Source organism: Heterodontus francisci, chromosome 5, assembly GCF_036365525.1.
Source record: "Heterodontus francisci isolate sHetFra1 chromosome 5, sHetFra1.hap1, whole genome shotgun sequence".
Lineage (NCBI taxonomy): Eukaryota > Metazoa > Chordata > Chondrichthyes > Heterodontiformes > Heterodontidae > Heterodontus > Heterodontus francisci.
In genome coordinates this window covers 195,648,906-195,927,073 of record NC_090375.1, presented here as the reverse complement: position 1 = coordinate 195,927,073, position 278,168 = coordinate 195,648,906, and the positions used below count along the sequence as shown (strand labels likewise).

General features: G+C 43.2%; 3 protein-coding genes across 4 annotated transcripts in view; 1 reads left to right on the top strand and 2 right to left on the bottom strand.

The window, feature by feature from the left end:
• The window catches only part of rspo2 (R-spondin 2), a 219,430-nt gene extending 212,245 nt beyond the window's left edge, over positions 1-7,185 (bottom strand). The window contains exons 1-2 of one of the 2 annotated variants that reach the window (XM_068031005.1): positions 6,984-7,185; positions 6,269-6,691 (exon numbers count right to left, since the gene is read on the bottom strand). In XM_068031005.1, coding sequence (XP_067887106.1) covers positions 6,269-6,362 — 94 coding nt within the window. In that variant the 5' untranslated portion in view covers positions 6,363-6,691; positions 6,984-7,185. Of the gene's footprint in view, positions 1-6,268; positions 6,692-6,784; positions 6,901-6,983 lie in introns of those variants that run through there. The other variant, XM_068031006.1, reaches the window with a different exon arrangement.
• Positions 7,186-48,310: 41,125 nt separating this feature from the next.
• Positions 48,311-193,468, bottom strand: LOC137370228 (eukaryotic translation initiation factor 3 subunit E). The gene is made up of 13 exons (XM_068032587.1): positions 193,349-193,468; positions 189,306-189,423; positions 179,793-179,910; positions 161,005-161,047; positions 160,646-160,750; positions 152,646-152,771; positions 152,331-152,455; positions 134,045-134,171; positions 116,643-116,744; positions 91,383-91,492; positions 67,153-67,255; positions 59,082-59,216; positions 48,311-48,519 (listed from the first exon to the last, which is right to left on the bottom strand). Exons 1-13 carry the CDS (start codon positions 193,436-193,438, stop codon positions 48,481-48,483), a joined length of 1,341 nt encoding a protein of 446 aa, XP_067888688.1. The 5' UTR covers positions 193,439-193,468; the 3' UTR covers positions 48,311-48,480.
• An 83,906-nt stretch (positions 193,469-277,374) lies between these two features.
• Positions 277,375-278,168, top strand: part of emc2 (ER membrane protein complex subunit 2) — a 138,908-nt gene continuing 138,114 nt past the window's right edge. Inside the window, exon 1 of the mRNA XM_068032585.1 lies at positions 277,375-277,484. Coding sequence (XP_067888686.1) covers positions 277,445-277,484 — 40 coding nt within the window. The 5' untranslated portion in view covers positions 277,375-277,444. The remainder of the gene's footprint in view (positions 277,485-278,168) is intronic.

The window sequence follows — 278,168 nt, the reverse complement described above, 5'->3', positions numbered from 1 at the left end:
ACACACACAGGCAGAGAGAGAGAGAGAGAGACTCACACACACAGGCAGAGACAGAGAGAGAGAGAGATTCACACACGTAGGCAGAGACAGAGAGAAAGAGACTCACACACACAAGCAGAGACACAGAGAGAGAGAGACTCAAACACAGGCAGAGACAAAGAGAGGAAGAGACACACACACAGGCAGAGAGAGAGAGAGACTCACACACACACAGGCAGAGACAGAGAGTGAGAGAGACTCACACACACACAGGCAGAGAGAGAGACTCACACACACACACAGGCAGAGACAGAGAAAGAGAGAGACTCACACAAATAGCCAGAGACAGAGAGAAAGAGAGATGCTCACACACACAGGCAAAGACACAGAGAGACTGACACACTGGCAGAGACAGAGAGAGAAAGAGACTCATACACATACAGACAGAGACAGAGAAAGAGACACACACACACACAGGCAGAGACTCAGAGAGAGACAGACTCACGCACAGGCAGAGACAAAGAGAGGAAGAGACTCACACACAGGCAGAGACAGAGAGAGGGACACACACACACAGGCAGAGACAGAGAGAGAGAGAGAGAGACTCACACACACACAGGCAGAGACAGAGAGTGAGAGAGAGACTCACACACAGGCAGAGAGACAGAGAGAGAGACTCACACACACACAGGCAGAGACAGAGAGAGAGACACACACACACACACAGGCAGAGACAGACAGAGAGAGAGACTCACACACACAGGCAGAGACAGAGAGAGAGAGAGAAACACACACAGGCAGAGAGAGAGAGAGAGAGACTCACACATGCACAGGCAGAGACACAGAGAGAGAAACACACACAAACAGGCAGAGACAGACAGAGAGAGACTCACACACACAGGCAGAGAGAGAGAGAGAAAGAGACTTACACACACAGGCAGAGACAGAGAGAGAGAGTGAGAGACTCACACACATACAGACAGAGACAGAGAGAGAGAGACACTCACACACACAGGCGGAGAGAGAGAGAGAGAGACTCACACACACACAGGCAGAGACAGAGAGAGAGAGAGAGACACACACACAGGCAGAGAGAGAGAGAGAGACTCACACACACAGGCAGAGACAGAGAGAGAGAGAGAGAGAGAGACACACACACAGGCAGAGACAGAGATGGAGAGAGAGAAACACACACACAGGCAGAGACAGAGAGAGAGAGACACACACACAGGCAGAGACAGAGAGAGAGAGAGACTCAGACACACAGGCAGAGACAGAGAGAGACAGAGACTCACACACACAAGCAGAGACATAGAGAGAGAGAGAGACTCACACACACAGGCAGAGACAGTGAGAGAAAGAGACTCACACACACAGGAAGACACAGAGAGAGAAAGAGACTCACACACACAAGCAGAGACAGAGAGAGAGCGAGACACACAGGCAGAGACAGAGACAGAGAGAGAAAGAGACTCACACACACAGGCAGAGACAGAGAGAGAGAGAGACTCAGACACACAGGCAGAGACAGAGAGAGAAAGAGACTCACACACACAAGCAGAGACAGAGACAGAGAGAGAGACTCACACACACAGGAAGAGACAGTGAGAGAAAGAGACTCACACACACCGGCAGACACAGAGATTGACAGACACTCACACACACAGGCAGAGACAGACAGAGAGAGAGACTCACACACATACAGAGAGAGACACACACACAGGCAGAGACAGAGATATAGAGAGAGACTCACACACACAGGCAGAGACAGAGAGAGAGAGACTCACACATACACAGACAGAGACAGAGAGAGAAAGAGAGACACACACACATACAGGCAGACAGACAGAGGAACTCACACACACAGGAAGAGACAGAGAGATAGAGAGAGACTAACATACACAGGCAGAGACAGAGAGAGCGAGAGAGACTCACACACACAGGCAGAGAGATAGAGAGAGACTCGCACACAGGCAGAGAGAGAGAGAGAGAGTCACACACAGGCAGAGACAGAGAGAGAGAGAGACACACACATAGGCAGAGAGAGAGAGAGAGAAAGAGACTTACACACACACAGGCAGAGACAGCGAGAGAGAGAGAGAGACACACACACAGGCAGAGACAGACAGAGAGAGAGAGACTCACACACACAGGCAGAGAGATAGAGAGAGACTCACACACACAGGCAGAGACAGGGAGAGAGACACACACACACACAGGCAGAGACAGAGAGAGAGAGAGAGACTCACACACACAGGCAGAGACAGACAGAGAGAGAGACTCACACACACAGGCAGAGACAGAGAGAGAGAGAGAAACACACACAGGCAGAGAGAGAGAGAGAGAGACTCACACACAGGCAGAGACAGAGAGAGAGAGTGAGAGACTCACACACATACAGACAGAGACAGAGAGAGAGAGACACTCACACACACAGGCAGAGAGAGAGAGAGAGAGAGACTCACACACATACAGACAGAGACAGAGAGAGAGAGACACTCACACACACAGGCAGAGAGAGAGAGAGAGAGACTCACACACACAGGCAGAGACAGAGAGAGAGAGAGACACTCACACACACAGGCAGAGAGAGAGAGAGAGAGACACTCACACACACAGGCAGAGACACAGAGAGAGAGAGATTCACACACGTAGGCAGAGACAGAGAGAGAGACTCAAACACACAGGCAGAGACAGTGAGAGAAAGAGACTCACACACACAGGCAGACACAGAGAGAGAAAGAGACTCACACACACAAGCAGAGACAGAGAGAGAGCGAGACACACAGGCAGAGACAGAGACAGAGAGAGAAAGAGACTCACACACACAGGCAGAGACAGAGAGAGAGAGAGACTCAGACACACAGGCAGAGACAGAGAGAGAAAGAGACTCACACACACAAGCAGAGACAGAGACAGAGAGAGAGACTCACACACACAGGCAGAGACAGTGAGAGAAAGAGACTCACACACACAGGCAGACACAGAGATTGACAGACACTCACACACACAGGCAGAGACAGAGAGAGAGACTCACACACATACAGAGAGACACACACAAACAGGCAGAGACAGAGATATGGAGAGAGACTCACACACACAGGCAGAGACAGAGAGAGAAAGACTCACACATACACAGACAGAGACAGAGAGAGAAAGAGAGACACACACACATACAGGCAGACAGACAGAGGAACTCACACACACAGGCAGAGACAGAGAGAGAGAGAGACTCAGACACACAGGCAGAGACAGAGAGAGAAAGAGACTCACACACACAAGCAGAGACAGAGACAGAGAGAGAGACTCACACACACAGGCAGAGACAGTGAGAGAAAGAGACTCACACACACAGGCAGACACAGAGATTGACAGACACTCACACACACAGGCAGTGACAGACAGAGAGAGAGACTCACACACATACAGAGAGACACACACAAACAGGCAGAGACAGAGATATGGAGAGAGACTCACACACACAGGCAGAGACAGAGAGAGAAAGACTCACACATACACAGACAGAGACAGAGAGAAAAAGAGAGACACACACACATACAGGCAGACAGACAGAGGAACTCACACACACAGGAAGAGACAGAGAGATAGAGAGAGACTAACATACACAGGCAGAGACAGAGAGAGAGAGAGAGACTCACACACACAGGCAGAGAGATAGAGAGAGACTCACACACACAGGCAGAGACAGGGAGAGAGAGACACACACACACACAGGCAGAGACAGAGAGAGAGAGAGAGACTCGCACACAGGCAGAGAGAGAGAGAGAGAGAGTCAAACACAGGCAGAGACAGAGAGAGAGAGACACACACATAGGCAGAGAGAGAGAGAGAGAAAGAGACTTACACACACACAGGCAGAGACAGCGAGAGAGAGAGAGAGACACACACACAGGCAGAGACAGACAGAGAGTGACTCACACACACAGGCGGAGACAGAGAGAGAAAGAGACTCACGCACACAGGCAGAGACAGAGAGAGAAAGAGACTCACACACACAGGCAGAGACAGAGACAGAGAGAGACTCACACATAGGCAGAGACAAAGACGGAGAGAAAAGAGACTCACACATACAGGCAGTGACAGAGAGAGAGAGAGAGACTCACACACACAGGCAGAGAGAGAGAGAGAGAGACTCACACACACAGGCAGAGACAGAGAGAGAGAGAGATTCACACACGTAGGCAGAGACAGAGAGAGAAAGAGATAGACTCACACATAGGCAGAGACAAAGACGGAGAGAAAAGAGACTCACACATACAGGCAGTGACAGAGAGAGAGAGAGAGACTCACACACACAGGCAGAGACAGAGACAGAGAGAGACTCACACATAGGCAGAGACAAAGACGGAGAGAAAAGAGACTCACACATACAGGCAGTGACAGAGAGAGAGAGACACACACACAGGCAGAGACAGAGAGAGAAACTCACAGACAGAGGCAGAGACAGAGAGAGAGACTCACACACACACACAGGCAGAGAGAGAGAGAGACAGAGAGACTCACACACACACAGGCAGAGTTGGAGAGACTCACACACATACAGACAGAGACAGAGAGCGAGAGACACACATACACAGGCAGAGACAGAGAGAAAGAGACACACACACACAGGCAGAGACAGAGACAGAGAGAGACTCTCACACACAGGCAGAGACAGAGAGAGAAAGAGACACACACACACAGGCAGAGACAGAGAGAGAGAGACTCACACACACAGGCAGAGAGAGAGAGACTGACACACATACAGACAGACAGAGAGAGACACACACGCACAGGCAGAGAAAGAGAGAGAGAGACTCACACACACACAGGCAGAGACAGGGACAGAGAGAGAGACACACACAGGCAGAGACAGAGAGAGAGAAAGACTCACACACAGAGGCAGAGAAAGAGAGAGAGAGACTCACACACACACAGGCAGAGACAGAGACAGAGAGAGACTCACAGACAGAGACAGAGAGAGATAGACTCACACACACACACAAGCAGAGAGAGAGAGAGACAGAGAGAGAGACTCACACACACACAGGCAGAGAGAGAGAGGGACTCACACACATACAGGCAGAGACAGAGAGCGAGAGACACACACACAGGCAGAGAAAGAGAGAGAAAGAGAGACACACACAGGCAGAGACACAGAGAGAGAGAGACTCACACACACACAGGCAGAGACAGAGACAGAGAGAGACTCACAGACAGAGACAGAGAGACACACACACACACACACACACACAGGCAGAGAGAGAGAGAGAGACTGACACACACAGGCAGCGAGAGAGAGAGAGACTCACACACACACACAGGCAGAGAGAGAGAGAGACTCACACACATACAGACAGAGACAGAGAGAGAGACACACACACACACAGGCAGAGAAAGAGAGAGAGAGAGACACACACAGGCAGAGACAGAGAGAGAAAGAGACTCACACACATACAGACAGAGACAGAGAGAGAGAGACACACACACACAGGCAGAGAAAGAGAGAGAGAGACTCACACACACAGGCAGAGACAGGGACAGAGAGAGAGACACACACAGGCAGAGACAGAGAGAGAGAGAGACTCACACACACACAGGCAGAGACAGAGACAGAGACTCAGACAGAGACAGAGAGAGAGAGACACACACACACACACAGGCAGAGAGAGAGAGACTCACACACACAGGCAGAGAGAGAGAGAGACTCACACACATACAGACAGAGACAGAGAGCGAGAGACACACACACACAGGCAGAGACAGAGACAGAGAGAGACACACACACACAGGCAGAGACAGAGACAGAGAGAGACTCACAGGCAGAGACTGAGAGACTCACACACACAGGCATTGAAAGAGAGAGACTCGCACACAGGGAGACTCAGAAAGAATCCTGGTCAAAGTGAATGAGAAGGGAGAACAAGAACCGGACTGACTGCGGAATCAGATCATGTCTGTAGAGATTTGAAAGCCAGATTAGTTTAGTTTGGGAATGGGTGCGGGCGATTTTGAAGCAGCTCCGGAATCAGTGAAGGCTCTGGTCCTGATCCGGGAGCCGGCAATTTTACACCAGATTCAGCAATTCGGAGGGAGCTGAAAAACACAGCCTCCTAAAAAACACACAATACTAAATCTACAAGGCTTTTGTTAAGCACAAATTTTTCATTAATTTCAAACCGCTTAACTTAAAAAAAAGTTTGCCAAGTATTTCCCCCCAAATGACAGTCGGTCTGTTGTGTTTTAAAACATTATTAAAGGCAGCACCCATCACATCGCCAGCACTGACCTCTCCTGGTCCTCTTCCCTCGGTTATTCAGGCTGTGCCCATAATCCATACAGTTTAGAAGAACCAGCGCAAGTGAAAAGAGTCGAAAATGCATCTGTGCTCCTGGGATGCTGCAGTGGGATCGGACTGTGCACTCGGTTAGCTCTCTCTCTCTCCGCGCTTGGTTTTATTTCAGGGAGATGCGACTAGTTATTGGAGACTGGAGAAGTGTCCAAAATAATAATGATGATGATGATGATTGTTCAAAACAAAAAGAACAGCAGCTCTGTAACCCCGCAGGCCAGTGGCTGGGTTCAGAGAAACAGACTGAGACAGAATTCCTGATTTGCCCTTACACTGGGGACCAGTGTCTCCGCGATCTGCCAACTACCTCCCTCCACATCTTCAGAGGAACAGAGCTCAGTTCCAACCGATCATCAAACTCTGGAGAAGGAGACACAAGATGCAAGATAACGAGCTATCAATAATCACATTAAACTCTCATTTGCATCACCAAATGAACAAGTCCGTTTTTACCTATTATTTCCAGGACAAATAATCTCTCGCCGTCTTTCCCTCAAAAAACACCCCCAGGGATTGTCGCACTGAAGCCGTTACTTGGGATTTTTGTAAAAAGCAACGAGAGACATTCAGGACTGGAGAGGTGGGGATGGGGGGGGGGGGGGGGGGGGGATCTGTTGCAACTGAGTCAATAAATCAGTTTCAAGTCAATTACCTCGGGATGTGATCTGAGCAACACCTTCTCAGTCCGTTAGCTTTTCAAATCAGCCAACACATGGGGCGTGTGTGACAGACACAACACTCCAGGACATGATACCACGGAAATGTAAGTTGCTTTTTGCTGCCCCTCTGTTAAAGCTCAGGCTAGAGGTTCAAACTCTGTCTCAGAGCTACCTCTCTGCACAGCTGATGCTGTCTGTCCCTCCTTCTTGTAACTGTTCCACGGATGACGCTGAGAGCTGTGGTATCAGGAGCTCAGGGAGGGGGAGAGAGAAAAGCACTGCTTTTTTTTTTACAAGGTGCAAAAAGGATTGAAGGCTAACAGGGGGTGCTGTGCTCCCGTCTCACACCAACTCGCAACTGGCATTCCCACTGCTTTCCGCAGGGTCCTACCGCCTGGAGGATTCAAACTCTCACACATCCGAGCTGGAACCGTCTGTCCAGGTCAGGATTGGAATAATCTGGAACGGTGTGTACGCGGATCAGATTTGGACTCAAGACTTGTGCTCCAGAATTAGCCTCACCCCGAGCCAAGCTGTTCATGCAAGCAAGTCCAGTAGGCAGACCAGGCAGGGGCAGGACAGGGAGCGTGGAAGGTCTGGCAGGCTAAACTGCATTTACTTTAATGCAAGAAGCCTTACAGGTAAGGCAGATGAACCCAGAGCATGAATCGGTACATGGGGTTGTGATATTATAGCTATTATAATACGTGGTTGAGGAATGGGCAGGACTGGCAGCTCAATGTTCCGAGGTACCGATGCTTCCGGCGTGACAGAGGTGGAGGTAAGAGAGGAGGGAGAGTTGCACTATTGATTAGGGAGGACATCACGGCAGTACTTAGAGAGGATATCCCGGGGGGAACGTCCAGCGAGGCCATATGGGTAGAACTTAGAAATAAGAAAGGGGTGATCACTTTGATGGGATTATACTATAGGCCCCCTATAGTCAGAGGGAAGTGGAGGAGCATAGATGTAGGGAAATCACAGATAGGTGTAGGAATTATAGGGTTGTAATAGTAGGTGATTTTAACTTCCCTAATATTGACTCGGACTGCCTTAGAGCTAAGGGATCAGACGGGGAAGAATTTGTTAAGTGTGTCCAGGATAGTTTTCTGAAGCTACACTCGACCTCCTCTTAGGAAATGAGGATGGGCAGGTGGTTGAGGTGTCAGTGGGGGAGCACTTTGGGACCAATGACCATAACTCTATTAGCTTCAGGATAGTTCTGGAAAATTATAGGACTGGTCCTCAGGTTGAAGTCCTAAATTGGGGGAAGGCTAATTTCGATGGCATCAGACAGGAACTCTCAAAAGTTGATTGGGAGAGGCTGTTTACAGGTAAAGAGACATCTGGCAAGTGGGAGGCTTTTAAAAGTGAGATAGGAAGAGTTCAGGGCCGGCATGTTCCCATTAGATGGAAGGGCAAGGCTGGCAAGTTTAGGGAACCTTGGTTGACGAGGGATATTGAGGGTCAGGTCAGGACAAAGAAGGAGACATATGTCAGGTATAGGCAGCTGGGATCAAGCGAGTCCCTCAAGGAGTATAAGGGATGTAGGAGTACACTTAAGAAGGAAATTAGGAGGGCGAAAAGGGGCCATGAGATTTCCCTGGCAGATAAGATAAAGGAGAATCCTAAAAGATTCTATAAGTATATTAAGAGTAAATGGGTAGCTAGGGAGAGAGTGGGTCCCCTTAAGGATCAGTGTGGCAATCTATGTGTGGAGCCACAGGAAATGGGCAAGGTCTGAAATGAATACTTCGCATCTGTGTTTACCATGGAGAAGGTCATGGAAGCTAGTGAGTTCAAGGGAGGGAACAGCGATATCCTGGAGCATATCAACATTACAAAGGAGGAGGTGTTGGAGGTATTGAAGCGCATTAAGGTGAATAAATCCCCAGGGCCTGACCAGGTGTATCCTAGGATGCTATGGGAAGCAAGGGAGGAGATTGCTGGGACCCTGGCAGAGATTTTTATATCATCGTTAGCCACGGGTGAGGTACCGGAAGACTGGAGGATAGCTAATGTTGTGCCTTTATTTAAGAAGGGCAGCAGGGATAAGCCAGGGAACTACAGGCCGGTGAGCCTTACATCAGTGGTGGGAAAGTTACTGGAAGGGATTCTGAGAGACAGGATTTATATACATTTGGAAAGGCATGGTCTGATTAGGGATAGTCAGCATGGCTTTGTGTGTGGGAAATCATATCTCATGAATTTGAGATTTTTGAGGAGGTGACCAAGAGGATTGACGAGGGCAGGGCGATGGACGTTGTCTACATGGGCTTTAGCAAGGCCTTTGACAAGGTCCCGCATGGTAGGCTGGTCCAGAAGGTTCAAACACATGGGATCCAGGGTGAGCTAGCCAAATGGATACAAAATTGGCTTGGTGATAGGAGGCAGAGGGTTGTTTTTCAGATTGGAGGCCGGTGACCAGTGGTGTGCCGCAGGGATTGGTGCTGGGCCCTCTGTTGTTTGTCATATATATTGATGACTTGGATGTGAATGTAGGGGGCATGATTAGTAAGTTTGCAGATGACACCAAAATTGGTGGTATAGTGGACAGTGAAGAAGGTTGACTAAGGTTACAACAGGATACAGATCAACTGGGAAAGTGGGCAAGGGATTGGCAAATGGAATTTAACGCAGACAGGTGTGAAGTGATGCATTTTGGGAAGTTAAACCAGGGCAGGACATATATAGTGAATGGCAGGGCCCTGGGGAGTGTTCTTGAGCAGAGAGACCTTGAGGTGTAAGTACATAGTTCCCTGAAAGTGGCAATACAGGTAGACAGGGTGGTGAAGAAGGCATATGGCATGCTTACCTTCATCGACCGAGGCATTGAGTACAAGAGTTGGGATGTCATGTTACAGTTGTACATAACGTTGGTTAGGCTGCATTTGGAGTACTGTGTGCAGTTCTGGTCGCCGCACTACAGGAAAGATGTGATTAAGCTAGAGAGGGTGCAGAAAAGATTCACAAGGATGTTGCCTGGTTTGGAGGGCTTGAGTTATAAAGAGAGATTGGATAGGCTGCGTCTGTTTACCCTGGAGCGAAGGAGGGTGAGATGGGACATGATAGAGGTATATAAAATTATGAGAGGCATAGATAGGGTAGATAGCCAGAGTCTGTTTCCCATGGTAGGGGTGACTAAAACTAGAGGGCATAGATTTAAGGTGAGAGGGAGAAGGTTTAAAGGGGATCAAAGGGGTAAATTTTTCACACAAAGAATAGTGGGTATCTGGAATGAGCTGCCTGAGGAGGTGGTGGAGGCAGGAACAGTAGCAACATTTAAGAGGCATCTGGACAGGTACTTGAATGAGCAAGGTATAGAGGGATATGGAATTAATGAAGGCAGGTGGGATTAGTATAGATAGGCATTATGGTCGGCATGGACGCAGTGGGCTGAAGGGCCTGTTTCTATGCTGCACAACTCTATGACTCTATGACTAACTACAACACTGGCATCTACCTGGTCATGTGGAAAATTGCTCAGGTGTGTCCTGTCTACAAAAAGCAGGACAAATCCAATTCTGCCAATTACCGCCCATCAGTCAACTCTCAATCACTAGCAAAGTGATGGAAAGTGTCATTGACAGCGATATCAAGCAGTACTTACACATCAATAACCCGCTCACCAATACTCAGTTTGGTTTCTGCCAGAACCACTCAGCTCCTGTCTTCATTACAGCCTTGATTCAAACATGGACAGAACAGCTGAATTGAAGAAGTGAGGTGAGAGTTTCTGCCATTGACATTAAGGCAGCATTTTACCGAGTGTGGCATCAAGGAGCCCTAGCAAAACTGGAGTCAATGGGAATTGGGGAAAACTCTCCGCTGATTGGAGTCCTAGCGCAAAGGAAGATGGTTGTGGTTTTTGGAGGTCAATCATCTCTGCCCCAGGACATCACTGCAGGAGTTCCTCAGGGTAGTGTCCTAGGCCCAACCATCTTCAGTTGCTTCATCAAAGACCTGTGCTCCATCATAAGGTCAGAAGTGGGGATGTTCAGCACCATTCACGATTCCTCAGGTACTGAAGCAGCCCATGTCCATATGCAGTAAGACCTGGATAACATCCAGGATTGGGCTGATAAGTGGCAAGTAACATTCAAGCTACCCAAGCGGCAGGCAATGACCATCTCCACAAGAAAGGGTCTAACCACCTTTCCTTGACATTCAGAAGTATTGCCATCACTGAGTCCCCCCCACCATCAACATCCACAGGGTCACCATTAACCAGAAACTGAACTGGACCAGCCATATAAATATTGTGGCTCCAAGAGCAGATCAGGGGCTGGGAATTTTTCGGTGAGTAACTCACTTCCCAAAGCCTATTCACCATCTCCAAGGAACAAGTCAGAAGTGTGATGGAATACTTTCCACGTGCTTGGATGAGTGCAGTTCCAACACCATCCAGGACAAAGCCCACTTGATCAGCACCCCATCAGTCACTCCCTCCACCACCGGTGCACAGTGGCACTATCTACAAAATGCACTGCAGCAACTCACCAAGGCTCATCAAGCAAAGCACATTCCAACCTCTACCACCTAGAAAGACAAGGGCAGCAGATGCATGGGACACCACCACCTGCAAGTTCCCCTCCAAGCCACACACCATCCTGACTTGGAACTATATCATCGTTCCTTCACTGTCGCTGGGTCAGAATGCTGGAACTCCCTCCCTAACAGCACTGTGGGTGTACCTACATTACATAGACTGCAGAAGGCAGCTCACCACCTTCTCAAGGCAATTGGGGATGGGCAATACATGCTGGTGTTGCGAGTGACGCTCATATCTCATGAACGTAATAAATAAAAAGTGCATAAATATCAGAACTCTGATACCTATCGATACTGGTCAAGGTACCCTCCAGTTTGAAAGAAATTTTAACACTAAAACATCTCCAAATCCCTCCAATATTTATTGATAAAATGAGGTACAAACCTCACCACCACGAGGATAAATACCTCCACGCTGCTTGTTGTGTGGAAGTGATGCAGGGAGAGATTGAATGGAGTGACATTGGCACTAAATGTGGGGAAAAAAATGTCTCTCTCTTTAAACCTGGGCCCATTGAAATGATAGACGACACGAGCTGGCAAAGGGCAAGGCTGGCACTCCAACAGTGCCTTGGAACCTCGTTCCCTGACAACTTGTGATCTTTCTGTTCATTTTCACACTGACAAAATGCACTGTTTACCTTGACCCTTACTAAATACATATTTTTGCAAATTCCAAAGTAACATACAATTGCAAAATGGTCTGGTGTTTGAACCACAGTCTCTGTGAAGAGAAAAAAAATTAAACTGTAAGAAATCAAACAGCATCTAAATACAAGAAAGCTGCTGATTTGAGGAGAGGATCCACCAATTAAAGCATGATTAAGACACGGGCAATATTTGTTCCCACCAGCGATTGGTTTGTTTTGATGCCAGTCACCCCACAGATGGTGTGTGATTTGTGTGAATTCCACAGACAACATGAATATAAATGGAAATCACAGGGCAACTAATCTTGAAAAAAAACTTCACTTTGGAATTTGGTGCTAATCTCCCTCATCATCTCCCTCCCCATTCCCTCTCCTTTCCCTTGCTTTGCTGTCCCTTCCTTTCCCCTTTTCCCTACTCCATCTCTAGCTCCTTCCCTCATGTTCCTCTCCTCTCTCCCTTGCCTCTGCTCTCGTCCCCACATTGCTCTCCCCTCTCTCTTCTCCTACCCTCCCCTTCACTCTCTCTCCACCTCCCTGCCGTTCTCTCTCTCCCCTTTGCTCTTCTCTTTTCCCCTCAACCTCTCTCTCTTCCAAATTCTTTTCCCTCCCCACATTCTATTGCTCTTTCTGCCACTCTACCTTGTGCCCCTTTTCCCCATCTGGTCCTATCTATCTCTCTCCATACCCTCCCTCTTTATCCCCTTGTCCTGCTTCCAATCTCTCTTTTCCTGTTTCTTCCTCTTCTCCCTCCCACTCTTGCTCTCACATCCTCACCATTTCTTGTTGCTCCTAACTCTCCCTCTTCCTTGTTTTACTCTCTCGTTAAAGGTGATATATAAATGCAAGTTTGTGATATTGGAACTAGCTGCTTAAGCCTATTGCTAACCCATCATATAATCATAGAAATTTGCAGCATGTAAGGAGGCCATTCAGCCCATCCTGATTGCGCCAGCTGACAAGTAGCCATCCAGCCTAATCTCACTTGCCAGCTCTTGGTCCATAGCCCTGTAGGTTACAGCACTTCAAGTGCATATCCAAGTACTTTTTAAATGTTACAAGGGTTTCTGCCTGTACCACCCTTTCAAGCAGTGATCTCCAGATCCCCACCACCCTTTGGATGAAAAACATTTCCCCCCAAATCCCCTTGAAACCTTCTACCTCTTACCCTAAATCTATGCCCCCTGGTTACAGACTCCTCAACCAAGGGGAATAGAGCCTTCCTATCCACTCCATCTGGACCCCTCCTAATTTTATACACTTTAATTAGGTCTCCCCTCATCCTCCTCTGTTCCAAAGAAAACAACTCTAGTCTATCTGATCTTTCCTCATAACTAAAATTTTCCAGTCCAGGCAACATCTTGGTAAATCTCCTCTCTACTGCAATCACACCTTTCCTTTAGTGCGGTGACCAGAACTGCATGCAGTAGTCCAGCTGTGGCCTAACTGGTGTTTTATACAGTTCCAGCATAACCTCCCAGCTCTTATATTCTATGCCTCAGCTAATAAAGACAAATATGCCTTCTTGACCACCTTATCCACCTGTCCAGTCACCTTCAGGGATCTGTGGACTTGCACTCCAAGGTTTCTCTGTACCTCTACACTTCTCATTATCCTACCATTTATTGTGCATTCTCTTGCCTTGTTAGCCTTCCCCAAATGCATTACCTCACACTTCTCTGGATTGAACTCTATTTGCCACTGTTCCAACCACCTGACCAGTCCATTGATATCTTCCTGATGTCTACAGCTTTCTTCTTCATTATCAATCACACCAATATTTGTATCAGGTTTGGCCTATACTCATTTAGAAGAATGAGGGGTGATCTTATTGAAACATATAAGATTCTGAGGAGGCTTGACAGGGTAGATGCTGAGAGGATATTTCCCCTCATTGGGGAATCTAGAACTAGGGGGCACAGTTTCAAAATAAGGAGTGTCCCTTTTAAGATTGAGATGAGGAGGAATTTCTTCTCTCAGAGGGTTGTTATTCTTTGGAATTCTCTATCTCAGAGACCAATGGAGACTGGGCCATTGAATATATTCAAGGCTGAGTTAGACAGATTTATGATCTACAAGGGAGTCAAGGTTTATGGGAAGAAGGCAGGAAAGTGGAGTTAAGGCCACAATCAGATCAGCCATGATCTTATTGAATGGCAGAGCAGGCTTGAGAGGTTGAATGACCTACTCCTGCTCCTATTTCTTATTGATCTCCTGATCTCATGATCATCTGAAAACTTCTTAATCATACCCCCCTACATTCAAGTCTAAATCATTGATATATACCACAAAAAGCAAGGGGCCTAGTACTGAGTCCTGCAGAACCCCACTGGAAACAGCCTTCCAATCACAAAAATACCCATCAGCTATTACCCTTTGTTTCCTGCTTCTGAGTCAATTTTAGATCCAACTTGTCACTTTGCCTTGGATGCTATGTGGGACCTTATGAAAAGCCTTGCTAAAATCCATATAGACTATATCAAATGCACTACCCTCATCGACCCTCCTTGTTACCTCCTCAAAAAATTTAATCATGTTAGTCAGACATGACATTCCCTTCGCAAATCCCTGCTGACTGTCTTTGATTAATTTGCGTCTTTATAAATGAAGATTTATCCTGTGCCTCAGAACTTTTTTCAATAATTTTCCCAGCAACAAGGTTCAGCTGATTGGCCTGTAATTACTCAGTTTATCCCTTTCTCCCTGTCCTTCTGTCCTCTGGCACCTGTAGCCAGAGAGGATTGGAAAATGATGGTCAGAGCCTCTGCGATTTCTTCTCTTGTTTCCCTTAATAGCCTAGGATACATTTCATCTGGGCTTGGGGATTTATCCACTTTCAAAGATGTTAAGCCCCTTAATACTTCCTTTCTCACGATGTTAATTCATATTCCTCCTCTCTGATTACAATGTTTGTACCTTCCCCTTCTTGTGTGAAAACAGACACATACCCGTGATCTCCACCTCCACACACAGGTTACCCTTATGGTCCCTAATAGGCCCTATTCTTTCTTTAGTTATCCTCTCGCTCTTTATGTATTTATAAAAAATCTTTGGGTTTCCACATTCCAGAAGTTGACTGACATGCTCTGCATTTCCAGTAATTCATGATCTTCAGATTTGGAATTCTGTTTTTCTTTTTAATCAGTGTTATTTATCATTTGACCAAGCCATCTCGCTGAGTCCTGAAATCTTCTCTTTGGTTCCTTTCTGTCAACGTGCATTCGGAGTGTCAGCTGTGATTCACCGTGTAGCACCTTTGCCTCTGAGTCAGAAGATCATGGATTCAAGCCCAGAGACTTGAGCACCAAATTTTCACTGACACTCCCAGTGCAGAGCTGAGGGAGTGCTGCACCAACAGAGTTGATTGCCATCATCTGGATGGAACATGAAACTGAGGCCCCTTCTGTACGCTCAGGTGGATGTAACAGATGTTGCGGCACTATTTTGAATTCTTCCCAGTGCCCTGGCCAATATTTATCCCTCAACCAATATTACTAAAACAGATTTACCTATTCATTATCACATTGTTCTTTGTGGGATCTTTGGGATCTTGCTGTGCCGACTAATTCTGAATTGTGTCCATTTCCTTCGTTATGTTCTCATCTTTTGTTTCTCACCATGCCCACATTTCATCTCTTTGGGACTCTTCCTACTTCCAATTTTCCTCCTACGCTTTCTAGTCGAATTTTTAATCTCTTGGCGCTGAATGCGTTTGTGTTTATTCTGATACTCTTATTGCTCATCCTGCCTCCCCTGAATCAGCTAATTTTAAAGTCCCGAAGCTAAAAATGTCTTTCCTTCACCAAATTATATTCAACTTTTTGCTTCACTTTTCTCTTCACAAATCTTGGTCAAGAGTCTCCCTTCATTGTTAGAACCATAGAAAGGTTACGGCACAGAAGGAGGCCATTCAGCCCATTGTTTCTGTGCCGGCTGAAAACACGAGCCACCCAATCTAATCCCACTTTCCAGAACCTAGTCTGTATCTTTGCAGGTTACACCACTTAAAGTGCATGTTCAGGTACCTTTTGAATGAGTTGAGGGTTTCTGCCTCCACCACCGATTTGGGCAGTTAATTCCAGACACCCACTACCCTCTGAGTGAAAAGGTTTTTCCTCATGTCCCCTCTAATCCTTCTACCAATCACCTTAAATCTGTGCTCCCAGTAATTGATCTCTCCACTTGGGAAACAGGTCCCTGCTGTCTACTCTATCTAGGTCCCTCATAATTTTGTACACCTCAATTCAGTCATCCCTCAGCCTCCTCTGTTCTAAGGAAAACAACCCTAGCTTATCCAATCTTTACTCATAGCTGCAACTTTCAAGCCCTGGTAACATTCTTGTTAATCTCCTCTGTACTCTCTCCAGAGCAACTATCTCCTTCCTGTAATGTGGTGACCAGAACTCCAGCTGTGGCCTAACAAGCATTTTCTACAGACCCAGTATTACATCCCTGCTTTTATATTCTATACCTAAACCAATAAAGAAAAGCATTCCGTAGGCCTTCTTCACCACTCTATCTACCTGTCCTGCCACCTTCAGGGACCTGTGGCCACGCACTCCAAGGTCTCTCACTTCTTCTACCCCTCTCAATATCCTCCCGTTTATTGTGTATTCCTTCGCTTTATTTGCCCTCCCCAAATGCATTAACTCAGACTTTACTGGATTGAATTCCATTTGTCACTTTTCCACCCACTCAACCAAACCATTGATATCATTCTGGAGTCTATGGCTATCCTCTTCACTATCAATTACACAGCCAATTTTTGTGTCATCAGCAAATTTGCCAATCATGCCTCCCACATTTAATTCCAAATCATTAATATATATCACAAATAGCAAGGAACCCAACAATGAGCCCTGTGGAACACCACTGGAAACCGATTTCCAATCGCAAAAACATCCATCGTCCATGATCCTTTGTTTCCTGTCTCTGAGCCAATTTTGGATCCAACTTGCCACATTCCCCTGTATCCCATGAGCTTTCATTTTACTGACCAGTCTGCCATGTAGGACCTTGTCAAGAGCCTTACTAAAACCCATGTAGACCACGTCCACAGCACAACCCTCATCAATCCTCCTTGTTACTTCCTCAAAAAATTCAATCAAGTTAGTAAGACACGACCTTCCCTTAACAAATCCATGCTGATTATCCCTGATTAATCCGTGCCTTTCTAAGTGGCAGTTTATCCTGTCTCTCAGAATTGATTCTAATAATTTACCCACCACCAAGATCAGACTGACCAGCCTGCAATTATTTGGCCTACCCCTCACACCCTTTTTAAACAATGGTACAACGTTCGCAAACCTCCAATCGTCTGGTACCTCGCCTGTTTCTAGTGAGGCTTTGAAGATGATCCTCAGAGCATCCGCTATTTCCTCCCTGGCTTCCTTTAACAATGCGGGATACAATCCATTCACCCTTGGCGATTTATCCACTTTCAAGAATGTCAGACCCTCTAGTACTTCCTCTCTCATTATGCTTATTAAATCTAATACTTCACACTCCTCTTTAACCACAATGTATGCATCAACCCTCTCCTTTGTGAAGACAGAGAAAAAAATATCATTAAGAACCCTGCCCACATCTTCTGTATCCATACATAAGTTACCTTGTACATCTTTGATATGTCCTACCCTTTCCTCAGGTATCCTCTTGCTCTAAATGTGATGATAAAACATCTTTGGGTTTTCCTTGATTTTATCTGCCAATAATTTTTCATGTCCTCTCTTTGCTTTCCTAATTTCCTTTTTTACTTCACCCCTGCACTTTCTATACACCTCTAGGCTTTCTAAAGTATTAAGTTTTTTGTGACCTTCATAAGCTTTCTTTATCTGCTTTCTTTCACCCGATATGCTTCTAGATAACCAGCGGGCTCTAGATTTGGCAGTACAACCCTTTTTCTTTGTGAGGACATGTCTACACTGTGCCGTAGAATCTCGCTTTTGAATGCCTCCCACTGGTTTGCCACTGATTTTCCTTCAAGTAGCTGTATCCAGTCCACTTTCACCAGATCACCTCTCAGCTTCATAAAATTTGCCTTCCCCCAATTTAGAACTTTTACTCCTGTTTTATCTTTGTCCTTTTCCATGATTATGCTAAAACTGACAGTATTATGGTCACTGTCTCCAAAGACTAAATCTCGAATTGCGCCCCCTCTTGATGGGCTTGTTATGTGCTGGCTAAAAAAATTTTCTTGAATGCAGTTCAAGAATTTTGTGCCCTCAGTGTGCCCTTCACACTGTTTGTATCCCAGTTGATAGTTGGGGATTTCAACTACCCTAATATTATTGCCCTTTGGTTTTTGCGCTCAGAAATGTGCCTACATATTTGTTCTTCTATCTCTCACTATTTGGGGGTCTATAGTACACTCATAGTAATGTGGCTGCCCCTTTTTTATTTCCAAGCTACACCCATATGGCCTCATTACATGATTAATTTAGCAGATTATCCCTCCTCACAGCTGTTATTGATTCCTTAACCAATAATGCTACACGCCCTCCTTTTATCCCCTTCTCTATCCCGTCTGAAAACTCTATATCCAGGGATGTTGAGCTGCTATTTTTGCCCCTCTTTAAGCTAAGTTTCCATTATAGCAATGATATCATGCTGCCATGTGTCTATCTGTGCCCTCAGTTTATCGTATTTTTGCTATACTCCTTGCATTTAAATAAATACCTTTTAATACTGCCAAATTCCTGTGCTGCACACTTTTTGACCTTTGCTTCTTCTGTCTTTCAGAGTCACTTGCTAATTTTCTGCCTCCCGTTCCCTGCCCTGAATATGCCCTATCCGAAACTGCTCTCAGGTTCCCATCCCCCTGCCAAACTAGTTTAAACCATCCCCAACAGCACTAGCAAACCTTCCTGCAAGGATACCTCATCCCGGTCCTGTTCAGTGTTCTACCACTATGACTGGCATTAACTTTTGTGCTGACCAAATATGTCAGAGCCTACATGGTCTGGATTCCAATAAGACCACTGACATTAATGATACCCTTCCCATTCTCCCCGAGGTGTGTGTCTTCAGTTCCTGTTCTATGCTGTCTCTTTGATCTCTCTTATGAACATTTTCTTCACCTTAGAAGTGTGGTACTGTTCACCCTATCCTTCATTCTGCTGCCCTTTTGCTCATACATTGGTACTAATTATGGAAGCTTTCAAATTACCCATTATCTTAAAAGTTCTGGTCCAATCCATGATTGTATGGTTTTCCATGTGGCTGTTGTGCTGGTCATGTTGCTTACAGCTCAGTCCAAACTCCTGGTGAACCATCTGTCATTGCCTTGATCATCTCCAAAGCATATGATGGGTTGTAAAGCCATGCACTTCTGAACATCTTCACATTTTCTCAGCAGTGAGAGACCAGGAACTATGGAGGAGTAAAGGTACATAGATCACTAAAGACTAGTTCACAGGCAGAAAGATAAATCAAAACATTGGTCTTTATCTCAATGGGGCTGGAATACAAAGGGAAGGATGTTATGCATCAGTTGTGCAGAGCCTTGATTGGACCTCATCTGGAGTACTGTGTTCGATTTTGGGCACTGGTCCTCAGGAAGGATTTGTTAGCCTTGCAGGGAGTACAAGCAGATTCACTAGAATGATTCCTGGGTTACAGTCTTCAATTAAGAGGACTGATTGCATAAACTAGGCCTGTATTCCCTTGAGATCAGACGGATGAAGGATGATCTGATTCAAGGATTTGATCGGGTCGAGACAGAAAAACAATTTCCTCTGGTAGGGGAATCCAGAACAAGCTTCAAATTAGAGCTAGGCTGTTCAGGAGTGAAATCGGAAAGCACTTCTTCACAGAAAGAGTAGTGGAAATCTGGAACTCTCTCCCCAAAAAAACTGTGAAGTTTGAGCGTTGAAGTGTGAGGTCCATAGATTTTTGTTGGGTAAAGGTATCAAGGGATATGGAAAAAAGGTGGGTAAATGGAGTTAAAATACAGATCGGACAAAATCTGATTGAATGGTGGAACATGCTCGAAGGGCTGAATGGTCTCCTCCTAATCCTATGTTCCTAGAAATCCAAGCTAAATTATTTAACATCATTGCTTTTCTTTTCAACACTGTCCATCTGTATCCCATCAACATCTCATACCATATTTGCACTGGCTGCTCCTCCACTGATCATGATTTACCTCCTTAACCCAGTAAAAGATAAGACATGAATGTCATTATGTTAAACTATAAAGTCCTAGGTCCAAATCTACAAAAATTGAGCAGTGACATTTGTAATGAATGTAATAATTTATAACCTGTTCAGTTGTTTTTTCATGTGCGCCCACTAGCTAACAACCCTGCTGCAAGTATTAGCTCAGCTATGCAGAGAATGCTGGATGGTTACTTTTGAACAAATGAGGCTGACTAGGTGGTCTATTAAAGTCAAATACCAGTTTTATACTGAAATGTCAACACACTACAGGGGATGGAGGTTTGGTGATTTGAAATGAACCCATTTTGTATCACCAAAAGGTTCCACACAATACAAATCCTTAATCAGAGGAACTCTCTCTTTCTTTGACACTGTCCCGTTGCCTGAACCCTACCTTTTATACGCCAACATTTGAAAACAATTTTATTCATCATTTGCCGAACCAGGACCATTCATTGGGTTTGGGAAATCGGTGATTACCCATACTGGAGCACCTGTCCTTTTTGTGCTCCTGGGAAACCTGGCGCCAATTGATTGCATGGCCTCCAGAAATAAAACAAATTGTGCTCTACTTATAAAAATGGCAATTTTTAAATTTTTTTTGTTCATTCTTGGGATACGGGCGTCATTGGCTAGGCCAGCATTTATTGCCCATCCCTAATTGCCCTTGAGAAGTTGGTGGTGAGCTGCCTTCTTGAACTGCTGCAGTCCATCTGGTGTAGGTACACACACATTGCTGTTAGGAAGGGAGTTCTAGGATTTTGACCCAGCGACAGTGAAGGAACGGCGATATAGTTCCAACTCAGGATCGTGTGTGGCTTAGAGGGGAGCTTGCAGGTGGTGGTGTCCCCATGCATCTGCTAAATTTTTATTCGTCTCATTCCTGCAATCTAGAACATGTAGAAAAATGATTATATCTCCTGGCATCCTTCCATCTGTGAGAGATGATGGGAATGCAGCCTCAGAACCTTGGTGCGGTCAATGAGATCATCTGCTTCACTTCTCTTGATGGCTGAACAAGCCAATTCTGGAAAGGCAAAGTCTGCCACAAGCTTCACACATGAAGTTATCCCTTGCTGGTGGTGCAGGGTGATCTCCGCTGATGCCTGTTTGCAGGGCTGGCATCAGCTTTGGAGCTTCTGTAACGACATGTTGTGGTGGTGGAGAATTCTTGCCCACAGCTGGTGTCGCTATTCGCATCGATCGTCAGCTAGACTTTCCCACTTGTCATGATTGATGTTGAAGGCTTTCACGTCTCTTTTGACAGTATCCTTGAATCGGAGCTTTGGGCACCCGACTGGTCGCTTGGCATGGGCTACCTCTCCATACAGCATATCCTTGGGGATGCAGCCATGTTCCATCCTGTGCACATACACAAGCCAGCAAAGTCTTTTTTGCTTTATTAGCACTAGCATGCTTGTTTGCCCTAGAAAGGATTGCTTCATTGGTGACTTTGTCTTTCCATGTGATGCAAAGGATGCAGCATAAACACTGGAGATGGAGGTTATTGAGCTTTTTTTTCTTGGTAGGTATAAGTTGTGCAGACTTCGCTGCCATACAGCAATGTGATGACGATACAGGCCTTTTAGATAAGCATCTTGTCCTGAGTGTCAGTTTGTTGTTTGTCCATGCCCGTTTTGTTAGTCAGCCAAAGGTGGTGGCTGCTTTTCCAATGTGTGTGCTGAGCTCTTCATCAAGAGACAGGTTGTCTGTCACCATAGATCCAAGGTAGCAGGATTTGCTGGCGCCTTCCAGTGGTGTGTTGTTGAGTCTGATCACAGGTGGAGACACACACCCTGTCCCATAACTACAGTTTTCTTGACACTGATGGTGAGGGAGAACATGACATAGGCATGGGACCTTTGGAGCTGGTCTTCTGCCTGGGCAAATAGAGCACCATCATCAGCATACAGAAGTTCTCAGACCAGGACAAGCTGCACTTTTGTCTTGGCTTTCATTCTTGATAGGTTGAGGAGTTTCCCGTCCGATTGGGTGTGTCAGTGGTTTTCCTACAGGGGATGTTATACATCACGTTTCATGATCCACTACCGCTAGCTTACTGCAAAGAAGGAGCCTAGTGCATAAGTCTTGCCAGTACACAGCCTCTGCATCACCAAGACCCCCCGTAGTGTCTCCTTGCAGTGACACACGGCAACTAGGCACCCTATGGCCCTAGGCTGAACTGCAGGGGATCTCAGAGAAACCTTGGGCCCCAGGGATGTGATATATAAGCCCACCAGCATGTAGACATGCCCTGGCATCAATCAACTAGGTCCCGTCTGTGGGTCAAATAGTACTCACTGCTTTGTGATCTGGCTCAGGAGAGTTAAAGGCGCTGGAGTAGAGTCCTATAGGTGGCTGGTGATGCCTTTAAGCAAGCACCTTATATCCCCACACTCATAATGTAACCTTCCTGATACTGACCAGAACACACTCACATGAGATCATAGAGGTCTCCCGTACTGGAGGCCATTCAGCCCATCATGCCTGTGCCAGTTCTTTGTGAGACCATTCTGAAACTAATCCCACGGCCCTGGTTTAGGGATGAATATTGACCCCAAGATACTGGGAAGGAACTCACCTGCTCTTCTTCGAATAGTATCATGGGACCTTATATATCCACCTGGGAACATGGGTTTAAATGTCTTCTCTGAAAGATGGCACCGCTGACAATGCAGTGCTCCCTGCATTGGAGTGTCAGCCTAGATTATGGGCTCTGTTATGGGACTTGAACCCACAACTTGCTGATTCAGGGGCGAGAGTGCTACTCACTGAGCCATAGCTGATACCGTAGTTAATTTAATTACTGAACCATAGAATGACACAGCACAGATGGAGGCCATTTTACCTTCAGTTATAAGTTCAATATTCATATAGTTTTTGGAGTGTAAGGAGGTAAAGGGTTAATACTGTAGACAGTGAGAGAGACTCTTTCCACTGTACAAGCAATAATGTAACAGTCACCTGAGTTAGGCTTGAGCAGAAGAAGGTATAGCGGCACAAAGGATGCTATCTTAGGTGGCTTGTGGAGAGTGTATATAGTAACTGTAAATAATAAAAAGTTGTTAGTTAACCTTTACCGGAGTCTAAGACTTTCTGTAGAATGCCCTACAATGCTACTAATACAAACCTAAGCAACAGTTTTGACTTCTGATCTTTTCTGCGTAGATTGTTTCAATCTGGAAGACATCAGCGAATAGTGCTACAACTTTGCATGAGGCAAGAGGTATGTCACATTCAGCAGGAATCAAGCTATGTAACAAATAGTGAGAGCAAAACCAAAATGGTTTATGGAATGCCGTCCAAGATTGTTAATGCGTTACAGTCTTGAAATACATCAGTATTTTTCAGATAATGTATTCCCTATTTGACCCATTTTTTAAAAATCACATCTTACCGACAGCACAAAGACTAGTAGAATGGTTGGGAAGATCACTGATTAGTGGGACAACACAGTAGGATGCAAGATTCAGACAGACTGAGTGTCATAACATGCAGTGGATTAATTGCCACAGAATTCATGTGCGATGCTGATATATATCAGTTGTTGCAGGTAGCACAATTCAGTAGCTGTTATGTTTCCCCCGTCATGGATGTCCCAGTCACTGCAAAACATTGTAGATTTTAGAATACGATTTTACATCACAGTCATCTGGAACTTGAAGTATTTCCCCATATTTTGAAGTATTTTGCTCACCAAAAGTGTGTGAAGTAGAAGAAATTTGGCTTTTGCTGATGGACTGAGCTCTCCATCCGCCCTCAATCAGGGCGTGAAGATTTAAATAATGGTGTGACTAAGGATTCAGTTAAGCGATGAATTTAAGCTAATTTTGCCACACAAAAGAGACTGCACTTGAAAAATCTCTCATCGTGTATGAAGCGCTTTCGAGATGTCCCATGGGCATGAAAAGGTGCAAGTAGTTGTTGTTGTGGGATCTTGCTCTGTACAAAATGGCTGCCATGTTTACTTACAGTGATTGCACCTCAGACTAAGTCATTGTTTGCTAAGCACTTTGCCACATTTCTGAGACTTGGAAAGGTACTGTGAAAATACAAGTTGTTACGACCAGGTGAGGACAGGGTCCAGGGCTCCCCTCTCAGCCTTTTCCTGGTTTGGCCGTAACAGGGTTTAATTTTTAAAACACCATGTTTTCAGCTTCCCTTCGGTGAGTCCTTGCTCACTGATCTCTAATTGTAATGGCAAAGAAATCAACAGGTTTTCTCAGATTTAAACAAGAATGGTGTAAGTTTATTAACCTTAAAACTCTAACTCAGTTAAAACTACTAAGAATACGTGACACGAGCATTCTAGCATGCATGGAGAGGAAGGGGTAAGGTTTTTAATTCATAGATGGAATTCAGTTACTGGTTTTGGGTTGGGTGTAAAGTCTTTGATTGAAGTTAAGTCTTGCAGTTCTTGTTGGGGCCCAGTACACACTTTCAAACTTGTTTAGCTGGTACCAGAAGGCTGCAGGAGTCTTCTGTCTTGAGGCTTGAGTTACTTCCATGGCTCCCTAGAACTTTGCGTGAGAGGGAGAGAGAGAGAGAGGTGCTCTCTTCTTGAAGTTCACTTGCAGTCTCTTCCAAATCTGTTCTGTGGCAGGCGCAATTCAAAACAAACCCAGGTTGGCCAGCAGGTTAGTCATGTGAGTAGCACCTTATTTGGAGCAGCCTTGCCTGCAAGATTTGTGGATTCCTCCAAGCTGACCAGATACTCTCAGTGGGGGGATAAAATGCTGGCTCAATGACTCTCAATGTCTCTTGATCATCACAATTGACAAAACCCATCTGGCTCATTGAATCAGGGAGTACTCCCATTGTCTTCTTCATGCAACTGTCTTTTAGAATGCAAGTGTGCAACCATGTTTTCAGCCACAGTTGTGGTCTTTTTAAACAAGTTATTTCCATGTCCAGTAACAGTTCAAAAATAATGTTCCATATGACGAAATTAATATGTCTCATTTGGGCAGGTGTGGTTTTCGTCAGAAAGTGTATTCGTTCTCCTCTCTTTCTCTCTCCCACTTTCTATCTATCTCTATCTCATACAACGGCAGAGCAAAAATTCCTCTCCAGACCTACACGGAGACTCAGAAAGAAAATTTAATCTATACCATTTAAAGTTGTGAAGTAACAAAAGTATACACAAAATATTGAATATGTAACAGAATGTTTAATATTTCACATGCTATGGTAAGTTACCAAATATAATGTTGTGATACACAGCCTGTCTTTTATTATTGAGAGGCCCATTCCCTGTTATGTTGCTTTTTGATATCTGTATTGCACTAACGTTTTTGCTCCTGCAATGCCAGGAATGTCTATAATGCTGACAGCAGAGTGCATGACTCTGTTAATTCAATTTCAACGCACTTGTCTAGCAGTGCAGAATGAAGGAAAGAAAGACAGGGAGATAAAGAAACAGAAAAATAGAGATAGAAATATACTAAAAGAAAGACAGACTGAAAGAGTGAGAGATAAAGAGAAAAAAGCAGAGAAAAGGAGAAAGAGACAAGAATAAAGAGAGGGAAAAAAGGATAAAAAAGAAAGAGAAAGGAACAGAGGGAGAGAAATAAAGAAATAGAAAGAAGGAAAGAGTGAGAATATAGATGAAACGAGAGAAAAACAGAGAGAAAGCAGGGGAGAGGAAGACACCGAGAAAAAGAGAAAGAATTTCTATAGCATCTTTCACGGCCTCATGATGTCCCAAAGTGTGTCACAGCCAATGAAGTACTTTTGAAGTGCAGTCACTGTTGGAAATGTGGCAGCCAATTTGCGCACAGCAAGCTCCAACAAACAGCAATGTGATAATGACCAGATAATCTGTTTTTAATTATGTTAGTTGAAGGATAAATATTGGCCCAGATCTCCTGCCCAACCCCCCGGCTCCTCTTTAAAATAACACCATGAGCACTTTTACGTCCATCTGAAGGGACAGGCAGGGCCTCGTTTTGACATCTCATCAAAAAGGCAGCACCTTCAACAGTGCAGCACTCTCTCAGTACTGCACTGGACGTGTTGTAGTGTTTTGAAATTGCAATTGCATTGTTCATTGTGTACACTTGGGTCTGCTGTAGAACACACATGCTAGCAAAGGGAAAGTGAAAGTAAAACAGAATAATAAAGAAGACTTTATTATGTTCAACAGCTTGCTGCTTCTGACTCATCTATGCCTCATATTGCTTACTAAACTCGGCTAAGCCTCACTCCTGTCCCAAGAACATCACAAAGGCTACGAGGTAAATAGCAAAGGATGGTGATAAACTGGAAACATTGCTGTCAAGTATGAAAATTTTGGAAGGTTTTTGTCTTTTTCAGACAGTATTTTAAGTTGCAGACTGTGTTAGAGTGACACACAGGAAGCTTGTAGAGTGTATACACACACACTGATCTCTCCAAAATAACCATCCAATCAAAGAAAATGTATCGGATCATTCCTCTGAAAGGAGCGTGATCCTGGATCCTTTATCACTGTGTTGCTGGTCAGTATGGCATTGTCTGTGCCCAATCTACCACCTTTTGATGTACATTAGAACCATCATCTGTATCCCCACGTTGGCAAAAGTGGCTGCGATGTTTCGAAGGCACGATGGCAGGTTTCGCAATCACAGACGACACAGAAGCCTTACTTCTACACTGTGGAGGTGAAGAATTAGAAGTTATCTTTGACAAACTTATGCCTGAGCAAAATGACTACAACTCAGCAAAAAGTGCACTGACAACCCACTTTACACTCAAGAAAACCACCATCTATGAAACTATTATCTTGCGATACACTGAGCAAAAAACAAACAAGATAATTGACCAATATTGCACACAAGTGAGGCAATGAGCAACCAAATCTGACTTCGGTGATGTTGAACATATTGAACAGGAAATCAAAACACAACTACGCTGAAAAGTTCTCAAGAAAGACAGAAAACTGGCAGAGCTGCTGGAGTTAACAAGATCACAATGAGAAACGAGGCACTGCCAGACCTGGTTCTTGGGAATGATGTGGAACAAGTATCAGTAGGAAAGCATTTAGAGGATAGTGATCATTGTACCATAAAGTTCAGGCTGACTATGGAAAAGGACAAAGAGCAATCCAGGGTAAGAATAATTAACTGGGGGAAGGCCAACTTCAATGGGGTAAGAATGGAGCTGGGGTGAATAAATTGGAGTCAAAAGCTGGTAGGAGAACCGGTAGATGAACAATGGGCAACCTTCAAGGAAGAGATAGTTCGGGCACAGTCAAGGTATGTTCTCTCAAAGGGGAAAAGTAGGGCAAACAAATCCAGAGCTCCCTGGATGACAAAAGAGGTAGAGATTAAGATAAAGAAGAAAAAGTGAGCTTATGACAGATGCCAGGTAGAAAATCCTATTGAGAACCAGGCTGAATATAGAAGGTCCAGAGGGGAAGCGAAAAAGCAAATAAGAGAAGCAAAGAGAGCATGAAAAGAGACTGGCAGCAAGCATTAAAGGAAATCACAAAGTTTTCTATAGATATTTTCAGGCAAACCCCACCTGCCAAGACTGAGGCACACATTATTTTGCCACATGAACATTAAGACTTAAAATTGCAAGCCCTGACTGGAGAAACATTTCCATCGTACCAGACAATGTTGAAACAATGGGGATCCAGCAGCTGCTTCTCCAATACGCAGAAGTGGTCGAGCCAGTTCTGGTCACATGACTAGCTGGCTGAACTTTTTGAATTTGAACTTCCATCAAAGGGATTTGAACTCAGACAAAGCTGTGTGCTCATGGAGTAAAGACCTTTGCCTAGGACTGAGAACATCTCCTGTCCTGTCTGCCGGCCTTCATCTCTTCCCACGGAACTGAATCTCGTGAAAACACATGAAACTCAAAGACAGGAGTGTTTGCCATGTGAACAAAGTTTTAAGAAGAATACTGGGCCCCAACGAATCGCAAGACCATAGCTTCAATCAAGGACTACAACGAGCTCAAGAAACAGTAACAAGATATTGCCTCAAATTGTTCTACTTATCTTTTCTTCTGCTCTTTTGTATTCCTATCTGCATGTTTATATCGCGTGTGCATGCTAGTGTGAGCGCGTCGTATATCCACAGGCGTGAACAGTATTAGAGTTTTAAGTTTAAGGTTTTAATAAATTTCATCTTTCTGCTTTAAACCAAAGAAAGCCTGTGTGTGCTCAGTTCCTTGCCTTATAGTTGGAAACTGTGAACACAGATTCACAAAAAAGGGAGCTCAAAACACAGTGTGTTTAAAAATAAAACCCTGTTACAATAAGACCAGTGAAGACAGCAAGAGACTCCGAGACACAGTGCTCACCTTGTCGTAACAACATATAAATAGTAAAAGGGTGGTAAAAGGAAGAGTGGGACCAATTACGGACCAGAAAGGGTATTTACACATGGAGGCAGAGGGCATAACTGAAGTATTAAATGAATACTTTGCATCTGTCTTTACCAAGGCAGTGTCGGAAGAGGCGGTACATCAGATGCTAGAGGGGTTTATAATTGATAAAGAGAATGTATTAGATAGGCTGTCTGTACTTAAAGTGGATAAAGCACCAGGACCGGATGAGATGCATCCCAGGATACTGAGGGAAGTGAGGGTGGAAATTGCAGAGGCACTGGCCATAATTTTTCAGTCTTCCTTAGATTCGGGGGTGGCGCCAGAGGATTGGAGAATTTCAAATGTTACACTTTTGTTCAAAAAAGTGTGTAAAGATAAACCCAGCAACTGCAGGCCAGTCAGTTTAACTTTGGTGGTGGGAAAACTTCTAGACAAAATAATTCAGGACAAAATCAATAGCCACATGGACAAATGCGAGTTAATTAAGGAAAGCCAGCATGGATTTCTAAAGGAAAAATCATATTTAACTAACTTGCTGCAGTTTTCGAGGAGAGAACAGAGAGGGTTGATGAGGACAATGCTGTTGATGTGGTGTACAGGGACTATCAATGCCACACAACACACTTGTGAGCAAACTTGTAGCAACACAGTGGCACAGTGGTTAGCACCGCAGCCTCACAGCTCCAGGGACCCAGGTTCAATTCTGGGTACTGTCTGTGCGGAGTTTGCAAGTTCTCCCTGTGACCGCGTGGGTTTTCGTCAGGTGCTCCAGTTTCCTCCCACAGCCAAAGACTTGCAGGTGATAGATAAATTGGCCATTGTAAATTGCCCCTAGTGTAGGTAAGGAATATGGGATTACTGTAGGGTTAGTATAAATGGGTGGTTGTTGGTCGGCACAGACTCGGTGGGCCGAAGGGCCTGTTTCAGTGCTGTATCGCTAAATAAATAAACATGGTTACAAAATTGGCTGAGTGACAGGAAACAAAGAGTAGTGGCTAATGGATGCTTTTCAGGCTGGAAGAAGGTTTGTAGTAGAGTTCCCCAGGGATCAGTATTGGGACCCTTGTTTTTCCTGATATATATTAATGACCGAGACCTTCGTGTACAGGGCACAATTTCAAAGTTTACAGATGGTATGAAACATTATGAACTGTGAGGAGGATAGTGTAGAACTTCAAAAGGACATAGACAAGTTGGTGGAATGGGCAAACAGGTGGCATATAAAGTTCAATTCAGAGAAATGTGAAGTGATTCATTTTGGTAGAAAGAACATAGAGAAACAATATAAAATAAAGGGTATAATTCTAACAGGGGTGCAGGAGCAGAGGGACCTGGGTGTATATGTGCATAAGGTATTGAAGGTGGCAGGACAGGTTGAGAGGGTGGTTAATAAAGCAAACAGTATCCTGGACTTTATTAATAGGGACAAGGAAGTTATGTTGAACTTGTACAAGACACTAATTCAGCCTCAGCTGGAGTATTGCATCAGTTCTGGGCGCCGCACTTTAGGAAAAGTGGGAGGGTATCGAAGAGAGTACAGAAAAGTTTCACGAGATTGGTTCCAGGGATGAGGAATTTCAATTATGACGATAAATTGGAAAAGCTAGGACTGTTTTCCTTGGAGAAGAGATGTCTGAGGGGCGACTTGATGGAAGTATTCAAAATTATGAGGGCTCTGGACAGAGTAGATAGAGAGAAATTGTTCCCACTTGTGAAAGGATTGAGAACGAGAGGACAAAGATTTAAAGTATTTGGTAAGAGAAGCAAAAGTGGCATGAGGAAAAACATTTTCATGCAGCACGTGGTTAATGTCTGAAATGTGCTGCCTGAGGGTGTGTTGCAGGCAGGTTCAATTGAAGAATTCAAGAGGGAATTAGACAGTTATATGAAAAGGAAGAATGTGCAAGGTTACAGGAAGAAGACGGGATGATGACGTGGGAATGGAACTGAGGGAATTGCTCTATCAGAGAGCCAGTGCAGACACGATGGGCTGAATAGCCCCCTTCTGCACTGTAACGATCTTGTGATTTTGTGATCACTGTCGCTCTCAGAGTCCAGAGCTACTGAAGTTGAGGCTGCTAATGTTAATTACCACACTCCAGGTTCAATCCCTGTAAACACTGTTCATCGCTCACGTGCCAGAAAACCACCTGCAAAGCAACAACAGACGTCTCACAAACAGAGCTGTGACTTATCCAAAGAATGTTTCCACTGTGATGATGCTTACTGACACTGGACAGAGAGTCCTGCCACTGGTAAACAGTGTGAAGCTTGTGGAAAACTCAACCACTTTTCTTGTGTTTGTCGCTCATCAGCAAAATCAACTACTAAGACAATACCAACAGAATATGCGTACCATAGCAAAAAGGCAAGAAAATGCAGCTAAAGTAGAGGCGGATGACAGCACAAACAGCCACGTGTGACAGTCACTATTCTGCTCGGATGTAGATGCTCTCATAAACACAGGAGCATCTGTCAATATCATGGGAGACAAAACATTCAACTAACTTGCCTCATTCTCTGCAAACCAAGGAATATGGAAATTGTCCCTTACCACAGTGACAACCCGCTGAAAATCCACAGAACTTTTGAAGCCCCAGTCTCGTTCAAAGACACTAGAACACACAGCAACAGATCTGCACATGATTGCAGTCATGATTGGGCTGATGTGACAAATAACATTCGCACCACACAAGTGCCAGGCAATGACCATCTCAAACAAGAGAGAATTTAACCATGTCGCTTTGATGTTCAATGGCATTACCATCGCTGAATCCCCAACTATCAACATCCTAGGGGTTACCATTGACCACAAACTGAACTAGACCAGCCACATAAATACTGTGGCTACAAGAGCAGGTCAGAGGCTGGGAATTCTGCAGTGAGTAACTCACCTCCTGACTCCCCAAAGCCTGTCCACCATCTACAAGGCACAAGTCAGGAGTGTGATGGAATACTCTCCACTTGCTTGGATGGGTGCAGCTCCAACAATATTCAAGAAGCTCGACACTATCCACAATAAAGCAGCCTGCTTGATTGACACCGAATCCACTACCTTCAACATTCACTCCCTTCACCACTGATGCACAGTGGCAGCAGTGTGTACCATCTACAAGATGCACTGCAGCAACTCACCAAGGCTCCTTCGACAGCATCTTCCAAACCCGCAACCTCTACCACCTATAATGACAAGAGCAGCAAATGCATGGGAACACTGGGGCGGCACCGCAGCCTCACAGCTCCAGGGACCCGGGTTCGATTCTGGGTACTGCCTGTGTGGAGTTTGCAAGTTCTCCCTGTGTCTGCGTGGGTTTTCTCTGGGTGCTCTGGTTTCCTCCCAAAAGCCAAAAGACTTGCAGGTTGGTAGGTAAATTGGCCATTATAAATTGTCACTAGTATAGGTAGGTGGTAGGGAAATACAGGGACAGGTGGGGATGTTTGGTAGGAATATGGGATTAGTGTAGGATTAGTATAAATGGGTGGTTGATGTTCGGCACAGACTCGGTGGGCCGAAGGGCCTGTTTCAGTGCTGTATCTCTAATCTAATCTAAAAAAAAACAGCATCTGCAAGTTTCTCTCCGAGTCACACACTGTTCTCACTTGAAACTGTATCGCCTTTCCTTCACCAATGCTGGGTTAAAATCCTGGAACTCCCTTCCTAACAGCACTGTGGGTGTACCTACACTCGCAGGACTGCAGCGGTTCAAGAAGGCAGCCCATCACCACCTTCTCAAGGGCAACTAGTGATGAGTAATAAATGGTGGCCTAGCCAGCGATGCCCACATCCCATGAACGAATAAAACAAAAATATGCACTTCCCTTGCATAACAAAAACATTCTCAAACTGTCTGCTGATCGTTTCACTGGTATCAGAAAACTGAGGGTGTTACATGCAAGCTGCGTGTAGACCCCAATGTGCCCCCATTTGTGCATCAACAGCAACAAATATCATTTCATGTCAGGAAACAGACAGAGAAGGAACTTCAATGCCTACCTGACCTTGACATTATTGAGAAAGTTGGGGATGAGCCTACCCTTTGGGTCTCGCCCATACAAGTCATCACGAAACCCAAGAGTGAGAACCAGATTAGAATCTGTGTTGATATGCGATCACCAAACCAAGCCATACAACGAGAAAGACACTTGACACCAGGAATCAATGACATCATAGAGAAAGTGAATGGTGCTAAAGAGTTTGCTAAACTTGACCTCAATGCAGGCTACCATCAAATCGAGCTTGCAGAAGAAGTGACATATCTTACTGTATTCTCGACTCACATCAGTTTTTTTCCGATACAAGAGGCTCAACTTCAGAGTGAGCGCAGCAGCTGAGGTATTTTAACACTTGCTGTAATCTGCACTTGAAGACAAGCGGAACATCAGTGATGACATTCACATATTTGGCCCCACCAAAAGTGAACTCGAGACAGGCTTACAACGTCTTCTTCGGTCCTGCGTTCAGTGGTGAAGGAATATCACCAGCTCCACGGAAAGCTGAAGGCATTGCAAACACTGCAGATCCTACAAAAGTATAAGAAGTCCGGAGTCTGCTAGGACTCATCATGTTCTGCAGTCGTTTCACTCCTGACCTCGCTATGCTATCTGCCCCCCTATGCAATCTGACAAACGAGACCATCAATTTAGAATGGAATAAATCACACAAATAGGCAGTACACCAGATCAAACGACGTTTGTCAGCAAGTTGCACAAATGCCTATTTCGACCCTGGGAAAACCACCCAGCTAGTCATGGATGCAAACCTGGTTGGCTTAGGCACAGTTCTTGTGCACAAAAACAAGACAGGTAACACAATCATCATTACAATGGCAAGCAGATCACTAACACTTGTAGAGCACTGTTATTCACAAACAGAGAGAGAAGGTTCTCAATCAGATGGGGTATCTTACACTTCCATCTCTATTTACATGGAAGTGAATTTAAAGTAATAACCGATCATAGACCACAAATGAGCTTGTTCAGCAATCCACACCCACTGGAATAGAACGTGGCTACTCAAACTACAAGAGTGCAAGCTCCATGTTGAGTATCAGCCAGGCAAGCTCAACCCAGCGGATTATGTTTCACAACATCCATTGCTGACAGTCGGTCCTACTTGTCATGAGAAAAAGGTTGCTGAACAACATCTTAACTACATAAGCCTAAATGCAGTGCCAAATTTACTAAAATTAGCTGACATCAAAGCAGGAACAAAACAAGATGAGGCTTTGCGGCTATGTATGTAGACCATGGAATCATGAAACTGGAAGACATGATCGATAAAGCATCTACAAGTGAAATCGCTCACACACTACAAGGTCTTCAAAATGTTCAAAATGAGCTCACCGTTACAACCACATCTGATCTTGTATTACAAAACAACTGTATTGTCATTCCACACTCATTGAGGGAATGTGTTGTCAATATAGCACATGAAGGACATCAGGGAATTGTCAAAATCAAACAACTCCTTCGGGAAAAGGTAAAAGTATGGCTCCTAGGAATTGACCGTATGGTAGAGAACAAAATCAGTCAGTGTTTGCCATGTCAAGCAACCACAATGTTAAATCTTCCTGATCCTCTCAAGATGTCTGAACTACCTCCAGGACCATGGATTGAAGTCAGTGTTGACTTTGCAGATTTGCCCACAGGTGAACACCTACTTGTTGTCACTGACGACTAAAGCAGATTCCCAATTGTAGAATTAGTTACGTCAACTTCAATGAAAGCAGTCGTCTCAAAGCTTGACCAGGTCTTCGCCTTGTTTGGAATCCCTCAAATGGTAAGAAGTGACAATGCACCCCATTCAACAGCGATGAGTTCAGTAAATTCACAAACTACCTAAGGTTCATTCAATGGAAAATCACACCCCATTGGCCAAGAGCTAATGGAGAAGCCGAGAGATTGATGCGAACCTTGGAAAAAGTGATATGTACAGCTACAGCTGGAAACAAGTCATGGAGACAAGAGCTATATCACTTTCTTCATAATTACAGAGTGACTCCTCATTCAAATACTGGAAAACCTCCAACTACACTCATCTTCGCACATTCTATGCACACACATCTACCTGAGCTACCCTGCGGAGTTAATGACCAATAGGTACACGAACACGATCGAGAACAGAAGGATTGAGTACATGCAGAGCAAAACATAAAACTTAGACCTACACCACTAAAACCAGGAGATAAAGTACTTGTGAAATGAGATGGTCATATTGGAAAACAAACAACTCCTTATGACATCCAACCATTTGTTTTGACCAACACAAAAGGATCAATGATCACTGCCAGCGTGATTCACAAATCATCACAAGAAACACATCATTCTTCAAAGCACTGAAAACATCTCTCGTAAGCATTGAATCCGATTCCAACATCGACAACTCAGATGAAGAACATGAGTCAAATGAGACTACATCTGATGTCAAATGATATCCTAGTCATGAGAGAAAACGCCCCCCATACGTAAGTGACTAGGTTACAAAATGAACTATTAATGTTTGTTATTGTTCACATATTTTGGAAACAAACTATTGAAACATATTATATCTCATTTACTAAGAAGGGGTGAGATGTAGTGTTGCAGTGTTTTGAAATTGCATTGCGCATAGTGCACACTTGGGTCTGCTGTAGAACACACATGCTAGCAAAGGGAAAGTGAAAGTAAAACAGAATAATAAAGAAGACTTCATTATGTTCAACAGCTTACTGCTTCTGTCTCAGTTCTTACTAAACCTCACTCCAGTCCCGAGAGCATCAAATATGTCAGCCTGGATCATGTGCTCAAGTCTCTAGAGGGGGACTTGACCCAACAATTTCTACCTCAGAGGCAAGACAGCTACCCACTAAGCCACAGACGTGGCATAGATAAAGAAAAGAAGCATGGCAGCATCAAATTTCCAGGCAAGTCTTTGAAAAGTGGTGAAACAGAACTAACAGCAGCAAAAGCCTTCCTGTTATCAGAAAATTCCCTTTGGAGCCGATGAGATGAATAGCATAGATGCATTCAATTGGAAACTAGATTAACTCAAGAGGGAGAAAAGAATAAAAGGATGTGCTGATAGGGTGAGTTGAAGAGGGGTGGGAGGAGGCTTGTGTGGAGCATGAACACCAGTATCTACCTGTTGGGCCTGTTTCTGTGCTGTAAAATTCTATCTAAATCTATGCAAAAAACTGTGGGAAGTTTTGCTATTTTAGCAGCGTAATGCATATATTTGTTGCTGTGAGAATCTTGTTAAGTCTAAGAGGTTGAAACAGACTCGCATGAAAAAGGTCAATCTAGACCATAACTGACAAACTAAGGAGCAACAGTAGAACCAACAAACATCTAAACTACTTGCAGAAATTATAATCTTTTCAAGTATTTAATTCAGCACTACCAATGTATACGCCTGCTATGTAAATGACACTGAATCTTATCATTGAAAGGTATTAAGATTGATGGCCAAGTATATGAAAACTTGCTCGTGACAGATTGTACATGTCCTTCTGATAATTATTGAGACTCATCTCATTAATTATTCACAGCATTTATTTTCAAAACTTGACTTGTTAGAATGCAGGAACATGTCCCTGTAATACAACAGTGGCTACGTTTCAAAATTACTTCATTGGTTGTAAAGTGCTTTGGAACATCCTGAGATGGTGAAAGATGCTGTAGAAATGCAAGTCCTTCTTTCATTGATGTAAATATAGACCAACAAATGGTGAAGTGTTTATAAAGCATACTTACTGGAGACTGGCAGAATGGACAGACACATGGCACAATGAAATTCAATGCAGAAAACTGTGTGAGGTGGCACATTTTGGTGGGAAGAATGAGGAGAGGCAATACAAGCTAAATGGGACAATTTAAAAGCGAGTGTAAGAACAGAGAGCCGCAGGGGTGTATCTGCACAAATCTCTGAAGTTGGCAGGACAGGAGTTAACAAAGGAGTTAATAAAGCATATGGGATTCTGTGCTTTATGTGGGCATCAAGTACAAAAGCCAGGAAGTTATGCCAAACCTATACTAGATCGGCCCCAGCTAGAGTATAGCGTCCAATTCTGAACACCTCGCTTTAGGAAGAACGTGAAGGCTTCTTCTAGAGATTTACTAGAATGGGTTCCAAGGATGAGGGATTACAGTTACATGGATAGATTGGAGAAGCAGCAATTGTTCTCCTTAGAACAGAGCAGGCTAAGAGGAAATTTGATAGAGATGTTCAAAATCACGATGGGTTTAGACAGAGTAAATAAAAATAAACTGTTTCCAATAGATGAAGTGTTGATAACTATAGATTTAAGGTGATTATCAAAAGAACCTAAGAGACATGAGGAAAAAACCTTTTTATGCAATGAGTGATTAGGATCTGGAATGCACTTCCTGATAGGGTGGTGGAAACAGATTCAATAGTGGCCTTCAAAAAAGAATTGGATAAATATTTGAAGGGAAAAAAATTGTATGGATATGGGGACAGAGTGGGGGAGTGAGACAAACTGATTGCTCTTTCAAAGGGCTAGCACAGACTCAGTGGCTGACAGGCCTCCTTCTGTGCTGTACTATTCCGTGATTTTATAAGCATGGATAGCTATAAGATTTCATACGAGAATTTATTGCTCCTTAGAGCAGGGTGAACTGACAATTAAGTGAGTTTTAGTGGATTCAGAATATCAGGTTGATATAAACATCTTACTTTAAAGTGAAATAAATTATTCATTATCCCTATCTGCTGTATCAATGATTCCATTACCTATTTGTAAAGCCATTACAGTATAGCATGACATCTTTGGGAAGGAGCTTAGTAAGATACAAACTTGTGCCAAAATAAATTCTCTTTCATTTTTCACTTACGGTTGAATGTAACCAGATTTTTCAAAATTATAAGCCCAATTTTGTTGCTCTTTAGCAGTTCCATAGCTTGACTGTGTTATTGATATTTCTCAGCGTTCAATTTATTAAAATAATATTCAAGTTTGTTCAACAGGCTGAAGGGAAAGTGGTGAATAGAATGTGGTTAATGTCATCTTAATAAGGATTACATACAAAGCTGTCAAGATTTATCTTGACAGTTAAAAGATTGATGGGATTTAGATTATTAATAGATGATCCAGAAATATGAAAAGTATTTGAGAATAATTACAATGGTCAAGTCCTTGATGTAAATACACAAGATAATACAAGGCTTCTTTTGATGAAAAACAGCCTGTTTAATGCTATGGGTGCACCATTACTCACAGGTACAAACCTTTCCCCTGATTTGGGGGATCATAATTCAGCTGTTATGTGAAGAGGTAAATGATTTGATTCAGGGAAGAGCAGAGAGGTCAGTTAATCCTATTCCGTACCATGAGGTTTATGCTGTGCCTGTTACTGTATTTCTAAAGTACTCTGTTTTCCTTGGCCTCCCACACTATGACAGAATTCCAAGATCAAGTCAAATAAGTATCAGCGACAGATGCCTACCTAAAACTTACCCTTGTTACTATATTTTGATTCAATCGCGAGTTGTACATCCTTTGAGAGATTAATATTAAACTGCCTCACCCACAAGGGGGAAAAATGATGCATAAAAGGTCAGTTCTCCCTAAGGCTTAGGCATTTATCAGTCATGCATCAGAATTGAGTAATGTTCAAGACCTGAGAAAAAAAATTTTCAAACAGGTTCACTCCTTTTTACTGGTGAAAATATTCATGTCAATTCTTTTTTAAGAGATGCACATTTGGGGTATTTCTTAAAGTGACATTACTGGAGTATAAAAAAAACTACACATAAGGCCAATCGTACATGCACCATAGAATTCCACCCTGGATAATTGGGAAGAATAATGAATCGCAACTCACTTCATTTAAGTTTTTTTTACAAAATCTTTTTTTCCTCAGCCAAGTATTTTTATATCCTTTTGTTTCTGTTGGTGTCAAGTTGTACAACGCCTACTTGTATGGAATGGATTTATCACTATGACTAAGTGTCAGCCATGGCTCAGTGGGTAATATTCTCGCCTTAGAATCAGAAGGCTGTGGGTATGAATCCTGCTCCAGGACTTGTATACAGTAATCTAGACTGATATACCCAACAGCAATACTGAGCAAGTACTGCAGAGATCCTGTCATTTGGAGGAGACCTTAAACTGAGGCCCCATCTGCTCTCTCAGGTGGATGTAATGGCACTATTTCAAAGAAGAGCAGGGTCTTGGCCAAATTCTATCCCTCAATCTACATCACCAAAAAAAAATTATCTGCTCATTTATCGGGTTGCTGCTGCTCCATTTCCTACATTACAACAGTGACACACTTCAAAATTACTTCATTGGCTGGGAAGTGCTTTGGGATGTCCAGATTTGAAGGTGCTGTGTAAATGCAAGTATTTTATGATTGACCTAAACCGCCTCACTCAACACAAGATTATACCAAAGAACCATTTAATTGGTGTAAAAAGGCCTTGGAGGGGGTGCAGTGCATGTTCACCAGAATTTTAGTGTGGGTTAAAGGGTTAACTAACAAGGCCAGGTTACATAATTTTGCCTTGTATTTCCTTAAATTTAGAACATAAGAACTTAAGAAATAGGAGCAGGAGTAGGCCATTTGGCCCCTCGAACTTGCTCCATCATTCAATAAGATCATGGCTGATCTTTCACTTCAACTCTGCTTCCCACACTATTCCTTTCATTCCCTTAATGTGCAAAAATCTATTGAACTCTGACTTTAATGTACTCAATAACTGTGTATCCCAGCCTCCCTGGGCAGATAATTCCAAAGATTCACAACACTTTGAGTGAAGAAATTTCTCCTCATCTCAGTCTTAAAAGGTGACCTCTTATTCTGAGACTATGACCCCTAGTTCTAGATTCCCAAGCCAGGGAAAACTTTCTTCCAGTATCTACCCTGTCAAGCCCCTTAAGAATTTTATATAATTCAATGAGATCACCTCCCATTCTTTTAAACTGCAGGGAATATAGGTGCATTTTCCTCAATCTCTCCTCATAGTACAACATTCTCACCCCAAGAATCAGTCTAGTCAACCTTCGTTGCACCCCCTCTCAGGCAAGGATATCCTTCCTTAAATAAGGAGACCAAAACTGTACACAATACACCAGGTGTGGCTTCACCAAGGCCCTGTATAATTGTGATAAGACTTCTTTACTCTTATACTCCAATTCCTTTGTAATGAAAGCTAACACACCATTTGTTTTCCTAATTGCTTGCTGTACGTGCATGTTACCATTCTGTGATTCATGCAGAAGGACACCCAAATCCCTTTGAATATCAACATTTCCCAATCTCACTATTTAAAAAATATTCTGCTTTTCTACTTTTCCTACCAAAGCAGTTAACTTCACACTTCACATTATATGCTATCTGCCATGCTCTTGCCCACTCACCCAACCTCTATATATCCTTCTGCAGCCTGTGTGTCCTCCTTACAGCTTACCTCCCCACCTAGCTTAGTATCATCACCAAACTTGGATACATTATACTCAGTCCCTTCATCTAAATCATTAATATAGTTTGTAATAAGAACATAAGAAATAGGAGCAGGAGTAGGCCATTCAGCCCCTCAAGCCTGCCCCACCATTCAATAAGATCATGGCTGATCTGTCCCAGGCCTCAACTCCTCTTTTGGGCCTGCTTCACCTAACCCTCGACTCCCCGAGATTTCAAAAATCTATCTGCCTCCTTCTTAAATACATTTAGTGACCTAGTCTCCACAACTCTCTTGAGGTAGAGAATTCCAGAGATTCACCACCCTCTGAGAGAAAAAATTCCTTTGCATCTCAGTTTTAAATGTGTGACCCCTTATTCTGTAACTATGTCCCCTAGTTCGAGATTCCCCACCAGTGGAAACATATTCTCAACATCTACCCTGTCAAGCCCCCTTAAAATCTTATATGTTTCCATAAGATCACCTCTCATTCTTCTAAACTTTAATTAATTTTGCCACATGAACATTGATTTTAAACTATTGTAGGTGAAGTAAGAACTTGCTTTAAAAAACAATTGGAGCCCCTGACTGGAAAGACATTTGCATAGTAACAGACAGTGTTGGGACAAGGGACCCAGTTCTTGTTTCCCCAATACACAGAAGAAGTGGCCAGACCAGTTTGGTTACATGACTAGCTGACTGTTGGAATTTTTTGAATTTGAACTTCCAACGGGGAATTTAAAATCAGAAGGCTATTTTCTCCTGGATTGAGAAGACCTCTGTCCAGTCTACTCTCATCTCGCTCTCACCAGCTTTGGAAACCATTGAAGACATATGAACCCCAAGAGAAAAAAGTCTCCTACAGTGAACAAAGTTTAAGAAGAATACTGGGCCCCAACGAAAAGCAAGATTACCTACAATCAAGGACCCTACAGCGAGCTCGAAGCTCAGTAAAAAAAAACCTCTTCAGAGATTGCCTCAAACCTCTCCATTTTATTTTTCTTCGCTTTTCTGTCTCTATTTGCATGAGCATATCGCGTGTGCATGCTAGCATGGGCATGGCGTGTATCTGTAGGCATTAACCGAATTAGAGTTTAAGTTTAAGGTTTAATAAATTTCACTTTTCTTCTTTAAACCATAGAAAACCTGGTGTGCTCATTTCTTTGCCTTCTAATTGGAAAGCTGTGAACAAGTATTCACAAAGGGGGAGCTCAAAACACAATGTGTTTAAAATTAAACCCTGTTACAAGAAGACCAGATGAAGACAGTAAAAGACCCCTAGACACTTTCTCATCTGGTCGTAACAGAAATTCGGGTGCTAGTGTCTGGAATTTTACCCACAGACAAACGTGTGAAATTGGAAGTAGGAAGTCAAATTGTTCCCAATCAAAAAGAGCAAATTTCAATACAGGTTTTCTTGTGGTTGTGTGTGATTGTATACTAACATGTCTATGACTGAAGCTAGTAGCTCTCCAAGCCAGGGTGAAGTAACTTGGGAGAAGTTAAAAGCACTGTCTATGGAGGAGTTGAGGAAAATGGCTGAGCTGTGTGGGATCACTGTACGTGACAAGGCTAGGAAATCTGAACTCCTAAGGCTAGTAGCCAACCATTTTCCCCTTGAATCTGAAGAAGCAGAAGCGGTGTTAGAAGTAGATACAGACAGGGTATTGTTAGCAAAGATACAATTGGAACAGAGGAACCTTGAATTAGAGGAAAGAGAAAAAAAGAGAGGCAGGAGAGGGAGAAAGAGAGAGACTTCCAAAAGGAACATGAAGAGAATGAAAGGCAGGAGAGAGAGAGAGAGTAAGAATATTCCAGAAAGAATCTGAAAAGAGAGAGCTGAAGCAGCTTGAGTTAACTAGGGGGTGACAGAGTAACCATAGTGAAAGCATGGCCAATATAAAGGAGCATAATTCAGGGCTGGGTACAAAATTGCTAAAACTCACTCAATTAATTCCAAATTTCAATGAGGAAGATGTGGAAGAATGTTTTGTGTCAACAGCCTGCTCCCTAACTGGTTCCTCAAAATGCTGATCAAAAGAACTATCTTGAATGCATTCCATGAACTCGTCCTCCATATTATTACGACAAATTTGGTTCGCCAAGTCAATATGAAGATTTAAGTCCACCATGATTATTGTATTACCCTTGTAACATGACCACTAAACTCCTGATTTATATTCTGCCTGACAATAAAACTAGTTTTAGCTCTACAAAACTACTTCCACAGTGTTTTCTGCCCCATGCTGTTTCTTAGCTCCACCTAAACTGATTGTATGTCTTGACTTTTCAAGTTAAGATCTTTCTTTCTACAGTCTTTATCCCATCCTTTATCAGGGCTACCTCCCCACCCTTTCACCACACCCTTTTCCATTTTGCCTATCTCTTCTAAAAGTCCAGTATCCTGGAAAATTTAGTTCCCAATCTCGATTACACTGCAATTACATCTCTAAAAAATCTATTAAAAATTAACACTACTATTTAAAGAATGAGGTACTGATGAGGAAATGGCATTGTCCTCACAGACCTGAGAGCAAGGAGTGGACAGTGGCTCACCGTGGTGCCACGGAGGTATTGGAAATAAATATTAAGGAGGACCCACGAAACTACAGTGGCTGTACATACCAGTATATGAAAGACCAAAGTTAGCATAAGACAGTAGTTTGACTGGCCAAAACGCCACAAAGATGTGGTGGAGTACTGCAGGAGTTGTCACATGTGCCAGGTTGAAACCCCAACCTATAGTGAAACTTGCACCTTTAAGTCCTTTACTGGTGTTAGGAGGACCTGCCAGCAGATGGTTGGCGAACTGTAAGGGACCCTCGCAGAGAACAAAAGGAGCCAGGCCGGCACAAGGCCTGCAAAAGTTTAGAAAGAGAAGGGGAAAAAGTGACCAAGAGGGCAGGTTAAAGGGCGTCTGGGAGAAATCCCAGATGAAAACCGCTACTGTCCGGTCAGCCACCCCTGAAAATTTTGAAAAGTTAGACCCCACATCCTCCTACATCAATGCAGACACTAGAAGCACCCCACCAGAGTTGCTAACAGCATTTACAGGAACCTGCAGAGACAAAGAAAGACCTCTAGCAGGCAGAGAAACTGTGAGGGTGATATCTCACCGAGTTGAAGTGTCACAGGGGAGTGCAGTAGAGTCTGCACAAATACCTGCAGGCAGGAGTGTCCCAGAGAACAAAAGGGAAATTAACAAAGAATCCTCCCCGACAGTCAGAGTAAAAGGGAACCACCCGTCCCCTGAAGTCAAAAGCCTATGCATGACTCAGCAAAGTAAAGAAAGAGATTTCACGATAGACCCGCCTACTACTAACTCTCCTGATAAAAAAAGTTACCTCAGCAGGAACAAAGATCCTAGGTAGTCATGGAAATGGGCAAACTGAAGAAAAACTCTCCCAAAGAACATGTTTACTGGGATGCTAAAAAGGGGACAATTAAAGCAGCACTGGCACCAGAGAGGCAATTGTAATAAGTTAGGATTTATGACTGAATGGAAATGATTGAGTAAAATGCATGGTTTTCTGTCTCTTATATTTTCTCTCAACCCTTTTAATGAAATGCACCTTTTCTCAAATTGCATTTCATTCCCCTGGGTGTGGAGGTGTCATGCAGGCCCCCACCTACCAAGAATGAGGCATATTAATTTCACCACAAGGACACTAAATTTCAAATCGTTACTGGGCAGAAGAGAAGGCCTGTTACAAGGGGTTGCCAAGCCCCTGGCTGGAAAGACATTTTTGCACATTAACAGACAGTGCTTGGAGACAAAGTTATCTTAACACTCCTGTGGTCTGTCTCTGGGCTGGTTTGCAGCAATGATCTGGAGATTAATCTTCAATTCTTGCAGACTCCAGGCCAACCCTGGAGGGCTGGCAACCCGAAGTGCATTCCAGATCATAACACACTGTAGAGAAATACTTTTCTCACCTCCCCTCTGGTTCTTTTGCCAATTATCTTAAATCTGCGTCTTCTGGTTACCAACCCTCCTGCCAGTGTAAGTTTCTCCTTATTTACTCTATCAAAATGGCTCAATTTTGAACACCTCCATTAAAACTCCCCTTAACCTTCCCTGCTCTAAGGAGAACAATCCCAGTTTCTCCACATGACAAATATTTCAACCCTGGCACCATTCTAGTAAATCTCCTCTACACCCTCTCCAAGGCCCTGACATCGTTCATAAAGTGTGGAATCCACAATTGGACCCAATACTTCAGCTGGGACCTAAAATGACACTCGCCATTTAATCATTTCATCCTCTACCTAATCCCTAATCCCATTTCCCCAGCTCTGTTCCTCCCTATAAGCTGCTAACCTTAAATCATAATAGGGAGAAACAAATATGTAGGCAAAATTCTGAGTGCAAAAAAACTATAGGGCAATAATAGTTGGTGATTTCAACTACTGTAATATCAACTGGGATACAAACAGTATGAATGGCACAAAATTCTTGAACTGCATTCAAGAGAACTGTTTTAGCCAGCACGTAACAAGCCCAAGAAGAAGGGGCGCAATTCTAGAGAGGTGATCTGGCGAAAGTGGACTGGATACAGCTACACGAAGGAAAATTTGCAGCAAACCAATGGGAGGCATTCAAAAGCGAGACACTACAGGCACAGTATAGACATATCCCCACAAAGATAAAGGGTGGTATGGCCAAAATTAGAGACCCCTGGTTATTGAGAAGCATACAGGGTAAGATAAAGCAGAAAAAGAAAGCCTATGACGGTCACAAAAATCTTAATACTTTAGAAAGCCTAGAAGAGTATAGAAAGTGCAGGGGTGAAGTAAAAAAGGAAATTAGGAAAGCAAAGAGAGGACATAAAAAAATTATTGGCAGGTAAAATCAAGGAAAACCCAAAGATGTTTTAACAGTACATTAAGAGCAAGAGGATAACTAAGAAAAGGGTAGGGCGTATCAGAGATGTACAAGGGAACTTATGCAGGAGGCAGAAGATGTGGGCAGGGTTCTTAATGAGATTTTTGTCTCTGTTTTCACAGAGAGGGATGATGCAGACATTGTAGTAAAAGAGTGTGAAATATTAGATACAATAAGGACAATGAGCATAAGTACTAGAGGGTCTGTCATCCTTGAAAGTGGATAAATCGCCAGGGTTGGATGGATTGTATCCCAGGTTGTTAAAGGAAGCCAGGGAGGAAGCAGCAGATGCGCTGAGGTTCATTTTCGAATCCTCACTAGATACAGGCGAATTACCAGAGGATTGGACATTAGGGTGTGAGGGATAGACCAAATAATTATAGGCTGACCTTGGTAGTGAGTAAATTATTAGAATCAATTCTGAGAGATAGGATAAACTGCCACTTAGAAAGACATTGATTAATCAGGGATAGTCAACATGGATTTGTTAAGGGAAAGTTGTGTCATACTAACTTGATTGAGTTTTTTGAGGAAATAACAAGGAGCATTGATGAGGGTAGTACAGTGGATGTGGTCGACATGGATTTTAGTAAGGCATTTGACAAGGTCACACATGGCAGACTAGTCAGCAAAATGAAAGCCCATGGGATACAGGGGAATGTGGCGAGTTGGATCCAAAATTGGCTTAGAGACAGGAAACAAAGGGTCGTGGTCGACGGATGTTTTTGTGAATGTAAAGCAATTTCCAGTGGCATTCCACAGAACTCAGTGTTGGGTTCCTTGCTGTTTGTGAAATATAGTAATGATTGGAACTTAAATGTGGGAGGCATGATTGGGAAATTTGCAGATGACACAAAAATTGGTCGTGTAGTTGAATGGTGAAGAGGCTAGCTGTAGACTCTAGAACGATATCAATGATTTGGTTGAGTGGGCACAAAAGTGGCAAATGGAATTCAATCTGGAGAAGTGTGAGATAATGCATTTGGGGAGGACAAACAAAGCAAGGGAATACACGATAAACAGGAGGATATTGAGAGGGGTACAGAAAGTGAGACTCCTTGGAGTGCATGGCCACAGGTCCCTGATGGTGGTAGGACAGGTAAAGTGAAGGCGGCATATGGAATGCTTTCCTTTATTGGCTGAGGTATAGAATACAAAAGCAGGGAAATAATGCTGGAACTGTATAAAATGCTGGTTAGGCCACACCTGGAGTACTGTGTACAGTTCTGGTCACCACATTACAGGAAGGACATAATTGCTCTGGAGAGAGTACAGAGGACAGTTACAAGAATGTTACCAGGACTTGAAAACTGCAGCTATATGGAAAGATTGGATAGGCTAGAGTTGTTTTCCTTAGAATATAGGAGGCTGAGGGGTGACTTAATTGAGGTGTACAGAATTATGAGGAGCCTAGATAGAGCAGACAGGAAGGACCTGTTTCCCCTAGCAGAGAGGTTTATACCTCAACTCATTGAAAAGGTACCTAGACATACACCTGAAGTGCTGCAAGGCAACGGACCAGGTGCTGGAAGGTGGCATTAGAGTGGGAGGCTGGTTTTTTAAGCCGGTACAGACACAATGGGCTGAATGGCCTACTTCTGTGCCATAACTTTTCTATGTTTCCGCATAGTAACCAGACGACACAGATTTAAGATAATTGGCAAAAGAGCCAGAGGGAAGAGGAGGAGAATTTTTTCTTTTGTGATCTGGAATGCATTGCCTAAAAGGGCAGTGGAAGCAGATTCAATCGTAACTTTCAAAAGGGAATTGGATAAACATTTGAAGGGGAAAAAAAATGTTGCAGGGCTATGGGGAACAAGCAGGGAGAATGGGACTAATTGGATAGCTCTTTCAAAGAGCCAGCACTGGCATGATGGGCCAAAAGGCCTCCTTCTGTGCTGCACCATTCTAATAAAATAAAATTGGTGTGGATATTTTGATGCCAATGAAATCTTAAGCATCAAAGGGACAAAAGAAATTCTTGTGCCACTGTCATTTCTGCTGCGTAGCCAGGTCATGTTTTGTTGATTTTGGAATATTTCAAAATGACAGCGACATCAGAGAAAGTGGCAGAGCCAATAAATTCAAGCTGAATTTAGTAAAGTGATTAACCACTTAAAGAATTCTCTTCACAAGGTTAGGCACAGCAAGCTGCCAGGATAGTTCCTTTATGACTCTGCTTCTATGAGCATTTTTTTTTTATTCGATCATGAGATGTGTATTGCCCATCCCTAACATCCCTTGAGAAGGTTGTGGTAAGCCGCCTTCTTGAACTGCTGCAGTTCATGTGGGGTAGGTACAACCACAGTGTTAGGAAGGGAGTTCCAGGATTTTGACCCAGCGACAGTAAAGGTCATCAGTAGTCACAATTTACAACAGAAGCATTAAAGAAAATGAACAAGAACTTGCATTTCTATAGCACTTTTTTGACCTCAGGATGTCCCGAAGCACTTTACAGTCAATGACGTAATTTTGAAGTGGTGGTACTGTTGTAATTTAGAAAACTCAGCAGCCAATTTGCAAACAGAAACCTCCCACAAACAGCAATGAGATAATGACCAGCTCATCTGTTTTAGTGATGCTGATGGATAAATGTTGCCAAGATACCAGGGAGAACTCCCCCGTTCTTCAAAGTATTGCCATGGGATCTTTTACCTTCACCTGAGAAGGCAGACAGGGTCTCCGTTTAACGACTCCTCCGAAAGAGGGCAAGTCCGACAGTGCAGCACTCCCTCAGTACTGCACTGGGAGTGTCAGCCTGGATTTTGTGCTGAAGTCTGTGGAGTGGGACTTTCTGACTCACAGGCGAGAGTGCTACCCACTGAGCCACACTGAAACAAAAAAGAAGTGGCAGAGGATAATTACTTTTATGATAATAGCTAGGAGTATGTCGAAGCCAGTCAGGCATGTAGACTCATGAGTGTACCAGCAGACTTGTACAGCAGTGATGTGAGCATTTGATTGTTGAATGGCGAACTGTGCCTTGTATGGAAAGCACCAGATATCAGCTGTTGTGTTTACATTACTCACTGAAACCATGCACTTCAGTTATGGATTTTGAGATCACCTGAATTGCTGGGTTGCTTTTGCCCCTTAATTGCTGCCTAAAGTTATATTTTAAGTGCAGCGCATCATATAGTTTTCACACACATACTCTTGATGCAGACACATTTTACCAACTTGTGATAAAGGCAAGATGCAATGCATCAGCATTTGCAATCAGCTTCTCATTGCAGATCACTCACTTCATACAACAGACTGGTTTCCCTTGAAATCCTAATAAACTACAAAAACAAGTGCCATTGAGCAATAACAGATTGGCAGAACTATAAATACTTAAATAAAAAAATCAAAAGATTGTAATGTTTCAAAGTTGATATTTTATTTGATCCACCAATATGGACTCCAAAATGTGACAATGATGTCCATGCATTTAAAAAATGAATTGTAACAAAGACGAACATCATGTGTTCGGACGAACCAGGACTCATCTGATCTTCAATCTGTACACGTTCCTGTAATTCTCTTCAATAAAAGCCAGAGTCTGTAGTGGTCCAGTTGGGAGCCTGCAAAACAAGTGAAATCAAATCCATTAGAAAAAACACAGGAGGTTTATTTAGCGCTCGCTAAGCATTGGTGTCTTTATTAACAAAGTATTTAGAGTTAAGACCTTGTCTGTAATACTTCCAGACTCCAACTGTAGTTTACTGAATAAGGAAATCTGTGCTCTAATTAATGCTGAGCAGCCATTACGCTGTCTGTTTAGAATACTGTCTCGGAGTTCCAAAAAGCAGATGCCTATAAACATCTAAATTACTGAGCATCTGAAGTGTGAAGCATCATCATTTCAGGTGCAATTAGCTGATCTCCGTCACACTGCTTCTGTTGGTCTCCTAAAATGGGAAGAGCCCCAAAGAGTATCGTGCCCCACCTCAACAAAAATATTTGTGTACCCCCCCCCACCCATGGGGAAAACATTTTGCTAAAATTTTACACATAATACGACAAAGCAGATACAAGATATTCTGATCAAAATGGAGAATGAAACAAAACTCCTGTCCTTGTAATGTTCAAATTTAGACGATAAATATCTTCACAACACTGGAAACCATGATTCCGTGGACCAGGCAGATAGTGATGCTCCTGAACTAAAGATAAATAATTTTAAGTCGGGCAAAGTTTCTTGTGCAAGGAAGCCAGTCAGCCATTTGGAGTGACCTTGTCCATCAACTGAAACACTTTAGGCAACGACACTTGGCAGTTTGTAACTGTTCCTGAAGTTGCAATTCTAGAAGTCCAAGATCAGAGAGCTGGCTGCTGCCATTTAGTCCTTTAAAGCTCCTTTCGTAGCCTTGGCTATGGACTTGAAGTCAAGGGAAATCTGGGTAGACCAGTCTGCAACCCAGAACTGGAGTGAAAAACTGCTTGAAGTAGAAATACTGGACAACAGAAATCCCAAGTACACACAATTTACTCCAACAAAATATCTATAATGGCATGGGTGCTGTGTACAAATAATGGTTTTGTAAAATTAAAAAGGGAAAAATTTCAGCTGAAATATTACAGACTTGTAGAGTACACATTTATAAGAAGTTGGTCTGGAAATGCATTCCGTAGACTACATAAACCTGCAGATTTTGGTTCCACAGCTTATTACTACTAGGAGACAAGGTAAAAGGTAGCTAACATTCCTGGTCATATAGGGACTGAGCTCCAGAACAGGAAAAATTCCCCAGTTCTCCTTTATTGGCCAGTGAGACACCTGAAAGTGTCTCAAAAGTGGCCTGGCCTTCAAATTCCCCCTCTTGGTAAAGAATGCCCAAAGCTTCATCTGATGGTACAGCAGCATTTAAGGGGACTCATACGGAGAGAAAGTAAGTGGGACATTTTATTTAATCATTCCAAGATGGGATTACACCAACAATGTCACTCCACTACTTTCAACCTCCAACATGGATAGAAATTCAATCTGAATCAACCAGAAATGAAATAAGTGTAAAATCTTTCAAAATAGAATTACCACTTACAACAGAAATATTTAACTAAATGTAATACACAATATTCCCAACTTCTTAACAAAAGTATGCCATTCTAGCTTCAATGTTCAGTTCTGGGTTGTAAGGAAATTTTTATGGCACTATTTTCATCCTGGTTAAAGCCAGTACTTTACAACAGAACGCCATAAACAATCCCAAGCTTTCCACTACCCTCAGTCAATATTGTTCTGATCAGTGAGAGTCACACATTACATTAATTAAAATAATACCTCACAACATCAGGACAAGCTTGATCTGTCAAGCCAAGGAAAATCGCTCAATTCAGGAAAATTTACAATATACAGAAAGGTCTTTGCACTTTGTCAAAGGTTACGAACACTGCTCAGCTAACCAGCTGTTGTAGGACTGATGTAACAATCAAGTGCAAAATTACTACCATATGCCTTCAGTGGTCTTTCAGATGTGTTTAGTTCTAACTTGTTAATAACTGTCACCGTCTTGAAACTAAAAATACACTAGGTATGGAGTTTATAAACACGCATGAGAAAACAGGTCCACCCTTCCAAACCCACCATTGATCGTGTAACAACCAAATAAGTTTCAATTTGCACAATTATAAAATGGGAGTTCAACAAATTTTAATAGCCCTTCAAGCCTTTATTCATCATTAACAATCCTTGTAGAGATCAATTACATGAAATTATAGAAATAGGGGACCCATCCAAACAGTCCGTGCCTCCATTTATGTTCCACAGAAGCCTCTTCCCACCCCTCTTCATTTTACCCCATCAACATATCCTTCTATTCTTTTCTCCCTCATATGCTTAACTAGCTTTTCTTTAAATGCATCTATACTATGCACCTCAACCATTCCATGTGGTAGCGAATTCCACATTCTCACCACTCTCTGGGTAAAGAGGTTTCTCCCGAATTCCCTATTTGATTTCTTGGTGACTATCTTATATTGATGGCCTCTATTTTGCTCCCCCACATGTGGAAACATTCTCTCGGTGTCCTCTCTATCAGAAACTTTCATAATTTTATAGTCCTCTATTAGGTCACACCTCAGCCTTCTCCTTTCATGAGGAGAGATCCAGTCTGTTCAATCTTTCCTGATAATTATAACCTTGTAGTTTGGGTAAATCTTTTTTGCACTCTCTAGTGCCTCTACAATCCTTTTTATAATATAGTGACCAGAATTGTACACATTATTCCAAGTGAGAGTGAAACTGACTTCTTTCCGGGACTTAAAGTAAGCTCACGATTGTCTCATTGTTTTTGGCGGTAGACTTCCCATATTTTCTTCCTCACTCCATTTCATTTTATGTTTTATCCACGCTCCACTGAACTTTATTACTCTCTCCTAACTTTACTCAGTGTCTAGTTTCACTCAAACAGCTTCTGTCTGTTCATTCTTGATTTGGCATTCTCTCTCTTATTCTCCCTCTCTCTGCCCAGTGTGACCTACATTCTAGTTTGCCACTCTGCTAAATTCTTCCACATTCACCTTTTTCTGCTTCTCCTTTGATATTAGAGCTTCATTTCCAGGGTGGGTATTTACACATATCCCATTAGCACTCTCTCTGGACTCATGCCTTGTCTTTCACTCCAACTATTTAGCACTCCATTTGCATTCTGTTCTATGACATCCCTGTCATTTAATCTCTTCCCCCCTCCATCCTATCACAGTCCTTCCTTCTTATTCTTCTTCCCTCTGCCTCCCCTTTCACTTGCTTAAAGACTGTTAACATTTCTAACTTCTGCCGGTTCTGATGAAGGATCACAGACTTAAAATACCAACTCTGTTTCTCTCTAAACAGATGCTGCCAGACCCGCTGAGTATTTCCAGCACTTTCTGTTCCCATTACATTTATTTTGAGTACCACTCAAAAAAAATATACTTGGGTACCTAGCAGTAAGACAGATATGAACAATCCAGGATCCTGCCGAGACTGTGATCCTGTTTTGTTAGGGTGAAATCCATTGTTGGCAGGCTGTAGAAGAGCCGCATTCCATTTCACCCTATGCTCCAGGGTAAAGGACAGGCTGAAGATCTGCTTAAAAGCTGCTCATCTCCAACGTCTTCAGTTCTGATGAAAGGTTATCGACCTGAAACATTAACTCTTTTCCTCTCTCGAAAGATGGTGCCCAACCTGCTGAGTATTTCTAGCATTTTCTGGTTTCATTTCAGATTTCCAGCATCTGCAGTATTTTGCTCCTTTCTTTTAAAAAAAAGGGCAGAGAAACAATAGGCCAGTTCAGGAAAAAAAAATTCCCTTCAAATTCTCGGTGATCATGCAAGCTCCAATATCCCACAGCTAGCTAGCAAGTGGAAGCTTTGTAACTGAAGATTGTGTCAAGCTGCCTTTTAAAGGAATGTTAGCGATTCCATTCTCATCACATGTTTCTATAAATCTATTCCAAATCTATTTCAGAGAGCCCTGGTTCTGCAAAGAGAAACATGTCCCATCAGCTAACTTATCTCTTGGCTTCAGGATTTTGTAGGTGTACTCCCAACCATTCCTATCCATCTCAAACAATCTATTCAAACTAGCAGAGTCCAATCCCTTCATTGAAAAAAAAATCATCTCCTCTCAAAGCCTGCAATATTCCAAAGTAAGTAGCCCCAAAATTTAAGCTAATTTCCAAAAAAGCCAGGGAAGGTTGGGGTGGAGGATAGAGAGTTGTGATGACGTGGAATGCGCAGTCTGAAAGCTGGTGGAAGCTGATGACAATAAATTTCAAGAGCATTGGATATATATGTGAAAAACATTTGCAAGGTCAAGGGAAAGAGTAGGGGAATAGATAGCTCTTTCAAAGAGCTGGCACAGGCACAATGGGCCAAATGGCCTCTTCTTGTGCTTAAGATTTTATAGAGTTCCAGAACATAAACTGCCCCCCACCCACCTAGAGGCTCAGGGGATGAACAGAAATAAGTTGGCGAGGATTTTGTTTGTTTCCTCATCAGTATTTATGCTTTGGGAAACTGACCAACATTAGAATTCCCCTTGAGATGAAAGACAAAGGGGGGGAGGGCAGTGACGTTAAGCAGGACGTTCTTGTTTCTTGGCAGTACTCGAAATCTAGAAATGCCCTTATTAAACCGAAGTGATGCATGAAATCCATCTTTTAAACAGTGATAGAAAAAGCTTCCTTGGTGCTAAAAATGCAGTAATTCAAGAGCAAGGTGACTTTTTTTTATAAGCCAACACATCTGGCACAATTGCACAAATTGAAAGGTGCGCTAGAAAACAGATTGCTTGAGATTATGTGCTGTAAAATTAAACAGGTTATGGATTTGAATTGGCAGCATTACATTCTAATCCATGTTGAGAATCATCTATTAGAAGCTTACACCACAAGTTTAGGTCCCTTAGAACCAGAATACTAAGTTAACATGCGATAGTCTCAAGATAGTTCCTTGATTTACACCAATACCCACAGGCAAGCACGGGAATACATTGGCCAGCTGATTTGAAAAGGCCACTTTCAATTGCAGATGGTGGTATAAGTTTTTAAAAAAAACTTTTATCCATTCACGGAATGCGGGTGTCGCTGGCAAGGTCAGCATTTATTGCCCACCCCGAGCTGCCTTCGGGAAGGTGTTGAGCTGCCTTCTTGAATCACCGCCATGTGTGGTGAAGGTGCTCTCTCAGTGTTGTTAGGGACGGAGTTCTTTTATCAACGCTAGGTCAAAATCCTGGAATGGCAGATATAGTTCAAAGTCAGGATGGTGTGCAACTTGGAGGTGGTGCTTGAAATGGCTCGTGCAAGAAGAAAGCCAGAGATAAGAAAAGTAGGCTATTCCCACATAGGCTCAGCAGCAGAATGTTTATCTTTCCCACATCTTTAATATTCAGAGGTTCCTTAGGGATAATTCTTGGACATCACCTCTATGAACACATGGCATCTTCAGATATCAAGGTATATGATAACTGAAGTAGTAAGTGCCATGATCTATGCATGGGGGTGGGGGGGGTGAATTGAGATATGTAGGGCTCTATTTACTCTTTGATAAAGTTGCTAAGTTCAGTCCTAGCAAGACAAATGGTTAGTTCAATTGCAAGTAGCTGCTTCCTTAAGAACCAAAATCTCGGACTGGTCGAAGCAGCACTCGGTCAAGACTGACACACTGAAATGAGCCTTTTGTAATGCATCGCCATCACTGAACTGCTGAAATAGCAGCTGCAACAGGTAAGCTGCCTCTGATCAAAAGGACAGGTAACCTGTTTTCATCTTTGTGTAACTCAGCGCCATTACAAAAATGAGAAAAGAAAGAACTTGCATTTCCAAAGCACCTTTCCCGACCCCCTCAGGATGTCCCAAAGTGCTTCACAGCCAATAAAGTACTTCTGAAGTGTAGTCATTGCTACAGTAAGATGGCATCTGAAAGAAGCATGTTGTATAGCTAACCCGCACATTCTTCCTCCTCCTTCCACCATCTTTGTCAGCCAAGAGTTAAGGAACCAAGGCAGGTAGATGGAGTTAAGATACAGATCAGCCATGGTCTGAGTGAACGGCGGAACAGGCTTGAAGGGATGAATAGCCTCCTCCTGTTCCTATGTTCTGAGAAAGTCACCTGCCTGCACTATAGATTTCCCCACCAGCTTCAACAAAACCAACTTTCTATATAGGGAAACCATCCCCATAACCTTGTCTACCACTACTCCACACTAACCTAGCAGGTCAACTGTGCCACACAATTTTTTTTCTGCAACAACCGGCCACAGCAGGAAACTTCAATCAGCCTTTTGACAACGGAATTATTTGGGAAAGGATTGCGGGCAGCGGCTATAACAGCAATATTGACGAAAAAGTATTTTAGCCTTGGAAGAATATTAAGAGAATCCTATGGAGAACAGTTTTAGAGTTCAAGCTTTTTATTCTGATATTGTATTTTGGAGTTAGTGCAGCCCTCAAAGTATTCAGCAGAGATTACAGTTGTCTGCTTTACATAAGTTAAATGACTTTTGTGACTGTGCCCATGTGATGTAAATACTAACCCAATGCCCTGCATGACAGCACAGCTTTTTTAGCAAAGATTTTGGTTTCTGATAAAGTGTAATGAGGGACATGTGATAATCTCATGATGTCAAGGGTGCTATCATGAAATAGATCACAAATCGACACCTGACTCATGCCTGGAAAAGGGCAAGAGTAAAGCAAAAGGAAAGAAACATTTTGGGTAATAACCAAAAACTTGAGGGGCACCTGATCACCTCTGAGATGCTGAAGAGGCAGTTTTGACAGATTCCTTGAATTGATTTCTATGCTTTTTTTTTTGCTTCTTCCAAATGTTGGGCGGGAGATGGAGAAGGACAAATTCATAACATATGGGCCTAACAGCCCTTTCCTTGTCTGAAACGCAACGTGTGGTAGCAGAGACTCCAATTTCTTTTACACAAACCTGGCCACTTGTGAACTGCAGCAAACCAAAAAAAAAGTCCACGGATGTTCATATATTGTTATGCATTTGAATCTACCATAGATAGAACTGGAAAGAAAACAAAAATGTGCAGAGCCTTGGAACTAATTGGATAGTTCTTTAATGAGTCCGCACAGGTACAATGGGCTGAAAGACTTATACAGCATGAAAGGAGGCCAATGATCTTGGGTTCAGAGGCACCAGGCACTCCTAGAAATGGTCTGAGGATTTCACTTTTAAGACAAAAGATTCTATATCTATTTGAACGAACAGGAACCGAATATCTGCGGTTTTTACACATGCATTTCCTTAACTTCTTGAAAGTGGGCTGGGTTATCAGAGGAGAAAAAGCTTGGCTTGAATCATTAAGCTGCTGCATTTCACAGTAAGGTGAACACACAGAGCCTTACTTACCATCAAGATTAATAGATACACTTTATATCTGCACTGAAACATAAAAATAACCAACACGTTGCATTGTCTGGCAGCTACAGAATTTTGGCAGAGTTTCTGTGCTTGACCTCTGAAGGACAGACAAATTCAATTCAAATACAAGCATATGAGATTTGCATGTTTATTTAGCAGTTTTAAAATAAAAATTCAATGTTTACTAAATCTGCTTGGTTCTACTCACTTGCCTTTTTTTTTATTAAAAAGGGTATTTAGCAACATTTGTTTATCTCAGAAATAATTCATGCCAAATAGATTCCATAAATATTCAGTGGCAAGTAACACTTGTGCCAGACGATGATCATCTTCAACAAATAACTAAATAACCATGTCACCTTAATATTTGACGGCTTAATCATTGCTGAATCCCTCACCATCAATTTTCGAGGAGGTTGCCATTGACCAGAAACTTAACTGTACCAGCCATATAAACGCAGTGGCGGCACAATGGCGCAGTGGTTAGCACCGCAGCCTCACAGTTCCAGGGACCCGGGTTCAATTCTGGGTACTGCCCGTGCGGAGCTTGTAAGTTCTCCCTGTGACCACGTGGGTTTTTGCCGGATGCTTCGGTTTCCTCCCACAGCCAAAGACATGCAGGTGATAGGTAAATTGGCCATTGTAAATTGCCCCTAGTGTAGATAGGTGGTAGGGAATATGGGATTACTTTTACTAGTATAAATGGGTGGTTGTTGGTCAGCACAGACTCGGTGGGCCGAGGGGCCTGTTTCAGTGCTGTATCGCTAAAATAAAAAATAAATGGTGAGGAAAGAATATTAGTGATCTCTCAGTTTAGCAGTTGCAAGCTATTACTTGCCACTACACAAGAATCTAGCTAAGCTTAAGGATCACTATTAAAAATGGTACTGCTTGTTCTTTTAAATAAATGTAATTAATTTTTCATAAATTTATTTAGCATTTGAAGCCCAAAAAAGATGTTATTCAGCCACCCACTGAACATGCAGATCCCTTGATTATACCAGGAACCAAAATAAGTAGGTGAGGGTTTTCTGTTCCTTCATTGGGCACACACTGAACCTAGCCAAATATTTGGGCAAGTGAAAATACTCTCTCTGGGACATGAGGTGTTTGGACTCACAGAGTTGTCAAACACAGAAGCCAAAAATATCTAGAGTTTAAAAGATTTTAAAAATCCCCAAAACATTAACAGTTCTCTCCCTTTCTCAATAAACGAGCCACAAAATACGATCTGTAATTTAAAGTCAATATTGACGATTAGGTAGAAGTCAAAAGCACATTGCAAAGCTTCACACACTTTAAAAAGGCTGTAAAAAGAAATAAACTGCATGCAAGATGAAATGACTGAGGAAGCAGTGAAGTAAAATAAAGGAAACCTTGGGGTAGGGCCTTGTGGAAGGTCCGTGTTTGCATAACAGATGTGGCGTCCCAGAGTGTTTCCTTCCTGTTGAATGGCAGCCTTTTGATTGGCTTGCAGAGACTGAACGAATGAGAACGAACTGCAATTACTGGCTCTTCTGATGTGGAGCCGAGCACTCCCATTTTGGCTGCACTGGGAAAATACGTGGCAAATACTGTTCCTTCTTAGCACAGCTGGAGGTTGTTTTGTTGGCGCACACCGCTTGCTCACATGCTTCCCCCATCCCACGCCCCCCCCCCGGCCACTTCCCCCACAACCCCACACTGTATTCCTGTGATGACAGAGAACAACAAGAAGGAAAACAAGTCTGTTTAATCAATCATGGCCAAGCCTCTATCCTCACCGGCGTGGAATCTCATCACCATCCAGTCAGCTTTGCTAAGTTGAACAGGATGTGGATGCCGCTCTGGTGGAGAGGCAGACCAGAGATATTCATGTTTTCATTAAAATACATTGTGTAGATAGGCACACTTATTGAACTTGGACCTAAATTTCCTTTTTAACATTTGCCATTCAAACAACATTAGCAGCCATCTCAAATTCTTCAAAGCTACTTGCAGATGTTTTTCCTATAGTCACACTTATTTCATTTTGTATTTTATAATCAATCACAGCAAATTCAACTTTACATAACTATGAAGCTCAGCTTTGTTGATGCTTATTAGAACCAGACATATAAGTAAGGAAGTGTCAATATGGCCAGACAGTTGTACTGAGCTCAGCCTTTCTGGAAAATCCTTAGGTAAATGGCAGAGATTTCCAGAGACTTCAATCACTAGATCTAATATCAGCAGCCGAACGATAAGAGCGGCAATTTTTCTGGTTGACAGCAGAGAAAAAATGTCTGGTTCACCACTCTCTGCCCGACGTGGGACAATAAACCTACGTCCCAAAAAAAGAGAAAATTTGTGCGAGTGAATTTAAAAGTTCCCACTCATAAAATGTCTTCCTATCCCGGTGGGCAATTCCATTTCTCCCCAACAGCTGAGATATGAAATATTACAGTCACTCCATGCACGTGAGATCAAATTGGAGAGAGCATAACATAAGTGAGCCATTTTGTCCCTCCGATTATTTTCTAAACACAAAATGGGTGATTAAAAAGCTGTAACTGAAACAATGATGAACTCAGAAACTTAAACACCGGGACGGATATATTATACACTAGTTGCTGCACTGTTGCAAATTATTTGAGACCTTTTATCCAATTCTTGTGGGGATTCAGGAAATACAGTAAGTCATCTTGTACTTGTTTGAATTAGAGATAAAGGAAATATAAATTATTATTCAATGCTATTTGTAAATTGAAAGGGCCATTTTTAGATTTGTAACAATTTATTTTACTTTATTATCTTTGCACTAATTCTTGAAGGCGGATTTAGTTCAATACGAAGGCTTTTATCAATGATTGCTGATCACAATTTTAAAATGTTAATAGGGCGTTAATTATTTGTAACTATTGCGCTGTATGATTTCTGTGATCTACAAATGTTCACAATTTTGGACATAAGAGCACAAGGAAGAGGAGCAGGAGTTGGCCATTCGGCGCCCTGAACTTGCTCCATCATTCAATACGATCATGCTGACCTGCTACCTCAATTCACCTTCTGGTGTTATCCCCTTATCGCTCGATTCTCTTAATTTCAAAAAATCTATCACTCTCTAAAAGTGCTAACATATTTAAGGTAAAAAAAAAACACACACATGGGGTTAAAGCTAGAGTTTAAGATAGATAGTTAACTAACCGCAATTTACCAAACATGGCCTTCACTCTCCCTACTGTACATATGCCTAATGTAGATGTTTGTTTGGGGACTCTGTGGTCCAGATATTATGCTTAAAGCAGTTAAAGGTGCCCACCTCTGTCCTGTTGTTTTGATTCATTTTCTTTTCGATGTTCATAGCTAGCATCTGACTCCGAAAAGAAAGGCTCTTTGTTTTCTCAATGACCTGTTGATACGGTGACACAGCATTGTTTCCCATGACGACGTGCCCCTACAAACAAAAGTGGTTACCAGGACTGTTGGAAATTTTCAATGAATTGTACGTACTCATAATTTGATTCAGTGTATTAAAATAAACAAAATTTAGTCAAGGTATTTTAAACATTTCAAAGAAATTAGTTTACATTCTTGTTCTAATGATGAACATGAAAACTAGCATATATAAAAATCTGAGGTTGTTAATATTTTGCTCAATGGTCTATTTAAAATGGAGGCTGAACTTGGCAATGCCCATTATTGCATGGACAGTACAATACAAAGGTCACATAGGAAAACATATCCTTTCAGTCAGGCACCCAACAGAATTGTTAAGAAAATATTTACTAATGAGCTACCCGATTTCATCAACTTTCATGCCTGAAGTATACCACATACACAGTTTATGAGCTTTAATGCAGCAAGGTGTATTAGTCTCCACTTTAGCAAATTGTTGCATGACAACAACTTATGTAAAGGTGCCTTTAACATAGTGCAATGTGCAAATGCACTTCACAGGAAAGTTGTCAAACAAAATTTGACACCGAGCCATTGATGACCAAAAGCTTGGTCAAAGCAGTAGGTTTAAAGGAGGAGAGGTAGAAAGGTTTAGGGAGGGAATTCCAGAGCTTAGGGGCCAGGCAGCTGAAGACACAACGGCCAATGGTGGAATGAATAAAAACAGGGATGCTCAAGTGGTCAGAATTGGAGAAGTGCAATTATCTTGGAGCATGTAGGGCTGGAGGTGAGAGATGGGGGGGGTGGGGGGGGCGAGGCCATCTAGTGATTTGAAAATAAGGATGAGCATTTTAAAATCAAGGCATTGCTTAACCAGGAGTCAATGTAGGTCAACAAGAACAGAGTGACTTGGTGTGAGTTAGGACACGAGCAGTAGAGTTTTGGATGATCTCAAGTTTATGGAGAGTAGAACATGGGAGGCTAGCCAGGAGTGCATTTGAGAAGTCAAGTCTAGAGGTAACAACGGCATGGATACGGGTTCCAACAGATGAGCTAAGGCGGGGCCGAGTTGGCTGACGTTGCAGAGGTGCACACAGGCAGTCTTAGTGATGGCACGATTGTGTGGTCGGAAGCTCATTAACATGAATATGTTAACTATTAACACCAAGGTTGCAAACAATCTGTTTCAGTCTCAACAGTTGCCAGGGAGAGACAGACAGAATCAGTGTCTCGGGAATGGAGTTTGGGGTGAGGAATGAAGATAATGGCTTTGGTCTTCCCAATATTTAGTTGGTGGAATGACAATCTCATGAAAAGCCTAGCCTAGCCTCCAGAACCAAACAGTTGCAGCATTCTGAAATATTATATTATAGCTCATGGAATAAAAGGGACGGTAGCAATATGGATACAAAAGTGGCTGAGGAAACAGAGAGTAGTGGTTAATGGATGTTCTTTGGACTGGAAGGAGGTTTGTAGTGGAGTTCCCCAGGGGTCAGTGTTGGGACCCTTACTCTTCTTGATAAATATGAATGACTTTGGTATACAGGGCACATTTTCAAAATCTGCACATGATATGAAACTTGGAATAATTGTGAGCTGTGAGAAGGACAATGCAGAACTTCAAGTGGACATGGACAAGTTGGTGGAATGGACGAACCAGTGGCAGATGAAGTTGAATGCAGAGAAATGTGAAGTCATTAATTTTGCTGGAAGAACATGGAGAGACAATATAACAAAGGGTACAACTCTAAAGGGGGGTATATGTTCATAAATCATTGAAGGTGACAGGACATGTTGCGAGAGTGGTTAATAAAGCATACAGTATCCTGGGCTTTATTAATAGGGGCATAGAGCACAAAAGCAAGGAGGTTATGTTAAACTTGCGGAAGACAGTAGTTCAGCCTCAGCTGGAGTACTACGTCCAGTTCTAGGTGCCGCACTTAAGGAAGGATGTAAAGGCATTGGAAAGAGTGCTGAAAAGATTCAGGAGAATGGTTCCAAGGATAAGGAACTTGAGGTATGAAGACAGATTGGAGAAGTTGAAACTGCTTTCCTTACAGAGAAGGCTGAGAGGAGATTTGATAGAGGTATTCAAGATCACGAGGGGTCAGGACAGAGTAGATAAGGAGAAACTGTTCCCATTCGTGAACGGATCGAGAATGAGAAGACACAGACTTAAACTGACTGGCAAAAGAAGCAAAAGCGACATGAGGAAAAACTTCTTCACGCAGCGAGTGGTTAGGATCTGGAGTGCACTGCCTGAGAGTGTGATGGAGGCAGGTTCAATTGAGGCATTCAAAGGGGAATTGGACTGTTATCTGAAAAAGAAGAATGTGCAGAAGTTACAGGGAGAAGGTAGGGGAATAGCATTAGGTGAATTGTTCAGAGATCCAGTGCCGACACAATAGGCTGAACACCCTACTTATGCGCTCTAACAATTCTGTGATCCTGTGATAAGCAGCGACAGGTTGTCAAGACAAATCCTTGCAGGAAAGAAAGTCAAATTTGGTTCTTCAATTGGCAAAAAAACAGTTCTTGTTGTCGAGACATCAGAGAAACTACAAGCACAAGTGTCTCAGTTGGAAGGCACCTCTGAGAGGTCATTACCACAGGTGTCACTGGGAATAATTGTTTTAACGAAACCCTAGCGAGTAAACATTTTGATACTACCAATTTTTTCGTTCACTAAAATAATATTCCTGACAACATATTCTGTAATTATCTTGGCTCTTTCCATCTGGATTTTTTTTAGCCAGACAAGAATCTCCCTGTTGAGTGGTAAGCAAAGACAGAAAATGTAAAATCTGCCATCATGAAAAGCTGGCAACAGATCCATCTCTTGAAATAGTTGCAATATGCAAAACCAGTCGCTGTAAGACCAACACTACTCTGAAAATATATGGCTATAATAAATGCTCCAGGCAGATCATGGCTCTGGGAAAGGGGAATCTGGTTACTTCAACATCAGTTAAGGACATCTGGTTATCTCAACACTAGTCACTAATCTAAAAAATGCTACTTCATGAAAAGTCTTCACTTCGCTTTTCATGCCCTCCATTGTTTTGTAGAAGTGCAACCTTATATTATTTGCCCAAAGATGTGCTGACCGATCTTTTATCCATAATTAAATCTCCTACAAACCTAAGACCAACAACTAAGTCAACAGTCCAGTCAGGCAACATTAGACTAAACAATCCAAAAATATGAAGGTCAGGTACAGCTACAGAAACATCAGACTGAAGGAGGGAGCTGGAGGCTGCGGATTGTATTTTTTTAAATTTATTCATGGGATGTGGGCGTCACAGGCTAGGCCAGCATTTATTGTCCATCTCTAATTGCCCTTGAGGTGGTGGAGGTGAGCCACCTTCTTGAACTGCTGCAGATCTAAGCTCTGCAGTCCCACCACATTCAGCCATAAATGGTGGTGGACAATGAAACAACTAACTGGAGGAGGTGGTTCCACAAATATCCCCATCCTCAATGATGGGGGAGCCCAGCACATCAGTGCGGAAGCATTTGCAACAATCTTCAGCCAGAAGTGCCGAGTTGATGATCCATCTTGGCTTCCTCATGAAGTCCCCAGCATCACAGATGCCAGAGTTCAGCCAATTCGATTCATTCCTCCAGGATTTTGATCCAGTGACAGTGAAGGAACGGCGATATAGTTCCAAGTCAGGATGGTGTGTGGCTTGGAGGGGAACTTGCAGGTGGTGGTGTTCCCATGCATCTGCTGCCCTTGTCCTTCGAGGTGGTAGAGGTCACGGGTTTGGAAGGTGCTATCTAAGGAGCCTTGGTGCGTTGCTGCAGAGCATTTTGTAGATGGTACACACTGCTGCGTCTGTGCGTTGGTGGTGGAGTGAGTGAATGTTTGTGGATGGGGTTGCCAATCAAGCAGGCTGCTTTGTCCTGAATGGTGTTGAGTTTCTTGAGTGGTGTTGTAGCTACAACCATCCAGGCAAATGGAGAGTATTCCATCACATTCCTGACTTGTGCCTAGTAGATGGTGGACAGGCTTTGGGGATTCAGGTGGTGAGTTACGTGCCCCAGGATTCCTAGCCTCTGACCTGCTCTTGCAGCCACAGTATTTATATGGCTACTCCAGTTGAGTCTCTGGTCAACAGTAACCCTCAGAATGTTGATAGTGGGGGATTCAGCAGTTGTAATGCCATTGAATGTCATGGGGAGATGGTTAGATTCTCTCTTGTTGAAGATGGTCATTGCCTGGCACTTGTGCAAATGTTACTCGCCACTTATCAGCCCAAGAATATTGTCCAGGTCTTGCTGCATTACTCCCTGCTGCAGTAAAGATAAGCATGCAGGAAGGGGAAGCCATTGGAGGTGAAGTACATGACGTATCACGCTATGGAGAAGTGGAATCATGTGAACACATCACCATGGAGATGGACTGTGGTGGAAAGATGCCTGGAGAGGAAGGAATACTCAACATTGTCGACAGCAGCAGAGGGGTTGAGGAGAAATGCAGGAAAGTTGACTACCTTTGACTTAATTAAGATATTGGCGTGCTTTCTCAGTGCAACTGCAGATAGCTACAAAGATGAAGAATGCAACTATATAGATGCCTGGAAAGAGGAAGCTGTTATGAGGAAAGTGGCACTGCTGCACATTATGACCTTAGGAAACCATAAGGAAATGATACAAGATCAGGGCTCATCAGATTGAGGGCAATATATCAGCATGGATTGAGGATTAGTTAACAGACAGAAAACAGAAAAAAAGAGAGTAGGAATAAATGGGTCATTTACAGGATGGCAGGGTGCAACTAATGGAGGGCTGCAAGGATCAGTGCTTGGCCCTCAGCTATTTACAATCTATATCCATGGCTTAGATGAGGGGACCAAATGTAATATATCAAATTTTGATGGCAATACAAAGCTAGGTGGAAAATTAAGCTGTGAGGAGGATACGGAGAGGCTAAAAAAGGATATAAACTGATTAAGTGATTGGTCAAGAAGTGGGCAGATAGAGTATAATGTGGGCGAGTGTGAAATTATCCACTTTGGTAGGAAAAATGGAATAGCAGTTTTTTTTTTAAAAAGGTGAGACAAATAAATAAAAGCAAAATACTGCGGATGCTGGAAGTCTGAAACAAAAACAAGAAATGCTGGATTCACTCAGCAGGTCTGGCAGCATCTGTGGAAAGAGAAGCAGAGTTAACGTTTCGGGTCAGTGACCCTTCTTCGGAACTTCGGAGACAAATAAATATTGATATTCAGAGGGATTTGGGTGTCCTTGTACACGAATCACAGAAAGTTAACATGCTGGTACAGCAAGCAATCAGGAAGACAAATGGTATATTCGCCTTTATTGCAAAGGGGTTGGAGTATAAGAGTAAAGAAGTTTTGCTGAAATTATACAGGGCTTTAGTGAGACCATACAGGGTAGAGGCTAAGAGGCCATTTCCACAGGCCAGTATCTCAAGTTGAGGGATCGGCCATTTACGATTGAGATGAGCAGAAACTTCTTCACTCAGGGAATTGTGAATCTTTTTAATTCTTTACCCCAGAGGGCTGTGAATGCTCAATCCTCGAATATATTCAAGACTGAGAATGATAGATTTTTGGCCACTAAAGGAATCAAGGGATATAGGGATAGAGCTGGAAAGTGGAGTTGACACAGATGTTCAGCCATGGTCTTACTGAACGGTGGAGCAGGCTCAAGGGGCTGTATTGTCTACTCCTGCTCCTACTAATTATATTCTTAAATCCAAGTGGCAACATGTAGCTTGAGTGTATTTTTTTGTGTGGGAAAACAAAAGATCTGCTGCAGGTTGACAGAAGATAAAAATACAAATGGCACAGATCTGATATCGCTTCTATGAAGAGCCTTGGGACATTCAATTCTTTAAGGGGGCTGTATAAATTCAAGCAGTTGTTATATACCGTGCAACAGGAGGTCACCCTGCCAGTTAGAAGTGTAAATACGAACATACGAATTAGGAGCAGGAGTATGCTATTCAGCCCCTCGAGCCTGCTCCGTCATTTTGTAAGATCATGAACGATCTGTTGGACCACACACCACCACTTTCTTGCCTACCCCCGATACCCTTTGACTCCCTTGTTTGTCAAGAATCTATCTACCACTGCCTTAAATATATTCAATGACCCTGCCTCCACCGCCCTCTGGGGAAGAGAGTTCCACAGAGTTAATGATCAGAGAAATAATTTCTCCTCATCTCTGTGTTAAATGGCAGACCCCTTATTTTTAAACTGTGCCCCCTTGTTTTAGTCTCTCCCACAAGGGGAAACATCCTTTCAACATCCACCCTGTCAAGTCCCCTTAGGATCTTATTTGTTTCGATAAGATCACCTCTCATCCTTCTAAACCCCAATGACTACAGTCCCAACCTGTCCAACCTTTTCTCATAAGATAACCCTCTCATCCCAGCAATCAGTCGAGTGAACTTTCTCTGAACTGCTTCCAATGCAATGATATCCTATCTTAAGTAAGGAGACCAAAACTGTACACAATGCTCTAGATGTGGTCTCACCAATGTCATGTACAACTGTAGCAAAACATCTCTACTTTTATATTCCATTCCCCTTGTAATAAACGACAACATTGCACTTGCCTTCTTAATCACTTGCTATACCTGCATACTAACTTTTTGTGTTTCGTGTACTAGGACACCCAGATCCCTCTGCATCTCACAGTTCTGCAATCTCTTCTCTATTTAAGTAAAATGTTGCTTTTCTATTCTTTGGCCAAAGGGGACACTTTCCCACATTATACTCCATCTGCCAAATCTTTGCCCACTCACTGAACCTACCTATTAAAGGCCTGCTCGGGTCTGCAAAAAAAACCCGACCCGAGCCCAAGAGAACCACATCTGACCCGAGCCCAATCCGGCCAGAGTCCTTCCATTTTTTCCCGTGCCCGACCCGACCATTAGTTAACTTATCTTCCAATTTTCACTTTGTTGCTCATCTGCACAAGCTTAAAATAACTACAAAAACCACCTTTCCTGTCAAAAAATTACATTAACAGTGGAGCCACTTACCTGTGATGGAGCGTGTCTGAACCGACCCCAGCCCGAATGCCGGACCCGGAAGTGCAACTCAACCCGACCCAAACCCAACACGTCTTCGGGTCCCATAGGCTTTGGGTCGGGTAGCAGGCCTTTACTATCTATATTTATTCTCCTACCTATGTGTCATTAGCAAAATTAGCAACCATACATTCTGTCCCTTCATTTAAGTCATTGATATAGATTGCAAATAGTTGAGGCCCCAGCACTGATCCCTGTGGCACTACACTAGTTACAGCTTGCCAACCTGAAAATGACTCATTTATGCAGACTCTCTGTTTCCTGTAAGCTAACCAATCCTCTATCCATGCTTATATGTTACCCTCTATACTCTGGGCTCTTATTTTGTTTAGTAACCTTTGATGTGGCACCTTGTCAAATGCCTTCTGGAAACCCATGTACACCACATCCACAGGTTCCCCTTTATCCATGTTGCTTGTTACTTCCTCAAAGAACTCTAATAAATTAGTTAAACATGATTTCCCTTTCACTGCTGACAGGAAGAGCATCCGTAAATGTTGTCCCCTGTTATTGATATAATGTCTCAAATGTACATAGAGGACCTGTAACTTAAAGATAAGCCCAGCATCTACAAGCCAGTCAGTTTAACTTCGGTGGTGGGAAAATGTCTGGAAGTAGTAATTCGGGACAAAATTAGTGGTCACATGGACAAATGTGTGTTAATTACGGGGAGAAGGCAGGGGAATGGAACTGAGGGAATTGCTCGTTCAGAGAGTCCGTATGGACACGATGGGCCGAATGGCCTCCTTCTGCACTGTAACGATTGTGATTCTGTGAAGTTTCATCCGTGGAGACAAACACTGACATGTCCAAATACTCACTTCAGGTCATCACATTTGCGGCTTTTGTAACTCCAGCATTTGCTAATGATACATTACATCGCATTCTGCCTTAGCCAAATACACAAACCAAACAAAAACCCTCTTACCAGTTTTGAATCTATTTTTGCATCCAGCCTTGCATTTCGAATTAAGTTGACAATCCATCTCTCTGCTTCTTCAGGAGTCATATTCAGTTTCTCTGCAAGCATACTGGAGTGAAGAGAAAAAAAGAATCTTAAACAAAGCAACTCTATCATTTACATCTCCAAACAAGTTGTAATGGGTCTTTAAAGTAGCAAACTTTTAATTGTAAAATAAAATCAGAAGGATAGAACGATCCAAGACTTCTGCTCATTACTTCAACTGTACAAAGCTATCACTGAAACAAAATTGCAGACTTGTGATTTGGCATATATGATTTGTAACAATAGGTTTTAAATAGAAAACCATCTTGACCAACACTTAACTATGTGAAATTTTAAGCTTGAGTATTGCCAGACAAGCACTTTTGTTTGCCCAGTTTAGCGGGCGTGACTGGTAATAACAGTGAACCGTCCAGACATATTACCCAAAGCACCCATGATTTAAATTACTATTTTTTCAGAACAGCAGGGTCAAGGATTTTTTTTTTAAAGGCAAGTGGGGGCCAAAGAGAAATTACAGTAACTTTGAAATGAAGGCAGACATCAAATGAAAGGGAACCATTTACAATGTCAGCTAGCCTGAGATCAGGAAAGGAAACTGGGGTGATCAGGAGTTTAGTGGGATTGGAGGCCCAGGTAAATAGCCATAGGTCTCAAGGACACAATGAACTTGGAGAAGGTAGGGGGAGGTGGAACAGAAACGAGAGGGGTAAGGGAACAAGGCTTGTAAATAGATATTTGACTAAGGGGCCAGATGAAGGAGGGAAAGGAGGGGAAGCAGAGGAGGCAGATGAATGGCTGTTTGTCACCAAGATTAAGACTAAATTCATGAGCTTCTGGCACTTGTTAGAGGCAAGAAAGAGGAGTATAAGGACGCTGCCAGTAGTGTTGGAAAGGAGCCTGGGGTCAATATTAATCTCCAGAATAGTCCTGGGAAATGGAGAATGAGGTTTGTCGATATTGAAATGGTCAAGGAGGACCAGGAAGTGGATGGCTAAACCAGTTATGTACCAACTTTGCACCCCTCCGATTTAAATTGGGGAGGTGGGGGGCAATAAATAACGAAGGTTTTACTGAAATGAGGAAACTGATAGGAGAGGTGAGCAAATTAACAGTTGTAGAGGTAACTGAAATAACTGAGGGCCAGAGATTAGGCAGTTGAGAACCAGAAAATGTGATTGTAAGCAATTGGGTGAGTGACTTTTCCCCAAAGAATCTTAAGTAACTTAAGAGAAAGTGAGGAGGCCATTCCGCTCGTCCTGCCCGTGTGGATTCTTTGGTCAATCAATCCAACATTAATCCTGTTGCCCTGCGCTATTTTATCTTCCACCACTTCAAATATTTATCTAACTTCCCTTTATAAGACTGAGTGGTCTGCCTTACCCACTCCCAGATGCAAAGCACTTCACGCTTCAAAAGCTTGCTGCAGAGAGAAATTTCTCCTAATCTCTTTCCTCCTTCAGTGACAAATTTACTACCAGAGGAAACAGCTTTGTTCCATTCACTATCAGATTACTTAAATATCTCCAATAAATCTTGTTCACTGAGTGTCAGCTGTGGCTCAGTTGGTAGCACTCTCTCTGAGTCAGAAGGTTGTGGGTTCAAATCCCACTTCAGAGACTTCCAGGGTGAGACTCCCAGTGCAGTACTGAGGCAGTGCTGCACTGTCAGAGGTGCTGCCTTTCGGAGGAGACATCAAACGAGGCCCTGTCTCCCTTCTCGGGTAGATGTAAATGATTCCATGGCATGCAAGAGTTGGGAAATTCTCCCTAGTTACTTGGCCAATATTTACTCCTCAACCAATGCCTATTGAAGATTATCTGGTCAGTAACACATTTCATTTTGAGGAGCTTGCTGTACTTAAGTTGGCTGTGGCATTTCCTACATTAGAACAATTCCTCTTCAAAAGTATTTTATTGGCTGTAAAACACTTTAGGATGTCCCGAGGTCGTGAAAGGTGCTATAGAAATGCAAGTCTTTCCTTTTAACCGTCGTTTGCTCCAGTGAAAATGGTCCCATCATCTCTTCAGTTTCCCATCCTGGATATCATCCTGATGAATCTGGTCTTCACACTCTGTATGGCTTTCGAGCCTTTGCTACACTGGGAAGCCCAAAACTCTGCACAGTACTTGTTGGCTGAACCAATGTCGGATGACAAACTTTCCATTATTTTGTTGCTCTTGCATGCTGCGTCCCTGTTCATAAAACCCAAACACCACCCCTCAATAATTATAACAGCCACATTAATGAATATTTCAGCTCGAGTACTGGAACCAGGGCTTTTTGGATACTGTTCTCTATTGATTAAAAACAAACATGTAACCAGAGTTTTTTTTGCAGGAGAGTTGAACTAGGCAGCTGCTTTAGTTGTGGATTGTAAATCAGGTGGTCAGTAAATTATTTCAGCGCTTACTGGGAAATATTATTCACTTCCTAAGTCTGGAGAAAAGGAAAATGTCAATAAAACTCTGCAGCTTTTTATTCACATACAACCTTCTAATACAGTCTGGAGAGATTATTTATTCAGGGACCAACTGCACTTCTCATGCATAGCTGGTTGCTTGGTATATTAGGAAACCAACCAGTACAAATTTTCTACAGTGTCAATGATACCAGACATTCAACATGAAACAGGTAATCTGACACCACCAGAGGAAGGTTAATACTAAACTTAGCAACTCAAGTCTTTCTGTTGTATGCTACTCGCACACAAATAAGCCACACTGAAAATTGGTCCAAATACTAATTCCATTATTAGGTATAAAAGATGCTCAGTTCACAACATTACTTTGAGCCCAAAGGGACAAATGCCGCAAACAAAGCTGATCAGAGAGATTCTAATGCTTTGTAAATGTGACTTGCAGCGGTCAGTGTGCTGACTGGTCCCATTCAAGTCCAGACTCAAAGCCCAGTCTCCACCACATTCTCTGCCTAAAATGAGAGATGTGTCATTTTAACTCTTTTTAGAAAAATCCGAGATACATTCCTTTGAGTAAGCATCACAAGTGCATATGGTGTTTCCTGTGTTTTTTTTTAATAAACTTGTTGCATATCCTGCTGCTGTGTAGCTAATTTCAGGGACCCATAAATCCTAGTCTATCAACTCCCATGTCTCAAGGAACTCTTGGCATTGTCCTGTAGCAGCAGTCTGCATTTACCTGCCAGTAAATAGCAAGTGCTAAAGCCACATACCAAGAACCTTGCAGTTTCCCACTACTTCCTGCAATTAAATTTCAGCAACTTTCTCTGCTTCTGCACACACTAATCTGAAAGTAGCAAACCCAATTATGAAGGTCACCATACTTTAAAATACACGCTTGAATTCTTCAACTTGAATTTTGGGGATGTATGCAAGCAAAACCATTTAACTAAAGCCCCACTTTAGACAGTAATAGTACATGTGAATGAGTTTTGAGATTTTATGGAAAGTGTGAAAAATTTACAATAGTAAATGGGACCCAGAATGTGCGCTTATATAAAGCCAGGAGGACTCCCAGCGTCAAGGCCGACACTTATCCCTCGCCCAATGTCACTGAGAGATTATCTGGTCATTTACCACTTTGCTGTGCAGAAATAGGGACTTACAAAAATGACAGGCAGGAGACAACCAGCTGATCCATCATGCTTGTCCCACACACATGATGCTGAAGCATTAGAGCTAGACATCTCCTACCCCACCTCAGCCATGTATATTGTCTGGGAGAGGCAAAAAGAAATTAAAAACTCCAGAGCCAGTAAGAGGGGCGGCAAACCTCTGGAAAATTCCTCTCTAGTCCAGGAGACTGCATTTACATGAGTATGTTATAGTTTAGTTTAGTTTAAGTTTAGAGATACAGCACTGAAACAGGCCCTTCGGCCCACCGAGTCTGTGCCGACCATCAACCACCCATTTACACTAATCTTACACTAATCCCATATTCCTAACACATCCCCACCTGTCCTTATATTTCCCTACCACCTACCTATACTAGGGACAATTTGTAATGGCCAATTTACCTACCAACCTGCAAGTCTTTTGGCTTGTGGGAGGAAACCGGAGCACCCGGAGAAAACCCACGCAGACACAGGGAGAACTTGCAAACTTCAAACAGGCAGTACCCAGAATTGAACCCGGGTCGCTGGAGCTGTGAGGCTGCGGTGCTAACCACTGCGCCACTGTGCCGCCCCTAATCTGCTAATCCACTTACCTTCTATACAGTATGACTTCTGCTCCAGCCAAGAACTTGTCTAGCTCCCGCTTGAAGGCAGAGAGTCAGCACCCAACGTACTAGCCGGCAACACATTCCAGAGGCTCTCTATTCTCTGAGAAAAGAACTCCCTAACATCTAGTCCATTTCCACTTTTGCATAGTTTAAACGCACGGCCCCTGGTACTTCTGCTCCCCGCTGCCCGCCGCCCCCCCCCCCCCACCACAACTAATGTCAAAATTAAAATAATCTAATCAACAGGCACACAATTCAGCCCTTTCATTGTTGCGCAGACCTCTATCAGGTCATCTCTAAGACCATGCTACTCTAAAGTAAATAGTTTCTCAGGTAGGCTTAAAGAACTGGGGCTACGGTTCTTTAAGCTAGGAACCATCCTGTTGCTCCCCTCTGAACCTTTTCCAACAATGCTATAACACCCCTGGTGGCAGTTGCGTTTGCCTACATTGCAAAGTGACGATATTACATAAGTAATTCACTAGCTGTGAAGCATTTTAGGGCACCCAGAGGATGGGAAAGATGCAATACAAATGCAACTGCCTTCTTCAAAGGCAAAGCTTGGAGAATGAAACATGCAGGCCTGACTGGATTGTTCTGCAAAGAGCCAGCACCGACTTGGTGGGCCAAATGGCCTCCTTCTATGCTGTATATGACTATGACACTAATTTAACAGTTTTTTTTAATGTTTCGGAAGTGCTTCTCTGAGAAACAAGCATCCTTCAACAGTTGTACATTAACAGTATTTACTGCAGTGTGCCAGGCTTGTCCATGTTTTTGGGCCATGTGCTCTGAAGAAAATGTTATAAAACCTAAGTAGCAAGAGCAAGCATTTCAATTATAATCACACAGGCAGTGCACAGCACAACTTGTAATCAATGGCAGAATCCTCATGGTATAAAGTGCAAGAGATTTCTTTGTAACAATAAAAATAACTGTTTGTTTGCATAATAGTCAATGCATCCCAAAAATGACATGAACTGTGTGAACCTCTTGGGAAGTTTTGAAAACATTATTAAGCACAAAGTGAAAGTACTGCTTACTGAAAATGAACACTTGTCAGAATAACAAGATGGAACTTCACCTGTAAGACCAGCACAATGAGTTCTCCAATTTCAACTGCACTGCCAAACAGATGAGAGACAGGAAAAGGAAATGTAAACAGAATAGGGGAGCAAAGTAGCATGTGTTTCTCTGGGGAAACCCCCTGCCAGTTGGTTACATAACAGTGCCCAAGGCGGAACTAGGCGATAGCTCCTTTCACTGCACTATATGTGGGGATCCTGAAAAATATGGGGGGAAAATAAAAATCACTCAAAGCTGAGGATTTGGCTCAACAAGTCACTCATTTTTTTCCATTAAAAGAAATCAGCTATGTTCCCAAAGTATAAACAAACAGCCAATCTAAAGGTGCATGTACATAATCCAACAGTAGGGTTAACTACAGGAGTGCTGGCCAATTAAAATCACTGACTAGTCACAGGCGAGGCTATGACTTGAGTTTTAGCTACTGTCACTATTTTAACAGAAAATGCCTCACACACACAATACAGGTAAATGTACTTCACTCCATCCAGCAACCAAGAATGTAAAGCACTCACAGCAATCAAAAGCACACAGGCACACTGCCTTTCCTCTCTATATTTTACCTATCAACACACACAGAAAGGTTGAAGTTCACAGGCACACATTGTGCACATATGAGTATTGAGATCACGGACTGGATTTTCAACGCCCATTGGGGCGAGGTTGGGTGCAGGAGCGCTTTGTAAATGGCGCTTCTGGATTGGGTCAGTCCTCCAGAATGCGCTGCAATTTTCAAAGCAGTGGGGCGGGGGGGTAAGAAAGCTGGCAACCTGCTCGCCTCCTGTTAGGCTCATTAAAGAGCTTGTCAACAGGCTGGAAAGGGCTAGAAGGAAATTTTCAAAGTGGCAAACGGGAAGAGCAGCAGTCTGGAGCACGTTAGTGCACACCTGTTGGAAGCACTGTAGGGAGTCATAATGTGATGTCGCTGCTGAATTAAGGTGTTGCAAGAAAGAGTTATTCAAACTGAATTGTTCAAGAGGTGGCACAAAGTACAGCTTCCAAAGGAGAAATAAAGGAAAGCAAAGGTTCTCAGATGGCATAGTGGACTAATATAACAAATGGAATAGTACTGAGACATGTAGGCAAGGAACGCTAACCTCTAGTCAACGATGAGCTGGTCAATCTTAGCTGGCACAACAGCAGTGGCACTAAATTTGGCATCACCATTTCTTAGCAAGGAAATTACAAATGCGCATTTCCTGGCAGTGGTTAAGTGTCGACTGCTGAAAGATCAGAGTTTTGCCTCTGAGACTTACCCACAATTTCTTCCTCCTCACACATTCCCTTCTCCAATTCACAAAGCAGACTCTTGGGAAAGATCCCAAGATCTGTGGAATCATACCTGAACATGGGACAATGCCCTCAATAAAGGGAATATGAAGAGCAGAAAATGGGAGGGAAAACTAAAGGGGTAAGACAGACAGTACTTCTAATAAATCAAGGGCAATTAAACAAATCCACTACATCACTGCGCACAGATCAGTGTTTCAGATTTAAATCCTTGGATTAATTTTGGACAGGGTTCTTGGCAACTGAACCTTCTATTCAACAGCAAATCCTTCTTCAGCCATGAAGACTTTGGCACCCATAGGTACCATCAATGCCTGTCGAGCATCAATCAACAGCAGGTAGAATTCAGCCCAGAGATTATTCTTTCTCTTAACAGAAGGAAAGGTCTATCTGAGGATTGGGAGAACATGAGGTGGGAGGAGAATAAAAGGAACTTTGTGACTGAAGCTCAATCTGTTGATCAGCAGCTACCATCAGACTTTAAACGAAATTAAATAACTAGCCCTTTGCCCACCAAAATAAAACTGACAGTTAATGGCAGAAACAACTTGTATGTGCAGCAGAAACACAATCCAGACACAGATTGAATGACCAGCAGCATCAGTTCAGCTCCTTGGCCAACACATTTCTTTGCTAACCAGATTTTATTGCTGGGACTGAGGTTTCTGACAACATGGAATGAAATCTGCTCCTGTGAAGCATGATGTCGAGTGATCTATAGCTTCAGCACATGCCAACATTTTGCCTGAATGCATGGTAGCATACTATTTTTTCCATTTCACAATAAAAATATTTGTGGGATTGCGTTTATATTCCACTCTCCACCCACCCCAGCGCTGAACCTGCTGCCACATAAGCCTGCCGATATGCATGTAGTAAGCTATAAACTCAAGGGATGTGTTAATTTCAAGCACTCAGCTCTCCTGAGGTTTAAAAGGAAATTAATCGGATTGTAATGGCTGCCAGAAAAGGACCAGTTTGTTGGTAATTAAGCATATTAGTGTGATCACATAGCAGCTCTCAAATCTCTGTTATGGACTGGAGAGAACAAAGCAGCTTGGCAATTCTACACAATTCCTTAAACACAGGAAATAGGAGGAGGAGTAAGCCATTCAACCCTTCAAGCCTGCTCCACCATTCAACTAGATCATGGCTGATCTTCTACCTCGAAGCCATTTTCACACACTATCCCAATATCCCTTGATATCTTTAAGATCTAGAAATCTATTAATCTCTGCCTTGAACATACTCAATGACTGAGCCGCCACCACACTCTGGGGTAGAGAATTCCAATGATTCTCCACCCTCAGTGAAGAAATTCCTCCTCATCTCAGTCCTAAATGGCCTACCTCATATTCTAGACCACCCCCACCCCCCCCGCCCCCAACCCCTGCCAGGGGAAACATCCTTCCTGCATCTACCCTGAGGTTTAAAAGGAAATTAATCTGATTATAATGCCTGCCAGAAAAGGACCAATTTTGTTTGTAATTAAGCATATTAGTGTGATCACATAGCAGCTCTCAAATCTCTGCTATGGACTGGAGAGAACTAAGCAGCTTGGCAATTCTACACAACTCCTTACAGGGCTTTGGTGAGACTGCATCTGGAATACTGTGTGCAGTTTTGGTCTCCACATTTAAGAGAGGATATACTTGCACTGGAGGCTGTGCAACGAAGATTTACTAAATTGGTCCCTGGGATGAGGGGGTTGTCCTATGATGAGAGGCTGAGTAAATTGGGCCTATATTCTCTGGAGTTTAGAAGAATGAGAGGCAATCTAGCTGAGACGTGCAAGATTCTGAAAGGGCTTGATAGGGTAGAAGCTGAGAGATTGTTCCCACTGGTCAGGCAATCTAGAACAGAGGACACAGTCTCAGGATAAGGGGTCAATCATTCAGGACTGAGATGAGGAGAAATTACTTCACTCAAAGGGTTGTCAATCTTTGGAATGCTCTACCCCAGAGTGTTGTGGATGCCCCATCATTGAATACATTTAAGGCTGGGATAGATAGATTTTTGGTCTTGCAGGGAATCAAGAGATATGGGGAGCAGGCAGGAAAGTGGAATTGAAGCCCAAGATCAGCCATGATCGTATTGAATGGTGGAGCAGGCTCAATGGGCAATATGGTCTACTTCTGCTCCTATTTCTTGTGTGTACCCTGTCGACCCCTGCAAGAACATAGGTTTCAAATGAGATCACCTCTCATTCTTCAAAACTCTAGAATACAGGTCATCCGCCTCAATTTCTTCTCATAGGACGATCCCGCCATCCCAGGAATCAGTCTGGTGAACCTTCGTTGCAATCCTACCAATGCCAAGGGTATCCATCCTTAGGTAAGGAGACCAAACCGTACATAATACTCCAGGTGCGGTCTCACCAAGGCTCTATACAACTGCAGCAAGACATCTTTATCCCTGCATTCAAATCCTCTTGCAATAAAGGCCAACATGCCATATGCATTCCCAATTGCTTTCTGCACATGCATGTTAGGCTTTCAGTGACTCACGGACAAGGACACCCAGGTTCCAGTGGACATCAACACTTCCCAATCTCCTACCATTTAAGAAATACTCTGCATTTCTGTTTTCCCTACCAAAGTGGATAACTTCACATTTTTCCACATTTTATTTCATCTGCCATGTTCTTGCTTACTCACTTAGCCTCTCTAAATCCCCTTGAAGGCTCTTTGCATCCTCCTCACAACTCATATTCCCACCTAGTTTTGTGTCATCAGCAAACTTGGAAATATTACATTTGGTCCCCACATCCAAATCATTGATACAGATTGAGAGTAGCTGGTGCCCAAGCACTGATCCTTACAGTACCCTAGTCGCAGCCTGCCAATCCAAGAATAACCTGTTTATTCCTACTCTCTGTTCACTAACCAATTCTCAATCCATGCCAGTATATACCCCCCAATCGCACGTGCTCTAATTTTATTTACTACCTCTTGTGTGGGACATTAAGTCATATTAAAACAATTACTTTCTCACTCTAAGTATAACTAATCAAATTGTTTATGCAAACAATGCTGCCCCTTTCTCTAGTTAACTGCAAGACAAATTACGTGCTTAGCTCGGACATATTCAACAATCTCAATGCTCCAAGTGGTCAAAATTCAGCACTGAAACTGCAATCTGATCATGCTACCCATGTGTTAGCAGGCACCAATACTGTGGGGAGAGTGGGTGTGGGATCTCTGAGAGCAGGGACGAGATAATGAACCACAAGTTTAAGCAATATTTGAATATGGGGTTTTGCCAACTCAGGTTCCTGAAACTCAGTTGAGACAGGCCCGGCTTGCCAGTTCCCGAGTATCGCATGGGACACAATCTCCACAGCTGCCAATGTCAACCTGCGTCTGTGCATCCAGCTGGTTTTAGTGCCAACTTAACAAGATGCACAAGCAAAGAAAAATGGTCACTAATGATCAGGGGAACTCAATAGACAATCCAAGCTGGGGGAGGAAGAGGAAGAAAAAAAAGGATGAACTTTCAACAGGAGGTCATTCTACTGGAAAATATTTACTGCTGTGTATTTCTTCAGCAGTGAATAATTTAAAGGTCCCATCCTATCGACCAGTGCACAGAACACGAGACACTAATCCAACTAATTTCTCATTAAGGTGGATTTCAATCTAATTCATTATTCTTCCATTAATTCAAGTGCCAAATTATCTTCATAACTCTCAAGTGGACTGCTTGTATCAAGCACTTCCTTAAAATCAATATCGGACTTTCTTTTCAACTAAGTTAAATGCAATCTCAAATTCCAGTAAACTTGAGGAGCAAAATCTTGAGATTTTGTTGCACAAAGCACAACTCAGGGGTACGCAGCGTGATGGTTATATTACTGCACTAATGGCCTGGAGACACGAGTTCAAATTCCACCATGGCAGCTGAAGAATTTAAATACAATTAATTAAATAAATCTGGAATAAAAAGATAGTCTCGGTAATGGTGAACTTAAAACTACTGGATTGTTATAAAAACCCACTTGGCTTCCTTTAGGGGAGGAAATCTGCTGTCCTTACCCGGCCTGGTCTAAGTGACTCCAGACCCACAGCAATGTGGCTGATTCCTAATTGCCCTCTGAAATGGCCTAGCAAACAACTCAGTTGTATTCAAGAAGGCAGTTCACCACCACCTCTCTCAGGGCAATTAATTTCTTCCAAAAATGGTTAAAAAGGCAAATTGAAATATAATTCAGTTTACCTGCAGAAACGGTAAAGAAACGTTTTACGATCCCTGAAGGAACTCTATTTCTTAATCAAATATAGAGAGAGATTTGAAGAAACATGTTTCCAAGAATGAGGGAACCATAATGAAGTGCAGCAAACTACATTTTCCCTCTCATCTTGGGTTCAGATGAAGAGTACATGACAGGATGCAACAAGTGGTATTCCCCAGGGATCTGTCCTGGGTCCTCAGCTTTTCACCATATTTATTGACGACTTGGATCCAGGAAGGAAGGAAGAATGGAGAGCTGAACATCAACGCTTGCAGATGACACTAAGATGGGTGGCACAGTAAGCAGGAAGTTACAAAGGGACTTCGATTAAGAGAGTGGGCAAAACTGTGGCATATGAGTTCAGTATGGGAAATGTGAGGAAAACTTTGGATTGAAAGAGGCCAAATCGGAGTATTTTAACAGTCAGAAACTAGGAACTGTGGAGGAGTAAAGAGATTTGGGTATCCATGTAAAAGCTAGTGCTCTGGTACAAAAAGTTATCAAAAAGGTTAATGGAATGTTGGTCTTTATCTCAAGCGTGTGGGACTGCATTCTTCAATTGTATACAGCCTTCGCCAGACCCCCATCTGGAGCACTGTGTTCAGTTCCAGGCACACCTTAGGAAGGATAAGCGGGCATTGGAGGGCGTGCAGCACAGACTCACCAGAATTATACTGAGACAATGAGGTTTAAATTATGAAGCTAGGTTACATAAACATACATTCTCTTGAATATAGAAGATCAAGGGTCAATCTAATTGAAGGTGATTAAAATGATAAAGGAATTCCATACAGTAGACAGCGAAACTATTTCCTTTGGTTGAGGGGTGGGGGGCGAAATCCAGAACAAGGGGCCTCAAATCTTAAATTTACAGCCAGCCAATCAAGAGAGAAATCAGGAAGCACTTCTTCACACAAAGGCTGCACGCCCTCCAATGCCCGCTTATCCTTCCTAAGGTGTGCCTGGAACTGAACACAGTGCTCCAGATGGGGGTCTGGCCAAGGCTGTATACAATTGAAGAATGCAGTCCCGCACCCTTGACATAAAGACCAACATTCCATTAGCCTTTTTGATAGCTTTTTGTACCAGAGCACTAGCTTTTACATGGATATTCAAATCTCTTCACTAGAATCTGGAACTCTTCCCCCACACCACCCCCACCCCCCCCCCCCAACCCAAAAAGGCTGTGGATGCTGGGTTAATGGAAATTTTCAAGTCAGAGATCAATATATATTTTTAAGGGTATCAAGGGAAATAGGGCTGAGGTACAGATCAGCTGTGATTTCAATGAGTGACAAAGCAGGCTCAAAGGGCTAAATGGCCTGCATGTGTTCCCATGTACTGATCAATTGATATATTCAGGCTATGAACAACTGCATTTTGCTGGCCACATTCAAAATAGCAAACACAAGGGGACAGAAGCACCAACTGACATATAATTTATTAATAAACACATCTGTTAAATTTATTAACTAAGTAATGTGGCTAGCAATTCTGCAGCAACTTTGAGAAAACTTAAGTGTGTGGAACAAGTTTAGCATTGGTACAAAGCCAAATAACCTGGTGCAAACTGCATAAATCATCTGACACTGCTTCTAAAGCAAAGCAAGGCACTCTCCTCCAGGGGCCCTTATTCTAGCTGCATTTCCACTGTGACTGCAGCACAGGTGTGACTTCAGCTGCCTAGGCCTGAAGCTCTGGAATTCCTTCCCTAAACCTCGCATTGGCTCCTTGAAGATGTTCCTTAAAACCTACATCTTTACCCAAGCATTTAGTCTCCTCCTTTGGCGAAGCGTTAATTTTAGAGTTGTACAGCATCGAAACAGGCCCTTCGGCCCACCGCTTATTTTTGTCTGATTACACTCCTGTGAAGCATCTTAGGGAGTTTTACTACTTTAAAGGTGCTACATAAATGCAAGCTATTGGTGTTGGATGAAAACAAAAGCACCAGTTATAGCAACGATTTAATCCAAGTTAAAAGCAAAGGCTTGACTCAAAATTACAACTCACACTATATCCCAACCCAAGCTTCACTACAAACATGCTTCTATCATCTTTTCAATAACTTAAACTACTGTAGCAGAGTGAGGCCAACAGCTTAATAATTCCACGGGTCTAAGCATCCCACCTTGATTGATGTTAGTGAGGAAGGGGTTTCTAAGTTCTGCGGTATGACATCTGGGTCCCTCGATTTTCTTACTCAGTACCAAATTATGTTCACAAACTGGCTTGTCAGCACTGGTTTCTGATGAACTGGATGCCTCCATTCCTTAACAGCTCTAAAAGGACCAGCAGGCATTAAGTTGAATAGCTGTATTCCCCATTTTAATAAAAACAAGACGAAATTCCCACAAAAATTACACTGCACTTATCAGACTGTCAAATTGCCATTGTTTCTTTAGGCTATCATGAGGGACAGCGATACAGTTTTTTCTACGGTGATGGTTTTTTGATGGCATCATTTTAGCAATTGTCCTGTTCCCTTGTCAACATTCAGGATCCTTTCACATCTACTTACACTGATAACAAAATACCAAAGAATGGGAACCCCTGCAGTGTAAAATAAAAATTTCCTTCTGCACTATTGATGCGCTTTGCAGTTCTGAGTTTGGCTCTCGTGCTCTTGATTTTTAAAAATTTTATTCACTTGACCTTTAAAGATCTGCTATAATTTAGCTGTCCTAAAATAAATGAATGGCAAATCACAAATGGAGCTTTGGGATCCATTAAGTAATGTAATTATAAAGTAGTATTTTCACAAAGTTCAAAATGGCTTGTCACTAAAACTAGGCCCTTCTGCTAAACTTGAGCATATTCACACAATGGTTTCTAAAATTTACCACAGAATTTTCAGTCGATGGTTTCAAAGCCACATGACAGCAATGATTACTCGATAATATAGAATAAAAATAAATCTGTATATCGCTCCATATAGAGCCAAAACATTACAGCCTATTTCACCGCAATGTTTAATAAGGCCCACAGGTCAACAGTAGAATACCTAGCCAGCTTGTCGAGAACTCTCCCCCGAGGAGCAAGCATGACTGAGCTCTCACCTTTCGTACCTCAAAGGAATATCCTAATCAAACAAATGCTTTGTTTCCTTAAAAGGGAGAAAATTACTAGGGATTTCAGCAATCCTTATACTCAGACCGATTGTTTATATATTCCTAATATCTGCACGCAAGCATAAAACTACGCACGAACACACAAGTGCAAGAGACTTTCCATTCAGATCAGATGGCCGCCTGGACCAGGGTCAGCTTGCTTACAACTGGACTACGATATCTGACATGCCCTACACAAGGCAAACAGTAAGTTGCTAAGTGGAACAATTGAAAACTTACTGTTGTTTACTTTCAAAGTCAAACCTCAAATGCACAACACATCCCTTTTGTCACTTAGCCTCAGCGGTAGCTAGCTGTCTTCCCTCCACGTCAAAAGCCGTGGGTTTAAGTGCCCTTCCATAATCTGAGGATATAATCTGGTCTAACAGTTTAGTGCAGTACTGACAGACTGCTGCAGTGTTGGAGGTGGCATTCATCTCAGGAGATGTTAAAAGGAGCCACACTGTACCTGTTCAGTTGGATGGTTAAAGATCTTGTGGCACTACTTAAAGAGCAGGTAGTTCTCCCAATTCCCTGACCAGCATTTACCTGTCACGCAAAAGCAAACAGATTTGCTTTATTGCTGTTTGTGGGGCACAACACACCACTGCCACATACCAAAGAAACTTTACCTACAAGTTTAAAAACTTATGGAAATATGCAAAAGATAGCTGAAAGTAATCAAATACATTACAGTGGTGAACAGTAACTAACAAAGGTGGAACAACTAAAATGGTTTCTTAGCAGATCAATTATAAAAGCAGGGAACTGTTAGTTGATTTTATAGCAGTACTGTTTGATTAACAGGATGTTATCAATCCTGAACTTTGAGAAACCTGTTAATGTTTCAGATGTTGAGTGTTTCTGTTCAAGACCAGGTTTTACTCTGAAGGAATGAACCACAGATGTCCAAACCAGTACTTACAGAACCTCATTAAAGACAGAATTATACCGGAGCCCTTCCAAGTGATTTATTTTCTTGTGCTAAATTAATGTGAACCAGGAGAGGCCTTCCACAAACACATGCATCTGACGACTAAAAATCTCGCACTGATAAGCTAACAAGTTGATTGCATTTCACTGATAATCCAAAACGTCAAATAGAAAAGCTACCACTTCCTTTACAACACACAAGCCTGTCACACACAGTAATAGCACGTTTCCTAAAACAGTGCTGTGTTGCATTAGAAAGACAACCTTGGGTTATGTGGCTAATTTTGATCTTTGTCACAGTGAAATTTGAGCAGTACCCTGCATTAAAACTAAAATGAATTCAGATTTGAACTTCTGCAACATGATGTTTGAAAACATTTCATGTCTTAATTATAATATTGGTGTCAGTATCACAATGATGCCCTTTTGGAAGCACTGCAGGAGGACAAATCAGAATTAAAGCATTTTCTTAAGACTCCTTTTGGAGCAGAGTATAGAGGTATGTTTATAAATTTATTGAGAGAGGGGAACATGTGCGAAGGAAGAGATGAACTTATTTACTTCTGTGGCTGAGGGAACTCATTCAACATCCTGGCAATAAGGAAAACTATTTGAGAATTTCTAGGGAGATGGTCTGCATGATTTATCAATGTACATAATTAGAACTTTTGTGCGGAACACACTTCCTCTCCACAAACCTTACTGCCCGTAGGTACTATTTTTGGTCACACACTTCTGTCAACACCTAACTTTGCTATGTCAACTGTCACAATGTAATTTAAACCTCTGGCCACTAAGTGACGCTGAGAAACACCCTTCTGAAGTCTGAGTTAACTCCATTGAGCCATTAGTAAAAAACTTAATAGTCAGCAACTGACTGTCGGCAATGACATGGACAAGTTTAAAATGAGACAGGAATTCAAAAATGTTCATTTTATAAATGTATGAAAATGTTGAGGGGGAATGCTAACTTTCGCTCAGTCCCAATATCACCGCAATCTAATTTTTGATTAATGATACAACTACTCTGTCCAAACAACAAACCGGCATCAATTAAAGACAACAACTCAATCAGTATTGCTTGTGTTCTGTCACAATGATTGTCAGCATAAGAACAGCAGAGGCAGTAGCAACAGCAGAGGGGCCTGCATTCCACTGAAGCTTGGCAGGGGAGGGGGCAAACAAATACCAACGATAAAACTGATTATAAAGAGCTGGTCGGATTATTGCCATGAGAGGTACATGTCAACGACGCGCAAACTCCCCACAATAGCTGGCACACTTAACATGCTAAGTATGGACTTTGTAATCTGCAATAATACAATGGAAATTGATTGGTGCTATGTCTGAGTTAAACATAGATGGTTTAAGCAGTGGGGACTGTACTTCACTGCTCACCTCAGCAGCTTCTCATCCTCCACCTAGTTCAACTTGTCCAAAACTCTGCTGTTCATATCCACTGTGTACAACTTTCCTTTTGTGTTGGTTATTTACAACTCTTAATGTAATCCCCCAACTTGCCGTTCACAATTCAGCATGAGCCATCCCCCATCAGGATATTATCAAAATCCCAGCTGTCAAAATTGCCAAGGTGCTGCATGATATACACCATCCAATATACTGCTGCGATCAGATTCTGCTAACACTTAGCTTACTCCATCCTGTCAATGCCTGGTGCAAAGATATTCACGAACATGCATCAGTATCAGAAAAGTACAATTACATGAGACTAAAACTTGATGTTACTATTCCTTTGTTAAACTCCTGGGGTGGGGGCGGGGCCGGGTGAAGTGACTAATAGTGTCCTTTTGGTCTTTGTAAAATAGCACATAGCAGATGGTGTAAAATGTAATTTCTTCCAGTTCAAAAAGAGGTCATTCACCTCTACTTGACTGCTCAAAAAAGCACTGTGCAGCAAATTACAGCACAAGGTACTGGTGCAAAGTTGTCAATGGGAAGATGCACAGTAGCTTAATCTTTTCTCAAGTTTTATATCTTTCTTGGCATTTTATAAAACCACATACTAAACAAACAGAACAATTTATGTAAATATTATTTATCTACTTTCATCGGGTAGGGAAACACTACTGAGTATTTCCAAGGACCAAACAAAAATGACAGTGCATTGCCTGCAGAGATCTCTTCCAAGTGTGGACCCCTCCTCACTCCCACAAGCCCCCAATCTCAAGACATACTGAAATGTGCTAAAGAGGACACTTTATATAAAAGTCTTAAGCTAGGGCACTTTCAACACACCATGTTACAAGTGGAAAACTATCTCTGCATAAAGCTTCTGACCAGGAACCTACAATTTACTGACCCCCTAATTGCTTTAATTAATTTACAGGCAACTATTAACTACCCGGATTCCCCCATAGGGAGAACTTAAACCATGACCTTAAAGAGACAGGCCAGGTGAGCAGCTAATACTGCTCATATCTGTCCTGATGAAAGGTCACAGACCTGAAACGTTAACTCTGCTTGTCTCTCCACAAATGCTGCCAGACCTGAGTATTTCCAGCATTTTCTGTTTTTATTTCAGATTTCCAGCATCTGCAGTATTTTTGATTTGATTATTTGTTCATGGGATACGGGCATCACTGGCTAGGACAGCATTTATTGCCTATCCCTAATTGCTCGAGAAGGTGGTGGTGAGCAGCTTTCTTGAACCGCTGCAATCCTTGGGGCGTAGGTACACCAAAAGCGCTGTTAGGAAAGGCGTTCCAAGATTTTGACCCAGCGACAGTGAAGGAACGGCGATATAGTTCCAGCTAATATGTCGCTCCCATGCCCCAGGTACAAGTCAAGCTGTAAACAATGCCATTATTATAAACTCCTGTGTCCAGTGCGCGTGTGTTACACATACCACAGGTTACATCTCACTATAGATGCAACACAATTTTAAGAGAAAACTAGTCATGATGCTAATGCTGGGCATTTCAGACCCATACCATGATATTCAGATACAATGTTCAATCTACAAATTTTTCATAACAAACAATGATGCCTCAATTTTAACTTGTGACAGACGAGAACAGGGTTGATTCAGGCTAGAGTTGAAAGCGGGGTGGGATGTAAATCAAGATTCCAGCCCAAATGTGTCTATTCTCACCAGGCAGGTTCGGTTAAAAACAGGGTGTTAGACTCTTCTTGATCAGCTGGATGTGTATTCTCAACAATTAAACTTAGTGACCTTAAAAGGGATGCAGCTTAGGATCATTTTCTTCTGTATTACATGACATAATATTCCCTGTGAATGGCCCATCCTTCAAATGGACACCAGAAATGTGATGGGAAATCCACCATAACAAAATGTCCCAAGAATATTTTTGAAAAAAAAAACTACTGCTACAAGAATTGCTCAGCTGGTCATAGTTGTGAAAGATTTTGCAAATAAAAGCTACAATTTTAATAAAAATCTCTTCTAAGCATGCCCGAAAGTGGTCGATCACATCTATGCTCGGGTGCCCAATCACGATCCAAGGTATAGACTGACACCTGAATCAACCCAACTGGAACAAAGGGACTACCTTCAGAAATTTTAATCCAACATTTCCCTGCTCCTTTAGTATTGAAACTCCAAGCGTGACAGACTAAAGAGCAGAAATAGTTCTCTACTGCTTTTAATCAACAAACGGCGTCAATGACCTTCACTAATGGGCAGGAGAACTCAGGCACCTAGGCACTGATATCATAGGGTCCAGATCGCCAATGTAAAATTAAAACAACCCCAGCTGCTTAGATTGGCTAATGGCTTTGAAAGGCTGCAGAGTGATGTGCGCAGAACAGAACAGGCTCTTTCATATAAAATCTTAGACGACAATTTTCTTGGGCTGCGTTCTCTTTAGGAAATGTCAGTCCCCACGACCTCCCACTTCCTCAGCCTACCCCCGCAACTGTGTGGGTAGTAATGCACATGATGTTATCCTGTCTAGTCATTGTCATCCGCTTAGCTCCAAACAAATCATTCAGACTTAATAAATGCATTTAAAGGCTTCCTATTTTTATATCTTGAAGCTCCTAATACATAGAACAACTGAACTTTTTTATTGCCCTATCATAGGGTCCAGATCACCTATGTAAAATTAACAAGGGAGACTGAGTCTGTTTCTTTGTTTGTTTCATCAGGGAATTTATAGTTGTGACTCCACATGCATGTTTATCATTAGTTTAACAGTTGCTAAAGTCAAGTTCAAATACTGCATTCACGCTGTAGTGTAGAACATAGCGAAGTTCTGTAAAGTCCAGGCAATCTGCTTCCAATACTGAACCAGACGAGCATCTGTATTACACCAATTATTACCAATAAGTCACAAGCAGGTCAGAAGCAGCCACCCTTCTCAATCAGCTCCAAGGGGAAAAACAGAGCGCACAGATGATTCAAAGAGCGGCCACATTTCATTCAAATGCACACTCACATGAAACAAACTATATCAACAGGGACAGGTGCATTAAGGGGCATTTTTGCAAAATATCAACATTTAGTACATATCTTGAACTTCTTTTAGGAGGATTTTGTATTTTGATTTGAAGCATCCCATCATCCCTCCTATAAAAAGGAAGCAAAAGACAAAGATGTTCGCCTTTTTTTCAGGATTTCTGTCTAAGTTTAAATACAATAATTTCACTGTCCTCTTAACTGCGTTAGGGAACTGGAGCTGGATGAACTTCGGATCATTCGGGAGGCGGAGGGGGTTATTGAGAGGAGTTATGGGGAGGTAGTCACACCTCAGGTAAAAGAAGTAGGTAGATGGGTTACCGTCAGGGGAAGGAGAGGGAACCAGCAGGCAGTGCAGGGATCCCCTGTGGCCGTTTCCCTCAACAACAGGTATACTGTTTTGGATACTGTTGTGGGGGACGACTTACCAGGGGTAAGCAATAGGGTACAGGTATCTGGCACAGAGTCTGTCCCTGTTGCTCAGAAGGGAAAGGGGAAGAGGAGCAGAGCATTAGTCATTGGGGACTCCATAGTTAGGGGAACAGATAGGAGGTTCTGTGGGAACGAGAGAGACTCACGGTGGGTATGTTGCCTCCCAGGTGCCAGGGTTCGTGATGTCTCAGATCGTGTTTTTGGGATCCTTAAGGGGGAGGGGGAGCAGCCCCAAGTCGTGGTCCACATAGGCACCAAGGACATAGGTAGGAAGAGAGATGGGGATTTAAGACAGAAATTCAGGGAGCTAGGGTGGAAGCTTAGAGCGAGAACAAACAGAGTTGTTATCTCTGGGTTGTTGCCCGTGCCACGTGATAGCGAAGCGAGGAATAGGGAGAGAGAGGAGTTAAACACGTGGCTGCAGGGATGGTGCAGGAGGGAGGGTTTTGGTTTCCTGGATAACTGGGGCTCTTTCTGGGGTAGGTGGGACCTCTACAAACAGGATGGTCTTCACCTGAACCAGAGGGGTACCAATATCCTGGGGGGGAGATTTGCTAGTGCTCTTCGGGGGGGTTTAAACTAATTCAGCAGGGGGATGGGAAGCTAAATTGTAGTTCCAGTGTACAGGATGTTGAGAGTAGTGAGGTCAGGGATAAGGTTACAAGGACGCAAGAGGGCACTGGCAAGCAAGAACCTGGTTTCAAGTGTGTCTACTTCAACGCCAGGAGCATCCGGAATAAAGTGGGTGAGCTTGCAGCATGGGTTGGTACCTGGGATCTCGATGTAGTGGCCATTTCAGAGACATGGGTAGAGCAGGGGCAGGAATGGAAGTTGCAGGTTCCGGGATTTAGATGTTTCAGTAAGAACAGAGAAGATGGTAAAAGAGGGGGGGGTGTGGCATTGTTAATCAAGGAGAGTATTACAACGACAGAAAGGACGTTTGAGGACTCGTCTACGGAGGTAGTATGGGCCGAGGTTAGAAACAGGAGAGGTGAGGTCACCCTTTTGGGAGTGTTTTATAGACCTCCAAATAGTTCCAGAGATGTAGAGGAAAGGATAGCGAAGATGATTCTCGACAGGGGCGAGAGTAACAGGGTAGTTGTTATGGGGGACTTTAACTTTCCAAATATCGACTGGAAATACTATAGTTCGAGTACTTTAGATGGGTCAGTTTTTGTCCAGTGTGTGCAGGAGGGTTTTCTGACACAGTATGTAGACAGGCCAACCAGGGGCGATGCCACATTGGATTTGGTACTGGGTAATGAACCCGGCCAGGTGTTAGATTTAGATGTAGGTGAGCACTTTGGTGATAGTGATCACAATTCGGTTAGGTTTACCTTAGCGATGGGCAGGGACAGGTATATACCGCAGGGCAAGAATTATAGCTGGGGGAAAGGAAATTATGATGCGATTAGGCAAGATTTAGGATGCATAGGATGGGGAAGGAAACTGCAGGGGATGGGAACAATCGAAATGTGGAGCTTATTCAAAGAGCAGCTACTGCGTGTCCTTGATAAGTATGTACCTGTGAGGCAGGGAGGAAGTTGTCGAGCGAGGCAGCCGTGGTTTACTAAAGAAGTTGAAGCGCTTGTCAAGAGGAAGAAGGCGGCTTATGTTAGGATGAGACGTGAAGGCTCAGTTAGGGCGCTTGAGAGTTACAAGCTAGCCAGGAAGGATCTAAAGGGAGAGCTAAGAAGAGCAAGGAGAGGACACGAGAAGTCATTGGCGGAAAGGATCAGGGAAAACCCTAAGGCTTTCTATAGGTATATCAGGAATAAAAGAATGACTAGAGTTAGATTAGGGCCAATCAAGGATAGTAGTGGGAAGTTGTGTGTGGAATCAGAGGAGATAGGGGACGTGTTAAATGAATATTTTGCGTCAGTATTTACAGTGGAGAAAGAAAATGTTGTCGAGGAGAATACTGAAATTCAGGCTACTAGGCTAGATGGGATTGAGGTTCACAAGGAGGCGGTGTTAGCAATTTTGGAAAGTGTGAAAATAGATAAGTCCCCTGGGCCAGATGGGATTTATCCTAGGATTCTCTGGGAAGCTAGGGAGGAGATTGCAGAGCCTTTGTCCTTGATCTTTATGTCGTCATTGTCGACAGGAATAGTGCCGGAAGACTGGAGGATAGCAAATGTTGTCCCCTTGTTCAAGAAGGGGAGTAGAGACAGCCCTGGTAATTATAGACCTGTGAGCCTTACTTCGGTTGTGGGTAAAATGTTGGAAAAGGTTATGAGAGACAGGATTTATAATCATCTTGAAAAGAATAAGTTCATTAGCGATAGTCAGCACGGTTTTGTGACGGGTAGGTCGTGCTTCACAAACCTTATTGAGTTTTTCGAGAAGGTGACCAAACAGGTGGATGAGGGTAAAGCAGTGGATGTGGTGTCTATGGATTTCAGTAAAGTGTTTGATAAGGTTCCCCATGGTAGGCTATTGCAGAAAATACGGAAGTATGGGGTTGAAGGTGATTTAGAGCTTTGGATCAGAAATTGGCTAGCTGAAAGAAGACAGAGGGTGGTGGTTGATGGCAAATGTTCATCCTGGAGTTTAGTTACTAGTGGTGTACCGCAAGGATCTGTTTTGGGGCCACTGCTGTTTGTCATTTTTATAAATGACCTGGAAGAGGGTGTAGAAGGGTGGGTTAGTAAATTTGCGGATGACACTAAGGTCGGTGGAGTTGTGGATAGTGCCGAAGGATGTTGTAGGGTACAGAGGGACATAGATAGGCTGCAGAGCTGGGCTGAGAGATGGCAAATGGAGTTTAATGCGGAAAAGTGCGAGGTGATTCACTTTGGAAGGAGTAACAGCAATGCAGAGTACTGGGCTAATGGGAAGAATCTTGGTAGTGTAGATGAACAGAGAGATCTTGGTGTCCAGGTACATAAATCCCTGAAAGTTGCCACCCAGGTTAATAGGGCTGTTAAGAAGGCATATGGTGTGTTAGTTTTTATTAGTAGGGGGATCGAGTTTCGGAGCCACGAGGTCATGCTGCAGCTGTACAAAACTCTGGTGAGACCGCACCTGGAGTATTGCGTGCAGTTCTGGTCACCGCATTATAGGAAGGATGTGGAAGCTATGGAAAGGGTGCAGAGGAGATTTACTAGGATGTTGCCTGGTATGGAGGGAAGGTCTTACGAGGAAAGGCTGAGGGACTTGAGGTTGTTTTCGTTGGAGAGAAGGAGGAGGAGAGGTGACTTAATAGAGACATATAAGATAATCAGAGGGTTAGATAGGGTGGATAGTGAGAGTCTTTTTCCTCGGATGGTGATGGCAAACATGAGGGGACATAGCTTTAAGTTGAGGGGTGATAGATATAGGACAAATGTGAGAGGTAGTTTCTTTACTCAGAGAGTAGTAGGGGCGTGGAACGCCCTGCCTGCAACAGTAGTAGACTCGCCAACTTTAAGGACATTTAAGTGGTCATTGGATAGACATATGGATGAAAATGGAATAGTGTAGGTCAGATGGTTTCACAGGTCGGCGCAACATCGAGGGCCGAAGGGCCTGTACTGCGCTGTAATGTTCTAATTCTAATTCTAACTCTCATATGGTGAGGAGGAGAAGTATGTGTGGGTTAAACTGGCCGAAATACCAGAAGTTATAACACTTGATTCCCCCGTCAAGTGATCCTTAGTATCACCATAAATCACAACAGATTTCAAGATCGGATTTGATATTCTTAGGTATTACAGATTGCAAGGCTTATTATATCAAACTGAGCCAAGATTATATACGCCCGCCATCAGCGCATGTGGAATCATTCTGATCATCATTGACCAGGTACCAACTACAACATCAGCGATCAGACTGTATTTATTGAAACTCCTAACTTGAAAGGCCAAATAACAAGCAAATAGTTTGAGCTCATACTAGTAACAGAACATCCAAATCCTACTCCAAATGCCATGAAAGTCATGCAATCATTAAATTTCAAGCATTGCACTGGTTACAGAACTACTTTACACACTTGAACCAACTCATCTCTTAAATCAGCTTCAGAGGAAAAACAGAGACAAGAGGTAACTGAAACAGCACATTTCATTCAAATGCATACTCATATTAAACAATACAAAGACAGCAAATAAGGGGCAAGTGCATTAAAGAGCTGAGGATCTCCATCTGGCCTCAATTCAAATCCAGGCCATGAATTTGAATTCTCTCAAACTCCAACATTCCACTCAATCCCCAAGATGAAAATACATATTATGAAATTGTTCCAACAGTAGTAACGTTCTCAGCTAGGTGTAAATGTTGGGAGTTAAAAATTGTATAAACACTGAATTTATATATGGAAGATTTCATGACCACTGCCCAATGTATGTCAGTTAATTGGGAACCACATCAGCTCAGCTATTCACTTTAAAAGGGAGATTTATTACTCAGGAGCCAATAGACTGTACATCCTTGTTCTAATAGGGAACCATCAGATAAATCCCTCAATGTTTTGCTTATTGTGATATGCTCTGTACCTGATGCTGATGCACTGATGAATGCGGCAAAACGTCTCAAAGATGAAGAGACGGGCATTCTCTATGAAGTCCTCAAGACAGGCCACTAAGAAAAAGTCATTCACAAGCACCTGGAATGAGAATGAAAATGGTTATATATATGTAGAAAATGTTCAATTCCATACTAAACTATTAAACTAGCAAGATATTGCCATTTGCTTTATACAAACAGCTCTTGCTATAGTTATGGTAAGCTGCAATACATCTGAATGATATTAGAAGTAAATGATGCTCACTAAACAACATCGAAGTACAATCAACGTTCCACATAGCAACGTGAACGGAAATGTTTCTGGACACCCTGCAACATGTTGGAGGAACGAGTGGGAAAGCTGCAAGTGGTTAATCGTGCAACAATGTAAAAATAGGTTTGAAAGCAGGTCTCTGAAGTTAGGAAACATAATGCAAAAGAGCTCTTTCCTTAATGGAATTCATGTTTAGATTAAGAGGGAAATTTGAATCTTTTAATCATTCCATTACTGCCTTGAACTTTCTTAAAATAAAAATTGATGCAGATGGAAACTAAAATGCTGTTAACACAAGGAATCATCACCTAAACAGACTGATAAACAAACAAATAAAATATCTAAACAGGAGGTGCAGCCCATATGCTGAGTGTTAGATTTGGTCAAACTCGACAGATGCAATATCTTTTTATTGTAAAACACTTACATTGAGAATAAAAACCAACATTGTATCAATACACAGGGGCTGTGCTGTGGCAAAAACTGAATTATGGTATCTTCCAACCTAGGCATGCAGAGAGGTGGTGAAGGGAAATGTTGGATATGCAAAGCAAGACCCGGTGGTTGTTAGGTGGCCTGTTCAGGCATCTGAGCAGCGCAGTGACGAGCACCACAGCCTCACAACTCCAGCGACCCGGGTTCGGTTCTGGGTACTGCCTGTGCGGAGTTTGCAAGTTCTCCCTGTGACCGCATGGGTTTTCTCCAGGTGCTCCAGATTCCTCCCACATGCCAAAGACTTACGGGTTGATAGCCAAATTGGCCATTGTAAAAAAAAATTGCTCCTAGTGTAGGTAGGTGGTAGGAGAATTGAGGGAAGGTGGGGATGTGAGAGGGAAACATGAATATAGGCTTAGTATAAATAGGTGGTCATGGTTGGCACGGACTCAGTTGGCCGAAGGACCTGTTTCGGTGCTGTATCTCTCTATGACTCTATCTGCGACAATTTATTATTTAGCATTTAATACCGCATACCATTGCATCTGGTGTTTCTTCAACACCCTCAGGTGAAGTCATGGCCCCAGTTAATTGCCTTATATTGCCTTACCTTATATTGCATCTCTTATCTGTTGCACAATAATCTTACTGAAGGGGCTTTGTTGTGCTCCTATCTATAAGTGTCATCTATTACTCAGTGAGTAGCACTCTGCCTGAGTCAGAAGGTTGCAGGGTCATAATCCCAGTCCAGGATTTGAGATCAGAAATTTAAGCTGAGGCTCCAATGCAGTACTGAGGGAGCTGCCGTCTTTCAGATGAGAAGTTAAACCGAGGCCTGTCTGCCCTCTCAGGTGAAAATAAAAGATCCCATGGTTCTTAAGAGCAGGTGAGTTCTCCCCAGTGCCCTGACCAATATTTATCCATCAACATCACAAAGTGAGATTATCTGGGCATTATCACATTGCTGTTTGAGGTAGATTGATGTGACATGAAAGGAAAGCTAGTCAGAAGCAGCTAATGCACATCCAGCATCTCACTGAATTGCACACAGTCATTGAAACCAATTGTGAACCAATGCTGATTTTTAAAAAAATTATTTATTCGTTTGTGGGTTGTGGGCATCGGTGGCTAGGCAGCAGTCATTACCCATCCCTAACTGCCCTTGAACTGAGTAGTTTACCAGGCCATTTAAGAGTCAACCTGTGGGTCTGGAGCCACATGTAGGCTAGACCAGGTAAGGACGGCAGATTTCCTTCCCTAAAGGACATTTGTGAACCAGATGGGTTTTTACAACAATCGACAATAGTTTCATGGTCATTAATTATGACTAGCTTTTCAATTCCAGATTTTTTAAAAATTCAATTCAAATTATCTGCCGTGGTGGGATTTCAACCTATATCCCCAGAGCATTACCCTGGGCTCTGGATTACTAGTCCAGTGACATTACCATTACGCCACCACCTCCCCTTAATGAAGAAATTATGGCTGTGCAAGAAAGGAGCTAACAAATTCTCAATGACTAGGCCATCCTGACTGTAATTTTCCTACCAACATTCTAATTTTGTGTCACCCAGTTCAGTGAGTCGAGCATACAAGTTGCAAGGGCTAGAGGTCTAATGTTCGATCAACCCCGAAATATTGTGTGAATGTAGGGCTTAAGCCTGAAACATTCACGTATCTGTTCTCTCCCCAATTGCTGGCTGACACCATGTATTTTCACCATTTTCAGATTCCCAGCATCTGTAGTTTTATTTTTAAAAAGATCCATTGTTAAAGCTGCAATTTGTCTACTATTAATTCAATTCAAGCCATTTTCTTCCTTGAAGGACGCAAATAAATTTGAATCCTGAACTATCCTTATCTGACAAGTGGTGGGTTTTATATTGGTCCAGTCTCTTTGGAAATCTTTTTTAAAAAGTCAGGCTCTTTGCAGACCAGTCACTCAATTGTTACAATGGCAATGTTTGAAAAATAAAAACAGAAGGTCCAGTTTGTCAATCCTTTATCCTTAACCATAAACTTGGTTACTCAACATGCAAACATACATCAATTATTGCTGCTGAAAGCAAAATACATTTGTTCATGTTCCATTATAAAATGCAAGAGATTTCAAATCAGAAGAAATGAAAATGTCACATTACTATAACCACATCAGTCATTAATATTTCAAATCTTATGATAAGCAAAAGCAGTTATAGAGTCATAGAGTTATACAGCACAGAAACAGGCCCTTCGGCCCAACGTGTCTGTGCCGGCCATCAAGCACCTAATTATTCTAATCCCATTTTCCAGCACTTGGCCCGTAGCCTTGTATGCTATGGCGTTTTAGGTGCTCATCTAAATACCTCTTAAATGTTGAGAGGGTTCCTGCCTCTACCAACTCTTCAGGCAGTGCGTTCCAGATTCCAATCATCCTCTGGGTGGAAAAAATGTTTCCTCAAAACCCCTCTAAACCTCTGCCCCGTACCTTAAATCTATGCCCCCCGGTAATTGACCCCACCGCTAAGGGAAAAAGTTTCTTCCTATCTAACCTATCAATGCCCCTCATAATTTTGTATACCTCAATCATGTCCCCCCTCAGCCTTCTCTGCTCTAAGGAAAACAACCCTAGCCTTTTCTGTCTCTCTTCATAGCTGAAATGCTCCAGCCCAGGCAACATCCTGGTCAATCTCCTCTGCATCCTCTCCAGTGCAATCACATCGTTCCTATAGCGTAGAGATCAGAACTGTACACAGTACTCCAGCTGTGGCCTAACTAGCATTTTATACATCTCCATCATAACCTCCCTGTTGTTATATTTTATGCCTCGGCTGATAAAGGCAAGTATCCCACATGCCTTCCTAACCACCTTATCTACCTGTGCTGCTGCCTTCAGTGATCTATGGACAAATACACCAAGATCCCTCTGACCTTCTGTACTTCCTAAGGTCCTACCATCCATTGTATATTCCCTTGCCTTGTTAGTCCTCCCAAAATGCATCACCTCACACTTCTCAGGATTAAATTCCATTTGCCACTGCTCCGCCCATCTTACCAGCCCATCTATATCGTCCTGTAATCTAAGGCTTTCCTCCTCACTATTTCTGACAACACCAATTTTCATGTCATCTGCGAACTTACTGATCATGGCTATATTCATGGCTAAATCATTAATGTACATTACAAACAGCAAGGGTCCCAGCACTGATCTCTGTGGTACACCACTGGTCACAGGCTTCCACTCGCAAAAACAACCCTCGACTATTACCCTCTGCCTCCTGCCACTAAGCCAATTTTGGATCCAATTTGCCAAATTGCCCTGGATCCCATGGGCTCGTACCTTCTTAACCAATCTCCCATGTGGGACCTTATCAAGAGCCTTACTGAAGTCCATGTATACTACATCAACTGCTTTACCCTCATCTACACATCTCGTCACTGAGTAATCAAGTTAGTTAGACACGATCTCCCCCTGACAAAGCCATGTTGACTATCCCTGATTAATCCCTGCCTCCCCAAATTGAGATTAATCCTGTCCCTCAGAATTTTTGCAATTATTTCCCAACCACTGATGTTAGAATCAGCAGCCTGTAATTAACTGGTTTATCCCTGCTACCCTTCTTGATTCGCTGTCCTCCAGTCCTCTGGTACTTCTCCTGTGGCCAGAGAGGATTTGAAAATTTGTGTCAGAGTCCCTGCTATCTCCTTCCTTGTCTCATAACAGCCTGGGATACATCTCATCTGGGCCTGGGGATTTCTCCACTTTTAAGCCCACTAAAACAGCTAATACTTTCTCCCTTACAATGCTAATATGGTCAAGTATATCACAATCCCCCTCCCTGATCTCTAAACCCACATCGTCCTTCTCCATTGTGAACACAGATGAAAAGTAATCATTTAAAACCTCACCTATGTCCTCCGGCTCCACACACAGATTGTCACTTTGGTCCCTAATAGGCCCTACTCTTTCCCTGGTTATCCTCTTGTCCTTATAAAACACCAGCTCTTAGGGAAGACAATGAGCTACAGTTATTGGAACAGCCTTTTCAGAGTCTTGTCTATCCACCTATTCTGGTTTTAAAACAAAATGAAATAGAGTATCTATTAACAGAGGCTCAACTATCTTAAGACTGGGCTGGGTAGGCACTCTCAGATCTTCAGCCTTTGTTGATGCTTCTCAGAATTTCCCAATAGGCTTCCTATCTTTTCTCAACACAGATCCTTCCCCGAGAAGGGAATTTATAATATCCTGATTTATTTGCCTTTTATAGCCGTCAGCCTTGGGTCAGAGGTAACATTCTTGGCCCCCAAGTCAGCAGATTGTGAATTCAAGGGCCAAACCAGAGAACTGGGCACATAATATCTTTGCCAGGATGGGCAATTATTTGGGCCAGAGGACCACTTAGGTTTTGGTGCCATCTCAGCTCCCTATAAATAGGGCAAGAATAGAAACTGCTGCAAATAACATAGCAGTATTTCATATTTTCCATGTAGGTCAGGAGCTGTCACTAAAGGCATCAGGCTGCACTAACTGAAACCATAGTTTCTGCTATTTTCGCATGGAAAAGGTGAGCACAGTAGACCTGGTAAAACCAATACTTGGGAACTGTCTTGTGCGCCAAAACCACTTTCTCCAATTAACCATTTTTCTGCATTGATTTTTCAGGGAAGAAAGGTTCAAACAAAGGATTATCAATTATGTTTAAGAGATTTACTGCTGGCCACAAATAGTTTTTATTCAGAGCCAAGGGCTCTCCTTATGGCTGTGCTATTGGCTAGTGGTCACCAGAACTGGTTTCAGTTGGGATTGGTCGATAGACCTACCTTTATGAGACTACATCAGTTCAATCTTTCAACTATTTTTCTGGCCTGTACTCCAGTATTAGTAGATAGCAAAGTGATGACAGAATCCAGAGATTGAGTAGTTATGTGGTACAAGTGGAAGCAGATTGTGCAAGTGCACCAAAGCACTGAAGCAATTCATCATGGCCTTCACAACAGGACTCCACTGTTTGAGGTTAAAAAATATATACTAATGCAGAAATCTGAAAGTCATCAGAAGGAACTCTGGCGGCAAAGACAGTATGACTATCCACAGAAACATAAAGTACTGGAGAAAAAGAGCCAGAGAAGACAGGAATTAACCTTTCAAGTGTAGATCTTTCTTCAAAATGGAAGACGCTTTGAAGAGGATGTAACTGAAATGCAAATTAATCTGTTCTCTCCACAGATGCTGCTTGACTGTCATGCTGTGTTTGTAGCATTTTGTGTTCTTTGGTTTCAGACAGAGGACCTGTTGGTTGCTGTAGCCAAGTGTCACAGCATGGAGTGCGTGCATCCATGCGGATTTTGCTTTATGTACACATCTTACATATCTAAGCTTTATTACTGTTATGGATGGTGGCACACAGAAACAGACTGACTTTGATGGGAGTAGTACGTACAAGACTGAAATGTTCAATTCATTTTGTTTCCCAAGATAGCGTTCTACAGAAATGTACGTACTGATGCACTGCATCTATATGAATTTTTTCCAGGTTGAAGATGAAAAATGAAATCAAATTTGCTTATTCTGAAAAATGATAATGGCTTCCTTCATTGGCATCAACCGCTCATCATTTGTCAAACATTTTTTATAATTAGTACCTTACCGTGAATAGCCCTATGCAAATACGCATGCAGATTTGACACAAGTTTGAATCGGTAGTGTATCATTGTCTGGTAAAACGGTAGGGGCTCTGAACTGAACCTTAGCATCGGGGTCCCACCAAGGCAAACACTGCCCCTGTCAACACCTGCTGTAATTTATTACTACCCACGGTTCTAGTATGACAGCAAAATCCTCTCCATCCCCGGATTTGGGCAGTCCATTGGTTTAACATTGAGCTGGAGCAAATAAGGATAATGCTTGCATTCATCATGGCGGCACAGTGGTTAGCACCGCAGCCTCACAGCTCCAGCGACCCGGGTTCAGTTCTGGGTACTGTCTGTGTGGAGTTTGCAAGTTCTCCCTGTGACTGCGTGGGTTTCTGCCGGGTGCTCCAGTTTCCTCCCACATGCCAAAGACTTGCAGGTTGATAGGTAAATTGGCCATTGTAAATTGCCCCTAGTGTAGGTAGGTGGTAGGAGGTTGGTGGGGATGTGGTAAGGAATATGGGATTAATGTAGGATTAGTATAAATGGGTGGTTGTTGCTCAGCACAGACTCGGTGGGCCAAAGGGCCTGTTTCAGTGCTGTATCTCTCTATGACTCTATCATTTACCTAAGTCACATGTCACGAAGAATCAAATCAATAAAGCAGCCCTCAGTAGAATTTTGATATATACAATAGGGATGAAGATTTTAAAAGTTGCATATAACGAGGGAGAAATGATCACATTAGCTACAGTATGCAGGATAATGGAATAAGTAGCTTATTGGAAGCAGGCCAGAATACCTAATGACTTGATGCAGCATGTACAGAATAAATAGTTGCCATTTTATTACAGTATTCCTGTATTGCACTATAAAGCTAGGTCCAGTATAAGATATTTTAATATTTCTATAAGGGATAAATCTAGCACTCATTTTCAGTCAATTCCAAATAAAACATTCAATGTAAGTACCAACAGCCACAGCAGCATACACATTGATGACACACTGCAAACGTGTTTCTTTTTAACTGAATCACTTCACTGGAAGGTTTGGTGGTTTTGGCAAGAGATTTGGCACAGCAAAAAATGCCCAAAATTGTTGGCTGTGGCAGAAATCCTTTCTTTGAAAGAGCAGATCAGTCCCGGTCAGTCTGGGCCTTTGATAACTTAATTTTGATCGGTGACCTGTTTTAAAGTGCTGCTGTTCCATCCCTCAACTCAAGAATGAGGGAAGTTTCTGTCAGCAAGTGGTTAGCTTACCAGCACTGCTTAAGATTAGTACGAATTAAAAGTGACAGTGAACTGGGCAGCAATGCCTGTTAATTTCAACAGCAACTGTTGCAGTAACCAGCTGGCCTTGGATTCAAGACACAGCTGCTCCCTGAATCAGAAAGCAGGAAGTAAGGGTCAAGGCTGTGCCCAGTAACAGACAGGTGCTTTCCCCTCTGCGGTGAACATTTCCTCAGGAAGTTCCAGCTGTTTTTGAACTTGCTCCTGCAGTATGCTAATGCACCACTTATCTCTGCCACGCTAGTGGGTCCTTGGCTGCTGAGAGATATCTTGGTTGCAGCGCTGTCCTCCAATTGGTGCTGAACCTTGAATGGAATGCTATGGCAGTTTTTAAAACTCCATTGGTGTTCTAAAGAGCACCTGGAGAAAATGTGTGGGGAGCTGCAACGCAAATTGGTGATTGCAAGATGTGGTCATAGGCACCTGCTCGCCACTTAACTCCAAGCTCCAATTCTGGGCAGCTGCAATGACCCAACAGTTAAGCAGCTGGAAACTACTAACTTTACTACAAGGTGGGTTGACAGCTGGAACAGGACAGTTGAAGTTCAAGTGCTGGCGAGTGGAGACACTAATGTGGGATGAAGTGCTGAGCATTAGCATCGCAGGACATGGTGCTGCAACTCATTTCTTGCACCAATTTTAACAGTGGATGAGGGTGAACAGTCAGAGGTCATTGGTACCAATGACATAGATAGAACGAGGGATGAGGTCCTGCAACAAGAATTTAGGGAGCTAGGTAGCAGATTAAAAAGCAGAGCCTCAAAGGTTGTAATCTCTGGATTACTCCCGGTGCCACGTGCCAGTGAGTATAGGAGTAGGAGGATAGAGCAGATGAATGCGTGGCTGAAGACATGGTGCGGGGAGGAGGGGGGGGGGGGAGGGCTTTAGTTTCCTGGATCACTGGGTCTGTTTCTGGTGATGGTGGAACCTCCACAAGTTCGACGGGTTGCACCTGAAATGGAACGGGACCAACATCCTTGCTGGGAGGTTTGCTAGTGCTGTTCAGATGGGTGGGTTTAAACTAATTTGGCAGGGGGGTGAGATACAGAGTGGAGGTACAGTAGGGGGTGATGTACAGACAAATGTGAAGAAAAATTAAGTCAGTCTGGAAGGCACAGCAAATATAGACCTATTAAGTCACAAGCGAATAATGCAAGGCTGGATTGCATCCATTTTAATGCAAGGAGTTCTACAAGTAAGGTCGATGAATTGAGGGCATTGATTAACACATGGAAAGATGATATTGCTATCACAGAGACATGGTTGAGGAAAGAGCAGGACTGGCAGCTTGATATTCCAGTTTATAGAATCTTCAGGCGTGATTGGGGGGGGGGGGGGGGTGTAAAAGAGGAGGCCACTGCTGTTTGTCATTTTTATAAATGACCTGGAAGAGGGTGTAGAAGGGTGGGTTAGTAAATTTGCGGATGACACGAAGGTCGGTGGAGTTGTGGATAGTGCCGAAGGATGTTGTAGGGTACAGAGGGACATAGATAGGCTGCAGAGCTGGGCTGAGAGATGGCAAATGGAGTTTAATGCAGAAAAGTGTGAGGTGATTCACTTTGGAAAGAGTAACAGGAATGCAGAGTACTGGGCTAATGGGAAGATTCTTGGTAGTGTAGATGAACAGAGAGATCTTGATGTCCAGGTACATAAATCCCTGAAAGTTGCCACCCAGGTTAATAGGGCTGTTAAGAAGGCATATGGTGTGTTAGCTTTTATTAGTAGGGGGATCGAGTTTCGGAGCCACGAGGTCATGCTGCAGCTGTACAAAACTCTGGTGAGACCGCACCTGGAGTATTGCGTGCAGTTCTGGTCACCGCATTATAGGAAGGATGTGGAAGCTTTGGAAAGGGTGCAGAGGAGATTTACTAGGATGTTGTCTGGTATGGAGGGAAGGTGTTACGAGGAAAGGCTGAGGGATTTGAGGTTGTTTTTGTTAGAGAGAAGGAGGAGGAGAGGTGACTTAATAGAGACATATAAGATAATCAGAGGGTTAGATAGGGTGGATAGTGAGAGTCTTTTTCCTCGGATGGTGATGGTAAACACGAGGGGACATAGCTTTAAGTTGAAGGGTGATAGATATAGGACAGATGTTAGAGGTAGTTTCTTTACTCAGAGAGTAGTAGGGGCGTGGAATGCCCTGCCTGCAACAGTAGTAGACTCGCCAACTTTAAGGGCATTTAAGTGGTCATTGGATAGACATATGGATGAAAATGGAATAGTGTAGGTCAGATGGTTTCACAGGTCGGCGCAACATCGAGGGCCGAAGGGCCTGTACTGCGCTGTAATGTTCTATGTTCTAGTACGTACAATGCTCATTTTGAAAATAAGGACAGCTGCAACAGAAAAAGGGCACCTGATGCAAGTCCCTCAGACATCCCTAATTTACACCGTAGTTTCTCTGTGGTACAGATTGAAGAACTGGGACATGCAAACCCAAGATGCTGCAGTGTTTCTACTAGCAGAAGACAGCGAGTTAAATTAAAAGCAGCATTGTGATATTGGCAAGCAAAAACAGGTGCTGCTGGAACCCAGCTTTTTCACTGCAAATCTTAATGACACGAATTTGGGAATAGTGGAGTGTGTGCGCAGATGATAAGCTGACAGGTATAATGAACACTCAAGGAAAGAACAGAAAGTCACAAAGTAAGTGAGCTACGTGATGATATATGACATATTGTCATTTAACATGACCAAGTGTGGCACACGACATTGGATGCAATGGGAATGGGAATGCTGTGTAAGCAGGGGAGTACAAGAATGAAGGGATTTGGCAGTTCAACTTCACAAGTCAATAAAAACTAACTGGCAGGTATAAAAGGCAGGAGAAACAGTTGTTTCATGAAATCAAGTGCCCATACCAGACCTCCATCTATAATCTGGCGCTGTAGCTGTAAACTTGTTTATGCAGTAATTATATTCTCCTGCCCTTGCAGGCACTCAGCATCTCACATTTGCATGTTCTAGTTCCTTCTGCTGATTCTACTACTGCAATTCCCAAATTGCTGTCAGTTTTGCTGTAGTCATAAATATAAAATCCAATTACTTGGAGAAATATGGACAAAATTGATTACTTTAAAATGAGGACTGAATTACATCTGCATGTCTTGCTCCAATTACCTTGCACCTCAACTTCATCCAACGCCTACTTTTGGTTTTCATCCATCAGATGCAATACCACAGGAGGTCAACTGCAACTTTTAAGATATGGAATTAGGCTGGTGAAAGGTGAATCCATGAAAGTGGAATGCATTGCCACATTATACACAGATGCAGAACAAACTGAAACCCCGAAAATGAAGTTGGATATTTACCTGGGTAGCAATGATATTGAAGGGTATGAAGAAAGGCAGGGAGTTAGGAGAAAGAGTGTGATCTCCCATGCCTAATGTGTGGAAGAGAAGGTTCAATGGATTAAATGGCCAACTCTGGTTAAAACATAATAAACATGTAATTTCACATTTTCGGGGTCAAATTTTGGATAAATACTACCAAATGTCTTTGGTTTAAACCATCCATAAATAGATCAGAGCATGCTCACTGATACAGCCCTACTGAAATAACTAGAGTATGAATGAATAGCTGTCGATGTTTAACATTGTGTGCGAAGGGTACAATTGTTACGACATTACTCTGCAACAGTCAGACAAAGATGATTCATTAAAATACCCAAAAATTCAAAGTCAAAGCCTTTAAAGTACTTTCATAACAAAAATTAGATGTTTGCTCATCATGGCCATTTATTTTTTGGCAACTGAAAAGAAACACTATATTGTCTAAGTGAATAGAGGCTCTGACATGAATCAACCCATATCCACAAAATACCACTCACCCCACATGAAGGCACAGAAGTGAATCAAGCTCCCCACTACACAGCGATCATTTACAGCACTGAACTTTTGTAAGTTGCTTACAAACACCACAAGGAATGAGAACCATTAATCTACCTGATTCACTTAGCTCTTTCACCCATTTTTAGAAAAGGAGAATCATGAAAGCATTATTTTTTTCCCCTTTCATCTTTTGCCAGCATAATAATTAGTTACTATCATAATTAAAATCAGCTGAATTCAGTACAAGTTATTGTGTCAATTATGATGAATTAAAATAGAAAATGCATCAATCACTTTCTTGCTTAAGCATAAATTCCAGTTAGATGCTCTCACAGACTGTACATTCAAGATTAAGTAGACTTGTTTCTGGACACTACAAAGTAACCACATTATCCACAATCGTGGTAACTATTCTTAATATGCAAACAGCAGTACTTCACTGATAGCTTAATAATTGAGATTGGCTTCTTTTCCCCTAACCTGTGTGTAATGTTATCTGTGCATCACCAGTAAACGACTTCACTGGGCATGGAATGATTGAAAAAGTACAAAACATATCCCATCTTTCTGTAATTGAAAGAGTAGTGATGAAGAAAACGAAGCTTTTCCCACTTTCGCCTCCTCCTTGCGTGGAGTATATTTCCTCAGACGCTGGGAGCTCTTCAGTATCCCACCCAAATGGCTTCAATATGGAAGGTGTCATATCAGAGCATGACCCAGTTATTAACTGATAACAATGCCAGGAGATATCTAATCTGTATAACACGGTGGCAAGGTAAGATATCTGAGGAGCAAGTAGACTACCAGCACGTAAGGGACAAAATCCATAGCAACTGACGACAGTATCATACGTGCAACTGGTCAAAAGCTGACTTTGGAACATTCAAGAAGGTTCAGCCCACCTCAATTATTTTTGAAAACTTCTAAGTTTCTAATTATAGGGAAGAGCTGAAGGCACAGTCAGCTCTCCATGCTCCTGCAAGTACCGCAAGCTAAACAAAAAGCTTCATAATATGCATAGGCAAACACATTTTCTTCAAAGAAAAAGCACCAACGTTTGAAAGCTAGTGACAGTGCTCTCTCTGCTCTCTGATTCGGGGGTATAATCTCCACACACTCCTTCAATAACAAGACCAGTAGTGCCAGAAAAACCTGAGCAAACAGAGCGAGATAGAGGAAGAGGGAGAGGAAAAGTTTTGAATTATATTAACATTTTTAAAAATGTCTCTCCTGCAATTTGTTCATGCGTTTAACTATTTCAGCATTTGATTTCCCTGGTGTGCAATTTTTTTTGTTGGACTTTTGACGGTGCAGTTTGACGTCTATTCAGTCATAACCACTTTCAAAATGAGTTCTGCAAGAAGCTGGCTGGTGTTCCTACTCTGTTCCCAAGACTACACCCACGTATATTCCCCATTTCTGAACAGCTAGCACTGGGACAATAAACCTCATTCTGTGCTGTAATTTCCATGCCAAGTTACAACCCACAGCAGTGCCAACACATAAAAAATTCATTCATCGAAAATGACAGACATGACCTACTGGTCCATCCAACTCAGCAATATCTTACAAACCTCAATCAATAATTACCCCAAGTCTACTCTTCCCGACACAGCTTTTTCAGCCAATCTGAGTAGGAGGTTTTAAACTGGGAATCAATCTTTCGGTCCTCTTCCACACACTTTCCAAGGTTTCACTATCGCCCACCAGGAGACAGGACCAAAATTGGGCTCATTATTGATTCTGAGGCCTAACCAAGGTCTTGTACAAGAGAATACAGAGGGGTGACCTGGTAGAGGTCTTTACAATTATGAAAGGCTTTGACAGGGTAGATGTGAAGAAGATACTTCCACTTGCAGTTGAGACCAGAACAAAGGGCTGTAAACACAAGACAGTCACTAATAAATCCAATAGGAAATTCAGGAGAAATGTCTTTACCCAGAGAGTGGTGAGAATGTGGAACTTGCTATCACATGGAGTAATTAAAGTCAATGAGCCCCTCTAAATTTTCTCTGTTATGCGCAACCTGCTTATTACAATGCACGGTACCTTTAAATCTTTTTGTGCAGTACCTTAAAGGGGACAGCTTGTGAGCATGGTACTTTCACAACTGCTGCACAGCTATGCATGTGTGCATCTTAAAGGGAACATTGCTTGAAGCAAATAGCATAGATGCATTTCAGGGAAAACTAGATAAGCACATGAGGGAAAAAGGAATAGATGGATTTGTTAATGGAAGTGAGATAAACTAGGATGAAAAGAGGCTGGTGTGAAGCACAAACATTGGCATGGATCTACTGGACCGAATGGCCTGTTTCTGTGCTATAAAGACTTCAAAAAGTGCGATGCTTTGTTTTACAGTGAATTGTCCTGTGAATATACCAGAGAACCCGGTTTGTTTGGGCTATAACTTAACAGCTCTACATCCTTAGAAACTGACAAATTTACAGAGACTGTTCCAATTAAAAATATAGACACAGGAATTTATAATAATCTAAACATCAGCACAGAATGGGGATTTGCCAGTTGTGGTCCAACTGCCCCTGCCCTTGAACCCTTGTTCAGCTTAAGATGACATTTGATCTTGACTCCCTTTATGCATTACTACAGGAGACTGACTAGCTGCAAGTTATTAGAATATGGTCAACAGTCCAAAAATTCCACTGCAACACTATCACGAGAAGCTAATTTGGAAAAGCAGAATTGAATATTATTTGGATAGCCAGTAACACAATACTGTAGGGAGCACAAATCAATAATGCCTTAAACATTAATTGTGTGGCGTCCAACAAGCATTAGTTACACCAAACAGAAATATATGACTTTCTTTTAAAAACAAAAGTCAGGTACACAAAGCAAATGAAGTTGTCTCTATGTTTCACAAAGGCATTTTATTCCTGCTGTGGTGTTTCAGCCCTGTTTCCAAAATGCTGGACACTCACTTTGGAAAATCAACTGCTGGCAGCAAGAAGCAGATATGATTTTTAATAATAAACTGAAACCAGCTGTGTTCTGCTCCTCCAATTCTGGCCTCTTGAGCAACCCCTATTTTAATCACTCCACCATTGGTGGCCATGCTTTCAGTACCTGGACCCTAAGTTCTAGAACCTCCCTAAACCTCTCCTCCTCACTTTCCACCTTTCAAATGCTCCCCAAAACCCAACTCACCTGTCCTAATATCCCCTTATGTGGCTGTGTAACATTATGTTTGATATAACTTCTAATGAGGCATCTTGAAATGGTTTGTGATGTTAATGGTGCAATATCAATGCAAGTTGTTGTTGAATGGAAACAAAAGGTGAAGAAAATATTTCTACAATTGTTCAACAGTGAAAAAAGAAAAGACTTGCATTTGTATAGTGCTTTTCATGACATCCCAAAGCACTTTACAACCAATGAAATACTTTGAAGTGTAGTCACTGTTGTAATGCAGGAAACATGGCAACCAATTCACACACACAAAGTTCCACAAACAACAATGTGATAATGACCAGATAATCTGCCTTATTGATATTGGTTGAGGGATAAATATTGGCCCAGGACACCAGGGAGAACTCCCCTCTTCCTCTTCCAAATAGTGCCATGGGATCTTTTACATCCACCTGAGGGGCAGAAAGGGCCTTGGTTTAATGTCTCATCTGAAAGGCTGTACCTCCAACAGCGTAGCACTCCCTCAGTACTGCACTGGAAGCGTCAGCCTAAATTTTTGTGCTCAAATCCTGGAGTGAGACTTGAACCCACAGCCTTCTGACTCAGGCGAGCGTGCTACCTACTGAACCACAGCTGACACACTAACTTAAATGGAGATCTGACAAGTGCCTACCAATACCACAACACCACCTACATTGTAAAAACACCTAACTTATTTTGAACCATTGAAAACCTTGCTAATTTAACCTTGCCTCTTAAATTCATAGTGGAGAAATGCTAAACAGAACATCCCACACTTCATAAATCACTGCAGACCGAAAGGCGAGAGGGCTATCCACTGAGCCATGGCCAACACCAAATCAGACTGACCAAGAAGATTCCAGGTTCAGGTTCCAGACCTGGCTGAACTCAGCCAAGTAGCAGCAGAGGTGCTACAACTGGTGTCAGCATGTCTGTCTTTGGGCAAGGGAAAGCAAGATGATATTAGGTGATATTGGTTAATGGATGCAATTGTGCATGGACGTGGTGGGAGTGGCTACAATTCTCCTCGCTGCTGAATTACCAGCTGTGTAAGCACAAAAGCAGGATGACCACTTGAACAAAGTACTGGAAGACATACTACAAAACAAGGAGGAAAATACTGCAGATGTTGGAAATCAGAAATAAAAACAGGAAGTACTGGAAACATTCAGCAGGTCACAGCATCTGTAGAGAGGAAAGTAGGATCAATGTTTCAGGTCAATGACCTCATCTCAGAGATGTTACCTATGATCTGTAAGGTTATCGGCCTGAAACATTAACCCCACCTCCCTCACTTCATAGATGCTGCCTGATCTGAGCGTTTCCAGTATTTCTTGATTTTACTTATGAAACCATACACCAGCAAGTAATCAAAAGCTTCAGGACAGAAGAACAGGTGGAGAGCAGAGGAACAGAAAAAATAGCTACAATCTCATGAAACAGTGAAAACAAGGCCAAGGATGGGACATGTTTTACTTGGGCACCCAAAGCTACTGAAGCCACTGCATGTAATTAAAAGGGAACACTCCAACAAAATGCACCTAGATGCCGACCTGACCTGTTGGCTAGAGCAATAATCTAGCTTACAATGAGTCACCTTGTCTCATAAACCAGTGGTAACCATTTCAAACAATTCAGAAAAACTGACAAAACTGGTGCATTGGCTGTTTGCTAATCACAAGATGTAAAGCAGCATCTAGATATCCAATCAGTGATGGCCTCAACACACTAAAATGACACCCAGCAGATAGACATTCACTAAATATCAAGCCAAAAGAGGTACATAGGACTTAGACACAGTTCAGGTCACTGCAATACAAGAACAGTAATTTCATTGAAAAGTGAATGTCATTCTCCAATAAAAATTAAACCAGACAACAAATGCATGTTGTTAAGTTTAGGACTGGAATCCAGCTCTGTTTGTGTTTCTAAAACCACTTTGATGAGGATGTCATTTGATAGAGATTAAATTACTATCTTTGCATCTCAGTGCTGGTCGTCATCCTGTATGTACCATTCCCTCCAAAATATTATGTATGGTAGAAAAACAAGTGCACCATTACTTTTACTTTCCCATTATATGATACAGCAGTATGCCAAAATGGCAGCCTGTACGTATTAAATGGAAAAAAAATTTAGCTGGGTAATATAATGTCGCATAATACAATTATAGCATAAAATGCTTAACTTTAACATTATTAGAACTGTTTCACTATGATATAGCCTTTAATACTAACCAGCTGTACACAGTACACAACTACCCAAGTCCAGGTACCCTAATTACCACTGCAGCACATAAATAATTCAACTTGCAGCTTCTATAATTGGCATATTGTTTGAATTTACTGTTGGAGGTTCAGGGCCTCCGTATTCCGTATAGTGGCACACACCACTAACAGGATGCTGCCGTCAGGCCAAAAAGACGTCCTGTCGATCACACAAATGAGTAATGTGATATATGAATTTCAATGCCAGCGTGAAGCTATGTAGAAAGGCCGTACGCCCCGAAGACTGGCAGATTTTTTTTTTATTCGTTCATGGGTTGTGGGCGTCGCTGGCCAAGCCAGTCCTAATTGCCCATGAGGAGGTGGTGGCGAGTTGCCTTCTTGAACTGCTGCAGCCCATGTGGGGTAGGTACACCCACATGCTATTAGAAAGGGAGTTCCAGGATTTTGACCCAGCGACTGTGAAAGAAAGGCAATATAGTTCCAACAGTGAAAGAACAGCAATCCAGTTCCAAAACAATCGTATCAAACGCGTCCCTTCCGCTGTTTGCAACAGACAAGGTACAGGCCGTACCCAACCAGCCCGTGCTTGCAAAACACAGTGTCCAACATTAGATGTGATTCCGAGATTGGACAACATTTGCTAAATAATCCTCAGTGTGCTAAGAATTATGCTGACAATCAATTTAAGATTGTAAGGTTCGCCATGTAGCGCATTTGCGCCTACTGGAAGCTACATATATTAATACACAGGACCCTGTTCTTCGCAGACAGAAAGAACAAGTACAAACATTGTGCCTGTTTCAGCTAAACAAAATAAGTGACAGCCATTCACTGGTTCATTCCTCAGGGCAATGCTTTGACCAATCAGAGTCAAGCTGCCTGGTTTAAATTTCAAAGCTTGGCTGTTAACTGTCAGTCACCGTAAACTGGTGCATTCTCCATGGCACTGCCTCTACCAATCAGAGTTCACTCGCCAACCAATCAGTACTCTCTTCTCATACAGTATAAGGTTGTTGTTTTCCCTTACATTGGTATTCTTGCAGATTGTCCTGACGAGAGCAAGATGAAAAGCTTCCGACAACACGTCTCTATTTTCAGCAATACTCAAGTTCTGTGCTACCAAACGACTATTTGTCAACCATAACTAATTTTTAAAACTGCACTGAAAACAGATTCCACCCCAGAACTACAAGCTTTTTTTGGGGGGGCGGAGGGGTGAGTGGGTGTGAGTGTTGAGAAAAGCAGATGACACGGGGAGGTAGGAAGGATGCTCCTGATCACTGTAATTAAGAGGAGTTGAAGCACATTTGATTCTGGTCAATTTGTGATACTAATTTTGCCAATGCCCTGTGACTGTGATGAAATAACAATAATTCCATGCAATTAAAAATGTACTGGATAGGCAGCAGTGGCAGAAATGCAGCTTTTTGGTTCAAATGGGTAACAGGCCACTTGGGCATCATAATTCATGACATCCTATTCACTACTCTACCCACCCTAACCCCACAACACTAATAGTTTTTAACTACTCCCCACACAACCATTATAAAGCAGGGGCTTCTAAATTATGGCCAGGGCCCATCATGCCCAGGCAAATTTTCAGTTAAATTCCTTAATTCCTGGTTAGTCTTGTTTGAATTTTGTGGTCCTGAAGGTTTGGAAAGGCTTCTTTTTAATGTCACAGAGACACTCAGCAGGGCAGGCTGAACTGTGCTGGTGAAGCACGAGAAATATGAAGTCATCTACCCTTTCCAGAGGCTCACCAGCCAAGCAGACACTCTGTTTCATATTTCCAGTATTTATCATTATATTTTCTATTTTTTTTAGTGCTGTTAGGCCATTGGCAGATAAGTCCTAAATCAAAGCACCTGTATCTGTGCGTAACCACAGCCTGAGTGACATGCAAAGTAATGGGAAAGTCGCCAGGCTTCATGACCTGTACAGAAGCAAACACCAAGATAAAAAGCTTCTTATAAACCAGACTTCCTGGCATTTGGGTGTAATGGAACTTTAGTTACTAGTGGATTGGTTAAAACAACCTTTGAGCCCTTTTTTTTCCAATTGGGGCATACTGAAGCAGAGGGAATGGGAGAAATATGCATCATTCACTTTTTGAATTCCCAAATTTTTTAGTAACACTGCAATGCTATCTATTGCCCAGTTTTCTAAACCATTCTGCTCAATTAGTTAGTTTATGCTATTTTGACTGCAGTGTTATGGTAACTGGATCCACAATCATTGGAGATTCCAAAGGGCTAAAAATGTTGACCTTGCCAGCAACTCTCCCATCCCATGAATGATCATCATAAATTCCCACTTTATTACATGGGATTCCAGGATCTTAATCAATGTTTCCGGCTCCATTTTATGTGATTCCATTCACCTATAATTCAGACCACTGGTTTCAGATGATGGAGTCTCACGGAACTACAAGATTTCCCACGATCACTACCGGGGCTTTTAAGGGTTACATTGTGTGGCTGCATTTATTCGTCATGAGAAGTGCAAATCAGCTGCCTTGCTTACAGCAGGTTTGATGGTTTCGATGAAGTTTAATCGTTTATAAATGCACCCAATTGTTGTCAAGCCCAAAAGAATAAAAAAAGGACTTGCATTTCTATAGCGCCTTTCATGACCACTGGATGCCTCAAGGTGCTTTACAGCCAATGAAGCACTTTTTGAAGTGTCGTCACTGTTGTAATGCAGGAAACACAGCAGCCAGTATGCGCATAGCAAACTCCCACAAACAGCAATGTGATAATGACCAGATAATCTGTTTTGGTGATATTGATTGAGGGATAAATATTGGCCAGGACACTGGGGAGAATTCCCCTGCCCTTCTTCAAAATAATGCCATGGGATCTTTTACATCCATCCGAGTAGATGGGCCTCGGTTTATCATCTCATCCGAAAGATGGCACCTCCGACACTGCAGTGCTCCCTCCCTCAGTACTGCACTGGAGTGTCAACCTTGATTTTTGTGCTAATAAATATTTTAATTGATGAATTATTTGTTACATTAGGTAACAAGGACATGCAAAGTTTTAAATGCACTTCATGCTAATTAAATCTCAACGCATTCAATCTAATTTGCTCCCCAACTCAAGTCCTTGGGCATCTTTCCCATCTCTTGTTCAAAAAAATAAACTCTGAATTACCATGGAACAGAAGTCAAGCAACAAAAACTCTCTGCTTAGATAACAACCTCGATGAAGTAAAATGTCGCTGTCTACATGCCATACGTGCAGTGTGCTTTGCCGACACATTGCTGTGGGGGACAATTCTTCAATCCTAAATGGAGCATCCAGCTCACTGCAAATCCAGCTGGACCGATATAGCCTGCTGATGAATATATAACTGGAGTGATCTTAACATAGCAGTGCTGGATTCCAGATTTTTCACTCATCTACTCTCCCAGTTTCAGATATATTTTAATATAGAAAAACTATTTTGCTGAATCTTCTACAGGGTCGCGGGGGAGGCTGTCAGTGTTGGAAATGGGATACATTTTCCAGTTGCATACAACTGTGCCAGAAAGTGTTCACAGGTCAGACTCAAAGCAAAAGCTACCTTGACATTGGCCCCACAACGTGCCTTGGCTCCAATCACAGACCGTTCCAGCCATTCTTACGACCAGAGCGGCAACTTGTAGCAAACAGTGGTGTTCAGTTTAGTTTCGTTGGCTGATGCCCATCATAAGCTGGCTTCACTACTCTACTTCATGGCATGTCCAATCCCCAAGACAATGAATTGAGCAGATTTCCCTTTGCTTTCAACTGGGCAGGATTCAAACTCATCACCAAGATCAAACAACGTGCTAACTTGCTGCCCTGAAAAGGGCCTCAACATGCAAGGATAGGACCTGATCCAGTTTGCAAAGGATAAAACTTGAGAGAATTAGAAACTACAGCTCAAGGGTGCAACACAATGCAACCAAATCACTTCATCCAGACAAATTAACGGTAAAATCATAGCTACCACTATCACATAGTAAAGGCTGCAACGATCAGTACAATCCAATTACAGCTCAGTACTATCCTCAGGTCGCTTGGTCAGGGTCATGAACTCGGCACATTAGAATCAAGACATCGTGCGGTGTGTTTTCCCCCATTCCTCTTCTCAGTTAAACTGCATCTCTAGCTGTGCAGTGGGGTGAACTGAACGGTATAGACTACATCTGTCGGCTCAAATCAAAATAATTCCCAGTCTTCCATGGAGTGGTTCCTGTTGATACAGAGAGCTACCACTATATCTAGCAGGTGCCCAAAGACCTGGGCTGAAAGCAGCTTCTTCGCATCTGAACAACAACTGGTATGATCGCAATAGGCTGGTACTGATCCCAACATCAGAGCGACCAATCATGGGAAGTCTGAGTCTGTTTAAGTGCTTTGTCAATGATTTTCTTCTGTTTTGTTCATGGGATGTGGCATCACAGGCAAGGCCAGAGCTGCCTTCTTAAACCTCTGATGTCCATGTAGTGAAGGTGCTCCCACAGTGCTGATAGGGGAGAGTGTTCCAGGATTTTGATCCAGCAACAATCAAGATGGAAATAAATGGAAAAAACATGAAGAGGGCTACATCCTACAGTGGATGAACACAGCCTAAATGAATGATGAACAGTCAAGGAATGGTGATATATTTCCAAATCAGTATGGTGCATGAATTGGAGGGAACATTGGTGGTGTTCCCATGAACCTGCTGCCCTTGTCCTTCTAGGTGGTAGAGGTCGTGGATTTGGAAGGTACTGTCGAAGCACCCTTGGTGAGTTGCTACAGTGCACCTTGCAGATGGTACACACTGCTGCCACTGTGCACTGGTGGTGGAAGGAGTGAACATTTAAGGTGGTGGATGGATGTTGATCAAGAGGACTGCTTTGTCCTGGATGCTGTTTGGCTTTGAGTGGTTTGAAAGTGGAAAGTGGAGAGTATTCTATCACACTCCTGACTTCTGCCTTGTAGATGGTGCACCAAGTTTGGGGAGTCAGAAGATGAGATCACACATAAAACAGCCTTTTATAACCCAATTTCTAAGATGCAACAAAACCAGAATCAATGTGCGTCAGCATTATAACAGAAATGCAATCAGCCCACCCAGATCTCAAGCTCCTATTTTAACTCTTTAGTCTCCCCTCCAGCCAATATGCTTTTGACTCCTTGCAGAAGGAACATCCTCAGCAATTTCTAAAAAATCTTTCCACCAAGTCGGCAGTGTACAAGTATGTAAAATTTATCCTCAGATCATGCCTTCAACTCAATCAGCTGTAATGATTTTGTAAAAGAAAACAAATGCTGCATACAAACTATGAATTTCCTTTGCTATCTTTACATACATTGTACCTTCTCCCTCTTGATCACTTTCCCCTCCCAGTGAGAATAAATTCAGCTTTTTAAACTGTCTCGATAACTCAATAGCTACCACCTGGAATCACCTATGTTGCCCCTAAAACTGCCACACTAGCTATATCCAGAGATCACTCCATATATGGTTTGTGAGCTAATATTACTTCTGAGGTGACAGCAAAATGTGAATGATATGTATAGTTTAATTCTTACTAGTGTCATTTATGGATGAAATATGCTAAGTGTTATGCTTTGCAGCTGGAGTTATGAGCTGCTCTGACCAGACAGAATGTTACTGGCTGGTATGGCAGTCCCCAGCATGAGTTCTGCTCCTTAGATCTTCAAAATATTTTAAATATTTTGAGTGCTGGTAAACAGAACACGTGGAATCACTTTTGCTTCACTTACTGTCCGCTCTGCATTTTTGGAAAACCAAATGTTCTTGATAACTCAAACTCAGCACTCTGAATCCATTAAAAGCAGAGTCTCCTGGGGCATCATTTACTGGTGTTACAATTTTTTTAATGTCTTAATTTTAATTTTGTTCGCCATCATTACAGTGCTGGTTACTACACTTGTGAAATAAAGGAACAGTCAACCATTTACAAAGCCCAATTCCAATGGCTTTCACTAATCAAGACGTTCATTAACCAAATAGCCCCAGTGGATTAAAATAAAAACATGAAATGCTGGAAATACTAAGCAGCTCTGGCAGCATCTGTGGAGACAGAAGCAGAGTTAACGTTTCAGGTCAGTGACCATTCATCAGATGGGTCACTGACCTGAAACTTTAACTCTGCTTCTCTCTCCACAGATGCTGCCAGACCTGCTGAGTACTTCCAGCATTTGCAGTATTTTGCTTTTATTTTAGCCCCAGTGGATTACTGCTTCACCTTCACCACGAGTTACTGAGGGTGAAGGCGGCAACCCAGCACCACCTTCTCAAAGGCATCCGGGGATGGACAATAACTCATGGCCTTGCCAGCGATACCCGATCCCAAACATTTTTTTTTTTACACACTGTAGCATGTAGCCAAATGTTGCGGAATTTTGTCAGCTTTCGTGACATTCCAATTATAAATTCACGAATTTCTAGTATTTAAATTGAATTTAGCTGTCTCATCTAGACCTGAACACCCCCGAATGAGCATGCAGTGGAATGGAGGCAGGGTGGGGGGAAGATGATAAATAAGTACATGGGAATTACACACAGAATTTACATCATCAAAACAGGCCATCTGACCCAACTGGTTCATGCTGTTATTTATGTTCCACCCTTCTTCATCTCACCCGATCAGTATAACTTTCTATTCCTTTCTTTCTCATTTACATATCTAGCTTTCCCCTAAATGCATCGATACTATTCACCTCAACTACTCCTGTGGTAGCGAGTTCCACATTCTCACCACTGACAGGGTAAAGAAGTTTCTCCTGAATTACCTGCAGGATTCCTACTCGCACAACAGGAAGGTGGGAGGTTTTTTTGTGTCGAGAGACAGTTGTACAGAGAGATACACATCCACAAGGGAAAAGATATTTGCTTATCACAAAAGATATTCAGGTCTTCGACTATGATTTCATTGGTAGCTAAAACCACCATTACTCACCATAATTTTCCAATAAATTATCTTGACAAAGTTAAAGTCTAGTTTAAGCATGTGAATCAGATTAACCAAAATTGGTCCAGTAACGAAAAGGATTTGCATTAATACAATTTAAATGAAATTTCCACATGCTGAAGCACTAATCACCGACACTAACCTCATGTAAACTCTACGACAATTATTGTCAAGCACCTTGCCTTTCCAGGCTTAAAGAAACATTTTAAATACCACACAAAGTTTTGTAAATAATTGCAATTACTACAAGATTTTTCGACAACTGTAGCCTGCAGCAACTGCTATAATATGGCCAAAAAAGCTCACAGTTTACAGTAAATAATCAGATGGTAGAAAAGTCTCAGGTCATGTGTAATTTCATCCCACCTGTGGTAATTTATCCTTAAGTCAGTTTTCAACATTATCTAACTATAGTACCTTTGGATCACTTTTCAATTCTAATTAAGAAAAATGTTTGCATTTATATATTGCCTTTCATAACCTCAGGATGCCCCAAAGTACTTTTTGAAGTGCAGTCACTGTTGTAATGTAGGAAATGTGGCAGCCAATTTGTGCACAGCAGGATCCCACAAAAAAGATAAAGACCAAATAATCAGTTTTAGTGATTTTGAGTTAAACAGTAAACAGGACACCAGGGAGAAAATTTCTTGCGCTTCTTTGGTATAGTGCCCTGGGATCTTTCACATCCACCTGCGGGTGGCAGACAGGGCCTCGGTTTAATGTCTCATCCCGAAGACACCACTTCCGACAGAATTTTCCCTCAGCACTGCAATGGAAATGTCAACTTGGAGGCAAATCCCACTGCAGTACTTACTGGTCCCGGTAAACTGAAGTGCAGTGTTTCCATTTACATTGGCATGGACATTTCATCTCTAGGCTGTGCTGATCGAGTCTAGCATTCTATTGTAGAATACTCATACAGCAAATGATTATGTGCAAATCAACTAAGAACGCGATAACCTTATGTTACCACACACTACCATAAAACTGAAGGAATTTAGTTCTATATCAAGTCGTTCAGGCACCCCAATCCTTTACACAGGACACTGGATACTTCAGTCTATTTTAAGTTGGGCAAAATTTAGAAGTCCCTCCCAAGCATTGCTGAGTGAAGTGCAGTGAGGTTGTTAGAAATTCATTCTGGACAAGGGATTGGACACTGTCCATTTTGCCTGCCTGAATTGCATCCTCCATCAGTCAAGTATAGCCACTGGCACCACAGCCAATAGGGGAAATCTAACTCAAAGCGTTTGGGAAGGGTGGGGAAAGGAAAGCTAGAGGTGTCAGCTTTGCCAAAAACCAAAGTGCACAATAATTCAGTGATGCGCCTTTTGTAAGGGCATTGAAAGAGACAACTTTTAAATGACAACATTATTGCTGACACTGAAATTTTCATGGCAGTGCTCAAAAGACTAAAAAGTTCAACAAATGCTGAAACAAACAACTCACCGATTCACACTCTCGCAGCTTCTTCTGAGCTCCATCAAAATCGAAATTCACATACAGGCATTCCACAAATTCTGTGATGGGGTCCTTGTAAGTATAAGATTCCTACAACAATAATCAAGAAATAAATTCATTTGAGAAGGCACTTGAAAAATAAGTGATTAACCAAGAAATTGAGATTTACCATTCGCTACGCTATAGGTCTCTAACAAGACTTTTCATTAAACTCCCCAAACTAAAGGGCAATGCCAAAAGATTACATTTGGCATGACAGATTTTGCATGGTACAAGGTTCCTTGAGTACAATCAATTTCTTTTCAGACCCACTAAGGATAGGATAAGAAAAATTAATTGATCTAGTTCATATGAAACATATTCTGAGATGATTTAGTTGGCAGTTCATAGAGTAAAAGCTCACACACAAGTTAATTGCTGACTATTAAAATATTAACTCACACTCAAATTCTAAACAGTTTACGAGTTTCAGCACAGTTACTTCTAAATACAGAATGGCAGTTAATTTTTTTTCCCCTTACTTGTTCAGCCTATGAGTAGGAACCCTAAAGCATGGAATTTTTTTCGTATTTAAGATCATTCTTGATTATACTTTTATTTGCCACAATGACTTCAAATCAAGAAAATCTTAAAACAAAAAGAAAAACTGGGACAGGGAGGGTGAATTCTGATTCTCCAAAGCTAACCAATTTGTAGACTACTGGCATCCCTAAGTCTGCTCAGTGAGTAGCTGAGACGTATAGCAAAGACCCCAAGTTCAATCAGACTGTTTTAAGTTAGCTAGTTCAGCAGCTGAAGTTACAAGCGATCACTAATCTGGAGGGGGGGGGGGGGGGGGCTGGAAAAGGGGAAATTGCTATGGCTCCCACTCCTTATGGAAATGCAGCGGTCTGGACGTCACGATTGAGGCTTGGCTGAAACACCAACATGCGGGTGAAAAGAATCACTCCCTGGGCTCAGCCATATGTAATGACCATTTGGGTGGATACTAGTGGGTGTCTGCTACCTTCCAGGGAGTCAGTGTCATCAGAAGAGGAAGGAAAAACTGGCGATAGGAATATGCCAACCATCTGAGATGAGTAAAGAACACATCCGGCAGATGCACGATGGGCCAAATGGCCTCATTCTGTGCTGTATAATTCCTTGTTTCAATTTCAGGAGGAAAACTGAATTTCATTTGTAGTTTTAACACAAAAATATTAACAACAGCACCAATTGGATCACTTGAGACATACATAACTAGACAGTGCTAAAAGGGCAATTCATGTCAGAACATGGACTGTGCAGTTGCCCAATGACTCCTCCTCTCCAGTGGTATCACAAGTTCTCTTCAGTCACAAACATTCAGCTTACTAATCACATCCTAAATACACGGTTACTAACAAACTGCAATACTTCCAAGGAAAGGAGATAAGTGTATCAATACTTTCTGTGCTCTACAAATGCCCAGTGATACAATAAAGTAACTGACAAAACAGGCGAAAACCCATCTTCAACTCCTGGACTAAGCATGCTAGAAATCCATGCAAATCAGATTTCATTGAGCTGATCTACTCTATTCCACAGAGCTCCTCCACAACATCAGAGAGATGAAGAGTCAGGTTATCAGTCTTCTACAACACCATAAATGAAGTATCACTGAAGTATAAAACTTCAGCCAGAACTCTATAGTTATGCCAGAATTTAAGAGTTGCTGCAGCTGCACTTCATCAGTTAGGATCTCTGTACTAAAAAAATTCATAAAACTTCCAAAAGCAGTTCTTGAGGAATTTTCTCCCATGGTGTTGTCACCTGGGATTCTAACTTATTTCCATTGTTTAATTCTACAAAAAAAAACTTTCAAAAGACAAGACTATTGGGTAGCATGAATTAAAGATGAAATGATCAGTTGGCTCGGCTATTTATAATTTGTTGTGATAGCACAAAAAGAATGGTTATACATTTCCAAAACAAGGATAGCATACATAGAGTAGGAATGGGAAAGTACAAGACTACCTCTGAACTTTATAATGTAGGAGTAAACTTAGTGCTGCCTGTTATGCATCAGAAAACATCAGAGTTGTAGCAATGAAAATCAAGTCAACACGACGCCCAGACACTGAGTAACAATGACAATTGTTTTCGCACAATTTCCAGGGTATCAAATAAGCAGAAAAAAATCAAAATTGTTACAGATGAGCTCAGTTTTGATGCAAACATCTGTTTAACTTGGCTGAAAACTATCCTTTCTTGTCCCAGCCCATCTTTGGCATTGAAAATATTGTCCACTTTCTGCCAGCCCATCAATAAATCTATCCTTTCCTTCACTACCCAACAGATTCAAGCTTCATAAAGTTGTTCTTCACCAGGTTTTTCTTTTACATCTTCAACAACTGGTATTTATATTGTGCCTTTAAATGTAGAGAAACACCGCAGGACACTGCGCAGAGGTTGTAATCAGACAAAAGACAGACAACAAACCAAGGGGAAAATATTAGGAGAGTTGAAGGGGAGGTGGTGGCGAATGGAGAACCAGTGGCATAGTGGTATGGTCACTGGACCAGTAACCCAGGGTATTGCTCTGGGGACATGGGTTTGAATCCCACCATGGCAGAAGGTGGAATTTGAATTCAATTAATAAATCTGGAATTAAAAGCTGGAATTAATGATGGCCATAAAACCATTGTCAATTGTCGTAAAAACCCATCTGGATCACTCATGTCCTTTAGGAAAGAAAATCTGCTGTCCATACCTGGTCTGACCTACATGTGATTTAGGATCCACAGCAATGTGGTTGACTCTTAACTGCCCTCTGAAATGGCCAAGCAAGCCACTCAGATGTATCCAACTGCTACAAAGTTGATAAGGACGGACCACCCAGCATTGACCTAGGCACCGGAAACACGACAGCAAACTCAACCCTGTCGACCCTGTAAAACCCCCTTTACTAACATCTGGGGGCTTGTGCCAAAGTTGGGAGGACTGTCCCACAGACGAGTCAAGCAACAGCCTGATATAGTCATATTCATGGCATCATACCTTCCAGACAATGTCCCAGACACTGCCATCATCATCCCTGGGTATCTCACCAGCAGGCCAGACCCAGCAGAGGTGGCGGCACAGTGGTATACAGTCAAGAGGGAGTTGCCCTGGGAGTCCTCACCATCGAATCCAGACCCCATGAAATCTCATGGCATCAGGTCAAACATGGGCAAGGAAACCTCCTGCTGATTACCACCTACCAAACCCTCCCCCTCAAGTTGATGAGTCAGTACTTCGTACTCCTCCATGTTGAACACCACTTGGAAGAAGCACTGAGGGTGGTAACGGCACAGAACGTACTCTGGGTAGGGGACTTCAATGTCCATCACCAAGAGTAGCTTGGTAGCACCACTACTGATCAAGCTGTCCGAGTCCTAAAGACGGGGTCTGCGGCAGGTGACGAGGGAAAGAAGAGGGAAAACCATACTTGACCTCATCCTCACCAATCTGCCTGCCGCAGATGCGCCTGTCCATGACAGTATCGGTAGGAGTGACCACTGCACAGTCTTTGTGGAGATAAAGTCCCGCCTTCACATTGAGGATACCCTCCATCGTGTTGTGTGGCACTACCACCATGCTAAATGGGATAGATTTCAAACAGATCTAGCAGTGCAAAACTGGGCATCCATGAGGCGCTGTGGACCATCAGCAGCAGCAGAATTGTACTCAAGCACAAACTGTAGCCTCATGGCCCAGCATATTCCCCACTCCACCATTACCATCAAGCCAGGGATCAAACGTGGTTCAATGAAGAGTGCAGCAGGGCATGCCAGGAGCAGCACCAGGCATACCTCAAAATTAGGTGTCAACCTGCTGAAGCTACAATACAGGACTACTTGCGTGCCAAACTGCGTAAGCAGCATGCAATAGACAGAGCTAAGCAATCCCATAACCAACGGAGCAGATCTAAGCTCTGCAGTCCTGCCACATCCAGTCGTGAATGATGGTAGACAATTAAACAACCAGGGGAGCCCAGCACATCAGTGCAAAAGATAAGGCTGAAGCATTTGCAACAATCTTCAACCAGAAGTGCCTAGTGGACGATCCATCTCGACCTCCTCCTGAAGTCCCCAGCATCACAGAGGCCAGTCTTCAGCCAATTCGATTCACTCCACTGGATTGGATACTGCAAAGGCTATGGGCCCTGACAACATTCCTGCAATAGTACTCAAGACCTGTGCTCCAGAACTTTCCATGCCCCTAGCCAAGCTGTTCCAGTACAGCTACAACACTGGCATCTACCCGGCAATGTGGAAAATTGCCTTGGTACGTCCTGTACAGGAAAAGCAAGACAAATCCAACCCGACCAATTACCGCTCAAGCATCTACTCTCAATCATCAGTAAAGTGATGGAAGGTGTCGCGACAGTGCTATCAAGGGGCACTTACCTACTCAGCAACAACCTACTCAGTGATGCCCAGTTTAGGTTTTGCCAGGGCCACTCAGCTCCTGACCTCATTACAGCCTTGGTTCAAACATGGACAAAAGAGCTGAACTCAAGAGGTGAGGTGAGAGTGACTGTCTTTGACATCAAGGTAGCATTTGACAGAGTATGGCATCAACTAGCCCTAGCAAGTCTGAAGTCAATGGGAATCAAGGGGAAAACTCTCCACTGGTTGGAGTAATACCTAGCGCAAAGGAAGATGGTTGTGGTTGTTGGAGGTCAATCATCTCAGCTCCAGGACATCACTGCAGGAGTTCCTCAAGGTAGTGTCCTAGGCCCAAACATCTTCAGCTGCTTCATCAATAACCTTCCTTTAATCATAAGGCTCAGAAGTGGGGATGTTTGCTGATGACTGCACAATGTTCAGCACCATTCGCGACTCCTCAGATACTGAAGCAATCTGTGTAGAAGTGCAGCAATACCTGGACAATGTCCAGGCTTGGGCTGATAAGTGGCAAGTAGCTTGGTACTTAGCTTGCAGCATGGGTTGGTACCTGGGATCTCGATGTAGTGGCCATTTCGGAGACATGGGTAGAGCAGGGGCAGGAATGGATGTTGCAGGTTCCGGGATTTAGATGTTTCAATAAGAACAGAGAAGATGGTAAAAGAGGGGGGGGGGGTGTGGCATTGTTAATCAAGGAGAATATTACAGCGACAGAAAGGACGTTTGAGGACTCGTCTACTGAGGTAGTATGGGCCGAGGTTAGAAACAGGAGAGGTGAGGTCACCCTGTTGGGAGTCTTCTATAGACCTCCGAATAGTTCCAGAGATGTAGAGGAAAGGATAGTGAAGATGATTCTCGACAGGGGCGAGAGTAACAGGGTAGTTGTTATGGGGGACTTTAACTTTCCAAATATTGACTGGAAATACTATAGTTCGAGTACTTTAGATGGGTCAGTTTTTGTCCAGTGTGTGCAGGAGGGTTTTCTGACACAGTATGTAGACAGGCCAACCAGGGGCGATGCCACATTGGATTTGATACTGGGTAATGAACCCGGCCAGGTGTTAGATTTAGATGTAGGTGAGCACTTTGGTGATAGTGATCACAATTCGGTTAGGTTTACCTTAGCGATGGGCAGGGACAGGTATATACCGCAGGGCAAGAGTTATAGCTGGGGGAAAGGAAATTATGATGCGACTAGGCAAGATTTAGGATGCGTAGGATGGGGAAGGAAACTGCAGGGGATGGGCACAATCGAAATGTGGAGCTTATTCAAGGAGCAACTACTGCGTGTCCTTGATAAGTATGTACCTGTCAGGCAGGGAGGAAGTTGTTGAGCGAGGGAGTCGTGGTTTACTAAAGAAGTTGAAGCGCTTGTCAAGAGGAAGAAGAAGGCTTATGTTAGGATGAGACGTGAAGGCTCAGTTAGGGCGCTTGAGAGCTACAAGCTAGCCAGGAAGGATCTAAAGGGAGAGCTAAGAAGAGCAAGGAGAGGACACGAGAAGTCATTGGCGGATAGGATCAGGGAAAACCCTAAGGCTTTCTATAGGTATATCAGGAATAAAAGAATGACTAGAGTTAGATTAGGGCCAATCAAGGATAGTAGTGGGAAGTTGTGTGTGGAATCAGAGGAGATAGGGGAAGCGTTAAATGAATATTTTGCGTCAGTATTTACAGTAGAGAAAGAAAATGTTGTCGAGGATAATACTGAGATTCAGACTACTCGGCTAGATGGGATTGAGGTTCACAAGGAGGAGGTGTTAGCAATTTTGGAAAGTGGGAAAATAGATAAGTCCCCTGGGCCAGATGGGATTTATCCTAGGATTCTCTGGGAAGCTAGGGAGGAGATTGCAGAGCCTTTGTCCTTGATCTTTATGTCGTCATTGTCGACAGGAATAGTGCCGGAAGACTGGAGGATAGCAAATGTTGTCCCCTTGTTCAAGAAGGGGAGTAGAGACAGCCATGGTAATTATAGACCTGTGAGCCTTACTTCGGTTGTGGGTAAAATGTTGGAAAAGGTTATAAGAGACAGGATTTATAATCATCTTGAAAAGAATAAGTTCATTAGCGATAGTCAGCACGGTTTTGTGAAGGGTAGGTCGTGCTTCACAAACCTTATTGAGTTTTTCGAGAAGGTGACCAAACAGGTGGATGAGGGTAAAGCAGTGGATGTGGTGTATATGGATTTCAGTAAGGCATTTGATAAGGTTCCCCATGGTAGGCTATTGCAGAAAATACGGAAGTATGGGGTTGAAGGTGATTTAGAGCTTTGGATCAGAAATTGGCTAGCTGAAAGAAGACAGAGGGTGGTGGTTGATGGCAAATGTTCATCCTGGAGTTTAGTTTCTCGTGGTGTACCGCAAGGATCTGTTTTGGGGCCACTGCTGTTTGTCATTTTTATAAATGACCTGGAAGAGGGTGTTGAAGGGTGGGCTAGTAAATTTGCAGATGACACTAAGGTCAGTGGAGTTGTGGATAGTGCCGAAGGATGTTGTAGGGTACAGAGGGACATAGATAAGCTGCAGAGCTGGGCTGAGAGATGGCAAATGGAGTTTAATGCGGAAAAGTGTGAGGTGATTCACTTTGGAAGGAGTAACAGGAATGCAGAGTACTGGGCTAATGGGAAGATTCTTGGTAGTGTAGATGAACAGAGAGATCTTGGTGTCCAGGTACATAAATCCCTGAAAGTTGCCACCCAGGTTAATAGGGCTGTTAAGAAGGCATATGGTGTGTTAGCTTTTATTAGTAGGGGGATCGAGTTTCGGAGCCACGAGGTCATGCTGCAGCTGTACAAAACTCTGGTCAGACCGCACCTGGAGTATTGCGTGCAGTTCTGGTCACCGCATTATAGGAAGGATGTGGAAGCTTTGGAAAGGGTGCAGAGGAGATTTACTAGGATGTTGCCTGGTATGGAGGGAAGGTCTTACGAGGAAAGGCTGAGGGACTTGAGGTTGTTTTCGTTGGAGAGAAGGAGGAGGAGAGGTGACTTAATAGAGACATATAAGATAATCAGTGGGTTAGATAGGGTGGATAGTGAGAGTCTTTTTCCTCGGATGGTGATGGTAAACACGAGGGGACATAGCTTTAAGTTGAGGGGTGATAGATATAGGACAGATGTCAGAGGGGCGTGGAACGCCCTGCCTGCAACAGTAGTAGACTCGCCAACTTTAAGGGCATTTAAGTGGTCATTGGATAGACATATGGATGAAAATGGAATAGTGTAGGTCAGATGGTTTCACAGGTTGGCGTAACATCGAGGGCCGAAGGGCCTGTACTGCGCTGTAATGTTCTAACATTCATTCCACACAAGTGCCAGGCAATGACCATCTCCAAGGAGAGATAATGTCATCATCTCCTCTTGACATTCAATGGTATTATCACTGCTGAATCCCCACTATCAACATCCTGTGAGGTTACCATTGATCAGAAACTGAACTGGAGTAGCCATATAAATACCATGGCTATAAGAGCAGGTCAGAGGCTAGGAATCCTGTAGCAAGTAACTCACCTCCTGACTCCCCAAAGCCTGTCCACCATCTACAAGGCACAAGTCAGCAGTGCGATGGAATACTCTCCACTTGCCCGGATGGGTGCAGATCCAACAACACTCAAGAAGCTCGAAACATCTAGGATAAAGCAACCCATTTGATTGGCAGCCCACCCACAAACATTCACTCCCTCCACATACCAACGTGCACAGCAGCAGCAGTGTACTATCTACAAGATGCACTGCAACAACACACCAAGGCTCCTTAGACAGCACCTTCCAAACCTGCAAACTCTACCTCCTAGAAGGAGGAGGGCAGTAGATGCTTGGGAACACCACCACCTGCAAGTTCCCATCCAAGCCCCACACCATCCTGACTTGGAACTATATCGCCGTTCCTTCACTGGGTCAAAATCCTGGAACAAGTAGCATCAAGCATGATGAAAGGAAGCATTACCTCATGGAAGCTAACCTGTTTCTTGAGAGAAGCTGAGAGCAGTAAGTAACTAGGATCTCCTCAAATACAAACTAAGCCAGTACCTTGAAAGAGACATAGCCTAATGGTTGTAACCGACGCCATCAGGATAATGGACAGACCAGAGACCGTTGATGCTACTAACTAAATTCAGTAATGATTGGTTTAAAGAGCAGCATTTCAAGTGTTTACTTTTCAGTGGGTTTTCAGCTTTGCTGATCTGTATTTCTGTGTAGCTTTCTGGTTACATTATTTCATTGAGCCATTGAAAAATGAGGTTTTTTTTGCTGCGGATTAAAAATGTTGCCATGTGCTGTTTGCACTGCATATTTAATGCATCATGTGCTAGAAGTAGGACTCAGTTGTGTAGATAGCAGAAAGTGCAGCATACAAAAACTGAAAAATAAAATACAGTATCCAGTGTACAGGAACTAATGTACAATATGGAGCGAACACATTCAATATAGTACTTTTAAATATGTAAACTAGAGCTAGTATACATGTATAAAGTACAGAAACATTGGGAAGAGTTCAGTACTGTGGAAAATGGCCTTCAGAAATTGGGTATAGAATGCACTGCAACAGTATTGCAAGTGCTAGCACCCATTAAATTGTGGTCCAAAAGAATAAAGTTAAGATGGGGGTTCATCTAATCAAGACACTGGGAAACATTTATCCCCCACTGTCTAAAGCCAATAATTATATATTTGCAATATAATCCCCAAATTTCCAGCACAAGCTGAACAGTTTGCGTTAGTTACTGATCGACAGCCTCGTACGCATCAGTTTGGGCTCACATGGTGGACAGGATGGCCAATGTCCTCCATCAAGGCATCAGAAATGGAAGAGTTTATAACAGTAAAATTAATTTCCTCCTCAAGTTTATTCTCTAGCTACACGCATACCAGGAACTACCACCAACTATTCCGTGTACAACTGAGTAGATGGCGAAAAGGGAAGATTGAAGACACTGGATAGGAAATGCCTGCAAAAAACCCCACCACTTTCCTTTGATAAAGCTTTCCAGATGTGGCCAAGAAAGAATCAACAGACAAATCTATCATACAGGTCAATCAAGACAAATATTGACTCTCATAATTGTACCATTACAACCTCACTATCATTGTGCATTGTCAACGAAAGCAAAGACTTTAAAATAAATACTGAATTCTGGCCCATGTATTTTCCCCATTGAGGTCTTTGCCCCACCTTCTCCCCTTTCCTTCCTGCCTGCTAAAGACTCCAATCATGCTAGATTATGCAGGAGGAGCCACCCTCACATAACAGGGTGGCCAGCAGCTGACTGAAATGAGTCCAAAATTGCTAACAAATGTTACGACCAAGGCAGAAAGAGTACACTGCTTATGCTAGTTCCACTTCGCCACAGGTCGCAATATATATTTAAATTTTTGCCCACTTACCGATCCTATCATATTCTACTTTTATCACAGAATAAACCACACAAACCAGGTTTCTTTAATGAACAAAATTATCAGATTATAAAACATTTTTTGACCAGTAATGAAGTAAAGCATAAATACAAAGACTGAAATAATAAAGTTCCCTTTTTACAGTAGCCTCTCACACACCTACACCGGTTAACTGGAAAAGGGATTTTTGTTTTTAGAACTCTATTACAGACAGAAAATAAACACTTGAGCTGAATACAGACAAGATATGTTGTGTTCCAAAACTGGTATACAGTTTGGCCTCCGAGTACACTGGGATCATTTCGAACAGTTCTTTTCAGGTGGCATTGAAAATTAATTCAGCAGGCTTTCCTTCAAAGACAGGGGACGAGATGAGTTAACAGTGGACTTCTCAGGGTCTTTTAGGGAGGTGCTGGAAAGCTAAATTGGGTTGTGGTGTTCTCTTCTTCCTTGGGAATTCTCTTCTCTCCTTGGAAGTTCTCTCCCTTTTTATAAAGTTCAACCCTAACTCAGAACAATTCAAAAACGAAACTGACAACAGGAGGTCAACCTTTTGACCACAATCAATCTTGACCTGTCACTTCTTTGTAAATAATTTCTCCAGGTGTCCAAAGTTCTGTTTTTTATTGAGCTAGAAGTCAGGTGGTTTTCCGGAAAGGCATATTTTCCTCACTAGACCTCTCAGTGCCCCTTTTAAAGAACGTTTCCAGGGACTGTTTTTCAAAGTCAGGTGGCCTTTACACGCACCCCACCCACCCCCACCACCCACCCCCACCCGCTTTGAAAACCTCAAAGTTTAACATTTCTTCAATCTTCCAAAAATGAATCCTCAAAAAAATATATTAAACAAAACAGAGGCACTGTGGTAACACAAAGAAAACTGGACTGCTGAAACAGTTACCTGCCAGCCCATAGCTGGCAGCAATTGTGTCAGACATACTGGATGTTTAATAGGCACCAAAGCATAAGATTTCCATCAATGCTCACTGCAGAGTGTGAGATCATAGTTCATATTTCACAATAAATCAGACAACAGTTATGAGCACTGTCCTCTTATGGGCACTGTAAAGAAGAACAATTAGAGAACACGTACAAGTATACTCTCGCAAGGATATGTTATAATGAGGGAACTAGCCAGACCAGCAAACATCAAATTTAACAAACTTTTTTTTAAACTTCCAACAAGATTTACAAATATAATTTTTGTAAAGCGTGTCACTTTTTACCTTCGACATAGGATAAAAACAAAAGACGTATCATAGCAAAGTTGAACTGAGCTGGCCAAATAATAGCACTGCTACACACTTCAATTTTGGCAACAATGCTAAAATAATTATTGCACACAACTCCATGAGGGGGTTATATACATGTATTTTTTCATAAAGCCAAACAAGCCAAAATCTACACTCTCTTGTTGCTAAGCTGAAATGTGTGTGCTACAGTAGAGTCAATCTATAGTGGCTAGATATCTAATACAAGTGTTTAAGATCCTCTGAAGCATGCTGAGAAGCTCTGTCTGTTTCCGTTTGCCTGATATGCAGTGGACAATCTTGCCCTATAGCAAAACAACCCACTGACCCAAGTCCATAGAGCCTGGGCGAAAGTTGGCAAGACCAAGACTTTTGGAATTCAAGAGGGTACTGCAAAACACAAGAGAACACAGGAGGTAACAATCAAATAGTTTGTCAAAACCAACGTATCGACCACTCCACAGCCATGGTAATGCTTTAGGGCATCCGATTGAAGGAACATCTCAAGCAGAGTTGGAAGAATCCCAGTAAAGCTGGTGGATTAATAGTGCCCTAGATAACTGTGAAACTGCTGGTCTGATAAAGGGTACACTTCTTTTTTTTATTAGTTCGTGGGACATGAGTGTCTCTAGCAAGGCCAGCATTTATTGCCCATCCCGAATTGCCCTTGGCAAGGTGGTGGTGAGCCACCTTCTTGGACTGACGATGGATTTCACGCATCCAACTGACCAAAAATATTTAAATTATATTTAGCCAGTTGGAAATTCTGGTATGTTTCATATATTTGACTCCATCCTTGTTACAAGATTATGCTCCACAACTGTCAGACCTTGGATCCCAAACTTTTACATTAAGCAAGAAAAAAATTCAGTTCCCCAGGTTGCTAAAAATACAAGCTAGATCTCAACTTCAACTGCTAGAAACCATACTTCCCTGGAGAGATTTTCATTTTGACAATGCCTCAACTATTCTTGCGTCTCTTCGCTACCCTGACCCACCCCCGAACTTTCTCCTGAAGGCAACAACTCGTTTTGAGTATGGTTCCATGGGCACCAGCAGCACTCTGCCAAATGGGGAAATCTTAAGTGTGGACTTAGGAAGCAAGGGCACCCAAGGCTCCTTGACCATGGAAAATATCACAGCTGCACCCTATCCCCACACACATGCACTTTATAGCAAGCGTCACTGGACAGCAATCAGCTGCAGGATCTAAGGCTCACTTTTTCCTCTCCCTATTCCAGGGGAATGTGACTTGGCTGACATCAACTAATGGAGTAGAGCTGGGATCAAACAGGAAGTTCCACTTGTAGAGTTGAGTTTTGTATCGTGCAGTGCAACAGTGAAACCAGGGGAGTTTGCTCTCCTGTTCACGTGGTAAAAACAGAAGATACAAACATAACAGATTTAGCTATGCAGAGATTGTTGCTGGGTTTGCAAATACAGCAGGAATTTGAAAATAGCATTCCAGTAAGATCACAATTTTTGGACTGATTATGAACTCTGACATAGAGGTAACCTAAGTGGCTGCAGGTGATGATAAACAGCACCATGGCTGAGAGTCAACTCTTGGCCTGCTTATATAGGTCTCAGCTTGGGCAGCAGTTGAGTCATGCAATAGGTTGCAACTGTTTTTTTAAATATAGTCACTGTGTAGATTGTATTAAAGCACATGAAATGGCTGGGTTTTGAAGATTAGGTTTGAAGGTTTACAATTAATTAAATTGCTATTGATATGCAAGCATCAACTTTGATGAGGAGGGCAAAAAAGGTTGCAGACATGGGCAACATAAAACTGCATGCGTTCTTAACTTGTATGCCAATCCAGAATCATCTTGGTCTAGTATTTTAAACTTATGGGATTTAAGCCAAATTTGAAGATGGAAAAATATTGAGAGGATAATCTAACAAACGGCTGATGAATACTGCATCAGGTGAAGGTGAAGGACATAAGTGTGATGTTACAGGGGATCAGCACAATAACAAGTGATGTAATGAGGACACATTATTTCTTGTAATATTACCCTAATAATTTAATACTCTTGTTGCTGCAGAACAGATTGACTAACGCAGACAGTATTGTGTTCTAACCCTTGTGCCATTTCTGATACACTATCTGAACATAATATAAAGCTTGATAGGGATGCAATGAAGCAATGTCACCAAGACTCAAAGGCATAGCTCTTAAAATTAAGAAATGAACTGAAAATGTTCGTGTTCTGGAAGTAGTGTTACTAACACATTCTGCAAACAAGTCCTTCAACTTCTTCCACTTTTATAATTGTTTGACAAGAAAAACTAGGATGTTTTCAATCCAAAAATTAATAAAGCTGCACCCCAGCTTTCCTCTTCAAAATGAAACTGCATAAGATATAATTCAGCAGATTAACATTCTAGCAATCATGGATTTTGTTCTTCAAGTAGGTCTCCCATTATAAAATGTTCTGCTACATGACATTTACACAGGTGCTTGAAACAACTCCAGTACAATAGGTTCCTGGTATTCTGTGTAACAGCCCCGACAACCATTTTTATCTGCAGCGCCTGTGGAAGAGTCTGTCACTCTAGAATTGGCCTTTATAGCCACTCCAGGCGTTGCTTCACAAACCACTGACCACCTCTAGGAACTTACCCATTGTCTCTCGAGTCAAGGAGGCCAAAGAAGAAAGACGAAGAAGATTTTCCATTCCATTGACCTCCAGGCCAGCCTCCCAGCTTTCACCCTCCATAAACTCCCAAGCTCTGCTGTCAGTATCCTAACTCGCACGAAGTGCCATTCACCCATCACCTCCCATGTTCACTGACCTATGTTAGCTCCTAGTCCAGCAACATCTTGATTTTAAAATTCTCATCTTGGCCTCACCCCTCTCCATCTCTGTGACTTCCTCCAGCCCCACAACCCTCCAACATCTCTGCGCTCCTTTAATTCTGGCCTTAGGCAAGCCCCCAAATTTCCTTTGCTCCACCACTGATGGCCATGACTTCAGCTGCCCAGGCCATATGCTGTTGATTTCTCTTCCTAAAGCTTTCTGTTTCTCTAATCTGTTCTAATATCTTTATATGACACAGTGTCAAATTGTGTGCAATTACATTCCTCTTCAGCACCTTGGGAAGTTTGTTACAACGTCTCGGAGGGTTGTGGAGCTGGAGATCATTAGATTCAGAGTAAGAACATTGCTGTTTCAGCGTCAGTTGCCCAGGGAGGGGGATGGAATCGGTGGCTAGGGAACTGGGTTTGTGGCGGGGATTGAAAACAATGCTTTTGGTCTTCCCAGTATTTAACCAGAGGAAATTTCTCCTCATCCAATACTGAATGCCTGACAAGCACATCAGCAGAGACAGACCTAAAGCACCTTGGAGGCTGAAGGAAAATTATTTACAAAGAGGAGCGACAATTCAATACTCTAGCATTTTTATTCATCACTGGAAATTCCACTTAGAAAATATACATGCTAGGGATTGACTAACATTTTGGGTGATTTATACAGGAGTTCCATGTATTAAAAACCTGTTGAAATACTTGAACCTGAGACGATAGCATTTCGTTCAAAGAGCAGCAACATGACAAAGCTCCTCGGAGCGCAGATTAAAAGTTTTCATCATCCTCTTTAGTGAAGCAAATCCTAATGCTTAATTTTAAGCTTTAAAATTGTAGCATATTCTCTTAATTTCATCCGTGAGTAAAGAAAAACACCACCACCAACTGCATCATGATGTGCAGCACAGGGTCTGGACTGTTGAATTGCTATTTCTCTGTCTCGCACTTTTTTGCTCATTCAATTCTCTGCTTCATGACTATTTCCCTTCACTGCCTGCTGCAAGTCAGGGAATGCTTGTACAAGAGAGGGTATCTCAGCTAGTAAAGCCAGTCTATTCCCTACAGCGATACTGGATGTGTTTCACATTGCAACAATGGTTTGAGACAAAACGGTAAGATTTCTCTATGTTGGTTCCTGCAGTTGTGAAATGGCTAGAATCAAATGGAAGTCTTACCTCAAGTAATTTTAAAATGGAGATGGGGCGGCAATATGGCAAGAAAATGCCAGGTTGATTCATTTAAGCCTTTGTTTTAATTGCTAATTAAATTATGCATAATCAAAATATTAGCAGGTATGAAAGCCCTTGATTGCATGTGAACACCTGTTCATTGGTGCAATAGGTCGTGTCCCTCACCAGCGTCCATTAGAGATGACTGACAACTATGACAGGCTTTAGTTCTGGCTGGAGACCCACAAATAACTGACATGTTGCATTCGTGTTCAACATTGAATCATTCTGAAGAAGACTTTTATCTAAAAGTTTGTCTCAAGCTGCATTGGCAATAAGAAAGGGTATTTATCCCCATATACACCAATTTTATTTTTGCTTTGTATTCCCTGTATCATTCTGTGCCTTAGTATAATTTAGCCTGTAAATAAATTTGACCATTAGTTTTCAGCAGTAGACACTGATCGCAGTGTGTTACTTTTTGCCTCGCAAAAGGGATGGGAACATTATGAGCACCCCACAACAAGCAGTGGTCACACAATAATAACTGTTAACCCTGGCATGCGATTATAAGTACACCACATATTAAGTAAGCACGTTTCATATCATAAACTGATTACTGAGAATATCAAAGCATTCAGTGAGCTCTGATCTCCTTTTCCTATAATCACAAAAGAGCATTAGGAGAATTGTGGAGCTGTAACACCTGGAATAACCCCCAAGCAATACTAACTTAAGATGACAAATCAGAGATTGCTAAAGCAGCAAGGTAATTAACAGGTAAGTGGGTTGAGGTGGGATGGTAGGATGGGGGAATGCATCAGTTTGGGTGGGGCATGAATTATAGGAAATTTCTCCTTGTAGCTAGTAGCTGGGCAATGAACACTGAAATAATGTAATCCTCACAGGATTGGGATGAAGGACCACTAGCCTTCTGGTCTCGCACTGCTGCATTGTTCTAATGCTATGCCCCTAGGAGTTGCCTGCAGGTTCCACAAATACTGCAGTGCCAGAAATCAGGCATGAGAGAAATGGAATTTCAAACTTGAAATATTGAGATTGATTTGGCTTGAGATTTTACATGCTTCCTTGTCAAAGAAGGACCTCATTTTGCATTAAAAATGTATTTTGGATCTTCAGCCTTTGAACATAAATCTGAAATATTCAAGTATCTCCACTGGGGATTGGAGCAAACAACATTATTCTTCTGTTATGCCACCACTTACTTTGAGAATGGTAATGCAGCTGAAAGCACAATTCTCAGCAGGACAGTTTGTTGTGAACAAAATTCTTGGATTCCAAAATCTGCACTTTGTTCTTTGTTCCCAATTTTTCAAGTAGACATACAGAAGGAATGCAACTGCAAATTTTTCATCTGCAAAGTCTTCAAGTTATGTCTGTTGCATTTTAATCATAATACATAGTGTGGCCATGAGTATAATTTCCCTTATACTAGCTGCTCCAGAAATAAAACAGCACCTATTTCCTGACCAACCAATTGCATTTTCTGCTTAACGCACATGTGCATATTTAATGAATACTCAAGACTGAATTGTCCACATGCTGTGCAAGACTCTTCAAATCTCTACGATTACTCAAAATTCCCATCGTTCCCATCTTTTCCAAACCTTTTTATTGTACATTAGCCGTAAACCTTCTTTTTGGAGTGGCAATGAGCAATTCCCCTACTTCCTCAGAACTTTCCCTTCTGGTGAATTCGGCTTCTGATGTCCTCCTTTCTTTACCCCACCAGTGGTGGCTGTACACTGAGTGACCAAGGCTGCATGCTCCACTACAAAACACCCCCAGCCCTGCTTTTGAAGACCTTCTGTAAAGCCCATCTCTTAGCATTCAGGTCACATAACTGTTCAAACTTTGACCCAGTATGCCTCAGATGCACAGATAAACATCAGAGTGGCACCATGTCGCAGACTGTCCACAATGAAGGAGAGCTGTTGCCAGGTTGTACGCTCAACAGCTGGCTCCTGTGTACACGAGAAGGGGCTAAGCAGAACACCACCTACTCTGACCACCCTTTTGTCCCAACAGTTAGAAGTGTCATTATCTAAAATATATTGTTGTCCAAGATTTTAAAACACTACATTCTGAATGACTTTTTAAAATTAAAAACTCAGTTGAAGAGTTACTGTGCAGGAGGACACTAATGTTGAACAGAATGATTGAGATAAAGTAAGTTACAAACTATTCATCAGATGGTGCCAAGTTTGGGTTTTAAAAGATTGACAATCACAGGAAAGGATGGAAGACAGGTGAAAAGTAAGGAGCTCCCTGTTTTCAGGCACTGGGAAAACTAGGGTATTGTGTGAGGAATGAATGAATGAACGAATTATAACTCACTTGCTGGATGACCTTCACTAGGTCCTTCAGGACCTGTCTACGTTTTCGTACATCTTTGTTGGTGATTACTGCTGTGGTCAGGTAACGAAGGATATGTGGACACATTGTCTGAATGGCGTTGAGATATCTAGAGAAAAAGAGAGAGAGAAGTCAGGTCTGCTTGCAAGACTGTGCTTCAAGTAGATCAACAATGTAAATACATTTCAAGAAACAGCCAATGTTTGTTTTAACAAAACGGGTAAACAGGCCAGCAACTGCAATTCACAGGGCCTCAAACCTGGGTTCCAGTCTTGACGGCTGTTAAACTTGTCTGGCACACAAAGGCAAAAATGGTACTGATTCTTGGGTTACTAGATGAAACACTGGAAACTGCTCAGTGCTCACAGGAAGGAGACTGGTGGAACCACTCCTACCCCACATGAAGACAGCCTCTCATATCAATTACACAGCTGCATTGTGAGCTGCTCACTTCAGCCTCTCCTCCTAGCTTCAGTGAGGAAGGGTGTGGGAAATAGCAGCAGAAACAGTCCAATAAGGGCAAAATATAAAAATACACAAAGGGCCAACACGTGCTATCATGGTAGTCAGTTATGGACATAGACCACAGAATAAATTTACTTCAATAACAGCATTAGCATGTTAATTTCCATAATTTACTCAGCTGTATGAAATGCGTCCAATTTCCTGCTCCAACTCAGATCCCTCTCAGACAGTACCCAAGAATAATATTTTAGCAATTAGTCTAACTTTCCCTGTCTGACACAATGACCCAGAGTGTGTGCTATTAGAGATTTGCGACAAGGTCATTTTCAACAGTGATAAACATATTCATAATCGTGAAATATTTAGTGCGTTGAGAGATGCAACCTATGTCAGCTGTAACAAGTTATTAAAGTCTATGACTGCTGGAGCTGGTATCTGCCATCCCAGTCAGTCTAAATCCAATGTATGATTGTTGGAACCTGTATCTGCCCAGCTCAGTCAGTCTAGCTCCCAACTTCTTTTGGTGGCGTAAAACTCAGGCTTCGGCCTCGAGGTACAGTTTGATTAAACGTAGCAAAACCTGCAGCACTCACTCACACTTAAAGATCTCCAGTTTTACACAGAGCCCACTATGCCCTGCTCACAACAAAGATACCCAAATTGCTCTCTGCACGTTCACACTATGGAACAAAATTGATGGTACCTCAAAAGGTTCAACTGCCATGTTCCAAGGCCGCCTCACATGTAATAACTGAGCAGTAGATAGGATGCTCCAACCTCTCAAATGTGGGAGATCAATACCATTCCTTTGGCAGTAATATTACTTGACAAAAACAATCCCTATCTACAGCAAACAGACTGCTCTTTGCCTCTCCTTAAATGACAGAAGTCCTCTCCAACCAAGATCAAGTTTTACATGAGCCACACAAATATTTATACCCAACCCTTCCCTCTGACAATCTCCATTTTCGCTTGCTTTCATTTTTAGCCACTGCAGTCTTACATACTTTGAAATGGAGTTTGTGATACAGCAGTAAGGTATTGCAAGAAAATGTCTCGACATCAGGTGTACAGGATAAACCTAAGTTATTCGTTTTGTGGGATGTGGGCATCGCTGGCTTGGCCAGCAGCACACACTGTTCTATTACTTAGTTATTAAAATAGGCTCAGGACCAAATTATTCCTTTTCTTCACAACAGCTTTCAATTTTATTAAAATCATGTTGCCCCATAAATGAATAGAAATATGAAACGAACAAAATATTACCGGTTGATGTTTCAGGTGTGGATCCTTTGCCAAAGCTGTTTTGACTCTAGATTCATACCTGAAACATTAACTCTCTGCTCTCTCCTGATCTCACTGCCTGCCCCATTGAGTGAATCATGGAATAATGCAGCATACAAGGCCAGCTCTTGGAAAGACCTATCCAATTAGTCCCACTCCACTGCTCTTTTATCCACAGCCCTGTACATTTTTTTTTCAAGTATTTATCCAATTCCTTTTTGGAATGCTTCCATTCTCCTTTCAGGCAGCACATTCCAGATCACAACAACCCACTGCGTACAAACAAAATCTCATCTTGCCTCTGGTTCTTTCGCCAACTATTCCTGCTAATGGAAACAGTTTCTCATCTTTTCAGTATTTCCAGAATTTTCTGCTTTTGTTTCAAATTTCCAGTGTTTGCAGGATTTTGCTTTTTCAATAAAGTACTGCTACCTTTCTGGAGTTCCAGCAACACAGCATATGTGATACATAACCACAGATTCAAGTTGTGTTTTATGGTGATAATTTGTACTACCCCTGCAGAATGTGCCATATCTTGGAACTTGTTAAGCCAAATATGATGCTACTTTTCCCCTTCAATCCCAAGAAAAGCCAGTGTACATTATGGGTATCACATACTGTTTGCACAGGAAAGGCAGTACATAAAGAAAATTTATTATGCAAATTCTGTCACAAACATAGTGTCAATTTTCTTCCTCATCACTGGCCAGGTCGGTTTGTCCCCAATAGTTATTGTTTTGTTATCCGCCGATCATTGACATTTAAAACAATTTACTTGCCATCTTTCCATTCAAAGGTCCTAGGCCAACATAGTCCATGGGTTTCCCCATGTTGTGTAAGCATCTGGTGGCAGGCTTTTCCACATTAATGTAAAAGAAGCCAGTAAAAGTGCAGGACCACACTACACAGCAGATACATTGACCTTAATCTGAATTCTTTTGCAGCTGCCATTTTTTAATGTCTAATTTATAATTTATGACAAAAATTATTTAAACAAATTTTAAGAATTCAAGGAGAAAGCTACACATTTCCCAACATGGTTACATTTATCTACTTATGTCCTTAAGTGCTATATTTGATTTTCTTTTAGTTGCAAGACTTTGGCCTGTCTCAAAAGCCTGGGCTTCGACTGGACAGCGTTATCCCATAATAATTGAGAGCAAGCTTTTGATTTACATCGATGTAAGCTAAGCACATCTGGTTTGTAGAAGTTTTCAATCGACGCATCAACAGGAGTTCGAGTTTAGGAAAGTGGGACCACCTCGCCCTGTAAGTATTCCTTTGTTCTAGCAAGAAACTAGTGATTTAAATTTGCAAAGCTTTTAACAGAAAGGCAAAGAAAGTTTCTCGATAGACAAAAGATTTCTTTATCAACTATCCCTTTTTGTTGTATATACATAATAAATACAAATACACACATTTAAACACAATATACAATAGAAATATCTATAAATATAAATTTAACAGTTAAAAAATTTCTCCTGAACCATTTGAGGCAAAACAGCATCTTAACCAGAAACTACAACATCTGTGTCACCATATAGTGTGAATGTTCTAAATTCCCACGAGCATTACAGCTGAGAATACCATACCAGTGACAATTTTTAGCTGTAGGCCCATGCCCTTTACTTATCATGAGAAATAGGAGCAGGAGCCAGCCATTTGGCCCCTCGTGCCTGCTCTGCTACTCAATAAGATCATAACTCCACTTTCCTGCCTGCCCCCATAACCCTTGACTCCCTTGTAGATCAAAAATCTGTCTAACGCAGCCTTGAATATATTCAATGACCCAGCCTCCACTGCTCTCTGGAGAAGAGAACTCCAAAGATTAACGACCCTCTGAAAGAAGAAATTCCTCTTCATCTCTGTCTTAAGTGGGAGACTCCTTATTTTGAAACAAGTTGAATCGAGACATTTCACAGACTCTGAGGACGTTGGGGAGCTGGGGAAGAGTGGGAAGAGTGATAAAAGACAATTTCCAAGCACTCCAAGGCCATTTATTGAAAGTAACTGAAAACAAACCTGTAATTTCAGTCAGCCAAGTCACCTTTCATTTTTGTTTTAAAAAATGTAAATGATAGCTGTTTATTTTTGGCACTGTTTCTCTGTGTCGATCAAGTCTAAAGGTTCTTTAAATTGGTGGATAACATTCACTCGAGAAACCGATGGTGAGTTTGGCTCAGTGATTGCAGTCATGTCAGAGTCAGACTGTGGGTTCGAGCCTCAATCTGATACATGAGCACATAACTTAGACTGACACTTCAGCATAGCAATGATATAGCACCAACTCTCAGAGGTGCCACCTTTCAGATGAGATGCTGTACCGAGGCTCTGTCTGACCTTGCAGACAGTAGAAGATGATCCTGCGGCTCTTTACGAACAAGAACAGGTGAGTTCTCTCAGTATCCCAGCCAATATTTATCCATTATGAAAAACAGAATGATCTTTTCTGCTGTTTGAGAGACCCAACTGTCTGCCCATGCTTGTCTGCAGAACTGTGACGGCACTCTAAAGGTCATGAAGCATTTTAGAGAATCCAAAGGATGTGAAATGTGCTTTATAAACATGTTATTTAACCACCTGACACCACTGCCTCCCTTACCAAGTAATGACATGGACACTATGTATGTGTATATTAGATTAGATTAGAGATACAGCACTGAAACAGGCCCTTCGGCCCACCGAGTCTGTGCCGAACATCAACCACCCATTTATACTAATCCTACACTAATCTCATATTCCTACCAAACATCCCCACCTGTCCCTATATTTCCCTACCACCTACCTATACTAGTGACAATTTATAATGGCCAATTTACCTATCAACCTGCAAGTCTTTTGGCTTGTGAGAGGAAACCGGAGCACCCAGAGAAAACCCATGCAGACACAGGGAGAACTTGCAAACTCCACACAGGCAGTACCCGGAATCGAACCCGGGTCCCTGGAGCTGTGAGACTGCGGTGCTAACCACTGCGCCGCCCTTAAGTGACCATTTTGACAGAAGGGTGAGAATTCCAAAAGTCTGGAGATCAAAGGTAGTTTTATTTACAGTGGTTTTGGGCCACAGTGAGACTGAGGCAAATGTAGCATTCTCCTTATATGCCAGCAGTGTTGATCTGGGATGATGTAACTCTGACCAATGGGAACATCCACATTTTGGACCATAATGGTTAGAACTAGGTCCATTCAATGCCAATTGAAGAAAGCAGCTTAAAAAAGATGAGATCAGTGGCGCAGTGGTTAGCACTGCAGCCTCACAGCTCCAGCGACCCGGGTTCAATTCTGGGTACTGCCTGTGTGGAGTTTGCAAGTTCTCCCTGTGTCTGCGTAGGTTTCCTCCGGGGGCTCCGGTTTCCTCCCACATGCCAAAGACTTGCAGGTTGATAGGTTAATTGGCCCTTATAAATTGCCCCTAGTATAGGTAGGTGGTAGGGAAATATAGGGACAGGTGGGGATGTGGTAGGAATATGGAATTAGTGTAGGATTAGTATGAATGGGTGGTTGATGGTCGGCACAGACTCGGTGGGCCGAAGGGCCTGTTTCAGTGCTGTATCTCTAAACTAATCTAAACTAACAATAAGGAATTTCTTGACACCTAGCAGTCACAGCACTGAAAATGCACTCGAATGATGCTAGCTCGGACACATTTTCTAAACCACATACTTTGTGCACTGGGAGAACATCAATATTATAATCTAAATCACATATTTACTGCATCTATTTCTAGTACAATACTGCAGTGAGAAAATGGTTTCTAAAATCTCAACAGTGTCCAATGAAAAGCTCACATATAAGCTTGACCCAAGTCTTCAGCCAAATATGACATAATATCTTACAACTGGTACAGTATTCTGTTACAAATATATCAACTATCATATTTGTACCTGCATTACAGGTCAGCTGTGGGCAGTTTACTGCCACTAATTGCCTATGAAGCTGGTTTCACTCAGCTTTAATGTCTACTCTCAGGTATTAATTTACCATCAAATCACTATCTCGGGTCTCAATATCAAACCTCGAAAACATTCTTCTGATGAGACACAGAAGTCAAATCAGGTGATGATGCTGTCATCATTAATAGTACAGACTTTATGGCATTGAAATACAATGACAGCACATTGACAGGTCAAGGACGGTCAAAGCTATATAATCCCATTGCAATGCTGCTGGCTTGTAAGGAGAACCCACATTTCTTTCAATCTCACTGCAGCCCCAAACTGCTGCCAATAAAATAGTATTTATATTCTCCAGGGTCTTGGAACTCCTCCCTAAACCCCTTCATCTCCCTTGCATGATTGAAGACCTTCCTTATCCCAACAACTTGATCCCAGCTTTTGGGCACTCCTACTAATGCTCCCCCCTCAACTGCCCTCTCTAAACTTTCTACCAATTGCTTTAAAACAACACAATTGCCACAATTTTTTTTTAAAAAGGGCATACACTCTAATGATTGATCTTGGGGTCCAATATTGAAAGCAAAGTGTTGTAGCAGGACAAAGAGACAAACATTGCTCAACTTGGGAGAATCACATATTACTTTGCCATCGATGATCAGACCAGGCTAAGATAAAGATAAAGTTTGGGAAAAATCCAGTGAATAGGCCCTATATCGATGAGAGCAGTCACACTCCTTCAGCAAAACTTATTTAAAACAAAAACTGATGACATTTGTTCAAAGCAACTGTTCATTATCCAATTTTTCAGAAATCTGAATTATCTTTGATAGAATGGTCAGTATAGAAGCTGTATTTTCCAGTGCAGAGTAAATTGTGCCTTTCGCTGCAATATGCTCTCTCATTTTAAAGATTGTTGAAAATGAAATTAAAAGCACTACTTGCATCTTTCCAATTTAAGCAACAAAACTACTTGTAGATCAGTTATATGTGGTATTAATGAATTTTAAAATATTTCTAAGGCCCCATCTGTCCTTCCTTTTGTTCAGCTGAAGGTAGTCATGTGTCACAGTTCAAATCCAGTGTCCACAGAACCTTCCCCTCCAATCTATCAATTCATTGAAACATGAACCCTGTAATTTAAAAAAAATACAAGCATGGAAGTGATCAAGTTGAATATTTAGCCATTTACTTTTACGTTGAAGGTCAACTGCACTTGGAAACTTTCAGAGCCATTCCTAAAATAGTCAAACAAATTAGGTACTCTTCTGGTTTGAAAGAATCAACTTTTCACACCTGAAATGCAAAGATTAGGTGAGAGAGCATAAACAGGACTCAATTCATAGTTCCTCAAGACTGGCATCACCATAGACTTCATAGGAAATCTGTTAGTATGCTTGGTCTCCTTCCAGACCAATTGTTTATTCTATCTATTCAAGAGTAACTTCTATGAAGGGAACTTGATAAATACTTGGGAGGGGAAAAGATAATAGGGGTGTGGGGACAGAACAGGGAAGTTGGACAAACTGGCTCAAAGAGCCAGCACAGGTACGATAGCTGAAGGGCCTCCTTCTATGCCATGTGATTCTATGATCTGTATTTGAGCAGCACATCAAGGGCCAAACCTCATAGCTTTTAATTTTCTTTTTTTTGCTGATTGTGAAAAGGATGTACTTTGCTTCCAACTCAAATGTTTAATTCAACGGCCACCAAATTTACAGTTGGCTGTTTCCCTTAATAATCAATCATTTGGAAGAACAGGAGTCTAAAATCAGCAGAGAATTCCTGTTCATTCCATAATGGCAAGACCGAGACAACAAATAAACTGCAACCTTCAGCTCTTCTTTGCAGTTTGCATTATTGCTATGAACTGTACTAAATTATATAAAAGTTTACTTTAAAGTCAAACAAAATAATGTTTTATTACAAAATATGCAGATGTGGTATTATTGCATCACATCAAAACTGCCAAACTGCTCAAATCAGCAGCATTCACCTGAAAGCCTGTGGAGGGGATGCAGCACTATTGTTGTTGAGGGAGAGACAAAGAACCTTGAACAGCGATTGATTCGATTGCACAGTCTAGCAGCAGCTCCTGTAGTAATCTGGTGCCCTACAATCCTGAAGCTGCACCTATTCTACACTCGTCAATGGATGTGCTTACCTCAGGTTAGCAAGTGTGAAATTGCCCACTTTGGCAGGAAGAATAAAAAAGCAGATCTAAATGGAGAGAGATTGCAGAGCTCTGAAATGCAGAGGGATCGGGGTGCCCTAGTGCATGAATCGCAAAAGGTTAGTATACAGGTGCAGCACATAATTAGGAAATCTAATAGAATGTTATAGTTTATCGAGAGTTATGTTTCAGCTATACAGGGCATTGGTGAGACCACATCTAGAGTACTGTGTACAGTATTGGTCACCTTATTTAAGGAATGATGTAAATGCATTGGAGGCAGTACAGAGAAGGTTTACTAGACTAATACCTGGAATGGGTGGGCTGTCTTACAAGGAGAGATTGGACAGGCTAGGCTTCTATCCGTTGGAATTTAGAAGAGTAAGAGGCGACTTGATTGAAACATTTAAGATCCTGAGGGATCTTAACAGGGTGGATGTAGAAAGGATGTTTCTCCTTGTGGGAGAATCTAGAACTAGGGACCACTGTTTAAAAATAAGGGGTCCCCATTTAAGACAGAGATGAGGAGAAGTATTTTCTTTGAGGGTCATGAGTCTTTAGAATTCTCTTCCTCAAAAGGCAATGGAAGCAGAGTCTTTGAATATTTTTAAGGCAGAGGTAGCTAGATTCTTGATGAGCAAGGGGGTGGAAATGTGGAGTAATCAGTTCAGCCATGAACTTATTGAATGACGGAGCAGGCTTGAAGGGCCGAGTGGCCTACTTCTGCTCCTAATTCATATGTTTGTAACTGCTCCATTGACAGCAATTTATTTACCAAATTTAATTAAAATGCCCCAAAATACCAAAGTCTTAATGCCCATCACCAGACCAAAGGTTTACCAAGTAATATCTTCATTTACATGATATGAAGCACAATAAACAGAATATCCTAGAAAGACAATATATAATAGGCCAACTATGCACAGTAATAAATGGGTTCATCACTGGTCACGAAACTGTCGTCTGACTTCTCAGCCCATTTTCAGTATCAGCTATGGCTCAATGGGTCACATTCTCTCGTCTAAATCAGAAGGTTGTGGGTTCAAGTCCTATTCCAGAGACTTGAGTCCAAAAATCAAAGCCGGCACAGTGGCGCAGTGGTTAGCACTGCAGCCTCACAGCTCCAGCGACCCAGGTTCAAATCTGGGTACTGCCTGTGTGGAGTTTGCAAGTTCTCCCTGTGTCTGCGTGGGTTTCCTCCGGGTGCTCCGGTTTCCTCCCACAGCCAAAAGACTTTCAGGCTGATAGGTGAATTGGCCATTATAAATTGCCACTAGTATAGGTAGGTGGTAGGGGAATATAGGGACAGGTGGGGATGTGATAGGAATACGGGATTAGTGCAGGATTAGTATAAATGGGTGGTTAATGGTCGGCACAGACTCGGTGGGCCGAAGGGCCTGTTTCAGTGCTGCATCTCTAAATCTAAATCAGTGCAATACTGAGGGAGCAATGCACTGTAAGAGGTGCCGTCTTTCAGATGAGATGTTAAACTGAGGCACCATCTGCGCTTTCAGGTGGACACAAAAGATCCCATGACACTATTTTGAAGAGCAGAAGAATTATCCCCTGGTGTCAGGCCAATATTTCTCCCTCAATCATCCGGTCATTATCACATTGCTGTTTGTTGGAACTTGCTGTGTCCAAATTGGATGTTGCGTTTCCCTATATTACAAGTGACTACACTTCAAAAATGCTTCATTGGCTGTAAATGGTTGCTTTTCAGACTGCAGGATGATCGACAGTGGTGTTCCCCAAGGGTCAGTGCCGGGACCACTGCTTTTTTGACATATATAAATAACTTGGATCTTGGCATACAGAGTAGAATCTCAAAATTGAGACCAAACTTGAAGATGTGGCAAACAGTGAGGATGATATGAACCATCTGCAACAGGACACAGCTGGGCTAGCAAATTGGCAGACAGGTGGCAGATGGAATTTAATACTGACAAGTGTGAGGTGATGCATTTTGGCAGAAGGGATAGGGAGAGGCAATATATACTCAATGGCACAGTTCTAAAGACTGTGCAGGACAGAGGAACCTGGGGATGCATGTATATTGATCTTTGAAGGTGGCAGGACATATTGAGTATGTGGTTAGTAAAGCATATGTGATCTTGGGCTTCATAAATAGAGGCATAGAGTACAAAAGCAAGGAAGTTATGCTGAACCTTTATAAAGCTCTGGTAAGGCCCCAAATGGAGTACTGCATCCAGTTCTGGTCACTACACTTAGGAAGGATGTGAAGGCCCTTGAGAGGACGCAGAGGATATTTATCAGAATAATTCCAGTGATGGAGAATTTTATTTACGAGGTTAGGTTGAAAAAGTTGGTATTGTTCTTGTTACGTCAAAGAAGATTGAGGGGAGATTTAACAGAGGTGTACAAGATTATGACAGGCTTCGGTTAAGTTCGACAAGGAAAAACTGGTCCCATTAACTGATGGTACAAGGACTAGGGGACATAGATTGAAGGTTTTGGGCAAGAGATGCAGGGGGGATGTGAAGAAGAATATTTTTTTTTACACTGTGAGTGGTAATGACCTGGAACTCGTTGCCCACAGGGATGGCGGAAATAAACTTGCAGGGCTACGAACGGGGGAGTGGGACTGACTGGATTGCTCTGCGGAGAGCTGGCATGGACTTGATGGGCTGAATGATCGCCTTCTGTGCTGTAAATGACAATGACTCTAAAGCGTTTGGGGTGCCCTGAGGTCATAAAGGTGTCTCCTCCAAGTAACCTTCAATCTGTATCCTAGTCCTTGTACCATTAGTTAATGGGAAGTTTTCCTTGTCTAACTTACCTAAGCCTGTCATAATCTTGTATAACACTATTAAATCTCCCTCAATCTTCTTTGATCTAAGGAGAACACCAGCTTTTCCAACTTAACCTTGTAAATAAAATTTTCCATCCCTGGAAATGTCAGTCTTTCTTTTGAAACCCTTACCCATGCTTTTGTTACCTTCAGATTTGATTGTTCCAATTAAAGCCTGGCTACCCAGCCCGAACCCAACCCAACTACATGTGTCAGGTTCGGGTCGGGTCTGTATTCTGCGTCCGGCATTCGGGCTCAGATCGGGCTGGACTGTACAGTTTTCGTTTCATATTGTTTTCGTTTTAATCTATTAATTTTTCTTTCATTAATATGCTTGTTATTTTCGGATCGGGCATTTAAAAAAGTTAAAAGACTCGGGCCCGGGTCAGGTTCGGGTTGGCTATTGTCAGGTTGGGTTTTAATTTTATACCCGAGCCAGGCTTTAGTTCCAATGCACTCCTGGCGGGCATTCCATCCTGAACCTTCCATAAACTTGAGCTTATTCAAAACTTTACTGCACGTTCCCTAACTCACATCAAATTTCATTCATCCATCATCACTATGTTCGCTGACCGACACTGACTCCTGGTCCATAAATGCCTTGTTTTTAAAATTTGTATCCTCGTGTTCAAATCCTTCCATGGCCTCTCCCCTCCCAATCTCTGATCTCCAGCTATACAACCCTTCTTGAGAATTCTGAGTTCATTCAATTCTGGCCTCTTGTGCATCCCCCACTGTCTTCATTCCACTAAGGCAGCCATGCCTTCAGCTATCTCGGCCCTAATTTCTAGAATTCCCTAAAACCTCCTTAAACCTATCCACCTTTCCCCCTCCTTTAAAAAAACTTCTCAATACTTATCAAACGAAGCATTTAGGTACACCTTGCAGTGTCTCCTTCTTTAGCTCAGCATCAATTTTTGATTTCTTGTGCTTCTGTGAAGTGCCTTTGGATGTTTTCTACGTTAAAGGTGTGATATAAATGCAAGCAGTTTCTCATTAAAGAATTTTAAAAGTTCCTGCTATGGCACGGCATTCTCGCTCTTGAATCTTTGTTCTTGCTCAGCCTTTTATAAGGTGACTCCGTTAAAACTGGTATCAAAAGAATTCCCAGAGTGTAATTCTTCGACATGAAAATCCAGATGCCTACTAATTCTTCGATAGAGGTACCCAGACAAACTCCATGGTACTTCAGAGATACTGATTTTCTGCTACATGATCCAGAACCAGATGCAAGGACCAGTGGAAGTCTGGTGGGTCAAGCTAGAGAAGGATGCACATGAAAGAAGCAGGCTGGAAGCAGAGTGAGCTGGGAAAGGGTGGGCTAAGGCAGCAGTGTTCCAACACATGCTCACAGAGCTGGTATGTATGTTGTTTCACAGCTTTTCTTGTCTTAGAATTTGCTTGGATGAAAGGAGGAACTGAAGGTGAGGCTGCCTTGGAACTTGTCGAGTTACAATGGGATTGATTGCTGCTAGCCACATGACTAGTATCAACACAGGGTGAGATGAACCTATCAGCAGTGCTTCAGGGTTTCCCCAATCAGAAATCATGCATACAGACAGGAAACATTTTAAAAGTGAGGTATCCCACGAATAGGAAGTAAATGTCAAAATTAACAACATCCAGCAAGATATGAACACTTCAAATGCCTATATTCAACAGACAATTCTAAACAATGGAATAAACCAATCTTTTCAAACGAAGAAGCAATGCTACAATTTACATCAAGGAAACTACTTAATTTAAACTTTGTCAAAAGCAAAATCTGCTTTTCATATAATTAAAACCAAATGGATTCCATCACACAGATGTTACCTTATGTTGACAGAGTAAATCAGCAATACCCACAGAACTCCACTCAACTCAATGTGCGAGGGGATAGCAAGGTTATGACTCTCAAACATGCTCTTGATCTGAGCCCATAGCATTCTATAAAACTACCCATCCCACCTCAGTAATCATGGAGAGGTATCCAAAAAGTTGTATCCTTAAAGGAAAAGAAAGCAGTGCAAAAACATCGTAGGGTACTCTTGTATATTTTCTATTGGCAAGCTTCAAAGAGACACTGTAGGACTTTGGGGCTGGGAGTTTGAACATAGAACACTCACTCACCTACCAAGCAAAGAATATTACATGACAGGGGTAGGCTCACAAGGGGGCCAGAGAAATAAAAATATCAACAAGAGATACATTTTAGATTTCACTTCCCATCAGTTAAAGTGGAGGTCGCTTCCTTGGCACAATATTCCAGGCTGCAATTAGACATGGCACCAGAAACCGGAACATGAAGGTCACTGCCTAAAACATGAAGGTTCTAGGAAATGACAACCAGACCATCTTCCAACTTAAAGAGGAAGTGCTGAGCAAATGTGAACAGCCTTTTGCACTTAGCAGTTCCTATACTATATACTTCTGAGGCAGGGATGGAACAAGGGAACACTATTGGGCCCCTTTATCCAACATAAAATTGATGTAATAGTACATCTAAAGGCACAACATCCTTATAACCTCCTTGAGTGTGCACTTAAATATACAAGGACTTCATTAAATGTGCGTCAATACTTACCTCATAATAGCTTCATCCAAAATGTACGTGAATGTACTGGAAGAGTCCAATACATAGCATGGCTCCATACACTTCTTGCCCACTTGCACATCCACAAACCCTGGGCAAATTTCCAGCACACTTGCAACTAATTAGATAAAAGGAAACATTTTTCCATATTCATGAATCATTTTGGCCACTTGCATTCTTTTCTCAAGTGACTAAAATATCTAATGTTGACAAGTTTGCAACCATTAAAACCACGACAAATGACGTTTCACAATAATGAGACTCAAAGTACTACAACTTTTACTTTCTGCCCTCGAGTACCCTTCTAGAACGTTTTGACTGAGGCCTAGTCTTTCAGACAAGCCTGCAGTTTGAGTTATTATTCCTAAAACCATAATTCTGTCAAGAGCAGAAACCCGCAGCTTTTCCAGTGTATTGTAGAGCAATCACTCAGCTTGAAAGACAATCTCTCAGTATGATTCTCAGGCAATTGCAACAACATAAAGGCAAGGTATTACAGGAATTATTAGCTGGATAAGTACAAGTGAATGATTTGAGATAGGGCTTTGATATTCTTTCAGGACTGGACAGGTCTCCTTAATGGTCTTCTTTATCCCGATACACTCCAAATTATGAGGTTGTTTTTCCAAATCACTGCCACATATGGCAAAGGCAAAAAGTTCAGAAGTAAGGAGGTAATGAATGCTCCATTTTGCAAGTTCCCCCGCAAAGTCACACACCATCTTGACTTGGAACTATATCGCCGTTCCTTCACTGTCAAGTCAAAATCCTGGAACTCCCTTCCTCACAGCACTGTGGGTGCACCTACACTCCAAGGACTGCAGCGGTTCAAGAAGGCAGCTCCCCACCACCTTCTCAAGGGCAATTAGGCATGGGCAATAAATGCTGGCCTAGCCAGTGATGCCCACATCCCCAAAAATGAATAAAAAAACATTTACTTTAGAAACAAGAAGATGTGTTATTCTGTAATACCTTACATAATGTGCCCAAGCATAGTTCCGCACCATGAAAGTTAGGCAAATTGACTTGACTCTAAATTACTCCATTTTTTGAAAATTGAAACTGTATTTGCCATCCTTCAATTCCATTTCTCCACTATTAATGGAGCTCTGAATATATCAACCAAAATATCATGACCTTCCTCCTTTCGCTTCTTGAGGATTCCCAGATGCATCCCTTCTGGCTTAAGTTACTCAATATTTTGTGATGTCAGAACCATACAGCATAGGCCCATTGTACTTAAGCTGGCTCTTTAAAAGAGCTATTGAATTGGGTCTCACTATTCCCTGCTCTTTCCCCAAAGTCCTGCAAATCTTCCTTTTTCAAGTATCCATCCAATTGCCTCGTGGAAGTTATCACTGAATTTGCTACCTTTTCAGGCAGTGCATTCTAGATCACAACTCACAGCAAATAACAAATTCTGTGCATCTCCTCTCTGGTTCTTTTGCCTAATTTCTTAAATCTACAACCTTTGGTTACCGATCCTCCTCCCAGTGGAAACAGCTTCTCCCATTTAATCCATCAAATTCCCTCAATGTTGAATGTCTTATTAAATCTCCCCTTAAACCTCACCATTTTAAGGAGAGCATCTCGTTTTTGCATAGCTCATTTTTTATTAACTAACTGGAATTAGTGTGCACCACAATATGTTTCACAGAAACTTCACAGTGGGCGATTTTAAAAACTGCATTTTTTCTGTTGTTTCCCTTTCTGTTTATTCAAAATGTTTGTTAGAAAAAAAAAATTGCAGACATTTTGTCAGATTGGAACAATGCCTCCTTACAAAAACTACACATTACAACTTGTGAGCAGCAACCCTGGACACAGTAACATACTCAACTCAACCTCACTGATTACGTGAATCAGCACCAAGATCATTTTAACTTCACTTAATTCCACTTTAATGAGCGCAGAGCAGTGGTGTTCTGAATGCCACAGGCTAAGCATGCAAAAAAAGGAAACACACCTCCTGAGAACCAAAAGCAGAGATAAAATAAGCAAACAATTTTCTTTACCAGGACAGTGCTGCAGGAAACAGGGGAGCAATTAAGAATCAGTGACACACTCGAGGGCAAATTAGAACAGCTTGCAACAGGCAAGACATCTTGTAATTTGAACAGGATTCATGCACACCACGCACTGCAGTAGGCGTTTAGCACACATGTGGTCTACATTAGAAGCTTCCCACATGTCCTTGATATAATGTAGATTAACTGAAGACCAGGAGATCCCTTTGGGCAAACAGATACGCAAGCCATGTGCAGACATTCACACTGCCTGAAGATGGGTAATTAATTTGAAACTGCAGAAGCTCTACACACCAAAGGATTGCATGATCCAGCCCCCAGCTTGCAAGTTACTCATTCAGCAATTATCAGCCAGACTGCCCAAATCACTTTTTTGCATCTTGTGTTTAAAAAAACAAAGCTTCTAATCTTTAAAATAGGAAGCTGGTTTATGTTCAGAGCACTACAGCATTTACAACCTCTCGTTTATCAAGTGTAATATATCTAATGCATCATCTTCACAGGAAAATTTCCATAAAACACATGGTACAGCAGGATTTGAACAATCTATATGTTTGTGGTCACAGGGTTGATTAATTTTCAAATATATCCCTCTTTACAAATAATTTAACCTCTCAAGTAGCTAGTTACAATTTTCAAGGATGAACAATTTCATCATTCATAATGTTGCACACCTGAATTTCAATTTTTTTTTAATCCTTCACAGAACATAAACTTCACTGACAAGGCAAACATTTACTACCCATCCCTAATTGCCCTTAAGGAGGTGATGGTGAGCCGCCTTCTTGAACCACTGCAGTCCGTGTGGTGTAGGTACATCCACAGTGCTGTTAGGGAGGGAGCTCTAGGACTTTGACCCTGCAACACTGAACAAACGACGCTATCTTTCCACATCAGGATGGTATGTGACTTAGAGGGGAACTTGTAAGTATTATGTTCTCAAGCATTTGTTGCCCTGTCCTTCTGTAAGCTTAGAAGGAGGCACTGCCAAAGTAGCCTTGACAAGTTGCTGAAGTGGATCTTGTAAATCTTACACACTGCACCCATGGTGCTCCAGTGTCGGAGGGAGTGAATGTTTAAGGTGGTGGATGGGGTGCCAATCAAGCGGGCTGCTTTGTCCTGGAGTGTTGAGTTTCTTGCATGTTGTTGGAGCTGCACTCATCCAGGCAAGTGGAGAGTATTTCATCACACGCCTGGCTTGTGCTTTGTAGATGGTGGACAGGCTTGCAAGTCAGGTGAGTCACTTTCCACAAAATACCTAGTCTCTGACCTGCTCTTGTAGCCACAGTAATTATGTGGCTGATCTAGTTAAGTTTCTAGGCAACGGTGACCCTCAGGATGATGATGGTGAGGGATTCAACAATGGTAATGCTGTTGAATGTAAAGCAGAGGTTGTTAGGCTCTCTTGCTGGAGATGGTCATTGCTGAGTACATGTGTGACATGAATGTTACTTGTCACTTATCAACCCAAGCATGAATGTTGTCCAGAACTTGCTGCCTATGTAAACAATTCACATTCAATATAGCCTCAGTATAATCATATTAGTCTTCATTAACCTTCTGCAGCAATTCAATCTGTGCTGAAATGGGCGAGATTCAGGTTTCCTTTGAACAAGATATAAACATGTGCTGGATTCCAACCACGAAAATGCAACTTGTCACAACTGCCTAAAAGTGTTAATCCCTCACAACGCACACTCAATCCAGTAATGTCTTAAAATGTCCCTCATTTTACTCTAACTTTATATAACCCTTCAGCAACAACACATTTATCGATAAGATAGTTCACTTCTAGGTCTCAGAATTCACCCAAATACCAGCTAGGCCACAAACGCACCTACTAAAATGCAACATTTATTAGAAGGAGTTACAAGCAGATTACAGATCTGGATATAGTTTAAAGCAACGTGACAAAGAAAAATGTAAAAGCACATTTCATCCCAAACTCAGTAAATTTGCAAAACAATTTAAGACTATTTCAAATAATCTAAAATACAAACATTTTTTACTTTATACTCTTAAATTTGGAGTTGGCACAATACGCCAGCCACGTATGCACAGCTACCGAGTCCATTCTAATCAAATTTGAATCAGAAATGGTACAACATGAACAATGGGCACACTTTGGACAAGTACCAAATCCAATTCCAATGCCTATCCTTTCCAAATAGCTCCGATGGGCAGCAGCTAGGGCACCTTTGCTCATAGGCTCTGCATCCCTTTCAATTGTTTTCCTCAGTTCCAACAGCCTTCTTCCTTCCCCTCAATTTTCCCTATCCTGGCTATGTATCAAATTAGGTGCCACAGGTTGATTCATTTATTTATTAAAGCCCGGTGCAATTGCACGGCTGTGCCAGCTGATGCCACCTGCAGATTAATGCGTCTCCCACAAGACAGTCATCTGTACAATTTATGTATCCAAGTCAGATGTTTGATTTTCACTGAATTGTTAAGAAATTCCCAGCTCTACAAAGAGGAAGTTGTGAACTACATTTCAGATTTACTTCCAAATCATCACTATACAAAATGTGGGGCCTGATGACATTTAAAAAAGGATGTTCCATTAAGAATTGTGACTGGATTTGAAATATTCCCCCAGTTAGGGTCTAACAAACCAGCCAAGTGCTCACAATAACAAAACAACAGTTCCTGGTAAATAAATGTTTTGGCTTTACGGGGCTCTGAAGCTCAAATCTTCACTTTTCAGCAAGCCCCCAAATTGTACATGGGGCAAGCATAAACTACTATGACTATGATTAGCATAGTACTTGGTATTTAACCACTCCTTCTTGGACTTCAATACAATCTTACAGAAAATTCATGGTCATATGGCAAACAGTTTGGCTAACCCAACAGTCTTTCAGTCCTTGGGTGAAAAAGCAACAAGCTGCAATGGAAAACTAGAGAGCATGCTCATCACAAGGTAGGAAATCACATGATTTTTAGCCTTGATTCCATAATTTTTCTAGTTGCTCGACGGTTAAAATCCATTGTGTTCAAAGTTTAACAAGTGAAAAACACTGTATGTGGGGTACTCACTGCGGCTGATAAAGGAAGAGGTCAATGATGTTGTCTCTGCCTTTAGGATGGTTGAAGAATACAAACAGTGACCAGTGGATTAACCATGTCCTCTGCTGAAGAGACTGGAGAGGAGAACTAACAGACTGAGGAAAAAAATGAAATAAGCTTTTAATGTGCAGGTTACATCTACTTCAATCCTCCACTTATACCAAACACACTGAAGTTACAAAGCATATTGATGTACTCTTCTGAAATGTGGAAATGCTCACTTTACCACAAGTTGACTAAATTTAACCTTTGGGAGACTGTATGCAATATGTGAAAGATGCTTACATTGTTATCAATGGTTTCTTTGAGTCGTGTTAGATCCTCCATAGCAGCTTCCCAGTTCTGCATCAAAATCTCTGATGCTAGTTTCCCCCAGAGTGAACTCAGGGCATTCCGGTCAGTAGAAGGAACCTGTTGAAATGGAAAGGAAATGCATTAAATGCAATTATCTCAAGCTACTAAAATTGTTCCCTTACATAACTGGTGAAGCAAACCAATTAAACGACTGCTGATATGTGGATGATTATAACTTGGGAGTTGCAAGGTAATTCTGGTTGATCAGTAAAAAGCTGATCAACTGTTAGCCAGCTTACTAGAATGAGTTTAGGTACTGTAGGTTTCAACCTGCTCATGGTATGACAGTAATTTAGCACAATCAGAAACAAAACTTTTACAAAATGTTTTTACCTTTTCTTGATTAATAGCTGTAATCCACCACATGGCATTGTTACAATGGCATTTGGTTTCAACAAATGGAATTCTTATCTGCTCATCTGTGTATTTGTTTTTTAAATTACTGATATTGCCTTACCCGCAGTGAATTAGTAAATGATTAGTTCAGCACAGTAACTTTAAATATAGCAGCAAGCTGCACAACACCCACAGATGCAGGTTGGTGGGAACAGACACAAATCGATCAATAAAAATGGAAACAATGGCTGCTCACATTTGACCCAAGATTCATGCATTTATCTTTCTGAACTCAGACACCAAGGCAGAGCGCTGGGTAAAGCTGCTTTGCACTGTTAGGTTTTCTTGAAAAATATAGCAACGCAAAGGAAATGCATGCAAGTAGCTTACTTGCAAAAAGATTTTATTTATCACATACTTGCCATTTCATAGCAATTAAACACAGGGGAATGTAGGTCAAATCGTTCTACAACAGGTGAACTGATGCAATGACTGATCTTCAGTGGCTGCGTGTATAAAAATTGCATAGGTCGCGGTTTTCAACATTTACTTGAGCCATTAGAAAGTAACAGACTCACTAACTGACCAACATCAATAAATTCACGGTTAGGGGTAACAGAAGTTGATATTTACACTTTCATTCATCTATAATGTGGTCTCAACAGAGACTACAAAAGTTATTTGCATTGTGGAATAAAGATTTTATACCTCCTTCTAAATTTACTTTGCCCACAAAAGGCAGCTCAAGTCATAGTTTGATGCAGAAATTCAAGTTAGAAATCAATTTTTAAATCCTCAAACATATTTCAAGCTAGTTCAAATTATATTATTCTCAAGTGTCCTATCAAGTATCGAGACTTCTGACTGCATTTACCATTTATGCTGACTTTATGCTTGATGTGGAAAGTTATTACTGTTTATTCCAGGAGCATCACTTTGCTACTGGTGGATTGTTTGCAGCCTTTATTTCTTACTATGCAAGCCCCTCCCCCGTCCCACTTACACCCGCTGCACACTAGCCCCAAGCTACAGCCATTACACACACTAACGGAATCCTGCTGCTGTCTCTCATCAACATGGAAACAAACACAAAAAATAAACTTGCATTTATGCAGTGCCTTTCATGACCACTGGACACCCCAAAGCGCCTTACAGCCAATGAAGTACTTTTGAAGTGTAGTCACTATTGTAATGAAGGAAACATGGCAGCCAATTTAATTTGCACACAGTAAGCTCCCACAAACAGCAATGTAATCATGAACAGATAATCTGTTTTTGGGATGTTGGTTGAGAGATAAATATTGGTCAAGACAAGGGGTTAACTCCCCTGCTCGTCAAAATAGTGCCATGGGATCTTTTACATCCACCTGAGGGGGCAGACAGGACCTCGTTTTAACATCTCATCTGAAAGACGGCACCTCTGACAGTGCAGCACTCCCTCAGTACTGCACTGGAGTGTCAGCCTTGATTTCTGTGCTCAAGTCCACGAGAGTGCACCACCAACTAAGCCACAGCTGACGGACAACATGAAAACATTTTCTGAGTCACTACGCCAGCCTCTCCTCCTGACATTAACTCTTACTTCCCTCCAGATTTTCCTGGAACTTCCTTCTGTCTGTGTTCTTCACCTTGCTTTAGCTCTCATACCCCCATTTCCTCAGGAGCACCTCTTTCTTCAATCTAAATACAACATTTAGGTTAAGGAATACAATCAGGTCAAAACCTTCAATATTCTGCTGAAAAGCTGCACTAATTGCCATAGAATTAAACACTTTTCATTTCCTGAATGACCACTTTTCAAATATTATTCCTTTAACATGGTTAGCCCACACAATTCTAAGGTCCCGACCGCAATTACATAAAGTGGAACACTGCAGATCAATTGTTAATTTATATAAAACACTTTTAATTACACCAACGCAGTTGCAATTTCAGCAATATTGAATTTCTTCATGTACATCCTAGCAAAGGGTTGTGAATCTTTGGAATTCTCTACCCCAGAGGGTTGTGAATGCTCCATCATTGAGTATATTTAAGGCTGAGCTAAACAGATTTTTGGTCTCTTGAGGAATCAAAGGATATATGGGAAAGTGGAGTTAAGGCAGAAGATCAGCCATGATCGTAATGAATGGTGGAGCAGGCTCGAGGGGCTGTATGGTCTACTCCTGCTCCTATTTCTTATGTTAAAAGACATGAGCTATGTCATTCCCAAAGTACAAGACTACTGCTAAATTCTGTTCTTGTCCTCTGACGATTACTAGAGATTGCAGAGCTTGCAATTCAAGGCAACAAATATGTATTTTCTGTATGCACAGTAGCATCAGTAAACATTCTGGGTATTAGTTGGAGTAACCACAAAGAATAGAAGCCAAACTTGAACAGACTGCTTATATTGCAAGTACAACTTTCCAAGTATGTGGTTGCTCAAATGGCAAATCTTTAGCAGTGCTTAAATGACTAGCTTCCTTTCATGCTCTCAAAAAATAGACTGTAAAGACCAAGTAAAAAGGACAGTACAGTTTTCCAAGCCTCATGCAGGTAGGCTGGGAATGTACATTACAACACAGTCCCTACCACTTCAAACATCCACGTTTAAAAGGGACTTAAGAAATAGCAGTAAGCCACAGGGCCCCTCATCTCTGCTCTGTCATTCAACAGATCCTGACTGATCGTCTACATCAACTCCACTTTCTGACGCAATTCCCCCCCATAACCCATGATTCCTTTAGTGCCCAAAAATCTAGCAATCTGAGTCTTGAATATACTCATTACTGAGAATCCACAGCCCTCCGGGGTAAAGAATTCCAATGATTCACAACCCGGAGTGAAGAAACTTTTCAGCTCAGACCTAAATGATCACACCCTTATCCTGAGACTATGTCCGCCTGTTCTCTCAGCATTTACCTGTCACACTCACTCAGAATCATAGATGTTTTAATAAGATCACCTCTCCTTCTAAATTTGAGGATATAGGCCTATTGTACTCAATCTCTCCACATACGATACTCCCCTCATCTCAAGAATCAATCCAGTGAACCTTCGTTGCACCCTCACCAAAGCAAACATATTTTTCCTTAGGTAAAGAAACCAAAGCTCTACATAGTACTCCAGGTGTGGTCTCACCAAAAGCTCTATACAATTACAGAAAGACTTCCTTACTCTTAAACTCTAAAAGGGAATTGGGCAGTTATCTGAAGAGAAAAAATTTGCAGGGATACAGGGAAAGGGCAGGGATGTGGGACTAGCTGAGTTGGTCTTGCAGAGGGCTGGCATAGGCATGATGGGTCAAATGGTCTCCTTTTGGGCTGTAACCATTCGATGAACCACCTTGCAAATAAAGGCTAACATGCCATTTGCCTTCCTAATTGCTTGCAGTAACTACATGAACTTTATTATTCATGTACAAGGACCCCAAATCCCTCTGCACACCAACATTTGCTTGTCTCTCGCCTTTTAAAAAATATTCTGCTTTTTCATTCTTACTACCAAAGTGGATAATTTCATTTTTCCCCACATTATATTCTATCTGCCACCTTCTTGTTCAATCACTTAACTGCTCTATACCCCTCCTCACAACTTACTTTCCCACCTAGTTGTGTATTTTCAGCAATCCAGGATGCATTATACTTGGTCCCTTCATTTATGTTATTGATAAGACTGTAAATAGCTGAAGCCCAAGCACTGACCCCTACTGCACTCCACTAGTTAGAGGCTACCAACACGAAAATGACCCATTTACTCCTGTGCTGCATTCTGCCCTTCAACCAATCATCTCACCATGCTGATATATTACCCCAAACTCCAGTACTATTTCTTTACTAATAATTGTTAAATTCATCATTCTGATCAGATCCTTGGTTCCCCACAATTTCCGCCATGTTCTAATTTCCCAACTATTTGAGCCAAATAGCTTTGTATAAATTTAAATCACTAGTTTCAAAATTAACTACATGACGCTCAAACGTAACACGAAATTCTATATGATCACTCTTCCCTAGAAGTTCTTTTACTATGAGATTATTAATTAACCTCGTCACATGACACTAGATCTAAACTAGCCTGTTCCCCAGTTGGTTCGACAGTCACTTACATTGACTAGAGAGTGATAACCATGAGCTATTAGCATTATCATCAACTTCCTTGTTTCTTGACAAGTTTCTTGTCAGAGTCTCCAATGCTCCCACTTATTTCAGGCAGAAACAGCTGTGCTTACTCACCAGTTCGCACCTTGCAGTCTTGATCTACAACATTCCTGTTGCAGTCTTACGAAGTGCATAAGTTTCCAGGGTCATGAACAATGTCTTGGCCCCAGGATCAAAGGCATCTGCAGTGGGCTAGCCATACAATTTAGATAACATTGTGTCAGCTGCTAAACACTTGTAGGAAGTTGCTGCAGTGGAACTCAAGGTCCATGCTCACGTCTAGGTTTAGCAGAATTTTCCAATATCATGTAAAACCTGTCAAAATCTGATCAAATTGTGGGGGAGAACAAAGCAAGGACCATAAATAAGACAGCCATGAATAAACACAACAAGGAATTCAGGAGAAAGTTCTTTACTCAGATTGTTAGGAATGTGAAACAGTCTACCGCATGGAATACTTAAGGTGAAAAGTATTTTTTTTAATTTGTTTGGGGGATGTGGGCGTCGTTGGCTAGGCAGCATTTATTCACCATTCCTCATTGCCCTTGAGGTGGTAGTGGTGAGCTGCCTTCTTGAACTCCTGCAGTCATAGGGGTGTAGATACACCCACAGTGCTGTTAGGAAGGGAGTTCCAGGATTCATTGAACCAGGGTTGATCCCTCGGCTTGATGGTAATGGTAGAGTGGGGGATATGCGCGGCCATCAGGTTGCAGATGCGATTGAATACAATTGTGCTGCTGATGGTCCACAGCGCCTCATCGATGCCCAGCTTTGAGTTGCTAGATCTGTTTGAAATCTAGCCCATTTAGCAGAGTTATTGCCATACAACACGATGGAGGATATCCTCAATGTGAAGATGGGAATTAGTCTCCATAAGGACTGTGCAGTCATTGCTCCGACCAACGCTGTCAGGGATAGATGCGTCTGCAACAGATAGATTGGTGAGGACAAAGTCAAGAAGGATTTTTCCTTCTTGTTAGCTCCCTCACCACCTGCCGCAGACCCAGTCTAGCAGCTCTGTCCTTTAGAACTCCGCCAGCTCAGTCAGTAGTGTGGCTTTCGAGCCACTCTTGGTGATGGACACTGAAGTCCCCCACCCAGGATACATTCTGTGCCCTTGCCACCCTTAGTGCTTCCTCTAAGTGGTGTTCAACATGGAAGAGTACTGAAACAACAGCTGAAGTGGGGGGGGGGAGTGAGTGGTAAGTGGTAATCAGCAGGAGGTTTCCTTGCCAATGTTTGGCCTGATGCCATGAGACTTCATGGGCTGTAGCATCAATGTTGAAGATTTCCAGGGCAACTCCCTTCCGTATACCACTGTGCCGCCACCTCTGCTAGGTCTATCCTGTCAGTGCGACAGAACATAACCACGAATGGTGATGATGGTGTCCGGGACATTCCATGAGTCTGACTATGTCAGGCTGTTGCTTGATTAGTCTGTGGGACAGCTCTCCCAATTTTGGCACAAGCCCCCAGATGAGGGTAAAGCAGTTGATATAGTCTACATGGACTTCAGTAAGGCTTTTGATAAGGTCCCACATGGGAGATTGATTAACAAGATAAGAGCCCATGGGATCCAGGGTAATTTGGCAAATTGGATTCAAAATTGGATTAGTGGAAGGAGGCAGAGGGGGATGGTCGAGGGTTGTTTTTGCGAATGGAGGCCTGTGACCAGTGGTGTACCGCAGGGTTCGGTGCTGGGACCCTTACTGTTTGTAGTGTACATTAATGACTTAGACGTGATTATAGGAGGTATGATCAGTAAGTTCGCAGACGACACGAAAATTGGTGGTGTCGTAAATAGTGAGGAGGAAAGCCTTAGATTACAGGACGATATAGATGGGCTGTTAAGATGGGCGGAGCAGTGGCAGATGGAATTTAATCCTGAGAAGTGTGAGGTGATGCACTTTGGGAGGACTATCAAGGCCAGGGAATATACAATGGATGGTAGGACCCTAGGGAGTACAGAGGGTCAGAGGGAACTTGGGGTGCTTGTCCATAGATCACTGAAGGTAGCAGCACAGGAAGATAAGGTGGTTAGGAAGGCAAATGGGATACTTGCCTTTATTAGCCGAGACATAGAATATAAGAGCAGCGAGGTTTTGTTAGAGCTGTAGAAAATGCTGGTTAGGCCACAGCTGGAGTACTGTGTACAATTCTGGGCACCACACTATAGGAAGGATGTGAGGGTGCAGAGGAGATTCACCATGATGTTGCCTGTGCTGGAGTATTTCAGTTATGAAGAGAGACTAGATAGGCTGGTGTTGTTTTCCTTGGAATGGAAAAGGCAGAGGGGGGACCGGATTGAGGTATACAAAATTATGAGGGGCATTGATAGGTTAGATAGGAAGAAACTTTTACCCTTAGCGGAGGGGTCAATAACCAGGGTGCATAGATTTAAGGTAAGGGGCAGGAGGTTTAGAGGGGAGTTGAGGAAAAATGTTTTCAACAGAGTGTGGTTGGAACCTGGAACACACTGCCTGGAGGGGTGGTAGAAGCAGGAACCCTCACAACATTTAAGAAGTGTTTAGATGAGCACTTGAAACGCCATAGCATACAGGGCTACGGGCCAAGTGTGGGAAAATGGGATTAGATTGGATGGGTGCTTAATGGACGGCAAAGGCGAATTGGGCCGAAGGGCCTGTTTCTGTGCTGTAAAACTCTGTGATCTATGTTCATAAGGAGGACTTTGCAGGGTCGACAAGGCTGGGTTTGCCGTTGTCGTTTCCCGTGCCTAGGTCGATATCGATATCCTTTTAGCCTTTTCTCTAATGGTTTGCTACAACTGAGTGGCTTGCTAGGCCATTTCAGAGGGCATTTAAGAATCAACGAGATTCCTGTGGATCTGGAGTCACATGAAGGCCAAACCAGGTTAGGACAGCAGCTTTCCTACCAGATGGGTTTTTATGACAATTTCTTGGTCACCATCACTGCGACTGGCTTTTTAATTCCAGATTTATTAACTGAATTTAAATTCCATCAGCTGCCATGATGGGATTTGAACCCATGTCCCTAGAGAATTATCCTGGGTCTCTGCATTGCAAGTCTAGTGACATTTCCATTACCCCACCACTATCCCCTATATTTCGATAGGAATAAATGCAGAATGATGGGAGGAGACTCATGTGCAGCCATTGGGCCAAATGGTGCTATAAATTCTAGGCAAGATTGTTACCCTTTTCTTATCTATGATGTAACTCGGAGTCAATGCCAAAGGAAAGTATTACTCAATGTATGAATCCTGCTCCTGTCTGCAAAGATTTAAACTGTACTCTCACTCCCAGTTTATTACCAGCCATCACGTATCGCAGGCAAATCAAGTTCACACGAATGCAACCGCTATAAGCAGCAAAAACTGTATTACCGTTAATTTTGGAAAACAACACCAACTAGATCAGAACTTCTAGACAGTCAAGCACCAAGCTTCATTTACTTGTAGGAAATGGTACTCACCAGAACTCTGAAAAAGTAGAGGTATTCTGCTGCACCCGAATAATTGCCACATTCATACTGGAATTTAGCATATCGGTACAACGTGTCCAAATATTCTTGACGAAACTTCAAAACAAAATGATAAAAATAAGCTACAGGGAAGAAATACTTTAAAAATTAAGATACTACCTTTATTATTGGAGAATAGCCAAAAAAGATTCAGTTTGCAGTAAATTATACCATGGGATGTAATGTTTGAAAACAACCATTTTTCATCAGGTTTCAACAATTACTCATGAATCACTTCACAGCAACTGAACTACAATATTGTGCTGCATTCGTCATTAAATATTCACGATAATCAACGAATGCCCACTTACCCCATGCTTTTCCGCTAGATAATCGAACAGCATTCGTCCATCTCTATTCAGATAGAAAAAAAAGTTTTTTTTACAAAAGGTAATAATTGAAAACACATCCATTTAGCAATCATTTAGTATTGAAGGATATTACAGGAATAGTGTCCTGTGATCTTGAGAGTAAAAGGGCGGTGTACAAAAGAGTAGAATATTTCATAGGAACCAAGAACAGCGCACTAATAACAGTTTTTGGAAGTGACTATTATCCTGTAGTGGATGCATGCTGATGGGAACTGGAGTGAGCTCCCCATCCACTCATTCCGTACATGTGCATGCATATAATCACAAACATCAAGATGAATTACAGACTGATGCCATTTCAAATCAGCCCAAATCGACACTAAATTTTCCCAAATCAAAACATAATGGCCTGTTTTTCATTATTGCACCACATTTGGGTTAACAATGAAAGTATGATTTGGCTGGCAGTCTGCTGAACTCCAGCCAGTTCTGCAAAATAACTAAATGTGCGCAATCGTACAGTGTGCATGGCTACAGAGTAAACAGGCTCATAACATGCAGAAATGTGTTTTCAACTGAAGAGATGAATCATTTATTGTCGAGGCAAACCTGGGCAGGAGCACAAGCATATCGATAAGCATTGTACACTTGTTAACGCGTTTTTTTTTTAAAAGACAACGCGTACCATTTTATCTTTCAAATTTGTTGTGAAAAACCAGGATGTGAGGAAGCGGTGAAGCATCCTGGGAAAAATTAGGATTCCAATTTTTTTTATATCATATTCCCCCATGGAGAATAAAGAGGTCAAATCTGTTTGGTTAAAGAATTATTGTAACCATCACAGACCATTTTTATTCTGGTTTTTCTTCTTATACAATTACACATTCTACAAAATTACTGAAGTCTTAATGTTATCCCATATTTGTGTTGGCACATTTTATGTTGACCATACTTCCTTATTCACAAAAGATCATAAAAAAATCTTTGATAGAATGCACCAATAGACAAAATTTTTCTCCTCAATTTGTACTGACAAATGCAATGATGTATAATTTATTTTTCTCAAGTCCTCATTGGTGTTGTCAGCTACTGCTTTTTTTCCTTACATTGCATGTTTTAAAGCTTTTGCTGCATCTTTGACTGCTTCTATACAAGGCCAGCCAACTGCATAATTGTCTTCTCAATTTATCATTTAAATGCAATATGCTCTATAAAAGCTTGTGCAGAAATTGCCAATTGACTAAACTCATCCTGATGGGGTCAGGATGAGTTTAGTCAATTGGCAATTTCTGCACAAGCTTTTATAGAGCATATTGCATTTAAATGATAAATTGAGAAGACAATGCAGGGGTGGGGGAGATACATGATGAATCACTGACAGCTTTCCCCTCCCCAGCCAGGAAGCACCACGCTCAACTGAAATAATCCCTTAGCTGCCCTGGTTGAGATCAGGGTTCAAATTAGCAACTTTTCTGTGTATGTATGGTGTGCATGTATCTATTGTGTTATTGCTCATGAGTAATCTGCAACCTGAAGTGCAGTTCCACTTTTACAATGATTAAAGCTGCAGCCTAAATGCGACAGCAATTTACCCAATGCTGCCACACTGTAAATTTACTGCTGCAAAAAATATTTTGCTGACGTTACTGTGACTGACAGCTACACATGGATAACAGCTGTTTGCAATTTTATTTATCTAACATTTTGCTTCAGATGCCTTAGTTACTTGCAAATTTCTGGCCCAGTTCTCTTGGCATTCTCTGGTTATTGCAGGAGCAGAGCAAACAACTCCCGTTATGTGCCTCTCCCATACAAAATTTGCCCAACTTGGCTAAAAATTCCCCACATTCATAGTAGTACTCAAATTCAGACCTCCAGCCGGAAAGTCCGATCGATACAGGGCTTCACGTGAGCAATCGAAACATAAATGGCCAATATTATCACTATTCACAAAAGACCAGAAAATCTTTGATAGAATGCACCAATAGACAATATTTTTCTCAATTTGTATTGACAAATGCAATGATCTATAATTTATTTTTCTCCACTCAAGAGTCTGGCCTGCTCTTGTAGCCACAGTATTTGTGCGGCTGGGTCAATTACATTTCTGGTCAATGTTGATCCCAAGGATGTTGATGGTGGAGGATCTGACAATGGCAATGCCATTGAATGACAAGCGGAAGTGGTTATACTTCCTTGTTAGAGATGGTCATTGCCTGGCACGTGTGACGTGAATGTTACTTGCCACTTACCGAGCCTTAATGTTGTCCAAGTCTTGCTGTATGCAGGCAAGGATTGCTTCATTATCTGAGGAGTTGCAAATGGAACGGAACAGCGTGCAGTCAGCGAACATCTCCACTTCTGTGCTTATGATGGAGGGAAGGTCATTGATGAAGCTGCTGAAGATGATTGGGTCTCGGACACTATCCTGAGGAACCCCTGCAGCAACATCCTGCGACTGACGTGACTGGCCTCCAACAACCACAACCATCAACTTTTATGCGAGGTGTGACTCCAACCAGCCAGTAGAGAGTTTTCCCACCCAATTCCTAATGAATTCAATAATTTTTTGCTTTTTGTATGTTGTTTGCTATTTTGGATTGATATGTTTTTTGAATAGATAGCTAAGTGGTCATCTGAGTCAATCATTATTTTTCTCTGGAGACCTGACACAACACGACTGAGGTCATACTTTTGGGCAGTGTGATTGTGGTAACAAGTTCGAATATAAACCTATTTCAGACGTTCTTCTCTATTTCATGTTTTCATAAAACCTCTCCTCCTTCAGCTCAAACAAAATTTGAAACCAAGCCTATAAAGCAATATTGCTTGGTCACTGGGGTAGGTTTTAAGGAGCATCTTAAAGGATGGAAAGGGGTGGAGAGGTTTAAGGAGAGAATTCCTGAACTTAGAACCCAGGCAGCTGAAGGCACAGCTACCAATTGTGAAGTGTTTAAAACTGAGGATGCGCAAGAGCCACAACTGTGAAAAACACACAATAAAATTAGATTTTTAATATACTAAATTTGCCAACAAAAAAAAGTTTGAACTTCCTAATTTAGGATAATGGCAAAGTAAAACTAAACTAGGCAAGAAGCCTAGCCCAGCTTGGCATCATTGCAAAGGTGCAAATAAACTCCATTCATCCTGGTTTCAGTATATGCACTGGCAAGTACTAGCAGAGGAGATAATAAAATATAACAGGGCCATGCAATTTTAGCCCTCATTCTCAACAGCCTTATGAACACTTGCCCAAGTACAGATTTATTCAAAGACCCTATTTATTTGTTTAAACTTCTGATCCACTTGAAAGATTGACCCAATTAAGTTTCAACTTGAAGCATTCAACCAGGCTTATTTATTCAAAAAATCTTTCTATTAACAGCACTATAGGAAATTACATTTTCCTTAACTTAATGCTAATTGACTAGCCACCAATTGTGAATAAGTTATATGTTATATTAACTACAGCACACAGCCAGGCATTCAGTGCAATAACTCGAGAGCACACATTAAAGTTCAAAGTCAACTTACTTCAACCTTGTGGCACAGCTCCTTAGCTAAAGCACAATTATATAAGGACTTAACTTCAAACATCCAAGCAGCTTGGGGCACCTAATTACCCTTTAACGAGAACAACCGGATGAGCACAACTGGTTACCATACATAAAATAGCTATCATCATTCTATTATTTGTTTTAGAATCTCTACACTGTAAGGAGTTTGGTCCATGTGCATCCCAGTGTGTAATTTATAAATATCTTCTAAACATGAAAAGGGAAATGAGGACCACCTGTTCAGCATGTGACTATCATCCCACGAGCTGAAGTTGATGAATACATTTTATCCCAATCCCTGCTTACTGCATGTTGATTTCTTGCAAATGTGCTTCTTTGCAAGGAAAGGTCAGCGGGGAAAAAAGAGAGAGAGAAAAAAGATTTCTCTACACTGCATTGGTTCGGATGCTCAAATTATTTCCTTTAGTTTAGATCTGCACCAAGCAGTTAATGGGTGTGACGGTAGATAGCAACTGTACAAGATTCAATAGTTATCTGGGATTTTGACAAAGTCGTAATGTATTGGTACCTTAGAATGGCATCAAGTCCTTCTGCTTCATCCAGTCATCTGATTAAAGACTGTGCTACAGCATTCAAAGCACTTGCCTGTCATATTACTCATTTCCTCCCTCCCTCCCAGTTCCAAACTATTATTTATTTCCTTTTGCAACCTGTGTTTTGTCACAACATGGTCATTCACTTTCTGCTCTGCACTACGCAGCCACAATGAACTGGACAATATGCTGGATATTACTGGAAAATGGAGTATGTGACATTCTTGTGCAACAGGAAAATGATAGTGATCAGTTACTAATATGCTTGTATGCACATTGCATAAGAGGTGCCCTGTTATTATGCTGTGAATGCTGCCTCTACCGAGAACTACACTCAGTTTATGGTCATTTTGAGCACAATGTCCTTTAAGGGAAATTTGGTCTAGCTCTCAGGATGGCTAGGAATCAACAAGATGAGTTTTGCCCACAAGGAGGTTTGTACCAGAGCAGCCTTGATGTATTCCAAGAAAAACTGGAAAGCATCATCTTCCAGCTAGTCAACAAGAAACAGGTGGTTATTAAGTTCGGGCAATTTAAGATTAATAGCTATTTTAGTGATCGGTAGCAGATTATGGAGGGTACCTACTATTGTCACAGCAAAATCATTGGACATAGGCAGGTTTCTGCAGAATTGGAAGCAAGTCAATGCAGCAGCATATTTGAATAGGGCAACAAATCTGATCCGGGTGATTAGACTATTAACAGGCAAAACAATAGAAACTATTCTGACAATTAGGAATATTTGTGTAAATAAATTTAACAGCCAAGATGGATTTGGAAGGTGTGCATCCCTGACTTCTTAAACAATACAATTACGGTAGGGTATTCTACCAAGAAATAGTGCACTTGGAGTCTCAGTAAGTTAAGGTCCATATGAAAGGCTTCTAATGAAAACAAAAGTCAGAGAAAGAATAGGGAACTGGATACATTGACGAAAAATAGGAAAGCGGTAACACATATATACAAGAACTGTAAAGTTAGACTGGAGGTGTTTACAGTCAAACATGGTTTGCTAAATATTAAAAGTAAATGTTAAGTTAGTCAAATTTGCTGACAACACAAATAGGAAGAGCAGCAGTGGCAGAAGATGCAGCAAAATCTGGAAAAGGGTTTCTATCAGGAACATAACCGATGAGGCAAATGGCAAACATAATTTAACACAAGTATGAAACACTGCAGAGTGATCAAAAACATACATCAGTATATAAGTACAACTGAACTGGTGTAGGAAGGTTTTGAAAGGGAGCTGGGAGGGGCAGTAGACTTAACACTTGCAGTATCTCGTGACAAAGTAATTAAAAACAAATCAAACTCCAGGATATGCAGTCAGAACAGTAGAGTGCTATCCTTCAGGAATTACACTGAGGCTTTATAATGCACTGGACAAAGCACATTTGGGAATAGTGTATATAATCCTAGTCACCATGTCACAGCACTCAATAGAGACAGAGGAAACAGCAACAAGTATAAGGGTGGGAATCTGCGAAGGAAGTTAAGAGACACTCAAGAACCGTGCTGTAGAAAGAAGGCAGTTAAGCTGCAACGCCATGAAGCCATACAAAATATTAAATACAGATAATCGCACATTACCGTTAAAATCAACATACATAACGTAAGAAATAGGAGCCAGAATAGACTATACGGCCCCTGGAGCCTGCTCCACCATTCAATACGATCACGGCTGATCTTCTACCTCAACTCCACATTCCCGCCCGCTCCCCATATTCCTAAGATTCCCTGAGACTAAAAATCAATCTATCTCAACCTTAAATATGGCTCAGCCTTCAATGATGGAGCATCCACAAACCTCTGGGGTAGAGAATTCCAAAGATTCATAACCCTTTGAGTGAAGAAATTTCTCGTCAGTCCTAAATTATCAGCCCCTTAACCTGAGAGTGTGCCCCCATGATCTAGATTCCTCAGCCAGGAGATACAGTGTCTACCCTGTCAAGCCCCATCAGAATTTTGCATGTTTAAATGAGATCACGTCTCATTCTTCTAAACTCCAGAGGACCAGGAAAGTATAAAGATATATTTAAATAAGTGAAAATTTAAAAAAAAATGTGAACAAACTTTGTTCGAGAACACCATTAATTTATCAGGCAGCACAGTGTGACAAGGACATTCTATATGTACCCAACAGTTGGTTGCTGTAATGGGGGAACTGGGGTACAATGAAGATGAGTTTCCATATGCCAAATGGCCTTTTCTCAGCCTTGTGTTCCATGAAACTGAAACCTTTTCTGTTTTAGGCAGCACAATATTCTGTACATTTTATGTTAAAGGGATTTAAAGACCACTCCAAACAAAAGATCAGCTTAAGTATTAGCACATGACAGTATTGAATGAATTGCCCTTCACAGTAAGAACCTCAATAAAACTTACACCCTTAAGTTTAGTCATTCTTAGACATTTATGGAGTGGAAAGTAAGATACAATATTCTCAGTTCAGGCTGCAGCATCCAATCATCTGCTGGGACTTCCTAAGTCAAGTCACAAAACTGTCACTGTTAAGAACACTTGATCCTTCAAAGACTTGACTAAGTAAATCCAGAACTTACAGCAGTGGCTTTTAATGAAAGCTGTAGCTAACTCTTTCAAGCCTTCGATTTTGCATCCTGTACAGCTCCACGCAGGAAGTACTAAATTCAAATTCCAAACTGAAGACATGAACGGAGGATACTTGTGGTGCAGAACTGGAAAATGTTAGTGAACAGCTTGTAATGTCATTATGCTGTGGTTTTTGAAGCATTATCTAATGAACTAGCTGACCTGTAAGAGGTTTATGGTGCATCTGGAATTTTACACAAGTCCGAAAAGGGGTTTAAAAACAAATGAACAAGAAGCCACACTATTAATTCATTTTAAAAAATCAGTTACAAAGAAATGCATGCTTCAGCATACCATTTATTTCTTATATGTTGAAATGAGCACTCAGCACATCAGCAGTGGAACTGGCTTGCACGAGCTGCCAACTCAGGCCACGCAAGGGAGTTGACTATCAGTAAGATGGAGTCACGAACCAAAGCTACAGCCATAAATCATGTAATTCGAATGGGGTGTATTAAACTCAACACACACAGTGTCAAACCCATTAACTGTTCAAAATCAATTTTACTACTACTCAATTCTAAAGAACAGAATGTTTTAATTTCAGCTCAACTATGATTATTTTAATAACTGAAGCATGTACTGAATAGCTTCAATTTCATTTTTATCAACAGCAGAATCTATTCCTCCTCCCAACTCATTACATAATTTTAAATACCTGCGCCTTGATGTGGTGCTACCCCAAACATATGCTGAAACAGCCCAATTAGCGACAGGCTTGATTTCAAACACATCAGAACTGTCCAGGCCACTAATCAATCAAGCCAACACAAATTTTGTTGAACAATCGACCATGAACAATACTTTTTGGAAAGTTTGTTTGGGCTGGAATGGGCGAGTAACAGAATTGTTTTAAATTGAAGTAGTGTCACTGCTTTACAACAAAAAAAAAACAGAAAACAAAACAATTTATCCAAGAGAATCATCTGCAGTGCTCTGCATTGTTTCCTATTGCTTTCAGTGCCAGGCAGAGAGGGCCATTTTCTCTTGGTAAATGTGGAGAATAGGTGAAATTTACCAGCTCACCAATTTCTGTCCCAACAACATGCATCATTTACAAAGCTGAAGAGCACATGCCCTGGCAGCAGTATGTTGCTTAGATTCTCATGCCAGTTGGTTAGGGCCCAGTTAGCAGTTTCATGGTGCTTTCATACAGAATGAATCTGAACTCAGGCCCCAGGGCAACACACTCTTCTGGCCACTTCATTATAGCTGTTAACTGGACCACACTGCTCAGTATTCTCATTTCAAAAAATTCTTCAGCAGAGATATGCGCATGGCAAAGCACATGGTACAACAGGCTAATGACTGCCCTCCGAGACGTGGGCTTGGATCCAGCTCAGTGATAACAGAAAAGCTTCCCATCAGAAATTCAGCATTGTTAACAAGTGAAACAAGCTTGAGAAGTTTCAACCCAATTTCGAGCAAGTTGACATCTAAAGAATTAAAACAGCTATGATCAATTCCCCAATATCCAACAAGCGCAACACTTAACCTCTGGATTGCCAGCACATTCAAAGACAGTCCTGAACAGGTCAATTTACTAAGAATGCTTCCAGCTGATGCAAGGTGATGCTGAAACTAAGGCTCAAATAGCAACAGTTTTACTTCTACATTAAATCTGAACTACTAACGTTAAGCATGTAAAGTATTACTTTAGTTAAAAATGAATAAATAATTATCTCCGGTCACCTGTCTTCCATTCTCTGTCCTAAGCGTAAGTTAATTTTACTTTCGTTTACACAGTCCTTCTCTAGTTTGAATATCTCTTCCTCAGCTTTATTCCTTTCCTGGCTCCCATGGTCTATTTTAAGAGGTGGGAGCAACTTTCACAAAACTTCACTTCTAGTGTCGGTAGAACCAGTTACAGCCAAATAAAATGGAAAGCGCATAAAACATTGATGCGAGCGCATTAAAGGTCAGCTGATCAATCTGATGCAGGAATGTGTCACACCTAGAAAGGGCTCTGGCAATACACTTGTCAGTGCACTGAATTGGAGGAAACCTTGTGAGGTGTGATGGTAACAGTTTGGTAGGTAGGAGACAGACCAAAATAAAGGGAATGTATTCTGATTGACAGGATGTGACAAGTGGTGTTTCCCAGTGCTCTGTACTGGGGCCTTAGCTTTTATATTTTGGAGGAGGAATAGAGGGGCGGTATACCCAAAATTGCAGATGACACTAAATTGGGAGGCACAGTTAAGTTTTTTTTTTATTCGTTTGTGGGATGTGGACATCACTGACTAGGCCAGCATTTATTGCCCTTGAACGGTGTAGCTCGCTAGGCCATTTCAGAGGGCATTTTAAGAGTTAACCACATTGCTGCGAGTCTGAAGTCACATGTCGGCCAGACCAGATAAGGACACAGATTTCCTTCCCTAAAGGACATCAGTGAACCAGATGGGTTTTTACAACAATCAACAATGTTTTCATGGTCATCATTAGACTAGAATTAATTGAATTCAAATTTCACCATCTGTTGTGGTGGGATTTGAATCCATGTGCCCAGAGCTTTAACCTGGGCTCTGGATTACTAGTCCAGTGACATTACCACTACGCCATTGTCTCCCCAAGTTGCTTGGATGGGATCAGGAGGTTACAAAGGGACAAGACAGATTGAGTGACTAGATAAAACTATGGCAGATGGGTGTTTAATGTGGACAAGAGTGAGGTCATCCACTTTGTATCCAAAAATGACAAATTGGAATATTTGGCTTTAAATGCATAGAAATGAGAAGCTGTGGGGAAGCAAAGGGATTCAGGTGTCCATGTACACAATCACTGAAAGCTGGCGCACAGATATGAAAAGCATTCAAAAGGGCTAAATGCAATGTAGGTCTTTATCTCAAGGTGGTAGTTGGAATACAAAGGGGAGGATGTTATGCAGCAGTTGTACAGAGCCTTGATCAGGGCCCATCTGGAATACTTCGCACAGTTTTCGGCACCTCAGGAAGGATAAATTGAAGGTGTAAGGCACAGAATCAACAGCATGAAACCCGAGCCTCAAGGGTTAAATTACGAGGACAGGTTGCATGAACGGGTTGTATTAGCTTCAGTTTTGAGGGTTGCGGGGTGATCGAATCACGGTGTACAAAATGATAAAGAGATTCAATAGTTTAGTAGAGAGAAACCATCTCCTGTGGTGGGGGGATTCAGAAGAAGAGGCACAAGCTGCACTGCCAAGGCTCCTATGACAACACCTTCCAAACCTAAAACCTTTACCTCCTAGAAAGACAAAGGCAGCAGACACATGGGAACACCACAACCTGCAAGCTCCCCTCAAAGCCACCAACATCCTGACTTGGAACTATATCCTCATTCATTCATCATTGCTGGATCAAAATCCTGGCAACAAATACTGGCCTCGTCAGTGATGCTAACATCCCACGAACAAACAACAAAAAAAATCTTAATTAGAGCTAAGCCATTTGGGAGTGAAATCAGCTCCTCAAGCCTGTCCCACTGGTCTGTACCTCAACTCCATTTATCATTGATACCCTTAGCAAACAAAAAGCTATCGCTCTCAGTCGTGAAATTTTCAATGATACGCAGCCTTCTGAGAGTCTGTGGAGTTGTGTTGGCATCCATCCATCTATGAAAGATGATGGACAAACAGCAAACAATCCATTTAGGTGGGGTGGCTTCTCTGAGTGTACCTTTTCTGATGGCTGTGAAGGCCAATCCTTGAGAGGCAGGTACTGCCACAAGTGCAGCTGCCAAATGAAACAGTTGTTGTTTTCGGCATTGGGGCCTGTTGCCAAGCTGCTGTAGCCACTGATCACCGTGATAGTGCACACCAGTCCACATGATGTGTCGCCATTTCCCTCTTTTGTCAGCTAGTGACTCCCAGGTGCGATCTTCAACATTTAGGACCTTCATGTCACGCTTGCAAGCATCCTTGAAGCAGAGCTTTGGGCGCCCTACTGATCATCTGGCCCCAACCACCTCACCGTACAGAAGGTCCTTGGATATGCAACCGTCTTCCATCCTGCAGCCATGTCCGATCCACCGAAGCCGCCTTTGTTTGATTAGTGCCAACACATTTGGGAGCTCTGCCTTTGAGAGGACTGCCACATTTGTGATTTTGTTCTGCCAGCATATACCCATAATGCACCACAGAGAGTGAAGATGGAAATTATTGAGCTTCTTTTCCTGATAGTTGTAAGTCGCCCATGTTTCACAGCCATACAGCAAGGTGCTCAGAACACAGGCTTTATAAACCATCCACTTGGTCCTGAAGGTCAGCTTGGCATTATCCCATGCGCATTTTGCAAGTTGGCCAAAGGTGGTAGCTGTGTTCCCTATGCATGTGTCAAGCTCTACATCAAGGGACATATTGTCTGACAGCCTTGGACCCAAGGTGGCAGAATTTACTAACCATCTCCAGTGGGATATTATTTATTGTGATCAGGGGTGGCGATGCAACACCTTGTCCCATGACCATGATTTTCTTGACACTTATAGTCAAGGAGACCAAGTTACAGGCATGGGAGAGACAGTCCAGGGGTCTTTGTAGCTGTGTTTCCGTGTGAGCATATCAGCGGAGAGGAATTCTCTGATCAGGACATGATGTGTTTTTTGTCTTCGCAATTCAGCCTTGATGGATTATAGAGCTTGCCATCTGACCTAGTGTGAAAGTAGACTCCTTCCACATCTGCAGGGAAGGCAAAGGTCAGGAAGCATGGAGAAGGAGATACCAAATAGAGTGGAGGCTAGGACACAGCCCTGTTTCACTTCATTCTTCACTCCAAAACTGCAGTCAGAAGTGGAGCCAAACTGTACAGTGCATGTTGTATGGAAGGAGCGGATAAGACTGATGAGCTTCAGTAGACAGCCACTTTTTCCAAAATCCTGTAGAGTCCTGCTCTACTGACGGTGTCGACTGCCTTAGCAAGATCTACAAAAGTACAGTAAAGGGGTGTACTCTGTTCCCTACACTTCTCTTGTCACTATGTACAGCGAAGATCACAGTAGATCTGCCGGCACGGAAACCCCACTGTGCTTCTGGGTACATTCTATCTGCAAGTAAATGGAATCTTTTAAGTATGACCATAGCAAAGGTCTTCCCTGTGACACTAAGAAGCGAGATGCTCCTGTAGTTGTTGCAGTCTCCTCTGTCGCCATTGTTTTTGTATAGTGAGATGATCTTGGCATCACGCATCTCCTGTGGAACAGAGCCTACTTTCCAATAGAGAAGGAGAAGGTCATAAAGGTGCTTGAGCAGTTTGGCTGGAATTCCGTCCTTGCCCGGTGCCCTGCTCGCGAGGTGGTCTATGGCCTTCTCGAGCTCCAGTGATCAGGATTCTTCATCTAACTCATCCATGAAAGGAAGTTGCGGGAGAGCATCAGTGCGGACTGGGAGATGTCCGACTCACAGGAGTACTGCTCGCAGTCGTGTTCAGCTCAGCGGGACATCTGTTTACTTCTGTCGGTAAGTACTTCACCATCTGCCGACTTCAGAGGAGCAACTTTGGTGATGGCACTTGATTCCTTTGCAAATATCTCAGATTTCCTTTGTCACGTGTAGTTTGGATCTCTTGACATAAGTTGATCCAGTTTTGTTTGCACAGTATTTCCCTATCTTTTGTATGGCTGTCTTGGCTACTTTTCAGGTCTTGCAATGTCTTGACTGTTGGGTTTATGTAGTACATCAGGTAGGTTTTCTTTTTTGTACCAAGATATATCATCATAGCTGAGGAGGTCTGAAACCAGTCCTTATAGCGGGTTCCACCTTTACCAATTGATGCTTCTGCTGCTTCATAGATGATTGAGCTTACTGACATCTAAGCTTCATCAATGACAGCATCTGTGCTTCCCATTAAGGTTTTGGTGGGTAGCAAGCATTCTAGCCACAGTGCAAAGTGCTGGTATTTGGCATCATTGCTTATGCAAGGGATGTTGATGCATGACCAGCCGTCGCGTGTGGAGCTGTGGCACTTTCGGGGTGCATCTTCACTCTGCTGCTGGTAAGAGAGTGGACAGTATCGTAAGCTGCGCTATGGTAGGGGCTGGTATGAACAACACTGGACAGATCGCGCCTCCTCAAGATGACTAAGTCTAGTTGGTGCCAACGTCCAGACCTTGGGTGACGCCATGATACCTTGTGGTGATGTCATAAAGTCATAGAGAGATACAGCACTGAAACAGGCCCTTCGGCCCACCGAGTCTGTGCTGACCAACAACAACCCATTTATACTAATCCTACATTTAATCCCATATTCCCTACCACATCCCCACCTTCCCTCAATTCTCCTACCACCTACCTACACTAGGGGCAATTTACAATGGCCAATTTACCTATCAACCTGCAAGTCTTTGGCTGTGGGAGGAAACCAGAGCACCCGGTGGAAACCCACGCGGTCACAGAGAGAACTTGCAAACTCCGCACAGGCAGTACCCAGAACTGAACCTGGGTTGCTGAAGCTGTGAGGCTGCAGTGCTAACCACTGCGCCGCCCTATGTTTGCCCTGGAAGAAGGTGTTGGTGATGCAGAGTTCATTCAGGACACAATGCTCAAGAAGGCGTTGTCCGTTATTGTTGATCTTGCCTGTCCATGACGACTGAGGCATGCTGGCCATGAATCGCTGTCTGCCCCAATAGATGCGTTGGAAGTCATCCAAAATTAATAGCCTCTCACCATTTGGGTGTTCCCCCAAATGTCACCTAGGGAGTCACAGAAATGCTCTTTATCTGAGATACTGGCAATCAGAGTTAATGCGTAGACATATATGATATTGACTGTGCCTCCATTGGATGATAACCTCAGGGAGATGAGGCACACCAAGGTTGCTACTGGTGGTTCGATTGACTGTCAGCCGGTTGCTTGCTCCGAAGCCTACACCATGCTCACAGCGATCTTCAGCACTCTTTCCATGCCAACAGAAGGTGTAGTTAGTCTCTCGAATAGAGCTTGTATCGGCTAATCTGTTTTTTTGTAGAGTGGCAATGTCGACACCAAACTTGTGTAGCTCACAGTTGATCAGGGCTGTCTTGTGTATACCAGCTGTGGAGTGTGGGTCCTTGTTCATTCCAGAGCACATAATCCTCAAATTCCAGCTAACAAGCCGGAAGGTTATTTTTCTTTGTTTGCTGCGTAGCCGAGGCATGGATTTAAAAGGTGCAGAGATGCCGAGCATCTGCACCCCGCCCCCCACCTTCGACATCATAGGCTGATGTCCAGAGGAAAGACGAAAGCCTAAACGTCTGGGGCCTATTTGGCTGCAGGAGTTACCAGAAGGTGCTAACTTGAGGGAAACACCAACTGCCTAATGGGACTCCACTCCAGAGTTTGTTGGGTTTACTCCCTTAGTCACTAGCTCTTGATTCTGTTTTTAATGTTGAAGGTACCGGTCAGCAGGGCCCTAGATGCCCTCTACTTTGAGAGAAATATTGCTTTCTGATGCACTTACTGTGTTATTAGTTTTATTCATTTCATCCCACCACCCTGACATTTTTGCCCTTTTCACGTCACACTTGTCCCTGATTGTTTCATTGTCAGTTTTAGAATCCACTGTTATCCCATTATATTTCCATTTTACCGATTTCCTAAATTCACCTACAGCCGAAAAGAACCGCACGGTCAATTTTTCCACAACCATGGTCAAATGTCAACCGCGAAACAAGTATGAAACCTAAAGCATCTTCTGCAAGAAGTCACCCAACTCCCAGGGCCACTGCTGGACACATACACATGGGATAGGATGACTCACATTGCATTTCCCAACCTTCGCTGTTTCCTCTGAAGATACTGAGAACAGAATCTCACCACACTGGGAAGTCGCTGGCTTCACCTCTCAGCCTACCACCAACCAGACATGTCAACAGAATCCTAACTGTGCATACAATGAAAAGAAACTTCTCAAATATGACAGACTTACTTATTCCACCAGCCACAGGTAGCGGGGAAAGCAGGAAAGTCGCCAGCTGGTCAAAGTCACTGCACAATCCCTGGACTTTTTTCAAAAAACACAAGACTAACATCTTCAATTACTTCTGAACAAGTCAGAACAAGACCCATTTGTCTGTGTCCCCTCATTCTAACTCAACCTTTAGCTCTAATTGTGATTCCTCACAGAGAAAACACTCTGGGCTGCTCAGTGCCCTGCAGTTGATGTGGCTTGTCTAATCTATTAATGACACCTTAGACAGAGTCTGTCCTTCAACTTTGATCTGCAAACATATAACCAAAGCCTCTCATTTGATCCCCTTAAGCTCTACAATCTGTTGGTACCTCACACAGCCAGGACTTCAATAAAATACTCTCTTTAAATTATCACTAAAATTACAATAAATATAATTATATAAATTACATATACATTTTTGTGCCATTCATCTACATGCTAAAATCATTTAGTAGCAATATTCAATTGGAAACATCAATTAATGCACAGGGTTGCAAGTAAAGAGCAGACAATTGAAGGAGAAACTATCCGCATGTGAAACACTATTCAGATGGAGATTAGTAAGTTATTTTATAGAAAAAGCACATGTTTTAAATGTGATAAATAGAGCTATTTCGCTTGAGTAACTCAAATTAACTACTCTGTCACCCAGGTTTTAACAACAAATATGTACATATGAAGGCTCTAACCCCACTCACTCCTTCTGGGTTCAGGTGAAAATAATGCAAAAATGACAACAGCTCCTTAAGAACAGTTCACATTTTTAGCAGCTTGCAAGCAGATGTAGAATCTATCACAATTTGCCATAAAATCTTAACAGAGGATGCAACCATTCGGCCCATCATGCCTGTGCCGGCTCTTTGAAAGAGGTATATAGTCTCTCGCCCATGCTGTTTTCCCACATCACTGAAAATGTTTCTTTTTCAAATATATATCTAATTGCCTTTTGAAAGTTACTATTGAATCTGCTTCCAACACCCTCAGTCTGTGCATTCCAGATTGTAACAACTCGCTGCGTTTAAAAAGAATGTTCCTCATCTTGCCACCACTGGTTTGTTTGCCAATTAACTTAAAAGTTCTGCAGTTACGAATCTTTTCCAGCAAGATTACACAAGATGAGCAACAGGAGAACTAATAACACAGCTTGAACTCAGATTAAATGAAGCTTAAAGGAATTAGTTTCAATGCAGGGTGCAGCTCTGAGTTTGTGACTTCAAGAAGTGGTAAGCTACATATTTGCATCCCCCCCCCCCCCACCCCATTTCTCAGCATGCTCACACAGGAAGGGCAAAATATGTAAGCAAAGTTACTGTCATGTACTAGTTTCCGAGTAGCCTAAAAACAGAGGGTTATTATAGTGTGGAAACCAAATTTGGGTGTGGGGTGGTGGGGCAGGGCATTGTAGGAGACAGCAAATAACACTGAGCCAGAACATCAAAGATGGAATAACAGAACAAATTTCAGCTCATTAGTTCCAACAATGTTTAGAGTTGCGTGGATATCAATTTAATTACCTTCAGATAAACTGAATAACCACAGGCGTAACTTCCAAGCTCTGAAACTGCTCCAATCCTTAACGGACCTTATGCAAAAACCCCAGGATATCAATTCAACATTGAAATTATTTCCTAAATATATGTTTTGATTATATATAAAAATGACTTGGATATTGGAACAGAGTAAAATTTCAAAATTTGATGATATCAAACTTGGAAGTGTGGCAAGCTATGAGGATGATATGAATTGACTGTAACAGGACACAGATAGGTTAGCATAATGGGCAGACAAGAGGCAGATGGAACTTAATACAGAAAAGTGTGAGATGATGCATTTTGGCAGACGGGATAGGGAGTGGCAATACAGACCTAAGGGCACAGTTCCAAAGAATGTGCAGGGACACAGGGACCTGGGGGTTCATGTGCATAGATCTTTGAAGGTGGCAGGACATATTGCGAGAGTAATTAGCAAAGCATATGGGATCTTGGGCTTCATAAATATTGAGTGCAAAAGCAGTGAAATTATACTGAATCTTTATAAAGCTCTGGTTAGGTTCACAAGGCTGATTCCTGGGATGAAGGGGTTATCTTATGAGGAAAGGTTAAGCAGGTTGGGCCTATACTCATCAGAGTTTAGAAGAACGAGAAGTGATCTTATTGAAACGTATAAGATTCTGAGGGGGGTTTAACAGGGAAATTGCTGAAAGGATGTTTCCCCTATGGAGGAAATTTAGAACTAGAACAGTTTCAAAATAAGGGGTCCCCCATTTAAGGAGATGAGGAGGAATTTCTTCTCTGAATGTCATCAGTATTTGGCATTCTCTTTCCCTGACAGCAGTGGAGGCTGTCATTGAATATACTCAAGGCTGAATTAGACAGATTTTTGACTGACAAGGAAGTCAACGGTTATGAGGGGCAGGCAGAAAAGTGGATTTAAGGCCACAATCAGATCAGCCAAGATCGTATTGAATGGTGGAGCAGGCTACAAAGGCAGAACGGCTTACTCCTGCTCCTAGTTCTTATGTTATGTACAACTAGAGTATTGCATCCAGTTCCTGTTACCACACTTTAGGAAGGACGTGAGGGTTCTTGAGAAGATTTACCAGAATGGTTCCAGAAATAAGGGATTTTGGCGACAAGGTTAGGTTGGAGAAGCTGAGGTTGTTCTCCTTGGAGCAAAGAAGATTGAGGAGAGATTTGATAGAGGTGTACAAGATGATGATATATTTAGATAAGGTAGACAAAGAAAAACTGTTCCCCTTAACTGATGTTATAAGAACAAGGGGACACAAATTGAAGATTTTGGGCGAGAGATGCAGAGGGGATGTGAGAAATAAGTTTCTTTTTTACACACCGAGTGGTAATAACCTGGAACTCGCTGCCCACGCAGGGGGTGGAAGCGGAGACAATCAATGCTTTCAAAAGGAAATTGGATGGACACTTGAGGGAAATAAACATGCAGGGCTACAGGAATCAAGCAGGGGAATGGGGCTGACTGGATGGCTCTACAAAGAGCCAGCATGGACTCAATGGGCCAAATGCTTTCCTTCTATGCCTTAATGACTCCATGACCCTAATTGAAATTCATTGCTATAACTACACTGCTTCTCACAAAGATTAGTTCTAATATCGTTATTTAAGCCAACTCATTTAACTGAAGAACAAAAAAAAATTCACCAAAATTCCATTGAATAGACTATAATGGGACGCAAGGAGCAAATAGGGGCTTATTTCTTTTAAACAAAAAAGTGTACTGAATGGAGGAGGAGGCAGTAGCACCATTTAAGAGGCATCTGGACAGGTACTTAAATGAGCAAGGAATAGAGGGATATGGAAGTAATGCAGGCAGGTGGGATTAGTATAGATAGGCATTATGGTCGGCATGGATGCGGTGGGCCGAATGGCCTGTTTCTATGCTGTACGACTCTATGAAACTGCAGGACGACCATTGTACAGACTGTGGCCATTTATAGACAAGAAACCTGTAGCTATATCGCTGTTTTACATTACATGCTCAGTAAAATGAATAGGTGGTATTGATTCAACATGCCTCGGTAATCAGTCAGAAGTCCACTTTTACTAGCCTTAACAACAAGTGCACATAAACTGAACCTGTTCCAACAAAAATGCATCACGCAGTCAGCATACAAGAACACGTCAAGTGTGGTAGCGCCAAGCAGCTGTACGCCCATCAGGAGCCCCCAAAATCCAACCACACCTAGAAAGATAAAATCCATTTGTGGTACTGAAAGAGTTAATTGAGTGAGTGGTATCATTTGCACATTTGGGTTTGCAATATACATACATAAATCTACCACACAAAGGGTAAATATAGAATGCAGCACACAATCAGGAAAACATTTTCTAAACCTATAATCAATTCTGTGTTCCAGCTTTCATTCCCAAGTATCTTATACTAAATGCCAAGAATATACAAATAAGTCATGGCTCTCCAAAGTGTCAAGTAGGACAACACCCAACCAGAGATCACAAGTGCAGCAGCTCATCATAGTGCTCCCCTTTCAGCAATGTGATGTGTGTTTAAAACCACATCAAACAACTGGCACATAGGTTATCTACATTTCTAGACACAAATGACTCCAAGATAAATAACGGAATGTGACTGCGCTTCGAGTTACATGTATGTAATGTGGTCTCGCGTCTGCCTACCTGGTTGATTGCATTTGCCTTGTAGTTTCTGGATCCTCGAATATCTTCACAATTGGTTCGGTTTCAGACTGGAGCTGTTTCAGTTGAGCAACTACGGTTGTGCGCTTCTCTCTCAGGGCTAAGAATTCAAACAGATCCATTTCACTTAAATGGTCACAGGTGTGCATTTGTAAAAGGAAAATCTTCAAATTAGCATGGGCTTTCAATTTCTCTTGGATTCTTTATAAAGATTAGGCACAAACTGTTGCAAAGTGGGGCGTAGAAAGGAAAGTACTTTCTAGGTGAAGTTCTGCTCTCCTCCCAACACCCCACCCTCTCGCCTCAAAAATAAATCTGCTACAGTTTTGGTAAGTTAAAGGAGAATATGAATGTTGCACATTACTTTCCCAGCTCCAGAGATTCAGCATTTGTCTCTTCAAGTTAGTACACAGGCATCAATTGATGTCTGCCTTAAGTCTCTCCCAGTCACTTGCAAGGCTCTCAGAACATGCCAATTGCCACTACAATCTGCTGACTGATAGAACTTAGCCATGGCTCAGTGGGTAGCACTGATGCTTGCGGTCAGAAAGTTGTGGGTTCAACTCCCGCTTCAGAGACCTGAGCACATGATCTAAGTTGGCACTCCCAGTGTGGTACTGATGCAGTGCTGCACCAGAGATGCCGCTGTTCATGTGAGACATTAAACTGAGGCCCCGTCTACCCTCTCAGGTGGATACAAAAGATCCTGTGGAACTTTTCAATGGAGAGTAGGGGAGCTGTCTAAAATAGATCATCTGGGTTATCACATTGCTGTTCGTGGGAGCTTGCTGTATGCAAATTGGCTGCTGCTTTTCCGACGTTATAACAACTAAACTTCAAAAAGTACGTCATTGGCTGTAAAGTGCTTGGGACGTCCTAAGGTCACAAAAGGCACAATAAAAATGCAAGTCTGTCTTCCATTTTTGTAGTTAATAATTAAAAGGATTCAATTGCAATCCCTGGGCATGAAGAGGCAAATGATGGTGAGCCAGCCAGAATTACTTTTCCTTCAAAACATGTACTATTTTTCGATCTACCTTGTGCTCAACATTATAAAAGATCCCTCCTTCCCTGTGAGGAAGCATCAAGGCTATACATCTACAAACTGGCACTTCCTCACATGGGTGACTAATGCTGTTCTTCACTGCAGCTTGGAATACAGAAATATTTCATTACTGTGCTTCTGTAGCAGTGTAATCAATTCATGTTAAGTGTGAAATTAATCATGCTTAAAGCTGTTTGCAGCATCTGTAAGTGCACAGACTACCACTCATACTTTTTATTGCTTCTGAAATAAATAAAAAGGCATTTAGATTATCTGCTTTGAACAGGTTTCTGGCACTGATTATCCACATTTACCAAGACATTTTATGCTGAATACTTTTAAGCCTTTCAATCTTCAGGAAGCAGCAATGATGAGAATTAAAGACTAAAACAAACTGGACATCAGGACCTTGATCTCTACAAGCCAATGCTCTGCAGACCTGACTGCCAAAATGATCAGAAAAGGGAAAACAACAAAACCATTATGTGCTTCTTGGAGGCAGATGCAGTCCACCACTGGAACTGGAATTCATCTCTGTAAACCCACACAACAGAAGGCATGGCTGTGAAGGGTGCTGTTCAGCTCTCAACCACAGCCTCCAAAAATTAAAATCTGGCAAATGTCCACATTCAGTGACATGAAAACCACAGAGTAAGCGGTATTGGAACACCAGGCCAGAAGAACCACAGGGGAATGCCGCACAGCTCTTCAGCTTTGGAAGATTTGGGTCAGGAGTGAAAACAAATCCAATGTGGGAGCTCCACCACGGATGCTGGAGAGGATCTTCCTCACTGTGCGTAGAATGTATTCCAAGGTCACCACGACAGCAGAGAAATTCAAGATAGATCTCCCTCGATATCTACAGATCTTGGGTGGCACTGTTTAAGAGCAGGGGAGTTACCTCTGGTATCCTGCCTAATATTCATCCCTCGATCAAAACCTAAAAACAGATTATCTGGTCGTTATCACATTGCTGTTTGTGGAAGCTTGCTGTGTGAAAACTGGCTGTTGCGTTCCCTACATTACAACAGTGACTACACTTCAACAGTACTTCATTGGCTCTAAAGTGCTTTGCAACATCCAGAGGTGGTGAAAGTTGCTACAAAAACGCTCTTTCTTTCCAGAAAGCTTGTTGTTGATGGATTATGCTGGAGCAATTCTTTTATTTTACACAGTAAAAAAATTACAAACATGCAGTTCCTCACTCAAACCTTCACCCAATTTCAGTAAGTGTGTCCTTATTGTTACATGTTCTTCTATATTTTTAAATAATTTTTGAGGACTCGTATTTTAGAGCTGGGTCACTGAGAGGTCTGGCTTTGAAAGCAAACAGTTACTGGAAGGTTCAGCAGGCCTGACAGCATTTGTGGAGAGAGATGCAAATTTAAAGTTTCAGATCAGTGACCTTTCATCAGAACTCAGTGACCTGAAACGTTAACTCTGTTTCTCTCTCCACAGATGCTGCTAGACCTGCTGAGTAATTTCAGCACTTACTGTTTTTATTTCAGATTTCCAGCATTGGCAGTATTTTGCTTTTAGTTACTGGAAAGCACCTGTTTTCAAATAATTACCCAGCAGGGGTTGTCTTTGACCAGAGGAAGATGTATATAGAGATGTGACAGGTCAAGTTTTATACAGGTCTGGAGGCTTGTCTCTTTTGACATTGTTTATGGTTTTGCTTTGGACAGTGAGTTTTGAGATGGACAATGGTTTGAAAAGATAGTTGGAGAAAGCTTGACAAGAAGAACAAATCACCCCAACTCAGTCTGTTTCAGCAGTTTGGCAAAAGTCTGCCAGCTTTCCATCTCTCGAGATGAAAAACAAGTTTAAAAAGCAGACTGAAACTGTGGCTGCATTCCTCCTGTAAGGCTTGTGCCTAAAACCTCTGTTGCTGCATTTCCTGGAAGCCTACCCAAACAGATCTTCAACGTTGCCTGAAAAGAACTGTTCTACAAAGATCCCAGTGACAGCCATCTATACGCATTTGGGAAGCCAAACCAAAACAAAGGACATGTTTCCATATCTTCTCTTTCTTCAAGAATTAGCAAGCATTTAACCCAAGTATAGCAACTAAAGCAGATGAGCTGAGGCTACAGATGGACATTGTGGCAATATGATATCATATCTATTACAGAAACATGGCTTAAGGAGGGACAGGAAGTTCAACGTTCCCAATTACAGGGTTTTCTGATGCAATAGAAAGGGGAATAAGAAAGGAGGGGGAGTGGCGATTTTGGTCAAGGGAACTATTACAGCTGTGAGGAAGGATGATATGTTGGAAGGTTCATCAAATGAGACCATATGGATCGAGCGAAGGAACAAAAAAAGGGCAATCACACTGCTGGGAGTGTACTACAGACCCCCAAACAGTCAGAGGGAGATAGAAGAGCAAATATGTAGGCAAATCTGAGAAATGCAAGAATAGGGCAGTAAAAGTAGGGGATTTTAACGACCCCAATATTAACTGGGATAGTTTTAGTGTAAAAGGAATTGAGGGAGCAGAATTCTTGAGGTGCATTCAGGAGAACGTTTGTGCCTAGTATGTAGCAAGTCCAACAAGAGACGGCGCCATTTTAGACTTAGTTTTAGGAAATAAAACTGAGCAGATGGAAGGGGTGGCAGTGGGAAAGCATTTTGGTGGTAGTGATCAAAATTCAGTCCATTTTAACATAATTATGGAAAAGGACAGAGATAGAACAGGAGTTCGAGTTCTTAATTGGGGAAAGGCCAATTTTACTAAACTGAGGAGTGATTTAGCAAAAGTGGACTGGAAACAACTACTTGAAGAGTAGACATTCAAAGGGGAGATTCAAGGGGTTCAGAGTAAACATGTTCCCGCAAAGAAAAAGGATGAGATGGCCAAATCTAGAGCCCCATGGACGTCAAGGAGCCTACAGGGTAAGATGAGGCAGAAAAGGAAAGCTTATGTCCCATACCGAGAACTCAATACTACAGAAAGCCAAGAGGAGTATAGAAAGCGGAAACACAGAAACATAGAAAATAGGAGGAGTAGGCCATCTGGCCCTTCGAGCCTGCTCTGCCATTCATTATGATCATGGCTGATCATCCAACTCAGTAGCCTGTTCCTGCTTTCACCCCATACCCTTTGATCCCTTTAGACACAAGAGAGGTCCTTCTTGCAAACATACAATGTTTTGGCCTCAACTGCTTTCTGTGGTAGCAAATTCCACAGGCTCACCACTCTCTGCGTGAAGAAATTTCTCCTCATCTCAGTCCTGAAAGGTTTACCCCATATCCTTAGACTATGACCCCTGGTTCTGGACTCCCACACCATCAGGAACATCCTTCCTGCATCTACCCTGTCAAGTCCTGTTAGAATTTTATAGGTTTCTATGAGATCCCCCCTCACTCTTCTGAACTCCAGCGAATATAATCCTAACCGACTCAATCTCTCCTCATACGTCAGTCCCACCATCCCAGAACTCAGCCTGGTAAACCTTCACTGCACTCTCTCTATAGCAAGAACATCCTTCCTCAGATAAGGAGACCAAATCTGCACACAATATTCCAGGTGTGGCCTCACCAAGGCCCTGTAAAATTGCAGGAAGACATCCCTGAGTCTGTGCTCTAATCCTCTCACTATGAAGGCCAACATACCATTTGCCTTTTTTACTGCCTGTTGCACCTGCATGCTTACCTTCAGCGACTGGTGTACGAGAACACCCAGGTCTCACTGCATATACCCCTCTCTCAGTTTATAGCCATTCAGATAATAATCTGCCTTCCTGCTTTTGCTACCAAAGTGGATAACTTCACATTTATCCACATTATACTGCATCTGCCATGCATTAGCCCACTCACTCAACTTGCCCAAATCACCCTGAAGCCTCTCTGCATCTTCTTCACAACTCACCCTCCCACCCAGTTTTGTGTCATCTGCAAATTTGGAGATATTACATTTAGTTCCCTCATCTAAATCATGAACGTATATTGTGAATAGCTGGGGTCGAGCACCGATCCCTGCGGTACCCCACTAGTCATTGCCTGCCATTCAAAAAAAGACCCATTTATCCCTATTCTTTGTTTCCTGTCTGCCAACCAATTTTCTATCCATCGCAATACACTACCCCCCAACCCCATGTGTTTTAATTTTACACGCTAATCTCTAATGTGGGACTATGTCAAAAGCCTTCTGAAAGTCCAAATAAACCACATCCACTGGCTCCCCCTCATCAACTCTACTAGTTACATCCTCGAAGAATTCTAGTAGATTTGTAAAGCATGATTTCCCTTTCGTAAATCCATGCTGACTCTGCCCAATTCTACCACTGTTCTCTAAATGCTCTGCTATAAAATCTTTGATAATGGACTCTAGGATTTTCCCCACTACCGACGTCAGGCTGACTGGTCTATAATTCCCTGTTTTCTCTCTACCTCCTTTTTTAAATAGTGGGGTTATATTAGCTACTCTCCAATCTGTAGGAACTGTTCCAGAGTCTATAGAATCTTGGAAGATGACCACCAACGCATCCACTATTTCTAGGGCCACTTCCTTACGTACTCTGGGATGCATACCATCAGGCCCTGGGGATTTATCGGCCCTCAATCCCATCAATTTCCCCAACACCATTTCTCTACTAATACTGATTTCTTTCAGTTCCTCTCTCTCACTAAGCCCTGTGTTCCCCAACATTTCTGGTATGATATTTGTGTCATCCTTTGTGAAGACAGAACTAAAGTATGCATTTAGTTGGTCAGCCATTTCTTTATTCCCCATAATAAATTCCCCTGTTTCTGACTGAAGGGGTGAAATCAAAAAAGAAATTAGGAAAGCAAAGAGCGGGCATGAAAGAATATTGGCAAGCGAAACCAAGTTGAACCCAAAGATGATTTATCAATACATTAAGTGCAAGAGGATAACTAAGGAGAGAGTAGGGCCCATAAAAGGCCAAAAAGGTAACCTATGTGTAGGGGCGGAAGATGTTGCTATGGTTCTTAATGAACACCTTGCGTCTGTCTTCACAAAAGAGGGGGACAATACAGATATTGTAGTTAAGGAGAAGGAGTGTGAAGTATTAGATGTGATAAACATAGAGAGGAGGTATTAATGGGACTAGCAGCCTTGAAAGTTGATAAATCACCAGGGCCAGATGAAATGTACCCTAGGCTGTAAAAAGAAGCAAGAGAGTCCTCACTGGATACAGGTGTGGTGCCAGAGGATTGGAGAACTGCAAATGTTGTACCTCTGTTTAAAAAGGGAGCAAAGGATAGACAGGCCAGTCAGTCTAGCCTCAGTAGTAGCCAAATTATTGGAATCTATTCTGAGGCACAGGATAAACTGTCACTTAGAAAGACACAGGTTAATCAATGACAAGAGAAGATCTTGTTTGACCAACGATTGAATTTTTCGAAGAAGTAACAAGGAAGATAGATGAGGGTAGTGCAGTTAATGTGGTCTATATGGATTTTAGCAAGGCTTTTGACAAGGTCCCACATGGCAGACTGGTTAAAAAAATAAAATCCCATGGGATCCAGGGAAATGCAGCAAGATGGATACAAAATTGGCTCAGTGGCAGGAAACAAAGGGTAATTGTTGACGGATGTCTTAGCGACTGGAGGGCTGTTTCCAGTGATGTTCCACAGGGCTCAATACTGGGTCCCCTGCTTTTTGTGGTATATATTAATGATTTGGACATAAATGTAGGGGGCATGATCAAGAAGTCTGCAGACAACACAATGATTGGCCGTGTGGTAGATAGCGAGGATAGCTGTAGGCTGCAAGAGGATATTGATGCTCTGGTCAGATGGGCAGAAAAGTGACAAATGGAATTCAACCCGGAGAACTGTGAGGTGATGCATTTGGGGAGGTCAAACAAGGCAAAGGAATACACGATAAATGGGAAAATACTGAGAAGTGTAGAGGAAGTGAGGGACCTTGGAGCAAATGTCCACAGATCCCTGAAGGTAGCAGGTCAGGTCAATAAGGTGGTTAAGGCGGCATATGGAATCCTTTCTTTTATTAGCCAAGGTATAGAATATAAGAGCAGGGAGGTTATGCTAGAACTGTATAACTCATTGGTTAGGCCACAACATAAGTACTGTGTGCAGTTCTGGTCACCTCATTACAGAAAGGATGTAATTGCATTAGAAAGGGTGCAAAGGAGATTTATGAGGATGTTGCTAGAACTGGAAAAATGCAGCTAGAAAGATTGGAAAGGCTGGGGTTGTTCTCCTTGGAATAGGAGATTTGATTGAGATGTACAAATTTGTGAGGGGCCTGGATAGTGTGGAGGTGAAGGGTCAATTCACTTTAGCAGAAAAGTCAGTGATGAGGGGGCATAGATTTTAAATGATTGGTAGAAATATTAGAGGGGAGATGAGGTAAAACTTTTTCACCCAGAGGATGGTGGGGTCTGGAACTCACTGCCGGAAAAGGCAGTTGAGGCAGAGACCCTCAATTCATTCAAAAGGAGTCTGGATATGCACCTCAAGTGCCGTAATCTGCAGGGCTACAGACCAAATGCTGGAAGTTGGGATTAGAATAGATGGATGGTTTTTCAGCCATGATGGTCCAAGTGGCCTCTTTCTGTGCCTTAAACCTTCTATGATTCTAAGTGTTCTTTTGTCTTTTTTTTTTGTAATACCCCTTTATTTTTCTGGTTAACCAGTGTATATGTATGTGTGTGTTTGTGTGTGAGAAAGAGAGAGAGAAAGAAAGGGGCCAAGGTAAAAAGGGAACTTTAATATTTCAATCTGTGTGTTCTGCTTTAATTCATTACTGGTTAAGACTTGTTTTATAATAAACTGATAATTGTTGTTTATTAAAGAAACCTGGTCGGTGTGTTTTATTCTGGGATAAAAATAGAGTCTATGATTGACCGTATCAGTAAGTCAGAGAAAATTTAGATACATGTTGTGACCCATGTAGAAGTGGAACTAGAATAAATTTTCACTCCTCCCGCCTTGGTCGTAACATTATATATACTCAAGTAAGACCCTAATTAGAGCCCTCCACTTGCATATAATTAAACAGAATTAACAAGTTATCTTAACAGCAAATGTGGTTAAGGAGATAACTGTTATATTCCTAATCCATTATGTTCCTCCCTCCGTCAATGCGTCTTGATTTCCAAACAGCAAAATATACCCCATATCAATCCGCAAACACAACTCTTCTAGGTAGCAATAGGGAAATTGTGGCTCCTGAACTAAAACAATCCACAGCCCTATTACCTCACAACGAGCACCAACAGTGCAACTAAAGCAGGGTTGTGGGGAAATTTCAGAGCAGAACCAGTTGTGGAGCAGCAGACAGGTACAAAGGTCAACGAGTATAACTTCCTTTCATTACTGTTAAACATATTTGCAAACAGCTCGATGATTATCCAATCTGGACTCATCTTCAAGTTCTTTGAAGAACAAGCCTGTATCATTGAAGGAATGAATGGGGAATCCTCCAATGAAATTGATAAGATTTGTGTTAAGAGTATCAAGGGATATGGAGCAAAGGTGGACAAAATGAAGTTGCGATACAGATCAACCATTATCTAATGGAATGGTGGAACAGACTTGTGAAGTGACTGAGATTTTCACCTCACAATACCAATTCTGGCTCTTCACCACATGATGCAAGGTTTAATCTCTCATCATCTACAGTAAGGTTACTGAGTGACCCCGTGAAAATGCAAGGTTCTGTGGTATTCAGGCCACCACCACGACTGGAAATAATTTAGGCAACTCACACTCCAAACCATCTCCAGACTGACTGATGCTTCAACTGCTTGAGCAAGTGAAACGTTTGCTGTATCCTTTATGTATCTATTCTCCGCAGTAATTCTAATATGGGATATAAAGGGGTTACAAGGCAAAAGTATGGAACTCCAAAAGCCAGCTTTGCAGGCAGTTATCCCACAAGGTATGTGAAAAATGTCAGGGGTGGAGGACGATGTTGACATAAATTTCATGGGCATCATTAACCAACAGTTTATTGAGGGCAAAGGAACCTGAACGATTGGCATATGCCTTTGGACTGCCTGATGACTTGCACACATCTGCATCGGTACCTCTGGACACTCTATTCCTCAGTTACGGTCAACTACAAAGCTTGTCAAAGTACAGCTTCCCTCTCCAGCCTGTCTCTTCCATTCTTCCTTTTCCTCCTAGGGTTAGAAAGTAGCTGCTGCAACTGATGCAAGAGGCATTCCAGCAGTCTATAACATCGCATTAAATAAGTAGACATTAAAATATATTCCATTCACCATGCTGACGTGGTTGTACCGTGGCTAAATCAATGCACAGCTGTAAAGTTTTTTAAGCTGTAAAGCAATTAAGACAGAAGCACATATCTAACCCAAATGCAACGCTACTGGAATAAAAGTTATAGATCCACACAAGTATATTTCTACAGGGCAGGTCTCTGCTGCTTGCGAATTGTGAAGATTTGACATTCTAAATCCTGAAATCATCTCAATCTATTGCATACAACTCACCTTGTGGAATTTCTTTATCAGGATACAAGTTCTTGTACACATCCATAGCAAAGTCAACCATGTTTGTGTCACTGAGAAGATCCAGTTTCCCTTGGAGAAGTTCCTTTTCATTGTAAATCTGAAATCAAAATGTGTCAAATGTTAGTACAGAATTCTTCAAACTTCACCTGGTACTGTGGTCAGAACACAACTCGAGCTCTGTGCCCAGTTCTGATCAAACCACAAATAGAGTACTGTGGCCAGTTCTGCTCAGAACACAGCTCGAGCACGGGATCCAGAATTTATCGGCCCAGAAATTATACACAAGAGTAAATTTGATCATTAACTCCCCTGTTGGACCATGATAAGAGTGTGTGAAGTAATCCTCAGGTGCAGCAGAAAGCTAGTTGTCAATGCTGGATTAACTGAAATGTCTCAAACAAAGAGAGAGAATAAATCAACTACACATCCCACTCCTGACAGCGAGGCAGTGATCCCTGCTCCCTGTTGTTTGGACATAGGTTGGGAGACAGCACAGGCTTGGGTGAGATCTTTCCTGTGGTCACACAGCATGCTATCAAACATTGCCTCGGGTTCACACATGATCAATGAGCATGTGGTGAGGTCTGTTGGAAACCTGTGGAACTGCACAACTGCAGTAGTGACTTCAGCAGAGTGCAAAGCAATGAGAATAATTATTTTTATATACCTTGGATTATACGCTCCCTCGGAGTGAAAACAAATGAGATACAAGGCTTAATGTTAATATAATTGATCTGTACTTTGCCTTCACAGAATGTTTCTTAGTCTATCTTATCATGATCTTGTACACCTCTTATTTCCCCTCTAGTTTTTACACCAATTATTTCAAATCTCTGACTTCTGGTTATCGATCCATTTGCCAGAGGAAACAGACTCTCCCTACCTGCTCTATCAAACCCCTTCAAAATTTTGAATTATTAGGTCTTCTCAGCTCCAAGAGCAACAATCCCAGCTTCCCCACGTAACTGAAGTCCCTCGTCTCTGCTATCAGCCTGGTAAACCTCCTCTCTGCCCTCTCCAGAGCCTTGGCCTTCTTCGCAAAGGGTAGTGCCCAGAAAAGTACACAATACTACAGTTGAGGCTGAACCAGTGATTTGTAAAGGTTTAGTATGACTTCTTTGCTTTTATATTCAATGCTCCTATTTACAAAACCAAGTCTCTCTCACACACAAACTGCCCTATCAACTTACCCTGGCACCTTCAAGAATGAAGGGAGATTGGATAGAAAAAAGAAAAAAGGACTTGCATTTATACTGTGCAGTTCACAACCACCAGACGTCTCAAAGCCCTTACAGCCAATGCAGTTGTTATGAAAGTGCTTCCATTTTTTGTTTTTTTTTAAGGTTTCATATTTAAATTGTGGAATGGATTCATTTTGGAAGGCTGAAGATTTCATAGATGCTGGGCTTTGTTTTTTGTTGAAAGGACACAGAGGTCTTGTTTGAAAACAAACTTTTACTAGATATCACATGCCTTAAGATCAATAAACAACAGAGATTTTGGTGACTTGGGGAAGATGTTTACAGAGAAGTGACATGTCAAGATATATGAGGGTCAGGAATTGGTTTCGCTTCTGAGATATTGTTTTGGTTCAGTTGGGGTGTGGACAGTGTTGAAAAGCAGTTGGTCTTGCAGCCTGCTGAAAAGAAACCCCCCAGCTCATCTTTCCTGCACCTCTCTAATAGACCCTGAGAAACCCAGAGTGTCAGATCCTCTTTCTCTACTTCTTTGAAATAAACCCAGTGAATCCTGAGTGTGATAACCGAACCCCTGATGTCACATTTCTCCTGGAAAGCCGACCAGACTAATTCTCGACATCTCCAGAATGAACTGCTCCTGAAAAGATCCCAGTGACCCATCTCCATGTACCCAGACGGCAGACCAAAAGGGACAACTGACATCCTTGTATATCTTCTCTTTTTTCTCAAGCATTAGCAAGTATTTGGCCAAAGATTTTTTGTCTTTTTTTGTCAAAGACCTCTGCAGAGACAATTTATTTATTTTTTTTCTCCAGTGTGTGTGTGTGTGTGTGTGTGTGTGTGTGTGTGTGTGCGCGCGTGTGTGAGTGAGTGAGTGATTGTGTGAGGTATTTAAAAAAAGAAACTTTCATATTTCAATCTGTGTGTTAATGCTTTGCTTCGCTACTGAATAAGTTTACTAATGCTGTTTAAGAAAGGAAATCTGCCATCCTCACTTGGTCTGGCATGTGACTTTGGACCCACAGTAATGTGGTTGACTCTTAACTGCCCCCTGAAATGACCTAACAAGCCACTCAGTTATCAAAGGCAATTAGAGATGGGTAACAAATGCTGGCCTTGCAAGTGACGCCCACAGCCCATGAAAGAATTTTAAAAAGGCTTGTTTTTATAATAAACTGATAATTTTGTTGTTCATTAAAGAAAGCTGGGGGGTATAATTTATTCTGGGATAAAGAGTAGAGTACATGATTGACCGTACCAGTAACTGGGTAAACATTTAAAATATATGTTGTAACCTGCGGAGGAGTGGAACTAGAAAAGACAGTGCAATCCTCCCACCTCGGTCGGTACGCAGTACTTGAAGTGGAGTGACTGTTGTAATGTAGGAATCGCAGCAGCCAATTTTGCACACAGCAAGGTCCCACAAATGCAATGTGCTAATGACCAGATATGCTTTTTTTGTGATATCGTTTAAAGGATAAATACTGGCCAATACACCAGGGATAACTCATCTGCCGCTCTTCAAAATTGTGCGATGGAATCTTTTACATCCACCCAACCAGGTAGATGGGGCCTTGGTTTAATACCTCATCTGAAAAACAGCACCTCCTAATCTTTATTTTTGTGCTCAGGTCCTGAAGTGGGCCTTGAACCCAAAGCCTGGTCACTCAGCAGTACGAGTGCTACCAACAAAGCCACAAGTAGCACAGAGGTGTGCAAGATCATGACGGGTTTTGGTAAGGTAGACAAAGAAAAGCTGTTCCCATTAGCTGATAGTACAAGGACTAGGGGACACAGATTTAAGGTTTTGACAAGAGATACAGGGGGATGTAAGGAAGACTTTTTTTTTCACACAGGGAGTGGTAATAACTAGAACGTGCTGCCGAAAAGGGTAGTGCAAAATTTGCTGCTGTATTTCCCACATTACAACAGAGACTACACTTTATAAGTACTTCATTGGCTATCAAGTGCTTTGAGACATATGGAGATCATGAATGGCACAATATAAATGCAAATCATTCTTTCAAAGTGGAAAATTTCAGATTTCCTCACATTATATTACAACTACCACCTTCTTGCCCCAACACTTAACTAGTCTATATCCCTTTGTGGCTTCTTTGCATCCCCTTACAACTTGCTTTCACAGTGGCGCAGTGGTTAGCACCGCAGCCTCACAGCTCCAGCGACCTGGGTTCAATTCTGGGTACTGCCTGTGTGGAGTTTGCAAGTTCTCCCTGTGTCTGCGTGGGTTTCCTCCGGGTGCTCCGGGTTCCTCCCACAAGCCAAAAGACTTGCAGGTTGGTAGGTAAATTGGCCATTATAAATTGCCCCTAGTATAGGTAGGTGGTAGGGAAATATAGGGACAGGTGGGGATGTGGTAGGAATATGGGATTAGTATATATGCGTGGTTGATGGTCGGCACAGACTCGGTGGGCCGAAGGGCCTGTTTCAGCGTTGTATCTAAACTAAACTAACACACTATCCGCAGCTTGGTCTCTTTAAATCATTGATATGGATTGTAAACTGTTGAGGCCCAAGCAAATTGAGAGGTAAGGGGAGGAGGGGGGAGAAATGTCTCCTAGACTTCCCTCCAGCACGGGGCTCCCAGGAAGAAAATTGGAACAGTCCCTCCTGGACGGACCGGTCTCGGTGAGGGAGCAGAAGCTCAGTCCAAGGCACCGCTCAGAGCCGGCGACGGGTGGCACTCACTCCAGGCCCAGGCTCGGGCCTACTTCACGTGTGGGGCGCTGAGAGGGCTCGGGGTTGGCTTCGATGTCGGTTCCCGTTGGCGGCTGTGCGCGGGGTGAAGGGCCCTGCCTTTACCTCTTTAACAGACAGGAACTCGAGCAGCGGAAAGACCAAGTGCCGATCCAAGAAATTAGCGATCCGCATCGTCAGATCATACACCGCCATCTTGGCAAGAAAGGAATTCAAACCGCCGCAACTTTATTAACATACGCTTCTGAACGACCGGACGCAGGACGCAGACCCCGCCCATCACTCCGGCCCCGCCCCCGCCTGGCGGTCCAGGCCCCGCCCACTACTGCAGCCACCGCCCATCGGCCAGGCCCCCGCCCATCAATCTGGCCCCGCCCTCCCTCCCTGTCAATCAAACCAGCTGCTTCTTTTGCAAAGCTTCAGATCATTCAGCATGTGCAGGGGCCGTTCAACCGTTCTCCACTCAACAGCGGCTTGTATTTATGTAGCACCTTTAACAGGGTAAAAGACACTGGACCGTTATCAGACACTGAGCCACATAAGGAGATATTAGGACAGGTGACCAAAAGATTGGTCAAAGAGGTAGATTTTAAGGAGCAACTTAAAGGATGAAAGAGAGGCAGAGAGGTTTAGAGAAGGATTTCCAGAGCTTAAGGTCTAGGCAGTTGAAGGCATGGCCGCCAATGGTAGAGAGATTGAAATTGGAGATGCTCATGAATTAGAAGGGCGCAGAGATCTCTGAGGGTTGCAGGCCTGGAGGAGATTACCGAGATAGGGACAGACAAAGTCATGGCCGTTTCCCTCAACAACAGGTATACCGTTTTGGATACTGTTGGGGGGGACGACTTACCAGGGGTAAGCAATGGGGTGCAGGTCTCTGGCACAGAGTCTGTCCCTGTTGCTCAGAAGGGAAAAGGGAAGAGGAGCAGAGCATTAGTCATTGGGGACTCCATAGTTAGGGGAACAGATAGGAGGTTCTGTGGGAACGAGAGAGACTCACGGTTGGTGTGTTGCCTCCCAGGTGCCAGGGTACGTGATGTCTCCGATCGTGTTTTTGGGATCCTTAAGGGGGAGGGGGAGCACCCCCAAGTCGTGGTCCACATAGGCACCAACGACATAGGTAGGAAGAGAGATGGGGATTTAAGGCAGAAATTCAGGGAGCTAGGGTGGAAGCTTAGAGCGAGAACAACCAGAGTTGTTATCTCTGGGTTGTTGCCTGTGCCACGTGCTAGCGAAGAGAGGAATAGGGAGAGAGAGGAGTTGAACACGTGGCTGCAGGGATGGTGTAGGAGGGAGGGTTTTGGTTTCCTGGATAATTGGGGCTCTTTCTGGGGTAGGTGGGACCTCTACAAACAGGATGGTCTTCACCTGAACCAGAGGGGTACCAATATCCTGGGGGGGAGATTTGTTAGTGCTCTTCGGGGGGGTTTAAACTAAATCAGCAGAGGAATGGGAACCTAAATTGTAGTTCCAGTGTACAGGCTTTTGAGAGTAGGGAGGTAGGGGATAAGGTTACAGGGACGCAAGAGGGTACTGGCAAGAAAGAACTTGGTTTAAAGTGTGTCTACTTCAACGCCAGGAGCATCCGGAATAAGGTGGGTGAGCTTGCAGCATGGGTTGGTACCTGGGATCCTGATGTTGTGGCCATTTCAGAGACATGGGTAGAGCAGGGGCAGGAATGGATGTTGCAGGTTCCGGGATTTAGATGTTTCAGAAAGAACAGAGAAGAAGGTAAAAGAGGGGGGGGGGGTGGCATTGTTAATCAAGGAAAGTATTACAGCGGCAGAAAGGACGTTTGAGGACTCGTCTACTGAGGTAGTATGGGCCGAGGTTAGAAACAGGAGAGGAGAGGTCACCCTGTTGGGAGTTTTCTATAGACCTCCGAATAGTTCCAGAGATGTAGAGGAAAGGATAGCGAAGATGATTCTCGACAGGAGCGAGAGTAACAGGGTAGTGGTTATGGGGGACTTTAACTTTCCAAATATTGACTGGAAATACTATAGTTCGAGTACTTTAGATGGGTCTGTTTTTGTCCAGTGTGTGCAGGAGGGTTTTCTGACACAGTATGTGGACAGGCCAACCAGGGGCGATGCCACATTGGATTTGGTACTGGGTAATGAACCCGGCCAGGTGTTCGATTTAGATGTAGGTGAGCACTTTGGCGATAGTGATCACAATTCGGTTAGGTTTACCTTAGCGATGGGCAGGGACAGGTATATACCGCAGGGCAAGAATTATAGCTGGGGGAAAGGAAATTATGACGCGATTAGGCAAGATTTAGGATGTGTAGGATGGGGAAGGAAACTGCAGGGGATGGGCACAAACGAAATGTGGAGCTTATTCAAGGAGCAGCTAATGCGTGTCCTTGATAAGTATGTACCTGTCAGGCAGGGAGGAAGTTGTCGAGCGAGGGAGCCGTGGTTTACTCAAGAAGTTGAAGCGCTTGTCAAGAGGAAGAGGGCGGCTTATGTTAGGATGAGACGTGAAGGCTCAGTTAGGGCGCTTGAGAGTTACAAGCTAGCCAGGAAGGATCTAAAGGGAGGGCTCAGAAGAGCAAGGAGAGGACACGAGAAGTCATTGGCGGATAGGATCAAAGAAAACCCTAAGGCTTTCTATAGGTATATCAGGAATAAACGAATGATAAGAGTTAGAACAGGGCCAATCAAGGATAGTAGTGGGAAGTTGTGTGCGGAATCAGAGGAGATAGGGGAAGCGTTAAATGAATATTTTTCGTCAGTATTTACAGTAGAAAAAGAAAATGTTGCCGAGGAGATTACTGAGATACAGCCTACTAGGCTAGATGGGATTGAGATTCACAAGGAGGAGGTGTTAGCAATTTTGGAAAGAGTGAAAATAGATAAGTCCCCTGGGCCAGATGGGATTTATCCTAGGATTCTCTGGGAAGCCAGGGAGGAGATTGCAGAGCCGTTGTTGTTGATCTTTAAGTCGTCATTGTCGACAGGAGTAGTGCCGGAGGACTGGAGGATAGCAAATGTTGTCCCTTGTTCAAGAAGGGGAGTAGAGACAGCCCTGGTAATTATAGACCTGTGAGCCTTACTTCGGTTGTGGGTAAAATGTTGGAAAAGGTTATAAGAGACAGGATTTATAATCATCTTGAAAAGAATAAGTTCATTTGCGATAGTCAGCACGGTTTTGTGAAAGGTAGGTCGTGCCTCACAAACCTTATTGAGTTTTTCGAGAAGGTGACCAAACAGGTGGATGAGGGTAAAGCCGTGGATGTGGTGTATATGGATTTCAGTAAGGCGTTTGATAAGGTTCCCCACGGTAGGCTATTGCAGAAAATACGGAAGTATGGGGTTGAAGGTGATTTAGAGCTTTGGATCAGAAATTGGCTAGCTGAAAGAAGACAGAGGGTGGTGGTTGATGGCAAATGTTCATCCTGGAGTTTAGTTACTAGTGGTGTACCGCAAGGTTCTGTTTTGGGGCCACTGCTGTTTGTCATTTTTATAAACGACCTGGATGAGGGTGTAGAAGGGTGGGTTAGTAAATTTGCGGATGACACGAAGGTCGGTGGAGTTGTGGATAGTGTCGAAGGGTGTTGTAGGGTACAGAGGGACATAGATAGGCTGCAGAGCTGGGCTGAGAGATGGCAAATGGAGTTTAATGCGGAGAAGTGTGAGGTGATTCACTTTGGAAGGAGTAACAGCAATGCAGAGTACTGGGCTAATGGGAAGATTCTTGGTAGTGTAGATGAGCAGAGAGATCTTGGTGTCCAGGTGCATAAATCCCTGAAAGTTGCTACCCAGGTTAATAGGGCTGTTAAGAAGGCATATGGTGTGTTAGCCTTTATTAGTAGGGGGATCGAGTTTCGGAGCCACGGGGTCATGATGCAGCTGTACAAAACTCTGGTGAGGCCGCACCTGGAGTATTGCGTGCAGTTCTGGTCACCGCATTATAGGAAGGATGTCGAAGCTTTGGAAAGGGTGCAGAGGAGATTTACTAGGATGTTGCCTGGTATGGAAGGAAGGTCTTACGAGGAAAGGCTGAGGGACTTGGGGTTGTTTTCGTTAGAGAGAAGGAGGAGGAGAGGTGACTTAATAGAGACATACAAGATAATCAGAGGGTTAGATCGGGTGGATAGTGAGAGTCTTTTTCCTCGGATGAGGATGGCAAACACGAGGGGACATAGCTTTAAGTTGAGGGGTGAACGATATAGGACAGATGTCAGAGGTAGTTTCTTTACGCAGAGAGTAGTAGGGGCGTGGAACGCCCTGCCTGCAACAGTAGTAGACTCGCCAACTTTAAGGGCATTTAAGTGGTCATTGGATAGACATATGGATGTAAATGGAATAGTGTAGGTCAGATGATCGGCGCAACATCGAGGGCCGAAGGGCCTGTACTGCGCTGTAATATTCTAATTCTAATTCTAATGGAGAGATTTGAAAACAAGGATGAAAATTTTAAAATCGAGAGTCAATCTCGGTCAGTGAACACAAGGGGTGATGGGTGAACGGGACCCACATATGGGCAGCTGAGTTTTGGATGAGCTGAAGTTAATAGAGGGTGGAAGATGGGAATCCACTAGGAGAGCATTGAAATAGCTGAATTTGGAGAAAAAAAGGCAACAGATGGGCTGAGATCCGGGTGGAAACAGGTAATGTTACAGGGTTGGAATTCGGCAGTCTTGGAGCAGATATGGGGGTTGAAATTTCAGCTGAGGATCAAATAGGACACAGAGATTCATCCTCAGACAAAGGCCAGAGAAAACATGGAAATGCTGGCAAGAGTACAGAGTAATATAACCATCCAGAAAAACCCTGCAGTCCTCCCACTGTTGCATCTAATTGTTTCTTAAATAATTCTCGATGTTTTCACTCTCACTTTGTCCAGAGTCAATTCCAACTTCTACTCACTTCCTATGTGAAGGAGAAGCTTCTGATATCAGTTCTAACATTGGCTTATATTAGTTTGAACCTGTGTGTCCTTATCTGATTCCTGAGGTTGTGAAAGACAGTGTATTAATGTAAGTCTTTCTGTCTTGATGAGCTCACACTTCCCCAAATTGAACTCAACCTCATCATTTTGCCCGTTCATTTCCTCTGTCTGCATTCTCATACAGAAGGCTAGTGTTACTGATCACATTACAAGTAAGAATCAAACAATTCGGAAAAACAAGTGACAGTTTTCACAACTTTGAAAGTAGTTTTGATCAACTAGACAGCCCAATGCTCAGGATTCCCCCATCATCAACCTGCAAGATCTCTCCTCCTCCTCCCTCCTCTCTGTTGACAAGATTCCCTCCCACATAAAAAAGACTCCCCATCCTTCACCCCCACAAACAGCCCCATGGCTTGTCAAGTTTAAGTGATTGCCAATTCCCGGACAAATTTCGATCTAAATATTTTCAAAAAAGCTTTTTTAGATTTGTTTGTGGGTGAAATTCTGAAGTTTTGAACCAAACGCCTTACAACAAACCAATATTTTTTGCCAAAAAATTAATTTAAATAAATTAAACTTACAAGAAGTCAATGCTTATTTGAAATCTTAGCTTGCCTCCCTCAGATTTACCATCTCTTTATATATTGGGCCCTTCACTCCCCACAGCTCCCCCACCCCCGCCCCCACCCCTACCCCACCGGCAGACAAAAGCAGCCAGTAACTCTCTGACCAATTCTAATAAGACCCAGCCTTGTACAATTATTTTACTTTGTGATTTGGTCAACAAAGGCTATTGTATTAAAGATGAGTTTATTGTTCCGTGGGGTCTGGATCAGAAATAATTACCATAAATATTGGACTATTGCCAGCATATCCCAATCAACAGTGTGCAGTAACATGACCTCACACAGTATGACTTACTAATAGATTATTTTTGTTCAAGTAGTCATGCAATATTGGCAATGGTCGGATTAGTAGGCACGCATCTATTGAGTGACTGATTCTTGTACAGACTGTTCATTGTTGGCATGAATCTGGGCAGTGAGACACAAACACAATTGCAAGAACAGAATTACAAGATGTGAGAATAATGAGCTGTATCAGTGCATGATCACAGAAAAAAAATGAGATGATGTCACCAATGATGTCTTCGATGTGGGCAAGGGAGAGTCAGGCTTTGAAGAGCTGTCACAGACTCGATGGGCCGAATGGCCTCCTTCCATGCCGTAAATAACTCTATGACCCTATATTGTTTTACTTGCCAATCCCCTGTGGCATTGCACACGTAAATCCAAGATCACAATATAACTGAGAACCCATGGCATTGCTCATGTGAATCCAAGATCAACTAATAACTGAAAACCTGTGCCATTTCTCATTTGAATTCAAGATCTAGATATGACCCATCCCTGTGGTATTGCTCAAGTGAATCCACAATCAAGAAATATCTAATCCCCTATAGCATTGCTCGTGTGACTCTAAGATCAAGCCATGACCCACCTCTCATGGCATTGCTTATTTGAATCCCAGATCAAGAAAGAACAGAACCCTTGTAGTTTTCTTATTCTTTCATGGGATGTGGGCATCACTGGCAAGGTCAGCATTTGTTTCCCATCCCTAATTGCCCTTGAGAAGGTGGTGGTGAGTTGCTTTCTTGAACTGCTGCAGTCCATCTGGCGATATATTCCAAGTCAGGATGGTATGTGACTGGAGGGGAACTTGCAGGTGGTGATGTTCCCATGCACCTGATTTGATTTTTTTGATTTAGAGATACAGCACTGAAACAGGCCCTTCGTCCCACCGAGTCTGTGCCAACCATTAACCACCCATTTATACTAATCCTACACTAATCCCATATTCCTACCACATCCTCACCTGTCCCTATATTCCCTATATTTGGAAGGTGCTGTCTGAGGAGCTTAGTGAGTTGCTGCACTGTGTCTTCTAGATGGTACACACTGCCGCTTCTGTGTGTTAGAGATGGAGGGAGTGAATGTTGAAGGTGGTGGATGGGGTGCCAATCAAGTCGGCTGCTTTGTCCTGTGGAGTCACTCTCATCCAGGCAAGTGGAGAGTATTCCATCATACACCTGATTTGTGCCTTGTAGATGGTGGACAGGCTTTGGAGAGTCTGGAGGTGAGTTACTCACTGCAGAATTCGCAGTCTTCGACCTACTCTTGTAGCCACAGTATTTATGTGGCTGCTACAGTTCAGTTTCTGGTCAATATTGACCCCCAGGATGTTGATGGTGGGGGATTCAGTGATGGTAATGCCATTGAATGTCAAGGGGAGATGTTGGATTCTCTCTTATTGGAGATCATCATCACCTGGCACTTGTGTGGCGCGAATGTTACTTGCCACTTAACAGCCCAAGCCTGAATATTGTTCACGTCTGGCCGCATATGGACACCAATTGCTTCAGTATCTGAGGAGTTGCGAATGGTACTGAAGATCGTACAATCATCAGTGAACTTCCCCACTTTGCTCATATGGATCCAAAGTCTGGACATAACCAACCTCCTGTGTATTGCTCTTCTGAATCAAAATTCAAGTCGTACCTAATCTCCCGTGGCATTGCTCACATGAATTCAAGATCAAGGAATAACTGATCTCAAGTGATATTGCTCATGTGGATTTAGGATCATGGTACAACCAAACTCCCATGGCATTGCTCACAAGAAGTTGGAGGATACGTGAATTGATAAGATTGGAAAGATGATATTGTATAATGGAGAATGCATAATTAAATGTAAGCAATTGAAAATTGGAATAATACTCTGCATTCAAAGGATTTTATATAATTATAGAGAAAAAATAAAGGACAGTCAAAATGAATTCATGTGCAATGTATAAAATAAAAGTAATTAATGTGTTATGTCTAAAATTGTGTCCCAAAATATACTTAAATATGCTAGGGTTATTCTGACTTTGTGCAATGATGTAAAACAGGTAAGAGTGACTCAGCCAGCTGCAATTTCAATGAGAATAAAAATTGCAAGAGCTGTATAACAGGCTGCCAATTATCACCCCTTTTACACTGTCACACAAAAGGAAGATTCACCCCATGATGTTATCACCTTTATTTTTAAAAGTGAACAATAGTCCAAAATGGCCACCAAAGGAAAGGGGAATTTTTTTTTAAAGGGGCTCATTTTGTATTCAAGCAGTTTGACAAAGACAAAGGACAAATCTTCAAAGCGAAAAGATGTTAGTGGAGCCTATCTCACACTATCCTAAAAAGATTCAAGAATTGAATGTCTTATTCTAAAACAAAAGTGGTGTGAACTGGCCATATCCTGGGACATTGTGTAATCACCATGGGAAAAAGATGAGATTGTCTCCTTTCAGGAGGTGAGAGGTGACACAGTTTTACCTTAAAAAAAAAGACAGCCAGAGAGAGAGAGAGAAAGAGAGAGACTGACTCAGAAGGTGAAGTTACTTGTCACAGCTTGAGTTCCAGCCAAGCCAGAAAGCACAGTGCTGAAGAAAATCCTACATCTACAGTATACAGCAGTGAGAGCTAGAAGTAACCCAGCATCTTCAACAGAATCTTCAATTAAGAGAGAAATCTACAATCATCTCAGGCCTGCATCCATCTAGAACTTGATTCTCAAGAAAATTCAACAGGTTTATCGTAACTTTCCCCCACTAAAAGCCACCTTCCTCTTTCCCTTCTTTATCTGTTTCTTCTTGTGCCTGTATGTGCGTGAGCGAATGCATGAGTGGATGTGGTTGTAACAATTTCCGGATAAGGTGTATTGATCAATAAACAATTGACTTTCTGGTTTTTAAAACGTATAAGTAAACCTGCTGCTGTCCGTTTATTTGAAAAATAAATCCCCAAGGGGGTAAACTCTAATACAAATACACTTGCTGCAGTCAGGTGCAGAGTTTGACATTGGGAACCACCCACATCACACCATGTGGCCGTAACAATGTGTAAATAAATAGCCGTTTGGTAGAAAAGAACTTTAGTATTGCAGAAAACAGAGACATTTTGTGGAAGCTCTTCATCTTGCACTCATCAGGACAATTTGCAAGAATACCAATGTAAGGGAAGCAGCTTGTTGCTTCCCTTACATTGGTATTCTTGCGAATTGTCCTGATGAATGCAAGACGAAAAGCTTTGACAAAATGTCTCTGTTTTCAGCAATACTCAAATGTGTAAATAGTGGGTATTTATATGTGATAAAAGTAGATAGTTTGCCATTTGTGAATTAAGTGTTGACCATAATCTCACTAATAATCTCACTAATACTTTGGATACAAACCATACAATTAAAGTATTTCGAGATAGTTATATAACATATATGTTTGAGAGCATCAGTCGCTGACAGAAATACAAGTGTAAAGTTGGATATAAATTGGTTGGGGGAGGAGGTAGTTTGTGGAGTATTTCTATTTCTAGCACTTTCTGTGGTTATTTCAGATTTCCAGCATCTGCAATATCTGCAGTATTTTGCTTTTATTGCATGGGAACCTTGCTTAGTTAGACCACACCTAGAGTGCTGTGAACAGTTCCGATCTCCAGATGATAAAAAGGACATAGAGGCACTGGAAACAGTACAAAAAAGGATTTACAAGGATGATGCCATAACTGAGAGGTTATAACTATCAGGAAAGATTGAACAGGCTGGGGACTCTTTTCTCTCTAAAAGTGGAAACTGAGGGGTGATCTGATAGAGGTCTTTAACATTATGAAGGGGTTTGATAGGGTAGACGTAGAAAATAAGTTTCCATTTGTGGGACAAACCAGAACTAAGAGCCATAAATATTATATAGTCACTAATAAATCCAATAAGCATATCAGAGGAAAACCCTCTACCCAGAAAGTGGTTAAAATGTGGAACTCACTATCATATGGAGTGGTTGAGGTAAATAGCATAGATGCATTCAAGAGAAAGCCAAATAAGTACATGAGGGAGAAAGGAATAAAGGGATATGCTGATTTGGTTAGCTTGAGTCAGGTGGGAGGAAGTTTTTGTGGAGCATAAACACTGGCATGGACCGTTTGGGCAGAATGGCCCATTTCTGTGCTGTAAATTTGATGTGCTCCTAAGAGATTGGTTTTGCTGAGTGGAAGGGATGCCTGAGTTGAGTATTGTAGCCTCCTGGATTGTCCCACTTTTTGAGAACAGTCAATACTCAATAGTGTTGAAACAAGATTCTTCTGGATGGTTTCTCAATTAGAGATCTTACGTTTCTAATCAGTGCATCAAGATGGGTGGCCATTTTGTTTCTTAGATGGGTTAGCTGTGGCTCACTGGGCAATATTCTCACTCTCTGTTCAGAAGGTTGTGGGTTCAAGCAACCCCACTCCAGAGACTTGAGTCTAGAATCCAGGCTGACAATCTAGTGCTGTACTGTGGCAATACTGCACTGTCAAAGGTGACATCTTTTAAATGAAGCGTTAAAACTGAGGCCCCATCTGCCTTCTAAGGTGGATGTAAAAGATCCTACAACACAGTTTGAAGAAGAACAGATGCCTTGGTCAATGTTAATTTCTCAATCAACGTTACAAAATAAAACAAATTGGTCATTATCACATTGCTGATTGTGGGATCTTCCTGTGCACAAATTGGCTGCCGCGTTTCCTATGTAACAACAGTGACTACACTTCAAAAGTATTTACTTGTCTGTAAAGTGCTTTGGGACGTCCTGAAGTTATGAAAGATGCAATAGAAATGCAAGTTCTTCTTTCATTTTCAATAGGATCGAGGTTAGCTTGTTAAGCTAAATTATGGGCATTGTGTTTCATTTATGGCTGATGTGCTGACCTTGACTAACACTGGCTGTAAGTGGCTGGATCAAAATTACACTGTTTGTGAGTTGCTTGACTCATACGGCCAGTTCCTCTGTTAAAAGGGATAGTGGTTGAAACCTAGAAAATCTGTTTCTGAGTTCCACGGTGCCGATCAGTTGGTTCAAATGAAGGCTTCCAGAATCTGGCTCGCTGGAGAGTTAGTCAGCATCTTGTGTGGATTATGTCAAATGATTAAACAGGCTCAGTACTAGCTTTTCAAAATGACATACAAGACACATTGGTAGAGGGTCAGAATTAGATCTCTTGCCTGCCTTCTCAGTGGTAATTCTCAGGAGCGAAGGAAGCAAGAAAAGTAATCGACAGAATGGAAGTGGAAAGCAAATAAGTTGACGACTATTAATTTCAGATTTAAAAAAATAACCTGATGTAATGATTAAAATGTGTCATTTATCATTTGCTTGCAAACAGACAATCAGAATGTCCCAAATCTGCAAAGCATCAGACGATGAAAATTAAGTACAGATATTTCTCTTCCCCCAGGAATGAAGGGTTCACAGGTACCTTTCAATAAATGCAGGAAATGCCCCTTTTAAGAATTATAGGTGACCCTGATCACTGAAATCTGAAGCCCACGGATTATGGTGTTTTATGGAGCTGAAATCCAGCAGCCTGGGATCAGAATGGCAGAACATTGACTGCCACGTTTCCTACATTACAACAGTAGCTGTAAAGCACTTGGGATATCCTGTGGTTGTGAAAGGCACTATATAAATGTAAGATTTTCTTTTTTTGTAATAGTATTTGCCACAAAGTAAGAAGTATTACCATACCTGAAATATTTTTGTTCTCTACATACAAATCAATGGAACTTATGAACAAAATGTAACTTAATATCCTTCAAAATGGTTTTACAAAGGATTTTCTTCTGGGAAGATATTTCTTAATAAAAGCAAAATACAGCAGATGCTGGAAATCTGAATTTCTTATATCCACAGAATTGCTTCGTAAAGCAATTCTCGCTGCTGTTAACATCACTGTTTGGATTAGAAGTGCTGGTTTCTACAGCAGTGATGAATGGCTGAAGTGGTTTTTCATTGCAAGGAGATTTGCCAGCATTGACGCCACAAACAGAGTCAAGATAAATAGTTCAAACAACTGCTTGTGTGTGTGAGTCAGAGCTTCACACCTGCACTGGTATTTTGTTAAAACAAAGTTCTTTACATCAGCTTGGAAAGTTCTCCAATGGTTGGAAAACTCTGTCCACATTGGTAATGACTGTTTCTTTCCACAGAGGAGATTTGAAAAAGAGTTAAATGTAAGTGGTAGATCGTTAAAGCAATGTGTATTCACTTTAAAAAAAAGTTATAAAGCATTGAGGTGAAGTTGTTTCTCCAACAAACTGAAACCAATAAGTTATTTCTTAGCCTGGTTCAGTAATCAATAAGCACCTCAAACCCATTGTGCTGGGTAGTGTCTGGTTCGAGACAATTGACTTAAACTCATTTTATTTGGCTCGACGAAGATAACAGGGTCAGACAGAGAGACAGATTTCTGAAGAGAAAGCTTTCACCAGGCTCAGAAGGTTAGAATACAGGAGGACTGTTTGAGGTTATTTAGTTTACTCAAGCATGGCAAATCACTGATGTGGGGATATATAGCATTTTTATTATTTTATATTATTACATGAAGGCAAGTTGTACTGATTGACCTAAACCTTTTCAGTCAAAACTATTGCTCTTTATGTTTACTTTCAGTAAAAAAACACCGTTTAACTATTCAGATCTGGATTTCTCTTGCCAATTATTTTCTCAATCTGCCTTGAAAAAGATGGATGAGACGCATTACTGGACACATCATCCAATCCAGATTACAAAGGTACCATATGGTTATGTTCCTGGGTTACGCTAATGTATAATTAGATATTAGACAGTATGGGCACACTCCTGAACATATGATGCTCACCACTTACAGGAGGGCGCAGCAGTGCTCTACCCAACAGACTGTTTAAGGCAGATCCTAAATGTAACACTGAACTACTGAGAAAGCCACAGAGGGAAAGTTTCTGATAAGGATTACGCACTTTCTCCCACACAGACCAAACTGCAATGAAATAAAAACAAAAAAACAGATGATTGTATTAATCTGAGTCCAGGAATCTCCAGCCTACACTAACTGTATCAGGGCACTCTGGGGAGGAATGCAGCCTCACACATCTCTTGGTCAAAGCCCCGAGAGTCATAGAGTCATTTATGGCATAGAAGGAGGACATTCAGCCCATCGAGTCCATGCCGGCTCTCCATGGAGCTACGCTATCAGTCCGACTCCTCTGCTTGATCCCCATAGCCCTGCAAGTCTATTTCTCTCAAGTGGCAATCCAACTTCCTCTTGAAGTCATAGATGGTTTCCACTTCCACCACCTTTGTGGGCAGCGTGTTCCAGGTCATTACCATTCGCTGTGTAAAAAACTTCTTCCTCATATTACCCCCTGCATCTCTCGTCCACAACTTTCAATCTGTGTTCCCCAGTCCTTGTAGCATTAGTTAATGGGAACATATTTTCCTTCTCTAACTTAACTAACCCTGTCATAATCTTGTACACTTGTATTAAATGTCCCCTCAATCTTCTCTGTTCTAAGGAGAACAAGCCCAGCTTTTCCAACCTAGCCTTGTAACTAAAATCCCCCATCCCTGGAACCATTCTGGTAAATCTTTCTCTGCACCCTCTCAAGGACCCTCACATCCTTCCTGAAGTGTGGTGACCAGAACTGGATACAATCGTCCAGTTGGGGCTTAACCAGAGCTTTATAATTGTTCAGCATAACTTCCTTGCTTTTGTACTCAATACCTCTATTTATGAAGCCCAAAATCCCATATGCTTTACTAACCACTCTCTCAAATATCCTGCTACCTTCAAATATTGATGCACATGCACCCCCAGGTTCCTCTGTCCTGCACAGTCTTTAGAACTGTGCCATTGAGTATATATTGCCTCTCCCTATTCCTTCTGCCAAAATGCATCACCTCACACTTGTCAGTATTAAATTCCATCTGCCACCTCTCTGCCTACTTCACTAACCTATCTGTGTCCTGTTGCAAGCGGTTCATTTCATCCTCACTGTTTGCCACACCTCCGAGTTTGCTGTCATCGACAAATTTAGAGATTTTACTCTGTATTCCACGATCCAAGTCATTTATATATAGCAAAAAAAGCAGTGGTCCCAGCACTGACCCTGTTGGCCTTTATTGCAAGGGGATTGGAGTACAGGAATAAGGAAGTATTGCTACAATTGTACAAGGTTTTGGTGAGACCACATCTGGAGTACTGTGTGCAGTTTTGGTCTCAACATCTAAGAAAGGATATACTTGCATTGGAGGCAGTACAGCGAAGGTTCACCAGATTGGTCCCTGGGATGAAGGGGTTGTCCTATGAATAAAGACTAAGTTAATTGGGCCTGTATTCTTTTGAATGTATTCTTAGAAGAATGAGAGGTGATCTCATTGAAACATATAAGATTTTAATGGGACTGAATAGGGTAGACACAGAGAGATTATTTCCACTGGTCGGGGAATCTAGAACATGGGACACAGTCTCAGGATAAGGGGGCGATCATTTAGGACTGAGATGAGGAGAAATTACTACACTCAGAGGGTTGTGAATCTTTGGAATTCTCTACCGCAGAGTGTTGTGGATGCTCCATCATTGAATATATTTAAGGCTGGGATAGATAGATTTTTGGTCTCTCAATAATCAAGGGATATGGGGAGCAGGCAGGGAAGTGGAGTTGAATACTAAGATCAGCCATGATCATATTGGATGACGGAGCAGGCTCAATGGGCCGTATGGTCTACTCCTGCTCCTATTTCTTGTCTTCTTGTGTTCTTGAACACCACTGTCTACCATTCTCCAGTCTGAAAGCAACCATTTACTGCGACTCGCTGTTTTCTGTCCTTAACCCAATTTTGTATCCAATTGGACAACGACCGTCCTATTCCATGAGCTACAATTTTGTTAACCAGCCTTTTATGTGGTACCTTATCAAACGATTTCTTAGAATCCATATAAACAATATCCACCCCATTCCCTTCATCTACCTCCTCTGTTACTTCATCAAAAAATTCAATTAGATTAGTCAAGCAGTCTTTTACAAATCCATGCTGGCTCTCCTTAATTAACTCGAACCTCTCATACAATTTTATTCTCCTGCCGCCGACTTAACGTGCGGCGTCTCTTTTAAACAAGCAGGGCGGGCCGCCCCCAATCATGTGACGGGGGTGGCCTCAGCGACGCCGTGAATAGCATCAGCTGCCTCTGCACAGGTGCTGCTGCCATTTTTAAAGGGCTGCCATACCTGCACAGAAACTACAGAGATGAACCCTGAACCCTGAACCCTCCCCTCCCCCATTACACTGTAAATTAATTTCTGACCCGTCCCCCGTCCCCACCAATACAATGACCACCCCATTCCACCCCCACCCCCCCACACGCAAAACGCTCACATTGAAGATTTGACCTCTCCCTCCACAACTGCACAAAATGCAAAGGTCATCCCTTCCCACTACACTAGAAATGCAGAGTTAGCCCCATTTGCCCCTCTCCCCCACCCACCCAACTTCACTAAGCGTCCTAAGATTGCCCCCTCCCCACCTCGGTGGTGCCAGGGGAAAGTGAAGGTACCTGAGTGCCGCCTGTCGCACACAAGATCCTGAACAGCCAGTAAGATCGTGGGGAATTGTTGGTAAATGTATTCATGAGGTTTATTTAAATATTTAATGTCGAGTCCTGTTGCCAAGCGGCAGAGGGGCCGTCACGGAGCCTTGTTGCTGCCAGGAAGATTAGGCCCGGCAATCCCAGCACGGGCTCCGTGGTGGGCCGCCGCCATCTTCTGACCCCCTCTCTACCCCCCCACCCCACTGCCCCCAAACCATGGAGCCTGACATCGGGAGCTTGACTAAATTCAGCCCAAGGACTTTGTAAAAGCAGCAGCAGATTTCAGCTCCTCACCCTGGCAACGGGTGGCATTTTGTTGATACTTCCAGTATAAAAATTCCTTCACTTTGTTGCAGGTTTATTAATGCAGCTGAAAATGAGTTTATCACAAAAATAAGCAATTTTTAACCAAGTGTCTCTTGCCCACTGATGTGAGTAACGCGATTTTATATCACGGAAAATAACTATAAATGTTAGACAGAATCATTTATCAGTTTTGTTGGTGGGCAGTGATCAGTTTCCTAGTAAATTATATATTTTTTTAGTTTTTCAAATATGCTTATTAATGCCCTTGCACCTAAAAAAGGGATCTTAATATAAGAGCCTCCTTGAAGTCCTGTAAATGAGTGAAATTAGTGGAAATTCGCCAGAGTGATTCATTTATTGTGGGGTCACGGCCAGCTTTATGGGCAGAGGCGGCTTTTAGTGTGATTTTTTTTTTAAACCAGCACAACCGAGCAGAAACTCCAGGCCAGAATTTCTTACAAACAGCTCAGAGATACTGGTTGCTGTACTGAGCAATTGCAAACAGAACACCCAATAATAGGTCCGGGGTAATCCTATTGTTCAACTGATTCAGGTAGGGTAATTTCACCCTATGTGCCCAAGCTATTGATGTAGGCAGTACCTTGGTACAGTTCTTAACTTGTTTGTACAGAACTGCATGGTGACAGATTAACCAGTGGAATAAAAATAGGCCTGTAGATGAAAAGTAAAATTGAACCTGAATCAATAGAATCACACCTACCAGTCTATTCCAAGAAATGGAGACTGAAGGGGATTCTCCCTGCTTGACCTCTGAAGGGACAATGCCGGTCTAACATGAGTGACCGCTTAGATTTTGGCAGAGAATTTGAACTGGTGATTGTAGTGTTGTAGTGTTTTGAAATTGCAATTGCATTGTGCTTTGTGTACACTTGGGGCTGCTGTAGAACACATATGCTAGTAAAGGGAAAGGGAAAGTAAAACAGAATAAAGTGGAAGTCTTTGTGTTCAACAGTTTGCTGCTTTTGTCTCAATCTCTGTCTCACATATCTTATACCAATCTTGACTAAACCTCACTCCAGACCCAAGGGACATCACAGCGATAGCTTTCAAATACGACCATTTGAAGTCACCATTGTGAGCCACGTATACTCGCTAATACGTACAGTACATTCACAACATAGGCGGCTCCCTTTACTGTAAATCAAGCACCATTTCCCCTGCTAACAGATATTTTATTGAATGTAGGTAATCAGGCATAAAGGATTACAGGCCCTTTTTCCTGGTTGGCTGACAATTGTATATTGCTTGATTATTTTTTAAATGATACCAGTGTACCATTTTACACAGGAAAAATCTCCATTCAAAAAAACAACACCATGCAGTTGTGTTCTTAATACTTTCTATGTGATATGTTATTGTTAGATTCTGACCGATTCAGTGATTTGCACTCTTACCTCTGAGTCAAAGGTTTTGGTTGAAGTCCCACTCGAGAGACTTAAGTGCAGAAACAATGCTGACACTCCCAGTGCAGTAATGACAGAGTGCTGCAGTGTTGGAGGTGCTGCCTTTCAGATGCAATGTTAAACTGAGGCTTCTTACAGTGTCATGGTATGAATGTGCACTTCAGCTTTTAAGATAGTCCTAATCTCTGGAGGTATGTCTGAAGCTGAGGTTTGCAAGCTATTATGATGCATAATGCCTATCCAGGTGTATGTAGTGATTTGATCCTCAATTTTATACACGTTCAGGAAATTGGTGATAGATATTGGCACTACTAATAAATCCCATGCAGATGGTTTCGTGGGACCACCTGTACAACCAACAATTATAAAATGGGTAACACAAACGCAGAAGGGCTGTCTTTAAGGAGCTGAAAGAATGCAGGTCTTTTGTGCACTATAAAACAGAGCACTGAAAACAGCAGCCCTAGAGGAGTATAGAAAGTGGAGGGGGGTACTTAAAAAAGTAATTAGGAGAGCGAAGAGGGGACATGAAAAAACACTGGCGGGCAAGATAAAGGAAAATCCCAAGGCGTTTTGTAAGTATATGATGGGCAAGAGGATAACCAGGGAAAGAGTAGGGCCCTTTAGGGACCAAAGTGGCAATCTGTGTGTGGAGCCGAAGGATGTAGGTGAGGTTTTAAATGATTACTTTTCATCTGTGTTCACTATGGAGAAGGACGATGTAGGTGTAGGGATCAGGGAGGGGGATTGTGATATACTTGAACAAACTAGCATTGAAAGGGAGGAGGTATTAGCAGTTTTAGCGGGCTGAAAAGTGGATAAACCCCCAGGCCCAGATGAGATGTATCCCAGGCTGCTATGTGAGGCAAGGGAGGAGATAGAAGGGGCTCTGACACAAATTTTTAAATCCTCTCTGGCCACAGGAGAGGTACCAGAGGACTGGAGGACAGCGAATGTGCTATCATTATTCAAGAAGGGTAGCAGCAATAAACCAGTTAATACAGGCCAATGAGTCTAACATCAGTGGTAGGGAAACTATTGGAAAAAATTCTGAGGGACAGGATTAACCTCCACTTGGAGAGGCAGGGATTAATCAAGGATAGTCAGTATGGCTTTGTCAGGGGGAGATCGTGTCTGACAAACTTGGTTGAATTTTCAAGGAGGTGACTAGATGTGTAGATGAGGGTAAAACAGTTGATGTAGTCTACATGGACTTCAGTAAGGCTTTTGATAAGATCCCGCATGGGAGATTGGTTTAGAAGGTAAGAGCCCATGCGATCCAGGGCAACTTGGCAAATTGGATCTAAAATTGGCTTCATGGCAGGAAACAGAGGGTAATGGTCGAGGGTTGTTTTTGCAAGTGGAAGCCTGTGACCAGTGGTGTACTGCAGGGATCGGTGCTGGGACCCTTGCTGTTTGTAGTGTACATTAATGATTTAGACGTGAATATCGGAGGTATGATCAGTAAGTTCACAGATGACATGAAAATTGGTGGTGTTGTAAATAGTGAAGAGGAAATCCTTAGATTACAGGACGATATAGATGGGCTGGTAAGATGTGTAGAGCAGTGGCAAATGGAATTTAATCCTGAGAAGTGTGAGGTGATGCATTTTGGGAGGACTAACAAGGCAAGGGAATATGCAATAGATGGTAGGACCCCAGGAAGTACAGAGGGTCAGAGGGACCTTGGGATGCTTGTCCATGGATCACTGAAGGCAGCAGCACAGGAAGATAAGGTGGTTAGGAAGGCATATGGGATACTTGCCTTTATTAGCCGAGGCATAGAATATAAGGGCAGGGAGGTTACGATGGAGCTGTATAAAATGGTAGTTAGGCCACAGCTGGAGTACTGTGTACAGTTCTGGGCACCACACTATAGGAAGGATGTGATTGCACTGGAGAGGGTGCAGAGGAGGTTCATAGTAACTGGTGGCAGAGATCAGCATGGGCAGTGATAGTCAGCCACCTTGTGAGAGGCTCAGAACATTGCTGCAGATACAATAATCATCCCTATCTCTGTAATCTCCTCCAAACCTACAACACCCTGAGATTTCTGCAATCTTCCAACTCTGGCCGCTTGAGCATCCCCAATTTCCACTGCTCCACCATTGGCAGCCATGCCTTCAGCTTTCTGGGCCCTAGGCTCAAGAATTCCCTCCCTAAACCCCTCCTCCTCTCCACCTTTCTCTCCTTATTAATATATAAATGTAAGTTGTTGTCATTGAGTTGTGCTTTCAAATCTCACTGTCCAAAGCTGTTCTGATGTGTAACTCACAGGGATCATTCATAACCCCACCACTTCCTATTGGCTGGACCCAGAGGAAAGGGTCAGCAGTTGAGCTATTTACATTGTAGCAACAACAACAACTTGCATTTATCTAGTGCCTGTAACATAGTAAAGCGTTCCAAGGTGCTCACAGGAGAGTTATCAAAATGCTGAACCACATAAGGAGGAATGAGGAGAGATGACCAAAAGCTTGGTCAAACAGATAGGTTTTAAGGAGCATGAAAAAGGAAGAAAGAGAGGTAGAGAAGTGGAGAGGTTTAGGGAGGGAATTCCTGAGCTTAGGGCCCAGGCAGCTGAAGGCATGGCACCCAATGGTGGAGCACTTAAAATCAGAGCTGCACAAGAGACCAGAATTAGACCTGCGCAGAAATCTCAGAGGGTTGGGAGACTGGAGGAGATTACATAGATAGGGAGGGACGAGGCCATGGTGGGATTTGAAAACAAGGATGATAAGTTTAAAATCAAGGCGTTGCATGACTGGGAGCCGGTGTAGGTCAGCAAGCACAGGAGTGATGGGTGAACGGGACTTCATGCAAGTAAGGGCATGGCCAGCAGAGTTTTGGATGATGTCAAGTTTATGGAGGGTTAGAGGCCGGCCAGGAATGTATTGGAATTGTCAAGCCTCAGGCAGCACCTTCCAAGCTCACGACCTCTACCACCTAGAAGAACAAGGGCAGCAGATGCGTGGGAACACCACCACCTGCAAGTTCCCCTCCAAGCCACACACCATCCTGACTTGGAACTATATCGCCGTTCCTTCACTGTCACTGGGTCAAAATTCTGGAACTCCCTTCCCAACAGCACTGTGCATATACCTACCCCACATGGACTGCAGCGGTTCAAGAAGGCAGCTCACCACCACCTTCTCAAGGGCAATTAGGGATGGGCAATAAATGCTGTCCTAGCCAGCGATGTCCACATCCCATGAAACGAATAAAAAAAAAGTTGGAGGAAATTTCTGCTCATCCAGCATTACATGTCGGGCAAGCAGTCTGATAATTTAGCAACAGTGGCGGTGTCAAGAGAGGTGGCGGTGAGGTAAAGCTGGGTGTCATCAGTGTACATGTGGAAACAAGCACCGTGACCGGGATTTTATGAGTCTTGCTGCGCTCCTGACGGCTGGACCTACCCCACATGGACTGCAGCATCCCGCCCCACGATTCAGTGATGCCTCCCTGCAGGTTCTCCTCCAGGCCGTTGGGGAAGGTGGGAGGTCCTCTTCCCTACAGATGGAACGTGAAGACCCTCCCACCTCACCAAGGTGGCCTGGATGGAGGTAGCAGAGGAGGTCTTGAACCATAGGGTGAAGCGCAGAACCTGGGTTCAGTGTTGGAAACATATCAACGACTTGCTCAGATCGACGAGGGTAGGTGGTCCTGGCAAGGATGTTCCATTGTTTTTCTCCCTGTCTCCATCTCTTTAAGACAGAGGGCTGACAAGGCATGCAGTGGAATGTGTGAGCAGCCTTGGTGCCATATACTAAATGATTGTGCGCAAAGATGATTGGCATTGTTTGTGTGCTTGGATGTGTTGTACGAAAGCAATTCCGAAATGAGTGATGTCAATGCATATATACAGTTGTTGCGATTCATCTTTTGACATGTCATTAAATCTGCACTGTCTTCTGCAGGATAAATGCACCCACAACCAGCTCGAGCATGCTAAGACAAGTGGAGATGCTGACATCGGCTAAGGAGGAGGTGTCAGAAATAACGAGAGGAGGGAGGCAGGGCAATCACAGATAGCAAGGCAGGATTCTCAAGGCATAAGGATGACCCGAAACGTTAACTCTGCTTCTCTTTCCACAGATGCTGCCAGACCTGCTGAGTGGTTCCAGCATTTCTTGTTTTTATCATCAGGATGAAGTGTCATCTTTAGTCTTGCAGCAATAGGTGCAAACCAAAGGAAAGTGTGTGAACTCATTCAGATGATGCTTAAAGTGTCTGTGTTTGTGTCTCCACTGCAGGTGCCGAGTGCCTGAACACCACGAGGCCCAAGACTCCTCCTCTGGGGAGGAAGATGAAGCCAATGCCCTAGAGGGTGCACCGCCACCTGCCTCTTCTTCCACCTCCACCAGCGCAGAAACATCCACATGGTCCACTGGGGGTTTTAAGATTAGAATCTGGGTCACAAGCTGGTGGTCACGACACAGACACGTCCCAGCAGCTGAGGGAGCAAGTACGAGCCGGGTCCCCTGACAATCGGAGGACTGCTGGGGACCAGGCCCCTGCTCAGCCCCACACTCATGATGATTCTCTGTTTGTTGCTCTGAGAAGTCTGCCAGATGTGTAGCAAAGCCATGTGGAAAATATGTCAGAGATGCCTGAAATCATGGGTGGCTTTGCACATGGCTTTGCGCATGCCATGGAGGAGTCCGTATAAGCCATGACGTCTGCCATGTCCCAGGCATATGAGGGTATGGCTTCCTCAGCCGAGGGTTTGGCGGGCTCCGTGGCGAGTCTGGTTGAGCACTCGAACCATATGCAATTTGACCTGCACTCCATGCAGCTGAGTCTGAGCGAGAGGGGGACGAGGAACCTGGATCTCCCTCCAGGTGCTCCTTCCCCTCAGGGAGACAGGCAGGTGCCATTGTGCACACAGATGGAGGAGGAGCGCATGCCAGCTGTCTTGGGGCCTTCCTCTCAGGACACCCCCAGGGTAAGCGGTGTCTCGTCCACCCCTCCGACATTGACCCCCTTGCCTCCGGCAGCTGAGCACACAGGGGATACTCGAGCACCATTGCTGCAGACCCCCAGACCAGTCAAGGCAGTGGGAGCAAATTTTCTACATGCCAGTGGTAGATGCGTGAGCAGTATTGTACCTCTCTTCAGCTGCGCTTTGGGGGTGCCGCACTGGTATCATAAACAATCAGAGGGGGTAACCCAGGATCCAGCCATCCACTTCGGCTGGTTCCTCAAAAACTGCTGGCAGATGGGAGTTCCTCAAAATGTATGAGTCATGACAACTCCCTGGGAAATGTGCACAAACCTGCATGATTCTTCTCCTGTGGTCACAAACCAGTTGTACGTTTAAAGAGTGGAAGCCTTTGCAATTGACAAATACAGCAGGTTAGTGCCAGGGAGTTTCAATGGCCACATGAGTACAGTCGATAACGCCTTGTACTCTAGGGAAGCCAGCGATGGTGCCGAAGACCACAGACCTTGCTGCCTGGCTGTCCTCGTCTACAAGTAAGCAGATGAAATCATTGGTACGTCGAAAAAGGGCATTGGTCATTTCTTTGATGCACCTGTGGGTCGCAGACTGCAAGGTGCCTAATATGTCACCCGTGGATCCCTGGAAGGAGACGCTAGCAAAAACATTGAGTTCAGCAGTCATCTTGAGGGCAACTGGCATGGGATTCCCTCCAAAGCTGAGTAGCTGCAGGTCCTGCTGCAGGATCCTACAAATTTCTGTGACCATTTCCCATCCTTAGATGTCTCTGACATTGCCTCTCTGACATTTATAGGTAATTTGTTCTTGTCCTGAGGACGCGATGACATGCCAGTGCCCGTCTTCGATAAGGCCATTCCTGGATGTTATCATTCGGAGCCTCCTCACCATCCTGTACTGCCTGTTGCTGGCGTTCACGCATCATGAGTTGAGGGAAAAGAGCCCTCCTCAGTCACTCCCTCAGCTCTTCTTCCTGCGGCAGGTGATAAGTTGGGTGTATGCAATGCATGTCACTGCAGCCTTGCAAATAATGAAATGAGCAGACCGTTCCAATTCAGCCTTCTGTTGGCAGTCAACTGAACCATTGAGGCAATGAGCAGTTCGCTTTTATGTGCCTTAAAATTGCTGCCAGATGGAAATACCACCCACCATTATTTGTCTCCTCCCACTCATCTTGCAATCCTTGAATGGCCAAATGGATTGAGATTATCATTCGAAAAAATAGTGCATGTGTAATTGAAGGCAGGTTTCCCCACCATACAACCCCCTCTTGCCACCTTCCAGCCTGCACCCATCACCCTTGATCTACCCAATGTAACCTTAAATCTTTCCTCTGTTATCGCTGAACCTTCCCCAATTACCTTGGACAGTGTCACAATCAATTTATTCACGCCAAGCCTCCCCGCTGTTCCTACTCCCGTGACCATTGTTATGGTCAAGTGAGGAGGGGTTGAAGGGCTTTCCTCTTTTTCCTCTCCTTGTTTGACCACAACAGGTTTAATTCTTTCTTAAAGTGGATGTACTGGCCAATTCTGTAGGTCTTTGATTATTTCCTTGCTATGATTATAACAAGAACCAGGTTTTCTTGAGTTAACAAAGAAAGAGGTTAACTTTATTGCACCTAAACCGAACTAATAAAAAAATAAACAATGCAACAACTTTCACTCTCACACACACACAAATTGGTTTCAGAGTGGGGAAAGGTAAATTGGTTGAGTTCGAGTCCATAAAAAAGGTGTGTGAAGTTTGGTGATTTGGCTGGCTTCTATTTGACTTCAGTGGTCCTGAGGCTTTTAGTTTGAAGAGGTAGATGACTGGTTTGGTGAGCGTCTTGGAGACAGCAATGCAGATTATTTCATCCAACGGAGTTTCTGATTGTAGCCGGAGTATGCAAAGGTGGTCAGTCAACAAGCAGGATTTTTTTTATTCATTCATGAGATGTTGATATCACTGGCCAGGCCAGCATTTATTGCCCATCCCTAATTGCCCTTGAGAAGGTGGTGGTGAACCGCCTTCTTGAACCGCTGCACTCCATGTGGGGTAGGTACACCCCCAGTGCTGTTAGGAAGGGGGTTCCAGGATTTTGTCCAGCGACAGTGAAGGAACGGCGATATAGTTCCAAGTCAGGATGGTGTGTGACTTGGAGGGGAACTTGCAGGTGGTGCAAGTCCCATGCATCTGCTGCTCTTGTTCTTCTAGGTGGTAGAGATGGCGGGTTTGGAAGGTGCTGTCGAAGGAGCCATGGTGCGTTGTTGCAGTGCATCTTGTCGATGGTACACACTGATTTCAAGCTGGAATGGAGAGTGAGAGAAAGAGGAACCCCCACTTAGGGTCTGCTCATGTCAGAGTCCAGTTGTTTGTACTTCTCTGCAGAGAAAAAAACAGCTTAAAACCACAGATAGGGAGGAGTTTGTCACATGACAGTCACTCAGTGATTGAAACATAGCAGCTAGCAGTATTTCTTCTTCTGAGAGAACAGATTGTTTCCTTAAACCTCCTGGGTCTTAGTTCTTGCTGGGGACTTACAGACATTTTGTTTCTCTCCTCACAAGCATTGCAATCTTGGATACAGTTTTGCAAATTAGATGATCATCTAACACTGAAAGGATGACTTTGGCAGCTTGCCTTTTGAAAATGTCTTTTTAAAAAAATATAAATACAGATCTCCAGTAAGTGGATTAAAGAAAATTATCATTCAACAAAACACATTGGCATAACACCATCGAAATGCCTACTCTGACCCTTGATCATCCTGAAATCGACCTTATTATTGCCAAGTCCCGTTCCCCTCCCTTTGATGTTGTAAAGTACCCAACCCTAAGTCTCGATCTTCCCCCTACAGAATCCATTTTCCCCCATTGACTGACCATTCCCTCTGCCAGCCAGTACTCTGAATTTGCCCCACAGGTCCCCAATATTGACAACGTTAATTGACAACCTTTAGGCCCCTCATGACCATAGGTTGACTGTAAAACTCAAATCAACCCACTACCCTCACAGTCACCCACAGCCACCTTCAGCAGCAATAACAACCACGACACACCCTGGACACTCCCCTCCTCCCTCCCCTGCTCCTCCATGCACCCGATAACCCCACCCTGTCCTCCATGCACCCGATATCCCCACCCTATCCTCCCCGATTACCCTCCCCTGCTCCTCCATGCACACACCCTCATGCCTTCCCCACCAGCCCCTGAGAAGAATCACCCTTGCTGGTGTCGAGCCTGGAGCCAAACATCCATTTCATTGTTGGCCTTCCTTTGGCCGATGAATTCAATACATGAAACCACTGACCTCAGACACAACTGTACAAAGCCGACCAGTGTTTGCCACATTTAAATGAATATGAACCGGGTAGCACGGGAATACCCTTCACCGATAACTTAATCTGTCAGGTCGGACTGAATTAGAACTAAGTGTAGGGTAATGAATATTCATGGTACGGCAATGAATGCAAAGCTGCAATTTGCAACCGTGCAGGGGGAACCCTGGACTGTCGCAAACATGCTGTGACTTAATTTCCCTTAAAAAAAAATCCCACCATTGGAAGTCCGAAAAAACAACTCATGCCTAATTAAATCACCCCACGCACGGCCAGAGCTGTTCCTGGCAGGGCCCATAAAATTCCACCCTGTATTTTCAGATGGTATCACTGAGGGGCAGCATGTAGATGAGAAATAGGAGGCAGCCAAGGACAGATTCTTGAGGAACACCAGAGGTAACAGTGCAAGGGTAGGAGGAGGAGCCATTTCAAATGATTCTCTGGCTGCGATTAGATAAATAAGAATGGTATCAGGTGAATGCAGTCCCACACAGCTGGACGACAGTGGAGAGGTTTTGGAGGAGGATGGTGTGGTCAACCGTGTCAAAGGCTGCAGACAGATCGAGAAGGAAAAGGAGGGAAAGTTTACCTTTGTCACAGTCACATAGGATGTCATTTGTGACTTTGATAAGAGCTGTTTTAGTACATGGTGAGGCACAAACCTGATTGGAGGGATTCAAACATGGAGTTATGGCAAAGAGGAATGGGAGGTCGGAGATCATAGGATCATAGGAGCAGGAGTAGGCCATTTGGCCCGTTGAGCCTGCTCCGCCATTCAAACAGATCATGACTGATCATCTACCTCAATGCCATTTTTCCCCACTATCCCCTTATCTCTTGATGTTATTAGTATCCAGAAATCTATCGATTTCTGTCTTCAACACGTTCAATGATTGAGCCTCCGCAGCTCTCTGGGATAGAAAATTCCAAGGATTCGCCACCCTCTGAGTAAAGAAATTCCTCCCCATCTCAGTCTTAAATGGCCCGCCCCTTATTCTGAGCCTGTGTACACCTGGTTCTAGACTCACCAGCCAGAGTCAAGGGAGGAGATTGCAGGGGCTCTAAGTCAAATTTTCAGATCCTCTCTGGCCACGGGAGAGGTGCCAGAGGACTGGAGGACAGCGAATGTGGTGCCATTATTCAAGAAAGGTAGTAGAGATAAACCAGGTAATTACAGGCCAGTGAGTCTAACATCAGTGGTTGGGAAACTATTGGAAAAAATTCTGAGGGACTGGATTAATCTCCACTTGGAGAGGCAGGGATTAATCAGGGATAGTCAGCACAGCTTTGTCAGGGGGAGATCGTGTCTAACTAACTTAATTGAATTTTTCAAGGAGGTGATTAGATGTGTCGATGAGGATAAAGCAGTTGATGTAGTCTATATGGATTTCAGTAAGGCTTTTGATAAGGTCCTGCATGGGAGATTGGTTAAGAAGGTAAGAGCCCACGGGAACCAGGGCAATTTGGCAAATTGGATCCAAAATTGGCTTAGTGGCAGGAAACAGAGGGTAATGGTCGAGGGTTGTTTTTGCAAGTGGAAGCCTGTGACCAGTGGTGTACCACAGGGATCGGTGCTGGAACGCTTGCTGTTTGTAGTGTACATTAATGATTTAGATGTGAATATAAGCGGTATGATCAGTAAGTTCGCAGATGACACGAAAATTGGTGGTGTCGTAAATAGTGAGGAGGAAAGCCTTAGATTTCAGGACGATATAGATGGGCTGGTAAGATGGGCGGAGCAGTGGTAAATGGAATTTAATCCTGAGAAGTGTGAGGTGATGCACTTTGGGAGGGCTAACAAGGCAAGGGAATATACAATGAGTGGTAGGACCCTAGGAAGTACAGAAGGTCAGAAGGACCTTGGTGTACTTGTTCATAGATCACTGAAGGCAGCAGCACAGTTAGATAAGATGGTTAGGAAGGCATATGGGATACTTGCCTTTATTAGCCAAGGCATAGGATATAAGAGCAGGGAGGTTATGATGGAGCTGTATAAAACACTAGTTAGACCACAGCTGGAGTACTGTGTACCGTTCTGGTCACCATACTATAGGAAGGATGTGATTGCACTGGAGAGGGTGCAGAGGAGATTCACCAGGATGTTGCCTGGGCTGGAGCATTTCAGCTATGAAGAGAGACTGAAAAGGCTAGGGTTGTTTTCCTTAGAACGGAGAAGGCTGAGGGGGGACATGATTGAGGTCTACAAAATTATGAGGGGCATTGATAGGTTAGATGGGAAGAAACTTTTTCCCTTAGCGGAGGTGTCAGTAACCAGGGGGCATAGATTTAGGGTAAGGGGCAGGAGGTTTAGAGGGGATTTGAGGAAAAAATTTTTCACCCAGAGGGTGGTTGGAATCTGGAACACACTGCCTGAAGGGGTGGTAGAGGCAGGAACCCTCACAACATTTAAGAAGTATTTAGATGAGCACTTGAAATGCCATTGCATACAAGGCTACAGGCCAAGTTCTGGAAAATGGGACTAGAATAGTTAGGTGCTTGATGGCCGGCACAGACACGTTGGGCCGAAGGGCCTGTTTCTGTGCGGTATACCTCTGTGACTCTATGACTCTAGGAAACATCTTATCCATATCTACCCTGTCACGCCCTTGAAGAATTTTGTAAGTTTCAATAAGGTCACCTTTCATTCTTTGAAACTCGAGAGAAAACAGGCCCAGTTTCTGCAATCTCTCTTCATAAGACAATCCCACCATCCCAGGGATTAGTCTCGTGAACCTCCATTGCGTTCCCTCTAATGTAAGTATATTCTTCCTTAGATAAGGAAACCAAAACTGTAGACAATACTCCAGGTGTGGTCTCACCGAGGCTTTATACAATTGCAGCAAGACATCTTTACTCCTGTACTCAAATCCCCTTGCGATTACCATTTGCCTTCCTAATTGCTTGCTGCGCCTGCATACTAGCTTTTAGTGAACAAGGACACCCAGGTCTCTTTGAACGTCAACACATCCCAACCTCTCACTATTTAGGAAATACACTTGCCTTTCTGTTTTTTCTACCAAAGTGGATAACTTCACACTTATTCACATTATATTCCATCTGCCATGTTCTTGCCCATTCACTTAGCCTGTTCATGTCCCCTTGAAGCCTCCTTGCATCCTCCTCACAACTTACATTTCCACCTAGTTTTGTGTCATTAGCAAATTTGGAAATATTACAATTGGTTCCCCTCATCATAATCATTTATATAGATTGTGAACAGCTGTGGCCCAAGCTCTGATCCTTATGGTACCCCACTAGTAACAGCCTGCCATCCTGAGAATGACCCGTTTATTCCTACTCTCTGTTTTCTGTCTGTTAACCAATTCTCAATCCATACCAGTATGTTACGCCAATCCCATGTGCTCTAATCTTGTTTACTAACCACCTGTGTGGAACGTTATCAAAAGCCTTCTGAAAATCCAAATACACCACATCACTGGTTCTCCTTTATCTATGCTACAAGTAAAGTCCTCAAAACACCAACAAGTATGTCAAATATTATTTCCCTTCCACAAATCTCTGTTGACTCTGCTCAATCATATAATTATTTTCCAGGTGTCCAGTTATCTCATAGGGGTGTTAATTAACAAGAATGGTAGGATCAAGGATTGTGTTTTTGAGGAGAGGGAGTGATGATGGGAAAATACTGAGAAGTGTAGAGGAAGTAAGGGACCTTGGAGTGAATGTCCACGGATCCCTGAAGGTAACAGGACAGGTCGATAAGGTGGTTAAGAAGGCATATGGAATCCTTTCCTTTATTTGCTGAGGTATAGAATATAAGAGCAGGGAGGTTATGCTGGAACTGTATAAATCATAAGGGTGTAATTGCACTGGAGAGAGTACAGAGGAGATTTACGAGGATGTCGCCAGGACTGGAAAAATGCAGCTATGAGGAAAGATTGGATAGGCTGGTGTTGTTCTCCTTGGAACAGAGGAGGCTGAGGGGAGGTTTGATTGAAATGCACAAAATTTTGAGGGCCTGCATAGAGTGGAGGTGAAGGGTCTATTCACCTCAGCAGAGAGGTCAGTGACGAGGGGGCATAGATTTTAAAGTGATTGGTTGAAAAATTAGAGGGGAGATGAGGAAAAACGTTTTCACCCAGAGGGTGGTGGGGTCTGGAACTCACTGCCTGAAAGGGTAGTTGAGGCAGAAACTCTCAACTCATTCAAAAGGAGCCTGGATATGCACCTCAAGCTGCAGGGCTACTGACCAATTGCTGGAAGGTAGGATTAGAATCGGTGGATGGTTTTTCGGCCGGCACAGACACGGTGGGTCACGTGGCCTCTTTCTGTGCCTTAAACTTTCTATGATTCTATGACAGCAGATTCAAAGGAGAAAAGGACCTGGAGAGAGAGAACTGTTTACAATATTGGCTCACATGAAGAAGTTGGGTGATCAGCAGTTTAGTGGGAATAGGATCAAGGGAGCAGGAGGTGGGTCTCATGGACAAGATGATCTCGGAGAGACCATGAGGAGAGATAGGAGAGAAACTAGAGAAAGATGCGAGGTCAGAGCTAGGGCAGCGGGAAGCTTTAGAGTAAGTTTTACCCAGTGGGCTGACGGAAGGGATGGAAACAGCAGAGGTAGCTGATTAAATGGTCTCAATCTTCGAGACAAAGAAGTCTGTGAGCTCCACACACTTGTTCTTAAAGGTGACGGGAGATAGGGATTTAAGAAGACATTAAGAGATATCGCCTTAGTTTGACCATGGCTGAGAGTTCAGTAGATTTTCCGAGGCTGTACTCACGTGACGTGGAATAAATGATCTTTTTAGCAGATTTGCACAGCTGTGAGCAGGTGCTCATCTGCTGGCCATACAGAGCAGCTTCCAGCCAACACCAGCTGCTCACTGGACCATTTCTAACAGGTTCCACTGACCTTGTTCTCTTGACAACCTCATGGCATTGCGTACAGCACTTGCTCACTGCAGAATAAAGCAGTGTGTCAGGGGAAACAGTGCCTCCCTTGTTCGCATGTGATCAAACATCTGACCGACGGCTCAATTGAACTAAAGCTAACATGTCAAAAGGTGATTTATATTGCACAGCTACTGAGTTCAGATGAAGTCAGTACTGTTAACTGAACCCTTGCTTCGCAATCTTCATCTGTGCATTCTGTTGGAGATTCCTGTGTCTCGTTCAGCTGATCAACGTAAAAGATAAAAGCTCAGGTTTAATTATTGCTATTAGCATTGACGTTAATGCTGTTTCTAATAGCAGTTCAATGAGGCATAGCACTACCAACATATTTTGTTTGGCAATGTAATGTGGAATTAAGGCCACCCGATGAAAAATGAGATTCAAACTTCAAATGTCCTTCTACTGAAGTGAGGGAGCATTAAGAACTAAAGAATCCCATCCCTTATCCAATTCATGGGATCATCGAATCATCCAACACAGAAAGAGGCCATTCAACCCATTGTGCCTGTGCCAGCTCTTTGAAAGAGCTATCCAATAAGTCCCACTCCCCTACTCTTTCCCCATAGCCCTGCAAATTTACTCCCCTTCAAGTATTTATCCAATTCCCTTTTGAAAGTTACTATTCAATCTGCTTCCACCGCCCTTTCAGGCAGCACATTCCAGATCACAACAACTCACTGCTTAAAATTTTCTTCTCACCTCCCCTCTGGTTCTGTTGCTAATTATTTTAATCTGTGTTCCCTGGTAACTGACCGTCCTGCCACTGGAAACAGTTTCTCCCCATTCACTCTATCATAATCATTTATGATTTTGACACCTCTATTAAATCTTCTCTTCGCCTTCTCTGCTCTAAGGAGAACAATCCCAGCTTCTCTAATCTCTCCATTTCATCCTGGATACCATTCAGGTAAATCTCCATCCCACCCTCTCCAAGACCTTGACATCCTTCCTAAAGTGTGGTGAACACTTTGGGGCGGCATAGTGGCGCAGTGGTTAGCACTGCAGCCTCACAGCTCCAGGGACCCGGGTTCGATTCTGGGTACTGCCTGTGTGGAGTTTGCAAGTTCTCCCTGTGTCTGCGTGGGTTTTCTCCGGGTGCTCCGGTTTCCTCCCACAAGCCAAAAGACTTGCAGGTTGATAGGTAAATTGGCCATTATAAATTGTAACTAGTATAGGTAGGTGGTAGGGAAATATAGGGACAGGTGGGGATGTTTGGTAGGAATATGGGATTAGTGTAGGATTAGTATAAAATTGGGTGGTTGATGGTCAGCACAGACTCGGTGGGCCGAAGGGCCTGTTTCAGTGCTGTATCTCTAATCTAATCTAATCTAACACAATACACCAGCTGAGGCCTAACCAATATTTTGTAAAGGTTTAGCATATCTTTCTTACTTTTGTACTATACCCTATTAATAAAACCAAGGATCCCATTTTTTTTAACAGCCTTCTCAACCTGCCCTGCCACCCTCAAAGACTTATCTGTACATCCCCAGGTTTCTATGTTCCTGGACCTGCTTTAAAATTGTTTCATTTAGTTTATATTGTCTGGCAAAATATGCTGAACCCAAAATTATTCCATTTCAAACTTTGAGGAACAGATTTTTTTTCTTTATTGAAATCCATTCTCTGCATCTAAACCTCATTGGCAAGGCCAGCATTTATTGCCCATCCCTACTTGTCCTCAAGAAGGTGGTGAGCTGCCTTCTTGAACCGCTGCAGTCCACGTGGGGTATGTACACCCATAGTGCTGTAGGAAGGGAGCTCCAGGATTTTGACCCAGCGACAGTGAAGGAACGGTGATATAGTTCCAAGTCAGGATGGTGTGTGACTTGGAGGGGAACTTGCAGGTGGTGGTGTTCCCATGAATTTGCTGCCTTTGTCCTTCTAGATGGTAGTGGACACAAGTTCATTGGTCTAAATGTTGCATGGAGCATCAATCATTTTTCTTATCCTGCACAATGTGAATCTTGTCCTGATTGTGATCCTGACCTCCAGCCCAACACTGAGAATGAGTTGAGCTTCTGCTGCTGGAGCTCGTTACGTAATAATTATGGGGTTGTTGTTTTTTAAGCACTCCAGGCAACCCATTATCCTAATATCAATGGAGGGTATCGGGTGTATCAGTCTTTTGCCATGAGCAGAACCGAGGCTTTGGTAGAAGAGTTGCTGTCCCCAACCTTATGATTCAACTCACTTGAATAATTATTTGGAGATGCCAAGACAGCTTTGGCCCTTTGCTGGGAAGAAGCCCATGGGGGAAGTGGGCAGTCCAACCAGCGGGTAAGTGGCTGCACAGTGGGTGAAAGTGTTGTTTCAGCCTTTGTCAAGAGAAGGGGGCAGCCTGATTGATCAGCCTTATCCTGGATCTGCGAATGGCTCGTGTTAGACAGATCTGGTAGTGTGGTGGCCATGTTAATGGACTCGTAATCCAGGAACCTGGACAAATAATGTGAGTTCAAATCCCACCATAGCAGTTAAATAATTTGGAAATACTTCTATTGGTAAAAGTGGCCAAGAGGCTGTCGGATTGACGTCAAAAGCCAACTGCCTCAATAATGTCCTTTAGGGGAAGGAAGCCTTTTGTCCTTACTCAATCTGGGTCTCTAGTCCCACTGCAATGTGGTTTACTCTTAACTGCAAGCTATTTAGTGATAGCAGCAAAGCGCAATATAAGCTGGCCTTGCCACTGACACTCTCGGCCTGAGAGTGAATAAAATAGGATTGGAAGGTGACCTGACCCCACTTAAATATGGTCAGGCGAATGCTGGATAAGTGGTTTTCACAAAGGATAATTCTGGTTTTTTTTTTAAAGTCGGCCTTAATACTCTGTTTTGCTCAGTTTTGCATCTGAAAATTGCTTGAAAATCAATAGTAAAATCCCATCATTTGTAGAAACCACAATTTTCATGATATCTGTAACTTGTTCTTGCAGTATAACCAGGAGGGGACAGTTTTCTGAGCTCGTCACAAAGTAGAAACTTTCTTAGCTTTTAGCCCAGCCTTGTCCAATAGATATCTCTGACTAGACACATGCATGGCCACTGCATCATTAGTTTAGCCAGAGGTGCTGATTTTAGTGATGTCAACTGTGCATCAGTGGGGTGACCCTCTCACCTTGGAGTCAGAGGGTTGTGGGTTCAAGTTTCTTTTTATTGTTTCATGGGATGTGGGCGTCGCTGGCTAGGCCAGCAATTATTGCCCATCCTTCATTCAAATTCAATAATCCAAGCTGACACTCCCAGTGCAGTACTAAGGGAGTGCTGCACTGTCGGAGGGTCAGTACTGAGGGAGTGCCGCACCGTCGGAGGGTCAGTACTGAGGGAGAGCCGCACCGTCAAAGGGTCAGTACTGAGGGAGAGCCGCACCGTCAGAGGGTCAGTACTAAGGGAGTGCTGCACTGTCGGAGGGTCAGTACTGAGGGAGTGCCGCACCGTCGGAGGGTCAGTACTGAGGGAGAGCCGCACCGTCAAAGGGTCAGTACTGAGGGAGTGCCGCACCGGGTCAGTACTGAGGGAGTGCCGCTCCATCGGAGGGTCAGTACTGATGGAGCGCTACACTGTTGGAGGTGCTGTTTTTCAGATGCAATTTTAAACCAAGGCCTAGTCTGCCTTCTCAGATACATGCAAAAGATCCAATAGCAAAGAAGAGCTGGTCTCCTGGCCAATATTTATCCCTCAACCAACATCACTAAAACTGATTATCTGATCTTTGCGTCACATTTCTGTTTGTGGGAGTTTGCTGTGTGCAAATTGGCTGCTGTGTTCTCCACATTACAACAGTAACCATGCTTCAAAAGTACTTCATTGACGTGAAGCACTTTGGGATCTCTTGAGGTCGTGAAAGGTGCCATATAAATGCAAGTCTTTCTCTTTGTCTCTCTTTCTTTCTACACCTCACACATACACACTCCAGGTAAACGTACTTTTTTTTTAGAGATACAGCACTGAAACAGGCCCTTCGGCCCACCGAGTCTGTGCCGACCATCAACCACCCATTTATACTAATCCTACACTAATTCCATATTCCTACCACATCCCCACCTGTCCCTATATTTCCCTACCACCTACCTATACTAGGGGCAATTTATAATGGCCAATTTACCTATCAACCTGCAAGTCTTTGGCATGTGGGAGGAAACTGGAGCACCCGGAGGAAACCCACGCAGACACAGGGAGAACTTGCAAACTCCACACAGGCAGTACCCAGAATTGAACCCGGGTCACTGGAGCTGTGAGGCTGCGGTGCTAACCACTGCGCCACTGTGCCGCCCCTGTGTACTTCCCAGACGGATATTTATTTAACAAACCTCTCCCACCATTCAATAACCAAGGGAATAAAGCGCTGACAACAATTAAAAAATACTCGCACATTCCGCTTTACATTTTAATATTTTGCCAACAAACGCACAAAATGGTTAAAGTTCACAAGTTTACCCTGTGAGAATCTGAGGACTGAGATCACAGACACAATAATGGTGTCTGTTTCTCATTGCTCATTTACTAATCAGCCATGTAATTCACCACATATGGATTCCCAATCATCAACATGTGGCTAATGTATTGAACAACACTGATGCAGCACCGCAGCAGAATAGATTGTCTCTTGGAGATATTCATTGCAGTGACAGTACCTCCTGTATTCTTGTAAAGATCTTATTAACTCCTGCTCCGCTCCGGGACCAACTCATGTTTCACCTTGTGGCAGTGAAACATTAGGGTTGTCCAGTTTAATATCATTGCCGCTCCGTTACTGACAGCAACTTCTGACTGAAGTAATCTTGCAGCATGAAACCCAGCAAGCCCAAACATAACTGCAGCAAAATAATGGATTCCATTTCTCTCAACTTCTGTGAGCTTTGCTTCAAATCACACGAAGATTGCAAACAAAATTCACCAAGAGAAAAGGCAAGTTGACATCATTGTTCTTAGGGTGCTCTCCACTTTGTGCTTCAAACAGATTATTGACAATGTTCTTCCCATTTATTCCCAACACCTTCCTGGAGTTTTTAGTGGAGGTTCAGTGGTTAGTTTTTGGTTATTAAGCTGATTTATTATAATTTCACCCCACATCCACCTAACCAATAACTTGCATTTATATAGTACCTTTAGTGCAGTAAAATGTCTCACTTCACAGGAGCAATTATCTAAAGTCTGGCACAGAGCTACATCCGGAGATATTGAGATGGTTAGAGTAAGTTTTAAGGAACGCTTTAAAGGAGGAGAGAGAGGTTGCTGGGTTTAGAGTGGGAATTCCAGAGCTTAGGGCCCTGGCAGCTGAAGGCATGGCTGCCAATGGTGGAGCAATAAAAATCGGGGGTGCACAAGAGGCCAGAATTGGGGTGCAGAGCTCTGAGGGTTGTGAGGCTGGAGGAGATTACAGAGATAGGGAGGGGTGAGGAGGCCATGGACCTTTCACCTGGGTTGCTTGTAGCAGTGTCCTGAAGATTAATGTTCAATTCCTGGAGACTCCAGACCAATTCTGAAGGGTTGGCAACCCTAGGTCTTTGGCCCCTCATTAACATATGTAGGAGGGCTTAACACCCACTTTAAGTGGCGATCAGTGATGCCTGGAAAACACCCAACTGAAGATGGGATTGGACGTATTTCAGGCATTTTTGAGGCCTCGGACATAGCCCAGAAAATAAGACCTTTTTGCCTTCCCTTGCATCTCAATTCACAAGGTGCGAACTTTAATCTTTTTCTTCATTGCAGGCTCAAATGTTAAGATGAAAAGCAAAGTGTGTTTTGATCATTGTGAACACTTTTCTCCCTTGCTTACAGAACGGTGGGAGATGCTTGTTAAGTAAATGGACACAGGAGAATACTTTTACTGTGTGTAAGAAGTTTTCTGCTTAAAATTAGTGCATGTGGATAAAATGGTGTTGCCGCAGCAACATTTGTAGCCAGTTAACGATTTCTATTGGACGACACTGGCTGAATCCAGTTGGCAATAATTTAAATGCCCACTCAATGCCATCTGAACAATTCCCATCAGGTAGTAAAAGGGCAGTTATCCAATAAAAAAAATTACAGCACAGAAGGAGGCCATTCAGCCTATTTTGCTGTGCCGTCTCTTTCAGTCCCACTCGACAGCTCCTTCCAAACCCGTGGCCTCTACCACCTAGAAGCACAAGGGCATCAAATGCATGGGAACACCACGACCTGCAAGTTCCCCTCCAAGTCACACACCATCCTGACTAGGAACTGTATCAGTCACTTCACTGTCACTGGGTCAAAATCCTGGAACTCCCTTCCTAACAGCACTGTGGGTGTACCTACCCCACATGGACTGCAGCGGTTCAAGAAGGCAGCTCACCACCACCTTCTCAAGGGCAATTAGGGATGGGGAAATAAATGCTAGCCTGGCTGTCGATGCCCACATCCCATGAAACAAATAAAAAAAACTCCCCCAGCTGTTTTCCCATAACCCAGCACATTTCTCCTTTTGAACTATACATCCAATTCTCTTTTGTAAGTTACAATTGAATCTGCTTCCACCATCCTGCCAGGCAGCGCATTCCAGATCACAACAACTCGATGCGTGAAAAAATGCTCCTCATTTCCCAGAATTGGACACAATACTCCAGCTGAGACCTAACCAATGATTTTTGAAAGGTTTAGCACGAATGTCTTTATTTTTTTCAGAGCCTTGATCAGGATGCTAAGACGTTAAAACTGGTGGATTCAGAACATCAGCTATGACAGTTTGACAGGCAGGAGGACAGATCAAGGCTGAGACCCCAGGAATGATGAGTGGGTGGGCCCTCAGGTAGCCCAGTCGTCTTACTGGGATTGGGGTGCTGTGTCAGTGCCATGTAAATTAAGCCAAGGGATGTGAGTGAGTAAAAGGCTGCAATTTAATCCCAGGTTTCAGATAATGCCTGTAAACTATATGACATCATCTGAAACACTGATTAAATTACAATCTCCTTACTGACTCCCAACTCTACATAACCTCTATATCTTGCGCATCAGTTAAATATGAGATTGATTTCAGCTTCTGATGCCAGAGGTTACTCATTATTGTTCCTAACATTCCCTGTGAGCTCATTTAGAACTTTGTAAGGCTACAAGGACAGAAATCTGGAAATCAGCTAATCTTTCAATTCCATGCAGACCAGGGAAATTACTCTGTATTGTGCACTAAATCGCAAGAGTAGAACATGATCAGGAACCTTTTGGGAAACAAATTTACATTGCCCTCTCCTCACTTGAACGTGTGGGTCGCCATACAGCAACAACAACTTGCATTTATATAGTGGCTTTAATGTAGTAAAACATCCTAAGGAGCGTTACCAAACGGAATTTGACACTGAGCCACCTAAGGAGATATTGGGACAGGTGACCAAAAGCTCAGTCAAAGAGATTGGTTTTAAAGCACTTCTTAAAGGAGGAGAGAGAGGTGGAGCGGTTTAGGGAGGGAATTCCAGAGCTTCGGGCCCAGGAAACTGAAGGCACAGCCGCCAATGCTGGAGCGATTAAAATCAGGGATGCTCAAGAGGCATGAATTGGAGGAGCACAGATATCTTGGCGGGTTGTGGGGCTGGAGGAGATTACAGAGATAGGGATTGGCGAGGCCATGGAGGGATTTGAAAACAAGGATGAGAATTTTAAACTTGCCAGACCGAGAACCAGTAACAGCAGTAGATTGAGTGGAGCCCAGTCTTGTACTTACCAGATATTTACACACACCTGCCTTCCCATAGCAGAATGAGCTCCCCATTTCAATCCCAGGTGAAATCTGCTACATCAGCAGACCCAATTCTGTTAGATATTTTAGGATTTGATACCATCCCCCTCCCTCACCACAGTCTCAAGCTGAACCAGACTGTTTGTAGCCTTGGCATCCTATTTGACTGTGAGATGAGCTTCCAACTCCATATCCTCTCCATCATTAATACCGCCTACTTCCACCTCCATAACATTACCTGACTCCATCCCTGCCTCAGCTCCTCTGCTGCTCAAGCCCTTGTCACCTGCATAGTTGACTATTCCAATACTCTCCTGGCCAGCCTCCCATCTTCTACCCTCTGCAAATTTCAGCTGATCCAAAAGCCCACTGCCCTGTGTCCTAATGCACACCAAATCCCCTTCACCCATCACCTCTGTGCTCACTGATTTACATTGACTCCTTGTCCAGCAACATCTCGATTTTAAAATTCTCATCCTTGTTTTCAAATCTCTCCATGGCCTTGTCTCTCCCTATCTCTGTAACCTGCTCCAGCCGCACAACCCTCCAGCATATCTCTTCGACTGACTCTGGCCTCTTGTGAACCTTCCTCCCTTCACCCCACCATTGGTGGCTGTGCCTTCAGCTGTCAATGCCACACAAAGCAGAATTCAGAATTCCCTCCCAAACATCTTTGCCTCGCTGGCTCTTTCCTCCTTTAAGACATTCCTGAAACACTACCCACACTTTTGGTCTCTCCTCTAAATAGTGCCTTCTTTGGCTCAACATCCATTTTGTACTGATTCTGATAAAACACTGGTTTGGTCTCAACTGGAGTATTGTGTCCACGTCTGGTCACCACACTTCAGGAAGGATGTTAAGGCTTTAGAGAGGGTGCAGAAAAGGTTTACGAGAATGGTTCCAGGGATAAGGGACTTCAGTTATGTGGCTAGATTGGAAAAACAGGGGTGTTCTCCTTAGAGAAGAGAAGGTTGAGAGGAGATTTGATAGAGGTGTTCAAAATCATGAGGGGTCTAGACAGAGTGGATAGGGAGAAACTGTTCCCATGGCGAAGGGTCAAGGACCAGAGGACACCGATTTCAGGTGATTGGCAAAAGAACCAATGATGACATGAGGAATAGCTTTTCTGCACAACAAGTGGTTAGGATCTGGAATGCACTGCCTGAGACTATGGTGTGTAATGTGTTCTTTATGTTGTCTGATGCAACATAAATGAGATACGTGGAGTCCAGTTATGCTAAAGATCTCTAACAGGTTTATTAACAGCTAAACTAGTATATACAGTACAGAGAAAACTATTTACAGAACCTTCATCTGGGTGTTACATGATTCACATGACTACATCCTGGTACTTGGCTCATTCGGATACTGAGATTTTGAAGGGTCATCACTCTTAAGCAATCATACAACAGCCCCTTTCTTTCCAAAGATAAGTCTTGTATGCTACAAGTAAAAAACAGATAACATCAAAATTAGTTATACGGGGGTACAGACTATAAAGTTTACAGATACAAGGATAGGGATTGTGAAATTTATAAGTGCAGAGGCTTAAAAATCCGTATATTGTTTCAGTGGGTTTGACAACCCTTCTGGATCTGGTTATGGTAAAACCTTCTGGGCAATCATTCAACCTGGTGGAGGCAGATTCAATTGTGGCCTTCAAAAGAGAATTGGATAGTTATCTGAAGAGAAAAACCACTTGTATTGGTTTAGGGGGAAAGACAGGGGAGTGGGACTAGCTAAATTGCTCTTGCAGAGAGCTGGCATGGACACAAAGAGCCGAATGGCCTCCTTCTGTGCTGTAACCATTCTATGATTCTATGATTTTATGATTCCATTGTATTATTCTGCCTCTGTGTAACATTTTAAGACTTTTTAAGTTAAAGTCTTGACGTAGATGCACCCGGTTGTTGGGTTTTGTTATCTCACATTTATGTTAAAAACAATTGGCTAGATTTATTTGATTGCAGCGCTCTCATTTACCAGATTGATTTTGGAACTACGGGGTCAGGGGAAAAAATTTGCAAATCGGCACCTTTTTTCATCTGCATTCATTCAGCACAGGAGAAATGCTGACTCACTGTCCAATTGTTTAAGCTAAAGTACTTGGAAAGGGAACATGCATAACACTGTAAATAAAACTGCACGTGTTTGCGTAAGCAGCAGTCAGTCATGGTCTTCAAGCTCCACTTGTTTAATTTTTTTTTAAAGGACTGGAAGCCAGTTTTTAAGGCCTGTGTGCCCACTCATTCTCCCGGACACTGTTGTTCCAACGCAAACACTCTGCAAGTGTTCTTAGTCAGAGTTTCCGTCTGCGGCTTGGCTTCACGCTTAGGGGGACAATGAAATAAGTTGAACCGGGAGAAGCGCTGACGTCAATGGCCCCTAAGCGGAGGCCCGGCTGAGTGTACAGCCTGCTACAATAATCTTTGCCGTTGACGGTGCCAGCAGCGGAGAGACTCCTGGCATCTTGGTAAGGCTGCGATTATTTTTATGTGGTTCTTGTACTATTTGGAATGTCTAAGCAGCCTGACCACATTCACTTGGAGGCCCGTTGCAGATTTAAAGATTAAAAATCAAGCAGTTCAATGAAGCGTTTGGAGAGATGGAACTCGCACAATGCGCATTTGTTGCTCTAAGTACAGTGACAGAATCTCACCGACCCCCATGTCAATGCTTCTTTTTCAAACGTACAAACATACAAATTATGAGCAGAAGTAGTCCATTCGGCCCCTCTAGCCTGCCCTGCCATTCAATAATATCATGGCTGATCTGTTTGTATCTTGAATTCCACACTCCCATCTACCCCCAGTAACATTTGATTCCCTTGCCTAACAAGAATCTATCTACCCCCGCCTTACAAATATTCAATGACCCCGCCTCCACCACCTTCTGAGGCAGAGAGTTCCAAAGTTGCACAACCCTCTGAGAGAAAAAAAATTCTCCTCATCTCTGTCATAAAAGGGCAGCTCCTAATTTTAAAACCGTGCCCTCTAGTTCTGGACTCACCCACAAGAGGAATCATCCCCTCCACATCCACCTTGTCAAGATTGTTCAGAATCTGACAAACCTCAATCAGGTTCCCCCTCAACTCTTCTAAACTCCGGTGAAAACAAGCCCAGTCGGTCCAACCTTTCCTCATAAGACAACCCACTCATTCCAGGTATCAATCTAGTAAACCTCCTCTGAACCACCTCCAACACATTTACATCCTTCTTTAAATAAGGGGACCAAAACTCCACATGGTATTCGAGATGTGGTCTCCCCAATGCCCTGAAGCATAACATCCTTACTTTTATTTTCAATTCCTCTCATAATAAAGGACAGCATTCCATTAGCTTTCTTTATTATTTGCTGTACCTGCATATTAACCTTTTGTAACTCATGCACTAGAACACCTATATCCCTCTGCACCCCAGAGTACTCTCATTCTCTTCCCCCTCATCTGTCTCTCTCTCTCTCTCTCAACTATCTTTTCATGTCGCCAGCCATTGGGATTTCTATCATTCTCCAGTAGACTTGCCAACCCTACAGCATTGTCCTAGAGTCTCCCAGAATAGACGATTAATCACTCAGGACACTGTTGCAGGCAAAATTCCAGGGAGAATTATTTATTGAAGCTTAAATTTTTTTACATTTTTTTAACACATCTGTTTATTAATTATAAAAATATTGGAGGTGATGGGTGGGGGTGAGGGGTGAGCATTTATGGTTGGAAGGGGCAGTTGGAGGCAAGACGTTCCATGATAACTCCAGGAATACATCCAACTAAAGTTGGCAATGTGAGATCCAGCAATAACTGGAAAAAGAAGCCACCAGGGAGTTGGAGTGACAGTGGGAGATCAGTAGAACTCTCTGTGAAGTGTCAGCGCGATCCTGTTTAATGCATTAATGAATTTTTTTAAATCAGGGACAAAAGGGGAAATTCCACAACCTCACACACCTCACAGGGAGCTAATCTTCCCGGAAAAAAGGAAGAAAGAACTTGCATTTATAAAGCAGCTTGCATGACCACCAGTGCTCAGTTTGGGTCCCGCCAGGATCACTCGGCTTCTGACCTCATTACAGTCTTGGCCCAAACATGGACAAAAGATCTAAATTCAAGAGGTGAGGTGAAAGTGGCTGTCCTTGACATCAAGGCAGCATTTGACTGAGTGCAACATCACAGAGCCCTAACAAAACTGGAGTCAATGGGAATCAGGGTTAAAACTCTCCACTGGTTGGAGTCATACCCAGCATAAAGAAAGATGGTGGTTGTTGTTGGAGGTCAATCATCTCAGTCCCAGGGCATCACCACAGGAAACCTCAGGGTAGTGTCCTAGGCCCAACCATCTTCAGCTGCTTCATCAATGACCTTTCCTCCATCTTGAGGTTAGAAGTGGGGATGTTCAGTGATGATTGCACAGTGTTCAATACCATTCACAACTCCTCAGATACTGAAACAGACCTTGCCCACATGCAGCAACACCTGGATAACATTCAGGCTTGGGCTGGAACATTTGGGCCACACAAGTGCCAGGCAATGACCATCTCCAACAAGAGAGAATCCAACCATCTCCCCTCAACAGCATTACTAGCACTGAAAATCATCATCAAAATTCTGGGAGTCACCATTGATCGGAAACTGAACTGGACCAGCCACATAAATAGTGTGGCTACAAGAACAGGTCGGAGGCTGGGAATTCTGTGGTGAGTGACTCACTTCCTGACTCCCCAAAGCCTGTCTACCATCTACAAGGCACAAGTCAGGAGTGTGATGGAATTCTCTCCACTTGCCTGGATAGGTGCAGCTCCAACAACACTCAGGAAGCTTGACACCATCCAGGACAAAGAAGCCTGCTTGATTGTCACCCCATCCCCAACCTTAAACACCACCGACGCACAGTGGCAGCAGTGTGTACCATCTACAGATGCACTGCAGCAACTCACCAAGGCTCCTTCAACAGCACCTTCCAAACCCACGACCTCTACCACCTAGAAGGACAAGGGCAGCAGATGCGTGGGAACACCACCACCTGCAAGTTCCCGTCCAAGTCACACACCATCCTGACTTGGAACTATATCGCCGTTCCTTCACTGTCACTGGATCAAAATCCTGGAACTCCCTTCCTGACAGCACCGAAGGTGTACATAGACCACATAGACAGGAGTGATTCAAGCAGGCAGCTCACCACCATCTTCTCAAGGGCATTTAGGGATGGGCACTAAATGCTGGCCTTGCCAGCAAAGCTGACATCCCATGAGCAAATAGAATAAAGCCCAACTGGTCCATGCTGGTGTTGATGTTCCCCACGAGCCTCCTCCCACCCCTCTTCATTTCACCCTATCACCATACCTTTCTATTCCTTTCTCCCTCATGTCTTGATCTAGCTTCTCCTTAAATGTATCTACACTATTCACCTCAACCACTCCTTGTGGTAGCGAGTTCCACATTCTCACTACCCTCTGGGTAAAGAAGTTTCTCCTGAGTTCCATATTGGGTTTATTAATGACTATCTTGTATGTTTACAGTGGGGTTCTGCAGGGCTCAGTACTAGTCCACTGTTTTCGATGGTGCGTATTAACAATTTGGACGTAAATGTAGGGGAAATGATCAAAAGGTTTTCAGACGACACAAAGATTGGCCGTGTGGTAGATCGCGAGGAGGATAGCTGTAGGCTGCAGGAAGATATCGATGGAATGGTCAGGTGGGCAGAAAAGTGGCAAATGGAATTCAACCGGAGAAATGAGAGGTGATGCATTTGGGGAGGTCAAACAAGGCAAAGGAATTCACGACAAATGGGAGGATACCGAGAGGTGTAGAGGAAGTGAGGGACCTTGGAGTGAATGTCCACAGATCCCTGAAGGTAGCAGGACAGGTCAATAAGCTGGTTAAGAAAGCACATGGAATCCTTTCCTTTATTAGCCGAGATATAGAATATAAGAGCAGGGAGGTTATGCTGGAGCTGTATAACTCATTGGTTAGGCCACAACTTGAGTACTGTGTGTAGTTCTGGTCACCTCATTACAGAAAGGATGTAATTGCACTGGAGAGGGTACAAAGGAAATTTACAAGGATGTTGCCAGGACTGGAAAATTACAGCTATGGGGAAAGATTGGATAGGCTGGGGTTGTTCTCCTTGGAACAGAGGAGGCTGAGGGGAGATTTGAAGGAAAGGTACAAAATTGTGAGGGGCCTGAATAGAGTGGAGGTGAAGGGCCTATTTACCTTAGCAGAGAGATCAGTGACTAGGAGGCATAGATTTAAAGTGATTGGTAGAAAGATTAGAGGGGAGATGAGGAAAAACATTTTCACCCAGAGGGTGGTGGGGGTCTGGATCTCATTGCCTGAAATGATGGTGGAGGCAAAAACCCTCAACTCATTTAAAAGGTGCCTGGTTGTGCACCTGATGTGCCATAACCTGCAGGGCAAGGGACCAAAATGCTGGAAGATGGGATTAGGCTGGGTGGCTCTTTTTTCCGGCTGGCGCTGACACAATGGGCCAAGTCGCCTCTTTCCATGCCATAAACTTTCTATAATTCTATGATTTACACACCCTAGTTTTGGGCACCGCCACAAGTTGCGGTCTGGTTATTGGTTTCTTTTGTGCCCAGGCAGCCTGCTCTGTGCTATTTAAACTCAGGCAGGCCTGGGGCAAAGGAGCAGGTAGAATATTCACTATTATGCTATACTCTGCCCAGTGATGAGATGAGTAGTTATATCACTGATTTTGTTTTATGTATCCTGTGACATTTAGATTGTGACTAGGACAGAAAGACGAGGGCAGTGGCGGGTTGTTTGGGGGAGGGGGGATTGGTGGGAGTGGTGATGGTAGGCGGGGGTGGGTGGGAGGAGAAAGACAAAAGAAAGTTCCCTAAACCAACAAGGAGGCCTTGTTAGTATTTTAATGACATTAACTCCTTCAGTGCAGGAAAGTTGTGGGAAATGTTACTGGATATTTATGGGGGTACAAAGCACCAAATTAAAAATATGCTGGATGATTTCTTGTTGGCATTAGTGTGTGTTAGAAAGCCTTTCAGGAGTAAGCACTAAAAATAGTGACGGGGTTCATTTACAGAAGGATCGAATTGCAAAGCAGAGAAATTATGTTCAAATTTAAAGACCTCTATCGTCAAGGCCTGCTACCCGACCCAAACCCGACGGGACCCAACGACATGTGTCGGGTTCGGGTCGGGTCGGGACACACTTCCGGGTCCGGCATTCGGGCTCGGGCCGGGTCGGGTCGGGCCGGATCGGACACTCTCTATCACCACCTCAGGTAAGTGACTCGAATGTTAATTTACTTTTTGGACTTGAAAGGTGGTTTTGCTACAGCTATTTTAAGCTTGTGCAGGTAAGGAACAAAGTGAAAAACGGAAGGCAAGTTAATTGATGGTGGGGTTGGTCACAGGAAAATATGGAAGGAATCAGGCCGGGTCCGGCTCGGAGTCGGATAGGGTTCTGTCGGGCTGGGGTTTTGTCTCACTTGCAGACCTGAGCAGGCCTTTACTCTATCGGGTCACTCCTCAGCTTTCTCTTTTCTGGTGAAAAGAGTCCCAGCCTGTTGAGTCTTTCATAATGATTATAAATTTTCAGTTCTGTTATCATTCTTGTAAATCTTTGAATGCATTGACCGTAGACAGGGTTTGGGGACTGGGCAGGTAAGTGGAATGAGGGAGCTGAATGGTGAACCTCCAAGCTGAAATGAATATATGCCCACAATAACAACTCATCTTTAACATACTAAAATATTCCAGGCACTTCACAGGAGCATTATCAAACAAAATTGGACACCAATCCACGGAGCCAGCTAAGGAGTTATTAGAACAGGTTTGACAAGGAGGTAGGTTTTAAGGTATGGCTTAAAGGAGAAGAGAGAGAGAGTTAGAGAGGTTTCGGGAGGGAATTTCAGAGCGTAGAATGCAGGTTGAAGATACAGACACGAATAGTGGAGTGATTAAGATTGAGAATGCTCAAGAAGCCAGACTTGGAGGAACGCAGTTGTCTTGGAGGGCTGTGGGGCTGCAGGAGATTACTAGATAGGGAGGGGTGAGACCATGGAGGGATTGGAAAACTAAGATGAGGATTTTATAATTGAGTTGTTGTTCAATGGGAGCCAATGTAGATCAGTGAGCACAAGGAGTGATGGGCGAACGGGATTTGTTGAGAGTTAGGACACGGGCAGCAGAGTTTTGTATGAATTGAAGTTTCTGGAGGGTGGAAGATGGGACACCAGCCTGGAAAGTGATGGAATAGTCAAGTCTGGAGGTAGCAAAGGTATGGATGAGGGTTTCATCAGCAGATGAGCTGAGGTAAGGGCGGAGATGGGAAGCATTATGGAGGTGGAAGTAGGTGGTCTTGGTCATGGAAAAGATATTGGGTCGGAAGCTCAGCTAAGGGTCAAACAGGACACCAAGGTTGCAAAGGGTCTGGATCAGCCTCAGACAGTGGTATATCTGCCTTCTTCTGGGAAAAGTCCATAAACAGGTGATTTACCAGATCAAGAATGAGCACACTGAGCTGTTTAGAAATGAGACATAAAAAAAAAGTTTTTACAATTCAGCTTTGTTTTTGTGCCAAGTCTGTCCCTGATGATATGAGACTGTTGATTTATTCATTATTCCCAAGAAGGATTTTACGATTTGATCCTTACTGTCAGACATGCAAGTATTTCTCTTGGCCTTTAAACATATTCCAAGTTCCAGTTTCATTCTGTTTATTAATGAAGAGATCAATATGGAGAGACAGAGGAGACATTCCTCGAATAAGTCAGCTCATTTTCTTCTACCTCGGAATGCTCAATATCTTTATTAATTGGCTTCACTCTCTTTTGTCCATCTCTTACTCTGTAAAACACCATTTCTTTCTGCCTCTGCATTCCCATACTTTTCTCTAACCATATAAAAAGCTAATTGCTGTGTCCTTTACTCACAGATAAAGGGTTTCTGAAAACACAGTGTATTTAGGAACAAATGTCTCTAAATGCATGTTGGAAGGATCCAGGGTTGACTCTCTGTCATTATTGCATTCAGTTGTAGAAAGCTCTTCATCTTGGTACAATTGAAGTAAATGGAATTTAAATAGACTGTTAAAATTTATCTTGTTATTACACTGAGCGCTTCAAAGTAAACTGATATTTTTCCCCAAATATTTCCAAGCCATAGTTCAAAGAATTTTATCTGCTATAAGTCACTGATTCTGATCCTCAATCGAGCCATAGAATCATACAGCACAGAAGAAGGCCATTCTGCCCATCATGCTTGTGCTGGCTCTTTGAAAAAGCTATCCAATTAGTCGCACTCTCCCCTCTCTCTCCATAACCCTCCAAATCTTTCATTTTCAAGTGTTTATCTAATTCCCTTTTGAAAGTTACTATTGAATCTGCTTCCACCGCCCTTTCAGGGAGTGCGTTCCAGATCACAACAACTCACTGCAGAAAAATAAATTCTCATCTCTCCCTCTGGTTCTTTTGCTAATCATTTTAAATCTGATCTTCTGGTTACTGACCATCCTGTCAGTGGAAACAGTCTCTCCTTATTTACTTACTTTATCAAAACCCTTCATAATTTTGAACACCTTCATTAAATCTCCCCTTAACCTTTTCTTCTCTAAGGAGAACAATCGCAGCTTCTCCAGTCTCTCCACATAACTGAAATCCTACATCCCTGCTGCCCAGGGGAAACGTACTTTGAGATTATTTCTGCATAAAGCTGTGAGGCATGAGCAATGTTCATCATACTGGCAGGTGCTATGTCCAAAGACCTGCTCCATCACCCACTGGTTGTTGTGATAGTGTATTGGTTAGTATGTTAAATATAATCATTTAAATATGTTTATTCTAATATGTTTGTCATCACAGGAAATGATGCAATATCATTTGATTCAATCCTCTTGCATAGTCAGTTAGTACCTGTAAGCTGAAGCAACAATAAGTCTCCATTAAAGTTCTGTGCTCAGTCTCTATGCCTGCCCTTTAGCTTCATTTGTATTCATCTAGAAAGATATAATACAACAGGTGACAGCTCACGGTCAGTGCTTTGTCTGATGTGGTTTGTTGGGCACCCGTAACCTAAGTGGTTTTGGAGGTGCATTGAACTGATTTAGGAGAACTGTCCAGAAGCTGTATGTTTTATTTCTGCCCATAGTAACTTTCAAACATGCTGTGATCAGAGAATGGAGTTAACTGTCCTCATACAGTGGACCTATCTCCACACAACTGCCATTACATGTGAGTGGTATGTTCTCAATTATTACACTCCGGATCCTAATCAATTTCATCGTCATAACCTTATAAAATTAGAGCCAGGCCTTTCAGGGGTGATGTCAGGAAGCCCTTCTTCACAGAAAGGGGAGTGGAAATCTGCAACTCTCTCCCCCAATAGGCTGTGAGTGCTGGAGGGCAATTGAAAAATTCCAAAACAGATTGATAGATTTTTGTTGGATTAAGAGCTACCAAACCAAGGTGGGTGGATGGAGTTAAGATACAGATCAGCCATCATTTTATTGAATGGTGGAACAGACTTGAAGGGCCGAATGGCCTCCTCCTGATTCTATGTTCCTCTGTTCTACATTTCAGAAGAATGTAAATCAACATCAATTTTAACTCAGTTCACCTGTGGTCAACAAGACAGTAAGGGAGCGCAATGGAGTCAGTGATCAGCATATGTGAGGGATATGCTGACTTGTTCAGTGTGAAATATCGATGTGAGGAGGAGATCCTTGTAGCACTTGTAGCACATCCACAACAATCCACCCGGAACGAGTTCCTCTCTCATAGTTAAAATTGTAAGATACAGGTCTTTCAATGTTCTACATCCTGAATTAACTCCGAGGTTGATCAGTTGTAGATAGGCATCTATGTCAACCACAGGGAATCTCTGCAAGCTGGTCCCAGAGTGACTCATCATTTGGTGAGTCTAGCTTTTCCTCCAGATCTCTGGTGAAGTAGGGCAGACACTTAAACTGGTGTGGGCTTGTTAGAAGCCTATTCAAGAGCTATTTAACTACAATTTGACACCATGTCTTGAGAGTTGAGCCCATATTCCAGGTTGATGCTTTATTGCCTTACTGAAGGAGTGCTGCACTGTTGGAGGTGCTGTCTTTCAAATGAGATGTTAAACTAAGGCCCTGTCTGTCCTCTCAGGTGGATGTAAAAGATCCCATTGCACTTTGTTGAAGAGCAGCAGGGGAGTTCTCCCCGGTATCCTGGCCAATATTTATCCCTCAACCTACATCACTAAAAACAGACCGTCTAGTCATTATCACGTTGCTGTTTGTGGGATCTTGCTATGTGCAAATTGGCTGCTGCTTTTCCTACATGACAAGACATGACACATGACACAACATCCCACCAAGTGGGAAGTTAAAGGAAAAGAACAAGAATGGCAGAAAGAACAGAGAGGGAATGGATGAAAGGCTCACGTGTCTCTGTCACAGCTGGCTGGGTATCCCGGTAAATATATTCATTTAGCTTCCTCTGTATTTTCTAATTGATTACAGCTTCCACAGTTATGAATGGCACCTTATTTGCTCTACGAACACCTCAAATTCTGGGGTTCCAACTTAAGGCCTATCTGATAAGGGGTTGCCTCAGGTTTCTTTTCTGTGGAGTCATAAAGTCATTTATGGCACAGAAGGAGGCCATTCGGCCCGTCGAGTCCATACCGGCTCTCCACTGAGCTATCCAGTCAGTCCCACTCCCCAGGTCGATCCCCGTAGCCCTGCAAGTCTATTTCTCTCAGTTGGCCATCCAACATCCTCTTGAAGTCATTGATAGTCTCTGCTTCCTCCACCCTCGTGGGCAGCGAGTTCCAGGTCATTACCACCGCTGCGTAAAAAAGTGCTTCCTCATATTCCCCGTGCATCTCTTGCCCAAAACTTTCAATTTGTGTCCCTTAGTCCTTGTACCATTTGCTAACGGGAACAGGTTTTCCTTGTCTAACTTATCTAAGCCTGTCTATACGAAGTCTACACTTCAAAAGTACTTAATTGGCTGGAAGGCGCTTTGGGTCATCCTGATGTTGTGAAAGATGCTATAGAAAAGCTAGTCTTTCTTTCTAGCTTTCTTCCTTCACCAAATATGGGACAAGGAGACTCTCCAGCTCAGTTCTTTCAAATAGTTACATCCTTTACCTATGACACATGAAGCAGTGAGATCCCCACTTCCAGATGTTCTGCTGTGGTTTTCAGGAATAATGAACCGACTTTACTAGAGATTTTCCCCATTTTTCAGATGTACAACTATAAACCCTTCCACAAAACCATTTTAAAGATCAAAGGTGGTTTGTTGAAAGCTGTGAATATTAGTTGGTAAGTTAATTAGAAACCTTTGACCACTTTGCAAATCCAGCTTCATTGATAGACTGAAGTGGGCTGTGAACTGCTGATACACATGTGTAACATTTTAAATACAATGTGCCTGTGGTTTTGACAGATGGAATGTGTAAGGGGCAGTTAGCGTGTTTCATCCTTTCCTGACTACTGTCAGCAAAAACGACTGATTCTGTGGGCTGGGGCAAGGGGCAGGAATTCAATTTGGATAAATACTTTAAGGGAAGAAAATTTTGCAGGGACAGGGGGGAAAGAACGGGGAGTGAAACTAATAAATAGATCTTTCAAAGAACCGGCACAGGCACAATGGGCCTAGATTTTGTGCTCGAGCCTCTGGAATGTTATTTGAATCCATGACTTACTATCTCAAAGGCAAGAGTGCTACCCACCGAACCACAGCTTGGCACCAAGTGGGAGGTTAAAGGAAAGGAACAAGTAGAATGGCAGAAAGAACAGAGAGGGAATGGAAGAAAGGCTCTCATGACTCTGTCACTGCAGGCAAGGTATCCCAGTAGATATATTCATTTAGCTTCCTCTGTGTTTTCTAATTGTTTGCAGCTTCCATAGTTATGAATGGCACCTTATTTGATCTGCAAACACCTCAAATTCTGTGGTTCCAATTTAAGGCCAATCTGACCAGGGTTTGTTACAGGTTTCTTTTCTGTGGAGTCATAAAGTCATCTATGGCACAGAAGGAGGTCATTCGGCCCATGCTGGCTCTCCACAGAGCTATCCAGTCAGTCCCACTCCACGGCTCAATCCCCATAGTCCTCTAAGTCTATTTCCCTCAGTGGCCATCCAACTTTCTCTTGAAGTCATTGATTGTCTCCACTTCCACCACTCTTGTGCACAGCGAGTTCCAGGTCATTACCACGCACTGCATAAAAAAAGTTCTTCCTCACATTCCCGCTGCATCTTTTGCCCAAAACCTTCAATCTGTGTCCCCTAGTCCTTGTACCATTTGTTAATGGGAACAGCTTTTCCTTGTCTAACTTATCTAAGCCTGTTATAATCTCGGACACTATTAAACCTCCCCTCAATCTCCTTTGTTCTGAGAACAAGCCCAGCTTTTCCAACCTAACCTTGTAACTAAAATCCCCCATCCCTGGAACCATTCTGTAAATATCCTCTGCACCCTCTCAAGGACCCTCACATCCTTCCTGAAGTGTGATGACCAGAACTGGACACAGTACTCCAGTTGGGGCCTAACAAGAGCTTTATAAAGGTTCAGCATAACTTCCCTGCTTTTGTACTGAATGCCTTCATTTATGAAGCCCAAGATCCCATATGCTTTACTAACCACTCTCTCAATATGTCCTGCCACCTTCAAAGATCGCTGCACATGCACTCCCAAGTCCCTCTGTTCCTGCACACTCTTCAGAACTGTGTCATTAAGTATATATTGCCACTTCCTATTCCTTCTGCCAAAATGCAGCACCTCACACTTGTGTGTATTAAATTCCATCTGCCACCTGTCTGCCCACTCCGCTAACCTATCAATGTCCTATTGCAGGTGGTTCACAACATCCTCAATGTTTGCCGCACCTCCAAATTTGGTGTCATCAGCAAATTTTGAGATTCTTCTCTGTATTTTTACATTCAAGTCATTTATATACAGCAAAAACTGCAGTGGTGCTAGCCCTGACCCTTGGGGAACACCACTGTCTACCATTCTCCAGGCTGAAAAACAACCATTTACTATGACTTGTTGTTTTCTGTCCTTAAGCAATTTTTTATCCAGTTGGACATTGACCCTCCTATTCCATGAGCCTCATACGAACATATGAATTAAGAGCAGGAGTAGGCCACTCGGCCCCTCGAGCCTGCTCCGCCACTCAATAAGATCATGGCTGATCTGATTGTAACCTCAACTCCACATTTCCACCTACCCCCAATAACCTTCCACCCCCTTGATTATCAAGAATCTATCTAACTCTGGCTTAAAAATACTTAAAGTCTCTGCTTCCACTGCCTTATGTGGAAGAGAATTCCAAAGACTCACGACCCTCTGAGAGAAAAAAATTCTTCTCATCTCTGTCTTAAATGGGTGACTCCTTATTTTTAAACAGTGACCCCTAGTTCCAGATTCTCCCACAAGGGGAAACATCCTTTCCACATCCACCCTGTCAAGTCCCTCAGAATCTTATATGTTTCAATCAAGTCACCTCTTCCTCTTCTAAACTCCAGTGGATACAAGCCTAGCCTGTCCAATCATTCCTCATAAGACAACCCGCCCATTCCAGGTATTAGTCTAGTAAACCTTCTCTAAACTGCTTCCAACGTATCTACATCCTTCCTTAAATAAGAAGACCAAAACTGTACACAGTACTCCAGATATGGTCTCACCAATGCCCTGTGTAACTGAAGTATAACCTCCCTATTTTTGTATTCAATTTTTTTAAAAATGTATTCATTTTTTGTGGAATGTGGGTGTTGCTGACTAGGCCAGCATTTATTGCCCATCCCTAATTGCCCTTGAACTGAGTGGCTTGCTTGGCCATTTCAGAGAGCATTTATGAGTCGACCACATTGCTGTGGGCCTGAAGTCACAAGTAGGCCAGACCAGGTAAGAACAGTAGATTTCCTTCCTTAAAAGGCATTAGTGAACTAGATGGGTTTTTACAACAATTGACAATGGTTTCATGGTCACCATTAGTGTAGCTTTTTTTATTCCCTTCACAATAATCAATAAACTTCTACAATAACGATAACATTCTATTAGCTTTCCTAATTACTTGCTGAACCAGCATACTATTACGACTGAGATGGGAGGAGTGCACTGTCTTTTCTAGTTCCACTTCTCCACAGGTCACAACATATATTTAAATGTTTACCCAGTTACCGATGTGATCAATCATAGACTCTACTCTTTATCCCAGAGTAACATACACCAAGCAGGTTTCTTTAATAAATAACAAAATTATCAGTTCATTATAAAACAAGACATAACCAGTAATGAAGCAAAGCATTAACATACAGATTGAAATATGAAAGTTCCCCTTTACCTTAGTCCCTCATATACATACACACAACAGTTAACCGAAAACTAGAGATTTTCTCTTTAGAGCTCTGTTACAGTAAAAAAGATACTTTGGCCAAATACTTGCTAATTCTTGAAGCAAAAACAGAAGATATGGAAAGATCGCGATTGTCCATTTTTGGTTTGGCGTCCCAAATACGCGTACACAGCTGTCACTGGGACCTTTCTAGAACAGTTCTTTTCAGGTGACTTTGAAAATCAGTTTGGCAGGCTTTCCAGGAGAAGTGCAGCATCGGTTTCTCTATTTCTTACACTTGATTCTCAAAGTTCTTAAAGAGACGGAAGAGGGTGCTGATGGTGACTGCTCTCTTGACTGGTTTTCTCCAACTGCCTTCAAAACAGTTCACACCCCAACACACTGTCCATAGTGAAACCAAAAACATATCTCAAGGGTCAAGCCTCCTGACCCCTATAAATCTTGACCTGTCACTTCTCTGTAAAAATCTCCCCCAAATCAAAAAGCCACTGCCGGGTATTTATCCGAAGACTGGTGACTTTCAGTAAATGTTGTTTTCAAACAAGACCTCACAGTATCCTATCAATGACTCCAGTGAAAAAACATCCATGGAATCCTTTTCAGTTTTCCCAAATAAAACAATTCTAAAATACATGAGTCCTTAATAAAATTAACAAAAAATATAGAAGCACCATTATAACAATAACCTTTTGTGATTCATGCACTAGGACCCCCAAATCCCTCTACATCTCAAATAAAAACAAAAAGTGCTGGAAATGCTCAGCAGGTCTGACAGCATCTGTGGAGAGAGAAGCAAAGTTAACGTTTCAGGTCTGTGACCTTTCATCAGAACTGGCAAAGGTTAGAAAAGAATTAGGTTTTAAGCAACTGAAGGGTAGTGGCGTGGGGGAGAAAACAAAGGGGAAGGTGTTCGATAGGGCAGAGGGCAGGAGAGATTAAACAACAAAGCTGCCCTGGGACAAAGGCAAAGAGTGTGTTAATGCTTGTGATGAAAGACAAAGAATTAGTCCAGAGAGTATGTTAATAGCAGAATGATGAGCAGCTCTGACTGCAGGAAAAGCAGAAACATGGTTAAAAAATAAAATATTAAAAAAGGCCAGTCATGTTCTGAAGTTATTGAACTCAGTATTCAGTCCACAAGGCTGCAGAGTGCCTAATCGAAAGATCAGGTGCTACTCCTCGAGCTTGCATTGATGTTCACTGGAACACTGGAGCAAGCCAAAGACAGAAATGTTGGTATGACAGCAGGGGGAGTGTTGAAATGACAAGCAACCAGAAGCTTGGGTCATGCTTTAGGACTGAGTGGAGATATTCCACAAAGCAGTCACCCAATCTGCGTTTGGTCTCCCCAGTGTAGAGGAGACCACATTGTGAGCAGCGAATACAGTATACTAAATTGAAAGAAGTACAAGTAAATCGCTGCTTCACCTGAAAGGAGTGTTTAGGGCCTTGGATATTGAGGAGAGAGGCGGTAAAAAGGCAGACATTACGCCTCCCGCGATCACATGGGAAGGTGCCGTGGGAAGGGGACGAGCTGTCAGAGGTAATGGAGGAGTAGAGCTCAGTGCCCATTTATTGTTTTTCTGATTATTGTTTCTAAAACCTGATCCACTACTGATGTTAAACTCACTGGCCTGTAGTTGCTAGGACTGTCCTTACATACTTTCTTGAATAAGGGTGTCACATTTGTCACTCTCCAATCCTTTGGCACCTCCCCCATATCCAGAGAAGATTGGAAGATGATGGCAAACCCTTCCACTATCTCCATCCCCACTTACTTTAGCAACCTGGGATGCGATCCATCTGGACCAGGTGACTTATCTACCCTAAGAATAGCCACCTTTTTAGTACCTCCCCCTCTCAATTTTTATCCTGTCCATTGCCTCTACCCTCTCTGCTTCTACTGATATTTTGTCGAGATTCCACTTCCTTAGTGAACACTGATACAAAGTACTCATTATGTAGATTAGCCTTGTCCTGTGCCTCTGTGCCTCTTTGTCCCTAATAGACCCCATTCCACCGTTTACTATTTGCTTACTATTTACATGCCAGTAGAAGATCTTTGGGTTCCGTTTTGTGTTGACTGCCATTCTATTTTCATATTCTCTCTTTGCCAGTCTTAGTATTCTCTTCACCTCCCCTCTCAACTTATTGTATATGGCTTGGTTCTCACTTGATGAGTTGACCTGACATGCATAATACACCCTCTTTTTTTGTTTCATCATAATCTCTATCTCCCTCATCATCCAAGGAGCCCTCTTTTTTGCCCTTGTTGGAATGTTCCTAGCCTGTACCTGAAGCATCTCTTCTTTAAATATAACCCATTGTTCTGATACAGCTCTTCCTGCCAGTCTTTGGTTCCATTCTACCCTGATAGATCCCTTCTCATTGTGTTGAAATCAGGACTCTACCAAGCTGGACATTCCACCTTATTTTGCTCTTTGCTCTTCTGCATTAATACCATTTTTCCAACACCAAGTGCATACACAAAGCTGCAGTCTAGACACCAGGATATCAGTTACAGTTTCACGCACATGTCATTCTACAAAAAAGCCTTCAGTGGCGTGGACAATGATGATTTACAGGTCCTGGCAGCTCACAACATAGGGTTGCAGCTAGAAGTTTCATCACTATTTGTCGATCGGGCATTTTTGATGTGTTTAAAATCCTTTTTACGCTCAATTTTCCAGCCCATTAGATTTCCTAAAATCAAAGGATTTATTTATTTATACATTTCACAAAGTTTTGTGGTTGAATCTCTTTTACCTTCAGGATTTTCTCTCGTTAATTCTCCTATGCATGTGATAGAAACATGACAAAACAAAACAGCAAACAACAAACAGGCCACTGTTTCTATTATTGAATTCAAAATGGAAATTGGAAAAGTCCCAGGAAATTAAAAAAGTCCTTCTTGCATCATACAGTGTCATCCTCACCTCTGAGTCAGAAGGTTGTGGGTTCAAGTCCCATTCCAGAGACTTCAGCATATAATCCAGGCTGACACTCCAGTGCAGTACTGAGGGAGTGCTGCACTGTTGGAGGTGCTGTCTTTAGGATGAGATGTAAAACCAAGGTCCTATCTGCCCTCTCAGTTGGACATAAAAGATCACATGGCATTGTTTGAAGAAGACCAGGGGAGTTCTCCCCGGTCACCTGGTTAATATTTATCCCTCAAACCACATCACAGGAACAGATTATCTGGTCATTATCACATTGCTCTTTGTGGGAGCTTGCTGTGCACAAATTGGCTGCCACATTGCCGACATTTAAACAGTGGGAGGGTGAGTTGTGAGGAGGATGCAGAGAGGCTTCAGGGTGATTTGGACAAGTTGAGTGAGTGGGCTAATGCATGGAAGATGCAGTATAATGTGGATAAATGTGAGGTTATCTATTTTGGTAGCAAAAACAGGAAGGCAAATTATCTGAATGGCTATAAACTGAGAGAGGGGAATATGCAGTGAGACCTGGGTGTTCTCGTACACCAGTCGCTGAAGGTAAGCATGCAGGTGCAACAGGCAGTAAAAAAGACAAATGGTATGTTGGCCTTCATACCGAGAGGATTCAAGCACAGACTCAGGGATGTCTTGCTGCAATTATACAGGGCCTTGGTGAGGCCACATCTGGAATATTGTGTGCAGTTTTGGTCTCCTTATCTGAGGAAGGATGTTCTTGCTATCGAGGGAGTGCAGCGAAGGTTTACCAGGCTGATTCCTGGGATGGTGGAACTGACGTATGAGGACAGATTGAGTCAGTTAGGATTATATTCGCTGGAGTTCAGAAGAGTGAGGGGGGATCTCATAGAAACCTATAAAATTCTAACAGGACTTGACAGGGTAGATGCAGGAAGGTTGTTCTCGATGGTGGGGGAGTCCAGAACCAGGGGTCATAGTCTAAGGATACGGGGTAAACCTTTCAGGACTGAGATGAGGAGAAATTTCTTCAGCCAGAGAGTGGTGAGCCTGTGGAATTCACGACCACAGATAGCAGTTGAGGCCAAAACATTGTATGTTTTCAAGAAGGAGTTAGATATAGCTCTTGGGTTTAAAGGGATCAAAGGATATGGGGCGAAAGAGGGACCAGGTTACTGAGTTGGATGATCAGCCATGATCGTAATGAGTGGCGGAGCAGGCTCGAAGGGCCAAATGGCCTACTCCTGCTCTTATTTCTATGTTTCTATGTACTTCATTGGATGTAAAGTGCTTTGGGATCTCCTGAGGTTGTGAAAGGCGCTGTAGAAATGCAAGTCTTTCTTTTATTCTTTCCATTATGGAAGATCCTTACTGTCCTGTATTACATGAACAATCCAGCTGCATCTGTTAACATCTGAATCCAGCAATGAATTTCTTTGATAATAAGCCATTCCCTTTCCCTCTGCCAGAGGCTGTGTTCACAGAATATCCAAGTTAAATGTGAAGTGTAAAGTTTTTACCAGGGGATTTAACCCCATGCTAAATCCTTTGGGAAGTCTGAATGAAAAATGCATTGAAGCTTGAGGTATAAACCAACGGGTTGAATCTTCCGCGCTTTGAAAGTTTTCGGTAGTCAGGACCATTTTTGGTCGATGCTGTTTCTTATGTTTTACAAATCATTCTGTCCCCTCCCTGTAACCATCTCATGCTGAATAAAGTACAAAATTCCCAATTCCCACTGTTCAGTTTGTTTCCAGGGTTATACAGTGTGCTTGTAAATTAGAAAAATCACAGACTCAAAATTTTCCCTTCCAAATACACTCAGCTCCTGTCTTGTTTGAAAACAATGATTCCTCGTCTATTTTGTGTCTGTAGAAATTTATCTTTTATTCTTGTAACATTTGTTATGACCAGGTGAGAAAGGTGTCTGGGGATCCCTCTCAGCCTTCACCTGGTCTTACCATAACAGGAATTAATTTTAAACTCCCCTTGGTGAATCCTTGTTCACTGCTTTCCAATTATAAGGCAAAGAAACAAACACAAATAGGCTTTTTTAGGTTTAAAGAAGAAAAGTTGAAATTTAAGTAACTTAAACTCTAATTTAGTTGACGCCTACGGATACACAACGCGCCCACGCTTGCATGCATACACGATACACACATGCAAATAGAGACTGAAAAGAGCAGAAGAAAAATAAATTGGAAAAGTTTGAGGCAATATCTGAAGAGTTTTTGTTACGGTTCTTTGAGCTCACTGTAGAGTCATTGATTGTGGGTAGAGCTTGCTTTTCGTTGGGGCCCAATATTCTTCTTAAACCTTGTTCGCTGTAGGAGACTTTTCTTGTTTGGGGTTCGTGTGTCTTCAGTGGATTCAGAGGCTTGTGAGAAAGAGATGGCAGCAGACAGGAGAGATCCTCTCAGTCCAGGAGCAAACAGTCTTTCTGAGTTCAAACTCTTTGTGGCTAGTTGAAAAAACCCTGGACCAGCCAGTCAGTCATGTGACCAGCTTGTCTAAACCATCCTGGTTTGTATCACCTTAGCAGTCTCTGGAATGCTCCTCTTGCACACAATACCTGGTGATCAAGGTCCATTGTGGGTTGAATGTGTCTTGGAGTCCCTCCAAGCACTAATATGCAAATGTATTTTTCCAGCCACTGCTGATTCGCTTAACAAGTCATTTTCTCGCTCCAGCAACAGTTTAAAATCAATGTTCATGACAAAATTAATGTGCCTCATTCTTGGCAGGTGGGGGCCTGGCAAGACACCTCCACACCCAGTGGAATGAAATGCGATTTGAGAAAAGCGCATTTCATTAAAAGAGTCAAGAGAAAATATAAGATACAGAAAAAAAACATGCATTTCTCTCATTCATTCACAAATCCTAAAACTTATTAAAATCGCCCCTTTTTTGGCATCCCAATAAATATGTGGTTCTTTATTGGGGAGGTTTCTCTTCCATTTTCCCATTTCCATCATTGCCTAGGGTCTTTGTTCCTGCTGAAGTAATTTTTTTTTAAGGAGAGTCAGTAGTGGGCAGGTCTATCCTGAACTCTGTTTCAGTGCTGAGTCATGCAAAGGCTTTTGCCTTCAGGGTGGTTCGCTTTGGTTCTGACTGTGGGGGAGAATTCTTTGCTAATCTCCTGTTTGTCCTCTGGGATACTCCTGCCTGCAGGTACTTGTGCAGACTCTACTGTACTCCCCTATGGCACTTCAACTAGGTGAGGCATCACATACACAGTTGCTCTGCCCCTCGAGGTCTTTCTTTGTTTCTGCAGGTTCCTGTAAATGCTGTTCACAACTCTGGTGGGGTGCTTCTAGTGTCTGCATTTACGTAGGAGGATGCGGGGTCTAACTTTTCACATTTTACGGGGTTGGCTGACCGGTCAATAAGGGTTTGCATCTGGGATTCCTCCCAGACTTCCTTTAACATTTTCCCCTTCCCTTTCTAAACTTTTGAGAGCCTTGTGCCTGCCTGCCCCCTTTTGTTATCGGTGGGGATCCATTATAGTTCACCAGCCCTCTACTGGAGGGTGCTCCTAATACTGGTACAGGACTTAGGGGTGCAGGTTTCACTGTGCGTTGGTGTTTCCCCTCAACCTGGCACATGTGGCAACTCCTGCAGTACTCCTCCACATCTTTGTGGAGTTTTGGCCAGTCAAACTACTGTCTTATGCAGGCTTTGCTCTTTCATATACCGGCATGTACAGCCACTGTAGTCTTGTGGGCCATTCTTAATATTTCTCTCCGGTACCTCTGCAGCACCAGTAACTGCTGAACCACTGTCCACTCCTCGCTCTCAGGTCTGTGAGGAGAACTCCATTTCCTCATCAGTGCCTCATTCTTTAAATAGTAGCAATCAGGGACTCCCTCTGCTTCACTTTTAGCCTGGGCAGCCTGTGCTAACTCTCGCAATACTGGGTCAGCTCGCTGAGCCTCAGCTAGGGAAAATCTATTGAACTCATTCCCTGGTTCTCCTAACTTTCCAAAGAAAGTCTTGGACAGGCAGACCTCATGGTCATCTGTCTGCAGTGTCAATGCAGTCTCCTCTGGGGGAGCTGGTTTGATCATGGTCTGATCAACTACACATTCAGGGAAACTGCAGGGGACTGTCTCCTGCCACTGCCGGATCTCTCTGATCTCCTGCGGTCTTTCTTTCACTACTGGAAAAGCTTCCACCTTCACCCCTGCCAGATCATTACCTAGGAGCAGGTCAACCCCATCTACAGGCAAACTCAGGACAATCCCTACGGTCACATGTCCCGAAACTAGGTCACACTCCAGATGCACCCGGTGTATAGGTACAGGCATACACTGCCCTCCTATACCATTCACCACGAGTGTGGTGTTCACTGCACTCTCTGGGGGAAATGGATCTGGTGGCCCCTGTGGCCCTGAAAATCACTATGGGCTTGCTGGCCCCACTCAAGGGGTATAGGGTTACTTTTCCTTCTGACGCAAAACACTGATAATCTTCAGGAATCCTACTAACTTTTCCTGAACCTGAAGTAGTAAACTTCCTGGGTCTTACTCTTCTCTGGCAGATAAGATAAAGGAGAATCCTAAAAGATTCTATAAGTATATTAAGAGTAAAAGGGTAGCTAGGGAGAGAGTAGGTCCCCTTAAGGTTCAGTGTGGTAATGTGTGTGTGGCGCCATGGGAAATGGGCGAGGTCTTAAATGAATACTTCTCATCTGTATTTACCGTGGAAAAGGTCATGGAAGCTAATGCGTTCAAGGGAGGGAACAGCGATATCCTGGAGCATATCAACATTACAAAGGAGGAGGTGTTGGAGGTTTTGAAGCACATTAAGGTGGATAAATTCCCAGGGCCTGACCAGGTGTATCCTAGGATGCTATGGGAAGCAAGGGAGGAGATTGCTGGGACCCTGGCAGAGATTTTTATATCATCGTTAGCCACGGGTGAGGTACTGGAAGACTGGAGGATAGCTAATGTTGTGCCTTTATTTAAGAAGGGCAGCAGGGATAAGCCAGGGAATTACAGGCCGATGAGCCTTACATCAGTGGTGGGAAAGATATTGGAAGGGATTCTGAGAGACAGGATTTATATGCATCTGGAAAGGCATGATCTGATTAGGGATAGTCAGCATGGCTTTGTGCGTGGGAAATCATGTCTCACGAATTTGATTGAGTTTTTCGAGGAGGTGACCAAGAGGATTGATGAGGGCAGGGGGATGGACGTTGTCTCCATGGACTTTAGCAAGGCCATTGACAAGGTCCCGCATGGTAGGCTGGTCCAGAAGATTTGAACACATGGGATCCAGGGTGAGCTAGCAAATTGGATACAAAATTGGCTTGGTGATAGGAGGCAGAGGGTGGTAGTGGAGGGTTATTTTTCAGATTGGAGGCCAGTGACCAGTGGTGTGCCGCAGGGACTTGGATGTCAATGTAAGGGGCATGATTAGTAAGTTTGCAGATGACACCAAAATTGGTGGTATAGTGGCCAGTGAAGAAGGTTGTCTAAGGTTACAACAGGATATAGATCAACTGGGAAAGTGGGCAAGGGATTGGCAAATGGAATTTAATGCAGGCGTGTGAAGTGATGCATTTTGGGAAGTTAAACCAGGGCAGGACATATACAGTGAATGGCAGGGCCCTGGGGAGTGTTCTTGAGCAGAGAGACCTTGGGGTGCAAGTACATAGTTCCCTGAAAGTGGCAACACAGGTAGACAGCGTGGTGAAGAAGGCGTATGGCATGCTTGCCTTCATTGGCCGAGGCAATGAGTACAAGAGTTGGGACGTCATGTTACAGTTGTACATAACGTTGGTTAGGCTGCATTTGGAGTACAGTGTGCAGTTCTGGTCGCCGCACAACAGGAAAGATGTGATTAAGCTAGAGAGGGTGCAGAAAAGATTCACAAGGATGTTGCCTGGTTTGGAGGGCTTGAGTTATAAAGAGAGATAGGATAGGCTGGGTCTGTTTTCCCTGGAGCGTAGGAGGCTGAGAGGGGACATGATAGAGGCATATAAAATTATGAGAGGCAAAGATAGGGTAGATAGCCAGAGTCTGTTTCCCATGGTAGGGGTGACTAAAACTAGAGGGCATAGATTTAAGGTGAGAGGGAGGCGGTTTAAAGGGGATCAAAGGGGTAAATTTTTCACACAAAGACTAGTGGGTATCTGGAATGAGCTGCTTGAGGAGGTGGTGGAGGCAGGAACAGTAGCAACATTTAAGAGGCATCTGGACAGGTACTTGAATGATCAAGGCATAGAGGGATATGGAATTAATGCAGGCAGGTGGGATTAGTATAGATAGGCATTATGGTCGGCATGGACGCAGTGGGCCGAAGGGCCTGTTTCTATGCTGTACGACTCTGTGAATCTATGACTCTATGGAGTTAAAGCCACAGCTTGTTCTGCTGTGCTTTCCACCTGGTTCTCTTCTTCACTGAGCAGGTGTGCCCTGATTAACCTGATAGGTTTTCCCTTTAGTTTCTAGCAGTCAGCTTTTAAATGCCCAGCTTTATTACAATGGAAGCACACAGGTCTCCGGGTCTCACTCTTGCTCACAGCACCTTCCTTTCTGGCTAGAGGAGGCAACCCCCGCACCCCCCTCCCACCCACCCCCCCCCCCACCCCCCGTCTCCTGCTTTCCTTTCTCTCCCAGGACTACCTGGACTACTATCACCTTCCGACCCTTTGTCCTTTTTGGATCTGTGGGGGTGACTAGGAATTTTCTCCCCTGGGAAACCAACTTATAAATTAAAGCAAACTCATCGGCCAGAACGGCCACTTGCTGAGCTCTCTGAACCCGCTGCTCCTCTGCATGGGTCTTTATGGAGAGTGGGAGAGAGTGTTTAAATTCCTGTAACAGAATTACTTCTCTGAGATTCTCATAGCTGATCTGTAATTTAAGGGCCCTCAGCCATTGGTCAAAAGCCAGCTGTTTACTTCTTTCAAACTCCAGATAAGTTTGATTAGCTTGTTTCTTGAGGGTTCTAAACCTTTGGCGATAGGCTTCGGGTACTAATTCATATGACCCGAGGATAGCATTTTTGGTCAGTTCATAATTTGATGAACTCTCACCTGGCAACAGGGAATAAAGCTCATGGGCTTTTCCTGTTAGCCTGCTTTGTAGTAAAAGAGGCCAGGTCTCAGCTGGCCATTTTATCTGCCTTGCCAGTTTCTCAAAGGACACAAAAATTCTTTTACATCCTCCTCATTGAATTTTGGAATTAGTTGCGCTAGCTTTAACAATTCTATACCCAGCCCTGAATTCTGCTCCTCCATATTGGCCTTGCTTTCACTGGGGTTACTCTGTCGCCCCCTGTTTTACTCAAGCCACTTCAGCTCTCTCTCTTCATAGTCCTTCCAGAATATTCTTTCTCTCTCTCTCCTCTCTCTCTCGTTCCTTTTCCTGACTTTCTTTTTTTTTGTGTTCCTTCTGGAAGGCTCACTCTTTCTCCCTCTCTTCTAATTCAAGTTTCCTTCGTTCCAATTGTATCTTTGCTAGCAGTACCCTGTCTGGGTCTGCTTCTAACCCTGCTTCTGCTTCTTCAGATTCAAGGGAAAAATGGTTGACCACTAGTCTTAGGAGTTCAGACTTCCTAGCCTTGCCATATACAGTGATCCCACACTGTTCAGCCATTTTCCTCAACTCCTCCATAGACAGTGCTTTTAACTTATCCCAAGTTACTTCACCCTGGCTTGGGGAGCTACTAGCTTCAATCGCAGACATGTTAGTATTCTGGCACACACAACTACAAGAAAACTTGTATTGAAATCTTGCTCTTTTTTGATTGGGAACAATTTGGCTTCCCACTTCCAATTTCTCTTGTTTGTCTGTGGGTCAATTTGGGATGCTGGCCCCCAGATTTCTGTTAGGACCAGGTGAGAAAGGTGTCCGGGGGTCCCTCTCAGCCGTCACCTGGTCTTACTGTAACAGGGTTTAATTTTAAAAACACTGTTTTTAGCTCCTTCTTGGTGAATCTTTGTTCGCTGCTTTGCAATTGTAAGGCAAAGACTTTCTTAGGTTTAAAGGAGTAAAGCTGAAATTTATTAAACTTAAACTCTAATTCGGTTGATGCCTACAGATAAACGACGTACCCACGTTAGCATGCATACGCGATACACACATGCAAATGGAGACAGAAAAGAGCAGAAGAAAAATAAAGCGAAAAAGTTTGAGACAATATCTGAAGAGTTTTTGTTATGGTTCTTCGAGCTCACTGTAGAGTCCTTGATTGTGGGTAGATCATGCTTTTCATTGGGGCCCACTATTCTTCTTAAACCTTGTTCGCTGTCAGAGACTTCCCTTTTGGGGTACATGTGTCTTCAAAGGCTTGTAAGAAAGAGATGGGAGCAGAAGGAGAGATCTTCTCAGTCCAGGACCAAACAGTCTTTCTGAGTTCAAACTCCCTGGAGCAACCAGTTAGTCATGTGACTCGCTGGTCTAACCAGTCCTGGATTGTATCACCTTAGCAGTCTCTGGCATGCTCCTCTTACACACAATACCATTGCGGGTTGAATGTGTCAGGGAATGGTACTTTGTCCTTCCAAACACTGTCTGTTAATATGTAAATATCTTTTCCAGCCACAGCTGATCTATTTAACAAGTCATTTCCTTGCTCCAGCAACAGTTTAAGATCAATGTTCATGACAAAATTAATGTGCCTCATTCTTAGCAGGTCAGGGTCTAGCATGACACAGTGTTGATTTTTCCAGGCTACTAATGTGACACCAAGGATCAATCAGATGTCAACATTTAGTCCATCCTAATTGCCTGCTGAGTTAAATGTTTGACCAATTTCAGCCATCCTGATATCTCCTGTTCCCTCTCCTCCCTCCCAGATAGTTTCCCCCTCTCTGCCTACTTTGTGCCCCTTCCCAGGCCCCAGACCCTCTGTTGCTTTGCAGTCATATCGGTTCATCCTTGCTAACGCAGTCTCTTCCCAGATTCCCAGCTCAGAAGCTGCATGTCCGGGCCTTTTCTTTAAAAAAGCATGTGTGAGATACAAATTCAGTAAATCAGTAAAGGGGTGTGTGAGCTGCATACAGACTTGTACAGAAATACAGAGGAGGGAGGGGACAGAAAAAGGAGGACAAAATCAGGATAGACAGGATGAAGACAAAGAGCGAGTCTTTCATCTGTTGGCTGCCCATTTGATGCCTGCATCAACTTTCAGGTGGGCCTATAAATGAGCATCCAACACCCCAGGCCTTAAACAGGCAGGAGGCTGCTTCAATATGCAAATCAGGGTCCTATGCCTATGGTAGGACATCAATAGCAACTATTAAGGGGAAATGAGTGACTCATATGTGGTGAATATTAGTCCCATTTCTCTAGCTGTTTGTGAGATGCTTAAAGAGATCACTGGGATCCTGTTCCAAAATGGAAAATTTCCAGATTATTTTTATTCAAGGTTTCTGTGAGATCAGGAGGAGTGGGAGTTTTCTCCTGAGCTTCCCAAAAATCCTCTGGCTTGCTGTCACCCTGCCACCCCCCAAACCTGGAACAGGCCATGTCCACTGACCGTCTGCGTGCCGTACATGGTCAATTGTCCCGCCCAGGAGACCAACATGCTGCAGCGTATTTGATTGGCTGACTCAATGTTAACCGGAAAATGGTTCGTGCAGTGACCGTTTTGGGCAGTCACCATGGGTACAGCACCAATACTGAAACCATCCTGCAAGTCTCCTGCAATCACTGGTTCTACTCTTGTGAATCACACACAGTTTGACCTTTTCCTGGACCATAAAAATTGATGACCAGAAAAGAGCAAAGGCTGATCTAGTGGGAGAGCCCAAAACAAGTGGGAACAATTAGAGCCAGGCTGTTCTGGGGTGATGTCAGGAAACATTTCACACAAAGGAGAGTGGAAATCTGAAACACTCTCCCCCAAAATGCTGTTGAAGCTGGGAGTTAATTGGAAATTTCAAAACTGGGGTTGATAAATATTTGTTAGGTAAGGGTATTAAAGGTTATGGAACCAAGGTGGGTAGATGGAGTTAAGAATCAGATCAACCATGATCTAACTGAATGATGGAACAGGCTCAAGGGGCTGAATGGCCTCCTCCTGTTCCCAATTCACCATCACCCATCCTGCTGGTCACATGATACAATGATAATTGAGTTATTGACCAATCACAGTGATCAATCTCTATCAATGAATTTACAACAGATCCAGACATGAGGTGAGGAAAACCCCCAGTGATGGAGATCTTTGGAAAACATCGGTCCAAAGTCACATGTTCCTCCCGAGCACACTCCACTCAACACACGTCAGGCTGAATCTTCCAACTTTGAAAGTTTTCGGTGTTGGGACTGTTTTTGGGTTCCGACCCCATTCAGGGCAGCAGGAGCACCTTCCGGGCTAGTTTTACAGTAGGCACCGAATTAAGAGACTGCGCCCAGGATCGCCATGGAATTAGGGACGGTGGGTGGTTTGTGGAGGCAGGAGGACGGGTCAGCGTGTGAGACTGCAAGGCTGCTTGGCAGCCTTCACTGTGTCTGCAGTGAGAGTGTCACTGGTGTGCGTGGGACACTCGAGGGCCTGGACAAAATGGAGCAGTGAAACAGCTGGAGACAACGGCCACCACTTCCTCATCACCAGCACTGTTCCTTACTGCAGTCTCCTGGAGATTGGAAGGAAATTGCAAAGCCTCTGTCTGCAGAGGAGCTCGGGCTGGTCAATTTGCATCTTAAGGTGGTAGATTTAATTTATTTGTCGTAGCGCTCAGACTGCCCGCTCTGCACCCGCCTCCTGTTACCTGACAAGCTGCAGTTACAGCGGGTGTCCCGTGTGACGCAGGTAAAATCATATTTACACCTGAAAGTTGCTGCTAATTGGCTGCTTCGTGCCAGGCAGATTGCTGTCACCGTACTGAAGCCGCCTCCGGGAAAAGTAGGAGGAGGCAACGCATGAGGAAACCAGCCCAACCTCTTTGTCTGTGATTTTCCTGCCCCCACCCCACCTCCAAACACACTTCAAGGCACTGGGAAATTCCCTCCCATGTCACTGCATCAACCTTGCTGCATCAGATAATAAACACTGCCTTTCAAGGAGGTAATTCAATCAAAGGCTTTTAGTGGCATTGTAAACTTTTCGAGCAAATCTCAATTGGTTTATGAGCCTCCTTAGATCTGAGAGACGAAATTACAGCTTGGTAAAGGTTGCCAAACATGTGTTATTCTTTATAATGGACAGTCAGTTTTTCAAGCTTCTATTGAGTGCTGTGCAGCAGACACGTTGAATGTAGCAGAAACAGAGGGAACAACTGAGTAGCTAAGTCGTGATGTTGGAGCTGCGTGATCACATGATCCTTTGGTTCGACCTTCGTGATATTAAAGTTCTCACTTTAATGCCGCCATTTTTAAATTCCCCCTTTCCCCTGCTGTACTTCCAATTGTGAAACAATTGTATTATTGCAATTTCATTTACTGCAGGTGTGGAGTTCAGGAATCCCGCTGTTAATCCTTGATTTTTAAATTCTCATCCTGATTTTCAAATCCCTCTATGGCCTCACCCTGCCCTATCTCTGTAATCTCCTCCAGCCACACAACCCTGCGCGATCTCTGCGCTCCTCCAATTCTGGCCTCTTGAGCATCCCGGATTTTAATTGTTCCACCGTTGGTGTCTGTGCCTTCAGCTGCCTGGGCCCTAAACTCTGGAATTCCCTCTCCACCTCTCTACTTCTCCCTTCTCCTTTAAGATGCTCATTATTACCTACCTCTTTGACCAATCTTTTGGTCACCTGTCCTAATATCTCCTTACGTGGCTTGGATCAAATATTGTCTGATAACGCTCCAGTGAAGCACCTTAGGATGTTTTACTACATTAAGTGTGCTATATAATGCAAGTTGTTGCTTAATTGGACTTGTCACCTTTGAACCTGGTGGCAGTCGCCTCTCAATATGACTGGAGTTCAGAGATCATTGTGCCTGCGAACCAGTTTCCACTTGTTTGTTCATGTTGTGAGGGTCAAGGTGGAATGGCCGGTGATTTCTCAGAGGTCTCAATGAGAAAAAAAGCCCAGGGACCTGTCACTGAGAGAGAAAGTGGGTGTACTGAGCAGTTTGAAGGAATAGTACTCGGTATCACAGAAACAGATCACCAGAAGGTATCTTGATTTTGCATGTAAATCCTGAAGTTCATGTAAGTCTATCTGTTTCTCAAGCCACGCAGTAAGAAACGGTTGCAGTCACTGATTGTAACTTTTGCTATAAATCACCATACACAGCACTGTAAATCTGGATCAGGGGTGAGTGCAGGAGAGGGGCAGGGTGGGAGGTGGGATTAATCTGGGCTGGAAATGGTTCAGAGAAATGTAAATACAGTATTGCTACTTATGAGGTATATAACATATGATCTAACCTTCTAGATAAACTGGCTAGGAAGGACCTATTTTCCTCAACAGAGAGTTCAACAACCAGGGACATAGATTTAAAGTAAATAGTGGAAGTATTAGAGGGGAGTTGAGGGTGGTGGGGATCTGGAACTCACTGCCTGAAAGGGTGGTAGAGGCAGAAACCCTCATCACATTGAAAAAAAACACTTGGATATGCATTTGAAGTGCTGTAACCTACAAGGCTACAGACCAGCAGCTGGAAGGAAGGATTAGACTGGATCACTCTTTCTCAGCCAGCACAGACATGATGGGCTGAATGGCCCCCTTCTGTGCCATAAATCCTTCAATGTTTCTATGTTATAAAGCAAAACATTTGCCCCTGTATTGTGACTCGCTTTGTGCCTGCTGATGGTACATGAGCTATATGGTGTATCTTTCATCTTTGTGTTGTGCCAGGACTGTTATTATACCAGCCACTGGCATTGAGCAGCACACATGTGGCCAGACTGACAATCTGAAAAAAAAGCCTTCTGCTTGTCCCTCTATTTAACATCAACTGCATCAAATAGCCTGCATCTGTGAATAGGAATATTTTCTGTATCTGTCATAATGTTCTCCTTAAATGACCACTTTAACTTAGCAGACAGCTGTACAAATGCAGGAGGATATAAGAGCTCCTTAGCAAATATTCCACCAAAATAAATGTTTTCATTAAAAAGGGGAGTGTTAGCTGGCTCATTAGTAACCGTGTTACAAAGTGATCTTCTAATGCGACAACCACCTATGAACAGGATTACAATATTTAATCCAATGCTTTACTGTTCCCAGTAACAAACATAGAACCACAGAGGTTTCCTGCCCAGAAAGAGGCCATTCAGCCCATTGTATCTATGCCAGCTCTTTACCAGAGCAATCCACAAACTAATTGCACCGCTGCACTCTCTCCCCATAACCCTGCATCTCTGTCTGCTTCAAGTACTTATCAACTTTTCCCTTAAAACATGCAATGGTCTTTGCCTCCACCACTCCTTTTGCCAAAGCATTTCATTTTCTCATAACTCTACATAAAGAATTTCCTCTTGACTCTCTGAATGACAATTATAAATTGATGACACTGCGCCACTGACTCCCTGACCATAGGAAATTGTCTCTCCCGGTTCAATCTATCACAACCCTTCAGGATTTTCAAAGCTTCCATTAAAAATATGTGCACAGGAACAGGAGGAGGCCATTCAGCCCCTCGAGCCTGTTTCACCATTCAATGAGATCATGGCTGATGTGTATCATAACTCTTAGCCATCTTTGCCCCACATCCCATAATACCTTTGGTTAACAAAAATCTATGGGAGTAATTTTATGCTGTCACCCACGTCGGGTTTGCAGGCAGGGAGAGCATATAATTCGGCGGGATGGTGGTGGGAATTCCTCCTCTCCCTTCCCACCTCTACCCATATTAAGTGCCCATCCCGCCACCAATTGAGGCCCTTAAGTGCACAATTAATGCCCAATTAAGGGCCTCAGCCCACCGCCATCAGTAGTAGCCCAGAGGCGGGTGGGTCTGTCGCCACACAGGGAGCATGCCAAGCAAACACATGCGAGTTGCTTGCCAACTCCAGTTGTGGGGGAGGGGGGTGGGGAACAGTGTGGAGGGGGTCCCTCGTTCATAGGCACTTAGTGCCTGATCGAGAAACCTGGCGTTGGAAAGGGGGGGGGCCCGCTGAAAGCTACACCCTTGCTCTTGCTGCCAACCCACCACCCCCCCACACCCCTTTCCCCCGTGAACCCCCACCCTGCAAAAACCCTTCCGTCCTGACTCACCTGGTGAGTCCAAAACCAGCAGCAGCCACCATTTCCGCGGTGGCACTGCTCAGTTAATGCGCCTCCGGCCTCTGATTGGCTGACAGGTCTCAGAGGGACAGGACATCCATCGCTGACATCCTTCATCCCTGGGAAGGCCTGCCACTGTCCACTTAACTGCCTAATTGGCACGTAATGCAGCAGGTCTTCCCCAGAGGAGGCGACGTGGGGCTCTTGCCGTGGCGCTTTAGCTGGGGGCCGAGACAACCATTGCCCAGATAAAATCCCAGCCCATCAATCTCAGATTTGCAAGAGAGAATTCCACACTTTTTGTAGAAGTGTTTCTTAATTTCACTCCTGAAAGGTCTGGCTCTAATTTTAAGGCTATGGCCCCCAGTCCCCTAGTCCCAGACTCTCCAACCAGCAGAAATGGTTTCCCTTAATAGTTTGGAAATTTTGGTCATATCACTCCTTAATCTTTTAAATTCAAGGTAATACAACCCTATTTTCTGTAGGCTCACTTTCATGGTGGCCTTACCAATGTGTTGAATGAATTTATCTTTATGGCTTTACTCTTGTATTTTATGCCCTTATTTATAAAACCCAAATTTCTGGCAACCTTTTAAATGACTTTCTCTACGTGCATTTGCACTTTCAAGGAATTTTGTATCTGAACCCCTCGGTCTCTCTTAATCCATGCCCTTCAGTGTCCTTCCATCAATGCACACACCAATTTCTCATTTCTTCTCCCAAAATATATTACCTCGCACTTATTCATAGTTAATTGTCCCTGCTCACCTGCCTGCCATTCTGCTCACCTGTCTGCCCATTCTGTTCACCTGTCTGCCCATTCTGCTCACCTGTCTGCCCATTCTGTCCACCTGTCTGCCCATTCTGCCCACCTGTCTGCCATTCTGCCCACCTGTCTGCCATTCTGTTCACCTGTCTGCCCATTCTGTTCACCTGTCTGCCATTCTGCCCACCTGTCTGCCCATTCTGTTCACCTGTGCCCATTCTGCCCACCTGTCTGCCCATTCTGCCCACCTGTCTGCCCATTCTGCCCACCTGTCTGCCCATTCTGTTCACCTGTCTGCCCATTCTGCCCACCTGTCTGCCCATTCTGTTCACCTGTCTGCCCATTCTGCCCACCTGTCTGCCCATTCTGTTCACCTGTCTGCCCATTCTGCCCACCTGCCTGCCCATTCTGTTCACCTGTCTGCCCATTCTGCTCACCTGTCTGCCATTCTGTTCACCTGTCTGCCCATTCTGCTCACCTGTCTGCCCATTCTGTTCACCTGTCTGCCCATTCTGCCCACCTGTCTGCCCATTCTGCCCACCTGTCTGCCATTCTGTTCATCTGTCTGCCATTCTGTTCACCTGTCTGCCCATTCTGCCCACCTGTCTGCCCATTCTGTTCACCTGTCTGCCCATTCTGCCCACCTGTCTTCCCATTCTGTTCACCTGTCTGCCCATTCTGTTCACCTGTCTGCCATTCTGTTCACCTGTCTGCCCATTCTGCCCACCTGTCTGCCCATTCTGTTCACCTGTCTGCCATTCTGCCCACCTGTCTGCCCATTCTGTTCACCTGTCTGCCCATTCTGTTCACCTGTCTGCCCATTCTGCCTACCTGTCTGCCATTCTGTTCACCTGTCTGCCATTCTGTTTACCTGTCTGCCCATTCTGCCCACCTGTCTGCCCATTCTGTTCACCTGTCTGCCCATTCTGCCCACCTGCCTGCCCATTCTGTTCACCTGTCTGCCCATTCTGCCCGCCTATCTGCCCATTCTGTTCACCTGTCTGCCCATTCTGCCCACCTGTCTGCCCATTCTGCCCACCTGTCTGCCCATTCTGTTCACCTGTCTGCCCATTCTGTTCACCTATGCCCATTCTGTTCACCTGTCTGCCCATTCTGTTCACCTATGCCCATTCTGTTCACCTATGCCCAATCTACTCACCCAGATCTTCATGAAGTCTTTTACGGTCATCTCACTGTTGGTCAAACCATGTATTTTGGGATGTCAGTAAATTGTGAGATTGTGTACCAGTACCCAAATCCAAATCATGTATGTGCACCTCTACTGAGAAGAAAAATGGAGCCAGCGCAGACCCCTGGGGAACACCACTTCCAACCTTCTCCAGTCCCAGCAACATCCATTGGCCTAACACATTGTTTCCTGTATCTCAGCTAACTGTCTACCATGCTACGACATTTTCTCCTCCCATCAGATCCCTGAATTTTCAAACAAGCTTCCTTTGGGGCACCTTATCAATCACTTTCTGACAATCTCAATGCACAGCATCCCCTGCATTCCTTCTATCTAATCAATCAGTCATTTGTTCAAAAGATTCACTAAGATTTGTTGAACATGACTCTACCAAGTCCATGTTGGCTGTCCTTGGTTAATGCATTGACTTTTAAATGTTCACTAATTTTATCTTGAATTATTGGTTTCCAGAATTTGTTCAAAACTGACATTCGTCTAATTGGTCAATGGTGACCTGGTTTATCCTTCCCTGGGATCATAGCTAAATGATTTAACCACCTTGAGTTCTAATAAATCTTATTTACAACCAATTTCATTTCCAGAGAGATCTCAACCAATTGCTCCAAATCCTTCGAAGTTTCATACACTTTAGATTTTTACTTTTGCCATCATGAGCAATGAAAAAATTAAATATTTCCACCATAGCTCCACCCTCCTCAATAAGACATTCTCCATCATCCTTCAGTACTGACTACAGTGCAGCACTCCCTCAGTACTGATCCTCTGACACTGCAGCACTCCCTCAGTACTGATCCTCTGACAGTGCAGCACTCCCTCAGTACTGATCCTCCAACAGTGCAGCACTCCTTCAGCATTGACTCTCCGACAGTGCAGCTCTCCCTCAATAGTGACTCTCCGACAGTGCAGCATTCCCTCAGTACTGATCCTCTGACAGTGCAGCACTCCCTCAGTACTGATCCTCCGACACTGCAGCACTCCCTCAGTACTGAGCTTCTGACAGTGCAGCATTCCCTCAGTACTGATCCTCCGACAGTGCAGCACTCCCTCAGTACTGATCCTCCGACAGTGCAGCACTCCCTCAGAATTGATCCTCCGACAGTACAGCACTCCCTCAGTACTGATCCTCCAATAGTACAGCACTCCCTCAGTACTGACCCTCTGACAGTGCAGCATTCCCTCAGTACTGATCCTCCGACAGTGCAGCACTACCTCAGTACTGATCCTCCAACAGTGCAGCACTCCCTCAGTACTGATCCTCCGACAGTGCAGCACTCCCTCCAAACTGATCCTCCGACAGTGCAGCATTCCCTCAGTACTGATCCTCCGACAGTGCAGCACTCCCTCCAAACTGATCCTCCGACAGTGCAGCACTCCCTCAGTACTGATCCTCCAACAGTGCCGCACTCCCTCAGAACTGCCTGTCTGACAATGCAGCACTCCTTCAGCATTGCCTCTCTGACAGTGCAGCACTCCTTCAGTATTGTATTGAGCATTTTCTACTAAAATTAGTATTTGTGGCTGAAGCTTTTCTACCTGTGATTGGACTGTCATTTCTATTGGACAACAAGAGGTAATATTTTCCTGTTTGACCCTGAAGAACAATTATTAAAGATAAACTATGATCTGAATAATGAACGTCTTTGCAATGAACAATAAATTAATTTAACTTCCTTTGAGTTACACTACAAAGGAAATATAGCTTTTCATCAGATGGAAGGTTCCTGATCCTTCTCCACCATCTTCGTTAGGTAAGAAATGAAATTGATTCCTAATTATTCAAAATGAATTGGGGAGGAGCCAAACCATGAAGTAAACCATACCTTTGATGGCTCATATATGAAAATAAAATCTCTCGCAGAATGCTGAATATTATAAGTTAAAGATGCATCTTCTGAAATCAAAATGCACCACACTCTCGCCTCTGAATCAATTGATGGGTTCAAATCCCACTCCAAAATCTGAGCACAAAATCTAGGCTAATACTCCCAGTGGCAGTACTGAGGGTGTGCTGCACTGTCAGAGGCCCCGTCTGCCCTCTCAGGTAGACGTAAAAGATCCCACTGCATTATTTCAAAGAAGAGCAGTGTAGTTCTCCCTGGTGTCCTGACTAATATTTATTCCACAATCAACATGACAATAAACAGATTATCTGGTTATTATCGTGTTGCTGATTGTGGGATCTTGCTGTGTGCATTTGGCTGCCGTATTTCCCACATTACAATAGTGACTACACTTCAAAGGTACTACATTGGCTGTAAAGTCCTTTGGGATGTCCTGAGGTTATGAAAGGCACTGTGTGAATGCAAGTCTTTATTTTTTAAACATGAGGTTTGGCTTTAATTTCAGACTCCCTAATGTCCTGGGGACAATAATTGTGCATGTGGTTAAAAATGAAATCTTTACAAAACATTTCCATTCCACAATCATGAAGGTCGTCTTTGATGTCAACTGTGCAATCTTTAGAGTGGTTGCTAATTTCAAAGCGTTATTTTTGCGACTCATTAATTCTAGCTTTCAGTCAAAAATTTCAATACACTCCAAATGATAGGGATGTATTGGGCAAATTTCACACTAGTTTGTTTTGTTCTTGCTTTTGAGACTAGTGGGTGGCATTGAAGGTCCCAAAGCACTTTACAGCCAATAAAGGACTTTTGAAGTGTAGTCACTTTTGTAATGTAGGAAATGTGGCAGCTAATTTGTGCACAGCAAGATTCCACAAACAGCAATGTGTTAATGACCAGATTATCTGTTTTTAGTGCTGTTGATTGAGGGGTAAATATTGGCCAGGACACCGGGGAGAACTCCCCTGCTCTTCTTTATGTCGTGCCATACGATCTTTTACATCAACCTGAGTGGACAGACGGGGCCTCGGTTTATTGTCTTGTTGGAAAGACGGCACCTCCAACAGTGCAGCGCTCCGTCAATACTGCACTGGGGGTGTCAGCCTGGATGATAGGCTTCAGTCTCTGGCATGGGACTGTAATTTAATGTAAATTGTTTTTATCAAGCAGGTATAATTTTTAATGCTGTTGTATGCAACATCCTGCAGCAGTGCAGAGCTCAGTCAAACAAATAAGAGGCAGACAAGCCATTTTCTATTTTGTTTTATCTTGGCATTATAATGTCAGATTCTCTAATTGACAGTTACGAAACAGAATTTTTGTTGTGTGCATTCTCAAGATATGGGTGTCACTGGTAAAACTGGCAGTTATTGCCCAACCCTAGTTGACCTCAAGTTTGCTCAACCATGTCAGTGGTCATTTAAGAGTCAACTACATTGGTGAGGGACTCGAGCAGGGATGTCCAGCATACGGCCCACAGGCCAGGATCCAGCCAGCCAAAGGTTTCCATCTGACCCACGGGTGTAAACTGTACCCAGGGCTGTTCCTCAACCTCGCTAGGGCTCTGTGACTGGAGATTAGAAATTTCCCATTGTCAGACCGGCTTTTAAAAAATATCACAATTCAGTTTCACAGCTAACAGGTGCTGACATCGGGAACAGCAGTTTCCCAACTTTGAACAAACTCAGGGTTTTCCAGTGGCTTTCAACATTTTTTTTAAAAGCCTGTAGGAAAACCTCGAATCTGTTGGAAGTTGGGAAACAGCTGTTCCCGATGTCAGCACTTGTCAGCTGTGAAACTGAGTGCAATGTTTTAAAAAAAACTGACCAACCATCTGCTGAGAGACACAGAAAGACAGAGAAAGGCGGATATAGCGAGAGAGAGAGAGAGAGAGAGAAAGGAGATAGAGAGAGGGGTAGACAGAGATAGAGAGAGGGGAAACAGCGAGAGAGAGGGAGGGGGACAGATAGAGAGACAGAGAGGGAGGTGGACAGAGAGAGAGGGGTTACAGAGAGAAAGACAAAGAGAAGGTGGGGGACAGGGAGAGAGAAGGAGAAAGAGAGAGGGGGACAGAGAGAGGGGGGACAGAGGGAGAGAGTGGGGACAGAGAGAGAGAGAGGGCTAGGGAGAGAGAGAGAGGGGGGGGACAGAGAGATAGAGGGGAGGACAGAAAGAGAGAGAGACAGACAGACAGAGAGAGAGAGAGGGCGCAGAGAAAGAGAGGGCACAGAGAGAGAGGGGGGACAGAGAGAGAGAGGGAGGACAGAGAGAGGGGGGACAGAGAGTGAGAGAGAGAGTGGGGACAGAGAGAGAGAGATTGGGGACACAGAAAGGGGGAGGGAGAGTGGGGACAGAGAGAGAGAGGGAGGGACAGAGGGGGGGGGGGAAAGAATGAGAGAGAGAGAGAGAGTGGGGACAGAGAGAGAGAGAGGGGAGGACAGAGAGATAGAGAGGGGGGACAGTGAGAGAAAGAGAGGGGGGACAGAGAGAGAGAGGGAGAGGGGGACTGACTGGGGGGGACAGAGAGAGAGAGAGAGAGATGGGGGGACAGAGAGATAGAGGGGGGGACAAAAAGAGAGAGACAGAGACAGAGAGAGAGAGAAGGCACAGAGAAAGAGAGGGCACAGAGAGAGAGGGTGGGACAGTGAGAGAAAGAGAGGGGGGGACAGAAAGAGAGAGAGAGACAGACAGACAGAGAGAGAGAGGGCGCAAAGAGGCACAGAGAGAGAGGGGGGGACAGAGAGAGAGGGAGAGGGGGACTGAGAGGGGGGGGACAGAGAGAGAGCGAGAGGGGGGGGGGGACAGAGAGAGAGGGAGGGGGGCAGGGAGAGAGGGGGACAGAGAGAGAGAGAGAGAGGGGGAGGACAGAGAGAGAGAGGGACAGAGAGAGAGAGGGGGAACAGAGAGAGAGAGAGAGGGGACAGTGAGAGAGAGAGAAAGAGAAGTGTGACAGAGAGGTAGAGAGAGAGGTAGAGAGAGAGGGGGGACAGAGAGAGAGAGAGGGAGTGGGGACAGAGAGAGAGAGTGGGGACGGAGAGAGAGAGTGGAGAGGACAGAGAGATAGAGAGAGGGGGGACAGAGAGAGAAAGAGAGAGAGGGGGACAGAGAGGGGGGGGGGACAGAGAGAGAGGGGCCAGAGAAAGAGAGAGGTGGGGAAGAGAGAGAGAGGGGGGACATAGAGAGAGAGAGGGGGGGGGGGACAGAGAGAGAGAGAGGGCGACACAGAGAGAGTGGTAGAGAGAGAGGGGGGACAGAGAGAGAGTGGGGGGGGGGACAGAGAGAGAGAGCGAGAGAGAGAGAGTGGGGGGACAGAGAGAGAGAGAAAGAGAGAGAGAGGGACAGAGAGAGAGAGGGAGGGTGGAAAGTGAGAGAGAGAGCGAGGGGCGACAGAGAGAGAGAGAGGTAGAGAGAGACGGGGGACAGAGAGAGAGAGGGGGGCTAGAGAGGGGGGGGACAGAGAGAGAGAGGGGGGGGACAGAGAGAGAGTGAGAGGAGGGAAAGAGAGAGGGGAGGGGACAGAGAGAGAGAGGGGGACAGAGGGAGAGAGAGAGGGGGGACAGAGAGAGGGAGGATAGAGAGAGAGAGGGGAGGACAGAGAGAGAGTGAGAGGAGGGACAGAGAGAGAGAGAAAGGAGGGACAGAGAGAGAGAGCGGGGGGACAGAGAGAGAGGGGGGACTGAGAGAGAGTGAGAGGAGGGCAGAGAGAGAGAGGGAGAGAAAGGGTGGACAGAGAGTGAGAGGAGGGACGGAGAGAGAGAGAGGGGGGAAGAGAGAGAGAGAGTGGGGGGACAGAGAGAGAGAGAGAGGGGGGCAGAGATAGAGGGGGCCAGAGAAAGAGAGAGGGGGCCAGAGAAAGAGAGAGGGGGGAAGAGAGAGGGTGAGGGGACATAGAGAGAGAGAGGGGGGGCAGAGAGAGAGAGGGGGATGGAGAGAGAGAGGGGGGGACAGAGAGAGAAAGATGGGGGACAGAGAGAGAAAGACGGGGGACAGAGAGAGAGGTGACAGAAAGAGAGAGAAAGGGGACAGAGAGAGAGGGGGGGACAGAGGGAAAGGGAAAGGGGACAGAGAGGGAAAGGAGGACAGAGGTGAAGAGAGGGGGGACAGAGGGAGAAGAGGGGACAGAGAGAGGAAGAGGGGAGATGGTGCCACAGAAGGTGAGGACAACACAATGGGGGGGGGGGGGGAGAACAACACAAAGAGGGGGCATACAGGGACAGAGACAGAGAGACAGAGAGAGAGACAGAGAGAGAGACAGAGACAGAGAGAGAGAGAGAGGGAGAGATAGTGATGGAGAGCGAGAAATCAAGATCACTCCTGACCGAATGACATCTATCTGGAATACTCCGCATCGCATAAGAAGTGTGCAGGCAAACATTGACTACTTGTACAAGCAAAAAAATGCCAGGTATCTCACTAAATCAGTGTCCAATATCGTGAAGGGAAGGTAAGTCAATAAATGAGTCTTTTCATTTAAAGCTTCTTCACAAAAATGTACATTTGTTGTTTTAATAGTAAGATACATTTTTCATGCCTTTATCTTTCCGAAATTGACTCACCATCCCCCCATATAAGACAAAAATTGTAATGTCGCCATCACCCCCCCTCCCCCCCACCCAAGCCCCCACATGAAAAGTTTGGACAACCCTTGCCTAGAGTCACAAATGGGCCCAGACTGGGTAAGGACTGCAGGTTTCCTATCTTCAGGGGCATTAATGAACCAGTTGGGTTTTTATGACAATCCAAAAGCTGCATGGTCACTTTTACTGCTACCAGCTTGTATTCCAGATCTGCATAGTAAACTTACAAAATACCACAACAGGACTTAAGCTCACGTTTTTTAAATTACTGGTCCAGTAACACTACACAACTGTACACTTGCTTATTGTGATATCATTAAAAATGGCCTGTAAAAGTCAGTAGGTAGACAACACAGAGATTAAGATTTAATGATGGCAATTTGTGCATTTCTGTCTGCACTGAATTATTCTGGCCAATGACACAGATAGTCAGCCTCTGACCAGTGCAGCCCCTTGCTATCATGCACAGTGCTATGGCCGATGTTGGCTTGAACTAGCAAGGTTTTGATGTGGTGGCTATGGCTCAGTGGATAGCACTTTTGTCCCTAAACCAACAGGTTGTGTGTTCAAGCCCCCGTCCAGAGACTTGAGCAGAAAAAACCGAGATTCTAATTCCCATGAAGTACTGAGGACGTACTGCACTGTTGGCAGTGCTGTTGTTTGGATGAGACATTAAACTGAGGCCCCATCTGCTCTGTCATGGCGCTGTTTTGAAGAAGAGCAGGGAACTCTCCCCAGTGTGCTGAACAATATTTATCCCTCAATCGACATCACAAAGTATAGATTATATGGTCGTTACTTCATTGCTGTTTGTGGGATCTTGCTGTGTACAAATTGGCGGCTGTGCTTCCTACATTGCAACAGTGACTACACTTCAAAAGTAATTCATTGACTGTAAAATGCTTTGAGACATGCTGAAGTTGTGAAAGATGCTATCGAAATGCAAGTCTTTCTTTTCTTTTAGTCTGGTCACATGTCGCTGTAAAATCACAATAGTTCGTCCCGCTGCTGTTACTTCACAATGATGTTTAACATCACTTTTTTATTTGTGATTAAATCATCAAGATCAAAACCCATATTATATGTTATATCATTTACACTGAGTTGACAAGCTAATTCCTCATTTATTATTGCCAAATATAGATTGACAGTTTAATAGTGTGTCCTTTCAGGCTTTACTGGAGGAACTGATACCAGAACCAGGGGTCACAGTCTCAGGATACATTTAGAACTGAGATGAGGAGAAATTTCTTCACTCAGTACATGGTGAACCTATGGAATTCTCTACCGCAGATGGCGGTGGAGGCCAAAACATTAAATATATTCAAGAAGGAGATAGATATATTTCTTAATGCCAAAGGGATCAAGGGATATGAGGCAAAAGCAGGAACAGGGTACTGAATTAGATGATCAACCATGATCTTTTTTGAATGGTGGAGCAGGCCCAAAGGGCCGAATGGCCTACTCCTGCTCCTATTTTCTATGTGTCTATGATACCTGCCAAGTATCAGGTTCAGGTAACATCGACACTACCTTGACACTAGAGTTCAAACAGTTTGTATTTGCCACCAAAACCTTGATATTGGATCTATAGCTGTATCCATTGTTGTTTATAATATATGGTTGTAAATTTTCACTACAATTTGACTTCCCATTGTAATATTGCCTCTGTTTGAAGATTCTGTGAACATCAAATTTCAGGAAGGCCATTGACATTTGCACAACAGATTTCTTCACAATGTATCTCAAATTGCATCAAGTCCTGTTCATCCATCATCTCTGTGCTCACCAACCTGCTCGCCTTTTGGTCTGGCAACATGTCAAATTTAAAATTCTCATCCTTGTGTTCAAATCCCTCCATGGCCTTTCCCCTCCTCATCTCGGTAACCTCTTATGGCCTTACAACCCTCCGAGATTTCTGCACTCCTCTAATTCTGGCCTCTTGTCCATCCCTGACTTTCTTTGTTCCACCACTGATGGCCGTGCCTTCATCTGCATAGGCCCTAGTTGTAGTATATGGGTTTGAAAGGGTTAATGTTTGGGACAGTGTGAGGAAAACCTCCCACTATGATGATGTAAGAGATCACATGAGAGACACCTGAAGGAGAAGCAGAATGGCATCAGTGGAGTCAGACATACTTGTGTAAAGCTGTATATGTTTCCTTAATATATAATAAACTAATTAAAGCTTACCAAAGACTTGGTAATCTCTCCTAGCTAGACAAGCCAAACATACAACACCAGGCTCTGAAATTTCCTCCATCAACCTCTCTAGCTCTCTCTCTTCCTTTTAGAATAACTGTGTAAAACCTATCTATTTGACTAAGCTTTTGGTCATCTGTCTTAATCTGTCCTTCTTTAGCTTGGTATCAATTTTTATTTAATAACATTCTAGTGAAGCATCGTGGGCTGTTTTACTACATTGAAGGTGCTATATAAATGCAAGTTGTAGTTGTTGATGTCAAATTCTTAGATTGCAAGGCAGACAGCACAGTGTCTTGGTATGTAGGGAGGTATTAGTGTGGAAACTGGTTGCCAGTTGTGACTCATTGTTGTTTCTAAACTGTACACAGAGAATGGAATACCTTTCGCATATCTTACTGTCTTTTGGATGAGATGCTAAATTGAGCCTCCACTTGCCCTCTCAGGTGAGTGTAATAGGTCCTGAGGACTACAGGAACAAAAGTGGGGGACTGCTCCACAGTGTCCTTGCCAATATTTATTCCTGAACTAACGCCTACAAAACAGATCATCTGGTCATTGCTGTGTCAGATTGGCTGCCATATTTCCTAGATTACATCCGCGACTAAGTTTCATAAAGTATTTCATTGGCTGTAAAGCGCTTTGGGAAGTCCTGAGCTCCTGAAAGGTGCTGTAGAAATATAAGATTATTCTTGTCCTGTTTAAGATGACCATGAATGCCCATGGGTACAGTAGCCAGTGATGCTAACCTGTGGCTTCACGGTTATACAAGGGATTTGAAAGGCACTGGAGAATCTGCAAAGAAAGATTCACAATGATGAAAGTTGAGATCAGAAGTTGCATTTAACAGGAAAAAATGAACAGGCTGGGTCTCCTTAGTTAATGAATGGGTTCAATAAGGTGGACTAGAGAAAACCTTTCCATTTGTAGTGAGTCCAAAATTAGGCGCTGTAAGTATGAGATAGTCACTCATCAGGCCGATAAAGAGGGCAGGAGAAACATCTTTGCCCAGTGAGTGGTAAAATTGGAGGTTGGCTGAATGGACATTTTGGCTGTACTCTATGTAACTGTATGCAATGGGCGAGTGATGTGGGTATTCCAAGTGAATTGTACAGAGAGGTGAGTTGGGCTGACAGGTGAGTTCAGCTGTCAGGTGAGTTGGGCTGACAGGTGAGTTGGGGTGACAGGTGTGTTGGGGTGACAGGTGTGTTGAGTTGACAGGTATGGGGCTAACAGATGAGTTGGGCTGTCATGTGAGTTGAGTTGACAGGTGTGTTGGGCTGTCATGTGAGTTGAGTTGACAGGTGTGTTGGGCTGACAGGTGTGTTCAGCTGTCATGTGAGTTGGGGTGACAGGTGAGTTGGGCTGTCAGGTGCGTTGGGCTGCCAGGTGTGTTGGGCTGACAGGTGTGTTGGGGTAGCAGGTGTGTGGAGCTGACAGGTGTGTTGGGTTGACAGGTGTGTTGTGTTGACAGGAGTGTTGGGCCGACAGGTGTGTTGGGCTGACAGGAGTGTTGGGTTGGCAGGTGTGTTGTGTTGACAGGAGTGTTGGGCCGACAGGTGTGTTGGGCTGACAAGAGTGTTGGGTTGGCAAGTGTGTTGTGTTGACAGGTGTGTTGGGCTGACAGGAGTGTTGGGTTGGCAAGTGTGTTGTGTTGACAGGTGTGTTGGGCTGACAGGTGTGTTGGGTTGACAGGACTGTTGGGCTGACAGGAGCGTTGGGCTGTCAGGTGAGTTGGGCTGTCAGGTGAGTTGGGCTGACAGGTGTGTTGGGCTGACAGGTGTGTTGGGTTGACAGGACTGTTGGGCTGACAGGAGTGTTGGGCTGACAGGAGCGTTGGGCTGTCAGGTGAGTTGGGCTGACAGGTGTGTTGGGGTAGCAGGTGTGTTGAGCTGACAGGTGTGTTGGGTTGACAGGTGTGTTGTGTTGACAGGAGTGTTGGGCCGACAGGTGTGTTGGGCTGACAGGAGTGTTGGGTTGGCAGGTGTGTTGTGTTGACAGGAGTGTTGGGCCGACAGGTGTGTTGGGCTGACAGGAGTGTTGGGTTGGCAAGTGTGTTGTGTTGACAGGTGTGTTGTGTTGACAGGAGTGTTGGGCCGACAGGTGTGTTGGGCTGACAGGAATGTTGGGTTGGCAAGTGTGTTGTGTTGACAGGTGTGTTGGGCTGACAGGAGTGTTGGGTTGACAGGTGTGTTGGGCTGACAGGAGTGTTGGGTTGGCAAGTGTGTTGTGTTGACAGGTGTGTTGGGCTGACAGGAGTGTTGGGCCGACAGGTGTGTTGGGCTGACAGGAGTGTTGGGTTGGCAAGTGTGTTGTGTTGACAGGTGTGTTGTGTTGACAGGAGTGTTGGGCCGACAGGTGTGTTGGGCTGACAGGAGTGTTGGGTTGGCAAGTGTGTTGTGTTGACAGGTGTGTTGTGTTGACAGGAGTGTTGGGCCGACAGGTGTGTTGGGCTGACAGGAATGTTGGGTTGGCAAGTGTGTTGTGTTGACAGGTGTGTTGGGCTGACAGGAGTGTTGTGTTGACAGGTGTGTTGTGTTGACAGGAGTGTTGGGCCGACAGGAGTGTTGGGCCGACAGGTGTGTTGGGCTGACAGGTGTGTTGGGCTGACAGGAGTGTTGGGTTGACAGGTGTGTTGTGTTGACAGGTGTGTTGTGTTGACAGGAGTGTTGGGCCGACAGGTGTGTTGGGCTGACAGGAGTGTTGGGTTGGCAAGTGTGTTGTGTTGACAGGTGTGTTGGGCTGACAGGAGTGTTGGGCCGACAGGTGTGTTGGGCTGACAGGAATGTTGGGTTGGCAAGTGTGTTGTGTTGACAGGTGTGTTGGGCTGACAGGAGTGTTGGGTTGACAGGAGTGTTGTGTTGACAGGTGTGTTGGGCTGACAGGTGTGTTGGGTTGACAGGACTGTTGGGCTGACAGGAGTGTTGGGCTGACAGGAGCGTTGGGCTGTCAGGTGAGTTGGGCTGACAGGTGAATTGGGCCGATAGTGTTGGGCTGACAGGTGGAATGTGACACGTTTAAGGTGATTACATGACAATGGGCCAATTCTACCAATCAGCTACGGCCGTTCCCCCCCCCCCACCCCCCACACCTCACGTTTGCCTGCCACTCACCTGAAGCCCTGCCCCTAGGCAGCCGGCCCCTGGAGCGCATGCGTGGCCGCTTCTGCTCTCGGCTGCTCCGATTGGCTGAGAGCTGTACGGGCGTGACGGATGACGTCATAGCTCGGTCATGTGATCGTGGAGGCAAGATGGCGTCGGTGGCAGAAATGTTCGATGTGAGCTGGGAGGGTGAGTGGCGGCCGATGGCGGGGACTGGTAAAGGCCATCCCCCTGGTCTCGTGAAGGGATGTCAGTGCTTAAACACTCCACCGAGAGCTGGGTCTGACCATCCACTCACTCCCGGGGAGAGAATTCCACGTCAGACCGCTGGACTGGGGCCGGGAGAGGAGTCAGATTCGGAGGAAACAGGAGTTGGGTTTTGGGGGGGCGGAAAGGGATTGGATTGGTGAACGGAAGAGGGACAGGAGCAGGGAGGGGTGAGAGGAGTGAGGGGGAGGGTGGTGGGAGATGAGTGGGAGGAGGCACGTGAAAGCAGAAGCTGTAAACCTGAAACAGAAGTAATAAATGCTAAAATGCCGGAAATACTTAACAGGTCTGGCAGCATTTGCGGAGAGAGAAACAAAGTTAACGTTCTAGGTCAGTGACCTTTTGACAGAACGGACTGTGTTGCTGTTTTTCTCGCCACAGACTTGTGAAGATGCACAGGAGGTTGGATGGGGGTGAGATGAGCGCATGGTTGGAGGGTGCCCAGTGGTGACAAGTTCATGTGGAAGTTGGGCAAGGGCTGCGGCGACTGAAAGGTGGTCCTCTGATGGGGTGAAAGATGGGGCCCTCTGTGATTGGAGGAATCGAGGGTGCAGGCCTGGATAGATAGTGGGATTCGTACACTTGAATTGGAGATTATAGACCATT

Coding starts and splice junctions, on each gene's coding strand:
- LOC137370228 (XM_068032587.1), bottom strand. CDS start 193,438: ATGGCGGTGTATGATCTGACGATGCGGATCGCTAATTTCTTGGATCGG. Junction 160,751..161,004: donor ATCTAGCGGAAAAGCATGGG/GTAAGTGGGCAT, acceptor TTTGTTTTGAAG/TTTCGTCAAGAATATTTGGA. Junction 116,745..134,044: donor TAGTGAAGGTCATCCAGCAA/GTGAGTTATAAT, acceptor TTATTGTTGTAG/GAATCTTATACTTACAAGGA.